General features: G+C 38.7%; 21 protein-coding genes and 2 long non-coding RNA genes across 35 annotated transcripts; 12 read left to right on the top strand and 11 right to left on the bottom strand.

Moving 5' to 3' along the window:
• Positions 1-266: 266 nt before the first annotated feature.
• LOC108100525 (folliculin-interacting protein 1) lies at positions 267-19,450 on the bottom strand. 2 transcript variants are annotated; one of them, XM_017204485.1, is made up of 8 exons: positions 8,812-8,851; positions 8,027-8,106; positions 6,054-6,336; positions 4,303-5,349; positions 4,047-4,234; positions 1,592-3,761; positions 1,255-1,524; positions 267-1,191 (listed from the first exon to the last, which is right to left on the bottom strand). In XM_017204485.1, exons 2-8 carry the CDS (start codon positions 8,050-8,052, stop codon positions 985-987), a joined length of 4,191 nt encoding a protein of 1,396 aa, XP_017059974.1. In that variant the 5' UTR covers positions 8,053-8,106; positions 8,812-8,851; the 3' UTR covers positions 267-984. The 2 variants fall into 2 exon arrangements, with proteins under 2 accessions (XP_017059974.1, XP_017059973.1); XM_017204484.1 differs by lacking the exons at positions 8,027-8,106; positions 8,812-8,851 and adding an exon at positions 18,346-19,450.
• A 288-nt stretch (positions 19,451-19,738) lies between these two features.
• LOC108100642 (coiled-coil domain-containing protein 6) lies at positions 19,739-23,164 on the bottom strand. 2 transcript variants are annotated; one of them, XM_017204646.1, is made up of 5 exons: positions 22,851-23,164; positions 22,281-22,398; positions 22,126-22,216; positions 20,893-21,804; positions 19,739-20,832 (listed from the first exon to the last, which is right to left on the bottom strand). In XM_017204646.1, exons 2-5 carry the CDS (start codon positions 22,394-22,396, stop codon positions 20,341-20,343), a joined length of 1,611 nt encoding a protein of 536 aa, XP_017060135.1. In that variant the 5' UTR covers positions 22,397-22,398; positions 22,851-23,164; the 3' UTR covers positions 19,739-20,340. The 2 variants fall into 2 exon arrangements, with proteins under 2 accessions (XP_017060135.1, XP_017060134.1); XM_017204645.1 differs by having other exon boundaries at positions 22,281-22,422.
• Positions 23,165-23,765: 601 nt separating this feature from the next.
• On the top strand, positions 23,766-57,140 carry LOC108100532 (brain-specific angiogenesis inhibitor 1-associated protein 2). Of its 4 annotated transcripts, XR_001771996.2 has the most exons (13): positions 23,766-24,002; positions 41,170-41,884; positions 49,913-49,988; positions 50,109-50,192; positions 50,307-50,368; positions 50,791-50,988; positions 51,049-51,114; positions 51,607-51,861; positions 52,609-52,831; positions 52,975-53,657; positions 53,761-53,912; positions 56,552-56,665; positions 56,732-57,140. XR_001771996.2 is itself a non-coding variant. In XM_017204491.2 (12 exons), exons 2-12 carry the CDS (start codon positions 41,840-41,842, stop codon positions 56,059-56,061), a joined length of 3,267 nt encoding a protein of 1,088 aa, XP_017059980.1. In that variant the 5' UTR covers positions 23,766-24,002; positions 41,170-41,839; the 3' UTR covers positions 56,062-57,140. The 4 variants fall into 4 exon arrangements, 3 of the variants coding, with proteins under 3 accessions (XP_017059980.1, XP_017059981.1, XP_017059982.1); XM_017204491.2 differs by having other exon boundaries at positions 54,639-57,140; XM_017204492.2 differs by having other exon boundaries at positions 56,552-57,140.
• On the bottom strand, positions 39,608-41,135 carry LOC108100533. Its single transcript, XM_017204494.1, has 3 exons — positions 40,974-41,135; positions 40,220-40,772; positions 39,608-40,160 (listed from the first exon to the last, which is right to left on the bottom strand). The coding sequence occupies exons 2-3, from the start codon at positions 40,752-40,754 to the stop codon at positions 39,991-39,993; spliced, it is 705 nt and encodes a 234-aa protein (XP_017059983.1). The 5' UTR covers positions 40,755-40,772; positions 40,974-41,135; the 3' UTR covers positions 39,608-39,990.
• Positions 57,141-57,713: 573 nt separating the features above from the next.
• On the top strand, positions 57,714-59,530 carry LOC108100499 (putative Dol-P-Glc:Glc(2)Man(9)GlcNAc(2)-PP-Dol alpha-1,2-glucosyltransferase). The gene is made up of 3 exons (XM_017204445.1): positions 57,714-57,944; positions 58,004-58,474; positions 58,728-59,530. Exons 1-3 carry the CDS (start codon positions 57,792-57,794, stop codon positions 59,451-59,453), a joined length of 1,350 nt encoding a protein of 449 aa, XP_017059934.1. The 5' UTR covers positions 57,714-57,791; the 3' UTR covers positions 59,454-59,530.
• On the bottom strand, positions 59,518-62,421 carry LOC108100497 (protein wntless). Of its 2 annotated transcripts, XM_017204441.2 has the most exons (3): positions 60,892-62,421; positions 60,577-60,681; positions 59,518-60,437 (listed from the first exon to the last, which is right to left on the bottom strand). In XM_017204441.2, exons 1-3 carry the CDS (start codon positions 62,198-62,200, stop codon positions 60,058-60,060), a joined length of 1,794 nt encoding a protein of 597 aa, XP_017059930.1. In that variant the 5' UTR covers positions 62,201-62,421; the 3' UTR covers positions 59,518-60,057. The 2 variants fall into 2 exon arrangements, with proteins under 2 accessions (XP_017059930.1, XP_017059931.1); XM_017204442.2 differs by lacking the exon at positions 60,577-60,681.
• A 119-nt stretch (positions 62,422-62,540) lies between these two features.
• Positions 62,541-65,254, top strand: LOC108100498 (uncharacterized aarF domain-containing protein kinase 5). The gene is made up of 5 exons (XM_017204443.2): positions 62,541-62,967; positions 63,032-63,868; positions 63,958-64,123; positions 64,184-64,530; positions 64,626-65,254. Exons 1-5 carry the CDS (start codon positions 62,953-62,955, stop codon positions 64,929-64,931), a joined length of 1,671 nt encoding a protein of 556 aa, XP_017059932.1. The 5' UTR covers positions 62,541-62,952; the 3' UTR covers positions 64,932-65,254.
• A 1,352-nt stretch (positions 65,255-66,606) lies between these two features.
• LOC108100217 (inactive ubiquitin carboxyl-terminal hydrolase MINDY-4B) lies at positions 66,607-70,449 on the top strand. The gene is made up of 8 exons (XM_017203994.2): positions 66,607-66,725; positions 66,800-67,014; positions 67,120-67,288; positions 67,840-67,905; positions 67,980-68,050; positions 68,164-68,317; positions 68,394-68,465; positions 68,835-70,449. The coding sequence occupies exons 1-8, from the start codon at positions 66,669-66,671 to the stop codon at positions 69,375-69,377; spliced, it is 1,347 nt and encodes a 448-aa protein (XP_017059483.1). The 5' UTR covers positions 66,607-66,668; the 3' UTR covers positions 69,378-70,449.
• Positions 70,450-70,553: 104 nt separating this feature from the next.
• LOC108100538 (galactosylgalactosylxylosylprotein 3-beta-glucuronosyltransferase P) lies at positions 70,554-92,901 on the bottom strand. Of its 3 annotated transcripts, none has more exons than XM_017204497.2 (8): positions 92,679-92,901; positions 80,048-80,078; positions 79,264-79,872; positions 77,237-77,737; positions 73,885-74,071; positions 73,635-73,792; positions 72,755-73,045; positions 70,554-72,227 (listed from the first exon to the last, which is right to left on the bottom strand). In XM_017204497.2, exons 3-8 carry the CDS (start codon positions 79,456-79,458, stop codon positions 72,114-72,116), a joined length of 1,446 nt encoding a protein of 481 aa, XP_017059986.1. In that variant the 5' UTR covers positions 79,459-79,872; positions 80,048-80,078; positions 92,679-92,901; the 3' UTR covers positions 70,554-72,113. The 3 variants fall into 3 exon arrangements, with proteins under 3 accessions (XP_017059986.1, XP_017059987.1, XP_017059988.1); XM_017204498.2 differs by lacking the exon at positions 92,679-92,901 and adding an exon at positions 84,766-84,789; XM_017204499.2 differs by lacking the exon at positions 77,237-77,737 and having other exon boundaries at positions 92,679-92,896.
• Positions 84,969-85,679, top strand: LOC108100539. The gene is made up of 2 exons (XR_001771997.1): positions 84,969-85,327; positions 85,391-85,679. It is a non-coding gene; the product is annotated as an uncharacterized LOC108100539 (long non-coding RNA).
• A 1,483-nt stretch (positions 92,902-94,384) lies between the features above and the next one.
• Positions 94,385-104,342, bottom strand: LOC108100606 (procollagen-lysine,2-oxoglutarate 5-dioxygenase). The gene is made up of 10 exons (XM_017204595.2): positions 104,051-104,342; positions 103,164-103,249; positions 101,547-101,686; positions 100,955-101,486; positions 99,871-100,124; positions 99,708-99,809; positions 99,528-99,653; positions 96,322-96,448; positions 95,756-96,190; positions 94,385-94,949 (listed from the first exon to the last, which is right to left on the bottom strand). Exons 1-10 carry the CDS (start codon positions 104,157-104,159, stop codon positions 94,665-94,667), a joined length of 2,196 nt encoding a protein of 731 aa, XP_017060084.1. The 5' UTR covers positions 104,160-104,342; the 3' UTR covers positions 94,385-94,664.
• On the top strand, positions 96,480-97,644 carry LOC108100607 (immunoglobulin domain-containing protein oig-4). Its single transcript, XM_017204596.2, has 6 exons — positions 96,480-96,811; positions 96,865-96,968; positions 97,027-97,108; positions 97,169-97,236; positions 97,299-97,374; positions 97,451-97,644. Exons 1-6 carry the CDS (start codon positions 96,721-96,723, stop codon positions 97,531-97,533), a joined length of 504 nt encoding a protein of 167 aa, XP_017060085.1. The 5' UTR covers positions 96,480-96,720; the 3' UTR covers positions 97,534-97,644.
• LOC108100608 (immunoglobulin domain-containing protein oig-4) lies at positions 97,856-99,388 on the top strand. Its single transcript, XM_017204597.2, has 2 exons — positions 97,856-98,662; positions 98,797-99,388. Exons 1-2 carry the CDS (start codon positions 98,483-98,485, stop codon positions 99,103-99,105), a joined length of 489 nt encoding a protein of 162 aa, XP_017060086.1. The 5' UTR covers positions 97,856-98,482; the 3' UTR covers positions 99,106-99,388.
• A 612-nt stretch (positions 104,343-104,954) lies between the features above and the next one.
• Positions 104,955-109,187, bottom strand: LOC108100600 (ubiquitin-protein ligase E3A). The gene is made up of 8 exons (XM_017204583.2): positions 108,794-109,187; positions 108,477-108,731; positions 107,446-108,317; positions 107,144-107,385; positions 106,521-107,081; positions 106,272-106,453; positions 105,718-106,210; positions 104,955-105,659 (listed from the first exon to the last, which is right to left on the bottom strand). Exons 1-8 carry the CDS (start codon positions 108,844-108,846, stop codon positions 105,321-105,323), a joined length of 2,997 nt encoding a protein of 998 aa, XP_017060072.1. The 5' UTR covers positions 108,847-109,187; the 3' UTR covers positions 104,955-105,320.
• A 1,512-nt stretch (positions 109,188-110,699) lies between these two features.
• On the top strand, positions 110,700-113,982 carry LOC108100388 (protein FAM91A1). The gene is made up of 2 exons (XM_017204247.1): positions 110,700-112,604; positions 112,664-113,982. Exons 1-2 carry the CDS (start codon positions 110,834-110,836, stop codon positions 113,632-113,634), a joined length of 2,742 nt encoding a protein of 913 aa, XP_017059736.1. The 5' UTR covers positions 110,700-110,833; the 3' UTR covers positions 113,635-113,982.
• Positions 113,983-114,422: 440 nt separating this feature from the next.
• LOC108100387 lies at positions 114,423-132,257 on the top strand. Of its 4 annotated transcripts, none has more exons than XM_017204245.1 (7): positions 114,423-114,510; positions 116,573-117,258; positions 123,357-124,340; positions 124,715-125,232; positions 126,261-127,863; positions 127,921-128,080; positions 130,631-132,257. In XM_017204245.1, exons 2-7 carry the CDS (start codon positions 116,817-116,819, stop codon positions 130,872-130,874), a joined length of 3,951 nt encoding a protein of 1,316 aa, XP_017059734.1. In that variant the 5' UTR covers positions 114,423-114,510; positions 116,573-116,816; the 3' UTR covers positions 130,875-132,257. The 4 variants fall into 4 exon arrangements, with proteins under 4 accessions (XP_017059734.1, XP_017059735.1, XP_017059731.1 ...); XM_017204246.2 differs by lacking the exons at positions 114,423-114,510; positions 130,631-132,257 and adding exons at positions 115,655-115,984; positions 129,090-129,382; XM_017204242.2 differs by lacking the exon at positions 114,423-114,510 and adding an exon at positions 115,656-115,984.
• Positions 132,258-132,959: 702 nt separating this feature from the next.
• LOC108100229 (gametocyte-specific factor 1 homolog) lies at positions 132,960-133,713 on the bottom strand. The gene is made up of 2 exons (XM_017204007.2): positions 133,454-133,713; positions 132,960-133,387 (listed from the first exon to the last, which is right to left on the bottom strand). Exons 1-2 carry the CDS (start codon positions 133,646-133,648, stop codon positions 133,118-133,120), a joined length of 465 nt encoding a protein of 154 aa, XP_017059496.1. The 5' UTR covers positions 133,649-133,713; the 3' UTR covers positions 132,960-133,117.
• A 1,922-nt stretch (positions 133,714-135,635) lies between these two features.
• On the bottom strand, positions 135,636-138,983 carry LOC108100146. Its single transcript, XM_017203900.1, has 7 exons — positions 138,469-138,983; positions 138,280-138,413; positions 137,694-137,950; positions 137,036-137,610; positions 136,820-136,973; positions 135,952-136,165; positions 135,636-135,889 (listed from the first exon to the last, which is right to left on the bottom strand). Exons 1-7 carry the CDS (start codon positions 138,981-138,983, stop codon positions 135,636-135,638), a joined length of 2,103 nt encoding a protein of 700 aa, XP_017059389.1.
• An 18,550-nt stretch (positions 138,984-157,533) lies between these two features.
• On the top strand, positions 157,534-160,542 carry LOC108100564 (protein scylla). Its single transcript, XM_017204541.2, has 2 exons — positions 157,534-158,117; positions 159,006-160,542. Exons 1-2 carry the CDS (start codon positions 158,051-158,053, stop codon positions 159,746-159,748), a joined length of 810 nt encoding a protein of 269 aa, XP_017060030.1. The 5' UTR covers positions 157,534-158,050; the 3' UTR covers positions 159,749-160,542.
• Positions 160,543-185,823: 25,281 nt separating this feature from the next.
• Positions 185,824-193,734, bottom strand: LOC108100565 (homeobox protein cut). Its single transcript, XM_017204542.2, has 3 exons — positions 191,451-193,734; positions 188,998-189,069; positions 185,824-187,516 (listed from the first exon to the last, which is right to left on the bottom strand). The coding sequence occupies exons 1-3, from the start codon at positions 192,252-192,254 to the stop codon at positions 186,713-186,715; spliced, it is 1,680 nt and encodes a 559-aa protein (XP_017060031.1). The 5' UTR covers positions 192,255-193,734; the 3' UTR covers positions 185,824-186,712.
• A 16,827-nt stretch (positions 193,735-210,561) lies between these two features.
• On the top strand, positions 210,562-212,373 carry LOC108100193 (CAAX prenyl protease 1 homolog). Of its 2 annotated transcripts, none has more exons than XM_017203965.1 (3): positions 210,562-210,879; positions 210,928-211,251; positions 211,386-212,373. In XM_017203965.1, exons 1-3 carry the CDS (start codon positions 210,622-210,624, stop codon positions 212,244-212,246), a joined length of 1,443 nt encoding a protein of 480 aa, XP_017059454.1. In that variant the 5' UTR covers positions 210,562-210,621; the 3' UTR covers positions 212,247-212,373. The 2 variants fall into 2 exon arrangements, with proteins under 2 accessions (XP_017059454.1, XP_017059455.1); XM_017203966.1 differs by lacking the exon at positions 210,562-210,879 and having other exon boundaries at positions 210,956-211,055; positions 211,139-211,251.
• Positions 212,374-215,780: 3,407 nt separating this feature from the next.
• LOC108100206 lies at positions 215,781-216,806 on the top strand. Its single transcript, XR_001771972.1, has 3 exons — positions 215,781-215,886; positions 216,233-216,488; positions 216,546-216,806. It is a non-coding gene; the product is annotated as an uncharacterized LOC108100206 (long non-coding RNA).
• Positions 216,807-221,356: 4,550 nt separating this feature from the next.
• Positions 221,357-222,549, bottom strand: LOC108100175 (glutaminyl-peptide cyclotransferase). The gene has a single exon (XM_017203942.2). The coding sequence runs from the start codon at positions 222,530-222,532 to the stop codon at positions 221,516-221,518; it is 1,017 nt and encodes a 338-aa protein (XP_017059431.1). The 5' UTR covers positions 222,533-222,549; the 3' UTR covers positions 221,357-221,515.
• Between the last annotated feature and the right edge of the window lie 25,574 nt (positions 222,550-248,123).

Below are 248,123 nucleotides of genomic sequence, written 5' to 3' on the forward strand. Positions count from 1 at the left end.
AATTAAAAAATTTAATTGCCCCCAAAAGTATGCAATAATTTTTTACGGAAAATTTGGCCAGTCAAACCTAACATATTCAACCAAACTTCACTTTGAAGCACCAGGCGAACATAATGCAATAGTAGGTGGCTGTTACAAAAAATTCAAATTTTTTAATTGCCCCCAAAAGTATGCTACACTTTTTATGGGAAATTTTCACAATTAAAAATATAAAAAAAATTCAACCAAATTCCCAAATTCCCGTCCACAATAAAAACAAGTGTTGATTTCATTTTAAAATAGGTGTATATTCATTCCTTCAAAAATATAAATACATATTTTGATTTGATTTCTAGTTGCTTCTCGTATGCGTTAAATATTAATTTATTAGCTTCACTGCTTCCCTAGGTTATTGTAAACTTATACAATTAGTTATACGATTATCCTATTGCTGTCATAAATTATTAAATCTAAATCAAGCACTACAAAAGTGTGTGGGGCGGGGCAAGATATGTTTTGGCGATCGATCGATCCGATAGCAGGCCGTTTCGAGTGCCGCTAAGCCGGAGTCGTCATCATTATAGTCAGCAACGCCATCGCCAACGCAATCTGGCCCGGCTAATTCTAACCCAGATAATTTACAATACTTCTTCATGTGACCGCGATGAGTGGATGTGGTAAATTTCGATGAACGACCCGTTTACACCGGGCGATTATAAAAGTTTCCAGTTCTCTTCCGATCGAATCAAATCGAATCGGATTGGATCAGATCAAATCGGTTTGGTTCGAGGGCTAAGGCTAAGCTATGGCTCACTAACGTATCATGCTTTTAAGCGCTAGATTCATACACGTATAAATATATCACAAAATCAGTGAAACTAAAATTCGCTGGAGTATTTGCTTGTTTCGCTTTGGATGATGCATGAGGAGAGCTCGCTGAAGGTTGTGGTGTGTGGTTGAAGAATGTGTTGGCAATGTCTTGGCTCAGCAGACGGCGACGGTCCGTCACCGGAAGCTAATGCCGCACTTGCGGCTGATCTTCGGGGTGTGTATGTATGCGATGGACAGCAGCAATGGAACATCGTTCTCGGAGAGCTGCAGCGGATTGGTGATGTCGCTCAGTCGGCAGGGATCCGTTTCCAGCAGGAATGCTGCCAAAGTCTCCGATTGCAGATAGATTTCCTGCAGCTTTGACTCCAAAAAGGACAGGCACTAAAAAGAGTAAATCATTCATGAGCAAAGAATTTATAGAGGCTAATATTTATGGGTATCTACCTCATAGGCAGGAATTCCTCCTGCATGCATCGCCTGCACGGTTTCCAGCATACTGGACACGAGTTGGGACATTCCCACCGGCGAACTCTGGCCTCCGGCGTACGGAAACTGCTGCGTTTGCGAGGAGATCAGCCGTACATCCCACTTGTCCATGTCCGCCACAATGGCTATGTTCTCCGCTGGTTGCGAGATTAGTGATGCGGAACGAGCAGCAAGTGCAAGATCCTCGCGCAGATGCATTTCCCACTTATTTGGAGGAGCACAGGTGCCCTGAAAAATATAAGATAGAAGATTAAAATAAACTAAAAGGAATTAAAGAATCTAGTGCAACACCCACCTGGAGAACCATGTCGGAAACGTAATGATCGCTGACGCTCAGCAGCAGCGAGGGAATGAAACCGGCCCGCAGTTGATCGCCGGGGGAGTCGTCGTCCTGCGGCAGCTCCTTGACGCCCGGCACGGGAAGCTTTAGCACCTGCTGCGACACATTCACCGCCGCACACTTGGCGGCCACCGAGGAGACGGAACTCCTCCCAGAAGGCAATCGCTTGGGCTGCTGCTTCCGCATGTACGTGGTCTGCATTTGAGTGGGGATCGCGGGACTCAAAGGTTCGGCGGCAACCGAAGACTTTAGCGTGTCAATGGAGGCAGCCGAGTTCACCGACTGCAGCGCCTTGGAACTGGATCCATTGCCATTCCCACTGTGATTGTAGCAGTGCATCTCGTCGGTCTCGAACTCCAGTTCGGTGGCATTGGAGGGCGTTTGGTTCCAGGTGGCGGAGCCATTCAGTCCAACGCCACTGCACACCACGCACTGCTCGCTGTTCGCAGCCACCGGAGTTGCTGGCGGAGGCAGAGCTGCCGTGGAACTGCCGCTGGCCGCCAACGTGGCCGTGCTGTCGCTTCCCTTGAGAGCGGCCGCCGCCTCGCTGGCCTCCAGCTTGGTGGCCTTGTCCATCAGCAGATCGTAGTTGGACATCAGCAGGTTCTTGCTCTTCATGTAATTGGTGGCAATTTGCGGATACTGCTCGAAGTTGAACTTCATGCCGGAGTGCTTGCTCCTGTCGTGGGTGCGCTGATGCTGGGCACACAGCATCAGAGTGGGCTTGTTGGCATCCCCGTCGCCGGTGAGATCCTCGCTGCTCTTCTTCAGGTTGATCAGCGGTTCATTGTCGCCGAGAACGAAGACCACACCATTGCCATTGTCCGCCGATGTCTGGCGGCAGATGCCGTGCTCCCGCTCGATCAGCTTGTGGCAGTGATCGAAGTGGATCTGCTCCTCCAGACTAACGTTCTCCTTGATGGGCTCAATGCCCCAGGTCATGCGATCGCTCTTGCCCATGCTGTTCTGGGTGATGAGATCGGAGAGCGACAAGTGCGACGCGCGTCTCTCGTGGCTCAGTGGCTCAAAGTCGCCAGTTCCGCCCGCTGCCTTCACCTGCTGCTGGTCGGGATTCCCCTCCACGGAGTAACTGCTGCTCCGGCGCTCCAGCTTGCGATTGATGATCCGAATGCCCTGCTGCAGCTTGGCCAGATCGCTGAGACTCAGACCCTCCTTCACGCCCGCCACCGGCACCATGTTCCAAAAGAAGTTCTTCTTCGGCGGCGCCTCCACGTTGTCCTCGTAATCCAACGCCTCGATGGCGCCATCGTCCACGGATCCAGTGCTCACTGAACCAGTGCCACTCGATTGCTCCTCCTCCATGCAGAGTTCCACGTTGTCGGGAGTGGTCACTGTCAACCGAATGCGACCATCTTTTCCTGTACGGAAGTACTGTTGAGCTTGACGCGCCAGCAGCGTCTTCTTGTCGATTCCCGTGTCCATCAGATAGTTGCCAATACGCAGCTCCTGCTGCACAAAGTGCGAGTCCCGGAAGGCCAGCACCGTGGGAATCTCGTTCTTCTTCAGCGTCTGCATGCCATCGCTAGCGTCCACGGAACCCGTGTCCAACTCATCTCCCTCCAAATCCTCGTTCTCTCCGCCGTAGCCATTCAGTTCGCCATTCTCGTCGTCCGTGTCGTCGACAATGGCATTCAGATTCTGCTTGCAGGTGGCCGTCCTGCTCAATCCGCGCGTCTGCGTCGGCGGACTCTTGTGCCGCTCCTGGTTGCCCGTCTGATTTTGGTTCTGGCTCTGGGCCACCAGATCGTTGATCAGCTGCTTGTTGAAGTCCTCCCGCTTGGCCGCTCGCCGCACTTCGCTGCATCGGATGAAGTAGGTCAGCACATTGAGGAGCTTCTCCACCCAGAGTTTTTCTGCTCCACAAACAATGGTGCGTGCCAACTTTGGTGGCATTCCAATGGCTCCGTAGAGATCACCCAATTGTGCCCACAGTGCGTTGTATGGATGCTTTTGGGCCACCTGGAGCAGCTTGGCTCGCTGCTCGATGGCCGCCGCCGAGGCGGAGGACTCCGATCGCCGGGAGCCGGCGCTGTTAAAAGCGGAGACGGTGGCCACCCATCCCAAGTGGTGCGTGAGAATCCCCGTCAGCATGGTGCTGATGAAGCTACAAAGAACAAAGGGGTATTCTATAGATAAAATCTTTTCAATTTGGCCAACAAGCTTAGCGGTTTTTAAAACTGTTTATTTGTTGTATAAAAAAATTATTATCTTGACGTTTTGTTTATTTAACAAAAAACATCTGCTATTTGTTAAGTTCTTAACTTGGTTTATTAAATAATATTTATTTGCATAATGAATTATATCTTTTCTGCCTTCATAAATAAGGATTATTTTGTGACCATGATTTCTCTTTGATAAAACAAGAATAAATAAGTAGTTATGAACTTACAAATTAGAGTCCTTGGTATCGGCGAAGGAGAGAAGGTCGCACAGCTCCTTGATGAATCTCTCGGCCACAGTCTTGGAGTACTTGCTGCCGCTGGTGGTGATGCTCAGCCAGACGGGCGTCTTGATGCGCGGGGCGGTGAAGAGATCGCTGAACCACTGCTGAGTATCCTGCCAGGCCTGGAACATGATCTAAAGATCCAAACAGGAAATCCAGATTAATCCAGAGAAACTAAATGTTAATGGAGTGCGATCCTTACCTGCAGAAAGTTCTTGTGGTTTATATAAGCATGCTCTGTGCTGGCTCTCAGCCGACTGAGCATCGATTCCAGCAGGGCAATGTGCTCGCTGCAGAAGAGCTCCATCTCCTCCTCGAAGGACTCGCTCATCGAGATGCACACCGCCAGTCCGAGTTTCGCCCGCCTCCGCAGGTTCGCCTGCCTTCTGCCCATCTCCGGATTGCTGCGCGTCTCATTTGCACTGTAGCTGGCTCTCCTGTACTGCGGCGGCGCCATTCCCCCACCCTCGCTGCCGCCTCCAGCTCCACCAGCGCCACCCGAAGCCCCCGCCTGTCCACCCAGGGCGTAGTTGTCGCTGAGAAAGCCAATAAAATCGTTCTTGGAATGCTCGTTCTCGAAGGAGGTGCGCAAGTTGCGCGAGATTCTTCGCTGCAGGCAGCCGTCGCTGGCAAATCCGTCCAAATACGGAGAGGATCCCGTGTAGCAGGCCGAGTCCATGCTCAGCTTCCGCATCGCATCCGACTGGTCGGAGAGCACGCTGCCCAAGCTGCTCCGCGTCGAGGAGTACTGGTACGACCACTGATCCCCGCCAGCTGCACTGCCACTCCCGCTGGCCGAATACCCCGAATCCGTGGCCGTGCTGTACGTGGAGGAGTAGCGCGGTCCACTCGAGTCCACCGAGTGTATGGACAGAGAGTGCTGATCCGCAGGCGCCGCCGGAACATCCAGCGGTGGCGTCAGGCTCATCTGGCGACCCACACTCACACTAAAGGGCATTGAGAACGAGTTCATCGAGAGGCCGTCCATGGAGCCGTGCTCGCTGCAGATCGAACTGCGCGGCGTCGCCAAGCTGTTCGTGGAGAGCGTGGAGTAGGGCGAGTGACCAGATCCCGAACCCGATCCAGATCCTCCGTTGCTCGTCGGAGTCAGGTAGACCTGGGAGCAGAGGATCCTGGCCGGTTCCGGCAGCCAGTGCACCTTGAGGGCCGTTCCGCAAAAGGACATCGGCAGCGAGCCGAACACCATCTCGCCCAGCGGGGTGATGTCCGCTCCACAAGGTCGATTGTGCTGTAAAATAATATTTATAAAAATATAAATATTAAAAACTATAGGAGTAATATGTTTATAAATAGATAAATTAACTATAGGAGTTGGAATTTGATTTTTAACATAAACTTGCAGAGAACTGAACATTTTAAACTAAAAGAAAACTCAAGTTTCCAACTTCATTATTGGACTTTATTGCTTAGAATAAATAATAGATCAAGTAAAAAGTAATCGAATGGCGCTTATTTGAAATAAATCGGTTAATTCTAACCAATAAAAAAAAACTTTGAATTTCATGTACAAATAATGGATTTTTGAATTACTTTTTACTTGACCTATTATATCCATTATTTCTGGGGTTCCCCTATTTAAAAAGTATTTCTTTCCATTTATCATTGCGGTTTTTGCGGTTTTTATATCTTTGCAATACAAACACTATCCAAACTAATAATAATAGTAATATTTAATTTCAAACAACAAATAATAAAACATTTAACAAGTCTGTCTTCTACAGTTAAATCTCATTGAATAAAAAACTCATAAGTAGGTACTCGCTATAAAATCAATGAACTAATCATAATGAATTAACCAATTATAATTAATGAACAAATTATAGAGAACGTAGAAATTTGAAAAGTGATGAAATTAAGTACTTCTGACACTTCTGTTACTACATTATTCATATGTACACCCACGCAGTAAAATCGGATAAGTTAGTGACTCACCTTATAGCCATACTCCGCGCACACATCGATGAAGTTGCTGCCGTTGGTGGAATGTGCCTTGGCCTGAATCTTGCCATTCTGCAGCGACGTGTACTTCTCGTTTTTGAGGAACTTTCCACTGGCATTCGTCGCGGAGGATGAGGATGATGATGCGGATGCGGATGTGGCCGATGGATCCCTGTGCGTCACCTTCTGCAGGGCATTCGAGTCGAAGAGCAGCCGCCGACTGTCATCCTCCTTGTAGAGCAGAACTCGCACCTGGCTGCCCTCAAAGGGGAATCGACTGAAAAAATAGGATAAATAAATAATTTTTCTTAAAATGTTTAATTATTTTTTAAGGCAAAACAAATTAATCAGTCAATGTGACTTCCTTGTTATGGTTGCGAACTAATTTATTAGACAAGTGAGCTGATTTATGCTGACACAATTTAGGTAATGCCAAACCTCCCACAAAAACCAATTATTCAAGTCGAAACCAAAATTTAGGTAAATTTAGAAACACAAAAGTGATGAAATCTTCTCTTTTATTATGCCCACAATCATTATGGCTATCATCACATGTGACCGGATATAATCGTTTTAAATATATACATTTAATTTTGTGTTCCCAGCTCTTGTTTAAATTGTGATTCTAGAGTTCCTCCGCCCCGAAGGTCGTAGAAATGCCACCCACAGTTTCCCAGACGAAACCAGACGAGGTTCATTATAATGCGCACATCTCGAGCAGCTCTACTATTCGGATTCGTATTCGTGTTCTGAGATGTTCATTGTCGTCGATAAAATGGCAAATGCTATGCTCTATATATAGCGACCCAACAGTTGGCACGTGACGATTACTCATGCCGATTCCGAGCGACATTTGAGCGGGGACGGTTGACAAATCTTTTACACCCATATAGCAGCCAGAATGTCGAAAGATAAGGCCGCCTAAAACGTACTAATGCTGAACTTTGAACCCCCCATTTGAAATCGGGGGAGTGGAGGTGTGTCTACTCGCTAGTCACATGACGGCAAACTTGAATGTTAAATTAAGCCAATTTATTTTCGGAGGTTCTATAATTGGGCTACTCGAGTAGAGCTAAGCAATTAGGTATATATCTTAGCAGCAAACAGACTAGTTTGGGTTCATTATGAACACTTACACTTTAGTTTTGTGTATTGAAAAATAGCTTTGCATTAGTTGCGAATCTATGAATGGGAATGGGTCGCGCGTTGTTATTTATTATACACGTCTCATTGAAAAGATCTTAAAGATATTTAATGGCAATACTTGAGGTACTTAAAAGTTAATTTTAAATTGTAGATCTTCAGAAGCGGCCTTCTCGTGCTTAGAAATAGATAAACAGCAGTTGCAATGGGTTTTACTATACCCATTATATCAAAATAAATAGTTGTAAATTATTTGGTGAGAGATCCTGTCAGCTTTAATGATAGCCAAACACCCATTCCAAATCCACTCCACATTCCAGACAATTCGGCTGCCCCTGGACTCGATTTAAAGCTCGTCCAACCGATTTGAGCTAATTTATTTTTAGTGGCTGTATAAATGGCTTGTCTAAGTAGCGCTAACTGCGAAAAGGCGTCTTTCGTGAAATTAGCGCTATAATTAACAATTAGCCCAAACTGATGATAGTCGTTTGCCTTATTTTTCGACGAGGAGGAGAAGGAGGAGGAGGTGGGAACTGCGCTAAGTGGGAGGTTGGGGGAGTGAGTGGGCGAACTAGTTTTAGAGCTTAATAAATGTTTTACAGCCCTGCGATAAGAAGGGGGAGCCCGCACGCACAGCGATTACGAAGGTGTTTTTTTTTTCGGTTTCGGTTTTTGGGGCCGGTCACGAGGGACTAACTGATATAGCGGATATATAGCGGCCAGCCAGGCCCAGCCGAACTTGACCGGCGGTCCCTTTTGATGTCCCTTCGGCTGTCCAATGTCCGGCTTGCCCGGACCGCGTCCAATTTATTGGCGGTGCTTACATGGATTTAAAGGGCGGTGTATGCATGCGACAAAGGGTAATTCCGTAATTCAACTGCAGCTTCGCGATAGCGCCGACTGTCTGTCCGGAAATTTCCTTAGCTTTATTATAGTTGTACTTCTCTAACTCGGCCTTGCCTATTCATTTCACAACACAAAAGATACCTCATTTAATTTTATTTAACATTTAAGAACCAAAAATACAAGGGAATTCCCTATTAACACATAATTGTTAACTGTAATTTATTTGTATAGATAAATCTATTATTTATTTCAGAGTTTATTTTGAAGATTACACAAATAAAAAGTATTTATAAAGTGCTTTTGGCTTTTACATTTCTGAAAAAAAAATCGCAATATGCATTGAATAAATATTAAGCTCTATAGCTCTCCACATCAAATTGATAACCAATGAGGTAAAACCCTCATTATTTGTTTGCGATTTATTCGCAAATAAAAACGTAAACAATTTCTTTATTTACTAAAAAAGAAGTCACGACATGAATTACGTTTATTGTTGAAAGCACTACTACTCTATTTATTTATTATTTGACGAAGAATTTACACTAATTACTCTTAATTAGCATGGTTAAATAAAAATCTGATTGGATATTAAATTATTTAAAATTCAGTAATAAAATTATTACCATTATGAATTAAATTATTAATTTTTAGATGCTTATATTCTTGATTTGAGGTAAAAGGGTAGTTAGTTGATAAATCAGATTTCTGATTTATTTTTGAGTTAACCTTTTCAGAGTTAGAGAAGTTGAACTATAACATTTACCGTTAGACCCCGATTAAAGCGAACCTGACGGACGCGTCGATATCTTTATGGCCGCGATGCTAGTCAGCAAATGAAGTTCAAGGCGCTCGCGATCGCACTGGGAGCTCGGGAACTGAGGAACTGGGGAGCTCGGGGTGCTTGGGGGTGATCGGAGAGCTTGGGGTGATCGGGAACTGGGAGGGGAATCGAAAAGCCCAGGTCCCGTGCCCACTCGTCAGAGCGAGACGAGCGGCGAGCTCACCACTCGCATATGCATTATAATAAGGCCTGCCTGTTCGCCTGTGTGCCTGCCTGCCTGCCTGGCTGGCCAATCGATATAGTCACGTCGTGTATATGAGGGCAGCACGATGGAACACTCATGCAGATAATACAAGCAACGATCCTCAAACGAGGCGACTTCGGGGCCGCGACATGGGGCATCCAAATTGGAGCGCCCCGCTCACATGATTTTCGGATCCATCCATTCGTTGGTTCGTCCAGCTGCGCAGTCAACCCGAACATAACCGAAACCCATACCGAATCTGAATCCGAATCCAAACCGAACCCGAACCCAAAAGTCGGACGAGCATCATGTGGCCACCATTTGTTGCTTGTCATAGACTGATGTGTTAATATGTTGTTTAAAAAATTTCAACAACAAAAATACAAAAAATAAACCGAAGTACACATAAACATAAAAAAAAAAAGAAAGAGAAAGGAAAATATTTGGGCAAAAGTCAAGAGACAACGATGAATGATTGTTTGATGGATTAGTTGAAAGACATATGGCCAAAATTTAATAACAGCATTAAAGACATTCCTCGACGGTTGTTTTTTCGTCGAAGGTAAAATGCCCTAGGTTATCTAGTCGGCCAAGTAATTTTCAGGTTTTTAATTGCTTGCTTTTGATTATCTATCAAAGCCTTTCCAAATCTTTTTTAGCGTGGAGTTTAAGCCGAGATGTTATATTTTAATATATCAACCAGGATTATTTTAACAAAAAATCTTAGATGAGGCATAGAGTATTTATTTTGTTTAGAGTTTATCTAAACATCAGGCAAAAAGTTAAGATATCAAAATAAATACAATTTAGGATTTATTTGTCTAATATTATTATTGTTTTACCATCTCATGATTTGATTTAATTTTTTTGAATCAAGTTTTAAAAAGAAACCTAAAAAATTAAGTATGTATACTCCAAGATCTGTTTTCAAAGAAAACCAATTATTTAAAATATTAATTCTATTAAAATATTTTAAAATATTAATTCTATTAAAATATTTTAAATAAAGATAGGGAATCCAAAGACCCTACTTGTTTTTGCGTAGGGTGCAAGCGTATGCCCGCCTAAATGGACTTTGTCAGCAGCCCTGATCGCTGGGGGATTGCGACTACGTGAGCATATGGGGCCAGAAAGTCAGAAGCCAGAAGGTCCAAGGCGGCCTGGACTGGACTGGGCTGCTGCTGACCTGGCCAATTTTAGAGTATGGGAGAGATCAGCGCGAAAACAATTATCGAAAGGCCGCTAAGTTGACTTATCGCTCGAAGAGCCAGCGTTGTTTATTCTGATATTTTTGCCATAGCTTTTATTTTCATTATTTCTGTGTGGGGCCAGGGCCAGCGAAAAGAGGGGAGGAGCGGGAGGTAAGGGGGAGGGGCACTTGCTGGGATCACATGCTTTTTTCAGCTACGCAAGCAAAACAAAAGCGAGCCACAGCCAAACAATATTAAGCAAATAAATACATACATAAATACGGGCGGGCATGCATAATGAACAAAGACAAGAACACACGCCTTCTCCCTCTCCCTCTCCCTCTGCAGAATATGGCCCTCTCCTTCTGCAGTCCACATATAGTATATATTTTGATTGATATGGCCAGGTGTACTTATGGGGGATGTAAGACCGAAGTGCCACTCGAGTGCTGACGGCCGTTATCGGGCTTTGCCTGGATTATGTTTTGATTAGCCCTTGGATACTCCACTCCGCGCCACTGATTGATATGGGAAATCGCCAGCAATTGATATGTCCCAGACTTTTGGCTTCGCCACACAAGCACAAGCAAACAAACAAACCCCGAGTGATAAACAGAGAGTAAAGGCGCACAATTGTAATCAAATCAGCATCTGTTAATGACTTTACAGAGCGTGTCTGGCCGCCTGACGCTCCCCGTCTGCGGTATTTCCACTGAGAGAAACCAAGTGTAATCTCATTGAAAAGAACAAGGGATTAAAATAAAGGGTCTGAGTTCGAGGTAGGTCAAGCAAACAGATACTAATTTTAAATCAAGTTGATAATAAGCAATAGAGATCAACTGATTCCCGATATAAAATAAATTTGTACCAAAACAAAGCCACCATAAATCATTATTATAGATTTCTAATTAAAACATATTCAACGAACATAAAAACTGCGTTAAATGTTCTCTAATAATAATCTAATAATAATTAAATAATAAATACAATAAGGTTTTATTACAGAAAACACCATTTAAAGGTTCAGCCTTCAAGAATGGATTTCTTGCCATGAGATGCCACTTTTTCGCCGCAGTGTTTGTCTTCTCGTGTGAGTGAGTGAAAGAGAGCGTGGCAAATAAACACAGATTTCCAAAGCGACGACAACACAGCCAACAAAAGCCAGGCGGGCAAGGCAAAGGCAAAAGCAAAAGCAAAGCGAAACAACAACCAGTTGCTCCATCCATACAACAAGTCACATGACCCAACCAACCGACCGTCCAACAACGATGATGGCGATGGCGATGGAGACGTTGGCGTTTGGCTACGACAATGGGTATATATATATATAGTATTGTATATATATATATATATATAGTATAACGGCAGCTGCGCCCAGCAAATTGACTATCATTATCATTGGGCCCATTATAAGCAGTTATGCACACACAAATAAATCCAGTAAACACAAGTCGGTGCAATCAGACGACCTTCACCCCGTCCTTTTGGGCGCAAAAATCGAATGTCAAGTTCAAAGTGAATTGGCAAAAGCAATGCCCCCAAACCCCACTCGTGCTCTTTGGAACATAAGAAATTTATCAGGCGGACAAACACAACAACAAAAAAAAAGAAAAATAAAGACTACAAAAAATAAACACAAACAAGAGTCGTCGTCGTCGTTGTCGTTCGCTCACAATACTAATGAGCAAATGACGACAAAAATATCGAGTGATTTTCATTGTCACTTGAGACCAATGCAAACAGACCCGGAAAAGGAGGGTAAGACAGGTGGGGTGATTCGAGGTAAGGGGGAGGTGGGGGGAGGTGAGGACAGGTGGGCACTTGGGGGGCGCAATCAATCAATGAACGTTCCCAGGTAACCAGAGATACAACACCTACTCCCGCGGACCCACAGCAAGTGCCAACATTGTGCACTTGTTTTCACCTGGCAAACACAACGTGACTCAGGTCGGGCAGCCCCGGGAATAAGCCAACTTTTCTGCCCCCGGTGAGATCATGGCCCAAATGCCAACAAGCCAACAGCAAGAGTCACACACACGAAAAGATGACGGAATCCGGTGATCACACTTTAGTGGATTGATATCTCCGCCAGTCAACAACGAGACTTCCGTCATGTGCCAAGGAAATATGGTTATAATAAAAACGGCAGCAGGAATCAATTAAAATGGTTTTATTCGGCAAACTGGGCTCACAGATAAATTAAAAGCATTTACATAAACAGTTCGAACGGAAGGGAAAACAATCCCTAGACCTTGCAGATAAGGCAGAACAACCAAGTTCTTTGTAAGCTACCATATAAACAATTTTATAACCTCGGATCATGTGGTTAGCTAGGCGAAAAAATTCCTGTTGCTGATTGTTTATTTATAACGCAGTTGTTATAGTTTTAATAATGTAGAACAAAAGCAGTAATACAACGAATTTAGTTGTTTTTAAAAATGTAGCAATGAAAAATAAACATTTTTTTATTGGCAAAACAATCAGCGCATACAATAAAACGTATTTTATTTTCACCGCAGAGTATAAAATGACAACTTTATATTTTTGAATGATCTGCGGATTCTAAACTCTAAAACTAAGCTCCAGATAAATCACAAGGAATAATAAAAAATGATCTGTGACCTTTAAAAACTAAGTTTAAACTTAAGTTCAATCCTAAATCTTAATAACCAACCATTATTTTAAGCTTTAAAATCTTGACTTTAACGGCCCTAAAGTTATTTGCTCGGCGAAAAGGTAATAAAGAGGAGTACTGTCATTATCATTATCCACACTTTTGTTTGCCCAGCTCGAAAAATGCTTTCATAATTCCATGAAGTAACAGGCAGGCTTTTCATTGTCTTAATACCACCTCTGATTCAATGGGCGTTTGGATTAAGGCGCCTAAGGCGATGGTAAATAGTGTTCGTGGGTCGTAAACTTAATTTAAATAGAGCCATATGCATGGGCCATTGGAAATTATTCGGAAATACCGTCCCCGGATGGTTCGCCTATAAGGTGTCTCGTTGAGCTTCTGTTAATGGAGCTCTCGGCTTAGGCACTACGGGCGCTTATTTTGTTTGCCTTGCTTATTGATATGAGGCGGCGGCGAGCAGTGGAAAACAAAAGCGTTTTGTCAACTGATAATGGGTGACAACAGGGCCAGACTACAGACTACAGACAGAGAAGCGCTGCTGTCTACACTGGCAAAGAAATCGAGTGAGCAAACACTATTTCGCCATGTACTGAAATGATATTCAATAAAAACCTCATTACTGATATTGAACCTTTTATTGATGAGTTATTAACCGCCTTCTCTAGCAGTAAATGTCATTGGTAGCTTAACAATGTTATAACGAGGGTTTCTTTTTATTCAAGTTCAAGTTGTTATAGAAGTTCAGTATTAATCCGATCAAGATATCGAAAACTAGGGTCTTAAAACACTAGTACTTGTGATCTATAAGAAGAAAATAACAACTATCTTAACCCTGACCGACTGTGTTTGTATTATCATTGGAGATGTTGTTTGGATAACTTTAATGTTTTTTAGTACTGTATTTTCTTTGCTGATAATTAAATTAACATAAATTTAATAAATATTTATTTGCGCTAAACAATTAAAAAATATATGTTGTGAACCTGAGCAACACGAATTCATTAAAATAAGATTAAATTGTTCGTCGCTATATTGTAATTAATACAAGTTTATATTATCACAGTTTTTGTATAAAGCAATATAGGAGCTAAATTACGGCGCAATTTATTTTTGCAAAACATAAGATTTAATAATTATTAAAATATAATTCAAGTTAAAAAAGTTTCAAGGGAAATTACACCTAATATAAGTGTTTCTTGTTTTTCTGAGTGGACCTGCTATCGAAACGGGTCCCGAGGCAACAACAAAAACTGGATACGCGTCGTCGTCGCCGACGATTCACTACTCATATGACTTGGCAGACCACGCGACTTCGCACATGAAGCCCACCACACCGCCACCCCGCCCCTTTCCACTCGAGTTTTTAGCCATTTAAATGTGCTGATTTCTGTTTGCACATAACTAAAGTTTGTGTGCCGAGTGCTCCGCAGTTATACGCGTACATATTTAATTGCACTGATGGTGATAATAATAATGGCACAGAACTCGGTGGGGGGGCGGGAATCGGGAAGGGTGATATACGGGGTGATGGGTATAACACCTCTCATGACATGTGGCCCACAAGCAGAAAACTAGAGCCAGACACCCTGGCACCTGGTCTATTACTATACTACTTTATTACTGGTCGGTCGCATCGTAACGCTATGGCCCATGTAATAAGTTCACACCTGCTGCGAACCAGCGAACCACTTTGATTGATGTCTGGCCGGCCGGCAAGTGTTTGGCCATTCAATTGGCGGGCAGTTATCAAAAACTATTAATGAATTCCCATTCCCATTCCCTCACAATTTACGACTCATTTGCCTAAGGCTCTAAGTGAAATCATCCATAATGGTTCATTCAGAGCGGTGATTTTTTTTTTATATTCGTGGAAGATTGATATGTGATATGTGTGGCTTTGTTTGATCGCCAATCGAACGCGTATTTTATTGTGTTTCACACGTGCCTGAAGCCCTAGACTGCGGATCATAATGAGACTTTGTTGGCCCGAAGTTTTCCACAAAAGGTGCTAATTCGCTCGATTTGCGTAGCTGGGGATGGGGATCGGTGATCGATTTCATGTGAAAGTCCAACGATCGACAGCTTGCGAATCGCACTTTGTAGATCGCAAGGCGATTGTGAGTACTAAAGGAAGGTCGAGAGGGGGGTGTATGAAATCACAGTTTGTATATTGCCTGAAATCCCCGGACTTATCGGGAATTAATACCAGCACGCTAATAACGGCTATATGTATTTTTGGACGCCATATGTGGTGGATATCGGGCGAATGACTTGCGAATTGGGTTAAGGAATGCGCGCCTTCAAAGGCACATGATGCCAGGCGTCTGGTTTTGGATTTTTCGCTTTTATATCATGCATATATCGAGTTGAAATTGAGCAACAAAAAAAACTGTCATGTGACCAACTGGCTAGCAAATGTCTAAACATGGTCACGAACGAGGTCCAAAGAAAATGATTCACCCTCCCCTCGGTTGATTCACTTCAGGTTTCCAGACCTTGATTTCCAGCATTTCACCATTTCTTTGATATATGTTTGTACATTAGTGCCAGCGGTTCTTTTTTCGCCAGCTTTTTTATTCTTAGCTCTCCGCCTATCAGAGACCGAAAGTATTTTTAAATCATTTCTTTTGGGCCTGGAAGAAATGTGAACGATAAGTGGAGGTTCAGATTCTGTCGTGGAAATTTACCCACCAAGCGTGCTGCCGTAATTTATTGCCGTCACCCAACTAAATTAAGCAAATAAACAAATAAATTTATTTGGCGCGAGTGGAGTTTTTAACTGCTATTAGTGTAAACGTTTGTTTAGTTTACAGAGAATCCGAAAAAACCTGACCTAGTACAAAGATAGCGTTGAAAAGGGGGTGTTTCGGAGGCCATTCGAGGGGGAGTTAGTCTACAGCTGTACACACCTTACAGCTTTTTTTATTATTATTATTCGCTTAGTGTGCGAACGTGTGTTAGTGGGCAAAGTGCAAAAACCCCAAAAGCTGGCGGCACTTAATTAGCAAAGTGAAAAGTTTCTATCACGTGATGGCACTGGCGAATGTTGGCGACAAGCGCGGCCATAAATGTATATACAGCCCCGAATATTGGTCAATATACACTCGAATCTGACAATTTCACCATTACGCCATATATATTTTAAATGCCAGCTCGGCGTCTGACCGATAAGGCTCCCGATTGACAGCGCGGACGAGGCGCTAATCGAGTTAACCGAGTGATGGGGGCCCTCCGATTACGGTCCCCCCAAAAAAAGGAATTGGGTAAACGATTCAAATAATTTTATGGACACAGTCAACAAACATTCCCAAAACTTGCAATCAATTAGGTTCTTTGCATATCGAAAATATTTGGTATCTCTGGGTTATCACCATGAGTCTTCGAAATTTTGGCTTTGATTGTAATCAAACTGAAATGATAAGGACTTTTTCGATTGAATAAACATAAAGACAATTAAAGTATAAAAGATTTTAAAAAACAACAACACAGAGCTGATTTCAGAGTTTTGCAGAATATTTTATTTTTGTTTTTCAAAATTACTTTCAGCCTTCGCTATAAATTTTTGTGCCAAAAGGCATTTATGTACTTGTAGGACGAACGAATACTGCGAATAAGTTTTACCTTTATTTTCCAATAAACTTTTTAACGATAAACAAATGTGTAAACAATAATAATGAAACATTGCTTTTAAGGAACTTAGATCTCGTAAAATTAAACAAATAAATAAAGCCAACGCTTTTCGTAGAATTTAAGTCTTATCGGTTTCGATTTCGCCAAATTTCTTACGAAGCAGCACTGGGTGGTAAACTGAGAACATTCCTAGAAAAGCGGACCTGGGTGTGTCCGCAAGTAAACCGTTAACAGAGCATCCTCTGTTTCTACCCCGCAATCACAGCCCCAGTCACACTCGCAGTCACAACAACAGGAACCAAAACAACAATCAGAACCCACGCACACAGGCCGCGTAAAGTGTCAAAAATCAACATTGTAAAGCGTATGCAGCAGCATAAGTAAATAGTGTAATAAATAATAATGAAATGAATTAAGTGAAACGCAACAAAAACAATGCGCAGCGGCAACAACAAAATTTGTATGACATAATAATCACGAGAGCAGGCCGCGACCGCCGATTAGCAAGTCATGTGATTCGCTTTTATTTACATTTGCGCCTGACGTTGCTGCCCGCCTCCCCGCGCCACACCCCCTCGATGGCCCACAAACGTTGCCTAGTTTTACGGGAGTGCGAGCAAGAAGGCAAAACACACGAAACGATAACGAAGAGAGCCGAGAACGAAACGATCGGTTTCTAGCAAAGGGGGGCTGAGCGCAGAGCGGTTGGGACCGAGCCAGAGCATAGTGGGGCACAGTTATTTGCGCGCGCAGCTCAATCGATGGGTGTGGAGCTGTGCGAGCAAAAGAAACGGCATCAGCCAAACATCAACCCATCTCCTCGCACCCATGCACCCACAATGACTACTACCCAATATGCACCGCTGGGGGTGATTTGTTGTAGAGTGAATTTGGGCCCTGTTGTTTTTGTTCTTGGAGCTGCTTTACGGTGGGGCAGGCTATCGTTATCGATATACAGTGAAGCAGCCATATGCTACTAACGGTTAACGCCAAGGCAAGGCTGGCCCAATTACTGCTCTGCGATAATTTAACTAGGAACGGAAAACAAACCAAATCAAATGCATTCGGCACGCTATAATTACAATTTAGTTTTCCTTGCATCACAAAAGTTTTAATTTTAACAAATTCAAAGATACATTCTTAAGATATGGGTCGACTTTAAGAACTAGTATTATAAGTGAAGATGGACTAGGCAAAATGCAGATGGCAATGAAATCTTTGGCAAGATTGGATTTAAAGTATTAGGTGTGCAGATTGCAAATTTGCAAAAATTTCAGGTAACCAGGGTGCCTTTATAGAAGTAACCACTGTAGTTCTTAAAACCCAAGGAAAAGGGAACAAGATAATGCCGTTTCTTTGTGACGTTTTCGAGACAGCTGCAAGGCCAAAATGCGTCTTTGTAATCTGGCAAGATTTTTGCATTCATTGCTTTCTATTCTGCCATTGATACTATTGGCCGGACTTGCAGATCATATCAAACAAAATAGGCAGACGGCGTACGTGACGTCTAGTGAATGCAGAATTTGTGTGCTGGGTTATCGTCCTCGTTTTACGCTTTTTGCCAATTTGCGTACGAACAAAGGGAAGAGGAAGCACAGGTAGAGAGTGATGATGGAGAGGGGGCGGGACATAGGTGAGTGTGAAACGCATCATGAGAACGCCTTTTCACACGTCTCTGTGTGCGTGTAAGTCTGTGTTTTTGCAGCTGCACCTCTTTTTGTTATCCATTCCTTTGTTGTTGTGCGCATTTTATCGATACACTAATACCGGGTGTTAGTTTTCGTTGCTGTGTTGTTGCCAAACAGATAAACACTTACCTTAGATAATTTCGCGAAGTTTGTTTTGTAGCTTTTGCGGACGACGAACTATTGCCGGCCGTGGCAGCGACGCCGGCAGAGGCGTGAGTTGTACGTGCCGGCAAAGTTGGCGTTGTTGTTGCTGCTGTTGTTCCTGTAGTTGTTGTTTGGCTATTAATTAGCGCTGCTGCTGCGGTCAACGTGGGCGCTGCCGCTAAATTCGCGGGTGTTGTTGGTGTTGCCGACGGAAAGAAGAGTTTATTCAATAAGGCCATAATAACACACAGTGTGCGCAATCATTGAATAAACACATCTGGCCAATCGAATTCCAAATCAAAGATCGAATATCGAATTTTTTAAATGGAAATAAAGCACACACAGTCACACACACACAAACAAGCGCGACTTTTCGCTTTCCTTGGAATGTGTTATTTGTTGTTGTTGTTGGGGCGAGAGAGGCGTTTACCGTTACACGCGCGCCTGCCAAAGCGAGATAGCGGATGCTGCACAATCAAAACTTTCGCTTTGCACTTTTCTTTCTTGCACTGCTTCTGATCTATCTGATCTCTTCCTGTATACACAGACGCACACAATCGCAGTGGCTTATTTGATTGAGCAAAAAATATAAGGCTATTTTTGTGTTATTTTCGCGAACCGCGGCGGAAGCGACACAGGTTCTTTACCGTTCCACATCGAAAATGAGACCGAATATCGCTGGCGTCCGCTTTAAAAAGTTTGCAAGAGACGCGTCGCCGTCGCTTAATTGTGTGAGTACGAAGGAGAGAGAGGGAGAGCGGCAGCGTTTAAAGAGCACCGTCTGTGTGAGAGAATGGTCGTTTTTGTTGCCACTGATGCGAGCTTCTTTTGGCCAATACACACTTTTTTTTGTTGTCATTCATCACACTTCCCACTTCCTGCCCACCTTCCTTTTTCGACGTCTCTTGCTCCGCGGATAAAAGTCGAGTCACTTGGTTTAATTGAACACTTTGTGGGAGCTGTTTGCTTTCCGTCAAGGTGTTACATTCTCGCCTGGCCCAAAAGGTTGGTCTTAACGTTTCCCGCTGACTGTTTGGCCTTTATTTACAATCACAAACACAAACAACACAAGAGCATTTTGCAACGCGAAGTTGGCCGCTGCTGCGCGGCAGTGTGTGCACACCGTAGTGCGGGAAATTGGTGGCATTTTTAGGGTGTTTTTCGAGTGTTGCCAGACCAAATGGAATTCGTTTAACGAATGTTTGAATATAAAATAACGTCTTTTTAATCATATTCCCTCAAAAAAGTGATTGCTAAAAAAAATTATTAAAAAAATGTTTACTAAAATCAAAGCTTTGGTGTAAAAGTTTTACAAAGGTAATTATGTTGTAGAAACCTATACCAATTATTTATCTTAATAAAAACAGTCAGTGGCAAGTTAGTTTAATTTTAAATTGTTGAACTTTATTTTGTTGGCTTACATAAACATACTTCAAAATTTTTAGGCCCACGTGCGAAGGAATTGTGGGAAATTGGTTTCGACATGAATAGAATTCACCGTTTTATAAATTCATACGATCTGGTTAGCGTGTGCTGTCCATCCTCCTCCTCTATATCCTCCAAATCTCCGATATCCTCATTATATGCTGTTTTTCACTTAACTTTAACTGGAACCGAGCAAAAGTAGAAAACATTCAAATCTTAAACATTAGCGTTAAATATTCGTTCGCCTAGGAATTCCGATATTGAAAGGTTTTAAGAGATTTTGATCAAATAGAACATACATATACATATTAACCATATATAAATGAGCCGACTTTGAGTCGTGCCTTGGAGAAGCTTACGATATTTACTTTCTCATATTTGTTTTCTGTGTGTGTTTCCTTATGTTTTTACGGTCGTTTAACTGGTTGCTTGCATGCGTGCGTGTTTTTTTATGATTATAGTGTATGTGTTTCTCGTGTAGTGTGTGAAAGTGAAAATAAGTCATGATTTCTTTCGGTTTCCCCTGTTGCAGGGCAACTGCATCCCGATCCTGGCCTAATCCTTGCAGGTGGACGTGTCCATGGGACTGGCCGGCTGAATGAAGGCCGTGGCCGCCGAGCTGGGCGGATTGGTTGGCGTAAACGCCGACAGTGAGGAGTTGCTGCTGCTGTTCACCAGATTGCCGCTGGACGAGTTATTCAGGCTGATGTTCATCAGGTTGGACGACGACGACGAGGCGCTTGAGTTGCCCGTCAGCTGGGCCAGCAAACCGCTTCCACCTCCTCCGCCGCCGCCGCCGGCCAAAAAGGTGGCACTGCCGCCCGACGAGGGCATCGAACCGAGGCTGAGGCGTTCGCCGCCCAGATTCGAGAGGAAGCCGCCAGCGGCGTTCCCAGCTGACACGGATGCCGACGAGGAGGAGCTGCCGGTGCCCAGGATGCCGAGCAGCGGGTTCGTGGAGGTCAACACGTTGGGTGCGGAAGTGTTTAGGCCCAGCATGGGCGTTGGCAGTGCTGGCTTGATAAAGCGTTCGCTGGCGCGACGATTCTATAGGGACACATTAAATGTTATCGCCATAGGAGTCTCTAATTAAAACAGCACACTTACCACTAACTGGCCGCAAGCGTAGCAGCGGTTCTGGCCCGCCGTCCCGGGACTCAAGGGCCGACTGCTCGAGGGACTGTGGGAGACGGGACTGCTGATGGTGCGCTGGCGCTGGGCGCTGACCGCCGAGGCTGCGGCCGCTGCTGCCGCCGCCGCTGCAGCCGTCGGACCGCCGGCCATCAGGCTCTCGTTGTAGAAGCGCTCCTCGTCCATCTCCAGCGAGGATTCCGATTCGGAGAGGTGCCGGCACAGTGCCTCGCGGCGCTCCACCTCCTGCTTGAGTTTTCGCTGCAGACGGGCGTTCTCCTCGCGTATCGACTTCTCCTCCAGCGCGTACTGCTGCGTCTTGATGGTGGCCTCCTTCTGGGCGGCGGCCAGGTCGGAGCGATATCGGAGCACCTCAGAGCGAAGTATCTGGATGTGGGCACTCAAGCTGGTGGCCGTGTCACCACCGTTGGCATGCGCATTGTTGGTGATGTCGCGCGGCGTAGTGGGATCGGAGACCGGCTGGTCCAGCTTGATCTGCAGCGAACGCTTTTCGGTCTCCAGCTTGTCCATGCGCTTCCACAGCTTGTTGACCAGCGCCTCCTGTTCCTGCTCCAGCGTGTTCTCCAGTTCGACCATTTCGCGGCGCAGCTGCTCGAGGTTCGTCTGCTTGTTGTCCGTCTCCGCCTGGAGTTTCTCGATCTTGCGCATCAGCTTGTTCACCAGGCACTCCTGCTCCTGCTCGAGCGTCTGCTCCAACTTGCACTTCTCCTGGCGCAGCTGGTCGAGCTTCCGGGAGAGATCGTTGGTCAGGCACTCCTCCTCGCGCTCGTAGTGATGCGCCAGCGTCTCCTTTTCCTTCTTCAGCGCCTGGATCTTTTTCAGTAGCGTGTTCGAGATGTACTCCTCCTCCTGCTCGGCTTTGGCTTGCTATATAGATTGGGGAAACATTAATTAGATAGTATTGCAGAGAGTTATCCTATTTTTTTTTAAGCAGAATATATTATCTTATCTATGCTATAGTAAAACTGGATATAGGAAGCAATGCAAAATTTTAAAGCAATACATTTCTATTAATCATCATTATATCTTATCTATTTCCCTGTTTGACTTCGCAGAAATAACATCTGCACATGGGAAAAGTGAATCAAATCTGTTTAGATAATAAAAACCTTAATAAAACCCATGTGAACTAATTTTTTTCGTTGATTATAGGATTAGTATGGTAGGTATGCATATATTTATACTAACAATGATGACCGAAGCCTGTTTGAGGCAGCGATTCTCCTCCTGCACCACCTTGCACTTGGTTTTAAAGGTGTCCAGCTCGGCTTTCAGCACCCTAGGGGCGAAAAAACAACATTAGCACAGGTGAATGGGGACGGCGCTACCCGCGGATGACTCACTTGTTTTGCTGGGTCAACGACTCGATCCGCTTCTGGAGCTGCTCCCGGGAAACTGGACTCGGGGGCAGCATAGTGCCGCCGTCCAGCGAGCTCTCCGATTCACAAGGACTCTCCATGCCTGCAAAATCAAAGGTAAATGGCCCTGTGCCATTGGGGGTTTTTTTTAAGCATATATTACAAGAAATAATGTATTCCACTCGCTTTTTAGCTATGTATATGGCATATACGTATATAAATGGGGGCTGGCTGTTCTTTATTCTTGATTTTTTTTATACTACGTCTCATGAAGAACAAAGAATAAAGAAATCGGTCGGTGGTGGTGTTTTGATTTTGGCCCTGATCCGATAGAAAAGTTTAACCTTCAGCTGTGATTTTCTGTGCATCTGGCTTGATGCAATTTTTCGGAAATCGATAGAAGAGCAAGGTCGGCGGAGGAAGGGTTCGCACAGGGAGTGTAGGGAGGTCAGCACCACCCACTGTCCTCCGTTCAAACCCTGCCACTTTCCCCGGTTGCGAACACCCTTTAGCCGGCTGAAAATCTAAGCTATCCTCGATGTTAACTATAGTTACCTGGCTTTTTTGTCGTTGAATCGCCTTAAAAGACTTTTGCCTTCAGCCGCCTCTGCGCCACCCCCTTCACCAATCCTTCGCCGACTCTGTTTCAACAGGGCTCTGGTCGCTCTACACTTTCCTCGCTTTTCTCTTGCGCGGATGAAAGATTGCTGGTGCCAAGCGAATTGAATCGAACTTTAGGCGTCTATTTCTAAGGCCAGCCGACCAGAATGGAAAACATTTTGCCCGAGCCGATCAAACAGAATTAATATCAAGTTGCGAAAAATTGCTTCCACAGTGCACGAGTGTGACCGTGTATGGGACGAAATACCGAAAAAGCAGCCCCTGCAAAACGCCGCTAACTGCTCCCTGTCAGGCGATGGCACTTGGAAAAATATCGCTAGAGATGAAAGTTACACCGATCTAGTAAATGTAGAATTAAAACATGTAGGTAAAGTATAAAGCGAAAACAAATCAAAATTGTATTAATTGGCAAATAAATAATATAGACTTCCGATATAAATACAATTAAAGTCGTGATTCAAGAATGATAGAGTCGTTCGATTTTTAAACTTATTTCGAGCGTCATTTAAAACTCGATATTTCCAAAATCATCTTTGTGCGTTTCAAAAAATAACGGCTTTTTAGTTTTTGTCCGTTATTTTTGAATCTTTCCTACGGGAGTTGTATAATATAGTTGACTGATTCGGGCCACGAGTTCCGGGCATTATTATTAATTTTTTTATTTATTTCTGATACAAATAATTCGGTAGCCATATCTTTTCCGTTTTATTTGCCAACTTCTTGGCTGAGGTTAAATGCGAAAGAAGCCCCAAAAAGCTCAGTTTAATGTTGAAGCTTAGATGGGGAAGCTTTTTGGCGCGAGGCGCTCGATGGATCCCATAATGAAAAGTTTGTTTTAGTTGAGTTTTGAGCTTCGATGCGTACGGTTCGCTACTTCCGATTTCGCGCGATTCTGAAACCCGGTTTGGTGCAATTTAAACTCGCAACGCCTGCGCACTTACCGATTCCAAAAATACGACTTTCGGAGTGCTAACCGTTTGGGTTTTTTGACAAAAACATAATTGTGAGAAATAAAAAACTTCCTCTAATTTATTTTTGGATTTACGCATTTTGGATTTGAGCGACACATTTTTTGGCGTATTAAAGGTGAGAAATTGTATTTAATATCTGCGCATTATTGAATTTAAAAACCATTTATTACTTATGGGCGGACAACTTCCGCCCGATCTCAGAGATCCCTTTCTATTTACCACTTTCAGTTCAATGGATTTCCAGAAGTACAAGTATTACTTAATTTCTTTGCTTAATCCGATTTGCGTGCATTGAACTTTTCATCTTTGGGTATTTTGTGCTGTAATCGTTGTTATTGTTATTGTTTTTTTTTTAGCTTTGTTGGACCTTATTTTGCACCGACTTCTTGTGGTTTATTCTTGTTGTTGCTGTTGCGACTGTTGATTGTTTTTTTTTTTGTTTCTCCACCATCTCCGTCTGGTAAACGGCGTGTTCTCATTTTATTTAATGAGTTACCCGGTATTTCAGCCTTTGTTTTGCATTGTTCGAAACCCTGTTTGTTCAATAGGTTTAAAACGTTTCAGCCATTCAAGCCAAAACAAAATTATTAGCAAGTGGATTTGACTTTAATGGGGCTCTCTAACATCACTTAAAGCTTTCATGAATGAAATGTCTGGAAAAAATATTTCTATAATGTATTTGTGTTTATTTTATCATAAAATAAAATGAGTGTAGGCTCCATGTTTTGGTAATAGAATTAGCACAAAAATGAATTATTTTAACTTTTTTTTTTTCTTAGTTATTTATTCTCAGTCTTAAAAAATTGATTTCTTAACAGTTATGACCAACCAAGTTGTATTATAACTTTCAGATACTTTTCCGTTTGATACATACATAATACATAAAAAATTTTAGAGTAATACAGCTGGTTGTAAATGCCAATTTTTATGTTCCCATTGAATAATGGCTTTCTTCCGATAAAATACCTTACCGGGTTCACTAGATAATTAACTCTTTAGCAAGTTAATAACCTCTTTGACTTTAGCCAATCAAAGATCGATGTCAAAATTCTGCGCCCAGCATGTGCGACCCATTTTGGCTGAAAAACCAAAAAAAAAAAAAAAAAACGGACAAACCATCAAGTCACCTGTTCGATCTTCCGATCTCCCGGACAGATGACCGGGCTCATTATGAGCCAGCCCAGCTAGCGGTAGATTTGGCTCAAAAGCAATGCCGACACCTGAAGATAGAATAGCCATTTGGAACCTATCGCGAACCCAAAACCAAAACCAAAACCGAAACCAAACCCACTCGCGAAAGCCACAAGAAGGCAATTCTGTGCAGAACAAAAGCCAAGCGATCGAAGCCATTAAGCCTGGCCAAGAGACTCTCTGCGAGCCCGGCCAAAAGTCATTAAAGACAAAAATCTATTGAAAACGGCAAACAACACGCCTTAAAAATGCTTTGCTGTCGATGTGGCGGAGTGGAAATATTTCTGCTGCACATGGGAGTTTTTTTTTCGTTTTGGCCAGGTGTATGGATGCCCCCGCCTAACCTCCCCATTTGTTGGCCATGTTAATTACGCGCTTATCAGTTCGTTACAAACGTCGGAGTTTCTCTCTACCAGGGGGAGTTGGGTACAACCCACAATTACCTGGACACTCCGCTCCAAACATCCAGTCGAATTCCACCGGCGTTCTAATTTCTTTGCTCTCTTTTCGCTACGATTAATCAAAATTGTATCTATCGGATGCAAGGCTTCCACAATTCATCAGCATGTTCGAGTACATATACACATACGTGTGGCTGTAATTACTGGATTCTGCATATGAGTACATAATGATAACCCTCGGAGCGATCCATTCGCGCTCCATGCCATTTGGCTCACTTTCTCCTCCTTTTGGCGGAGGATTGGCCACTCCCCCTCCGCCTGCCCCACCGCCTTTCCCCCCCATTTGACAATCTATAAAAAATATTGATGATAATATTCAGTTCGGTTGATAGCCGAAAGCAATTACGAGAAATCCAGGTAGAGACCACTTTAGGTGCGGATCGTTTTTAATTAACAGAACCATTAATAATGTCGGTCAAATAGTTTCAGTGCGATGTTGTGCTCTTAGAAGATTTACATTTAAATATATCTCATCTAACGAAGACAACAATTTAAACCAATTTAAAGTTTATTTCAATAAAAGTCAAGCCATCGACGTAATTGGAATTGAATTAGATTGTTAGTTTTGGTATTGAAGATTTGTATCTTTAGAATGAAGGATAAATATAATATTATTCTTTACAAGTTTTTAAAGACAAGTTTTTATGTTGATATTTGTTCATATTAATTCTTTTTGGTTAAAATTCCATTCAAATATTTCAATTTATGATATGACTTTTCTAACACAACATTTTACATCATGCACATTCTGTGAACATTTCATTGCATAACTGCATTGGCATAAAAAAATCAATAAAAATGTCACCCGAAAAGGGAAACTCACAGCACATTTTCCGCTTGCGTAATATCCCGAAGAAGCCACCAAAAAATCGGAAAACTTAAGCGGGGAAAAAACTGCACAAAAACAAGACGAAAGCGTTGTCAAAAATGTTGAATTGAAAACTTAGAAAAAAGGGTAAAAACGAAACCCGCCAATAATGGTTACTTTCTAACGTGGCCAGGCTGTTTCCTGATGTCCCATGGCTTTCCTAGGATTTCCTTTTTATCTCTTTGTTTTTCCTTAGCTCTTTGCCATGGACATTATCGCCCCGAAAACTCACTTGACAGCCAGACACACCGCCCCTTCGCTCCCCTTTTGCACCATTGTCATTGAAGTCGACGACTCCACGCAGACCAACTGCATTTCCCACTCAAGACAACATTTCATAAAGTTTATTAAACTTTAACCAAATTGTTAAAGCGTCGATTTGCCCGCTCGCCGCTCCCCTCGATTTTGTCCCACTGCATTCACTTTTTATGCGGTGGTGCTAGTGGTGCTGCTGCTGTAGGCGCTCCAAACGAGTCCATCAACTTTGGCCAGCAACAACTCGGACCGAACAACCAAAACAAACTGCCACATTGGCCGGAGCTGCATTTGGCTCAAATGCATTGGTAATGGCTTTAACCGCGGCCCGCTGGAATTCGTTTTCCTTGAAGTGGCAAACGTTTTCCTCGCAACACCACCACTCGAATCATTCAGTGCCACTCGGCTCGGATTATTTGCATTCGCGCCGCCGCCCGAGAATCGCAAATTAATTTTCATTTTGCGTTAACTGTCAAAAAGTAAAATCTATTAAGTGATCGCTTCCTACAGAGGAAAACGCGATATGGAAATGCATGAAATCAATTCGCTCTTATGCAACGGAAATGCTGTTCCGCAATAATTTATAAATAAAAGTGGCACATATTTACCTTTGAAAGTGAGCATTACATAAAAATATAGAGGATGTTCCTGGTTTTTATAATAGATGGTATATTAAAATTAAACATTGATCATGCTTACTTTTCCAATTAATTATTGAAACATTGTTTTCCATCAAATAAAATGTTCGTGTATAAAAACATTAACATTAACATGAACTACATACTATTTTGTAATAAATTAGAAAAGGTTAAAAATAAAAGTTTATTGGTCTACTTTAATTCACTGATTGAAATTAGGTGCCTTAAAACGATGTTTAATTTTCTTTAATGTCAATTTAACTGATCGTCAGGTTAAAGTACGTGAAATAACAGTGAAGAAAATTGGAAAGCGTGTAACAGGAAGCACTGAAAGAGTTTTCTTCATGGTCTTTATATTATTTGTACCACACTTTGCATTTTGTTTCCACCAACTTAAATCTAATAATTCAACCTCTTAGTTACTTTCCTCAATATATAAAAATACACCTGTTTATAAGAAAGGTTAATCATATCTTTCACGTGTGAGAATACAAAACCCTACAGACAATAAGAATAGCAAGACATGCCAGTGCATTTGACTTAATTAGGAAATTGTACAAGTGCATGGGCTGAAACCCAAGACTCCAACGGCAATTGGCATTAGCCACATTAACCGCATTTTTCCATCAGTCAGCCGAGGTAAACCGAACGATATGTCGCTACTTGAACAACCAGCCGCCTTTTCCTTCACCCACGAAGTTGCAGGTTGCAGGTTCGCCTTTAGTGCTGCATTTGCATTGAAAGTTGTTTTCGTTCGCTTCCAATTGAAATCGAAAATTCCAGCCGGGAATTGCGTTTCTTTCAACTGGTTAATGGTTAATGACAATCGATCGCAGGGAAAAACTTATTTGGTATTGAAAGCGTTCAGTTGTCGGTCGAACCGGCTGACATTGAAGATCTTGGCGAAATGTCAAATGTTAACAATGGTTTTTTGTAACTTTAAGTAGGTTCTTTGTAGGTAAAATAAATACAAGTGACTTACAAGTTTTTATTTATGTGTTTGTTATTTGTTATTAAAATACGGAAACCTTGTAGGTTTTTTTGTTTATTTAAAGATTAAACTACAAAAACCTCAAACAATATTAAATATATGTTGAGCTTCGACATTAACTGGATTACATAAAAAGGCATCAAAGATAATTTCAAGTCACAACCAGATTTTACAGCCACAAATCTGAAGCCGTAATTTAGTTATAATTTTCTATATTTATTTATTACCTCATTTGGGTCCACTCCAGTACTGCCGGCTCTTTGCCTTCGAAGAGCAAGTTTATCCAATTCGATTGCGAAATCGAAAGCCTTTGCTTTATTCGTGGCTGAAAGAAAAGAATGCGGCAATAATCGCCAGCAGCCAATAAACATAATTGCTGGACGGTTTTGCCAATCATTTCGTGGGCGTGTCTACGTTGTTTTTTCCTCTGAATTTCCTTTGCAACAATTTATTTCATAGAAAATCAATTCAATGCGCAAACGGTCGAAACTTTCATTAAAAAATGCCAAAACGTCTAGGACAATTGGACATTGCGCATACGCCCGGTTGGCCACAATTTGATTATGGAAGTGCAATCTGAAATCGTTTCCTCATCGAATACTGTAGATTATTTATTCCCCGCCCAATTTTCCACAACACGCGAAATAATAACACGCATGTCGACCCAAATTTTGATACTATCTATTTATTCGATTTGCTCTGTGTTACAAAGTTGTAAGTGGAACAAGTTTTGGCTTGATCCAATGACCTCAAAGCGAATTCAAATTGAGCGGAGCAAAAAAGTATGGCTAAGTAAAAAAGTTCACACCTAAAAGGCTTTGCCTTTGCTGGTGGAAAAAAAAGAGCCCAAAGCTACGATTTATTTGGGCCAGGCAAACAGCGAGCATTCCAAAATGCAGGTGAATAGCCGGCGAATAAGCCGGAGCACTCTACTTTTTATTTCTTTTTTTTTTTTTTTTGCAGTCTCTGTAGTTCAGTTCACTCCACCTCAGTTTCTGTTTCATTTTCATTTTCAGTTTCAGTTTCTGTTCGGTTTTACCTTGCCCAGCCCAGCAAATCGACTTTTGTGCCCGTTTTCAATGCAAATCGCATTAAGGCAAATGTTGCAAACGGCAGCCAGCTTTTTTGCACACACGCCACTGGTAATTTGTAACAATTTCTTAATGACCAAAGGAGCGCACAACAAAGCGGCCAAACGAGCCTCTAAGCCAGTAAAATGGAATGAAATTAAATGTTATTGATAGCCAATCGTGGAGATGGACATGCAAAGCGAAACTGTGAAGGTTTTTATGCTCACTAAAATAAAAATCGATCTAAATTAAAACAAAAAAATGTTTAGATTGTAGGCTCCAAAATTAACCGAAAAACAAAAAAACAAAATTTGAACACCTGGCATTGATTAAATGGGTTTGCTGGTTTAAAAAAATTTATTTTGGGTGTGCTGATTAAAACATGAAAGGATATAAATTCATGCAAAAAAATATACTCAAATAATTTTACAAATAATTAAAAGGTCGCTCAAGAAAATTTCAAAATAAAATCGGAGGTATCACTTTTAAGAAAATGATTGTAATTTAAACTTTTAATTATTTTTATTAACCAACTTGAATTCCTCTTCCTATACTAAGTATACTGGTTTTATACAAATATTTTATTTCTCAATTCAGGTTTTTAAGTATTTTTATCTTCAGGACAACTTCCCAGTTTAATTTATACCTGCGCTTAATACCAGCCATATTTTTTTGCATATGGTTGCTGCATTACACTATTATTACCTGATTAGTGTGGCATTTATTTAATTTAGCTGCAGTTTTGCGTCAATACCATGCATCAGACTAAGTCAACTGTTCGGACTTAATTGCCTTTCGGTTTTCTTAAGTGGCTAATAAGAGAGTCTATATTGGCTACACGACCAACTCCGTGAAGTTGCTAATGCTTATTACGCTCAATTTGCGTTGCTAAGCTGCAATTTTTATGGACGTTCGACTGATGAAGTTTGGACCATCTCCGTTCGTTGGCTTTATGTTTTGCATACTCCTTACCATCTCAAACTTCACGCTCGCAAATCATGGGATTAAAGTAAAAGTGGGGCTTTAACTTTTGAAGTTTATGCGTTTGCAAAAATAATGCTTTTGTTTAAGAATGGTTAATGTTTTGAGAGAGGTTTAATCTGCGATTTTAGGATGAGAAAGATGACTTTCACAAACTTTTCTTGGGAAAATACAGTTAAGTGACATTGTTAGCTTCTATAAAATAAATTAAAGTATTTATTTTAAAAGCCTATTTATATACATTATATATCCGTTTCATTATAACTTTGCGTTGGTTATTAATGAGCATTTTTTCTGCTTCATTACAGGTTTGTAAATCACTTTTTGGATGAGCTAAGCTCACGATCTTCGGCGCAATTTCTATTTTTAATCGAGGCTCAAGTATGTGGGTAGGGATCCAAATGCAAATCAACGTCGACAACAAGCAAACAAATCAAAAATGCTAATTACGCAGGTAGAAATCAAAGTTGGGCCAGCAAATGAGAAAAATGCGAAAAGGAAAAAACAGGGAAAGCAAAAACAAAATTGGCTAAATCGACGAACCGCCGACTGCCAATCAATGTGACTCTTTGCCTAATGGATATTGAATTTTTGGCCATTGCCAACGGATTGAGATTTATGCCAAATGTCTGCGAGCTTTCAAGTTCAATGCAATGGGAAATTTCAATTAACGAAAAAATGAAAAAAAGATTTCCAAAAAAAGTAGCAGGCAGCGGAGGGAAAAAATAGAAATTGCCCACTTGAAAGCGGACTCACCGCCTTAAGCAGACAAAACAGAGGAAGCGACAGATGACCAGATACAAAGATACCGAGATACAAAGATACAACGAACGGTCTTGTCAACCAACCTACGCTTCTTTTTTTTTTTTTTTTTTCTGCACTTGACCGGCTAATGGCTTTTTTGCGTTTCATTGAGGCAAAAAAAGGGGGAAAAAAGGGGAAAAAAGTGGAAAAAAGTGCCTTATGAAGCTGTCCAGCATCTTGGCTTTTCACAATTTGGCAGCTCGTTGAAAGTGAAATGTGTGAAAATGGCTAATTAAATGCTCGAATGCCGCTTCTTCTTGGCTTGGGATAATGTGATTTGACTAGCTCACGTCGCGGGGTTTCACTGCGGCTAATTATGAAATTTCTGTCGGTCGAAACAAATATACTAATACTTTTGTTTCTGCCGCCTTTTTTTTTTTTTTTTAGTTTGGAGAGCAAGTCATTTCCGTCGGTTTATTGAGTGATTTTTACGACTGCGCCGATCCCCAAAAACTTGAAAGCCCCATTTGTTTACTTCTGTGTGTTTCACTTTTTGTTGTTCTGCCAGCGGATCAACAAAATGTTTAATAACGCTCAGCACGTAGTTGTTATTACGCATCAAGTTCGTTGCTTGAGTCTTTTGTTTTACGAGTAATTTAAGCCAGAAATGCTTATCATAAAACTGGTCGACCATAATTGGGGTTAGTTTGTTGAGTGTGGTTTTGATTTAATGCCTTGTTCGTTTGGTATACAAACCTAGTTGTATTTGAAATGGAGAAAAGAGCGTAAGATTAAGAATTCGTGCTTTGAAAGTAGAACTTGAACCTATTAAAACTGTATTCTTTATGCAATAAATGTTATAGAGGCGAGATTTCACAATAAGTGGATACTCTCTTACAAAATTAATTGGCGAATTCATTTTGTAATTTATGCAAATCTCTTGAACCCAATGTCAAACCGTTGAACTTCTATGAAATGAATAAACTGAATAGAAATCTAAACCCTCCCAATTTTTTGCACAAAGAAATGGAAAGATTATCGGTCGCTAAGAAAGGGAGAAATTCAGTGAATAGCAAATGCAAATTTCGTTTTGCATAATGTAATCTATCAGAAATTATAGATTCTGTAACTGGTTTTTTTCAGAATCGAAGGAATGCAAACGCAAGCAAAGGCAGACCTGCAAAAAATAAAAACCAATTCTAGCCCAGATCGAAAACCGGTTTTTCCTAATCAAAACTGTGTCAAATCTTCAAGAATGCGCTGGAATTACTCGGATATTTTTAAATTGCAAAAACAAAATATTTGTTTTAATCAGTTGAGGCATTTGTCTCTCGATTGGCAAGTCGAATATTTCAGTGACTTTTCGGTTTTTCCTTTTCGTAGACATTCTCGAAACTAATTGGGCCTTTGACTGCATAAATAAACTCGAATCGGTCGCAGAAGTTCATTGACTTGGATTCTAATGCGATTTCATGGTTCGGACTTATAACTGTGCCACCTTTCTGAAGTCGATTAACGAACTGGACAAACGTTAGAGACGCAGATTTCAGAAACCAAAGTGGGAAAGTTTCAGGTGAAAGGGCGTAAAAAATTATACACGAGTATATATTAAAATTCATAGAATTTAAAGATTTAGCTGCATATTAAATAAATACATTGTTAGCTGTTTAAGGGGTTATATACCTTTTTCAAGTTCAAAAAATCGAAAATTTTTTTATTATTTTTTTTGATGTACATACTTTCAACAATTTTTCTGCAAAATTTTGTAGAGATCGGGGCACTAGAACCTAAGATACAGCCGTTCATAGCGCACGGTGAACATGACTACCTAATGTCCACCTAAAACTTTAAACGCGATTATCTCGGAGTCGCATTTTTGAGAAAAGGTCATTGCGGTGAGCACGATATCTCGGTAACCACTACATCGATCGATTTGAAATTTTGGGGGATTGTTTGTAGATACAATAGCTAGTTCGTGAACGAAGGAATTTTTTTTTCGAATTTTTTTTCTATTTTTTTGGGGCGAAAAACTAAATTATTAGACCTCGAAAAATCGATTTTTTTGATAAAACAATCGCTGTAACTGTAAAAAATTTTTTTTCGTAAAATCCTTCGTTCACGAACTAGGTAACACTATATACTAACGTAGTTTTTTTTCATTTTTTTTTTAAGTTGAGCCGTTTTCTTGTTTTCATGCTCACCGCAAGCCTCTAATGAAAAAAGGACTTCTGCGGGAAGGACTATAACTTCCACAATACTCAAAATTTTCACTCGAAATTTTATACAAATTAAGTTAAGGACACGTACTTTGATAAAATTTTTATTGATTTTAAATAAAACAATGGTAACATGCTAAAAAAAAATAAATAAAAACCATGTATTTCTCTGGTGAAAAAGGTATATAACCCCTTAAGTAAAACCTTGACTTCGCTGAACTCTAAACATCTCTCATTCGTAAATCACCTAAAACAAATAAATAATAATCTGGCAAATATTTATTTGTGCTGTGGATTCATAATAATTTTTGCTGTCGTGAGTTTAGATAAATATTTATTTGGGATTAAAATATACTAGAGAATAATTCCTCCGAAAAAATCTGTTTATATTTATTTAAGTAATGAGCGATTCGTTTTGTGGCTTGACAAATTCATGGGGTTTGGCTTTCGGTTCTCTGAGTTTCTCTGAACGCCTCTAATGGCATAAATAAATTTAGCCAACGAATGGTACTGGCAGATACTTTTTATATGGCAATTTCTTAGCTGAGATACTGAGATATTCTCGTTAACGCTGGTGGGGCTTTGTTCTCATTCAACCGGAGTTTGATCTTTGTTATTTCGGCTTGTTGTTGTGGTTTGTGCGGTTGCAGTGCTGAAAATAAAAGTGAACGCCGTCTTCAAGTTGTGGTTGCTGCCATCGACGTGTATCTGGCAGATATTCAATCTTCATCTTTGCCATCAAATCGTTCGTCAAACGTGTTTTATTGTCTGAGGAGATACTTGCGCTATTTTTCTGCCTTCTCTTGTCTTCTCATCTCAAGTGGGTTCTGATTCCCCCTCGAAAACCCCTCTTCCATTTATTCCCTCGTATTTATGGCCTGGCCCAGGCTTATACTTCTCGTTGTGGTTGCTGCTATTCGGTGGTGTTACCTGTATCTGTATCTGTGTCTGTGGCTCTGGGCCTGGGCAGTCACGACATCTGAACAAGCAGATACTCGTACAGCAGTATACAGATACAGATATAGCCGACGACAGCTCAAGGTCGCATTCCTTCCAGCTGACGCAGTCATCAGTTGCCAATTGCCAATTGCCAGTTGCCAGTTGCCAGTCGCTTGGCGATTTGTTTCACTTTCGGGTCTTAGGACCCCACTCCGAGTATCTCTATTCTGCTGGATTGCCGATTGCCGAGTGGGCGGACAAATGAGTTTTGGTTTCGGCTACCGATCCGCTGCTCAGAGCAGGAAAACCCCATAACAAGTGCCTCGAAATCAATCAAAATGTTTTGCGTTTATTGGAAGCATGTGGAAGTACTAAAAAAATTAGTTCCGCATTGGGTAAATAATGTATGGATTTCCTTTAAAAAATATATAATTATGTATTATTTAAATCGAGTTCGTTCCGGTTTTACTTCACAATTATTTGCTTTTGGTATTAATAATGATAAATATTGTTTATTGATATTAATACTCTTTCCATTTAATTAGTAATCCCCTTTTCAATTAATTTATTTGCTATGCTTTTAACCATTTGACTTTAGTATCTCGACTCACATATTTTAGTATTTCTCATTATGATCACCTACTACTTCGATTTTTCCTTGGAATTTTCCCTCGCTAACTTTTATGTGGGCGGAGATCGCATAGGCAGTTCCTGTTCAAAGATTTAGGCATTGCCATTAACGCTCCCAGAGAAAAAGCGAAGACAAACTAGAGTCGGCACTTTGAGATTCCATCTGCACCTAATTTATGATGGGGAGAGCTTCTTTTTTTCCCGCCACCAATGGCAATAATAAACAGGAGATGCCGGTACGTGAGCAGTACGGCTAAATGGAGTCACGATCGTTCAGACAAGAAGATATGTATTGTATGTGGGGGCTGGGCAGCCAACAGCCCAAGTTGGGTGTGTCCGGGGATCAGCCTCCTCCAGCGAGGGGAATCTCGCCGAGAAACACAACACAGCTCAGTGGGTTAATAGAACAGTGGCTTTGAAGAGAAACACTTTACGCCAAATGAGGATCTTCTAAGGCCAGATAGTTGGTAATTAATGTCACTTAGTTTTATTGATAATAACACTGTTTATAAAATGCCAACAGATTACTTACCTTTCCAAAATATTTTCAAAAATTTTATCATGCGTAGTTTACCTCAAAAAGTTCATTGATTAAAGAGATTCGTTTAGTTTATTCCTGATCGAATTTGTTAAGAATTTTATTATCTAAAACAATAAGATGTAGTGTTTCTATTTTAAATTTTCACTCTAGAAATTTCTTAGAAAAATCTAAAAAATGGAATAATTCTTGTGATTCTTTTTTTACCATATTGGTTGCAGAACAAATTTTTTTTGGTAGTAGATAGTACCATTACCAAAATATTCTCTGCAGCAAAAGTACAATATATTTTGATAGGACAACCAATTAAGAGCTCCCAATAATAATGGTTTCTAATATCATTTGTTGTATAGTAAATACCAATGAAGTAACCATAAACAAAGGCACAACTTTCTTCCTTAGCAAAAATGTGTTAAATTATTTACTGGTCAAAAGTTAATTGCATATGGTTTTGGGTGGGTTCAGGCCAGCGGGAGGGGGCCAAGCAATAATGAAGGTGAAGGGGCGAGGGCAGGGGCCTTGGGGTGGCTCAACTCTTTTTGTTCAGTTCAGGGCGCAAAGAAATATGGACCACATCTCTTTTTGGCTTTTTAGCAGGCAAGTGGCAGTCGTCAGCTCCTCCGGTGCGTTCGAACCGCTTGGCCACGGTTTTCGGTCTTCGGATTTGGTCTTGGTTCGACAGCCCAGAGAGCAAAAAATAACTTAAACTTTTACTTTCACTGCCAATTTGAGTGAACGAACAGGCCTCGTCTCTCAATTTGCATGGCAGCTGGTTGAGGAGTGCGGAAAAAGGAGGTTTTTTCTGTTTTTCTGCTTTTTTTTTTTTTTCTTCTTTGGAATGGCTGAACAATGTTATTGTTGTGTTGTGTGCGGTGTCTAAGACTCATTTGCAAACGTATCTGGCGGCAATTTAGCGCAGAGATACTCGTTCGCATGTGTGCAACCTGTGCAAAATACCCCTTCGCCCAGATGCATTGTCTCCGGCCTTTAGTTTAATTTCATTTTCACAACACAACCGGTAAAAAACATCTTCTTCGGTTCACCTTTGTGTCCACGTGTATTCACATGTGCTGCAATTTGATCGTCACGTCGCGATTTCAGCCGCAGCAGGCAGCAAATGTTAATGACGAGCATTTGATAATAGCATTCGACTTGGCACAGCAATCTTCTCCTTCGGCTTAACTGATGTTGGACATGCTGCCTTAAGTTGTTTACCCGACTATTCGCATGTATTTCGACTGTCAGGAGAATAATGGTCGTTGACTGCTCATCAGCTCTTCGATTCGGGGAAAGTTTTTCAACCGATCGAGGAGATTCGCAGGAAGGGAGGATGCATTTAACGAGGGGTCTGCCCACGCAAATAAATAAATAAAGTAATCATGGGAAAAGGTTTTACTTGCATAGGAAAATATTTACTAGATAGTTACTTTATTTTTATTTTATAAAAGTTAAAGGGTTAGACAACGCGAATAAATAAAGAAGAATGAAGAAAGATCTTACTTACATTGAAAAACAGATACTTATTTAACTAGTATTTTTTAAAAGCTTAAAGGGTTAGATAATTCAAAAATAATGCAATTAATTGTTTACCAAATTAAGAACTGTTTAAAAAAAGATTATATATTCTTATTGATGTACATATATTATATTATAAATTAAATAATTTTGAAAATGTTTCTTGCCTTTGGATTGCTTTGCTTTTTCAATAGGATTAAAGAAAAATGTACAAAACAATATTTATAGGAGGTTTTTTGAACTATTTTTTATCTTAATCTTAAAATACTTTATGTTTGTCATTTATTAATTTTTCATAAAAAATGCAATGCTAAGGAGGCAATTAAACGGCAATAATCACACAGCACAAACTCTTAGCTGAGCAATGCTATATTCGATTTGCTCGGGCCAAGTTAGTTGGCTGGCGATTCTGGCCTTGTTCTTAATAGACAAGCGCTGTTTTTGCATATATTTTCATGGCAGATGCATAATTAAGCCGTCGTCCACGCCGCCGCCGTACTGAGATATCGGGTTCCACAATTGACCGCAGTGACGATGCTAACCTTGCACGAAAAGAATGCAGCTGCGAAGTTCGTTGCCTAAGTCTTTCGTTTTGCGGCCAGCTGCGGGAATTCTAATCAAGGCCCAAAGGGGCGTGGCCCTGCCAGAAGTCACGTACAACGAAAGCCTAACAAGAAAAACAACAAATAAAACCTAACTTTCTTTCCGACACTCTCACTTTGTGAGCTTATCTGGAATGTGTTTATCTTGCGTCTGCATAAATATAGAGATGCGACATCAAGCATTTCGTAAGATTTAAATGCGTTTCGTTCGGGCCATGTTTTCATTTTCATTCGGTCGTGTGTGTTTATGTTGGAAATCTTCCGATCGGTTACACACAGATCGCAGTTAAAGACGCGTGTGCCTACGTAATCGACTTGGCACGTCTTTTTTTTTTTTTGGCCAGGTGAAAGACCCCAAGATACGAAAGTCGCCCGCGGCGAAGTGCTGACATATTGATGCTGTCTTCTCCACGGCAGTTCAATGGCAGCTCACAATAACAGAATCAGGCCCGAATAGTGTGTGCCACACTCGATTCCACAATTAAGTTGGTAAAAGTCAACAGTCTGAGCTGATATACGAAGTGAGTTTGAGATACGAGTGTCACTATGAATAGAAATACGGTTGAAATTGAGGAAGAGAGATTCAGTTCGAAATTATAGTAATTATATTTTGTACGTTGTAATGAAGATCCACGTGACAATGCAAATTAATGTAATGACATCTTGAGAAGGGATGAACTGAAAAGTTGAGAAAATGTAAACAGACTTTAGGTTTTCTTCATAGGAAAGAGCTTATCTGGCTTGAAATTGGTTAGACCTTTAAATTATTTGTTGAGAATGAATCAAAAAATTATAATAAATATTTTTAAAAATATATTAAATATACTTTACGTTTTATTGATCTGTTACATTAATGTAAGCATAAGGAAGTAAACTTTATATCAACTTCAAACCAAACTTTACATACTCTAGTTTCCTAAACATTCTTCAATTAATTGCAAGCCTCGTTGTAAGAGAATCGAAATCAAATTAAGATTCCGTCCAAAGCTCCGATTCGGCCCCCGGCTGAGCCGGCTTGCTATAAATTTGATATTCAAAGTAAATTTTCAATTTCTACGCGAATAGATATTTCCATAAATAAACTGCATAAATCAGAGCTGCGATCGCGGAGCTGACAGAGCTCAAAAGCGAACACGGCTCATTAGTAATCAAAAGCTGTGCAGCTCCGCAGGCTGAGAAGAATTCGGGGCCGAAGGGGGGCCAGAAGAATCGGAGACAGGCTCTGAGACACGTCCATTCAATTCTGGCCGAGAGCAGAGACTTGCACAAATTGTTGCACAAGCGGCAGACTCGAGATTCGTGGGCTGTAAGTGGCTGCTTGCCACTGGAGCGATGTCGCCAACGCATCGAAAGACTTTGCCTCCGGCGGCTTTTTCTACTTCCATTCATTACGAGAAAAAATGTGTGTTAAAATTTTGTCGACAAAAAGGTTATTGTTTCACCTAAAAGCTAAGTTTGTAGCAGAACATGATATACATTTACAAAAAAGCAAATAAAAAATAAATTAATTAATAAATAATCTTTCAGACTCACATTTTAAATTTCTTAGGAATAGGGTTTAAATACAAGCTTCTTAATATAGGACAAAAATTCAGAAAAAATTCAACATATTAAAATACAGTTTTTATATCTGCACAACATATTTTTTAGTTATTTTTCCCCCTAAGCAATTCAGAAATATAATAGAAACTATTTATTTTTCTCAGTGCAGTCTCTGAAGACCGATAACCAAGACTCTCCAGACCACCAAGCACAGAACCCCTGTTACCTTGTTGACTTTGTCTTAATGGCCAACCGTCCGTGTTGCTCTTTGGCAATTTAAATATTTTAGCCATTTCATTTTGAGCTGACCGGCAAAAACACTCGAGTGTCGCTTGTTCGGAGGAAAAAAAAATCGTCAAAAATTTCTACTATTTTGCATTTCAGTTGTGATCATTATTTCAGTAGTTTACAACATTTTTTTCATGCTGTTCACTAGAGTTGTTGATGTTTAGAGGAATTCGTATTACAGAAGCATAAGTATTCGGGCCCTTAAAAAAAATAGTTTAAAAATATTTACCAAACCAATGGAAAAATGTGTGATGTTTTAGTTTATTTGTATAGCGACCTTTATGTATTTTTTTAACATCTTGAATAAAGGTTAAATGTTCAAGGGAAATTTTCTAGCTTTTGAGGTTGTGTCGAATGATTTACGTGATTTGGTTTTCAATTAAATTTAGGCATTTTTCATTTAACACCTTGGGTTTATAAATGCGTAAATATTTTTGATTAATTAGCAACTTTATTAAATGCTACACATGTCTTAAAATGTTGACAGCATAGAAATTCGAGTAGTGTATTTAAGTCTTTTGAATAAATAAATATTTGATACACATATAACAATAATATGGTAGCAAATAAACTTGGTTATAAAAGCTAAAACAATATGTAGAGGATAGTATATTATCTCTGTTGTTTCAAATATTTAACCGGTTTTGTTAGAGGACTTTTTGACCTTGATCTTGGTTCCCACCGAAGACTTTTTGCGGCCATTTAACTTGGCCTTGTTGGAGGACAATGCAGCTGGTTTGGGCTTAACCACTCTGGCCTCGACCCGAATATAAAGATCGTAGTTGAAGTCGCCACAAGTTTTTCCTAAGTAAAATAATAAAAGTTACTTAACAATAAATAACACGTAGTTAAATAATAAATACCACAACACATTTCCTCGCCACAGGACTCGCAGGTCATCAGTCGAGTTTCCACTATACCAGATTTATTTTTGATCTTCTTCACACAATTGTTCAGAGCGAATTCCCGGCGATCGCGAGCCTCAGTCTTGAGTTCCAGCTTCCCCATCTCGACCATCCGGCTGAAGTACTCCTCCTCCTGTTTGTTCTTGGGCCTCAGCGTGGTCAGCATCTTCCAGTCGATGGGCACGGCACAGAGTTCCATGAGCACCACATCCTTCATTTCACTCGGCACAGGATCCGCATAGGTGTACATCGCCTCCCTTTCTCCGTTGGCCCTCAGTAGCTTTCGCATCTCCTTCTTGGGCATCTTGAAGGCGTAGTCCTTCTCCCGGATCTTTATCTCCTCGGCGCGCACCTTCACCGGTCGCATTTTGTAGTCGGGCACCTTCTCCAGCAGTCGCTTGAACTCCTCCACCGTTTGGATGTTGCTGCGACTGAGGTCCAAAACGGGCACCACCGTTTTCTTTTTGCCCAGTAGGTCATCTAGCTTGCTCATTTTCACTTAGTATACCAGCTAGAAAATAAAGAAAATGTTTTCAGAAAGTGTTGGAAATCGTTAAATAGGAAACCCCACAAAAAATAAAAATATGAAATAATACTTTAAGATACAATTTTGAAGTAAATTTGTAGTAAAGTAAATAAACAAGTTTAAAAGTCAACAATTTTAGAATTTGTAACCAGAATAAAATTATTTTAATTTGTAATATGTATTTACCTTTTTATATTAAAATATTATTTAGTTATTTGATTCGGATTCTAGATTTTCTCTGCTAGCTTCAACTTTTACTCGTAAAAAATCCTTTGCTTGTATCGATTAAATATTTGCCGGTTGCTAGGCATTTTTGCTTATCCAATTCCATTCGTTTTCGATGCCAGCTGACTTACCGAACCTCCGAATTCTCTCTTTCCAGATTCACGAACAACTCTATCACGTGCCGAAGCCACAAGTTGTTGATAAGTCGCTGGGCAAACAAAAAACAACAAACACGACCCGAAGACCCCACAAACCCGTCGAGGAACCAAAAAAAATAAAAACCGAGAAACAGAAACAAACAAATCCAAAACTCTTGGCTGGCATTTCATTTGGCCGGATCGCGTTACGTGGAGCGGTTGGTTGAAGTTTTTGGTCGTCTGCCCGCCGAAAAGAAAGTCACACGACAGTAACGACAAAAAAAAATAAATAAACGAGAAACGAGATTTCCAAGATTCTGCAACGAAAGTCAAAGTTACAAGTTTACTCCAAATTCGAGTCTTTCGGCCCGGTTCAACGTCTTCCAACTTTCGGGTCTCCAGTCTTCGGTTTTTTGGTGTCTGCCCGCGTGTGTGCCACTTTAGAAAGTGAAAATCGAGTGCAGTCCGCGGCATTTTTCTGAATCAAAATCAAAATCCATCGGCGGCCTTTGGGCGCTGCAGTTGAAAGTGAATTTTGTTCGGTCTGCAAGTGATTTTCGATTTTCGGCCGCTCAATTCATCATTATCGATCAGTAGCCCGCGGTTTCTGGCTACTTGAATCCACTACACTTCACTTCAATTCACTTCACATCCATTGGCAGTTGGGCCCGGTAAATAAGTTCAGCAGCAATGGAGGCCGAGGAGGTTACAAAACTCGTCGATGGAGTGTACAGGGTAAGCATTTTCCTAATTATTACAACATGTCGTATTTGTTTTATTAATTAAAGCTTTCCATGAGGGGTTAATTTTAAAGGAAAATGAGAAAAATTTCCTTATAAACAGCTGCAATACTTACTTTAATGTTTTAGGAGTTAAACGAACGAAATGGCGCATATCAAAATAATTTAATATGTATTTTAAATTGGAAAAAAATATTCAGACTTTCCATTTTTAATTGTGTATATAAATTAGAAACTAGGAGCTCTTTTGACCTCTCTGTGGATAATTTCTACCACTTTTAAAATTATGAAAGCAGATGTTATGAAACGTTTCATAAGAATTATTAATTCGTACCCAAATTATACATCATCTACTCCACTTAGCCGGGGGTCAAATCAAAACTTATGTAACCCCACTGGCACCTAAATACTATTTCATGAAGGCCATTTCTATTAGCCACTGGTAACTAATTTACTGCTAGGCTCGTAACGATGTTTACCCTTTTGGAAAACAATTTATAACTTTAAACGTTTTCTTTTTGTAGACTAAATTTATCGCCACACGCGATCTCCATAAGCGGCTGCAAATGAAAGCAACCCAAAATTAATCTACAAAATGAAAACAAAAATCCGTGACTTGAAAGTTCACCTTGAATACCCTTGAAATTTTACAACCATAACACAACACAAAAGTAAAATAATGAATTTAATGCAGATTATATATTCCCAAGGCATGTTAAATTTTTAGTTGGTTTAAAATTGTAAGTTATTATGACTTCAGCTCACAAAACTTTGGCAGTAACTAAATCGTAAAAGTAATTATAAATGATTTGCAGTTTAAACTTTTGATGGTTGTTTATTTAGTAAATAACCTTTGTTTTTATACCGGCATTAATGTCTTTATTTTTAATAATGTAGTTGAAATGCTTTTGGATTTTATCCATAAATTATTGATGAGTAGTTACTAAAAAAAAAAACCGGTGAATGGTTACAAACTTCGGCTTAGGTTTTAGGTGCCACTCAAAAAGGGTATTTAAATCATAACCAGAAATGGAGAACCACAAATATTTGAAGATAAAAATGGCAAAATAACATTTGAAAGTGAGTTTTTTCTTGTCGACTGTTGGCTGCTGTAAATTCATAGCCAAATTTGGTCACGACATACGGTGGTTGTGTTGTGTTGTCTACTGTTTGGTAGTATCTTTCGGCATAGTTTTTTGGCCATATATAAGTCTCGAATAAACCCGTATAACCAAGCGAACAAACGAGTTCAATTGGAGGTTTGATTTGTTTGCTTGCGGATCCCCACAAAATCCTCCCAATTCAACGACAGACTCGACGACTCCGCCTCAAGAGTTTGGCAAGTTTTAGCTTCATTTTTGTTGTTTTTTTTGTTGTTTTTTTTTTTTTTTGCTTTTGCAGCGGTTGCATCTGCCCCAAGTTGAGGTGTATTGCACATTTCGCGCATCTATTTCATTATGTAACTTTTAGTTTTTTTCTTTTTCTTCTTCGAAATGTTGGCGTTGCTGTTTCTGCGGTTTCTGCCGCCTGAAAATTGCGGAAATTTTTGTTTTTGGCCCGTTTCCTTGGCTGTGTTGCACATGGCTGCATTTTCGCGACCACCATTTGCATTTTCCATTTTTCCCGCTTGTGTTATTATTATTTTTTTCTGTTTTTTTTTCGCACTGTTATTGTTTATTTGTGACAGAGTCGCAGCCGTGTAATGTAAATCGAATAAATAGGTGCCGCTGGCTGTTTTTAATTAGTGGGCCGCGGGCACTTGTCAAACGAAAGACTCAGGAAACGAACTAGCTCTGCCGGTGGCAGGAAAATAAATCGGAATTGGAATCTGAATGAATGGTCGTGCATCAATCAACCGAAGTCACTTCCTCAACGCATTCCAGATTATGAGTTAATTCCCAGTGATTTATGCGCAATTGTCTCGCTGAACGGGTTTATCAATCGTTTTACTATATCAACAATTTATTTTCACATTTTTTTCTTTTGTTCAATGCATTAATTGTGACCAATAAATCGTCTGGGACTGTGTGAACTCGCTTCTGGGTTGGTCTGTGCAAGTTTCTGAACGGGTTTAAATTAATTCGATGGCTATTCTAAACTCATTAGCAGACCGCTTTTGCCGGTCTTTATTTGTAGCTTTGATTTGGCCTTTCTAAAATTGGCACACTTAAATGTTTTAAGAGGGTTTCTTCACGTGCGGGTATGCAAATGGAGCAGGAATGCCAATTTTTACTGGTCATTAGCCAGTTGATTAATGAATGTTAAGTTTTTTCTTGCTCCAATAAATTTTTAAAGACAGCTCTCATACACTTGAAATCCTGTAAGTTAAAATGCTTACATTTATCCTTACTCAAAAAAAATGTACAGGAAACGGCAATTTTGACAAGAAATAAATAATCGCTTTCAACAAAACATTTTACCATGTTTGTTGAAAAAAATCTGTTAATTAAAGGCTTTGGGTTGGGTTATAATTTATTGTTATTTTCGCTGCAGTTTTATGTTAAAAATGATTAATTCAGGTATCCTCTGTATTTAAATGCTTATATAATTTACCAGCTTTAATGTAATATATGAAACTTGCTTATTTTTTTTCTTGCACCCGTAATAAATCTTAAACTCCGTTCAACCATAAATTTTGAATGGCAAACGAGTAAATTTGGTTGAGAGATGTACTCAGCAGATGATTGCTATTGCTGCTTTCACTTTCCCTTTTTTAATATATTTATCTTAAAGCAAAATATTATATGTGATTCTGCTGAAAAATGTATTTAAAATTCAGTTACTTTTAAATTTAAATTAAAAGTGAAACAAGCAAGTATTTTTCCCCAGAATAGTTCAGAATTGGTTTTCTTTGTGAAAAAGTAAGAATCACACAACCTCTCGAAATTCTCTAGCGAACAATCCGTTCTCCTCTCTCGTGAATCCATATTTTTTTTCGAGTGAATAAAACCGCAAGTTGGGCCGTCAAGTCGATGTTCAAAACGCATTTCATTCAAACAGCTGCCAGAAAAAACTGCCGCTGGCGATGAATGCCTTCGGATTGTTTGTCATTCGCTTAGATTTATGGCACATTCCCCGCAACACACATAAATCGAAACCGAAGCCGCCGGTGGGAGCCTGATGCCAGTGATCGGATCAGAATGACATCCAGCTGACCACACAAAAGCCAACCTGCTGGGAGAAAAAGTATAGTAAAGTAAAAATAAATAAATAAAAGGCAGGCGGAGGGAGGAGAAGGAGGCGAAGCCCCTCAAGAGTTTTGCTGAAGCTCCGCCGAGAAATGCAGAAATAAATTAAAATTGCAGCCACCTAATGCCCAACGACAGTCTGGGGGATTGGATCTCCATGGAAAGCCAAGTGACTAAAGGCAAGTGGCAAGTGTGCAACACTCGGACCAAAGAACTGGGAACTGCAGCTGATTGCCATGTTGCAGAGGCATTTCTAAGGCTGCCATCGCTGCATTAGAGGTGCCACTTGCCGCCACTCGGAACGATGTCACTTCGTCTGGATGGAGGGAATTGAGGGGATGGAGGGGATTGAGGGGATCCGAGGAGGGAAGGAGGAGGAAAGGAGGACGTGGGCATGGGTATGACCATGGCAAATGGAACTGGGTTAACGTCCGACTCGCCGGCGAGAAGCCCTAGCAGTCCTAGTGGTTCCATTTCTCAATTACCCTATCTCAAGGGATTTTGTAGGTTCTTTCAAATGCCTAAAAAAAACGTATTTTATTTAATATATTAAATGTTCAAAGAAGTATTTGTTATTAAGATCAAAAAAAGATATTCGTTTTGTATAGCAGAAACTATTACAAATGGGAAATATATATATTTTTGGAAGAACAATTTTTGTTTGATAATTATGTTGAAGAATGTTTTTTTTGCTTTAAAAACATTTGAAATATGCATCTTCCTTTAAACTATATATCACTTTTTAGACTGGCATTTTTATTTATTTTCAAAATTATATACTTTGTTAGAAATACATATAAATTAAAATTAAAATTATTTCACTACATAAGAATGCTATTCGCATTAAATTAAAATAACTTAGCAGGCAACCTACGCCAACATATTATAATATATCTTAGTTCCAAACAATTAGCAAAAAGAACATGTTTCTATTAATCATCCTTTCATTATCGTGTCCTTTGCCCATATATGCTTCCCTATCGCCAAGGACATCTACTCTTCGCTTAGAACAGAGGAAATATTCCATTTCAGCTGGTTGTTAGCCGACTGCCTGGGAAGAAGTCACGCAAGCGAGAATTATTTACGTTTAGCATTTTTCACGCACTTTGCGTTCATCTGTCGCCGAGTTTGAGGGGATTGGGGATTGTCGGAGGAGGGGGTTTAACTTCGGCTGTTGCCACTCCTAGGGAACCCCCTGCGATCCCCGCCCCTGAAAGAAGGCGTGACCGGTTGCGCCTTGACGCCTTCGTTGAGGTTTTGTCAACAGTTGACTTGGGTTGCCAGCGCCTTTGAATTGTTTCGCTGGCAAACCTGTTGCGTGTTGCCTTTTGCATTTGTTGGTTTCTAATTGGCATAATTGCGGTTTGCCGTCGTTGTTTCGTTTCGGTTAGTGCTGCATTCTCGCATGCTCACAAGTGGGTGTGTCACTCGCCGGCGTCGTTAAATTATGGCCTAACCTGAAAGAGGCTCTCCAAAACCACCGACATTCCCCTAATCCAAGCTACCAATGCGACACAGAAACAAATTATTAATTAAAAATGTTTTTTTACCTTTCTAGATTTACCATTTAAATAGTTTTGAATATATATGAAATAAATGGAAATACTTAAAGGTTTGAAAAGTTTATTTAATCTTTTCAAATTATTCAAACAAAAAAATATTTATAAATTAAATATAATAAATGAAACTTTTAAGTAAATAGTATTCTTATACTGTTTTTATTATCTACAATTTTTTCTTCTAGTATTTATTTAAATGGTAAACAAGTTTTCTCTCAGTGCACCGCCCAACATTCCGCCTCGTTGGCTTTTTAAGCAAATGGGAGGCTTTCGTGTTATGCTCTGCATTTAGTCTCTGTTTTAATTAAAAAAAATTACACATGTGTGGCGCTCACTGCTGGCGATTTATGTTAAGCGACGATTAGAGACCAAGTCATTTGGGTTTGGGTTTGGGTTTGGGCTGCGGCTTTGGATTGGGAACTGTGAACTGGGATCTGGATACTGAGTACTGAGTACTGAGTAGTGAGTACTGAATACGGGGTACTACCTCAATTAATTTTGGGTTAAGTGTTGTCGGTGGGACGCAGATTTGCGGGCGTGATAAGCGATTGCGTCAGCTTTTGGCCAAGAGTGGGTGAACAAGGAGAAATGTTAATTGCTGGATCGAACGAGCAGGAATTTGTTAAGCGTTTAGGCCAATTACACGAGCTGATAGCCATCGCAGTTAAAGGAAACATGGTTTGCACTTAGGTAACTTAATTGCGAACGATACAAGTACTTAAAGCAAGTTAAAAAAAAATTAAATTGGATTTTTAAAACAAATTTTCATAATCCCAAAAATATATAATAGTTTATTTGAAGAAGAATAAAGATTTAATATTGCTAATCTATATATTCTATTGCTAAAAGTGTATCTTTTTACTTTCCTAAAGTTAATTTAAACTCACTAAGCAATTTAATCTTTAATGACTTATCCGAGTCTCAGTTATTGATTTTATAATCTGTTGTCATAATTACTTTCAAGGCTATAATCATTTTACAAAACCCAGGGTAAGTCCCAAGTGAACACTGAGATAGCGATCCCAAAACACTGATTGCATTAACCACAAAATGTGTTTGCCGCAAAGCGTAGAAAAACGAAACAATTAACATTGATAAACCCATAAACTCACAGCCCCAAAGGTCTTTGAAAAACGCACTTGAATCCACGAAGTTACTTGGGTATCCGTACGTGTTATTAAAGTATCGGTAACCAAATTAAATAAACTACACTGAGGTCAGTCGAGTCAAGTGCACTTGTGGAAAATAAACACTAGAAGATACACCGAAATGCAGATTTGCTTGCAACGGATATCTGTATCTTTAAGCCAACAGTATCTGTTTCTCAAAGTAGAGCTTCCAAATAAATCAGTTAGCTAGTAGATCATAAAAACAAACACTCAAGCAAGTTGAATCGTTAAGCGGAGACGACCTTGCTTTTGAGTATCTAAGTATCTGACTATCGGAGTATCTAAGTATCTGAGCTGGAGTGCTGGCTCGTTTCATTCCCACGCCTTGCTGCCACATTTCAAGCCAATAAATTTTGTAGAAAAGCAAATACAAACTCGAGACGTAAACATTTGGCAATAGTCCATTGGCACAAGCGAAGCGAATTGTTCGACAGAAAATGTGTTGTTTACATATTGGCTTTTTGACATTTTGTTGCTAATTACTTGGGGGCCAAGGAATTCGGTAGTTACTTATACTTTTCGAGGGCGGAAGTGATTGGGTGTTAAAGTATTTGTACACCGAGAACAACAATCAATTACGCTTAACCAAAAAATACTCGATAGTTCCTAATGAACATTTAAAGCGTTTGACTTTGGAACAATGCAAACGGTTTGTGGCCAAAGAGAATTCAAATTTGTGGGTTTGTATCTTTCGGTTTGCGTGTTAAGCGCTCGGCTTTGTCTGCTGGACAACTCAACTTTTGGCCAAGCCCAGGACCAAAGTGTTTCTTTGTCATGTATTTCTCTTTTTTATTTTTGTGTTTTATGGTGTAACAGTCTGGTGATGTCAGCCTCCCTTCCACATGACAAAATCCATTCACGTCATCTCGAAGTAATGCAGCTTCATCTGAAACCCCAGTCTCGAATTGTATTCAAATCATGTGCAAAGTTGCTAATTAATTACCGTTTTGCTGTTCATCATTTTGGATTTTCCGAGGCCTAAGATCAATTGATAATAATAATATGTTATGACTCATTTTCAGGTATATTTTGAGTAGATGTAGTAATTTGTATTTAAATAGATTCGCTTATGGCGAAGTTCTGTGGATAATAAATCATTAAAGGTGTTAAGGCCAAAGAAATCAGGGTTTGAGAGTTTATTGATGATTGATGAGCTCTATGCCGATAAAGGAATATATAATATTGTTTGTTAATAGGTTTATTTTCTGCAGTACATCTTATATAAGTAAGAATAACAATTATATAGAGGAAAAACCAGCTCAAGTGGAATACATAATTCTTAAATGTAATTAGCTTTCCCCTAAAAAAGAACCGAAGTCTTTTAAAGAATTTGTTTGGATAACACGCCATAACTTTTAGAAACGTTCTCTATGAAAAACTAGACTAGATCCAGTTTAACCCAGTCAAGTTTTCAACTACTTCAAAACTGGTTAAGAAATGAAACTTAAAACTGAATGGAAGTCTTCCTTATTAGTGGTTAAGTAAAGATTTTACTGCCGGCAGTAAAAACTGCAACCAATAAATTCAAACTTTATTTTTGTGCCTTCAATTAGCCGAACAGGTTTAACAATATCTAAGTTATGGGAAAGAATTGCAAAGTTAACGTGTTAATTTTTTTTGTGTTCTATAATAAGAATCCCATAAAGTTCAAAACAAAATTAAAAAACTTTCCTTATGCATTTAGCTATTTCTTCAACTTAAAATGCATTTCCCAGCCGCATTTGCTGATGTTTCGGATAACTTTCATTTGCATTCACCACTAAATCACTAAATCATAGATGAGAGATTACTAAATGGTTAATTAGCATTGCGAGTATGTAGTTTGTAGTAGTTTGCAACACGGAACTAATGATGTCGCTGGCTGACCACAACATTGTCTCGAATCAACTTATACAATCCGACTTTTACTGCTCGCGGCAAAACGGGGAAAACCATTACCATTTACCACCAACTTTTGAGGGGGTAAAAGGGGGAAAGGGGGACTAATACCTAATGAAATTGAAATGTTGGTGCATGCTGGCCAGTAAATTACATTTAATTAAGCATGCGATAAGCAAGTGTATATGGATATCTTAGCTAACGACGCCATCGATCTCCTCAATTGCAGAACATACTGGATAGATTCAATCCGGGTGCCAGGCAACTAATTGCGGCGGGCAAAAGCTACCTCAAGGCGTTGCACGGTGAGTTTATATCTGTATTGGTGTATATGTGGTGTTGTGGTATGGTGTGCATATCATAATGCTGCAAGTGGGGTACAGTTAACTAATTTGCAATGCATTCCGTGCCATTTCATGCAACAGGTGCCGCAACCGCCTCGCGTCTATTCAATGAAGCATTGGCCAAGATTGCGATGAACGCCCAGCAAAGCGGAACGGGCGATATTGGTAAGAAGCCAGTCTAGGTTTAAACCCCTCCCTCCCCCCTCTCCCGCTCCCCCCTCCCCATCCAAAAAAAAGTGACAGTGCATTTGATCTCAACTTGTCTGGTTCTCCGTTCAGGTTCGGCTTTGATGAGCGTCGTGAATGTCAACAAGGAAATTCAGGAGCAGCAGATGAATATTGTAAGTAAAGCAATCTTAGACCTAGAATTAAAAAAGAATAAATTTTGATTTTGATAATGCAAAATTGTTATATTGATTTTAAGAAATATTAAAATTAATTTATTTATTATAAATTTAAATTGGACGAGTTATATTGGACTAAAATAACTGAACTAACTCAGTTTTAAAAACAACAAAATGTTGCCTAAATTTCGGTCCCACAATTTTAATTAAAAAGTGTGACTTTGTCTGGTATTTAATTATTTGTGTAATCATGAAACACAATATTCTTTAAAAAAGTAAAAAATAGTACAAAACAATTGCAATTGTATTATATTCTACTACTTTATTTCCAAACTGGAAAGACTATTTAACCCTTATGATTTATTAAGCATTATTTATTTCTTTAACTTTGAATTAAAAACATCTTATTTGTATTGCAGCTGAAAGCCTTCTACGTGGATCTACTGGTGCCATTGGAGACGAACCTGGAGAAGGACACGAAGGTGGTGCAGCACGAGCAGAAGAAGTTCCTGCAGCAGCACAAGGTGCGAATGGAGAGCTACCAGAAGGCGGTCTCCACCATGAAGAAGCAGCGCAAGAAAAAGGCCACGCCCGAAAATACCGAAAAGGAGTTGAGGGTAAGTGGGGATATACACAAACGATCTGTGGAGCCACCAAAAAAACTAACTTTCCCACAGAGCCTCCAATTGCTCGAGGATCAGAAGAAGAAGCTGGATGTGTTCTGCGATCAGAGCTACAAGAATGTAAGTTCATTGGCTGCAGGCCGAATCTTGATCCACCTCTACACATGAAGAAATTATTGTATTTTAAAATTAACATTAAAATATATACTTTAAATAGGATGTTGGATTTTAATAGGGGTTTTATTTTCGAAGATTTGAACAGTTTACTTAACCATTTAATTCTGTTAATAAACACAGAACATTTTTTCTTTTTAATAATATACTTTAAGTTCAAAATCAGGTTTAAAATATTTTTGTAAAATTAATTAAATGAATAAATGAATTTAAATTAATTCTTATAATTTTTAAATTGTTTAGGAACGTATACCTTTTCTTAGGCTTTTGTATACATTTTTACAATAATTGTTGTACATTTTTGTCACGTACAATTTCAACGCATACCCAAATAATCTTAGAAAATTTGTTAAAATTGCCAAGCATGTATGACTGACCGAGTCCTCGACTCTTTCCCACTTTCCCACTTCCGTTCTTGGAACCAAAAAAAAAAAAAAGGCCATGACACAGGAGCGTCGACGGTACGGATTCGTCTTGGAGCGCCAGTGCTCGATCGCCAAGCACTGGATGGCCTACCACACCACCGGCAAGACGGTAATTGATAATAATTTCGAAAATTGGCAAGAGATTGCCGCTTCTCGTGAGATCATTCCCCCGGCCGCCTATGAGAGTGGCTACAGCAGCAGCAACGGACACAACAACAACAACAACATCAGCAACATCAACAACATCAGCGGCAACTTGCGACGTTTGGTGAGTCATCTCCACCACCCATTATAGCCAACCGATTCCATCCGATTGGGCGCTAACCACTCTGTTAACCACCGCGGTTTCTAATTCGAGTTCTCTACAAGCCAACATAATTAGAAGAAGCTTTTCTTGTACACAAAGATTTGCTTTATAGAAACCAGAGTTCATCGGAGATATCGGATGTTTTATAGGTTATAAACATATATCAATTTTAATTTCAAGTTAAAGATATTAGTGATTATTTTCTTTGTTGGTTATAAACGTTAATCTTGAAAATAAAATTGATGTATGTTTATTTCCCATATGTTATCTGATGAACTTTGGTTTCTATTAACCAAATCTTCCATTACAAGAAAATGGGAAAAGAAAATTCAATTTAAGGTTGAACAATGAAGATATGAAGATATTAATTTTTTGATCTTTTTTTTTAACTGAGTCATGTTTTCATTCTAATCAAATTTTTAAGGGTCGCACTTAGATTTTGATTGACCGACAATAAAACCAAATACTTTTAGACATTAGTAATAGGTGTAAAAGAATAAAAATAAGTCTAAGAATAGCAGGAATGATTATACATATGAGCCTTTTCTGCTTTCCTAAGTAATTATTTTCGTTTAAATCTTATAACTTCAACTTCGTCTTGACTTAACCACAATCCTTAGTTTTGAACCAATGACTTTAATATTTAGCTTGTAATTATAATTGTACCAAATTTTTATCAATTAATTTATATATATTTATCCCAAACAGGAGCGAATTAAGGACGGGGACGATGACCACCTGCAGAGCAACGGCTCCCAGCTGAAGAAATCGCGGAGCATCGACGCTCCCTACGGAGACATGCGCACTCTGCACGAGCGGGAGAACCTCTCCGGAATGGGAATCTCCGGGCCATCGCACTATGCCCAAAACTCACTGCCACGTGCCAAGTCCGACTTCAATTTGGCTTTGGTGGGCACTGGCCAGAGTTCAGGTGGGTCAACCAATTGGTTTAGCTTGGCCAAATAAAATCCATTAACTATCGCTCTTTTTGGCTTGATTATGATTTCGTTTTGGTTTTGTTTTCTGAAGTTAATCGAACCTTTTATTTGCGAATGTATTACTTTCGATTGGCAGGCAACAAACACAAGATCCTTGAGGAGCAGCTGGCCAGTTTGGGTGACGATCAGCGAGGGGATCAGCGTCCTCTGGTGAAGGCTCTCTATGCCTACATGCCGTCGGGGGAGAATCAGTTGTCCTTCGAGGAGGGCGATCGCATTGCTTTGGTGGGCGGCAAGGCGAAGGGGTGGCAATTCGGTGAGAATCTGCGAACCCAGCACTTTGGCTGGTTCCCAGTTGCGTACACCAATGCGGAAGTGGCAGAAACCTCGACCTCCGGTGGCCGGCGATATGAGAATATGTTGATGGGTTACGAGCGGAATGGCGGTGGTTCGGGTTCCGGTTCCGGAGGAGGAGGTGGCCTCCGCAGCTACCAGCAACAGCAGCAGGATTACGAGGCGCAACTCGAGTTGATGGAGAGCCATGAAGCCACTTATCGGAGGAGAAGGAATCACTCCGCCGAGGAGTCCTCGCCCACGCGAATGTTCGGCGACACCATCAAGCAGCAGAAGAAGTACCGCCCGGGATCGAACGCCAATCCCAGACCAGGTCCGCCGCCCACTCTGCCTGCTCCGGTGCCCAATGGCCAGCAGAGGGAGTCCTCGAGGATGCTGAACAGCTCGCAGAGCTTCTGCGCCTCCAACGGAGGAGTCACCTCGGCGGTGGAGAGACGCAAGCAAAAGTTATTGAATGGCGTGCAGGTGGGGTTATATAACTTTTGAATTTACTTTTACTTATTAAATTCTTTACTTTATTTACTGTTATTTTTTATATTTATTAATTGGTTAAAATATTATCCCACAGAGCTCCAAGAGCCATCCTTCTGGCAAATCAGGGGTGGCTGCCAAAACCTCTTTGCACAGCAGCAATGACAGTGGCTTCGCCAACGAACCTCCTCCACAACCGGAGGTCGACTATTCCGATGAGGAGCCATCCACACAGCGAGTGCCCATTCGGTAGGTTGAGAAAAAAAACTATAGGTTGAAACTCTAGAATATGGGTTTTATCACAAAAGATTGTTTGAAAAACTGAACTACTGTTGCTCAAGCATTTATGTACATATATCAAGAAATTACTAGATATATTTATATCAGTTTAAGGTGATAACACTCGCATTCTAGAGTTCTTATAAATATAGTTGTAAAAAAAGCTTGGAGAGCACAAATAGAAGATGAAAAATTTAGCATTTGTATGTTATTTATTTAAACTCAAGCAGCTAACTACAACATAAATAAACATCTACTTACAATGAAAAAGTCTTACACACAGAAAATTTTCCAGTAACAATATAATAAAGTTTTTTGAGCCATTTTCATAAAGTTTTCTTTTCTATTTTTGCTCTTCAAGTCAAGCTGCAGCATCTCCGCTTTTTCTTCAAATTTTGTGACTAATCCTTATAAACATTTCCCATTTTAACTGAATTTCTTGCCAAGTTATTTGCCTTCCGTTTACTTCCTTTTTTGAAGTGTCAATTTCAATTGATTGTATTTATTATCATTTGCTTTTCTTTCGTTCTTGTTTGATTTCATGTATCGCCATTTTGCCCTGTTGTCATCCTTTGTGTTAACCCCAAAAAATGCACCACAAAAACCGAAACACAAACACACAAAAACCACACCGAAACCACTACCAAAAACCACTATGCAAAATGACACCAAAAACCAAATAAACCGAATAATTAGACGTCGGGCGGATACGAATTCGCATACCCACACGGTGCCCCGGGATGTGGCATCCTGGACACTGAACAGGAACTTCCGGAACAGCGTTGATAGCCAGATCGACGACAAGAGCCTCAATCGACTGAGTCGCCAGAGCGGAGGAGTTGGCAAGATGCGCTACGATCTGATTGCCTCCGATGATGAGATCCTGCAGGCATCGAGTGCTGGCTTGAAGCGCACGAAATCCTTTTGGAAGTTCGGCGGCGGACGCAGTGGCGAGGATATTCTAGCCGGCATGTCCTTGTGGCAGCATCGCGATCTGGTGGCAGCTCCCAATCTGGAGGAGATGCGCGATCGGGATGAGTTGGAGCGGCGTTCCGACGAGGATCGCAATGGCACACTGACAAAGTCGCACAATTCGAGTTCCTCGCAGGAGAAGCGCGAGCGAAAGGATAGTATCACCAGCACGGAAATTTACGGCGATGAGGATGAGAATATCTACGGGGTGAGTCCCCAGCATCCTCCGCAGCAGCAGCAGCAGCAACAACAACAGCAGCAACATCAGCAGCAGCAGCAGCAGCAACATAGGAGCAGCTATACTCCCAAATCCCGGATGAAGATCATGAAGACCATTGAGATCGACATTGAGGAGCCCACGGAGGCGGAACGGATGAGCACCATGCGGCGAGGTCAGTCGCAGGATCAGCAGCAGACGCATCGTAAGCTGGACAAACAGCTGTCCGGATCGGGATCCCAGCACAAATCGCAGACGCTGAGTCGCTCGAAGAATTCGCAACAGCAGCAGCAGCAGCAATTTCCGCAATCCACGGACGAAGGTGAAAGCGATGAGCACGGAACCCTGAAGCTCAGCGATGTGAACAACTTCTTTGACGAGGGAAAGAACAATGGACACGGACATGGACATGGACATGGACTGGTTATGAAGACGGTGAAACGACAGGACATACTCAAGCAGTACTACACCAGCGAGGACGAGGAGGAGTCCGATGCGGAGCTCAAGTCGACCAGTTCGGATCCCTACGATTGCATTGTGATCAACGATCACTTGGTGCGCAAGGACGACAAGTTGCGAAGGCATCACCATCAGCAGCAACAGCAGCAGCAAATGGAGTTCCACACCTTTCGATCCTCCACCTCCACCACGGCCACCAATACGCTGAAGAAGTCCTCCTCGAAGGATCAGGATAGCACTCTCACCCGCAACTCAACCGCGAGTTCGGGTGCTCCGACGGCCACGATCCTGCCGCGAACACGCCTCCTCAAGTCCTCCTCCGCCTCCGCCAGCAACAATCTGAGCAGCAACAGCCAAACCCTGGAGCGGAACTCGAAGAGTCTAGCCGGAAATAAGAGCTATGGTCCATGGTACGACTTCTGGGATCAGGAGCAGCACGGCCAGAAGTCATCAAGTGCCAAGCTCAAGTGAAGTGGGAAAAAGGATGGTGAATTGGTAATAATAAAGGATATAGGCAACAGTTTCGCCGTCTTCTTACCGGTTAAGAAAATGAGCCGAGAGAGAAAGTGGAGTGGAAAAGTGCAGCTGGGGAAAGGGATATATAATATATATACTCGTATGTAAAACCAGGTCCCTGAATCCCAACCCTTTCCCTCCTTTTTTAGTTAAGCAATATTTTACCCTGTACAATTGCATAGTTTTAGCCTAAGTCAAGTTCTGTTTTTGTTTGTTTTATGTACATATCTTATTTTAGTTTCTAATTTAAACACTTTTGTGTGTGTTGCCAACGCTGATGATGAAAAGGGTTTAACCATTTTTTGTACATGCCTGAGGAAACTTCATAGAACAAGGACCTCTCCATTAAACATTCTCCCCCTGATTTGTTTGGTGCCTGCTCGCATTTCATTTGAATTTTGAATTTTATTAGTCGAAGTAATGTGAACGTAAATTGCTTTTCTAGCAGGCGCGGTATTTATCGCAACTATTCCATAGACTACTGACCTGTAACGATTCCGTGTAGTCCAGCTAGCCCCACCAAATCCCCCCGTACTAGCTTGTTCCCCCAGCCTCCTCCGTAAGTAGAGATCCCGGATGGGATAAGGATGGGATCTCAACCGGACAAGTCCTTGATCTTTTGCAGAGCCTCTCAGTTCGCCACGGTTAAGTTGAGGCACACGAAGACCAACGATCGATCCGCCCCGATGATCTATCGGAGTGTGAACAAGTAGCAACGACTGCGGAAGGTGGAGTTCTCCCTGTGACCACGAAGGCTCCAGCCACAAGACACACGACACATCAAACTCATCCGCACCGCAACACAAAGCATCGCAGTCTATACAAATCACACGTTCTATATAGCGCATATACTCGTACAGTTGAAGGCATTATCAGTTAGATCCTCCAGTTGCTCCAAAGCCTGGATATTTGGTAGTCATTAAGTCGTACTGTTTGTTAAACATTCTGTTTGTATGTACTTCTATGTTAAAGTTCGAAATGTATATTCAAATACCATAATGATTAATAAACCTTATAAAGTTTAAAAACTAAAAGTCTATACTTTTTATGGATGGGAATGGATAAAAATCGATTTTAGTTTACTATGTTTTACTAGTATGAATTATGTTTGCCTGGTGCCTGAAATCAAATCTTTTGGTCGAAAATAAGAATTTTCTGAGTTTTTTCATTCGGGAGCAGCAGGCGAACAGAAAAGCCTAGAAGGTGGCTGCAAAAATCTACAAGTCAACAGCCTTGCCTGGAACCATGGTTCGAGTCTCGACTAATGGTGATCTTAAAATGCAAAGGTATGAAACTCAGATATTTAGATCATCATGGGTGGTTCGAATCTTGAATACTGTTTGTTCGACAAACTGTATAGTCACCTTCTAGGCATTTCTGCTCGCCTGGTACTTAGTTTCCTGAAACCAGCCGTTTTGACTGTCCAAATGACCGGGAATCCGGGTCAAATAAATAATATTAATCGCGGACTAAAGTTAGTTACTTTCTATTCCTTAGGATAATTTTAAAGAATGCCCTAAATGCCGCCGCGCTCTTTTTATTCAGTATTTTTTTGAATACCATTTTCTTGTAAGCAAGGCGTTAGTGAATTTTCCCGCTTGCCGGCTGGTTTAGTCCAAAAATAAACAAACAATTGGAGCAGTCTTTTTAAGGAGGAATATAGGAGCTGGAATCCCTGTCCTGCCATGAACGGGTCGTGGAAGCTAGTCCTGCCCGTGGGCTTTGTGCTCTACTCGCTGCCATTGTTCCTGCGCGTTAATGGCACCTCCGACTACGTAATTGATGAGGAGTTCCACATCCCGCAGGGATTGGCTTTTTGCCGCAAGGAGTTCGATGTGGTAAGCGGCAAAGAGGAACCTAAAATGACCAGGTAATCATTCTCTATCCTTCTTTTCAGTGGGATCCCAAGATAACAACATTCCCGGGCCTGTACCTGATCGCCCTCGTCCTGAATCCTTTGAATCTGTGCACGGTGACGGGATTGAGAATGCTCAGCTTGGCCGGTGCCGGAATCAATATCCTGTTGCTCTACAAGATCAGGCGGCGCGTCCTAGCCGGTTCGGGGGGTAACTCGTATGCTGCCCATGAGGCGATCACCATGTCTGTGCTCCCGCCGCTCTACTTCTTTAGCCACCTCTACTACACGGACACCTTGTCGCTGACCATGGTGCTCCTGTTCTACAACTACTGGCAGCAGGATGCGCACCTGCCGGCGGCCGTCTTTGGGGCCGCCAGTGTGCTTATGCGCCAGACAAACATCGTGTGGGTGTGCATGGCCACCGGGATAACTGTGCTGGACACGCTGGTCCAACAATGCGCTCGGACACGGGGTGTTCCCAAAGAGAAAATTCGGCTGTTGGGCAAAGAGGTGGGTCACTTATTATTCATTACCAATATATTAACCGTGTTATTTTGCTTTGTTTAAATTCGTAACTCATCCATAATTAGAAAACCTTTTTAATGTGTTCTAAAATGAATACATTTACTTTTCATTTTAATTTGAAAAAAACAAATCCATCAAAGCTTGTGTATATTTACTCTCTTAATTTTCAACTGTAAACAAATTCTGTGTAAACAAACAAATATTTTCCATTAATTTGTATACGTTTCTTGTTTTTCAGTTGTGGCTGCAGCTCTTTACCAGCCCACAATTGCTGTTCAATTGCATCCTGAGCATTTTGGCAAAGTGCTGCTTCTACGCTTCGATTATTTTGCCCTTTGTGGGATTCCTGTGCATCAATGGTTCCATTGTGGTGGGCGACAAGAGTGCCCACGAGGCCAGTCTGCATGTGCCGCAGATTTTGTACTTCGTTGTCTTTGCCGCTGGCTTTGGAATATCCAATACCTTGCGCCAGTTTCGTCCAGCAGCCGAGCTAATTCGCAGAAATCGTGTGATATCCCTGCTGGCGTTGCTGCTGATCCTGGTTGTGGTGCACCTGAACACCGAAGTGCATCCCTATTTGCTGGCGGACAACAGACACTATACCTTCTATATTTGGAGTCGACTTTACGGACGGTTCTGGTGGTTCCGCTACGCCATGGCGCCGGTTTACCTGCTCTCCATTTGTGTGCTCTTCTGCGGACTGCGACACATGCCGGACAGCTTCAAGTTGATGTTCCCGCTCAGTCTTTTCCTTGTGCTGTGCTTCCAGCGGCTTCTGGAGCTGCGCTACTTCCTGGTGCCCTACATTATCTTCCGGCTGAACACACGCTACACTCGCAAGGGATACGCCGAGTGGCTGGAACTCGGCGTCCACCTGCTGCTCAATGTCGTCACCTTCTACGTGTACTTCACCAAAGAGTTCTACTGGCAGAACTACCGCTCGCCTCAAAGGATCATTTGGTAGTTCCAATAAACTGCATTCCCTTTTAAGACAAAACGAAGATTTTGGCATTTAAAAATAAAATCGCTTGGCATTTTCAATATTGCTTTTTATTCGATGCATTGCTACTTGAGTGAGAAATTGCTCTACAGTTTAGATTAAAAATCGGGGCCGAGTCCTACAGATAATTATAAAAGTGTGGTATTAAAAAAAGATAAATAACCGCATTAGTTGTGTATGGACTATTGGGTCATATAATTTAAATCGGACCACCTTAATGTGTAAATACATGTATAAAATGTTTTTGATAAATATGTAAAACTTACAAGCTAGACAAAATGGACATCAATAGATAATACTGCCGAGGCATACATAAAAATACAGATGATAAAATCGTAAACACTTTGAGCGTGCTAAGAGAAACTAGTCAATCTCTACGTTAATGGTAAGTAATAATGCTGATCGCGTTGTCGAATGCACAGAATGCAAAACTAGGCAAGAAATGCTACTGACTATGGTAATTAAATGAGCACACACTTGGAGCGGTACGGCTGCAGGGGCCAATTTGTGGTCTCTGTTTGGCACACAACCCATTGAATTCAATTGATTTCAATCGATCCTCCTCCTCTTAGTCGAAGGCCGCCTTGCGGGTGAACGAGGTGAGCGAAGAGATCTCGCTGGGATTGGAGTCCGATGGCAAGTGGCTGAACTCGATCTCCTCGCTGGCCGCCGAGGCAACAATATTCTCGTTTGACTGTGTGGTCTCGTCGCTCTGGTGCATTGTCGGCCATTGCTTGTGGCTGGGGGCGTACAGGATGAGCAGGGCGAAGATGTAGATGTTCCACATTCCGTATACGCCGGTCAGGAAGGCGGATGTTAGCTGAATCTCCACACTGTCGTTCCAGTCCCATTGACCCTCGGCCATTTGTCCCATTATGAATCCGGCGACAGTCAGAGCAGCACACACAAGAGTGGCCAGCATCAGGAATTTGAAGCGGTAGATAAGTCCTGAAATTGGGAGTAATAAAATGTCGTATAAGTATGTTTCATGATAACATTAAATTTGGCTTTTATGGGAAGACTCTTATGTGAAGAAAAACAAACTGTGAGTACACCGAATATAATGTATGAACTGTGCTTCACATACCTTTGCCATTTATACGATCTATATACATTGAGTATAAGAAACCATTTGAACATTTCCACCATAACCGTATTTTATTGACCAAGGGGGCATCACGAACTGTGACAACTGATTAATAATTTAAAATAAAAACTCTACATCACTTAAAAAGAAAATAACTTATAAGAATATCTGAAAACTTTCCATGTCTTAAAATTTATCAGTCATAAACTAACTTATTTCGAAATAGTTTTTTATTAAAAAGTAATATATATCAAACACAAAAGTTTCAGAGATTCGGAGAGGAAAAATTAAATAAAATGCCTTTGGGGAACTCACCTTCGTAGTGGAGTCGCCGCGCCTGGGACATGGATGGCAGCGAGGTGCGCTTGTCGCCAATGTTCCTGAACACCTTCCAGATCATGTAGCACAGAAAGAGGAAGTAAATGGCTGCCGAAACGCCGGCCAGCACAATGAAGGTCATGGCCACCTTTGCGCCCAGTGGAGTGGTCCAGATGGAGTAGAAGGGATTGCGCAGCTGCACGCCCCTCTCGCAAATATCAAATACGAACAACGAGATGCAGCCCACCACGACAGCCGAAAGATGTTTCCAGTAGCGCGAACGAATCGTCGACTTATTCGGGGAATCCTGGATGAGCATGTGCTCACCGGCAAAGACCAGCCAAAACGAGAGCAACATAGCGTAAAAGATTCCCTGACGGATGTCACTCAGCAGCAGCATATACGGCATCTCGAAGACCAGCGACAAGTACTCCAGCGGCAGGTTGAGGAAGGTCAGAGCGGCACCCAGGTAGATCAGCATGTACTCCAGCAGGGCCGGCGAGCGCTGCAACAGGTGCACCCGTCGCCAGAACCAGATCATAATGCCCACCACGAAGGGAAAGAGCACCGTCTTCAGCAGCAGCCAGATCTGGGTGAATCCTCCGTTCTGATGGATGGCCGTCAGCGTGAGATCGTGCATGTGCCCGAACTGCAGGTTCATCTGGCGTGGTGTGTCTAGCGGGAAGCGCAAATTCAGCAGATAGAAGCTGTGGTGCAGGGCGCCAAGTTCGAACAGGGGGATCATGTCGCAGGAGTAGAGGGTTTCCGAGGGTCCCACATGTGAGGTGACGCAGTCCAGGTACCGGTGCTCTACTCCGTGGGCATACAATTTCCAGCCGTTGTCGGGATCTCCCTTGTTTCGGTACGCGAGGCGCATATCGATGGTCAGCTGCAATTCCCTGGGAGGTTCACGCAGTTCCGATGACGAGTCATACCCAAATTCCACCTGTAGCACCCCAATCAGGTTCTGCTGCCAGCGGGAGTAGTCCAGGTCGCGAAGATCACGTGGCAGAGGCATTTGGAAGACGTGCACCAACTCGTTGGCCATCTTCATGGAGTCCCGTTCCACTTCCTCTCGGGTCACTGGGATACAGGCTCCAACGCCGCGTGAGTATAGTAAGAATCCGGTGTCGTTCTGGCGCGTGTGATCCTCGCGACATAAAGATCCCAGGACGGTGACATGACCAGCGGGCAGGGGAGCGTATAGACCGCCTAGCAAGAAGCAGAGCACCTGGCACAACAGCAAACTGGCCACCAATATGGACAGCTTGCGGCCACTTAGGTTCTCCAGTATGGTGCCCGACATCTTGGTTTTCCGAGCGATTCGAGCTCACTGGTTCACTGCCCTGCGTTCGTTCTGTGTATACAAATAGTGGGGCGTAATGTAAACAAATTGTTGCACTTGAAAATTACACTTCAAACGCGCCGCCGTCGCCGCAAACAGAAAAAATCCAGAACCAAGAACAACAAAAAGGTGTGACCCTACTTGGACTTTTGAAATAATACAAACGCTCTCTAAAATATACCGAAACTACCTCAATACTGAAATATACCGCACACTTGTTTTGTAAACTTATGTATTTGAAAAAAAAAATTTTTTTACTTTAATTCTTAATTTTTTGGTAAGAGGTCCTTCTCAGCTGTGGCGATGTGGCTGACACCTTGTAACAGGTCAAGCTTTGTCATCTTTAAGGCGGTGTCACGGGAAAGTCGGAGCGTCCCCAACAAAAGGACACGCACATATGTATGTACTTTCTTAAAGATTTTTTCCACTCCTGGATGCGGGAGATGCTGCGTACTGGTGGCTTACAAGTCATAAAGCTTAATTGTTAATAGTTTTGATGTATGTATATAGTAGATGTTTCAAGTGGATTTATTTCTCCCATTGACAGTCGTTTAAAAATCCGAGACAGGTTTGAACTTCTCGAACCGCAAAATGACGAGGTTGCCCCATCAAGGCGGGGGTTCCACAATCAGCTGTTTGGGCTTTCCAGCTGACATCGCCAAACAGGTGGGCAAAGGCTAAATGTTCTGAACTTTGCAGCGGGCGCACGGAATATGGGACCTCTCCAGGTGAGTTATTTAACTCTTAAGTGTTTGATAAATCTAGTTAAGCCTTCTATTTTCGATCTCTTAGCGTGTACGGCAGCTGCTGAGCCTGGGTAGCCGGATCCGCAGTCGAAGGCCCATCCATGAGCAGCGGGATGCGCCTGCCCAGAAAAGAAGGGTTCCGGTCTTGCGACTAAGTCTTCTGGCGGTCGGAGCTGGTGCTTTGGGATACGATGGAGTAGTGAATGACTTCACTTACTGTGGAGCCTCTGTGCGTTTCGTACGATCTCTGAAAACCGCCGGATTGATAGCAGCCGACTATCTGAGGCTGGACGAAAACGATCCAGAGTACGAGACCAAGGTGAAGGTACTTCACAAGAAGAGCGCCGAACGATTGCTGGAGACGTGCCTTCTCAACGGCGGCTTATACATCAAGGTGGGCCAGGGATTCGCCGCCATTAATCACATCCTGCCCGTCGAGTACACCAGCACGCTGTCGTTGCTCCAGGATCGCTGCCTGCCCACCACCCAGGCGGATGTGCAGAAGGTCTTTCGCAAGGATTTCGGCCAGTTGCCGGAGGATATATACCAGGAGTTCGACTATCGACCCGTGGCGGCCGCCAGTTTGGCACAGGTCTTCAAGGCAAAGTTGCCCAGCGGCGAACAGGTGGCCGTCAAGGTGCAGTACAACGATCTCCAGAAGCGATTCATCAGCGACCTGGGCACCATCATCTTCCTGCAGGACATTGTCGAGTTCTTCTTCAAGGACTACAACTTCGGCTGGATCCTGAATGATTTGCGAAAGAACCTGGTGCTGGAGCTAAACTTCTTGCAGGAGGGCCAAAATGCTGAGAGATGCGCCAAGGACATGGCGAAGTTCACCTATGTTCATGTCCCCAAGGTCCATTGGTCGTATACTAAAACGGTGAGTTAATATAATTTTTTAATAGATTTTTTACGACTACTATAAAACTGTTTTATGTTTAATTTAATTTTTTTATTTTATATTTTTAGCGCGTACTCACCCTTGAGTGGATGGACGGCTGCAAGATTAACGATCTGAAAACAATAGCAAAACAAAAACTTAGCCTAAAGGACATAGATGTAAAGCTGTTTAATGCCTTTGCCGAGCAGATTTTCTACACCGGTTTCGTACACGCCGATCCACATCCAGGAAATAGTGAGTTAACATATGATTGCAAGTATAATTTCTATCTCTATTATCCCTTATTGATTTCAGTTTTTGTGCGACCAAATAGCAAAAACGGCCGAGCGGACATTATTCTTCTAGACCATGGCCTTTACGAAGAACTTCCCCAGAATGTGCGTGGACCTCTCTGCGAATTCTGGGAGGCCACCGTTCTGCGCGATGAGGCAAAGATGCAGGCGGCCGCTGAACGGATTGGAATTGCCGACTACATGCGCTTCGCGGAAGTGCTTTTCCAGCAGCCCCTTCGCAACCGAGGTGGCCGCATCCGTGGCAAACTGTCGCAGGAGGACATCGATCACATGCAGGAGATCGCCAGGAAGAACTTTGAGCACATTATGGGCACCCTGAAGGAGATGCCCAGGAGTATGTTGTTTGTGGTAAGTCCAATGGTTAACTGACTTCAAGTTAGGATTAGTACACTTAAACATCCAGACTTTTTGTGAATTTATGTTAATATATTTTTACCAAACAGGTCCGCAATCTTAACACAGTACGAGCAATAAGTCACCAGCATGGGGACGTTGTTAATCGGCCTCGAGTAATGGCCCGCTATGCCCAGAGGGTCCTTTATACTCACGACGGCCGATCGCCCCTACAATATATCCGCTGGCTCAGCAGACGCATCTACTTCGAGTACTGTCTCTTCTTATCAGCCTTCAAACTGCGTCTCTTCGACTGGTACTTCAACATCCTCTATCTACTGGGACGTGCTCCTGCCTCGGCCAGAACTGTAATGAGGGATATCATGCAGCCCCCGGAACCAGAGATGCTGAGATGAGTGCTCACCTGCTTATCATAATATATCCTAAATCATAAGTTGTAAAATGTATTTTCTAAGTAAATGTTGTATGTAGCCTAATCTTCCATTGACTTATTCTCAAACATATTTAACCTGTGCATTTAAAATTCTTAAACCCATGACAAATTGGCCTTAATATTGTAACAAATTTGAATGAGAATGAGTCGGTAATAGATGTATATTTATTTTGTAAGTCTATATTGTATAAAAGCCTTTGGACGCTTTACTATAATTGGAAATTACGGTGTAGGAATTGTGAATAAATTGTAAAGTGCAATGCTTGACTGCTTGTCAAAAGGGAAGATTTCGTTTCCTTGTCCTTAACGACCCTTCAAGCCACTATCCTTCAACACTTGGGCCGAGCTTGATCACTTCTGACACCCCAGGACTTTTCCCATTTCCCATTTTCCTGGCCAACCGAATGCGGCAATCGCTGGCAGTTAAGTTTTTTGGGAGTGCATGCCAAGTCTGGGACTTTAATAAAATTGCCGGTGACTTGCCCAAGGTTATAACCAGCCAGACAGCCAATCAGCCAGTTATTGGGCCACTTTCACTTCCATTTAGGCCCTCCCAAAAATTCAACAAATCAATCGCGGGGGAGCCAGCAGCACAGAAACACGAGTGCTGTCTAAATTTAAAATGGTTTGAGCAATACTGCGGTGGCCGCTGGAATGTCTTTCCGAGTGTATTATTGAAGTATTAACACCCGGTAATGTGCACACACCGTTGAGGGCGTACAGATGTTCCTGCCGCGAAATAGGCACAAATGGGCGTCAACTACACATTTCCGGTTGTGTGGAGCGACCTGACAGGCTGCAACATGCCAGATTCCAGCTGACTATAACCTCCACCTATGGCCAAACCCATGTCCCATGTCCTCCGGCCCTCTTGTTCCGTTATAACACTTTCACCTCCTGTGCCACATATATCGAGTTTCGTGTGCCGCACACAGAACTAAATTCAATTCAATTTCATTTAAAGTTACTTTCGCTGACTGACAGACAGCGAACGACCCTCTCAGCCTGAGCCTAAGTCCCAGCACAGTGGGGCAAAAAGTGTGGGGTCCTCTAACAAATTCTGGTATCTAAGATATTTCCATTTATTTAAGGAGAAAGTTTTTAAGTGGTATGTCAATATTAATTGATTAATTCTATATATAAACTTATTCTTTTTTAGTGTTTACTTTGACACTTTAATTTAGTATTCATAGTTAGTTATAGTTATATTAATTTTAGTGCACTTTTCTAATATGAGGTTTGTTCTTTTTCACCTTCTATTAAATATCAAAGAAAAGCTATATAATTTGTATATCCTTATGTCGTGGATTCGCCCCACTGTTACTAACTGCCACCTGACTAGCTTCTGTTTAGTTGCGCATACGCCCCGTGCGCCCACGACTAAATATGAAATTAAAAATCCATGCTGAAGTGTGAAATGCCTAGGAGCTGGCTGACTGGAATGGCGGCTGTCTGCCGTCGCCGTGCTCCCCACCACCACCATGTGCTCCATGTGCTCCTCCTCCTCCTCCTCCTCCTCCTCCTCCTCCTCCTCCTCCTGCTATTTCAAATCCCAGCTATGGCTCGAGTTTGGAGCCCGGAACCGTGTGCTCGGCGAGAAATCATTCGCCAACGAGTCGCAGAGTGGAGCAAAGGTCTCTAGCGGAAACGGAAATCAGCAGCTAATTAGAAAGGCTCAAAAAGAGAAAAAAAAAGAGAAATGAACAAGGAGTTCATCACGCAGGGCGGCACGCCCATTACCGCAGAACTGGCCACGGTAATTAGCACACACTAGTTATCCGGAGTCGGACGCGATTTGATCCTGCAGCTTGTGTGTGTCGTTTTGTCTAGGATCTGCGCAATCTGGTTTTCGGTACGGCCGCCATTCCAATGCGCGCCGAATGGCTGCAGACGTCCTTTGTGTTTGGCGCCCAGAAGGAGGAGTTGGCCTACGGTCTCCGTTCCCCACGGAATGCCACTCGTGGTCTGTTGTCCGTCGTCCAGGGATTCGTACTGAAGTATCTGCTCTTCGCCCGGAAGACCAGTCGCGTCGCTTCGCTAACCGAGTGCGTTTCCATTTCCAATTCCGTTTCCGTTTCCGGTTGAAGCGGCGGCCATTTTAAGTGGATTATCCCATTGTGGCTGAGTGTGTGTTTGTGTTTCTTTTTTAGTCCACTCCTGGCCAACGCTGAGATGCAGCGAGAGGCCCTCTTCTGCGCCCTCCTGGAGATCCTGCGCACCATCTCGGACAAGGGCAAGGTCACCATGGTGCTGCCCTCGGAGGACGAGGTGTTCGTCGACCACAGCGCCTGCTACTTCCACGACTCCGTCACCGAGAAGGTAGGAGTCATCCATCATTGCATAACTAAAACTTATTGATTATACAATAAATCGCTTTTGGAAATTCCCTACCAATATCCATTTAAACTTAACACTTATTTTAAAGACTCAATTTCTTTTTAATTTAAAGGAAAACATTGTTGTCTACGATTTAAACTGAATACATTTTTACTATTTTCTAAGAACAAAGTTTTAATCTTTTCGGAATTATCTTTTACTATTATTTACTATTTACTATTGTAAGATTTAAATTGAAGAATTCCGAAACATTTAGAGTTAATACATGATTTTGTTGTATAAAAAATCTCGTTAAAAACAGAAAACATAAATTTGATTTAACTTCATAATTTTATTAACCTTTAAAAGTAAATAACTAGTAAATTTAGCATCCTAAGTTTCTCTGTTTAATTATGTTAGTTTTCAGGCTTTTTATTTATGTAAAATATATTTATAAGTCAGATACCCCTACAAAATATCGATACTCAAAAATAAATATTTATACATTTTTTTCGTTCTTTAAAAATTTGCATTGTTCTAATAATCTCTTCCAGCTTTATCTGTTTACACTATCACCCAACGAGGAGTTGGAATACTTTATGAAGCGAAACTTCAAATACGTAAGACCCAAAAAGCTAACTGATTATTGAAAACCCTATTTAATCAAAGAGTTTGTACTCAATCTACCGAAAAGTTTACAGAAGAGGAGACACCGGGAACTCTGCTGTTTCTTTATAGCGCCGTCCTCACGAGATCCATGGGAAAGTAAGATTGGGCCCAAGTGTCTGTATATGCGAAAGCAACCCTTTCTTTCAGAGACCCTTTATAATGCATTATCATTTACCTTTCGGCGGTGAATACTTTCGAATGTTTTGCAGAGTTCGCACTGACATCGATTCAGCGAAATCCGCACCATTGACGTCGAGCAACCACGAGGAGGGATCTCTGATGATTGTCACCCTTTTGCTGACGGGCAGAGCCACGCCCTATATACACAACGGAGTTGTAAATGTGGGCGACGAGAGTAGCTATGTGGGTACCAGAAATCGGGAGAATATTATTTAGAAACTTTCACCAATGGGAATGGGTTTAATCTTGACAATTTCAGGCAGTGCCACAGTATGGAGTCCTGAAACGTTGCATGATCGGTCTTTTGCTCTGGGACATTGAATCGGCTAGTGTAAGTTTATATTATTTGGAAATAACAATTAAACACAGTTAAACATTTATTAAATAACACATACATATAAGTATAAAGCAATAGATATAATTGAATGTTCAACCGAATCCCTACAATCAACTAAAACCTCAAAACAATTAAAAACATTGCTTCTCAAAGTAACGAATGAAATACATTTATTTGTATTGTAATTTAAATTTAATTGAGTTAAATGTATCAAAATGAATTTATATTTTATTTTTTATAATTGATTTATGAAAATTGTAGGGCTTACACTAAATAATTTCAATACTTATTGATTTAATTTTCAAGGCTATAAAACTTCCATAAATTGACTTGGTTTTTTTTTTTTTGTATCTTTCCAACCAGGCTGCTGTTAATCAGTCCCGCCAGCCGGGCTCCCGTCTGAAGACGCCGAACTACCCGATCTGGATAACCAGCTGCACGGGCCACTACGGCGTGATCTTCAACAAGAACCCGGACCTGCTGCGCAACTACCACGCGGAGTCGCGATTCGATGTGAACTACTACAGCTGCTCCGGCCACCAGATCCTGATGACCATCGACAATCGCACGTACAACGAGCAGGCATTGGTCATGTTGGAGCGGCAACCAATCACGCCGGAGAGTGCCTCGATGTCCGGAAAGGAGGAGGGGGGCGGTGGCGCGACGTCGCCAACGGCCGTTTCCGGAGGCGGAGGCGCTGCTGCCGGCGGCGGTTCGGGTGGCGCTAGCGGCGGTGTTGGTGGTGCTGCTAGTGGCGCTAGCGGTGGTAACGATGTGGTCGCCAAGGAGGAGTCGACGCTCAACACCCCGTTGCAGCGTCTGATTCGTACCAAGTGGGAAGAGGCAACTATAAGCTTTCACGTGCAGCCATCGATGTTGAGTTATCTTTTTAGTACCACGCAGTAGAATGCAGGATCCAAAGGCTATATACTATCAGCTACAAAGCTATAGGAGCTCCTTTGCTAAAGTCAGATAAAATATTTAAAGATAAAAGATTAGTTTTTGGGTTGGTTCAAGCTTAATCGTAGTTACATAAATATTTTATAAAGAAGGAATTGAGTTAAATTTTGAAAAGTGTTGATAAGCTTTTTATTGCAAAACTAAATAAGTTTAAATAATATTTTTGTATAACATTTTTGTTATAAATTTGTAGGAAAGTTAATTTAAAGGATCTCATACCCAAAATTATTACTTTAATTTTATTTAACTTCATCGCTATTCATTTAAGCATGTAGGCTTGTTATGTTGTCTCTTAATCTATGATATAAATCGACTTTCTTGGCGAATGACCAATGCACCAAAGAATATAAACAACTATCTATATAGACTGTTTCTATTCGCAAATCAAACAAGTAAGTTTCAATTCCAAGTAGTATAAAATATTGTAGGCACTGAAAATGAGCAGAAAAAGTTTTCTCTAAATATTCCTAAATCACAAAACTTCTAGAGTTCTCAATACATATTTTTCCAGATTACTTCTATTATAAGAAAAAGGTATCCGAATGGAGTTTTCGATTAACTCAAAAAAATGATATTATGTAGATTAACATACTTACCAGATTAGTGCCATATAATGTAAGCTTAATAGATGATGCACGAGACTATAAATTAGCTAGCACTAAATGAAGTAGAATTCTACTGTTGCTGTCCATCCGATGGAAAATCCGTATTGGTATTTTAAAAAGATATGATTGGTTGAAAATCCAAAGTCGAACCAAAGCAGCGATGGTAAATACACGTAAAATATTCCAAGTAACTGATCGAATGCGAACGAGCTAAGGCAGATTTATGAAAAGCGGGGAGAATCCTTGGCAAATCTTCAAAAATCTGCCTGATTGAGGCCTCTCTTTACGGGAAGAGCGACTGCAGGACTCTAAACCAGTTGATTGATGCTGCCGCCTGAAGCCACTAGACGATATATATTATATTATCACATTCTGTGTAGATCACCAACATGCTTCGATTACTTCAATCGCACTTTTTCGATTTTGTCAAGACTCTGTTCAAAAATAAAAGCTCATGTACAACCTCTGCAAACAAAAGTATTATTTATTCAGAAGGAGAAATAAAACAATTCGTTGATTATTTTGAAAATTGTTAAGAAAATTGTATCAATTTATTGAAAGGTATTTGTATTTTGTCAAAAAATGATTGAAGTTCCTTGCTATAAGTCCTCTCAGGTTTAAACATTGTATGTTGTATAGTTTACTTGAATAAGAGAATAGTTTTAGACTTTAATCCGTATCTTTAGTATTCATTGAAACATTTTGAGATATTCTTGAAAAGGTTTAAGTTGATTTTCTTGCGTTCTTGAGTTCATCATCGAGACTCCATTGGTAATTTATTATTTTTTGTAAGATTTTCGTAAGTACCTAACTAATTGTTTTGCGGCTTATCGTATTCCATATTCAATTGTATAAATTGTATAAATTTCGTAATACCATTTTGTCATAGGTTTTCTCACATCCCTGCGCTTCTGCTCCCTGCTTTTTGCGGGACGTGTAAAAGATTTGGTTACAATATTTGGTGATTATTATTTACATGTAGGCGATTTCAGTGCAGTTCATAACTTCAATATAAATTTCTTTATAAACTTAACTTATCGTACTTATGAGTAGTGAAAAAGTGTTGCGTTGGAAACCCGTTTTTTTTCGGAAAAACAAAAACGCACATCTCGAGCAAACAAAAAGGGATTAGATTCAACAAAAAAACAAGTAGTGCTGAGCGCTTAGAATGAAATTGATTTTCGGCAAACTTTTTTGAGCCATTCAGTCCCATTAGCCGGAGCCATTACAATGTTTAAATTGTGTCCCCTTCGTCCTGTTCGTGCAATTTCAGTGCAGCACGCGATCTGGATTCTTCGAGGGGGAAAAAAAAGGAGGCTCATCCTTGCACGAGTTATCTGTGCCACTCGCCTCGAAAAAAAACATCCGTGTGTCGGCATGAATTATTGAATGGCTTGGCCCGCTTTCGGGTGGGAAATTCGTGGAAATAAGTTTTTGTTGACACCTTGCCCTAATTGATTGTTGATGTGGTGGAGGCCTTGACCTCGAGGTCCTCCGCCTGTCGCATGTGATTGAATTTTCCCCAGGGGAATGTTGAATGCAAAACTTGAGGCGCTTTTTCTTTTGGTTTGTTGGTCTAGGAACATCTTATCCAATTCGTTGCTAAAGTTTGGTGTTGGTGTTTTTTTTTTTTTTTTTTTTGCTGAGAAATCAGTTGTAACTTAAGGAGTACAAAAAATATATAGCACAATATGTCTAAGCTTAAATCAATCTTTGCGATTATTTACAAAATAGTCGTGGACGCAGCGATATGATACAAAATAGTTGTTGCTTAATGATAATGATAAGGTATTTGCGGTAATACGGATTACGAGTTACGGGGTCAAACTCGGCCTACGGTGCATCTAATCAAATTATCGTAGAGGTCAGTGCGCTTAGAGCCTAGCTACGCGTATGATTATGGTAATAATGTACACCGACTGCTGATCTGATCAATTCTGATTGGGTTTACCCGTGCCTTGGGTTGTACCTGTACAACCCGTCGAAGGCCACGGTCAAAATGGGCGTGAGCCACCCACCGGCGGTACGGTACGGTGGCCCCTAGCTAAGCCTAACTAGCTAACTACAGTCAATAGCCCTACGGGCGCACCAGCAGCCTGTCTATGTGCTCCAGGTTCGTGTTCTTGTAGCGCGTCCTGTTCAGCGCCTGGGCGGGCGCGTTCTTCTTCGTCTGCGTGTGCCAGGTGAGGATCTGCAGGATAAGAAGTGTTTATTAAAGGATATAGTTTAATAGTTATAATATATATATAATAGGTATATATATTAGGTAGGTAGATAGGTATATATAAGGTATTAAGCAAATAAAACATTGGAAATATTAATTGGCGAAGTCTTAAATTAGATTTGAAACGAAACAAGAATAAAATACTAATACCAGGGTAGGATCTTTAGGAGAATAAATGTTTATTTAAAGGATATAAAGGAGAATAAATTTAATTTATGTAAAGGATACACTTTAATAGTTATAATATATATATAAAAGTTATAAAAGGTTTAAAGCAACCTCAACATTTCAAATATTGATTGACAAAGTCTTAATACAGATTAGAAACAAAAAAGAAAAATAAAATACCAAAGTAAAAGTTTCCAAAGCAAAGAACGTGCAAACTAATTAAAGATTCAAGGCACTTTAAAATTTTAAATTAAAGTATTTCCAGATTAAAGTAAAAACCCAATTAATATACAATGTATATGAATTTCTTATTTTATATTACTCACATCCCGGCAATCGTCGGCCAGCAGCTCGATTTCAGTATTATCCAGTGGCGCCAGACTGCGAAGGAAGCCGTCCTCCTCGTATCCAGGCTTAAATGGCATCTGGGCATTCGGGCGCTCCTTCAGAAACTTGACGCTCACTGCAAAGCCGGCCATGTCCACGGGATACTTGCGACCTCCGATCCAGCCATCGTAGTAGCCCACCAGCTTGCCGTCCTGGATTATGGGACTGCTCACTCCGGTCTTCGTCACTAGGCCCACTGGCCACATGGCCACTTTGGTGGTGTAGCGCATCTGAAAGAAGAATATATTAACTCTGTTATATCCTTGCAATGAAACATCTGAATTTTATATAGAACCAAGAAGGGAAGTTACCCAATTGCTACTATAACAGCTATATAAGATCGATTTTAATGAAATTTAATTCATTTATGTATTTATATAAAATCAATTGAACTAATTTTATTTTAGAGGAATGCCACATCAAAATCTGATTAAAATTAAAAACGTTATGGCATTAGAATTACTTTTTTGTTCAATTTTCAGCAAAACCATTTTTGTCTCCTTTGTCTCCCTCTGCAAGGGTATAAAAACAATTTCTTTTTAAATTAACTTATTTTTTGTACTAAATGGGAATTTAAAAAATTGCTGGTTTGCTTAACATTTGATCTCATTATTTGGAATGGAGAATAAACTCTTACCCCAGATTTAGTTTACAAAAGGAGCACCTACAAAGTAATTGAAATTCTTTAAACTACAATTTAATTCATTGTTATAAATGGTTATCCCTTGACCCTTGGTTCAGGTGAATTGTGGTTTATGTGAGAGAGGGTCAGTGGGCAAGTGGCCCGCCCACCTGCTGCTTCCTGCCATTGCTTCTCACCTGTTCGAATATGCTAATGTCGTAGGTGTTGTCGTCGTCGGCGAAGTAGAGCACTCCCTCGGTGGCATTCCTGCGCAGATACTCGAGGCCCCGATTCCGATTGGAGACGCCACGCGGCTTCGCCCGCTTCGTCTGCTTGTACTTCTCCGGCATGGGAGCTACAAAATAAAAATGGAGAAACACCCGGAGTGATGTAGTAACCCGTAAATATCACTTGAATGTGTCCCAAACACGGAATAACAATACTCACCAACCATGTACTCGTAGGGCACGCCGATGCGATCCAAGGTGTGCGCCACCAGGGGATTCGTCTTGTTGGCATCCTCGATGACCAGCCAAAGGAGATTGGTCACATGCTTCAGGGTATAACCGAGTCGGGTCAACTCCGCCGTCTGCTCGGGTCGTCGGTAGGTGGGCGTGATTATGTACAGTGGCGGCTGTGGGTCGAGTTTTGGAGAATTGGGTTGATTTGAGTCGAGTGTCATTAGGTTATCTAACGTCGCCCGTCGCTCTGTACAACGGGGCGTATGTGTGTGCACTGCACTTGGACTGGTTACTCGATGGGCAAGGTGGCTAGGTGGCAAGGTGGCTAGGTGGCAAGGTGGCAAGTGGGTTGCTGGGTGGCTAGCTACGTGGTTTGAGTGCCTAGGTGGTTGGGTGGCTATCTGTTTGGGTGTTTGGCTGTTGTTTGGGTGGCCGAGTGCCTCGTTAGGTGCCAGCAGTGGGTGGGTGGTGCGTAATGCGGCGTGAGCTTCTTTTTATGAGCAATTATGCAAATTAATTTACAGCCCAATGGCTTGACAAGGCGAGCAAGCCACATCCGCCCATCGCCGTAAGTCTCAGTGAGCCTAGGCTCTGGCTCGGCAAAATAGGTCGCATTTCGCCAGTTAAAGGCACTCGGGAAAAAGTTTTGCATATTTGCTAAAAATACGTACGTAGTTTTTGCAAAAATGTTTAATGATATGGATGAAAAAATATAAGTAAGAAAGGCTTTAAAGAGTTTATTTAATAACAGTTTCTAAAAGAATTTCAAACTTTATTTCCCATTTGTAAAATGTTTACTTTTTTAATAGTTTATGACTTTGGGTAAAACCTATCATGAATTTCAGTTTTTTTTTTTTTTTTTTTTTTTTAGAAATATATATTTTTTCCGAGTGCCCTTTCCCACACACATATGGTGCATGTGTATACTAAACACCCGTTCTAGATATGTTGTGCCTGTGAACCCGTGGCCCATTGAACGACTGACGTTGAAAATAAATAAACTGGCGCACTCACTTTGCAAATTGTCCATTGTTGACACACATGCACCCACATCCCACCTCCCACAACCCACATCCACACCCATCGCATGCAAGGGGTGGAAAATAAAAAATGCATTCAAATTTATTTTGCAAAATAAACTGGGATATTCAAATGAAAGGAGATACATAGGTTGAATCGAGGGGTGGGATGGCATGCAAAGTAGCTACGTGTTTACCACATGTAGCCTATTTACATTTTATATGCTCCAATGATTTCCTATAGTATCCCAAACAAAACATGGAATATGGCACAATATAGTATCTTTAATAAAACAGTAAGATTAACTATGAAATAACAGATCTTCTAATATTTTATCCTTAATTTATTTCAATTTAAATAATAAAGGATCATCATGTTAGATAACTAACATATGGTGCTTAAAACCTATTTTCATTCCCTTAAGGTTTTCTTAATGCTCCTCTGAAGCTTTAATGAAATTATTTATATCTGATTAATTTTCAGTAAGTTTCTTGAACATTAAAACTTTAAATTCCGTTGACATTGAGTCTGAAAGGCAGTGGAATCACTATAGTTGCATCTACTAAATAACAGAAGCCAACAAATGCGCGTGAATCTTTTCAATTGGCCTGCATTTTGTATTTTGCATAAATCTGGAATCTAGAATCTAGAGCAACCACCGACCGCACTGCCCAACTCTCCACCACCCCATTTCTTTGTTTAATTTCAATGCTAGTAATTTTCGTACATTTTTTTCAGTTGCAACTTGATGCGGTTTTGGTTTTTTTTGTTCTGCGTGTACATTAGACCAATTTTTAAATTAGGCTCATGCAAAATGGTAAATGAGAAAACCTTTTTGTTGCAATCGCCCGCCCGCAGATAAAAAGGCTTGTTGGTTAATATAATACAGGTGATTAACCCAGAAATCGTGATACAGATAGCCTGCAACCAATTTGCACATGGGGTGGCCAACAAAAGTTGGTTAGATAAATAGTGCAATTTGTGCCGGTCAGCGTCCCTTTGTGTTGTTTGCTCAGCGAAGTCGGTTGGTAATATATTCCCATTTAGGATTTTAATGAGACTTTAATTAACGTACGACTGGCAAATTTGACTGGGCAAATGTGGGGCACATTTGTCACCTTGTTTATTTTGGTTTTAGCTTGGTTTTAGCTTGGTTTATTTAATGGCAAAATTTGCAGATATGCGGTTTTCTCCAACAAACGTAAAATGTACTATCCTATCAGAAGGAAATTTTAAGTGCTTTTTAACGATTTCTTAACTACTAAAAAAAACAAAACTTGAACTGATAGTTAAAATCTCGATATTGTTAAAGTTATATTCCGTACTGCAAAGTCAACTAATATTTTAAAATAAGTTTTGCAAATAGTTTTTTTTTAAATAAGAAATTATAATTCAATGTTTAAATGGAACAACTCTCATAACCTTTTTTGTTCAATTAATATTTTAATAACCTATATTTATATAACCTACTAAACTAAACTTCATAATATAGTGAAGTGTTATATTTAAAACACAACCCCAACCCTAAGGAAATATACATACATTGCAACATCCAGACTCATTCAGTATATAGTAGTATATATCGTAATGACTAGCGTGCAACGCACTTGCAAAACGCAAATGGCAATTAAGAAAATTAAAAAACGGGGTGAAGAAAAGCGATAGGGGAGCAACCAGAAGGTTTCCAGTGAGTAGTGAGTATTGAAAGGGAAACAAGTGTGACATTCAGTTATCGAATGATGACAAGCAGCCCAACCACACAAACATTTGACATCACACAAACAATGGGTTCAAACATGCAGTAAACAAGTGAAAATAATATGCAGATAAGCTTGAAAAATGCACTTCCGAAGATTAAAGCGAAATAAGTGAAATGAGGGAGAAAAACATAGTGTAATATGTTTGGTTAGTTGCGGGTGTCACTAAGAAAAAAACTTGTATTCATAATCAAGAACAGAATTATATTATTAGTGGCGAATCCATTTAGATCCACTTATAAAAACATAAATACATAATTTTTTTGGGAGTTTATTAACGGATATTACTTTACTTTACTTTCCTTACTTTACTTTACTTTCCTTACTTTACTTTACTTTCTTTGTATAAAACAAAGAATTTTTAAAGTTTAGCGAATTTGTTGATTAAGTATTTAATAACATGGAATTTTTTGAAATTTATTTAAACAAAACCATCGCCTTAAGTTTATTTAATTTATTTTTAATCTTTCAGTTAGCTTCCCTTGATTTGAATAAAGTTTTTTAAAGTGTACTTTAGGTGGGGGTGCTCGGATTGGGTTACGATTATGTCAATATATTTACGGGTTCGGATGCGGCAACGAAAGTTGTTCGAGACTTATGGCCCTTATCCAAATGGGAGGCAGTGGGCGTGGCCGCGGATGTTTTGGCGCTTAGTTTCGCTGTAGCTGTTATGGCCGTTGTTGTTAATTTGTTTGTTGCCAACCCACTGGCTGCTGATGTTGTTGTTGTTCTTGTTGTGGATGTTGTTGTTGTTGTTTTTTTAGTGGTTGCAGTCTTTCGATGGCCACCCACCACCAAACCCGATCTTAATTCCGATGATGACGACGGTATAAATGTGGATCTGGTTGCCGCTAATGAAACCATGCGAATGGATGCGGAAGATGCACCCACTTTTTGGCCCATTGTGCCTGAAGTGGCTGTTGTTGTTGTTGTTGTTATTGGAGCTATTGTTGTGCTTGTTGTTGTGGAATTGGTATTAATGTTTGATGAGCCATTGGCCATTAACAGGGAAATGGGTGACCACAAATATGAGGCGATATATGAAGATGTTTTCTCTTGATGCTGAAGTTTAGTACGCAAAATGGATTGGATTGTTAAAAGGGAAAAATCGAAATAGAACAAGAACACATAGAAAACATTACAATAGTATATATTCTAGTTAGGTTCCAAAGTTACTAAAGGTTATTATTGGGTAAGGTAAGGTTATTGATAGCCTAGAGTAACGAACATCTACAAAAAAATGCGACCCTTCTTATCGAAATGTTTTCATGTAACTTCGTTAAAAACATTCTTTTTTGTTCTTTTTGTTTTAAGCACGTACAACTCTAATCAGCACTCTCATTCTCCACCCTCAATTTACAACCTACAATTTTTTTCGTTCTTCTAGTTTAATAATATCTCTATCTTTTTTTTAATTGCAGTCCAGAAGAAGTAACAAATTGTACATAATCTGTAAAGATTATTTTTATGTTTCCTGCTTTTCTTAGTGGGGTTTTTAGCTCCAACAAATATCGCCAACTTTTGTTATCTTTACTAGACCACTTTAGGTTACCTGCTAGCAAAGAAAGCATTATCTTTTTCAAAAGGTTCACATTGTAGTTACCCGGGAATAACTTAATTTCATTTACGTAGAGTTATCAAAAAAAGTTACAAAAACGAAATTGGTTTGTGCACTTAGTCAGCATTGTTAGCTTCAAAACGACCTTTCTCAACAAAAAGTATCTACTACAATTTTGTATTGGTTTTCGAACAAATCTAATCAGCACTTTCAGCATAAAAACAACTTACAAAATATTTTTGAAAAACAACGAATGTGTTAAGATAAAAATACCTTCAATTTAATTAATTTTATTAATTTATATAAAAAATACGCAGTTTTTAGGCAATTGGCTTGACTGGGTTTAGATAAGATTATTGAATTAGTAGATTCCATACGACTCTAACTCAGATAAATATGATAGAAATACATATAGTATGTAGGTGACGAGTGACTGAACAGTAAACGAATTTGAAGTTTCAAAACACACTATGTTTAAGGAAAACCAATTTTAATCTTATTCTAAATTTTTTCCTATCTAAGCTATTAAAATGGTCTACGGGTTGTCTAATTTGTAATAAGTACATACAATTGTTATATATATAATAAAACATTTTACTTTTTATTAAATTCAATATATATATTAAGACTTAAGAAACATTTTCAAAATTGCTAGAGCGTTTCCAAATTATTAAAAACAACATTTTCGATATGGGGAGAAACGAGCAGTGCACTTTTTAAAGGGAAACCAATTAGAAAACAGACAAAAACAAAGAATAATAAATATAATTGTTAACCCACTTATTTAGAAGTCAGAATTATAAAAGTGGTCTTCGTTTTATCTAATCCATATTAAATATCTAGATAATGAAAATTCTTTAATGAAAACAAATATGGTATGCACATAGAATATATAGTATGTAGTATATTAATATTAATTTGTTTATTCACTTTTTAGATTATATTTCTGACATATTTCCCATTAATCAAAATTAATATTTGAGTGATGGTAAAAAAACAAGTTTTTCAAGCAGTGCATTGGCCCACTCACCTTGACAACTTCGCTGGCGGCGAAGGGCTCGCGGGATATGTGGTACTGATAGAGCGCCATGTAGATGCAGGTGGTTAGTATGAAGATAGTTAGGTACATTTTGATGGATTTGCCCAGCGTCATTTTGCCGTTTCCGTTGCCACTGGCGTTGATCCCACTGTGCGTGCCGAGATTAATATAGTTGTAGCCCTTCATCCTGATTGCCAAAAAAATAACCGTTATACTTTAGATTGCTTCTCCACTTGCAATATGTGTTGGTGTTGCTGTTGCACGTGCAATATGTGTTGCTGTTGCAGTGGCAAGTGGTGATTTCTTTCGTGTTGGCCGCGTTACTCTACGTCTGTTTTTTGATTTCATTCGTTTGCCTTCGAATGTTATAATATATTTTTTTGTTTTGGTTTGGCCCTTTCTTTTTTTTTCGTCAACTTTGCTGTTTCGCTGCTTTAGTGGCTTTGATTCATTTCATGTCACTCCATTTACTGGCTTTCCGATTTGTTTCCAAGCTGCGCGCCGAACGGAAGGGGCGGGACGGACGGCAAAGGGGGCGGGGGGCGTGGCCGGGCGGGACGGTCGAAGATAGGGCGTGTGTAGCCAGCTACGCAACGAATTCTGGAATTGTATGGTTATTATGATTATGTGTTCTTTATCACATTTAGCCTTTGCTATGTATCCACATGTGCACATAAGTAGAAATATTTGTAGCACTGGACAGCGATATCAGCTTGGTGAATGATTTGCTTATATTATAGTAGTCCACAGTGTTGATAGTAAAAGTCGCACTTACAATTCATAAAACTATTCGAAACATTGGAGACCTGAAAGAGATGAAGAAAAACATATATGAATTAAGCTGGCAAAAAATTGTATTATTATATTTACAAAAAATGTATTTATTATTTGCAGTTCAATAAAAAATTCATTTCTACACGTTTTTATATAAATATATAAAAACGTATCCATAAACCAACCGACCGAAAAACCATGTTTTATCTATAGTTGTGCCAAAAATATACAGAAAAAATCTATCGTAATTGCCGTTTGGTTTGTCGTAATAAAAACTTTTTTTTAGGAGATATATAGTATTTATTCATAAACAAATAAAACATGGAGCAAGTGGCGAAGTCACTGATATGAAATAAATATTTTATCATGCTTTTTATTAACTGAAATATTGTATTTTTTAAATATTATCTTGATATTAATAAAACTTAACAAAATACTTCCGTATCACTGAATTTTATTATTATTATTATTATAGAATTTGTAAGTCCTAAATGTATTGTAAGCTCTTTACTTTATTAAATGACAATAAAATCCAATGGCTTGGAAAGAAATTGGTTATCAACCAACTATAATTCCCTAATTACATTGTTAGCTTGTTATTGGCCTATCAATGCAGTCTTTATTTGATTTGCCTAATTAATTGGCTAGAATGTGGTCAGAATTTTACTAAAAAAAGCAAACCAATTATATTATTTTTTGTTTGTTTTGTTTGAGTAATATAATATTTCATAATAATATTTACAATAGATTTTTTTATGAAACAATTTAATTGCAGATACTGCCACTTAAAAATGTAATTTGTGTATTATTTTAATGGGTTACATTTGGCCATGCAGGTCGGCTAATCACTTGTGCTTAAAGCAACGACCTCCTAACCACTTCGACTGCACTTTCCACTCTTCCATTGTAATTTGCGCAAAGTTGTTAACAACTGCCTGGGGAAATAAGAACAGGGAAATGGGAAAAGGGGGAGGAGGGTGGTTCGGGGGCCTATCAGCTGGTAACGGAAGTTGTTTTCCCCCAGACTGAAGCACATGCATTTCTATATGTATAATGTATAATGTATATTGCATATGAGGTTGTGTGGTACTGGCGATTCTTACAGACTTTTCCAATTATGATGGGGCGCGGCTGTTGGAGTTGGAGTCTCGCTCGCGTGTTTAAGCGTTTTAAAAACCATTTTCGCCGGTGCTGCCGCCGTTTTTGATATGAAAGTTCAATGGCCAATTGCAAATGTGCTGCGCTTTGCATGATTTCAACAAAGTTGGGCGCCGTTTTGTTCTTTGCTTTAGTTTAGTTTAATTTGGTTTTGTTTCTGTTTCTGTTCTGTTTTGTACTGGCTTCAATCTGGATGCAATTAAAGTCCACCCGCGGTTACGGAAGTAATTTGTAATTGTGTTTTTGCGATTATCTCTTGCGATATCCTTTGGGATCGCCCTTATAGTTTAACTACAGTAATAATCACAGTTTGCAGGGGTAATACTTTAATATGGTAAACCACTCAAGGCATTAAAAAGGTATATCAGATAAGATTTGCTATCATAAACTGTCGGCAAATCGTGACATCTGTTGTCTTTATCTATGGTTAGTGCAAAACGTATATACTTGGTTTATTATCACAATTGGTAGTATGACCAAGATTAAAATAAATAAAATATCATAAATATTTTTTTGACATTTTTAAAATCATATTTTCAATTACTCGTCGTTAAATGATACTTTGTTTAATCATTAAATTTGCCTTTTGATTTATGTTAGTCATTTGATATGTGTTTCTGAGAAATGTTACAAATTTAATAAATCCACAAGTAAAATGCAGCTAAGCTGACAAATCCATGAAATTGCATTTAATTTTCATTAGAAGACAACTCTTTATTGTCTTTTGCAAGCTGGAAAGCAATTTAAATATAAATGCCTTGCACAAAGGACTGACTAAAGCAGAGCAGAGCACAAAATGCAATTATCAACAAATACTGCAAATCTCTTTATGCCCGCTGGCAAAAATTGCAGACATTTCTCGGTTTTGGTTTTAATGAATAAACGGGATGACCAAGCGGCCTAGGCTGATGTGAAAACAGGATCACGGCCTTTGTCTTGATGTCCGGAGATGGGAAATGATTTTGGACAAAATGTCAAAGCAAGGGCACAAATGAAAAATCTGAACAGAACAATTTAATGTCAGAACTTAACCCATTTACATGACAATTCCAGGACAGTAAGGCCAACAAATAAAGCCGCAAACGAAAACGGAAACAACTGAAAATATATGTATACCAGCCAGACAGGCTTATGAAGTGGGCATGGTTGCATGCACTGAGGAAAATTACCACTCCATTTTATACTATACTCAAATATTCTCATCCTATTTAATATAGGATATAATAAAAATACAAAACAATACCACTTAAAAATGTTTTAACTATTGTAGATTGCATTTGAAATTATTGAGAATGCTTTAATTTGAATTGCAATCAGTTAATCTATAATGTACACTTCAGAAATTTTATAAAGTAAAAACAAAATTATTTACATAGTTTTTTTTAATAAAAATATATACCTATATATATATTTTTGTTAATATTCTTTTTGAAGCTAACTAATATTCAAGCAAACAATTTTCCTTTATAATGTCTGAATGAGTTATTAAATGTTTCCTGTGCAACAATGGCTGGGTGGGGTTGTTAAAAACAAAATACCGCACAAGTGGGTGCCAAGTGCTGACAGAGGAAAACCCGGAAAAAAGGCGGGGGGTTTGGGGGGTTGTTGGGGAGATGAGAGCGCGTCGCCGCCAGAGTGGAAATGGAACACTCTGCCATGGCCAGGGTTATGGAGAGCGGCGTCGAGGAGCTGCACCGAACACCAGGCTCTCGAGCACCCGGATGCCATTCGAGAGCGGTGCCAGGCCATGTCCTTGAACGGACATAAACACCCATCCATTCAACCAGCCACCAGTCACCAGCCATCCACCCACCACCCACCACACACCCACACCAGCACCAGCACAGTGGGCGCCACAGTGGGTGGCCCAATGCCCAACGAGACGGTGGGGCACAAATGTCAGAGTGCAATATCATAATATTTTATTTTTCGTAATGGCTGAATTAAAGATGTTGGCATTTGTCACGTATCGCTGACAGCTCCTCTCATCCAGCCTGACTTACGCCAGAAAATGTTGATAAACATGTTCTCTTAGTCGTTATAAACAGTTTGCCTTTTTTAATTCTCATACCAACAATGTGAACACAATGAGTGGGGAAAGTGATTTATTAAAGCTCAGATTATGGACTTAAAGACAGTCGACAATTTAAATTGTTTTTAAGAACAAAATTTGTCATGTCAATTGCTAATAGAGCTTTATTTTAAATATCTACAAGCTGCTTAATTTTATATCAAGTTCATATATGCCCAAATAAATCTTGAAGAGGATTTGTAATATAAAAGAAAATTTTGTTTTAAAAGCTCCTTTTTTTATACAAGAACATATAAAAAAGAGTTGGCTTTAATATTGTCTAGGATTCAAGTTAAATACTAAGAGTTGAAGGACTTGGCGAAATTTAAAGTAGTTTTTGCATACCATCGCTTTTTTTGCAAGAACATTTTCAAATGCCGAAGTTTCTATTCTATTTTTATCTTCTAACCCCCACCATTTATTTTTATGTTATTTTTTTCATAAGCGAAAAGTAAAATATCCCACTGTGGAGAGCCATCAAAAACGACGCCGGCATCGCAATTTCTTTTTCGTATCATATTATTTTGTGTGTCTGTGGTAAAAACAATTGCATAACATCAGGAGCACGTGTTTTGTGAAGCGGTGTTAGCTCAAAAGCTATTAACTATTTCTTTTTGTATGTAAATTATAACATTTTTCAAAGACTGAAAACTATTTTTTATCAAACGATCGTAGCAAAAAAGTAAATGAATGAAATTTAAAACTATTGTCGCGTATCTCCTATCTGAAATTGAACTTTTTCCAATATCTATTTTTCAAAAACGATGTTCCTATTTGTTTCAGTAATTTATAGCTACTTTAGCCACTTCAGACTGTCCTCGAAGTTCTGGGGAAATATGGTGAAAGTTTTCGCACAGTATGCACTTGGAAATAAGCGAGGTGAAGGCAAGTTCTTTGCATTTTGATTTGTGTTGGCAGCTTTCGAGGAGCTTGAACCCGGACTTGACACATCGGCATTACCCATGCGCATGGCATTTATCTAAATGCGAGCGGGATTTCCAGGATCCACCCGTTCTGCCAGCGAAGGACTCCGCCGCCAAAAGGCCACCCACAAGAACATATTTCAAATTTAATGGATTAACGAACAGTTCTGGAGGCGAGGAGTGCAGTTCGGGAATGGCGGTGTCTGAACGCCTTTACGGTCATGTGAGTTATAGTGCATAGAGTCGTTTATATCCGGTTTGGTGGCAGCTCTCAAACGCAATCAACGGAAACGTGCCACAAATTCTTAAAAGCCGCGCTCCGGTGCTTCATAAATTTTTTTTTTTTTTTTTTTTGGAGTTGCCTTGCGTTTGTGCTTGATGAAGTGAGGAAAGTAAGTGCATCTATAAAATCCATCGAAATTGATGAATGGCAAGTGCATATGAATTTAAAATTTATGCACCTTTATATGGCAGAAGATAGCTTAAAGTTTAGTTCTTCAATTTCAATAGATACAGGATTTATAATAAATTGAAATTGTTTATTAATTTAAATGGGTAGAAACTTACCCAGGAAACATGAAAACATATAATCAATAATTAGTTTTTGTTAGGTTTTTAAACCAATTTAAACAAAATTAAAAAAAAAATAAATGCAATAAACTGTAGCTTTTGTTAGCTAGCCAACATTGTTATAACTAAAAAAAAATCATTTGAGCTCCTGCTCAATTACCTTTTGTTAACGTGTGTACAATGCATTCTTCACGGTAATTATAAATGTTAAAAATGTTGACTCAATCGTTTCAATACTCTTATCTTAAATTGTTGTCTTGGTTCAAACATTTCTTTGTTCTTTCCAATATATTTCGCTTGCACCCAAGTTTTTTTCACAAGTCTTAATTATTCCAAGTTATTTTTTTTTAAAAGTCGAGAAAAGATATGTGTTTGTTCTTACAAAGGCTTCGATAAACTAAACTAAAAAAAAGGAAACCTTCTTTGTAATGGTTGCAAAAATCAGGAAACTGATTAATAACTTGCCTACATGTCGCGTGGTATGGCACAGATTTGTATCCATAAAATAGTCAAACAGTTGGGCATTTATCAACTCATATCTGCCACCCAACAATATAAGGTATTTAGATCCAATTTGCTGGTATATAGTACGAATAAAGGGGATATTGTGCGCCATATAAAGGCAACTTTACAGCAGATCCATAAAATGTATGACAACAAATTAGTGTGCTGCGACTAATGGCTCGAACAGGCTTTTCTGGGTTGGGCCTGGTTCGATTAGATGGCTTCACACTGGAAACGGCTGAGCTATTAGGCCAATGAGGGATACAGTGGATAGAAATTATGATATTTTAGCATTTCGGTTAGTGACAAGACTAAAATCGTAGAAAATGTTGAATATTTGGTAATTTCATTGATGTATTATAAAATAATCAGTAATTCTAATAAAGTTAATTAAAATTTGTATCGTTGACCTTTCTTCTATTTATTTAGATAATATTTACACAACGTAGTTACAGAATAAATATTTTGCATAATGCCATATCAATAACACCTGCTTATTATCTCTTACTAGAGAATAAATATTATTACTCCAATACCCACAGAGTTACATCAAACAAATATGACAGTAATATCTTCCAATTATAATAATTAATAACACTCGAAAGTATCTTAAAGTTCTCTAACCATAAAAAAAACTCTATAAAGCTTTCGCTAATTTTGATTACCACCCAAGTTAGATAGCATTCCACTGTGTTATTAAATGGAATTTCCAAATTCTAGGCCGAATTCTCCCCAGCGGGAATCATCAATCGTTGGCGTCATCAATCGAACTTGGTGGGTGGTGAATGAATTTCGGGGAGTTCAGAAAACTGTTGAATGAACTCGGGTGCTCCCCTTTCTTTTAATTTTTGGGGGGACGCAACAGTTGATATATTGAGCCAAAGTTTGGCCCAAAGAATTTCTTTAGTTTGGGGCTTGCCGCGAATGAATCGTTAGGCAAACTATTTGAAAGTTATAAACATTTCCCTGTTTCGCATGTTGAATCACATTCGGCTTTCATTATCACCTGTCAAAACGGTTAAGCTAATTCATTAAGGCCTAAACTAATCTGACTTTTAACAGTCAAGTGGTTGAATCTCAAGCCAATTAGCTATCGATTTTAGTTTATGGAGGCAAAGCACGTAATATTTCCATAATATAAATAAAATAGCAATTTAGTGTCTACAAAATACAATAGTGCGATGACTGCACTCGCTACGTGTTGTTGCTATATTGAGCAAATAAAATTGATGACTAATGATTTGGTATTTTATAGTGATTTTTTATTTAACCAATTTTAAAGTAATTTGCATAGAATATATTTATAGCTTATATTGATTTTCTGTGCCTCATAGAGCAAATTTAATAAATAAACTCTTCTTCCGTATGAGATCGCATAATGATTAATGATATTTTACCTAAAAGATCCGTTCCACCGTAACTTAATTACTGACCTTGTTCAACAACTGATTGGAGTGGAAGTTACTAAGAAAACTAAGCTAAAACTCAAGTCGTCTTAGACAACATATTAATTTAAATGTATAATCTTTATTGGGGTGTATGTTATTTACTAAATTACTTTTTCAGTTATCTCTATTTTGCACATTAACTCGGAATGCGGCCAATGGAATAAGTGGTTTTTGTGATAAGCAAAAACATAAAGCACTTGGGTTTCTAAAAAGACTACGATACATCTTTTGGTTTTCGGAACCATTAAAACGAAAGCGATTACCAGCTGACTTTAAGGAAATTTCCGACAGCTCAGATATATGGTAAATGAAATTGCACTTCTAAGGAAAGAGATTATGTCAAATGCGTAGACGTTGATGAATCACATACGATAATGCAGGTTATTTAAAAACACAATTAGACATTCAAAGTTGTTAGAAGTCCATTTTCGACAGGAAGTCGTAAAACTAGATTAGAAGGAAGCCAATCTTCAAATAATATATTTTTTTGTAGTTTATGTGTTCAACTTAACATAGAATTTGAATTGGATAATAATTTCTATATGTGATTTTGAGTATGAATTTTATTTGTAGTTGTGAATCTATTTTACTTTTAACTCTTAAGTGCCAGAACTGATTTTTAAATGGAAATGACCCTTTGGGAAAAGAAATCAGATACAGTTTAATGTTCCCATTCATCTCAACTAGGATGAGAAATCTGCACTAAATCAAAGGTTTTTGTGTTTTTGTTCCATTACCTGGCAAAAAGATGTGGTGCCTGTGCCATATCTCCTTTTTGTAAATTTCTCCTTTTGAAAGAGAAGCTGCTGGAAAGACAAAATATGGCCAGCAATCTGGGATGTGTCCAGTGCATAATCAAATAGAGTTTGCAAAAGATTTCATCCTTGCTTGAATGGCCAAAGGGAAAGGCGAATAAAAACGTTGTTTTCATTTGGTTTTACTGGTCGCATTGAGATTGCGCCAGACTTTGGACGAAGTTCATGGCTTTTGGCCAAAGGAGGAGGAAAGTGAAAAACTGTCCAAATTGCCAATTAAATTACAAGCGAGGCACAGAGGCACAGAAAACAATGTGAGAAATGGCAATGCGGGCCAAATAAAAGTCCAAAACGAATACGGGTTCAAGGGGCAAAGTTAAAATTGCATTTTCCAGGGGACAACAGCTGAGCTGCGAAAATCGCAAGCAAAACACAGAGGAAAAAAAACGCATTTTCAGGATGCGGGGGTTTTAGGGGGCAGCAAATGGCAATGGAAATCGGGGGGAAATCACATGAGTTGGCTAAAAAGAAAAAGTAGCCGCAGAGGCGCCGGCACTTGGCGCCGGATTTCCTCGATGATGACACACAAAAAAAAAAGACAAAAGGAAACACACACAAACTTGTAAAAAACTTTCTTTTCAGTTTGTTTTTCTTCTGGGCGATTTTGTGCTGGTCGGCCGCACAAAACTTGCCATTCTTGGCCACAAATTCAATTTACGTTTATTTGCGAAAATATGGCCGCTGTCCTTGGTGTCCTGCCGCCGCTCCCTTCCTCCCTTTCCCCACCCGCCGTGGATCCTTTTTCACGCTCTGGTTTCTATTCGCCAGCAAACACACATACGTATAAAGACGCACACACAGACAGTTGGCATTTTTAATTTCCACTGCCGTTCGAAATTGCTTTTGAAATGGCATTTTAAAAATTTAATTGCCAGCACCGTCGCCCCAACTTCCCCCAGCTCCCCCAAGGAAGTGAAGATGCCTTGCAGCAGCGTCTGAGTGTCCATTAGAGCAACTGCTTCGCCAAACTGACAGTCACCGGCGAAACACAGAGAGAAACTTAGACAATGACTTGCATTGTTGGTAACAACTTAGAAAAATGTTTGAAATTTTAACAAGTTACAATTACTTAGTTATTATACAAATTGTTAGTGCACAAGCAAAGATTTCGTGCTATAAAAAATACTTATTTATTGTGAGCAACATATTTTTAATTAAGTTAAGAACCGGTTAATAAAAAAATTTTAATATATTTTAAACATTTACCATCATTTTGAAACGGTTTCAGCATTTTATACCTTTTAAATTAGTCCATTTTATAATTTACCCTAACATTATTTTCAAATAACCTCATATAATCTATAAAACATATTTTTTACTGTGCAGAATGCAGTGGGCCATGAGGCGTTCTCGTTTTCGTTTCTGTGTCATGTTTGTCAAATTGACTGAAGTAAAGTCCTTTCGCCAGCCCCTCAACCCCCTCTCCACTCCACTTTCCATGCCCCTCTTGTTAATGTCCTGTCCGCTGCTTGTCGCTCCTGTTGTGTTCTGTTTACGCAGTTGTTGGCTTCCTTGAGGCCTCCAGCAAAAAGCTGAGGAGCTTCAGCGATGGAAACGGTCAGGGAACCAGGAAAAGCGAACAGGACAAGAAAATGCAAGCCATGCCTATGACATTTCCGAGGGGCTCTCGATAAAAATGGCGGTAATTGGTTAGGAAATACCACTTAAACATAATGGAATTCATGACTGGGAAAATAAATTGTCTTTTCATGGCAGATTTTATATTTGTAAATTTTATTGAAGTCATAATATCAAAACAAATTTTTTGTTTAATTTTTTTATCAACCAAAAATTATACCTAAAGAATTTAAATAAATAAGAACTCGCTTGATTGATTTAAAATTTGTTTCATTTATATAAAATACACAAATACAGATTTCAAATAATTATGAATTATTGCAATTTTGAACCTTTTTGTTCCTTTTCCCCTTATTTGCAAGTCGAGTTGAAACTTTGTTCATTACTTTTAGAGCTGCCAGTCAGCTGCAAAAGCGGACGAAAGACCCAGGACTTTCGCAGTTTGACAGTCCGCCGAGAGAAGGATTTCCTTTTTGAAGAGCGTTTCTGGAGAGGAGAACTTCAGTGGAAATCGTGGCTAATGACTGCGGACATTCCACTGACGCATTTTGGCCGACTTTGCGGCGCTTTGAGCCAACCACTTGACGTTCAGAGCAGAAATTTAATATTAAAATGGCAATTACGCCCCAAATTGATTGATATGCAAATCTATCCAATTACTTTGACGACATATTTTTTCGATATGTTTATCGTAATTGGTTCAGTTCAAATAAAAAGTTTATCCCATCGATTGATGAACGATAACCGTGTGCAAAAGCTGTGCTGAATTAATGTTATTTCAAAGCCTTTTTTATTTTTATACAAATGAATTTCAACCAATTTTATGATCAGCGAAACGCAGAATTGGTTTTACAAAACAAACAATTGAAATGCATATTTAATTCAGCCTCTGGTAATTTCCATATAATAATCACAATTTAATAATTGCTAATTGTCAATATTGAACCCATTTAACTGTGATAAATGTCTCTTTTTTAGCTTTTGTGTTTATAATTTGGGCACATCATTAATTATTTTATTAATTGTTTTAGAAAATAATAATAAGCAACTACTAATTGAAACTACCATATGGCGAACGAGATTTAAAAGTAATTGGATTTAATTCCCAGCTGCAGACACCCCATGAAACTCACTTTAATAGAGCACAAACATAAGTTTGACAAAAGCTCCCCAGACGAGGCTTACACAATAAACCTTTTTAAATACGCGAAACAGAAAAGAAGGATTCCAACGCAATCCTAATTGTCATAATCACGAGGGGGGACACTTGAACGTCCTTTGCGGCGTCAAAAATTAAAACGTGACACAAATTACTCGGTCGGCCTGAGTCCTTGCCGGGGATCCCCTTGCCCCTCTCCTCGCTCAAATGTCATTAACCAGCACAGAGGCAGCTAGAAAAGAGGGATTCGTGGGGGAGGGGGAAGCGGGGAATGGGCTGGGTCCTGTTTTGACAACCGCACTGCGCCTGTCCCAAGGGGGCACGTCTCTGTCCCAGGATCTGTCCCTATGTCCTCGGCTCAGTCGGTGTCCGTGTCACTGACGATAGATGTAATTCCTCATGTGAACACACTAAAAAAATTATCTCTAAATTCGTTTTATACTAAAAAATATTTAAAGGAAGTGGAGCCACTTTAGATGGGATTTTTTTCCTTATCTTTTTTACTTTACTTATCTTCTTTATAAATATCACGAAACATTCATTAGTTTCGTTAAAATTTCAAATAAGTTCTGTTGTAAAACACTTTGATAGGTAAGGTTTATTTTATCGGTAGTATTATTCATTTTTCTGAAGTACATCCTATAACAGGCATAAAATATAGAACTGGCAGATAACATTTACAGTATGTTTTAAAGTATTTTTCGTAGTGCACGACTAGTACAAATCCCCACCCACTCGTTGAACCACCCCTTGTTGCCGCACCTCAGGGAACCTTTGTTAATCATTTTGCCTCAGCTCGCAGATTTCGCACGCACGCACATGGGAGTGGATAAAGGGGATCAGAGATAGAGAAGGGGGCACTGGGCCATCATTTGCATATGTGTCAACTACCAGGAGAGGTTCGCAAGGAGGTGCTCATTTATCCACCTGCCTCGGGCCAGCTCAGCTGCTTTCTTTTATGATGATTGCTGGGATGTAAATTTGATTTAGGGCTCTGGGTCTATAAAAGAGCTCCTTCTCCCGAAGGCAACGACACTTTAAGCGACAGGTTCTCGCTTTGGGTCACCAATCTAATGAGAGGCAAAGCCGTCTGTTTCGTTTAATAATAGAGATCTAACGAGGAAATACTATAAAGGCAAAGATGTATATCAGTGGGTCAAAAAACTTTGAAGGGCTGTTAGGAATTTCGCTTTATATACTTTTTGCATATTAAGCATATGTTTGAAATGTTCTGATTTGTTTCCATAAAAAAGTTTAAGATAAGTTGAGAAGCCAGCTAACATGTGTGTCTCAAAATATAAAATCTTATGGATCGCCGACAACTTTAATGACTCTTACAATCGTCATGGTTTTTATTTATTATAATTTAATTTATAATGCATATTTTACTTAAACTTTTACTTTCAAGTTTTAAGTAATCAATTTGAAGCACAAAAATCGAAAAGCTTTTTAAAAAACTTTTACCACAACAAATTATATTAACCTGAGTGATTGGTTTATAATTTACTAAACAAGAATTTGACATTTCACTGCACCGTTTATTTAATTACAATTAAAAGAAATTCTTTTTACTTCTTGAGGTTGAATATTGAATTAAAAGTTAAAAGCTTAATCTGAATTAATTCAAACACACAGCACTCACATGAACTAAAAATTGATGGGGTATTAAATGAAGTGTGGAAACTTGCGTTCTCGAACTTGAAGCACTAAACTTGCTGGCATATGTTCCCCCATTGTGAAGACGGTTTCACACATGCTTAGCCATGCTCCCTATTCCCTAAGAGGCCCCTTCGTTTTCTTAACTCCTCCAACTTTTCCACCACCTTTTAGCCCGTTTGCACTTCGTTTCGTTTGCTTTTTTCACGTGCCATTAGCAGCTGCTCACGGCGACGATGAAGGAAAATCTAACAGCCGCTAATAGAAAACAGCAAGCAATTGGCGCACACATGCGACCTCTTCCACGGAGAAAAACTAAACTCAATTTTCATTTTGATAAACCATAAAAATAATACTTGGTTACTCTGGATAAAGTTTTTAGATGGTTGGTACCATTGCCAAATAATGTAATTTTTCACTTTTAATTCAAGTTCTTATCAAAAAACTGTTCCCAATTTCCGCCAGACCAAACATGTTTGAGATAGTTTGCAATAGGAAACTGAGGGCAAGCCAACTACATAATTGAAAGTTTTCATTAATTCGTTGCCCTCGGCAAATATCTATTTTTGAACTTCCTTTCCCTTAATGTTAACATCTGTCACTAAAATCATTTTTCAATAATAACATTTGTAATTATTCAGTGTGTGCCAGAGACAGATATGAAAAGGAAAAGTACTTATCAAGATGAACTTAAAGAGGAAATGTTTTTCGCGGTGTGCGGCGATATTAAAAAGGGGTGATAGCACTCACCTGGAGGGCGAAACTCCGCCTCTCCATTTGGCTGGATACCGGAAATCTCTGTTGGCTGCTCATCAAAGTCGGAGGATACAGCCACTTTCGGTTTTTAGTGCCGGCTAAAATTTGTATTTCTATGGATTTTCCAGACTGTCTGGCGGGGCTTTTTTCTTCTTATTTTAAAACGGCAATGTTTTTGAAATGAAAATACCCCTATATGTGTGCGGTTTTTTTGTTTTTGTTGTTTTTAACGGTTGCCAAAGCAACAACAAAAAAACTTGGCCAACAGGAGCGGCTAAAAGCAACAAAAACAAGAACAGCAGGTGTGAGATGAGAAGCACACGCACACACACACACACATAAAAGGAGTCGCCAAGTGTAAATAGAGTAATAAAAAAATGTAGGGAAATGAAACAGGAAAAGCAGGCGGAAGAAAAATCGAAGGAAACTCGTCCCGCGAGAGAGAGAAAGAGAGCAAGCTTCTCAAAAAGAGAGAGAGAGCAGGAAAACTTTCGCCTTTTTGTTTATTTCACACACACACGCGCCATTTACAAACACTGACACTTTTCCAGGATGCGGCTTTTTAAATTGACCGACCCGATAAATTTGCATTTCTCTTTGCCATTCATTTATTCCTCTCCATATTTATTTCGGTTTTCATCTCCAGCGTCTTTTTTCTATTTTTAAGCACGCACTTTGCGCAACTAACTGTAATTTACCGCACACCCGCACAAGAAGTCACAAATTACGGTGGTCAAAATAAGTTTAAAACATCCCCAAACTTGCGTTTTATTTTCCTGACTAATTTGTTTATTTTGGAATTTTGGGTCTGGCCTTACAGCCAATGTCTGTGTTTTTTGTTGATACTCCTTAAAGTTTTTTGTTAAAGGGGGAACGAACCTGCTTCGCGGATGAAAATCGAGCAATAACAAAGAGCGTGTTTTGCAAAGCGCTTAAATACATTTTTCCCCAACTGAATGTGGTCTTTCAAACTGTCGCAGGTTCGAAGCCTTAAGTTCGATGCAACATATGCGAACAGTGACTCGACTCTGACATATTTGGAGTAAAACATTTCGGAGTTTTCGGAGTTAAACTGGTTTTTTTGATAATGTTATTGAAACTATATAAAAGATACAATAGAAGCTTACAAAGTTTAACAATTCACAAAAATCTTCTCTAAATTACGGTTTTATTACTTTTCGCAAGGCCTATTTTCTCAAAGAGATTCCTGGGTTAAAAAATAAATTTCTAGAAAAAATATAAAATATCTACACACTATAGATCAATAAAATTATCTAATAAAATTAAAATAGGCCTAATCCCACTATGCAGTATGACCTGTAAACTGGATGTTGTTAACTGTACATAACAGCACAAGTTTGAACACTGTTACAGTTCTTTGCGTGGGTGTCAGCGCTGTTGATATCGCTGGCCTGCTCTAGTGAAACAGCTGATGTAACAGAACCATGTCTAACAGATTTACGTTAACAGTAGCACAGTGGAGTTGATCTGAAAGCTTGAGGAGTAAAAGTTAAATGTTATTAAAAAAAACTAATATTAAAAGAAATTCAATAAGATGTATCAGTTCCACAAAACAGAACCTTAAAAATTAATTCTTCTTGAAATAGTTATTCTCTAAAAGGGTTTTGATAGTTTTGGAACAACCAACTTTTTTCTTAGCCTTTACCAGATGTAGTTTGAGAGAGGAAAACAATGTTAAAAACATTAATAAATCAATTAATTTATTTAGTCAAAAATTGAACACTTTGCACTTGGTAAAAAAGGCTTACAATTAACTTAAGGCTGCAACAGATTCATCGAGGGACCCTAAAGCTATCGATCTCAAAGTAGTATGTAAAATCATCAGAAACATAAGGCCGAGGCCATTGCCGCAATTCCATCGGCACAAATTGTTCATTGCTCATTGGGCTAAGTATGCAGTTCTTTGGATTGGCCAATATGGCAGTTTGATATAGAGTTCTAAGTCATAGAAGCTCCTCTCTATGGATCAATGAAGGAAATCATGATGTAGCGGGTGCCATTAGTCACAAGTAGCCCCTCATGGTAGTGGGTCAGTCGTCCCGGGTGCATCAGCATCCATCCCTTCTTCGTATCGGTCACGGAACAGTTGTATCTGATGAACCGACAGCCACCGCCCTCATAATCGATGCCTGCGCGGTTCATCGCAATGTTGATGGTGTACGTGGATGAATCGTGATGGGGTCGCAGTGAAGGCTGTTCATCCGGGCGGTAGCGTACCATGAAGTTCATTAGTGAACGGGGAGGCTAAGAGGAAGATCAAATTGGTATATTATTTAATATTTTGTTTAATTTAATTTAAGGGGCACAACTAGTGTGACGGCCTAAAAAAATGGTGATGTTTGGGAATTTTTATAAAAAAAACTACTTGATCAATTCTTTTCAAATTTTCAGAATATATTTATACATGTTTTAAGAATGTATAGTGAAATTTTTAAAGAAAAAAGTGAAATATTTTTTAAGTTATAGTCGATCTCCAACGGCGCTAAAAAAAAAAGTGCCTCAACTGCTGCAGTGATTCCGGCCCTCTCCGTGGACGAAATCAAAAAATGAAAAATTCTCGTGAAACTAGATAATATTTTTCATACCATGAACTACGATAAAAAAAAAATATCAAAAAATGACAAAATGGCAGCGTTTAAAAAAAAAAAAATCGAATTTTAACCAAAATTTCGGTCGTTTTTTGCCTGCCAAAATTCGATTTTTGATCGGATCAAAAAACCGATAGTTCATGGTACGTAGAACTATATAAAGAACATGTAAAAAAAATTTGGTAGTGATCGGATCATTAGTTTTTGAGTTATCACTGCAGCAAATTCGGAAAATGCTGTTTCGAGAAAAACGCGTTTAAAGATAAAATGATCGCTTGCACTGCTATGAGAGCGGCTGCTCTTAAAATTGCTATAACTCAAAAACTATTTGAGATATCGATTTTAAATTTTAATATGTTATTTTTAAAGGTGTAATCCACCGAAATATGAAAAAAAAAATTTTTTGATTTTTTTAAAACTTCACACTAGTTGTGCCCCTTAAATAGTAATAGAATTACTTACATTATGGAAGTATCCATCAAAGACACGCTCCTGCAGCGGACGCACGAACAACTGAAGGAACTTGAGATACATCTGGTCCAGTCCCACCTGCTTCATGTGAATGTCCCTGGTGGGCACCGCCTCGTATCCACCCTCCAACCGGCTGTCCGAGTTACTGCCGTCCGACCAGGTGTTGTGCGCCTCCATGATGGCCACCAAGTCGTCGCAGAACGCGTCTGTCACGATCTGGAACCAAAAAACATCCGGACACGGCTGCGGTATCGGATAGCTGGCGTTCAGCTGGAGCGAGTAGTTCGGGTGTATGTACTTCTCCGCCCAATCGTACCGGTTGGTGAACAGCGTGTGAAAGTCCGGACGTGTCACCGAACTATTGAAGTTATCGGTGTTGACCAAGTGACCGAAAAAGCGCAGATTGCTAATGTACATGAAGATGCCCTAGAGAAAAAGAGTGAACATATGTATAAATAAATAGTAAATTAACCTGACCACCTGTTTGAGTTTCTTAATGATTTAATAGGAAGCATAGTGATTTATAAAACATAATTTCTATATTTTTCATAACTTACCGCATTTCGGAGTGACTGACACATAGCCATGTCGGGATCAAATTCTTTATGCTTGAATGAAATGGCATCGAAGGCAGTGTACTTCACCAGATAAATGCTAGTAATATGGGGCACGTTGAAGATTCCACTAAAAAAAGGGGGGATAAATAAAAGTGATGAATGAGTAAACCAAAACAGAACTACCGATAAAGTCGAGAACAAAATAGTCGCGATGTCCATTGAATTTGCAACAGTGTTGCGAAAATGGAAAGTGACGTCGCTGCGCCAAAGGCCCCAACTAAACCACTTAATTTAATCAAAACGCTCGGATTTAATCCACGGAGTGGATGACATTCCGTACGGGAGCGCAGTTTGAAAACAACATTCACCGTAGGCGATCGGAATCTCGGCTCGACAATAATGCCGCGTGGCATCTGGAAGCTTGATCGGATAATACTCCTCTGCCTCTGCTTCTTGATTCTTGGGGATTTTGTCTATATAGCAGCCCAAAGTAAGTGATTGAAGTATTTAAAAATATAAGGTGATTCCCGAATTTTATCACAGGAAGTACTGCGGGAAAGACGGAGCGTCGAAACTATACGGGCAAAAAACCAGTAGTCATCCAACACCGATCGCAGGATGCAGTTAACTACTATGATCATGAGAATGTAAGTAAACAAATAAAGAATAAACCATGTTTTAGTACTTTAAAAACATATTTTTTAGGGTGCCAAGATCATAAAATCATCGCATTTTGAATTGGATTACACCCTGGGACGCAAAATTACTTTCTTCTGCATGGCTCAAGGTGAGATTTAAATAATTAGCAGTACAAGTATTATTTAATAATGGAATTTTGAATTTTTAGGCAACCCAAGACCTACTATCACTTGGTTTAAGGATGGAGCAGAGCTTTACCAACATCGATTCTTTCAGGTTGCCTTTCTTACAATTTTTTTACCAGGTTATATTTAATTAAGAATTTATTTTTTAATCAGGTACACGAATCTCATATTGAAGCAAACATCGTTAAGTCTAAAATGGAAATTGATCCAACCACTCAAATGGATGCTGGTAAGCAAAAACCATAGGAATTTTCTAATTTATTTAAAAACCAACATTTTTTTAATGTTTCTTAAATTATTTTCAGGGTTCTACGAATGTCAAGCGGACAATATATACGCCATTGATCGTAGAGGCTTCCGCACGGACTATGTTATGGTCAACTTTTGAGCCAAGTTTCCAGTTACCATTTACAACATACATTTTAACACTTTGATACTGTAAAATGTAACTACTCAATACTTTGAAGCATACTTTTAAATAAAAAATATTCAAAAATAATTTTTTGCGTCTCACTTTATGGAAATTTTTTATCTATTTCAGTCTGACCTTTTACCTGCCATGAGTATATAGTATGGGTGTCAGTATTTGTGAGTACCAAAGTTCGTTTGTGTGCGCACAAAGCCGACAAATTGACTCAATTACCCAATTTAAATGATTTTTTTGCATTTATTTTATTAAAATGTGTGAAAGCAAACCAAACAAACCGAGGCTTTTTGGTTCTAAAGTGTTGAGTGCTCACAGCCTTCAAAAGGGTACAGTGGGGTAAAACTTAGGGGAAATAAATAAAAAACTAAAAAACATTTATGTACTTTTATTTTAAAGCTATAATAACAGTCTAGAGATTCTGTTATTTAAAAACTATTTCAAGAAACTTTTTTAACAAAATGTCTAAGCGCTATTCCAAAATCGGTTGAAATGTTTACAAGTAAATATTCTGGTACGATAAAGCGATCACCACTGTAAACTAGACCGAATCCCAGCAAGACATTTGGAAAGGGGTGCCATGAGCCACCATGGCGAGCGATATCAGCAAGAGTCCAAATCAAATCTAGCCAGCGAATTGAGTGAAATATGGAAATGCGGCGATGAGAAAGCCAAACCAGAACGAAAAAAAACCGCGAGCGGCAAAATATTTGAGAGTGCAGCAACGGATTAAATCCACCGGACAATTGTGGCAAATTAGATGGGATGAGCAGAATGGTGCAGACTCTGGCCGAGTGGATCAGTCACCGAGCAAACGAGATTCGCACAGCAACTGGAAACCATCCATCAGCAGCAGAAGCACAAGCGATCGCGATCTCCGCCAGAAATATATCCATTTGTTATCCGGAGAGTCATGCAGGTCAAGTGCCTGATCATCTGCCTCGCTTTGGGGCTGCTCATGCTGGCCACGCCCCTTTGCGAGGCGCGTCGTGGGCGTGGCCGTGGACGAACCAAGTCCAGGGTGCAGATCGGTCTGCCAATTACCGGAAAATATCGCGATCCCGAGTCCGATCAGTACTATAACAATAATAATGTGAGTATGTGGTGGAAACACTTGTGATATTTGTTTTGGAGGCATAAATTTAAATTAATTCATTATAAAAAGCAACCATCTTTTAAATAAATTCAGCAGAATTATCAAAGTTTATCCCTCATTAAATTTTTTAGGGCGCCAAAATCCTGCAAGCCTCACATTTTGATCTTGAGTACGTTTTGGGCCACAAGATCGCCTTTCTTTGTGTGGCCAAGGGCAATCCTCGACCTCATATCACTTGGTACAAGGATGGAGCAGAGATCTACCAGCACCTCTACATGCACGTCCACGAATGGCGCATCGGCGATGACAAGGTCAAGTCGAAGATTGAGATTGACCCTGCCACTCAAATGGACGCCGGACTCTATGAGTGCACTGCCGACAACATGTACTCCATCGATCGGCGCAGTTTCAAGACAGATTTCTCCATCGCCTTCGACTGAGCGGATCGAACTTCAACTTCAAAGTGCTTTCAATTGTTTGATTCCAAAGATTTTTTTAACTTGGCAAGATTTGAATATGAAATTAAACATCGGATTATGCAGAAACAATTAAGTCAAGTCTAATATCAAGTTGTACAATCCATTTCAAAATATAACTTGTTAAAAAGTTTGAAACTATTGTACAGTTTAAGAAGTCTTGTAATGTAATTGATTTGAACATAACTTTTATATAAAGCTGATTATATAACACAAATTAAATATTTCTCAAAGTTCTAACTTTATAGAAATCGTTTAAAAATGTTTAATAATGATGGGAATTTGAATTGTAATATTTTTTTTAATTCACTCAAAAATGTTGTATACTTCCACTTCCCCTTTACGAAAGCTAAAAAAGTCAAAAGTAAATATTAGTTTTTACTTACATCAAATCGCGTTTCACAATATCCACGTAGTCGTGCGACCTGGCATAGTAACCTCCCTCGGAAAGGGCTCCCCAGAAGTTGCTCCACAGCTCTTGGTGTTTGGTGAAAAGCGGCGCCACAAATTGCCTGCAGGTGGATCATTAATATTTGGTAAATCAGGTTTAGGCAACCTTGACCTACCTGTTCAACTTGAGCAGCTCACGGAGCACATCGCCATCATCAATGTGGGCATCTGCGTCCACGTAGAAAATGTAGTCGCTGTGGTGGAGACGAGCCTTGTCCCTAGAATCAAAAATATATTCATATCTTTTGCATTTCTTTAAAAACGACTCTTATAACTTACAGTGCCAATTGCCTGCCTTCGCGTTCATCCAATTCATCCGTGGAAAGAGCGAACTTGGCAGTGGCATATTTCTTGCCGTGTTTGCTCACAAACGCCTTGCTATCATCATCGTGGAGTGCAGCATTGCTGTAGATGAGCAAGTGTAGCTTTTCCTTGGGGTAGTTGATCCTCTCAATGCCTTCGAGGAATTGGTCAAAGAAGGGCACAGGTTGTGCGACAATCACAGCCAAAGTAATTACAGGAAGATCTGATTCCTAGAAAATAAATCAAATATTTAAATACGCATACAAGAAAATAAAAACAAGAAAGGAAGCTAGCTTCGGCAAGCCGAAGCTTATATACCCTTGCAGTCATCAAACATATCGAACAAAATACATAAAGGCTAACAACATCGAAGCTATGACGACTTTTCTATTAATTTTCCATATTTTCGACTATTGTTCATATGGCAGCTATATGATATAGTCGTCCGATTTTGATGAAATTTTTTTCTCGGTTCAAGGGTAGTTCATAAAGTCGATGTTGTAAAAATCATGCTCGAGGAATAAAAAACAACAACGTTATGTTTTTTTTTCCATTATTTCTATATATATTTTTTGATCTTTCCTATGGCAGCTATATGATAGGGTTATTCGATTTTGATAATATTTAATCCGAAATTTAATAACCGTTAGAAAACGCCATCTTAAAGAATTCAAGTCGATCTGATCAAAAACAACGGCGTAATAATTTTTTATCCTTTATTTTTTTGACCTCTTGTATGGGAGCTATCCGATATAGTCGGCCGATCCGGCTCGTTCCGACTTATATACTGCGTGCAATAACTACACATATTTTGGGAAAGTTTCAGCAAGATAGCTTTAAAACTGAGAGACTAGTTTAGGCAGAAACGGACAGGAGGACAGACGGACAGACGGACAGACGGACAGACGGACAGACGTACAGACGGATTTGGATTCTGATCGTGATGCTGATCAAGAATATATATACTTTATGGGGTCTGAGGTGTCTCCTTCACTGCGTTGCAAACTTCTGGCCAAAATTATAATACCCTTTGCTCTGCAAGGGTATAATAACCACTCACATCCAATTCCATGAGGTTTTCCTCGCAAAAGAGGCAGCCGCCGTTGAAGGTCTTGGCCAAATAGTTGCCATAGGCATTCAGGTCCACCTTGCTCAATCCGTTTCCATGAATGATCGCCGGCGAAGTCATGAAATTCACATTCTGCAGGACACCCTGATTGGTTTCAAGATCCACCTTCAGCTTTACATCGTTTTTGGCACCATGAAGGTTTTGGAATAATCTAGACTGTGTATCCAATTTCATATCCAGCTTGGCGCGTTTGCTCTCATCAAGGAAAATCTTAGTGAAGTACAACTGATCGTCGTCGGTGTCGTCAATGGGATCCTCCAAAAGGGCGTAGACCTGTGATGCATACCCAATAAAGGCTCCCGAGTTAAGGAATCGGGAGGCCTTGCCCTCAATCTCGGGATAATCATTGGCCAGACTTTTGTCGGGCCAGCAGTATTTCTCGGCAGAGAAAAGTATCTTGGCTCCCAAATCTTCAAACCTATCATAAATCGTTTCCAGCGTGGTGGTAAAAAGCACATCGTAGCTGAAAGAATATAAATTATTTAGTAGAGTATTGTAAGGTTTCCTTTAAATAAATATTAACCTATCTGTAAAGAGTATAATAACTTCTGGATCGTCTTTGAACTCCGCAATGGCTTTCCGTAGGAGATTAAGCTTGAAACCACCGCCGGGTCTTTGCATATCTCCTCCCTTCCATTCCTCTCCCAGACCAAGAGTAGTCACCTATTGGATAAAAATATTATCAAATTAATAATACAAATGCTGAGCAGTATATTTATATCTCTATTGGAAAACTGGATTATAAGAAAACCTATTAATAAAATATCAAATCGTTTGGTTATGAACTTTAATTTCTGCTTACGGTTTTATGATTTTTAAACAGCGATATTATGAATTTCTTATGTGCTCATATCAAGTATTTTAATAACAGGTTAATAGTGCTTTCTAATCTATACATTTAAAGTTTACTATATACAATACAATATATATACAATAACACAAATAGTACAGAAATTAAAATAACATAAATCTATCCAGGAATTATAAAAAAATCATAGAAGGCATATAGGAATTCAACCCCCAAACTTATTCATTTAGAAATCGCTGCGGGATTAAATAACTTAATGGGTCGCACAGTTCTTCATATACAAAAAACACGAAATTCGAAACAAAGGGGGAAAGATCAGCTTCAACTCGTGAAAAAGCCGGCTAAGCGACCTTATCAGCACTTTTTGTTGCCGAGTATTCCTTTTTCGAATTGAAAACATTGGGAGCCGGCGGACATTCACAAAAGTGTCACATATTCTGTGCCTGATAAGAAAAATCTCCCCGCCGCTTGGTGTGTAGAAAGTTCTAAGCTATCAATAGACCGGCAACAAAAATCTGAATGTATTGTGCTAATTACTCCCGGCAACTGCACCGAATCCGTCTGGACTACGTGATCCCAACATGTGTGCACTATATGTTGACTATATGCTGCCGTTGCCCCACAATGTCCAGCCAATCTCGGTGTTCCACATCAGAAAATCGGACGCCAACGCCGGATGCTCGGTTAGCGGCATACATTTACAGATACATACATTCATACTATATACCAAACAGACATTTAAACAATACAAAGTTGCTTAAGTGTGCCAAGCCGCCGGACAAGTCTTGGGAGTCTTTTAATGAACACAAACACACAGCTGCCATATACCCCATCAGTTCCTATCTTTCGTATATTTTTATTATATACTAGTTTTCATGCAGGTTCTATTGTCTGGAAGACGTCAAATTAGAAATTCGTCAATAAAAACAATCAACTCGAATTAGCATACAAGTAGTTGGCCACAGATGTTCTAGAAACCATAAAAGTTTGCCAATTTGGGAATGAAAAAAATCATTATTGTATTTAGTGTGTTGAATTGTTAATTAGGTTTAAATAAAATTATATATATTAAAATATATGCTTATAAAAGACATTACTTTTAACTTTATTATAAAATAAATTTCCATTTAACTTTAAAAAGAATACTTTTTATATACTTTTTTAAAATTGCAAATTCATGACGTTGTACAAGTCTCCCGAAAACTGGTTGTAACTCATCATTAACTTCTAACGGTTCTTTCAAAACCACCAAACCCATACCCCACCTCATTTTTTTTTAGATATTCTTAGCTAATTAATAAGAATTTTACACTTTTAATAAGTAGGTCTTACCTCAATATCGTAGACGCGTGAAGATCTAAGATATCTATTGTAACCATCGGTGGGTTCAGTGGCCACAGTAAACACTTTGATTTTGTCTGTGGAAAAAGTTAAAAACAATAAGGTTAACATAATCAATTATTTATAATTATGTTCAGAATTCTCTAAGCTAGCTGTAGAACTTAGGTAAGCTCTACTGTAGTCTAACATGAGTTATTTTATGGATCTATTAAAACAGTATGGTAATTGGATCACATTAGAATGGCAAAACATTTAATATGTATTGTATTGTCAGGCATCATTTAATGTTGAGCATTAACCGGTCATTTGAATTAATAAAGAAGTTAAGCAGGTTTAATGAGGTTAGTTGTGAATATCTGAGAGAATTTTCTATATCTAAATCGTTTTGTATCTTCCATCTGAGATGCAGATGCACCGGAACACTTGTATCTGCATCTGCCCGCTTCCATGCAATTCCAGAGTAAACGACCGCATACATCAAAGGGGAATGAAAACAAAAACAATTTCAAATGGCAAGGGGAAAAGAGACTGAGCAGGGACCATAAACAAATTCTGAGAGATATGTACTACTTATACACAGAAAACAATAAATATCGTATACAAAATTTAAATGATGCCAAGATATAAACGTATATGAAAAAATTTTCCATTCAAAGTCACGGTAATAACTAGCAATTTAATAATTTTTAATAAATTCAATCTAAAATGTTAACGTTCAAAAATTGGTTTTGAAATGATAAGAAAAATCGTAATAATTTTTGTTTGTGCATCTAGGGGACTACGTGAGTAGGATGCACTTAAAAAGCCGCTTGTTTGAATGCATTATAATTTTCTATGTCTGCTGATGAACTCATTCTAGTTAAGAATTAAAAACAAACCATTCCAATTAGACTCCGGCGCTGCAGCGACGTCGGCGTCTGCGCTGACTCCTTGCGACGTCACAGCCAGCAGCAACAAAAACAAAGCGCTTTGTTGTTGCATTTTCATGATGCTGTTCTCTTTAACTCACACCCACACAAGCAGTCAAGCACTCGCCAAATGACTGAATTTTCTTTAGTGCGCTATACTTTATACTTTGCACATTATTTTCAAAAAAGTGTAAGGGATCCAAACGGTTTCAGCTCCTACTCAAAAAACGTCCCGCCCGCAAGAAATTCAGAAACGCGAATAACAAATGTGTGACCGCGGTTGGGGTGGGTAGAAAATAACATGCTTCAAAAAAATACCCTAAATAATCCCATGAATATGTAGACTCAGCTGATTGATGTTTTAAGTTACAAATTTTTAAGTAATACAACCTTTGGGTTTTTCTACAATATGGAAAAAAAGGAGTTTCGTGTCCTTATTAAGCACTGTTTTTTGATAGGAAAAAATACAGTAGAAGCAAAAGCTTGGCTTGATAAACATTACCCAGATTCTTCTCCGGGAAAATCAACCATCAAAGATTGGTACAATGAATTTAAACGTGGTCGTGTGGACACCAAAGACGCTGAACGCAGTGGTCGCCCAAAAACAGCAGTTACGCCAGAAAATGTGGCAAAAATCAGAAAAATGGTATTGGCCGATCGCAAATTGAAATTAAAGGAGATAGCTGATGCCTCAAAGATATCGGAAGGCAGTGTGTTTACGATAATACATGAACATTTGGACATGAAAAAAATAAATATATAAATAATATAAAAATATAGCATACATTTGTGGGCTGGAAAAATATCCTTATAAAACCTTATCCATTTGGAGAATTTTCCCGCTCTAAGAAATCATATATATGAATACCATCGATTCGGCACACAACTTCAAATTTATTTAGGAAAATATTCAGCGGGTTGCGTCTTAAATGTGGGTGTTACATAGGTGAATTCACATAATATGGTATGTGGTGTATATTTACATTTAACTGGGCGATAAAGGGGAACAAAATCGCATGTCCGTTCGGTCTGCTCGCTTGCCATCGCACCAGAAATTGAGCATATATATGTTGTATGTATATTGTCTCATAGAACAGGTCGTATCAAAAATAAATGGCAGAACCCAAAACGAACTCAAACCCATCAAAATCTCCTTTTTTTTCTTCCCAGAAAGGTGGTATCAGTTCCGATGACAGACTTGGACTTGGAGTTAGGACTTCGTGACAGAATATGTAATGGTTTACAGCATGCCGAAGCCCTTCGAGTAGTTGATGGCCTTCATCAGGCGCTCCTCCAACTTCTCCCGGCTGTCGTATTCGGGCAGAAGCAGCACGTTGAAGCAGGTGTGCGAGGTAGGCAACCGATCGCTGTCCGGACCGTGTCTCGTGATTAGCAGTCTCAGGCACTTTAGCCCGCCGACTGGAACACGTGCCGATCCTGTCGTAAATTCGAGCAGCTTGCGCTTCGATTCGTTTGACATAGCATGAACAATGCTCCAGAAGTCCTGGATGATCTGCGTTTTCTCTGTGTAGCCGCCCTCGTATTCCGTTGAGTGCTCCAGCTCCACGAAGTCGAACTCCTTCAAAGGATATATTAATTATTAGCCAGGTTCATTTTGCACAAATGAGATTACTTACCCGACTTCCGCACACCAACATTTCGATCTCCTGAGGTCGGAAAAGCAGCTTTAGTGGCGATTCGTCCGTGACCATCTCGAAGCCCTTGCGGAAGGCATTGAACTGCTGCTTGATGTTCGTGTTTAGCAGGAAGTCACTGTACAGGTTAACGAACTGCCGCTTGTTGTGCTGGCCCACCAGCACATCATTGCCATTCGGCAGTAATTCGTGCTCCACCATCTCCCCAAATACGTTGCTATAGCTGATTTTGAAGGTCTGGTCGAATACTTCCTCCATGTCCTGGCCTTGGTAATCCAACATGGATTTCAGACTCTTGTACAGCGTTGGACTCCAGTCACTAAGATCAGCAAAAGTTCCACGATATCCCATCAGCTTGCGGTAAACCACCATTGGAAAATTAACAGCCAGGATCACATTATTATAGATGGCCAGACCAATAATTATTCCTATAAGGGTAAATTGAGCTCCATTTTCGAAGGGTGTTGCATTAAACCTAAAAATAAATTTTTTTGCTTTAAATTCTATCCAAATAATATTTACATTTAAAATCATACCACATATTGTTGGTTTCCTCCTGCTGTATAAACATCCCAAATGCCGGATTGAAAATCTCCTCAACGATTAGCTGGAAGAACTCTTTGGAAACGCCACCTTCATCAATGCCCTGCTCACCGACGAACTCCACTACCAACTGCTTTTTGAGATCTTTCGGATTGCTCATGGCCACCATTTCCAGCTAGGGAAATAAAAGTCAAATATAAATAACATTTCAATAGGATGTTAATTGATTTGTATATACACACCCCGATGAGCGCATCGTTGATTAGCTGATCTCTTCGGACTGTAAGCTTAAGATCCGGTCGCGTAGTGCCATCGTTCCCGTCCTGACCGAAGTTATTTAGGATTGAATAGAGCGAGGAGTAGCGCTCGCTGTACATCCTCATCCGACTGTCATAATACAGGGCATCTACCTTCGTCGCCGGCGTGAGGATAAAGGCGTACAGCATGAACGAGAAGTAGTTTGTGCGGCCCGAGCCCAGCTCGTCCTCCATGGCCAGCGTCTTGTAGGAGAGGTAGTCGTAGTGCATCTGAATGTTTTCGCTGAGTGCCTCGTTGTAAAACTCCTCCAATGGCACAAGTGGTTGCCGGCAGTCAATGGCCGACACCTGAAGCGCCTTCTCTAGCTGATCTTCGGCGAACTTGGGCATGTGAGGCTGCAACACTGAATTGTAGGCAAACAGGTCCTCCTCCACTGCTCCACTGCCGGAGGCCGAGGTGGCCGCCGTTTCCGTTCGATCCTCCAGCGAAACTCGGCAGGAGGGTCGTTCCAGTTCGCTTGCCAGGATGTTGGCAAAAAATACAATCTATAAGAATAGTAAAACAAATGAATTGGGAAAATATAATTAAAGTTACCGATGTCTGTTACCTTTAACACTTTGGTCATGCTGATGATGGACCCGTTCTCACGCATCGATTCCTCGTCTAGGAGCACTTGCAGCGTGATCTGTTGCTGGCACGCAGCCACCAACGAGTGCAGCTGATCTGAGCAATGGGCCGCCCAAATCCTAGCCAGACGTGCCTGTCCGGGTACTGGCATGTACGCCGCCGCATGACAAAGCTTGGGCAGCACCCTGTCCGAATAGTCCAGATCTACCACACTATGTTTGGCTGAAAAGGTAACAGAAAATGTAAGAAAAACAACTTAGATGTTAGAATTCGTATACTTACTGTTGGTGGCCAGGTCAAAGCAAATGACCAGACAGTGAATGACCTTCTCCCAGTCGTTTAGGAAGTAGGGCACGTCGTTTCGATAGACGGAAGTCACGGAGTCCGCCAGCTCAATAACGCTGCTGGTCAGCATTTCCGTAATGGCTTTCTGTTGAGAATCGAAAAGAATCCTCTGCACGCGCCGCAGTCCTGGCAGATCTACCTGCGTGTCGCTGCTCTGAGACGGATCCTCCTCTTCAGTAGATTCTGTGGGCTGAGCCATCGGTACGTCATCGTCGTCCTCTTCGTCGGTTCCCGCTTTCGTTTCGATTTCTGGGCCTGGTGATGCATCTGTTACGGCCTCTTCTGCAGCCGCCCCTTCTTCCACCTGTTGTGTACTGTCCTCGTCCTTGTCGTGTTCTCCTTCTAGAGTTCGAAGCTGCTCTTTGTTTAAAGCCTCTGGTGGATTGGTCAACAGTTCCTGTAGACTACTAGAAGCCGCTGGCTCTTCGCTGCGTATGAAGCTCTTGCTCAGTCGATCCAGGTTGGAGAAAACATCGCCGATGGCGTGCCAAATCCTGTCGTAACTGGATGCCGCCTTGCATTGTTCGTAAAGAGCTATTAGGCTATCAGCATCCAGGCTGTGAACTGGGGGCAGGGTGGGTGTACAGGGTTCTGAGTCGCCGAAGGTGGGCTCAACGCTGCCGAGATCCAACGACGGTACGCTCTGGACAGGATTTGGACTGGAAACCGCCACCACAACGGCTGCTGGCGTACTCTGCGATTGTCTGCTGGTTGTGGTGGTAGTGCTGGCTGAGGTTATAGTGCTCGTCGAGCTGCCGCTGCTACTGCTGCTACTGTCGTTTGGGGACAGCATGTCCACGTCCTGGGGACTAAGGAAGGGATTAGTGTGTCAAGGCTTAAAAGGGTTGTGCCAAATCAGGAGAACAGTTTTTCCGCCTTAATGCGTTTCAAGGCATGACAACTGAATAGTTGGTTTAGGATTGGGTTTATACTCCTAACTTGGCACAAACAATTTAAGGGATTCGCACCTGCTGGTCGCCGAGGAGGGTGCTTCACAGAGCTGGGCATCCTGGGAGAAGAGCTGTAGGGCCCGGGCGGCAACCTCGTTGGGAGTCATCGGCGCCACCTGGCCGCTGGAGGCGCAGTTTGCATTGGTGCAGTGGGCGTTCCCGCAGCCGGTTTGCAGTTGGTGGAAATAGCGCTGGATCAGGCTGCGCACCGCCGAGCGCTTCATTTCGGGCGTGGCACGACCGCCCACCGTTCCAGCCCTAGGTCCTGATGCACTGGGGGCAAACCAAAAATTGGGTTACGTACGCAAGAAAGACAAATAAAAGAAGTTATTCACCTGGAAACACCTGGCAGATGCTGCTCCTCATCGCCGCCACCGCCTTTGCTCATCTTCGCTGAAATCTGCGCACTTAACGCCCCCTCCGTCGCCACCCCTTTTCTTTGTTTGCCAAAAGATATTGTGCCCCGCACGCAAAAAAAACAAAGGGTGCAAAAAAATCGATGTTGATGTCCCTTTTTGTCGTTGTGACCTTAAATTCTTAAGTTGCCGCTGCTCTGCTGTTGTAGCTGCCTCTGCCGCTGGCTCTGCTGACCGCGCAACGAGCTCTAAACATCGGCTTTTTTAAAATATGATATCGATCATATATCTACCAGCACAACACGATTTGACAATTTTGAAGTGTTTTTGAAGCCAGGCAAAGCAATATTGAAAATCATCAGCCGACAGTGTTGCAAGTCGCGCGCTGCATCGGTGTTCTACACCGTTCGACTTATCGTTTTGTGTATCGATATGTTTCGGTTAAAAATTTAAAAAAAATGTATAACTTAATTGCTGTTAGATTATTACGTTATGCCCGATCTTTTATTTCGGTTTACTCGAAACTGTTGCGTTGAATTCATATTCAGCTTAAAACTTTAAGTTGGTATAGTTATTTGTTTTGGGGTACAACTTTGTTGACAAGTTACGACATTTTTATTCGTGAAGTGTTTATATTTTTCTAGGTTTACTATTAGAACTGATATGATTACAAATTTGGTTTCACCTATTTCTTTCTGTGCACAAGTGCAGAACTATTGGATTAAATAATTTTAGTTACTCAGCGAACCAAATATGTAAATGTTTATCTCAATATCTGACTCATTAGTAAGTCATTAACCATTCAAAAATCAATAACGTTGCAGCTTGGCATATTTTAAAAATCATTTGGGTTTCATTGACAAAATCATGCAGTTCATAAAAGTGTTGAGTTTGATGCTGATTGCTTTCTGTTTTTATAACGTATGTATTAAAACAACAAAACAACATTCCTAAAGTAAAATAAATTGTTTATTTCAGGAAGCTGTTATCTTTAAGTTGACCAATTTTGTTTGTGAGAGTCACACATCCACTATTTTAATTAACCAATGTCGTTTAGAAGCAGTAAATCGCGAAAAGGTTTTGTTAAATTTTAACGCAACTTTACTTCAACCAATAGACGATATTACGGGAAGGATGCAAATATTTAAAAAGGCTAACGGGTTTAAGCCGTGGCTTGTGGATAGAAAGATCGATTTCTGCAAATTCCTTCGAAAAGCCTATGACCCATATGTAATACTTATTTATAAACTTGCAAAGGAGTTTACCAACGTGAATCATTCTTGTCCCCTGGTGGTAAATACTTTTTAAACAATATCAGATTCCTCTACTAATAATCATAATTGTGTATCCTGATTAGGACTCGATAATTGTAAAGGACTTTTATCTAAGGGCCGAGACGTTTAACCTTCCTCTTCCCACTGGTGATTACATTGTTCAAACTACTTTTGCCTCCCACAAGAAAACTGCATTTGTTGCTAATGTCAGTTTTACATTTGTGGAAAATGTAATTATTACCCTTAATGAAAAAAACTAATTTATGTGAAAATAATTGAAAAACAAATGTTAAAATTATGGTGAAAAACATTAATGTAATGAACTTCCGGGGGGGTTCGAATTTTCGACTTCCCAAATAATAAATATGTAAATTTTCGTTTTATTATTTTTCTGAGTAATCCAGAAAATTATGTGCATAAAAAACAAAATTACAAAAGTTTTTTCTTTATAAATACACAAATTGAAACATGTTCCCTAAGTTTTATAGAAATTTACAAGTACACTCAATAAATTTGTTAAACATTAGGGGCAACTTTCTTGTTATAAATAAATAATATTTCCTAACTTTCGATAGGTATCTTTCCGACATTTTAACAAGTGTTGCAAAACACTCGCGCATCTTATCAGCTGTCGACGTCAAAAATAAAGAAAAATAAAAAATAATAGAAAATACTTGGATCCGCAGCCGGAGACCATGAAATGAGTTAGTCCGATTATCAGGAGATTCCCAATCCGAGTCCCGAGATGACGGAGCAAGAGGATTTAGCCAGCGGCAGTGCATCCACGGGATCGGGAAACAATTGCCAAAACCAATTGCAACAATGCGTGCGTGGGAATGTCACCTGGGATTTATTGCCCGTTCACCTAAGATCCGTGCTCCACAACAATCAGCGCGATTACGAGAAGTTTGTATTCAACTATAGCTTGAAGAACCAGCTAAGATTTCGCGGTAATCTAGCCGCCAAGGTGTTCCGCCGGGAGCAGCGATACTACGAGCTGTTGGTTCAGAAAAGCATAAATGGCTTGGGTGCATTTCCATATCACCTGGCGGATATCGTAACCAAGGGCTTAAGGGTTACTCCCTTCAACTATTACCTGGATGTTTTGGGTCAACTCCTGAGGAGCGACAAAAGCTACGATACTTTGCCGAACTTTACGGCCGCCGATTGTCTTCGGGTTTTGGGGATTGGCCGCAATGAGTACCTGGCCCTCATTAGCGATCTAAAAACCCACACGCCACGATCTTTGATTTTCGGATCGCGACCCAATCCACTGGACTTTCTGCCACGCTTTCCCGTGCGCATTCACATCGAGCCCTGGTGGCGATTGGATATTGGTTACGTTCTAGAAGCGGACATCAGGTATTTATCGCCCGCCGAAAGAGGCCTGCTGGATGACTTGATCGACTTCGGTGCCCAGCCGGCTGGGAAATGCGACCACGAGGTGGTGCATAGCCTGTACAGGAAGGGCCTGATCTATTTGGATGTGCCCATTAGCGGGGAGGACAGGATTTCCATTCCACCGCTGCGCAACTTTGTGATGAACCGCGTAAGTGGGGATTACTTCGAGAATTTGCTGTACAAGATCTTTGTCAGTGCGGATGAGCACATGACCATTGCCGAGCTGGCGCAAATGCTGCAATTGGAGTTGGACAGTGTTAAGCAGGCGATTTCGTTTATCTGTCGACTTGGATTTGCCCATCGCAAGCAGGATGTGTTACAGGATCAGCCAAATCATTCCAGCTGGGAGATCACACCGCTGAACTACAACCTACATGCCAGTAGCAGCTTCGAATTTGACCAGAGTCCCAAGTCGCCAAAGACGCCCAAGGAAAGGGAGAAGGAAAAGGACAAGGACAGCAGTTCCATAGGCTATCTATCCTCGGATGGCAACACCAGTGACTTTAGCTTTGCCAATTTAAATACCACGCCCCAAGAAAGGATAAACAACAGCGATGAACAAGAGCTGAGCTCAGAGTTGGAACCGGAGGAAATAAATACCCCAAAGCAGAATGCTCCAACGACTGCTGCTCTGCCAAAAAGCGGCAAGAGGGTGGGCTTCCTCTTCGACTCGACGCTCACCGCCTTCCTTATGATGGGCAACCTTTCGCCCGGCTTAAAGAACCATGCGGTGACCATGTTTGAAGTGGGCAAGTTGTGCGAGGAGAGCTTGGACAGCTTTTTGACCGAACTGGAGCAGGTTTCGCTGCTGGATGCTGAGGGCGAGGGTGATGTCTCGCGTTACTTTGCCCACGCTGTCATTCTCCGTTCCACAATTTGCTCCTTAAGGCACTTGCTGCCTGGTGGCTTGGATCTGCTGCGACTGGAGTGCCTGGAGGGCTTGGATCGGCAGACCAGAGATCGCGTTTTGGAAAAGAAGTACAAGTTTATCATAGCCGCTTCGCCGCTGACAGCGGCGCTTAGTCACACATTTAGCATTCCCTACTTTGGCCAATTTTTGCGCAGCTCCGATGTGGCGCCCATGTGGAGCAAGCTGTTCTACAACCATATCACAGGTACATTTTTAAATATTTCTCGTAACAAAAGTTATTCTGTGACAATTTTTTATTTTTAGGCTATGGACCGCCCAGTTTATTGCTCAGCCGCGGAACCGTTTTGAAGACTTTGCCACGCCTTTTCCTGGGCTATGGAAAACTCCTGGTTAACATTTTGCACTCCGACTCCTACGTGCTCAACTCTGAGAATTTCCGCAACATAAACGATCAGCTCAAGAACGGTTGTGTGTTGCTTCAGGGTTATGGAATTCGTACAGCCGGAGAGCTCCACTACGAGTCGTTTCCTTTCCAGCCAACGGACACGCGCCAAGCCAAATGGGCTGCCCATCGAGCCGTCCGCAAACTGTCCAACCTTTTGGACCTTCGCCAGCAATGCGGCTACATAACATTCCTGAACACTGGAGTGCCGGATCTCGGCTGCGAAGATTACGAGCTGCAGGTGCGATTGAAGCCCGCACAGCGCCAGAAACGATCGTCAATTGCAGCGCCCAGCAAACCGAACCATGTGCCAAGTACCGAGGTAACTAGCTTTCAACTAAAGAGTCCCGATGAAAACCACTTTGCGACCACGCCAGAACATGGTCCGGCCAATGAGTTCACCTCGCCGGATTGCAGCCAAGTGCTGGCTAGTGAGTTGGCCAAATGCAGCAGTCGTGCGGATCTAGTGTCACAGAGCTCGGTGGAGATTCCAATGGCTTTGGAGGATATTTCCCCTACTGTAGAGGAGGAGGATGGCACTGAGGAGTGGACCCTGCTGGACGTTAGCTTTGGCGTACCCCTATTTGATGTGGATACCAATACAAGGATTTGCGAGCAGCTTGTCCAGGGACTCTGCAGCGATGCCAACTTGGAGGCACTGCCCGCGGCAGCCAGCCAGGCGCAGGCTCTCTTCCTGGATTTCGTGCAGCAGAGCTTATACTTCGAGGACGATCCTGCCAGACAGTCAGTGCAGGCCAGCCGTCCGTTGCCACATCCCAGGATCAACTTGGCATTCGAAAACGGACGAGTGGGCCATTGGAACGGGCGCTAGAGAGCCCTCGCTTTTATGCATTCCCCAAGTATTCCGTATTTCTTTTACTTTCCCAGTTACTTATCAGTTTGTGTACAGTTGGCGGAACGATTTATAAGCAAACAGATTTATATTTATATATACGTATATATTACCGCTACCGCGTTCACATATGTATGCTTACCATCGGCCAAGTCAAGCATCGCAGTCTTAAAGTTTGCGTTCGTTTTTTATTAGTTTTGTAAGCTCCCTGGGGAGACAGAAAGATAAAGATTTGCTTTGTGCCCTCCAAACATATACACATGCATAGCTAACATACCTAAACATATAACTAATGTATGTCTGAATAAATGCAATTTTAAAAACTTATATCTAAACTGAATCATTTACTGTTTTGAATCTATAGAAATTTACACTGTTACAATTCGAAATCTAAATTATTTTACAAGATATTTGTTGACTTCACTCCCAAAAGAAGGAATTTTAAGGACATATGTATTTATAATATAAATGTTCATGATCCCTACCCAATATTAAATCTTTTAAGTAATGATAATTTAAGAAATTATAACAGCATATAACATTAGAATATTAATTTGAGAACTGGTTTTAGGCCCAAGTTTATAAATTACAAATTAATGTTGGATGTAGTAACTTATTGGCTACAAAATAATGTTGTATGCAGTAATTTATTGGCTACATCTAATATAGCAATATATTTAATATTTATCAGTTAACTATTGTTAAGTTTATAATACCGTTATTTTTCGGCAGCCCTGAGTTATAAACTATGGTTTTAATCTTGTTTAAGGACGCGGTCACACTTAGTATGATTGGCACAACAAACGAAAAAGTTTTTGCAATTCCTGGCGCTTTTTTTTTTGCTTCCACCACCAAGTAAATAACCCACTTTAAATAGAAATAATTGTGTGAAAATAAAGGGCGGATCAGTCTGCAACAAATAATCCAATCAAAATAGTGAAAAGTGTAAAATAAACTGTGAAAAGTGAACGCGAAACAAGTGCACAAATTTTGGGGGGCGAGAAAAAAAAATTGGTGGGGCAGCAAATGCCAATACAAAGTGGTCTGTTAGAGGGAGGAAAAGAGAGAATAAGAGAGCGCGCATTGTGTACTCTCAGTTGTTATCATTTGCGCGGCAATTGTTATTGTTTTTACATTTGACAACTGTCCCCTCTTCAAAACAAACTCTTTTTTGAAATTTAGTTATTTCAAATAAAACTTAAGTTAATACACCTGTTCGTGCAAAAAGCAAGAGTGATCGCAAGTGTTCATTTTAAAAATAGCGTAAGCGTCGTCATTTGAAGGCCACCTGTCGAGTGCACTGCCTGCGGATATTTGTGCTTAGTGAAGCGTACATTTTCAGAAAGCGATTGTTTTTTGTTGATTTATCTTTTTATGTATTGTGTTCTGGTCTGTGTTATTTAACGGGCTAATTAACTTCTGGCCAGGCCAAAACAATCAATGAGGAGAGCCAAAAAGAGAAGAAAACCCAATGACAATTGTTTCTCAATGAGAGAGACAAAAAAGTAAAAGAGGGCTGCATCTTTCATCTTTCTTGTTGTTTGTGATAAATAATACTAGAAAAATAACTTTGTTAAATACATGATCAGGTTCGGATTTATATGAGAATAGTCTGTGTTAATTGAATCTTAGCATTAAGGAATTTTGTCTTTGAAAGAAAATGTTTAATTTAAAAGCATCACGGCAACCCTGTATTGCTCTGGCAACTCCCAGCTGTTTGCTTACTCTCCTTCTTTTACTCTCCACAAGCTACAACTTCGTTGCAGTAATGCAAATTTAGCTGATTTCGAACCAAACTGGCTTTTTTTTTAGCGGAAAACTCGCTTAAAAGCTGCAGTCGCCTGGGGATAAACCAGTTTCCTAAAGGTTGTGGGAAATTAAAAAAGGCATCGCGCCGTAAAAAAATTTTCTTTAAACAGAATATCCGCTTCAATAAGTTTTTTGTGGGCCCTTTAAATAAAAACCAATCTGTTTACCCGTCAGAGCTAGTAAGCTAGTTTTGAAAACAATAATTGGCAACACTATTGGCGCTCTCCATTGTTGTCGCGTGCTCGCTCTCTCCCCTCTCTCTCACGCGACGTCACTTTTGGCCAGGCCAACACAACTCACGCACACCTGCGACGCTCATTCTTGACTGAATTGCCGTGAGTAAGCGTTGGTCTGAAAAAACGAGCGCGTGTCGCGAATCGGTAAATCGAGACAAAGATAAAGAAAAGTTCATTATCAAATGCAGACAAGAACAACGGAAAATAAAGCCGCTAAGCAAGTGAAAATCGAAAGGGAAATGCAAGTGAAAATTCCGAGCAGTGGACCCTGCCCTTGAAAGTGTGTATGTGTTGGCCGCAAGTGTCTGCGCTTTGTGTGCGTATGCGTGTGCCTCCAAAAGTGTTCAATGTAAAAATAAAATATCCGATTAGGTTTTCGAGCACAACAAAAGCAACCTTGAAAAGGCAGCCAAGAATCTGCCTTTCTGCTATTTTTACGCATGTGGAAATGTCCGCATAGTTTTCCAAGTGTCCAATCGGAAAAACCCATGTCGTGCAATTGGAAATTTCTTGGCCATTTACCTATTCAACGTGTCGCAGTGTTTCCGTTTCCATTTGAGGCGTGATCACGCATCCTTAAAAAAAAAAAAATTGAGAGTGTTTTAATAGTTCTTAGAGATACAGTTACCGTCAAAACTTTAGGGACACTTTGTACATACTTAATATTATTAAAAATTGTTAAACGCCGTCAAAAGGACGGCTTACTTATTAAGTTTTTTGATGTAAAAAAGTAATGTCTTAAAGTAAAAGACTTTATATTATTGTTTACTAAAGGCTTTTCCTTAAATTTTTGAATGTTTTTGCATAACAAACAACTCACAACTTCTGTTCCGACCGCATCTGAATGAAATTTTCATGCCTCTGTTTGTTAGGTAAAAAACAAGCCACTGGAATTCATTTCACGCACAAAACGACATTAGAACCCAGACGCAGGATGTGGAAAGCGTAGTGAAAAAAGGTAGTAGACAACACGCAACGAAGGCCGGAAAAACGTGGAAATGATCCGCTAATTAATTAGCTAAGTAGGCAACGAAAAGCGGCGAAAATAGGTGTAACCCTTAGAACCAACAATAAATTCCGATTTGTTGCAAAATATATACCAAGTCAAGGCTTAAAATGACATCATACGCAAATGACACAACGTCCGCAGCAGCAGCAACAACTTCAGCAACATCAGCTGGCGCAGCAGAAGCAGCAGCAACAACAACCGTCGGCAACGCCCCCCAATCAGCTGTGGGGGGCGTGGCGACAGCAGCTGATTCATCCAAAGTCAAGAGCCGCGACAATTTGTCCATAAGCCGTACATATGGCGACGAAGATGGCAACAGTAGCGATGGACGCGAGAAGGCCGACACGACGCCGGAAAATCTTAAGAAAATCGCCGAAATCATTGACAGTCCAGATGGAATGACCTCGGCCACCTCGCCCATTCCCTCCCCTCGTCATGTTCAGCTCCGGAATCCCATCAATTCCGGCTTTGTGGGCCTCGGGGCCGCCATCGATGACTCCTGCGGCAAGTTCTGCCTTGGCAAGCCGCCACCATCGCCTGCCGAGAAAGGTAAGCCATCCACAGTACAGGTTATCCTCACCAAATAAAACTTGATCATGCTTAATTTTTAGAAATGCTCTCTTAACTAACAATAGGTTAAAATAGCATTTGAAACTATTGATTGTTTTGACTACGTAATTTGTTTATAGAATAGTAGTTCTGTCTTAAAGTGATTCAGGGACATGTTATATGCAGTCACTCATTAAATTTTTAATGCGCCTAATAAATCAGAAAACACAATCCATTAAAAACGTTTAATGCCAATGATGTAAAATTCATAAATGGGAACCAATACTAAAGTTGTAAATTTAGATTTACGCTTTTTTAAATGGAGTCTACAGCTCAGGACAAATTTCTGATTACCCTAATAACCTAAATTGAGGCATGGAAAAAACAAATTTTAATTTCTTAAAAATGTTTAACTAAAAGACTCTATGACTAATAAAGTAAAAAAAAATATACTTTGATAATTTCCGTATACATACTTAAATAGTCAGTTTTTTTTGTCGGTTTTGCAAGATTTGGCAACGTCTTGTCTATTAAAGTATTTAAAGTTAAATAATTTAACAAGCCTTAACGTTTTTTTTATTTATATAATTAAACAAACTTGTTTGCACGTTTCTAGGACAATTGCTTTATAATTGTTTGATTTAAGGGTAAGCCACGGACAAAATTATATCATACATTTTTGTTGTCATGTCGGAGGTTTAAGTTACATGAGTTCAACCGTAAAAGTAAAAGATACAGCAGCTAGCCGGCAAAACCCGGCGACAATTGATGGCTAATTTAGCCAGTTTGTGGCTTGTCTTTGCTTTTTTCTTTGTTGATTTGAATTTTTAATGAAGTTATTTTGTGCGAGTCTTTGGCCACGACTAAGCGCAAATATTTATTGCAATAGTCATGCCTGGCACTCACAAAGACACCGAGCTCCACACACCCTCGAACACACACACCTCGTTTATGTTGTTGATCAGATTGGCACAGTGGGCCAAGTTAGGTTGAAAAGCAAGTTCTCGATTCTAGTTTCGAGAAAGTGGAACGGGAACGGGATCAATAGCCTGCGAAAGCGGCAAGTGACATCAGCTTGCGCGCTTCGAAATATTTATGGCCCTATGACACCAAACTAAGAAGTTGCCAATCTTGAATGTTCAGGTATTCTTTAGCTAATAAAAATTCCGGAAATACTGAATGCAAGTTTTTTTTTTTTTTGACACTTTGTCTAAAATGGCGAAGCCATGTTGAGCATTTGGGTTTTTGAAGAATATACAAATTTCATACTTTAAAATGATTTTGAAATGAACATCAGTTAAATGTAAAGTATTTCTTATTCCCCTAAATTTATTGATAATTATAAAGCTTCGATCTCCTATTAAAAAAATAGATGCAGATTTGAAACAGATGTTTATTTTTCTAACATGAAATCTTAATAGGCAACATGATTGATTTATTTGCATCAAAAGTGTAAAAGTATTTTTTACAAAGCAATTGCGTACATGACTTTTAAGAACAGAATGCCTTCGTTTCTGTTCAATATTATTGTTTACCAGAAGAAAACTTTAAATCAAAATTTCAGCACTGCACTTTAAGACTTTACAGTTCTTAAACAAGACAGAAGGCGATTTAAATATTAATAGCTTTCAATGCAAATTGCCAAACAAGGCATCTCTTAAAGGTAAACAACTTTCTGAGTTCGGATAAAAATATATACAAAAACATATTTTTACGAAGCAGCTTGGCTGGGCTCTGTTTACGTTTTAATTAAACGATTTGCCTGCATTCCCTTGTTTTCAATAAAATGATTCTGCCTTAGCATTTGCGAGCTTGGCATACAGACATCGCCTGGATCGGATCGCAGTAACCTCCGATCGATCAACGCCCGCAGCTGCTGCTGAGTCATCCACTTCCACATCCAGATACTCAGTCACAAATCTGTTTCACTTTTTGAATTAATTTTTTTTTTGTTTTTATTTGCCAATGAGTTGCGTGCAAGGAATGAAAATGTGTGAGATAATGACGGCGACTGCTATAATTGTGTAAGATTTGGCAAGCGCTGCGAAAAGAAACCAAAACTGATAAACATTGTGAAATGGGAGATTTATGAAAAACAAATCAGCGCACTTGATGAAAGGGGTAATCAAGGGGCTGGGGGCCTGGGAACTTGGGCTTCGATTCAAGTACCGTTGACAATAAGACCCCAAAGTGTTAACCAACTCTGCGAATGAGTTATTATGTCACTCCCTCAACTGATTCAGCGAATTGGAATGCGCCAGAGTATTTGAAAGTGTGACAGTAAAAAGTGTGTTTGAGATTTATTTTGAACTATTTTTTTTATTTAGGTCAAACTATAAAATATCGAAAAATATAAGCATTGAAAAATAAAATTTCTCTTTTAAAGTTTAAAATAATTTATGTTCATAACGTCATTCTATATCTTTTCACTGTGGTCACGTGTACTCATCTTTTCTGATTGGATTTTTATTCTTTGCGTTTTTGTTGCGTCTCACATTTGTTCATCCAATTCCAATATAAATTTGAGGCATTAATTCTTGGCAAACATCCAAGAATCAAACAGATTCAGAACAAATCTCTTGGTTTTGGCCTTGTTCCCAAATTGATTATGTTTTGGGCATGCTTAATTGGTTGAATTATTATATTTGTAGGCTTCCGAACATTTCGTCAAGAAATGACTGAGAAATATTTAAACTATTTTGTATATGTCATTTTATTTTATTTGTCTCAGAGTATAAATGCCTATGTTCCTAACAAATTTCGAACATTATTTCGGGACTCAAAGAAATTAATAGATATTTACGGTCATGATCTATATGTCTTCCACATTTTTTGAAAGTGGAAATACTGATAATTATTTTCTACTTCTCAACCGTTTTCTTCTTTAACTCGAGCACCACAATATCTCAAGTGTATATTAAAACGCTCCGTAAAAGCTAAACAATCGCCGATAACAAGGCGCAACAAATGGCCGCCAGTCGATGACCTCATTCAGAAATGACAGATGATGATGATCACCGATCACCGATGGCTTTCTCTGGTGTCGCCGAGCGCAAAAAATATAAATAAATTGTTTTTTAACATTTATTTAAATGTGAGAACTTAACCCCATCGAAAGGCAACAAAATCGAAGTGGAACCAATGGGAAAAAAACTGAAATTTTATGTTGATCGACCAGCGATGACGTAACCTCATAATGCAATTAGCAAAACCAATTGGAAACCAATTGGCAGCGTGAGAATTGTTTATCGATTTCCGCTTTGCATTCGCCTGATTATCTCAGACTGCACATTTGCTAACCGAAATTTGGTAACAATCGCATTTGCGGCGAGTAAAAAGTAAACGATCAAAAATCAGCAGGCGGCCACACACAATTTCCCCTGCTCGACTTTCCCAACCAACAACAAAAGCACCCAATTGACCGACAAAAAAAAAAGGGAAAAATATATATATATTGTACTCTACTACTATTTTGTTTTATTTATTGCGAAAAGTAAAAGCGACTACACAACGGCTACAAAATAAAAGCCAACAAAAGACTTTTGAACAAGCACTACCACTCGACACTCGGTTTTGCGGCAATGGCCCATAGTAATAATAATGGCAATAATACCCGACATTTGTGTGTTGGGCCAACAGTTTTCAATTGTTGGCCCATAGAAAACCAGGTGGTGGAAGAGGGAAGGGAGATTGGAGTGGGGGAACGCAACGATAACTCGATAGAAGACATTTTATGGCCATGCACAGTGGGCAGCGTAATTACCGTTAGTCAGTCGTTACCTATTGTGGTCTATTGTCTATCGGTGATTGCTCCGCTCTATGAGAGGGGAAACACTTCCTGCCAAATTGGTTTTGCAAATTTAGTTATCCAACAAGCGAAAAATGTCGTTCTAGTTTCAAGCCAAATTGGAACTTCCTTAAAACGTTCTTGTTAAAAATAATTCCTTACACACAAGCAAATTAAAGGGCAATACAATGATATGTTAACGGTAATAAAAACCATTTACCTAGTAATTATTACAAATAGATCACTTTGATTTATTACTTAATGGCAAATATTACAGTTATACTCCACTAAGTATTACAGTATTTCTAGACAAACTAGTTTTATTTGCAACAAAAGACATTCTTAAGAATAATTTAAGATGCATTTATGAATTCTAATTTCCTACAGAAACTAAAATAGTTTCAATTTACGGTTTTGCAACATTTATCATAAAGTTGATATTTGAAGACAAAGTGTGTCAAATCAATAAACACCACAATCTGGAAATGTGAGCAAAAGTTCACAGATGCGTTTACGGGAAATTGAGAACAGAGAAAATATGCATAATTGTTGCCATATTTCTGCTTTTCATTCCGATTAAGCAGCTGCTTCTGAGGTTGATATCTGAGAATCTCGATTGGGGTACAATTACATTAACAAGTTAATTTGTGCCAATCAAAATGAGTAAGCTCAATGCGGAACCTTTTTTCCCTGCTGCTTGTTAAAACTTTAATATCGTATATTTAAAAAAAGGCAATTTTCTGGAAAGATGAACAAGATGCAATATATTAATTATAAATTTAATGTTGATAATTATAATGATTACACAAGCCTTTCCTAACTTTTATACAAATGAAGAAGATAAGTCTGTGGTTGTTAAAATATCACACTTTAGCTAATAATAAATAATGCATTATCACCTTGACTCCTTTTTTAATTGCTCATCTGCATACTAATTATAGTCATAAAAAAAAAATATATATATTTTGGTTCGTGACCAAAAGCTTGTTCAAAATAAGGCTGTGAAATCTATGGTAAATGGTATTTGCTATATGGCATTTGGAATACATTTTCATGGCAAGCGAAACGGAAGTTCCACGGCCAGCAAAGTTTGCCAGAGCGTAAAAGTTTTGTGGGTCTGCCCTGTGGAAAGCCCCCACATCCACTGCCAGAGAAATACAAAAAAAAAGAAAAAAAAACGAACCTGCAATTGACCGAAATCACCGAACTCTAACCTTCACTTGCCGGGCAGTCGACCGCCTTATATAGAGTACGTGTGGAAGCTACCCATCCATCCATAGATCACGATTCTGAGAGGCGGCCCCCTAGATGGTCTCCTACATCTGACGTACTTGTGTGTTTGCCGCTTGTGCCACTTCGCGTGGCAGAGCTGAAAGCAAATTGTTTGATTTTCTTTTTTCCCGTGCTTTGGCCGCGGAAATGTATAGAAATTGTTTGCGGAAGCGGTGAGGGATCTCCTCCGGTTGCAGGTGGGCGATTCGGGGCCCTTGAATAGGGTGAACTTGTCAGAAAGCCAAACACACATATCTCTATATTGTCATCCGGGATGCAGCTTGATTACGAATTCTCTTACTTGTCATACAGATAGAACCCACTGGTTTTTAGATAGTTCTGGTTTCCCTTTATTTTATTGTAGTTTTAAAAAAGTTTTTTATGATACCAATAAATTTTATGTTTTAATTAATAGAATCGATCCATATTTGGCTAAAGTGCGTTATTGCCTGCGTTATTATTTTTATATCATAAATATATTAAATCATTGGTATAAAAGCATCTAAAACTATTACATTTCGTACAATTCAAATAACCTTTATACGAATAGTGTGTATTTTTTTTTTTTATCTAAAAACTGAGTTATTTTTATATATTAATAGGTTGAACATAACTAAAATTGACTTCACTGCACATTAAAATTGTATGATGTTATTTTAATGGGAAAATTGTTGCGAATTTCCTTCAAATTTTTAATGATTTTTTTTTTACTCGTGGGTTTTATAATTGTAAAAAGCAAACTAATGAAAACCTTTTTTTATATCCTAAGATGCTAACACAAAGTGTTATTTTTTTAATCACCATTAAACGAAAAGCCGCTCCTGAATTTCTTCATTTTCTCGCTGCCTTTTTATGTATTTTTCCCCGCCGCTTGCCACTTCAGTTGCGATCATTTGAGTTCAGTTTAATTTACGCCCACGGCTAAGTTTCGTTTTCACCGCTTAAACGCTAATAATTAAAGTAATAATAATAACAGTAAATAAATGCTAATTTAATTGTGTGTCTGTTTGCTTCTTTTCTTCACTGTGTTCCATTGCAGCGGCGGCACAAAGCAGAGCGAACCAGCAGCACCATCAGCAGCAACATGGCAATAGCAACTCCAGCAACAGCAACACCAACAGCAACAGCAATTCGAAGAGCAACAGCAACCACAAATCAGGTGGCAATGATGAGGAGGAGAACTCGAGCGAGTCGAATGCAACGACGAAGGCATCGCTGGCCTTCACCATTGATCATTTCGATGCCTCCGAGAACGATTCGGCTGCTCAGGCGGCGCGCTACAAGAACATGATGGAGCGCTTCCAGAATCGCCACAAGCGCGGTGCTTCGATGTCCAAGTTGGAGACGGAAAAGGATAACAACACCACGACCACCTCGAACAGTGGCCGCCAGTCGCAGCGGAGCAGCCTGGATGCTGGGAGCAGTATGGCGGATGATATCTCCTCGCTGACGGCGGCCACGCCCAGCAGCGAACAGGCGCCCCCAGTGCAGGTGAAGATGCGGGTAAGGGATCGCAGTGCCTCCCGCGTGCGAGACGCCTCCAAGCGGCACAGTTGGTCGCCAAGGAGTTCGGCCAATGAACCAAGTGCAGCGCCTGCTCCGCGACCCACAAGTCGATCGAAGCTGCCACCACCGCCGGCGGCCACGAAGGGAACCTCCAATCTGCTGGCCAATCGCACCGCCAATCAGTTTACACCCCGATCCACCGCCATGCAGCTGGCACTGCGCCAGGTGGAGATGCTCTGTCCACAGCCACCGCTGGCGGATGGGAAGCCTTCCAGCGAGAACGATGCCGTCAGCGAGGCCGGAACCTACACCCTCGACGGCGACAACTACACGGAGGAGCAGAAGGATCTCATGAACATCGATAGGAATGGAAAGGGAGCGGCTACCAAGCAGCGGCCCAAACAACTGCCAGTGAAGTCGAGTCGGGGCAGCAATGTCCTCGAGGTGAACTACTACCACGAAACGCCGCTGCAGGAGCAGCTGCCCCAGCAACTGCCAGCTCAGAGGAGCTCCACAGGTCAGGAAACTTGATTTGATATGTGATTGAAATAAGGTTAATGAAGAATGTGCTCCAAATTTTGTTTAAAGGGATTACATTTACCATTATTTTATGTCAGGAACTAATTAGATTGATTTAAATAGTATCAGTTTTTATAAGAATTTATACAAAATCTAAATTGAGTCATTTCAAACTAGTTGTGCTTAAAAAGAATTTTATTTTATTAGCTGTTTGTACAACTTATCATTTAGTTTAATTTACCAAAGATGATATACAAATTGATTAGATCAATATATTTAATTTCCTTATTTCAAAGTTGCAACATTTTATATTCATTAGCTTTATAATTACCCCAATTAAATTTATAATAATTGTAAATTACTTTTCTGCAGGTGCCTATCTGGATCAACTGAAGAGTCGCGTGCTGCGTCAGCAGGTTCCCCCATCGCCGCCAACTCCTCCTTCGCCTGCGGCGGACATGGGCTGCTTCACCAGTGTGACCACCAGTGGAGTGCTGGCCAAGCAGCGCGCCTTGGACACTCATCCCAAGCTCACCCGGCACTCGCACAGCCTGTCCACCTCGCAGATCGACAGCTCCGAGTACGTGAGCAATGAGGCTAAACTTCGGCACACGCAGGCCTTGTCCGGATCGGCAACGGATCGCCAGAAGGCCGAGTACCGGCTGAATGTGTTCACCACCAGCACCAATCAGCAGCACCAGTTGCCGGAGACACCCACCACGCCCACCCAAAACTCGGAGGCAGCCCTCCTGCAGACGGCGCAGACGAAGCAGGATTGGATTCAGGAGTGGGCTCGCAATGCTCGGGCCAGAAGTCTGGCGCAGGATGTGAGTGGCACCAGCGCCAGTCGCCGGAAGCAGCAACAGCAACAACAACAACAGCAGGCACAGGTGAGCTCCCATTAACCGGTTTCGCTTGGGATTCGATTCGAAGAGCAGAACAGCAGAGGGTGATAAATGAATTTATGGAAAAATTCAATTTGATTGGCTAAATCTTGTCTGGCTAGTTTGGCAGTCAGTGAGTCACCATCGAGGATTATATATCTTCTTTTCTTATTGTCAAATTCTTTCCATTCTTTTTCTTTTTATATTTAAGTAACTTATTGTTAGGATTCATTCATTTTATATATTAAAGATTTAGTATTTTAAACATTCTATGCAAACCATTTTAGTTTAAACTATGTCTTAAACGAAAGAGCAAACTTATCAATTTCGTGAAGATATTTGCTTTATTTAAAATTCTTTCAAACTCAAGTCACGTTCATATTTGAATATTTTTAAGGAAATAATGGGGTTATTTATTTTAAATGAAACTTAGGTTAACAAAAGCCTCACCATATTAGCCAAGTTAAAATGACGTATAGTTTATTTAGCAAGCGCTGTTTACCTCATCCCATTAACAAGTGTTGATTAGATAGCTAATATGATTCATCACAGTCAGTTTGAGATCATGTTGTTTATAACGCTTATAAATTTGAGATTCTCCAATTATCTTATTAACTTTAAAGTCTTAACAAATCACTTTAAAAAGTTAGGTAACTTTTTTTATATTAAATTTATCTTGATTCAAAGTAATAACAAATTTAGTTATGAACTTTTTTAAAATTTGCTGTTCCATTTCATATAACATTTTCTTATATATTGTTGTTTACTTGGTTTTGACATGTAAAGTAAAATACAATCATTGGGGGTAGCTTGGACACAAACCTAAGACAAGCAATGATAAAATTAAAGCACACTTTTATGGGTCCTCTTGGATAATCTTTCTCAGTTTTCCCTTTATATTTAAAAAATTTAAATGAGATAAACATAATTTAAACAATTTAACAAATTTATTAACCAGTTCTTGGGGATTTTTTGTATCCACCACATTCAACTCTTTGAATTCATTTACTTATATTGGATTCTATTACTTTCAGCAACTGATGACACGCAGCTACAACTGCTCGGACACGGGCGGCGACTCCCTGACGGACGACAGCCTGAGTTTGTACAACCAGCAGCGGCAGTACGCGGCGGCAGCGAAGCTCAATCGCAGTCTGGCGGAGCGGTATCGCCTGATGGGCGACTGTGACTACGCCAGCGATCCGGCGTTGTGCAGCCACGGCGGGGGAGGAGGTGGACTCGGTGGACAGGTGTTGGAGCCACCATACAAACCTCCAAAAAGTCCCAGTAAGATTCCCTCACCGCTGCACACGTTGGGACGTGCGCGCAGTGCCAGTCGCTCGCGTCCGCCAACAGATGCCTATTTGGAGCAAACAGCTGCGGCTATTAGCAATCTCCAGCAATCCCTCTCCCGCCGGAGCTCGGTTAAATCGCCGGCACAGAGCAGTCCGCAGCACAGCCTGGAATCGGGAATGGGTGCCGGCGGTGGCTATCGACGATCGCCGCTCCATCGAGCGCTCATGACCAGCAGCATCAATGAGGCGCAGCTGCAGTTGCTCACCAGCGGCGAGAATCTGCTGAAGCAATTGCGTCGCCGCAAGAACTCCCTGGAATACGATCCGGGTCAGGATAGTGTGGAGCAGGTTGAGCCGGTGGCTGCTGCCCCCTTGTCGCCGCTGCGTCGATCGAGTAGCTTCCAACAGCAGCAGCAACAGCAGCAGGGTCAGCATCCCGTTCGTCAGGCGCGTCCCAATTTCCAGAACCTCTACACCCCGCCTGCTGCCCGTCACGCCCACGCCCTGAGCACCGTTCACCAGCAGCAGCAGCTGAAGAAGTCCGCCAGCAGCAATAACTTCGATCAGGCCTACAGCGACTATGACAATGAGTTGCAGTATTACATCAACGATGAGGATGAACTGGGCACCACGGGTGCCTACTACTCCAGCAACGAGGAGGAGGACGTGGAGGAGAACCACGACGAGGTGCAGGGTTCCGTTCCCCTGAGCAACACGCGCATGAACAAAGCGCTGCTGATGCGGATCGAGAGGAGCAAACAACGAGTGGCTGGAGCACAGGCTGCTCCAACCAAACCCACTTCAGCGCCAGCGGGAAAGCTCACCTTGGCACAAAGTGGAGCTGGTCTGGTGGCCTGTCCCAATACTCCCGAAATGCCACGACGGAATATCAAGAGTGCTCCCAGGGTTGCTCCCGGATCGGGCAATCGAAACACCCGCCAGTCAATGCCCCGGGAAACGAGCCTCAGTCGATTGGCCCAACAGGTGCCCAGTTCGCTGGCCAATGCCAAGAAGCAGCTGCTCCAAACAGCCAGTGCTGGTGTGAGCTCCAGCTCGAGGGATCAGCGGGTGCAGCCCAAATACCTAGACATCTCCAAGTACAAGTCGGCGCAGTCGAACAATTTTCTGCGCAAGAACGATGCCAAGAGCACACTGAAGCCAGCGGATCAGATGAAACGAAGTCCCAGTGCCTCTTCCATGGGTCTGAGTCGCGGCGATGGAACGCGTGCCAGTAATCGCAGTGTTCGGAGTACTGCCTCCGCCATGAACACCAGCACAACATCGCTGGGTGGCGGAAATCCGGGATCCAGGAACTCCTCTGCCATGCGACGCGATGCCTCAGGTGGGTTTACTTAATTACTTACTAAATTATAAACTAAAATATGATTTATTTTAATAGTAAACAAACAGAAGGAGGCCGAAATGGCCATGTGGAAGCGACGATCCACCTATGATCCCATGAAGGCCGCTGCCGAGGATCGCCGCAAGAAGGAAGAAGCCCGACGTGCCCAAAACGAAGCTCAGCGACAAATCAACGATGATGAAATGCCTTTCGAGAGGTGAGCTAGGCGGTCATTGGTTGGCAAAGTCTCTTTTAATAGATAGATATCTCTAGGTTACCCTTAATGTGTTTAACCCAGATTTTATAGATGATCTACAGGCTTCTAGTAATTAACTATAAATGGGAGTCTTAACTTACTTAATGTTTAAATTATTACTTTTAAATTTAAAACAAAACCATAGGGGTTTTAGTCAAAAAAAATTGTTTAATTTCAACACATTTTAAAATATTGACAGATCGAGACTACTTTCTATTCAAGAATTAAATTAGAAGGTATATGTATTAATAACCTTATTTGTTAGTTTGTTAGTAACGCTAAATTTGTTTATGCAGAGGCTCATCCTCAATTGTAAATCGTAGATTAGCTTTTAAGCAAGATCGTGTCACAAAATAGTTACTAAAATTTACCTAAAAGTGGCTAATATATAATAGAATACAAATTTTAAATGAATATTAGCTATTTACCATAGTTAGCCTAGATTTCAGGAACACTTTTTCAAAATATTTTCCAGTAGAAGGTTATTACTTATTTTCCAGTACACTGAGCTACAATTATTTTAAACAACTTTCAATTTTCTGAATTTGATTTTTAACCTTTGTTTTGGTTCTTTTATTAGCTTAAGGTTGTGGGTAATATCGCGGCTAGAGGTAAAGGTGCGTTCTGGTCATAGATAAAAATACTTTTGCTGTAATCCAATCTCTCATGACTCACAACTAGTTTAAACCTCTTGATTTCTCCTGATTTAATTTAAAGTAGTGGCCAAGTAACGAGTTCAGTACTGAATTTGTAACCCAACACCGCTCAGTAATCAGTAAAATCGTATTAAAATAGGAACTATGTCGTAAATGATCCAGCATTCTGTACTTATGATTTTGCTAATTGATTTCTTCTCTTTTAATTTCTGTACACCCCAACACACACACACTACCAATCAACACCACCACTACCAAATCAACACAACGTAAACGTAAAAACAATATATATATATATGAATATAAATCGGTAGACCATCACGATCCCACTATCGCCGTGGACAATTATGACCAAGGGATGGTGTGCTAGTTACCGATTTCTGAGCCATCAGCCTACACCTAAACATTCAGTTGACTATCTTTCCACGAAACCAAAATAGAAAAACCAAATACTTTCCACTACAACTACAAAATAAAGAACATGCCACACGATCAATCGAACACGATGCAAAAAAAAAAAAAAAAACAGCAGCGGCAGCAGCAGATTGTATCACTAGGATCCAATTCTAGTGTCAGTTACAATCGCCAAATCGAATCGAACAACGATCACTTTGAAAACGGATCTATCTTGCGTAGTATCCACTGAAAAAAAAAAGAAAAACGATTTTCCAAATCAACGACAACTAGAAACAATGATATAATTAGGACAGCCAACCCGAAGCAGATTGTGGGGCTTTCATTTCGCAAACGTAATAGAGTTTTCTTTAAAACAAAATAAAAATAAAAAAACAGTTGTAGTATTACTGTTGATTATTATATGCATAATAAATATCAATCATTTCGTTGTTGTTGTTCGCCGTTGTGCAATTGTCTCGACAAATTTGTTTGTTCGTCAGTTCGTTAGTTAATTTGTCTTGTGCGGCTTCATTTGATTTTGTTTGGCTGAGCAACGAATTCGATCCGTAAAAAGCTCTCGACGATTGAAAACTAACCGCATCAATTCTAACTTCTAATCGAAATTATTCAAAAGGTTCCACAAACTGATTACGATATCCTTTTTTATAAAACGCAATCAGTTTAAGGAATCACCTTATTAACCTGCATTAGTAGCTCATTAGGGAAATTGACATTTTGGTGATTAATTATTGGATTACCAGGATTGTATGAAAATATCGTGGTACAAAATATAATATTTGGTTCAGTAATAATAAAAAAAAATATTTTGAATTATAGGACTTCACGGACATCTAAGTGTTCCTGTTTTTAATGGACAACATTTGAAAAAGAACGATTTAAATGCTTTTTAAAATGTTTTAATTTTATTCGTAATATAATAACCGATATTTCATACTTTCACTGAGTCAATCCATTCTTAAAAACCAATTGTCAAATTCCAAATCTTTCAAAATTACAAATTCAAGCGTTTGCTCTGGCAATTTCCACAAAATTCTTCATTACTCTGTAAATTGCTGCAACCCTTACTACTTAACCAGCCATAAAAAATAAATAATTTTTAGTTAATATTTCCGAAATGGTTTTGTAAAGTGTAAAAACGTTTGTCCTGTTTAATGCCTAACCGACATCACATTTAAACATGCCACTACTTAACCAACCAACTAACCACGGAAACCCGCTAACCACCACACATAAAGCCAGTCAGTAGAATAAGCTAACACATAGACAACGATTAAAAAGCTTCCTTAGAACTCGCTAGAATAAAAACTCACTTGAGATCGAGAAAGAACACACATCACAAACCATCCAAATTGTTTGCATTTCGAATTGTGCATATAGAAATATCTAAAATATTTATTTTAATGAAAGTATAATATTAACAAATATTTTATATACACAGTGTGCTGCGCCCAGCCAACAATTTGACCATCACGAGCGGAGGCAACAGCTACAGTCCTCGAAACTCCGTGGAAAACGACGCCTGGACGCTTGGTGAATCCTCTGAATTCGGGGAATATCCCGATGACTACGATGAAAACGATGAGGAGGTGGAAGGCGACGAGGAGATTGACTACGTGGGCCAGGAATCCGACGAAGTTTTTGAGGCGGAATCAGGAGAGGCTGCCATTCAGGGCGCACAGTAGGCAACCGATAAACAGAACACAAAACCAGCAACAGTGATAAATAATTCGATATATACATAACTATATATATATGTATAACATATTGTATTTCTTAGCGATCGATGGATGCGATGTAGGAATAACCTTCTACGAGTTTTGTAAACCGAATTAGCTGACATGATTTCTCCACGGCTTTTTTATATAAAGCATATAATTTGGACACCGAAAATCATCGAAAAATCCAATAAACAAAAACTGTTACTCAATTCTGTCCACATGCCATAGGAAAAATGTTTTTATTGCTGAAATATTTACTCTTAAAATGAACTAAATTCAAAAAAGGAGAAAAGATATTCAAGTATATATTGTTAAACGTTTAAAGCTTCTTGATTTGCTAAAATTCAATTAAATGGATTATATTTTAAATATGAATTCTTAAAAATGTCGGCAATGGTGCAATTACTTCAATATGAATGAACAAATACTCAGATGTGTCCTAGGCTTAGTTAGAAAGGGTTAGAAAGGGATTTAAAGCCGAGACGAATTGACTGCAATCAAGTGCTAAACAAAACAATATAATTTTAAGATTTGCTGACCCACAACACCGGGGAAAACTGACCAAAAGGAATTGAATTTAATTGTTTTGTGATCTGAGCTAAAGTTTAAATGCGTTCGAGAGTTCAGCCCTTTCTTTGCCCGAATACGATTACTGGGATTTCAGCCCAAGGAATTAGTTTGTTTTTGGTAGGAATTTGTAGTTACTCATGAACTTATGTCGTAGGATTTTTTATATACATATATATTATATATGCGAACAGAACACTCGATGGAAGGTAGCTTACGTAACAAATTATGATGATACGGTCTAGTTTTATATATGCATACAACACTATACACTAGCTGAGTATATATCTTATACAGCAGACGTCTAGTTTAGTACTATATAAATGGAGCATATGTGGTATTCGCTTTTAAACCAACTAAATTGTTAAAACCCTTATCCTTTGAAGCAAACGGAATAATGTCTAAATATCATGCAGTGGTGTCGGTGTCCATATTTGCAACTGCTCGATGAATATTGAGTGGATTTGAGTTCATTTCAATAACTATTGTATTTTACAGCAGCCGGTATTTTAAAATATTATCTCCAAATGCCCAAGTCAACTTAAGCAATAGACAATATACTATAAACAAAGACTTTTTTCGAAACCGATTCATGTCCAACGAAAAAGTTCAGGAGCAGTTGCCCGGTTTAAAAAAAACATAATTTAAAACTAAAATATATATTTTAACAGAGTTAAATTGTAATGAAACAAACTACACAAACAGCCGTCTAAAACATTTTTTAAATTTGTACATTTTAAGTATTTAAACAATGATAAAAGAATTGTTTTTCGTATCGTGTCCTATTCTTGTTATTTTATTTCTCCAATAATTTTAGATAAACCAAAATAAACGAAGACAAAAATAAACAAATTTAAATAAACAAAAGTGTTGTTTTGATTTAAGATATATTTTTCAGGTTCAATGTTCGCTAATATATTTACGTGTGAGATAGTGGATATATATATAATATATACTTCCTACATATTGCTTTTGTTACCGATCCGGAACAGACGTAAAACTTATTTCAGTTTTTGGCAAATGTTTGCCTATAAATTTATCCCCAAAAGTTGTATCTCAACTTTAGGGAAATAATTTTAATTCCTAAATGTAACGAATGCTGTGGATAGATATATGCATGAATGTTTTCGATGAAAGTAAACAAAGTACGAAAGTGGAATTTGTAATATGCGGACTGTAAGATAAACAATATTTGAATTTTAATTACAAAACAAAAACAAAACAATATTGTTATATGCGGAATGTCGGATTAAAGTGTGGGTATGGTTGCCGCTTCAAATTGTGGGTGGTGGGAGGAGCGTTAAGGGGGATAGAAAGGAAACGTCAATTAGATTTCGCATAACACTGAAAACAGAGATTACAAAATAACAGATTCAACAAAAAATGTTTCAAAATAAATGTTAAGGATCCTGGAAGTTACCATTGGAAAGTAAATTACTTAGCTAAATTCTTTTTTGTGATAATATAACAATGAACTGGCAATTAGCTCTTTTTAATATATATTTTATTTAGTTTTTGTTTATGAATAAAGAGCTAACAGAATGTTTTAATTTAATATGGTAAAAGCATTTGTAGTATGAATATGCATGAAAATGGGATTATAAATTGTTTCAATTATAATGTTTATATGTTCTGGAAAACTACTTCTTTTGTTGAAGCTCCTTAAAACGTCTTTGCTCATTTTCCCGGAAACGTCGGCGGGAAGCCGGTGGTTGACCTTGAGGATTGCGTATCACCAACGACTCCTCGCAATATTTTTGTGGATTGTAGGTGGGGGCTGGTGGTTCGAGATCCCAATCCTCCTCGGTCTCCAGCATAAATTCATTTTCTTTAGGCTTCGCCGGGGGTAACGCATTCGGCAGCTTGTAACGCTCGAAATCCGAACGAGATTGGCATTCACTTACGTGAGTCTGCAAATCAAAATGAATATCCTGTAATACCCCATTTACTTTAATAATGATTTTTTTGGAACTTACCATCATATCGGCCACGGAATACAAGTGGGTTACGTTAAATGGGCAATGTACCATTTCAGTGGATGGAAAATTCCTGGAGCAACGTATTAAATGCACCGCCAAGCGATTTGGCATAATGCGATGAGCTTTGTCATAAGGACAGATAACATGTTTCTCGAAATTCGGACCTGCCACAGCGTAACTCTTCGAAGACATTTTAATTTTTTTGTTTTCTAATTGATTTTTATTTATACAGACTGATTCCTGCCACGTTCCAGATCAGAATGTCAAAAATGTATCGACAAAGATTACATTGCTGATATTTTTTTAAAGGCCTTCTTATACGAGCAAATTCCTCAGCCGTTTGTAATATTTTTAAAGCGCAATAAAGTTACTAAAGTGGTCACGTTTTTTAATCTATTGCTCCCTAAGCTGTTAAAATACCAACTAAACTCCTAACCCGACTTATTGTATAACCAAATTCCTAAGATATTTTAAAGGACATTGCTTTAAGGGAAAATATATCTCACTTTTTTTCAGCTTCTTCGACTTTATTTGGTAAAAATAAATGAATAATAAAATCATAATTTTATGAATTTAAAGTATACTTAAACTATTTATTTTTTTAAGTGCGGCATTCATGCAGAATTTGAATCCTTGTTTCGTTTTGAATGCAAACAAAAAGAGGGACAAGCCAGTCACGGCGAAAGCCAACAAAAAGTATAATAAAATGAAGCAAAACTAATTAAATTATATGAAATAGAAATGTAAACAACAAGCTCGAGCTAAAGCAAAACAAATAAAACACCCATAAATATTTATCACAAAGAATAACAAAACGAAACAATTTCACGGTGGAAAAAACACCAGACTCCGTGAACAAGTGATTTTGAATGTTTGTGAAATTTGGCTAATAATCTGACCAGCGAAATTAGTTTGCCATAAATGCTTAGCAACAAAAAATATTATTTTTTCAATTACGAAAAACTATATTGAGTTTTAATAAATGCAATAATGTGGAATTAAATTTAAATTTAAATTGTTTATTGTAGGGCAATATTTTGTAGCAAATTGAATCCTTATTCTAAAAGTATTATTTATGCATTAGCGATAATTATTCATAAATATTTTAGCAAGATATTATTTAAACAAACTTCCAAAATTTTTTAAAGCAAAGATAGCACAATTAATTTGTTAATCTCGTAACATTTATCTGTCAGTATGCACCTGTTAAATATGTGAAATTCTGGTTGCCTCACCTCCTGTTTGCCACATTTTTCAAAGAAAAACAAAGATACATTAAAAGCCGCTGAAGAGATGGGCAAACAAAAGCTTATTAATTATTATGATTGTTATTAACCTTTGGGTTGTTTATTGCTTAGCACGTCTGGTTTCTGGCTACCTCATCTCACATGGAAAATTCGAATTTTAATTTCCATTCCCATTGAAAATTTTGAAGTGCCCCTAAGCCCCCAATCCTCTTGCTGATTTCGAGGGGATTTTTGTTTTTATATAGAAATGTTTGGGGTCTTTTTCTGTGTGTTTGTGTGTGTGTGTTTGGTTTAGTCTGGCACTTAAAAATGGTTTTATTTATGGGCTTTTATCATTTCAACTTTTCCAGGATTTGTGATATGGCCATAAACAAATAATGCCTAATGTGCATTTACTCATAAACAATGCAAATCAGTATTTACGAAAAGTGATTGAGGGAATCCGGGCTCTTGAATTTATTCACCACATTGCCACTGGTACTTGAGGCCACTCGGTTTCTCGTGATAAATGGCACTATATCCACTATATCCACGATATCGATCCCATCCACCCAAGGCCCCAAGTCCAATTGGACTCTGCATTTGTTGCTTCTTAGTGCGTCAATGAAGACTTTTCAGCTTCTCGATTCGATTGCCATTCAGCCCTGAGTACCAGATACATTTGTCATTTGCCGCTGCCGGCAATTATAAATATTGGGCATGTGTGTGAATATATCATTACTTTATGGAATGTTGTGTCGGGCTGAAGAGTTGTATAAGTTGCAGTACTTGAGAGTATTTACGTTGCCCAATAGAATGGAATTTTCCTAAGTAGTTTGCGAAATTGAACGTATAAATTTAAGTAAAGTATTTCCGAATTTTGAGTACTTCTCTGACTTTTTCAGGAAAGCTGTTGTTAACAAATATCATTTCTTTTTTTTAAATATTTTTATTTATTGTTCAGGGTAAATCCTCCTAAAATTATAATACAAGCTCGGATTGTATACATCGTACATAGGATGTTTCATGATAATATGCTTAAAATGCCAGCGTTCTGCCAAAAGAACTAAAATAGAGATCACATAACCAAATCCCAAAGCCACAAAAGAACTCCAGAACTTCTGAATATTCATGAGAGCCTCCTGTTGAGCAGGAGCCTCTGCAGGCAGATGTTGAATGGCGTCCTTTAGCCACTTGTTAATCAAACCTGAAGGATAGGGAAAATGTATTGGTTTTAAGTTTGTAGTATCCAAGGGGAGAACAATTTACCGCCCTCTGTAAGATGTTGAATGGAGTTATCAACCCGTGGTTTTAGCGGCGAGTTCTTTTCCATTGCCAGCACAACGGGCATATAGACAACGCACTCCTTCATGATATGTAAAGCTGATCCTATTCCGGATCCAGATTCATCCGCAACTCGCAAATACCGCAGATAAAACTCGTTGTCGTAGTAGGCGCACTGGCCTTTAGCTATTCGAGAAGTCTGTGAAGTAAATATAAAAATATATGTTCCATCTTTCAACTTTAAAATACCTTATAAAAACATTTGGAAAAAGAAACCTGTTTTTACAAACTGAATCATTATTTTCTTCAGCCTAATTAATATATTATTAATATTATAAACTCTTGTTTATATTTTTTATACTTCGAAAGTTAGCAGTTAATTCGTTATTGCCATGACCTTATTTTGGACATTTGTAATCAAGTTAGTCTCTGCTTAAGTCTTTAAGTCACCGGAATACGGTTCATATCAACCCAGTTTATTTTGCAGTCATGAAGAATTAATACCTTTAAATTAAAAATGTTGCCAAATACGCTTATCACACTGATAAGATATTTTTTCTTGAAAAACAAGTTGGAACTGGCTTTTGTTTTTCTATCTCATGGTATAAAGTTCATTGCTACGAAATTTGATAATAAATGCCATTATAAATCCGCTAAGAATTGTTTTTAAATCTAGTTAGAACTGATGTTATTCGGACATTTTAAAGTGGTCCTATCAATGTTTTAATTAGTAGTATCTAGTATAAAAAAATATTGATACAGAACATATTTAAAACTAATAAAGAAAATGTTGTGTGTGTTAAATTAGTATTATTATTAAATCAACTATTAAATATTAAATATATGTTCTTACTAGATCTTCGCTTTGTTCGATTATTTCCATCTTATCGCCGACTTTTCGAGCAACTTCATCGCTGGCATCCAGGAAAAATTGTTTGTTTTCGGTAGCTCCTGCAGAAGGTGGTATATGTGATGCCAGTAAGTCCTCCAGTGTGTCAATGGTAACCCTTTAAATATTCAATGATTATAACTATTTTAAGAGTATTACCAAAAGGGATTAGCTTTTCACCTGGCTGCTGGGTTGGCCAAAATGGCAGTGAAGCTGGCCCGATATGTGGCCACCAATAGAATGCAGTAAATCCAATACCAACCAGTTAAAACCCTCAATGGCCAATTTCTGGGCATTCGAGGTAGAGCCACATATAAAAGCATACTATAAGTAAGCAGAATGCAGTTAGTATAATCATCGAAAAGATCCCGAGGTCTTCTGGATTCCTTGGAAATACGATATCGACTAATGGCGATGCGAAAACTAATTCGACGATATATATTTGGATCCATGGCAACTGCGCGATTTCGACGAAGGCAGCGAAAGAATCCCGAGGATACGTTGCTGTTTATGATGGCGTTTAGAAAACTAATGCCATAAAAAACAGTGCCAACCACAAAAAGGGAGAGTAGAATGCCCGCCCACATGCCGCCGCTGAAGGGCAGGATAAATGTTTGCCAGGACATGTCCGTCGAGGATTCCGGGGTGAGAAAGGTCAGGCACTCGAAATTGTGGGGCGAACTAAGCTCCACTAATTGCAGATACACCTGAAACTGGTGCAGGTCCCCAATGGCAAACCGGGCACTGTGGCCAGCCTGTGCAGATTAAAATATTAATAAGTCAACAACAAGCCGGCTTAATGACATATCATTATCATCATATTTTAAAGGGCTCTCACCACCTCCTCTATCAGCATCGAGTCGATGTGCGACTCGTTCTGTCCGTATCCATCTGGATTTCCATACCCATTCTCCAGCTCCCAATCCATATTTTCCGCATTTTCACTTCGGTTGGGTTTGTAGTAAACGGGTTTGAAGTTCAGCGCCTTGCCCAAAGCACTCATAATCTCCACTTCGACTCCTTGGAAGCTGTGTGTCGTATTTACCCACATTGCCATGGGCACGTGCTCGGAAACGGCAACGGGCATCGAGGCTCCTGGTAAGGAATGGATTTAAAAGGATCAGAAGTGGGAAGTTTTGTAAGGGTTTAAGCAACTATAATTTGCTTGAAGCGATTTTATGAGGATTTATTTGGGAATTTATGTTATTAGCATTTTAAGTGTCTTAATAGTATTCTAAAAATGACACAATATTTTATAAGGTATTAAGATTACAAGCAATAAATATTTGTTAAGCTGTTTTATATCTAAATATATAAAAAAATTGGTTTAGATGAGGTTCAAATCATTTGCATTTAAATTTCTTAATAATTCTAGCACTTAGTTCTAGAAATATTAAACAAATATATATTTATTTCTTACTCACCGAATAAATCACTTGTCTTCTCTGCAAATAAAACCTTTCCATTGACACTTTTGCCCAATTCCCAATGAGCAATATTCTTTAAAACCAAAACGCCACTTAGAATGCCGGGAAAAGCAATTGTGGAAATGGTAAATCTACAAATATATTAAAACTCAATTAAATTTATAAAAAATTAAATATGAAACATACTTTTCATCCAACTGTCTTTTGAGAAAAATAGTGCCCACAAAAACGCTCCACAGGTGAATCATATCCCTTTCAAAAAGTCGTGAATCGTGTAGAAAAACAAACTTTTTCTGCATATTCAACGATCGGTTGTCGTAGATAAATCTAAGAAATCGCTGAACCTGCCAGCCATTCAATATGGTGACTATATTTAGTTCACAATCACTGGATTTAATGGCGTTTAAGAAGATCTCTATATTCTTAGGAGGCCTTTGGAGATCCTCACTGGCATTAACGCGCATCACAAAGAAGGGAACCACTTGACGACCCACCGATTCGAAAAATACCCGATCATATATGGGATAATGCAGATCATCCGTGATAACGCCAAAGCATTTCTTAACATTCGCAGTCCAGAGGATTTTTTGTAGCAGTATTTTGAGATGCATTTCATAATCATTTGTTGGGTTTTGAGTGGGAATTTCGGTGGCCATCGCAAGGGATATGCAAATCCCTGTGAGGATTCCCAGCCATCGCATCCTTTCGCCGCCGAACACAAACTGCTGGCCACTCTCCAATCCGGCAGTTCGTTAACCTGTTTACCGGGGAAAGCCCTCGAGTCCTCATTGCATATGCAGATCTAATTAAACTTGGCCGAACTCCGTGAACTGGGAGCCCCCGACTGTCGTCGGCCAGTCAGTCAGTCAGTCAGCCAGTCATTTATCGGGCTCCTCGACCTGATTTACTCGCATTTCAACTTTCAACAACAAGCGGGGTTATCTAATTAAAGTTTGCCCGCCCAGGGGTTAATTAGTTTAACCAGGTAATTTGTTCAAGGTTAGAGGGAATCTCTTTTTGGGTGTGATGTAGTGACATATCCTCAAAAGAGTTCGGGATCATAAAACTCTCATAAAAATGGGAAACAAGAAAAAGGGAAGAAGTACAAACATATAGTTGTAATGACTTTAATCTATTCACATTTTTTATAAAATTTAAATTTGTAATTTTTATCTTAACAAATAATATACGTTTAATTATAAATAACAATAACAAATCAATTGAATACTCTGTTCAAAAAAATGTCCAGTTTTAATTGATTGTGTATTCAAGTTAGATTTTTTTAACAAAGCAACTAATTTTTTATACCAAAGTTAATAAAACATTAGCGATCTTATTTTAATTTTAAAATATTAATAAATATGTTTCCCTATCCGTTTTGCTATCTTTTCCAATACATTTAAAACGTCTAACCAAAGGACCCCTTAATTATTGTCTAGCTTGACCTACTCATCCCCAGAACCTTGATAACTTACTCATTTATCTGCTTAAGCAAAACTACCTTCCTCAAAAATACCCACAAGACCTGAGCCAACGGAAAGTATTCCAATCAATACCCATGCCATCCGGCGATAACCTCTCCAAACCAAATTAAAGAGATGCCAACCAACTCACTCAAGAATCACAATTTGTAAACTAAAACTGGAAGCAGCAATCGGGCGTCATTAAATTTCATTTAATCAGTCTGCCACTGATTGAGATCTATGGCGAAAGTTGTTGTACCGATCCGATGTTGTCACTAATTCGATGGCCGACTACTGACCATTATTTCCCCGCCCTTTCGGCGAATGAAGAGACAATTGGATCGGACTAATTTATCATAAGACCATAACTAATCCGTCTGTCCGTCTTCATTAGGGTTAAAGACAGACACGAGATCGGAGTCCCAGTTGCCATCATACAATCTGTATCTGTATATCTGAGTATCTGAGCACTGAGTTGCAGTCGCGAAATCAGCAAATTGCGATCATCCGCAGTCAAGGCCCGTCCACTAACGATATAGTAATGCGGACGACGACGTGTCACTGGACACAAGACATTCAGTTCAGTTCAGTCAGTCAGTCTGTCCGTCAGTCAACCGATTAAAGCAGCAAGAGCGCCCAGAAGCCGCATTCAAATACCCATTAATGTCAGCTCAAGTCAGCCGGAGATTTCGAGCCAATCAGCCTGCGGATGCGATGTGATGTGATGTGGGCAGGTAACCAGTATATACTCGTATAGTCTCGGTCTTACTTATACCCATATAGCTATACCCATAGCTATAACCATACCCATACCCATATCCATTGCCATTCGTTCGTTCGTTCTTCTGCGTTTTATTGTCGTGTAATTAACTTTTTCCGAATCGTCCGGATTTGGAATTGTTTGCACATAATTGCAATTTAATTATTTTCTCTCGCTCGTTTCCCTTTTCATGTTTTTATGGATTTATGTTGGTCGCGCGGTCTGCTGGCCATTAGCTTGGTAACAGGTAACACCCGGCTCTTTGGCCCAAAAGACACCTAAGCCCAGGCCGAGCCGCCGCCTTTCGGATGGATATGGCCAACCTGACCGACGAGCCATCCAAGCCGGCAGGTAGGTAGCGCAGAAATCGATTTCGGTCGCCCCCGGACCGCTTCCCATGTCCAAGTGTCAGCCGGTGCCGGGTCCGGTCTCTGGACCAACACTGAGAAGAACTGGAGTGAACTTAGAGAAGAGTTCTTAGTTGTAAGAACATTAAGTAGAAGAACAAGAAACGAGATAAGAACAGATGGTACTTTTCAACTGTCTTCTATAATACATTTTTGTAAACTTTTGATAATCCAACATGCATATAAAATTATTGTGATATATTTTTTCACAAAAAGAACACAGATAAAATAATTAAACATTGTTTGCTTATTTATTTATTATCATATATATTCTTCCATAAACAAGAAAAAAAATTTAATAATTGCGCAAAATCCTTTTATATCAAAAAAAATTTTTTATATAAGTCTAAAATTAATAATGATATCACACGTTGAAGAATTTGGATCAAACATTATAACGTGCTTGTACAAAACCAAATTCGTTTATGTAATATTTGATTTAATAAAGGAATTATTTATTTCTATCAATATTTTTTTTAAATATAAATTATCGCCCGTTAATAAGTGAATATTTTAAAACTGAAATAAAAGCCAATTTTAAATAGAGATATTTTTTTCTGATTAAAATGTATGGAAATTAATGTCCTTGTCAACAGGGGTTAACCTCCACACCATAAGTATTTTTTAATAGATTTTTAAGATAGAAATCAAGAAATATGGTTTCACTGTAGAATTTGGATTAAAAGAGATTAAAGTTCTGACAAGTTCAAGGCAGATATTTTATTATATATTGAATGTTATAACTAATTTTTTCCAGTGTTGTGTGCTCCTAACGAGTGCATCGCATGCGATGGGAATGAGCGGAGATTTCGGCAGGGAAGTGTATTGGATTGGATTGAAGTGGAGTGGGAAGTGGGAATGGGAGTACGAGGTGTATGAGGAGTGCCTAGTGGTAGAGGTAGAAACAGGGTCCAGCCGAGTGGAAAACATTTTGCACTTTTATGGCCCAGATTCACTTGGTCCGCGATCCATGGCCAGGAACAATAACACCGACCGACCAAAAGACCGACGGACGGACAGAGGGCTGGATGTTGTTGGCCTGTCTGTGTGTTTGCATTGACACATTTTCTATTTTTGTTTTTCCTTGGGAGAGAACATTTTCTCCGGCTGAATTTATGGGTTCCCCGAGGTAACCTCTTCTTCGGCTGATCCCCGTGTGCACATGAGTCGGCCATTCGATATGCTTCTGTTTTTAATTCCAACAAAATATTTTATGCGAATTTGGCAGTTTATTGTTCTCGGCTTTGGCTTAGAGTGTGAAATGTAACAAATTTTTTTGGCTCAGCGTGTGCGTGAGCGTGTGCGTGTGCCGGTGTCCTGGGAAATAATTCAACAGTTTTCCCACCTTCTGTTCGGTTCAGTTCGGTTTTCGGCCGGCCAAGTTTTTCTCTTCAGCAACAATTTTCCCCTGATTTATGGCCCCAGCTGTGGTCCTCCATCTTTATCTATCTGCCAGTGTGTGTTCTCCTTCTTTTTTTTTTTTGCCAGTTAAGCTCTTCTTCAGTTACTTACAGTTTACAGAGGGCAGGAATGAAATATTCTCAAGTCCATCCAAAAGTTTCTTTCTAGTTCATTGACAAAGTTCGGTTCACACGCTCGGGAATGGAAATATATATATTTGTCTTCGCACTTCTGATTAGTGAATCAGCGGAAACGGGTTTAATATGCAAATCGAATTTTGCCAACTTTATTTATATATTTTTTCGTTTATGCAAACACTTTTTATCAATTTACATAAGACGCTGACTATTTTATTCTCTAATTGGAACATGTCAATGGCAATTTATGTAATCCTCTTTTTAAATCTATGCTGACTTGAATTTAAACTTGTTCGGGTTTTTTAAATGTTAACCTGATTGAATGAGTTTAAAATTTAAAGGAAAGTCCACCGAATATAAAACTGAACTATTTTTGTATTTTTTAGAATATTTATAATTTAAAACTTTTGTCTAGTTTTTTATATGACAAATAATCAAATTCATAATAAGTTTATGTTTATACATTTTAGCTTTTGACTATTTAAAGAAATGATTCAGTTAAGTTCATTAAATCCGGTTCACAAAACAAATAAAGAAAACAAATTAAAAACAAAATTTGTATATTTTAAACAATAATAATATCACATACCAGTCCATAATAAAAAGTTGCCTTCGCTAAAAATTTTATTGCATTGTTTTGAACAAAAACATTTATACTTTTATAATTTCTTCTGGCTAAATAGTCAAGTTATTAACGCTTTTTGCTGGCCAAGTTAAACACCTAGTTCCCAGGAAATACAATCGGACTTCTAAGATACCACAAATGTTTTAGTTATCAAGAATTAAGTACATCTGTTTTTTCAGTTTCTATCACTATTAGTTTCAGGTCCATTAAATTAATTTTAGAAAATTAATATTAATTTGTAATTTCAAGTAGAAAAGTTTTATTGAGAATGAATGTTACATTTATTATATTATATATGAATATCATATATGTACGAAAAGAAATAAGTTTATGTGAGCTTGGCGAGTTTCTCGCCTTTATAAACCTGATATGGAAGAACCGGCGATATGGTCAGTAATCAGCAATAAGTAATAGTGGAATATGCACACACAAAAGTGTATGTTTGTGTAAATGTAGCGAGTCTAATCAATCTGTACGGCAGACAGCTGTATTATCTGACCAAACTGGCGACTATTTGAACTAATTTCATTATCTTAATGAGGACGTTATTAAATTATTCACGTTTACAAAAGCGCCGGTCGATTCGATTCGATTCGATTCCATTCGATTCGAACAAGTTGTCCAATATCAATGACTAATCTACGAATCTATGCACAAACAATACAACGTACACGGGTCGTATACGTATTCCTGCTCCATTGTACTATATTATATCTCCCACTACCCTGGATGTGTGTATGTGTGTATATGTGTATGTGTGTATGTATGCTCCATTGAATAAAACTTAATCAGCATTTAATTAAATGCATAGAGAACAAGGCAACTGCCATTTTAGGAGGAAGGGGTGGGGTAGGAGGAGGTGGAAAGGGGGTGGTTGGGTGGTAAAAAGCGATTTCGTTGATTATGTAAATCAATTGAGCAGCGAGATAAAAACGCGTATACATTTTTTTTCTACTCCCCGTTCGTTTTTTGCTGATAAATCGAAATCGTTCTTTAGCATTATTTTCTGTTTTTCTTGTCTCGTTCTTTCCATCCGTTTTTTTTTTTTTTTTTGTTTTTTGCTAGCGGCTTTGACTGGTAACGGTTTTTATATAATCACTTTGTCCGCCGCTGTTTGCCTAGCATTTTATTTTATTTTATTTTCCCGATACACTTATTGTTTTTCCGAATGTGTGTGGAAAGCGAAAATCATGACAGCGAGCCTCTTTTTTTGCCCTTCCTAAAATTGGGTAACATCTTTTTAGAAAAAATATTGAAAAGTGTTTTAAAGACAATTAGTTTTTCATAGTTAAAAAAAATCATAAAATAAGTAAAGGGTAGGTCCCAATTTTTAAGCTATGTATGCTAATTAAGTTCAATAAATATATACAGGTAATGCAGATCTACTTTCAATTAATCAGTAATAACTAATTTAATCTCTAATATCTAAGCATTAGAAAAATTTAAGTTACAAGTTATATAAAAATAAACAGATATCAAATGGAAAATTAAAACCAAATGTTTTTTATATTAAACAATACATTTTATAAAATACTTTCTAAAAAATAATCAATATTGAACACCTAATAAAAATCACCTATTAAATTTAAAGATGGTTTATTTAGAGTATTGCAAAGTTGGTTCCACCGCTTGTTCTCCTTGTTTTGTATTTATAACAATAATGGAAACTAGAAAAGTGCTTTGATTTGCAAAATTGAGTCGGGGTAACATAATGCGCTCCGTGGAGTCCAGATAAATGCCCCAGCACACATGGACATTTAGATTTAGTGCTCCATTGAGCAAATTGTCCAATAGCTGTGGGCTATAATTTCAGAGAATCTATGCAAATGGAACTGTTTAAATGGATCCGCAAATTAATGGACGAGAATGCGTTTTTTGTTTACGTGTATCAAATTGTCCAATCGGTCTGTTATATAATAGCTTTTATTTCGCAATTTTCATTTTGCTTTGGAGTTTGAAATTTAATAGAGGATAAGTACTTTTCCATTGTTATTTAATCTAATACCTAGAATGTAGAAATTTCTTTAAAAACGAAAATGTTTTTTTAATCCTTTTTTAAAAGACCACAATTTGAATTGTGTTTAAATAACCACTCGTTTGTTTTCGTCCAAAGCTTTGTTATTATTTATATGGGTTCTAAGATCCTTACTTATTTATGCATACACTTTTGGATAAACAAGGCTACCAAAAGACTTTAAGTCTTCAAAAAACACTATACTTTTTTAGCTGGCCGCATTTGAAAACCTCAATTTCCGTAAAAAAAAACGAATGTTGAGTCAGCGTCAGACTTTACAAAGGAAGATATTTTTGGCAATGAATTTAGCATAGCAACACAATCTGAAAAAATATGGTTCGAAATTTGAAGAGGTTGTTTGTTTGATTATTTGTTCAACATATTATATTTAACTGCTTCAATTTTTGTAATTTGATTTGATTTACTAATCAGCCATAAATCAAGAAAATCAAGAGAACGGAAAAAAGTAATTTAGAGATTGCAATTCCCATGGAAATTCCTATTTAATTATATGTTTTTATTTCTCCCAAGAGAATGCATTCATTTTTTATTTTCTTCTAGAGTTTTCTAGAATGGCAAAGGTATAAGTCGACCAATATTAAGTTATTTCTGGAAAAAGTATTCGCATAGAAACCGAAGTTGACTCAGAAAATCAGCTGTTGAATATGGAGGCTCGGGAACGTCCAAGGTTTCAGGGTTTACGTAAATGGATTTCTCCGTTGGAGTGGTACTTCCTCTCCGTTTTTGAGGAGCTGACGTGTTTTTCAGCACGAAGTCATGATGAAATTATTAAAGCCGGAGAGAGAGACACCGCACATCGGTTCTGACTAATGCGAATTCGGTTGCCATGGGCCGCATTTCACTCAGAAACCTGCGACTGATGCAATATAGTCACAATCTGACCTGAAGTCGGGTGACTAGTTGTCTGGAGCAGATACGTATAATGATAGCGTGGATTTTTCATTTTACAGAGATATCCCATATACTTTCATATCCGAGTTCATAATGTTGGTGTTAAGATAGACGATTTCTTATGGGCATTTCCGCTAAAGAGTGCTCTGATTCATAATATGTCAATTGAAAATCTCTTTAATATTGGTTGTTTCCCCTTTTATTAATTAAAATTTCCCATATAAAAGATGATGAAACAAAGAGATTGTTTTACGAAACTTATTAATACACATTCTAAAACAAATATATATTATTATATAAATTATAATATTATAATACCTTAAAGAAATATTAAAAAAAAATCATCGGAAAAGGTTGTTTTATACTAATTTCAAATACAAACCGTATAACAAATTTTTGAAATGTTTTTTTTCTTTTTTGAAAATGGAATTGCGAACGGAATGGAAATGGAGGCTCGACGTTTCGGTGACACACTTTCTGAATCGCAATCAGTTCTTATCGGTTGCCATCGAGTATATCATGTTTACCCAATGATCTAATCAGCGAACCCATAGAGCTTCTTTGTTCCCCCAAAAGTTACAAAAGAAGCAGACGCTTTGTCTACGCGATTCGGGACATGTTCGTGTGTTTCCATTTTTTTTTTTTCGTTTTTTTCGTAGGCGGCTTTTTGGGGGAAAAGCAGGGAAAACTGCAGGGGGGCTGGGGCAGTGGGACCACGCCATTTCAGCGTATCTGAAGTGCAAAATGTTCGCGATAAAACACGCGACCTTGCCCAGTCACAACACAAAGAGCCATAAAACGATGGAGTAGCCGGGCGGGGAATATTTTAGGTTGAGGCAGAAGTTAGGTTCTATATAGGAACGTGACGCATATTTTCCCTAGCACCGTTTAATATTGATTTAATATTCTTCAGATGTATATATAGGTGCACAACGGTCCTAAGCTCACCTGTTTTACAGTTAGGGATAGGAAAATAGTGGATATATTTAGGCGATAAATCGAAATCTAAAATTTTCAAGGATAAAAAATTATAAAGAAAATGTATATAAATTAAAAAGATTGTAAAGAAAAATATTAAAAACTATTTCTTTTACTGTATAAGGATTATAAATCTAGTTTAAAACTGTAACTAAAAAAATAATATGAAGCGTATAAATCTCTATAGATTTTCCATTCGCCAGCAAATTATCTGTAATTAAATAACATTTTCACGGATGCCATAAGATCTTTAGCAATTACGGCAACCGTTTGATTTTCTCCACAATTGTTACTTTGACCGCAACTGTGTGTAGATATATAGTATAGGTATAGTCATACATATATGCACAAAATCAGTCAGACTATTTGTCGTCGCCGAAGTGAGTTTACCTGGGGCTAGATAAGTTTGCTGGGGGGAGAACGAGGGACCCAACCGACTTGCAGGGGAATTGAGGGGTTCCTTGGGTCAATACTGGTTGCGAAAACTGTTGACTGATACTTAGGCGGTCGCAAATTGCCTTGTTTTCGTTATCGCTATTGCTATCGTATTTAACATCTGGTAGACAAACAGGCGACGGACGGAACGACCTCTATCGAGAACCGATTCCAAGCTATAGGCTAACAAAGGTTGTAGAACTGGTATATATTTCGAAATCGGTGAAATACAACGATTGCATTTTTTGAATATCCTAAGAATTAGAAATATTGGCAAAGCATTTTATTAGGATGATGAAAAAAATATATTTTCTAGAGAAATATTATATATTACATTATACTTTGTATTTGTATTTATTTTGAGTATATAGAAATATCTCGAACATGCTTTTCTCAACCAAATTAACCAGACTGACAACCGTGATTCAGGGGGAAAAAACTGTCCAACTTTTAGTGATCCTATCTGGCTTCGTCTGAACCCATCATCCACTGTCCCCGAAAACTATGTGATCGATGTCAAAACACGACGACCTCAACTCGAATCCAGTAACAGCGGGAGATTTGGGAAAAACCCGACCATTAACTCATTGTGGAAAATTTGTGGTGCTCAGGTACTGTATGGTATAGCTTCGATATAAGGGCGAGAAAAACCAAAACCTGATGAGGTCCTCACATCAGGTAGACTTGATGGACAAGAGGATATTTCGGTGGCAGGGGGACGGGCAGTCAGTCCGCACATTTGGCTGATGAAATCATTTAGGGAAATCAAGAAATCTTGAACCGAATGCCGGACTGCCGGCTAGAACCATTTCCATTTCGTTACGGTCTGCATAAATTACGTCCGTCAAAAGTTCGAGTCGGGTGACACTCGATACACTTGGTGTTGCTATTCTATTGTTGCTATGCTAAATCAATTCCAGTCTCAAATTTGTTTAATTGATTTAGTGCGACATGACCCGGGAAGCGGATGGCCATGCTCGGCTGAGCTGGGATCTAAATATAGTCATTTGATAATCCCGATTCCTGACCTCGCCATAAGGCGGACTTATTTAACCCTTCTCTGTGCACTTAGGGAAAAGTATTTTTAATTATTAATAATATGTAACTATATTCGCACTCCTTTCTAAATAAAATTATTTACAAAAACTAACACAATATAAATAGTAAATTGTATTTTCTTTACTATACATTCAATCTTCTCGATGTGATTATTTTATTAATAATTTTTTTTGTAGTACTTTTGAATATTAAACATTGGTTGCATTATATTGTCTTTTATGTTTCTTAACAGTATTAATTTTTTTAATTATTAAGAGTATCCATTTTAGAATCTTGTTGTAAATGCTAGATCTAACCACTTCTGAACTTTTTTTTAACGAAATTGGCTTGTGATTAATATTTAATTTCAAATGTTTCTCAGCTCGTCATTCGATGTGTATTGTTTGAAACTTCTAGAAGTTATCATTAGTTTTACAAACAATTTTCTCTTGATGTAGCTGGAGAAGAAGGATGAGGATTTTGGAATCGGAGTCGAGGACGAAGACGAAGTCGAAGAGGCAAACATAGCCGGCTCCTGACCTTCGTAGCACACGCAATTTTAGGGGTGATTAGCGCTCAGATGTTGGGCACATGGCTCCTACCCCTGCCACCATTCCCACACCCGATCCCTCCTATAGCTATAGCTATTCGTATACCCATTCCCAGTCGAGAGTTGATTCCGCAGCTAGACGAAGGGCGAAAAAAAAAATAAATAAATAAAATAGAGGAAGGGGATGGGCCGGAGTTGAGTGCTAAATTGATAAATTGCCTTGATTGGAAAGGAAGTTGTGAGTTGCTTGGGGTTGCATTGTTTTCCCTCGTTTTTCCTGCCAGCTCTGTTCTTTTTACGGTGTCCATTTCCCGTTGAGCTCCAGCTGAGAGAACCCCGAACTGGCCATTAAAGAGTCGAGAGGGCCCATTATATGCATCCCTAATTATGGACGGGGGTGAAGCTATGTTAACCCCTCGCAAGGGGTTACCAAACTCATCCTCAATCTCTGTCTATAATCAACTTGAACTTGGAAGGTTACACGTCAGTAGTTTGTCTTCTATATATTTTCATAATCTTATTTGTTGCTTCCCCTTTCTATAATGTTAACTAGTCTTTGGGATTTACTTGTGTGTAATACTATTTAATTTTTATTTATAAGCATCTCTTATTTATGGCCACCTGACATTAGTCACCTTATTATTATCAAAATCGATCATTCGAGCACTTTTAGCGAATGAGTTCTTTGTTGGGAGTTGGTTTTTTAGTTGGCCAATAAAAACTGTCATACTCATCGATATAAAATTTTATATGAGTTAGTCATCAACTGTAAGATTGCAATTATTTGATAGCCAGAAATTATTTTTTTTTGTGGTTTTTAGACCTACCCATCATTCTATAAAAACCTATAAATAAAAGAGGAAATTTACAACAGTAAAATCTGGTAAATAATTGCATCGTTTCTGGTCAACTTCAAATAAAAGAAAATCAACAGGTGTACAAATTTGGCTATAAAACCTTGTAACTGTAAATCTACCTACACACTAATTAATCTTATTTTAATCTGATATTCACAATATCTCGACATTTTACGAAACGTGATCATTTGAATGCGCTTTTTTTAGTGCACGACAATCACAATGCAACGAAATGGGTTAACGATTTGCATAATGGCATGAGGGTGGTCATCAAATTCCCAGCTGGATCTTGACACTTTTGATGGCTTCGCCCATGGCACTCTGATTATATAAACTGCCGCTCTTTATCACTTTTTTTTGTTGCAGGTCTCACATGACAGGTGTGTCATAGTCAGCATCCCCATTCCCCAATCCCCATTCCCATTCTATAGTTCTCCAAACATCGTTCCTCCATCGTAACAAGTTTGTGTATCAAATTTTTGCATAGTTTTCCATGAAACTAATCCACGTTCATCAACCGAAAGAGGTGCAAATAAAAGAGGGGATGGGATGACAGGAAAACACGTTGGGGGCGGAGAATTGCCACCCAGAACACATGTATGTCCAGTAATTTCATCATTTCTACGTTTTCTCCAATTTCATGAAACTTTACGTAGCCGTCTAAAAAAAAAAAAAAAAAAATAGAAAAACAAGAAATAGAGAGAGAGGCAAAGAGAGAGGAAATACAAAAAATAAGAAAGAAAGAACCCGTTGCCAAGCAGAAAATGAACTATTGATGGAAAAAAGCTGACGGCGAATGCAACAACACAAGCAAAAGACACAAAAGATACATGGCATGACTTTGTAGCAGATACAAATACAGGCCACCTTCTCTAACTGAAACTATTATAAGGTCTTTAGTTTAAGAACACAAAGCATTTTCTAAGGCCATTAGCAATTCAAACCCAAAAAGGTAAAAAATGTCTTTATTAGAAAAAAAAGTTAAAAAACAACTCGACAAAATATTGTTTAAATGTTCGTTGTTTTTAATTCCGTTCGGATTTTAAGGTATTGTAAGCCATTTAAGATTAGTGTTCTTTGTGAATAAATACATAAATATGCATGATAATACCTTAAATATTTTATTTAATGTGCTCAAAAAATTATACATAAAAGAGCACTAGGTTTATGCTTATATTAGTGAGTTTACACTTACATAGGTTATCCTCTTACTAAATTTAAATAGAATACAATTTTCCTGGAGCTGCGAAAATTTTGTCTCAGCAAGTTAAGGATTCGAGAAGTATCTTTAAGATACGACCTAGGCAATTTCACCTGTGTACGTGTACGTAGGTGCATCTGTGTGTATCTGTGAATGTGTGCAGAATAAAACAGATGATTGCCCATAAGCAAAACGAACAACAACAAAGGCCGGCCGGGCTCCAAAGAGCTCTCTTTTCCTCTCTCTCTCTCCTCGTCTCTTTTTTGGGGCCCTCTCTTTTCTCTGTTGCAGCAACAAAATAAAAAATAAATAAATAAATAACCAGCTAAAAAAAAAAGAAGAGAAAAAACAACAACAAGCAAACAGCAACACAAACACTTACTGCACACACACACACAAACACACACACAGTGGGGCACAAATGGAAAAGAGATGAAAATGAAACGTTGCCGTTGAGAAAGCCGATTCCAGTGGAATCACTCACTCAGTGAGTGAAAATCGGCAACGTTGCCGTGTGCAGGCAATAAGAAAAAGCAACAAAAACAGCCGCAAACAGCAGCAACAATAAAAACAACAACAACAACAGCTGAGGCAGCGGCAGCAACAAAACCTTAGGCATAATACATATACTTACTTACCTACCTAGTCAGCTCTATCTATATATATATGTGGCTATCTATCTAACTTGCCACATACATAGTTGCACACAAACAGCGATGGCCAAAATAATAGTGGGTATTTGATTTTTTTTTCATTGAAATCTGCTCCTTTTAGCGAAGTCTTTCAGAACTTTTGAACCTTTAAAGTTCAAGAACAATGCATTCTGTGGTCAAATGATAATCTTTTATTTAACCGATAATAAAAAAAGGGTTCAATAAACCTTTCTAATTAGAACCTTTCTAATAACAAAGTTAAAGCTCCCAGAAAGTGATCGGTAGAATTGAATGAGATAATCAAGTTATTCACTCCTTGAAACAATTTATAAAATCAATAACAAATAACCAAGGTGTTCTTTTTAATATTTTGAAGTAAATATTCTATATCCCCAAAAATAAGTTAAGGATCGATTAAAGCAATCAGTCATTCATAGGATGGGTACATTTTTGGTAACGAGCCTATCAAAACTCTATATACTCGTGCTTTGAAACCAAAAGTGTCTTTAACCGATAGAGGTTTTACTCATTAAGGTGAACCACCTATAAAATCCGTTGACCGATAATGGTTATTATTCAAGCAAAACGTGTGATTGTAAAACGTACGTATTTCACAATCCAAATGACGGTAAGCCCATATAAACTTTATTTAGATGACTGCAATGATTTGAAATGCATTCGAAAGGTGTTAACTTTATGATGTTAAATAATGCCCATTACTTCTCCACAAGTTAAGGGAACCGATAGGATAGGTAGATATTATTTTTACTAAAATTGCTTTATTAAAACAACATTTTCTGTTATGCTATAAATTTGGACCCCTTTGTACCGAATGCATACATATATGTATGCGTTTGAATGTGCGTGTGTGTGTTTTTGGGGGGCACGTTGACTGCGCGAAACGAGTTGGAAAATCAAGATATATACAAACATATATGTACTTTACTGACTGCGCTTGGAGCAGCGCTGCGGCAGAGGCAGCGGCTTACTTTGTATACACAATGCAAATACACACACCGTTGCACATAGCAAATAGGCGCGGGGGGGAGTGGGAGGCTCGACTCAGAAACATATGATGAGCGAAACAGCTGCAAACTCAGAAGCAGCGGAAAAAGCAGCGGAGAGCAGTCAAATTACTGCAAGTTGGGGGCGCCCGGAGAGCAAAAAGCAAGAGAGAGAGCACTGCAACTGCCGGCGAAATGGGGGAGCAAGAGCGAGAGCGGAGAACCTGCAGCGCTTTGTCAGCTGTGCTGGAAATTGAGTGGGAGTGGCAAAAAACCAGTAAAATCAGCTTTACATTATTTAAAACTCTTAATTAATGTTATATAGACTTTAATATAAGCACATAAGACTATTAAGTGTAGTTTTTGGCGAGCAAAGCTCAATAAGAGAGCCTGTTTCAGTTACTTTCGTGCTGACCAGCTGTGAGAGAGTGTTGAGTGAAAGAGAGAGTTCGGGGGTGGGTGGAAAACAGTTGCTGGGTGAGTGAGTAACTTCAGATAACTCAAAGTAATTTAAGAGAGCACCGACAGTGAGTGAGTTGATTTTAGGAAATTAAGAGCATCGCTTACATGTAAATCGCTCTTGAGTGATTTACAAAAGACATAAAGAGAGCGCGAAAGGTTCTTATTTTCTGCTCCAAAGTGAATTAAAAGAAAAAGGGAAGAGATTTCTATGAAAAAATTATTACAAAATACAGATTATTTAAATCAGCACGGAAAAGTTACCGAAAGAATCTTCCTTGGCACATAAATAAATAATAAATAGGCGACTCAACTAATTTGCATTTGCATAGTTACTATTCGAGGCGAAAAAAAGAGAAAACTTTTGGCCAGTTTTCCGAGTTTTTCGTCCGAGTTCGTTTGCATAAATCAATTATGCATCTGTGGGACACTTTTGTCCGCAGACATCTCAATTCAATTGAAATCTAATTTGTGCTCTAATTTTAGGCATTTTTCCCAGAAGACAAAGTGCCAAATTATTTTCCCTTGCCCCGCGGAAAATCGCCTCGTGCGCTCTCGCTCGCACTTGCCCGTTCATTTGGTCACGTCGCCAGTGCAAAGGAAACTGTGGCCGTTAGATGGCGCCACGCAAGCCAGTTTTGTATCTTGTTTTCGTTTCTTGTTGAGCAGAAAAAGATATTTTCACTAGAAATGATTTTTCCTTATCTGCTTTAAAACCTGAGAAGTTCATACATTTTGTGTGCTAACAGTATGCATTATTTTTATTTAAAAACTTGTTTTTATTTTTATGATTTTAATAAGTCTTTGAATTCAAGTTTTTAACCAAATGTGTTCAATATTGAATTTTTGGACAGTGCATATCCGTCCACGTCAGCGATAATTATCTGCGAAAAAGCGAATGATTTTCGCTTTTCAATTGCAAATCGCCGTTATCGGCGTGGATCGATCAAACACCTTTATCAAATTAGCTTATCGCCATTTGTTTTCCATTCGCATTTAACTGCCATAAATTACTTGCCAAATTCCTTGGCATTAACTTTGGCTGGCACCCCGGAAATGTATCTGTATCTGAGTCTGCATCTGTATCTGTTGTATCTGAAGACTTCCCCGGCACAATGAACTTCCCGAATTTGTGCTCGTCATAACTTATTTGTTGGTGCGTGTAGCTATTTTTTAGAGCATTCTGCGAAAGTCGATCTCCCTGCGTTAGATAAATGGATAATTTGCTCGGCACTTCAGGTTTTCTTCTTGTATTTTTCACCTGCTCGTTTTCGGGGAAACATTTTGGCATACAAACCCCCTACACCCACCCACACACCCCCTTCAAAAGCGAAACGAAAAGAAAACTCAACTTGTTCTTGATAATTTTGTTGGGTTCTGCACACGTTCGCCGATTTTCCCCGCACTCTCTTTTCTGATTTTTTAATGAAAATTTATGCATATGTGTGTGCGAGAGTGTGCCGGTGTGAAAATGTGTTGTGTTTAGTAAAACTAATTTAAATTTACAAATTGCCTTCGAGGGGGCCACAAGAGCGAAAGCCAACGCCAAAGCCAAAGCGTAAACTTTGTGAAAATTGCTTTCCCGGAAAAGCGGAGAACACCGAGGGAAAGTTCTCTATATATGCGCCGGCTGTCATGTATCGCCAAGTCACAAAGGAAACACTCGGGAAAGTGGATTTCAATCTCAAAGTTGATTGATTTACCTGGCGAAATTTTCAAATTTAAATTTTGCACATTAAAGTCAGTTTATTGTTTACGGAAAGTGGCAATTGAGTAATCGAAATAAGGTGAACAAGTCAATTTGAACTGCGATCCAGATAATGTATTATACGAACTTGATTTTCAGAGTATTTCTGGTTGAAAAGAAATATTAAAAAAATGTATTAAAATTTATAAAGCGAAATTAATCAAATAAAGAATATTTCTTAATTACTTTTTGCATTTACGTCATTTTTTAAGACATGACCCATATCATGAATATATTAATTTCGAAATGCAGTCACATGTTTTGTGTATACTTTGAATTTTCGTGGCCGAGTTCAAATCCCTTTAAGCGAAAAGTATAAATAGCCAAAACCGCAGAGTGTCATCAGCTTTCTATTATCAAATATAGGCAGGCACACATGCCCTATAAGCCAATTTATACCCGTATATCTGTGCCGGCAATAAATTTCGCTGATCATTAACCCCTGGCAGTCGTCTGCTGTTGCCTGTTGGCCAACCTGAATCACAGTTCTTTGTTGTTTATTTGAGTTGAGAGGCCCGTTTTTGCTATTTCGATGCCTGTTTCTAATCAAGCCGGGCCACGCCCCATTTGAGTTTTTCGGGGGGGCAGCTGGGGTCGCATTTCAAAGATTGCGAAATTTCAAAGAGTGCTCAGGTTTATCAATGAAATCAGTTTGGCACAATGTGCCAAAGTCAGGGGCCACAACACTGGCGAATGAAGTCAAACAAAAGAAGTTCTCGTCTCAATTCATTTATTATCTGACAAAACACATCTACATAAAGCTAATGTGGCACGAATGATATCCCAAAGATACTGGCGCACACTTACAGCTAGCCGAGATACGAGAAACACATGCGTGCCTCATGGAATTTCATTTCAATCTGAAAGAAATTTGATTTTATTTATTTGAGCCAGCATCAACGGCAAGACAAGTTGGATTTCGGGTGGCATTCATGAGATACATTTCAATCTTTCGTTTTCAATCTACGTGCAGCATTTTCAGCTTTGGTCAGCAAACAACAATGGCCAGCAAAAACGACAGAAAAAAAAATGAAATGAATCAGTAAAGATGAAGATGGCAGGAAAATGCATTCAATTGAAAGGAAAGGACACACAGCCTGGGATCATGATATGAATATGAAATTATCCCACATCCCCATCGCCACACAATTTTCATTTGCTGATGAAATTCTCCGATTTGGGTCCATGAATTCATAAGAACAGGTCCTCCGCACAATCGAGTGTGCGGGCATAATATCAAAAAGCGAGCATAAAATTGAAATTATGATGAAATTCGTCACTGAATTGGAAGAAAATATTTATAGATTTAACACATTACTTGCGGGGAAAATCCAGGAAAATGATTTTATGACCGCAAATTTGCATAAATTTGATGACAAAACTGCGAATTGAATTTATAATGTCGTTATGAAATACATGTTTTATGAGGTTTTAAAATACATATATGCAATTACAGAATTTTATGAAATGTTTCTCAATGAAATGTGGTATAAAATTAACTCACTGCAGTGCAAAAAGATATGATAAGAATATTTTGTAAAGTGAATAAGGAAATATAGACAAATATTCGAGATATTAACAAAAATAGAATTTAATGCTGTAAAACGATTTTATGAAGTACAATTAAAATGGGCTCAGTACGTTGGCATGCTTTTCAAATAAAAATTTAGTGTTTAGGAAAGTAAATTTAAGACAGATAAGAAAATATCAAAGTACGATTTTTATTGATTACATTTTTTAAGAGTCATTCAAATTGTATTTGTCATGTTCATAGAATTATAAATAAAAGATAGGTACATATGAATTTTTGACTATCAGCCGAGTTTATTTGTTAAAATAAATTTAAATGTAAACTGCAAAAGAAACGGGCACAATATTCTTTAAATTTTTCGAACAACCAATTTTCATTAAACATTTTCACGTAAACTTTGATTTTTTTATAGCCATTTCCCCCGACTTGACGGGATTTTTCGTCGAGATTAACTTTTCATTTGCCGAAAAAGAGAGCGTTGTAAAATTTGCATTCGCTTGTTTCCGTGGAAAGGCGAGGAAATTCTGAAGATACCTTCGTATCTTGTGTTTTGTATCTGGTAAATGGTGCATCGTATCTCGTATCTTTTTGCGATTTTTTGCCTGGCAACAGCCGTTTGCTGCACCATGTTGCAACTTGCAAGTAAGTTTTCGTTTTCGGTTTCGGAGTGGAAAATTTCAGCCAGCCCCTCTGCCGGCGTCGCTGTTGCCGTCGCCGCCGGCAGCGCAGTAATGCCGGGGTGGGTTTTTGTTGTTGTTCGCCTTACATTTTTTATTTGCTTCCTTGCGGGAGAACATTTCCATCATCATCCTTTTGCAGGGGTTTTCTTTTCCTCTTTGCGACTCGTCACGTACGCCGTTTGCCGTTCGCGCTCTCTCGCTCACTCTCTCTCCTTCGCCGGCCGGGTTGTAGGTGCGCATGAGCGAGACGGAAGCGGCCGCTGAGCGAAACAGCTGTTAAGCGCTCTCTGCCGATTGAGGGAGTGAAAGAGAGTATTGCGCTCTCGCAGCGACGTCGACGGCGACTGCGGCCCGGCCAGCACCTATATAAAGGCGTGCGCTGCCAGGGAAACTCATAGTAGCTTCGAAAAAACAAAAATTCAAAACTGACAGACTAGAGGGCCGAGTTCACAGCCAGAAAATCAAATGAAGCAGCAGCAGAAACGTGCATAGCCAGACTTTTTCCACTGCTAAATTAAACAACCAAAATTCACTGTTTCACGAAGAATTCTATGCTACTGACGTTATATTACTACTAAATAAAAAATTGCCATCAAACAAATGCAACGGACCAACGCCATTTAAGTGATACAACAAAACAAATAAAAGTTTAAACAACATAAGTGCTGTGATTTCCACTACAAAACAACAACAACAACAACCAACCAACAACAAATGTTAATTTAAACTGCAACAACAAGAAGAAGCAATCAGCAAGAAAACAAACAGCAAATTGTGATAAATTAAATAATCTTAATTAATTAATTGTACAAGTGATAAAAAGTAGGCGACACAAAAAGCCGTCGGAAAATTGCAAGCGAACGAACGAACGACTTTCGATTCGATTCGACTTTCCACCAAACCACACAGAAAACCAATGAAAATGGATGTTATCCCCGTGCAAACATTGTATGACGGTGTTTTTGGATCCAACAAAAATAGAGGTAAGTTCAGAGAAATATAAAAGTGATTAAAGAAAGTTCGGGAAGGTTCCAGAAAATATTTAAAAGTTAATAAAAACCAAAAACTGATTTTTTTGAACTTCAAGTAAAGGTTGGAAGGGTTCAGATTAATTTCGAAAATTTATTGATCATTTTTTTTCAACGTTAAAAATACCTGAACTTATTTTAAAATCAACAACTGCTTGGCAATCCTCCTTGAAAATTTCATCAGCAATTAAGTTTTAAATTTACATTTACACAAAAAAATGCATAAAAAATCAATTTGCAATTACAAAAGAAAAATGTCATAAAAAAAAAGTCATGTTAAATTGTTCGTCACGTACGCAAAATGCAACAATAAAAAGCCAAGAGAGGAAAACGACAAAAAATAATTCCCAGCAGCAGTAAAAAATGATTTTTCGTTTTCTTTGGGCTCTTGCCCTCTGTCTTTTGGCTTTGCATTTGTTTTCGTTTCGTTGTCGCTCCTCCGCTTTCATCTCTCGTTCGCTGTTGCCAAGCGGCTGTTGCTCATTGCCTAGTTGTTTGTTTTTGCCAACGCTTTTCGCCTTTTTTTTTGTGATGTAGCAATAGAATTTAAAAGGTGTCTAAAGTGGGCTAACTAAACAAATTTCCCAAAGTTTTTTGATCTCAGAAACTAGAAGCTTTGCACTTGTTCAACTAAGATTTTTCGTTGCTTGAAACTTTTTTTTTGAAAAAATAATTGGCAGAAGTTTAAAACTTTGCTAACATTTCAAGTGAACAAACGATTTTGAAGGGAAACAATATTTTGACAAACTTGTTAAACTTTTTTAATGGGGAGCATAACTTTTTGAATTGTAAACATTTGACTAACCCAAGCCTTTCCCTCTTGCTCTCTATCATTTTTTTTAGATTGGACCAGCACACTGACACCGCCGGTTACCGTTGAGGCGGCCGTGGCCGTTATGCCCAAAAAGGCCAAGACAGCCGGTGGCAGCAGCAGCAGCAGCATCGGTGCAACCGCCACCAGTATTAAGCACAAGCAGCCGGCGGGCAGCGGCAGCAACGTTGGCCAAAGTCAGAGCAAGAAGACAAAGCCCAGTGGCAGCTACAATAGCAACAACTACTATGCCGCCGATGATGAGGAGGCCAACAGCAGTGGCTTCTATTCGTCCGATCTCGATATGAAGGCCGTGGAGGAGCTGTCGCTGCGACTGCTCGACGAACTGAGGGCGGCCAAGTCGCGGCATTTGACCTGCACGGAAGTGTCGCTACCCTGTGATCTCACGCCGAGCGTGGCCCGGGAAATTATCCGAGTGTCGGAGAAGGAGCCCCGCGGCATCCGCGGCTGCACCATCTACATTGAGTTCGAGGACGAGCCGAAGAACTCGCGTCGCATTGCCTCGATCAAAGTGGATCCGGATACGGTGTCCACATTCGAGGTGTATCTGACATTGAGGCAGGATCATCGCGGCTGGACGTCGCTGTTGCCGCAGTTCATGAAGAGTTTGGCCCGCACGATCACCATCAGTCCGGAGTACACGATCACCAAGAACAAGCTGTATTCCGCCGATGGCTTGGGTGCACGCCGGAGCTATAGCTTCGGCAGCCACGCCCACAGACCCAGTGCGGCCATAGCCACGCCCACAAATTAAGGTGATCTGCAAGATCGGCAAAAAAAAAAAAAAAGAAAAAAAGAAAACACCACCCCTGTGATGATCGAGAGCAGTAGTTTGTTGCAGTTGAAGAGCAACAACGAAGCAAGTATTCGAAGCCACCCCACCTACACCACACACACACACAAACAAACACACACCTAAAACACACACACACACAATACACACCACACAAGATTAGGGTACGCCAACCACACTCTCATACTAATACTATATAATGGGTCCCGTAAGACCCAAATTTTTGTAATTGTGACTCTCACCACCATTTTACTTAGATGCGTAGTGCTATAACAAATAACTAGAGTTTTAAGTTGTTTCTCCTTTTTCAAAAACGCAAAAGCAAGAAAAACAAAAAAGGCGAGAAGAGCGGATGAAAAGTAAAAAAAAGAAAAACCAACATGAAATTCAAAGACGGCAGCCCCACGATGCCCAGAATCATATTTCTGGGGCCATCGCATTTGGGGCTCGCCGGTCGACACTCATGAATATGTGATACTGTTTAAGATGCTAAGAGTCTTTTGCCGGATAGCCCAATTCCGGCAAAGGACGTTGATAAAATTACACATTACATACACACACACACACACACAAAACACATAAACACACACCCCAAAAACACAATAAAACAGAACAGATTTTTTTAAAAATTGTATGCTATATAGTAATAAACAAAACAAACAACAAACCAACAAAACAAACAAACTTGATCTTGGTAAATTTAAAATTTAACTTTAACTGAGAAGATGCCTCGAAATGTGAACGAGGTAGATGAACACACGCTCCAATTTTAGTTAGACGCAGCTTGCTGCAATAAAAATTTTTTAAATTATTAATTAATATTAATTAAAACCAACAAATTTTAGGATTTTAACAAATTTTTATATATTATTAAATGTATAGCGCGTACTACACAAAAGAAAGAAAAATAAAAAACATAAAAAACAAAACAATACAAAACAAAGAAAATCCACAACAAAAAAATAAAAATGAGAATAAATTAAATATAAAAAAATCAAGCGTAAAATTTAAGGCAATGAATATCTCAGTAAATGTGAAAGCGTAAAAAATTTGTAAAATTTTTTTGTCTGTGTAAAACTCCCAATGCGATATAAAAACAAAAACTTAAATGTAGCAGCGAAAACAAAATCAAGAAATCGTCAAATAAAATGTGAAAATTAAATTAAATGCAATGCGATATAATTTGTAAAAATTACAATTAACGTAAAGAGGAAAACTTAATGTTCTCACAAATACACAAACACATGAACACACCATCCACTCACACACATTAAAAAAGAAACACCAACATACAAAAACACACGAAAGTATCTATTACCAGCAAAAAGTATCTATCAAAGCGAAAAAACCTATTTATTACAAAAAGAGAGAGAAAGAAAGAAATAAACAAGCAAAATACGAAAAAAATACATGTATTAATTTTTTTATTATTACAAAAAGCAAAAACAAAAATATATTGTATTTAATGTTAAGTTTTTTTATTGCGTAAAACAACAAAATAATTGTGAGAAATTTGTAACCAAAACAAAACAAAAAAACAAAAGCAAAAACATTTTGTGAAAAAAAACCATACCACACATACAGAGCGAAAAACAAAGGCAAAAAAAAATTACAAAAATAAAGCATATAATTTTTCCTGCGCTAGCGGAAAATAATTGTGGAAAAAATTAAAACAAACAGCTTTCTTTTCTACCAACATTGTTGGATCCCAGGGGCGGGTAAAAGGGGGGGCAGGGGCAGGGGCGGTTCAGCTTGTTGCGGGTGCAACTTTCTTTCAGCAGCCACCGAACCACTGAAACGAGGCAACGTCGCTTCTGGCGCAACCCGTTACTGCCACGGCCATGGCAACTGCACTGCGAGAAACCGGACCTTAAATGTCACAACTGCACCACTCAAGACGAAATTCAGTTTAAATGCACACTGAAAAAAATCTGCTTTAAATGCAATCTGCTCTTTAGCAGGTCTACAAAATTTTACAAAGATTCGTAGAGAAGCTCAACCACCAATTAATAACATATCTGGAAAAATACAAAACTATGCTATAAAATAAATATACAAAAATAAAAACATATTTTTTTTATTGTATTTTCTGGAGGCTAGTATACTATACGTGCGGATTAGTTAAATTAAAAATTAAGTTCTTGTGATAAACATTTTTTATAACAATTCAAGATTGTAAAGATAGCAGTTCAAAAGCTTAACCAAAAAGCAAGATATTTTAATGACAATTTTAGGTATAATGTGGTACTTTAAACGCAAAAAAAGTAAAGGTAGATATATTCTAGTTTTTGTGACAGTTCGTAGCTTTTTTTTTTTTTGAGTGCACAGCTGCAGTAGTTACACAAACGGCAACAGCAACAATCGCTGCCCCGCGATCAGCAGGGGAAGACTATTGGGCAACCAGTTTGGGCTAGGCCCACAACTTGTTGTTGGGCCGCAATGGGTACTATGAACTTGGCTGAAAAGCGGCAACGTTGCTGTTGGCCAAACAGGCTGAGGTTACCAACAAAGAAACTACAGGAGTAGGAAGAAATCGCACAGATATAATTGGCTAATTGTCTGCCTTACAAAATGTTGTTAATCTATAATTATGTTGAGTGCTTACTTGTATGAATTCTCTTATTAAAATAAAAACTGTATTTAATATCGAATATATTGCTGGCAAATTAATTTAACATGATTTAATGAAATATTATAATTTCATAATACCTGTGCTCACAATTTCAGCCAAATTTAAATAATGACAATTAAATAAAATGTTTAGTTCAAATTTCTGCAGTCTCCCAAGAAAAAACATATACGAAAAACCAAAGGTATGTTTCTAATTGAAAGAAATTTCGTAATTTGCAGTCGTCAGGGAAAATGATTTCCCTTAATTCGTATGCGATCTGTAATTACGGCAAGACGTGTGCCATTTTTCGGCCAGAACAGCGAGTGTAGAAAGTCATTTAAAATGCTGTCATTCTTCTTGTTAAGGCGAACATCTAGCATCTAGCATCCACCTCAAGTCATTACCAAAACGAAAAGGAAAGCGGTCCAGGGGGCAAAACCGCAAAGGCATTCGACACTCTTTTGGACCCATTGCGATATATTCGGTCATTTCCGAGAATAGAAAGCCGAAAGGGTGCAAGTGTACGCGCGAACGAACAGTTGACAACCACATTTGAATATTCAGAACCCATATAGTACGTCCATTGTATAGTATATAGTAGTACGTGTTGGTCGAGATGTACACGATGTGCGGTTGACGGGTTTGATGGGGCGAATCTACAATCAGTTCCAATTAGATGCGAAAATAGAATACAATTGTCACGTCATAAAAGATTTAATTGAATCAATTTCACGTCACAATTCGTTCGCATATTTTTGGGGACATTTCGTTATATTTTTATGACATTTTCGCATACTTTTATTTTTATACGTATTTTGAACTTATTTTGTTCGCCCATTGTTTTTGTTTTTTCCCGCCGCGACTCAAGGCTCTTTTTACGATTCTGATGACGCGCCAGCCGCTGATAATTTCCTTGACTTTGTAATTTATTGGTGTTTTCAAAAATATTTTAGAGCGTGTGCTAGTGCTGATGATGCCTCCTGGATATTTGTGGTCGTCCCAAGATAGTTTTCGCATCTACAAAAAAAACACGTTTCGATTATGGCCTACACGCGTTTCCACGGAATTCTTTTCTTTGTTCGCCACATTTTCGCTGCGTGTTTTCCCATAGTTGAGTTACTTATTTTTTTTTTTAGGTGCCTAAGTTTCCGAATCCAGAGCGAACATCTGCACGGTATTCCCCATAAAAATTCCAAGCTTTGAGTCGGAGTCTGATCAATATTTGCATATTATTTAACTTTTTGTTTGCTCTCGGCTTTGTTTTAAATTTCTTCTTTTTTTTTCACCCCCACTGTTTTTCCAACGCGTTCCATTCTAAACTGAATAAATAGATTGGTGTGTCACTTTTGTCAACAATTCGCATGCATATTCTCGAATGCGGAATTTCTGTTATTGAAGCACACAAATGTATCTATATTTGTAGACATTAAGAGCACAACAGTGGCAGCAAATAAAAAAAAAAAAAAAAAAAAAGATCATAATAAAAAAGGCAAAAAAAGGTGGCAAATATTTGGTCAAGTCCTCTGGTTTTTGTTTTTGAACAAGCCCGCTCTTGGAACTACACATCCCCACAGTTGTTGGCCAATTAATATTATGTTTTGTTATATGGTTTGTTTTTTTTTTTTTTTTTTTTTTTGGGAATTTCTGGCCATGGAAAGTCTCCAGCTTTATTGGATCTTCGGCACGTGTTACCCCCTCTCCAAAAAAACTTTAAATCGGTTCGATTCAAGAGAGATTTGCGCAGCCAAAGTTTTTGGGACTTGTCCCATCAACCTTCGGTTGTATGTAGGTGGACTCGTTTTGGACGTGTTCATTATTATTTTTTCAGTGGCACGTGGCCCCAGCAAAATGTTCGATCGGGGCGAGGGGTGTTGGAAAATTGGAAAATTTTTTAGCTGTCACAAAATCAGAAAAGAAAAATCCAAAATTTTACGATTAATTTCTTTAAAATGTTGTTTTGGTCTTGGTCTTTGGTATGAATATTGAAAAATCTCTTCTAAGAACTGGGATACATGTGTACATTTTGAAAATACATTTAAATAATGAATACAACTAAGTATCTTAAGACTGTATAATTTGTTTCTTGGGTAAGGCTAATCTATTTGTATTTACCAAGTGTCAAAAGACACACGTGCCAATAATTATCACTATACTATTTTCATTAATCTAAAATGAATATTTCAAATTTGTACTTGTATTAACTGATAGTACCCCCAATCTCTATATGTATTATAAAATCCGAATAATAACTGAAAGTCTATACAAAAACTAACCTTTTTAGACATCATCCCAAATTGGCTGAACCATTTCCTGCATTTCGCAAAAACTGAACCTGAAGAAACCTACAAGTCCATGCCCACCTGACTTGACCCAATTTAGCCGGAAAAAAAGATGGGTGAAAACCCCTAATCCGAGACAATGCGACTGGCAATCTTCTCCCATTACTAAGCCCCGAATTACAGCCTGCTCCCATATTATAATGCCATCAATTCCATTGTAGTCGATTGTTAGCCACTGCTGCTGTTTTGTTTCCCCTGCCGACTCTCAAAGTGTCATTATTCCCACAGTGAAAACTTGACCCGTCCGTCCGCCCGCTGACAAGCCGAGCGGGAAGCAAAAAAAAAATTGGAAAGAAAAACTCTAGGGAAAATGTGTGTGTGCGCCAGAGGGCCAAAGTGCCAGAGGGCAAAATCCTCAATTGTCATGTTTCTCGACAATTTGTCTATGGGCAATCACAGCAACCGATTCATACTATTCATATGGCCATATACATACATCCCGAGCATCCATCTCTCTTCTTTGACAGTTTCTATGACCTTCGAATCTATTCAGTTTAGTTGTGTTCAGTATTCTTTCTTTTCGCCGTCGAGGGGTTCGTTTTCCCTCCGCCCAGTCGCCTTTGTTGTAAGCAGACCACAAATAGATCTTACAATATATTATTTCGATTGGACACGGTCGCTCCGCAGATCCATCCGTCCTTCTCCCTTTCTCCTCGCCCTTCTCTGTCGCTCCTCAGCCATTCCAAGCTGTAGAAAACGTGCCGAGGAAGGAACCTCTGGTCGGTGTCCAAGTTCAATGAGCACTACAAACACTGCCGAAATTATAGCAATCCTAATACAGCACTATTTTCAACTAATTATTATTACGATTTCATGGGGTAAATCTATAAATATTACTTTTCTAACTTAATATACATATAATAAATATATGAACTTAATATTCTGATGGTAAAAAATTGTTGTCTATACATTTATTTACCTTATCATCTTTCTACATTCTTTGTAATTCTTTATAATAAAAATTTCAGCTCAAAGTGCACTCATTTTGAACATTTCGAATATTTAAATTGTATTAAATGTTAACAATTTAATTCAACAAAAAGTAGTTTTGACGTACTTATATTTATAAATTAGATATATTTATACTATATCCCACATATATCCACAAAATAGTTTTAATCGTAATGCCAGATGCAACGAATTCTTTTTTTTTTAGAACGAAAAACCATTAATATTCCTTCAATGACAGAAAACCCCGATATTCCCCAGCCCAACTTTCTTTTTCTGTTCAAGGACAAACGTATTTAAAATGTTTAGTCTGTGCTATTATTTTGGACCCAACAGTACATGTAACAAGTGCAAGTGTATGTGTGTGTGTGTGTGAGTATCTGTGAGCTGCTTGCCTGTTTGCATTACGAATTTTGTTTTTCAACTTGTTGTTTATAGTGCTCTTTCTTCGGTTGTTGTTGGCCGATGTATCTGTATCTGTATCTGTGACTCAATGGTTTTCGGTATCGCTTTAGATTTGGTTGTTTTTCAAAAACTGATAAGCGGCGATTGTTGCCGTTGTTGCCGTCGTTGTTACCAACTGTGAGGTGAGCCAAACCGTCGACTGTGACAAACAAATGTCGGCCGACGAAAGCGGAAATGCGAAACTCAACAACAAACAGCAACAGCAACAACAACAACAACAGCAAAAATATTAAAACCCAAACGCAACAACAGCAGCAAAATAAATGTCAACAGTAATTGTAGCATTTCCAAGGTTTTCACAATATGAATGATAGCTACACGCAGACAATTACATAAACATGTATGCTAGATGTAAGTACACTGTAATAAATTTAGTTGATGGAAAAAAATAGATTTGTTTGCAGTTTTTAAGGTTACATATTTTTAACAAGTATCAGAAAAGCAAAATACATAATACCATATACGTATTTTAAAATGTATATGTATATGAAATATTACATTATCAATTTACTTAAAATCATACAACTTTTCGCTGTTAAAAGCAGCCATAAAATCGTGGTTTATTAAGCTTAATCTTATTTGACTTTTTCTCTCTGCATGATTGTGTATTTTCGTATTTGTTTGTACACTTTCCATTTATACCTGGCTTGGCAACAAAGCGACAATCACAAAAGCAGAAGAAGCACCAGCACCAGCAACAACAACAACTGAAGCAGCAACAACAACACTAATGAACAGCGAAGGTTTTGTAAATCGAAGCAACAACAATACAGTACTTAAAACAAACAACAAAAGCAAAACCAGCAGCAACAACAACAGTGCAAAATTGTGAGTCATCTTTAAGTCGGTGCATATTATTCCATGATTTGAACAGTTTGGGTCAAAATAATAGCAGTGGTTTTAAAACAAATAAGCTAAAGCGTTAAAGGTTTACAATTGCTTCAGATTTGATTAGGAATTAAATTGCTAGTTAATTTTTTTGTAGTAATTTTGGAATAAAATGCATGGAACATAGAAAAATTATGGGATTAAAAAAATTTTTTTGTTATTCTAAATTAAAAACATTTTTTAGTAACGAAACATTGTGATATAAATTAAGGGTGTATTCCTTTTTTTTTTATAAAGTGCAATGCCTTTATGTTATTTACGCATGCATTATAAATCATTTTAATGGATCTATTTCTAAGGAAATGATTTTGAGCATTACGAGTTAATGCCAAGATTATTTTGACCCGGTCTAGAGTGTGTTAGAGTGTGCGTGTTTCGTGTTGCCAGGGGCTCGATTCAGTCAATGAGCCAACTCCGACGACGTCAGCAACAACAATGGGAACAATGCATAAACAGCAACAATATCCACCAGCAACAATAGCAACAACAACAACAATAGCAACAACAATAACGACAATAAAAAAAACAACAACAATAACGACAATAACCATGGGCCACATGTGCAAAAATTGTTAAGCATAGAAACAAAAGATAAACAAGAAGCAAGTGTAGCACAAAGAAGCGAAGGTAATAACAGTTGAGCTGGGAAAGCAGATAAGTGGCAAGAGGAAGAAAAGTCATCAGCGAGGGACTTGGGAAAAATCGGGCGGAAAATCGGAGGGATGTGCAGAGGGAAGATGAAGACTACTACTACTTCTATAGCTACAGCTACGGCTACGGTGATTATCAGATTAGAGCGGCAAAAATATCCGTAAGCCCCCTGGAGACCATTTCAACGCTTGGCAAAAATAAACAAATTTTTCGAGAACGAGTATCCGGCAGATACATCTGAATTGCTACGAAGTGGCCACAATGCGGTATTGTATCTTTCTTCTTTTTGTTATTGTTATTTTTTGGTTGTTGTTGTTTTTGTTATATTGTTGCAAGAAAGGCAATTATTATGCGAATATTCAGGCAATAAAAAATGTAAATTTTTTGCTCTCTGCTCATCTATCTGGTGAGCTGGTGCTGCTGCTTCTGCTGCTGCTGCCATTGCCCCACACACCCGTTAATCCCCAGAAGAAGATGAGCACAAGATACAAGATACGCGGCATGCACTTAAGTACATGCCCGAGGGCCAAAAGCTCAACGCTAATTAAATAATAGCAGAACACTCGTTGCCGTGTGTATATCTACGAGATACGCTTTTATCAACCAAGAGAAATGCTCAAATTGTATGCGAATTTTTAGTATTCCTTTTCGGTGAGTCGTTTGTTTTCACCATCTAAGTTTTTGTCGCCGCCATATGGGAATGAAAAGATTCGTGACTGAAGGTAATTTATCTAGAAACTTTCGAAACAAACAAAAACCCAGCAAAAAAAAAGGAATAATAATACATATAATAAAATACTTTTGCTTGATTAAATATTCTTGTCTTCATTTATTTGTTTCGGTTTTTAAAAGCGGGTAATATATCTATTTTCGTCAAAGAGAGATTATCTTTCGCATACCGTTGTACAGATGGTTCGGGGTACATTTGTCTTGTGCGGATTAACATTTAAGCACTTACTTTGTAATTAATTATTTACACGTCCGAACAGAGATCGAAACGAGACATAATCTGCATAGAAACCCGTCAGTTCTGTCATCCGTCGGGTCTTATGATTGTGCCTGGGTTGATTTTTATCTCGGAACAGGTTCCTTTGTGAGTACTTTTATTTCGTTTCGTACGGGTACGGATACTGTGTATATTTTCGCTCTCAGGAAGCATTGACTCGACTGAGGTCACTTTGGTTGTACATACTATATATCTGCTATAGGCATGTGCTCGTGTTGCGATCAGGTTATATATCGCCGATCGATGCATTTTGAGTTGGGATAATTACATTGTTCATTAAAGGAATCTTTAATCCGGCATGTGTTTTGCAGTGATCTTTCGAGATATCTCCTAAATCTTTGTGGGTTCATTTAGGAGGCTGGTTTTATGATCAGGTTATATTGCATACTGAACAGCTTAAAATGGTTTAATTACTGTGTTCCTGAAAGGAAGCCGATTTTGTGTAATTTTCCATTATAAAATTGCATTCAATTCTTAATAAATTAATTGACTAAATTTCCATAGCAATGTGATAGCAATCTGATTTAATTTGTGTTAATTTGCCCCCTAATTTTTTTCAGAAAATGATTATTTCCTAGCCAACTGGAATTCTACATTGTTAACTTTTTCTAGGAAAGTGATCATACAATTTGGCCTGCAATCGCTCAAATTAATGCGAGTGGTGGACCTATCGTGACTGATTCACAATTTAGAGGCCCTTAGCAACCTTTGGCGGGCGATACAGTGATATTTAGATGGCATCTTCCCGGGAATTCAGATAGCATTTGCACTGCATCACATTGTGTGCACGCGGCAATCCACCAATGCCGAACCACTGAACCACGCAACCACCACCACCGAACGAACGAACCACTCAACCACACTCAATGACTTTATTTTAATTCGAAATTCGCCTCGAGTTGTGCTCTTTTTTTTCATTGTGTCTTGGTTTCCATCGGTGAGTTTCTGTTTTTCAGTTTTTCAATTTTTTTTTGTTTTTCAAGTTTTTCAGATGGCATTAGTCATCCCCAAAGCCACAGTCATCGTCTCCGACTCCATTCTCGTGTGCAATTTGGGTTTTGTTTTGTAGTTCTTTTATTTTTTCATTTTGCAATTTTCATTTCAGCTGCTTAAGTGTTAAGGTTGCCGATTCTTAGTCTTCAACCTGTTGTCGTTTATTGTACTTGACAGCCAGCCATCGAAAGGGCAAGCAAACACATATTTCGCAAAGCTCATTAAGTTTGTTGTTGTTTTTGTTTTTTTTTGTTTTCCCCCTTTTGGTTACCCGAACCCGAACTGTGCTAAATTTCGTAATCGAAAGTTGTTTTGATGGCTCGGCTTTTGGGTGAGCAGCGCTTAGTCAATGATATTAAGTAATACTTAGACACGACTGTGTACCGCCACTACACCAGCAAAATATATATCTTTTTTTTTTTTTTTTTTTTTTTTTTTGTTAAGCTAGTACCGAATACTTAGTGTAGTCGAGGCCTCATTTGCATGGGCCCGTCCACTTGGAATTGAAATTATATATTCTGAGCCCCGGCAAGTGTAAACATTTGCTCCAAGTTGTTTATGCAAGCTGCTGCTGGCATTAGTCATACTTTAGGCACTATTCAGGTGGATATATCCGAAACAGATAGCTCGGCGTTCTACTTATATCGGTTGGGTGTTCCTTAAATTTTTATCTGAACTGCTTGACAATTTAAAGGGGAAACCGTAACCAGGAAGCTGAGTTAAAATAGGAAGCATTAGCAAAGCGTTTGATAAATAAATACGGGTATCAATGAGCATACTCAAGGGGGTAAATATTTATAGGAAATTTAGCAGATGTTTTTGGGAAGATTTAGCAATAAGGCTTACAAAAAAATTCTTCTATTGAATTATAACAAATATTTTGCTGTCAGTTATTATAAATGTGTATTGTCAATTGTCAAAATTATATTTTCAAAACTTTATCATAATATGTTTATTTTGTGTATCATACAACAACTTTGATTTTACACACTGCAAGCACTTTTTTAAACTCAAGTATTTGCATAATCATCAATAAGTGACTTAATCTAAATGCATGACCTATCCCATCCATTAGTTTTAATTCCCACATCTTCGCCGCAGAAAATCTACTTAAAGTCGTTACTTTTCGCAATCGCAGCAATCTCAAGTATAATTATATATAAATTATTTCGGTAGCTAATGAGAACTTTTTAAATAAGGCGATGATGTCAGCTAATTCTCCGAGTGAATCTTTTCCTTGTTTATAATTATTTGAAAGCAGATGACTTTCATATAAATGCTATACACATATAATAGGTATATATATGCACTGACACGGCCGATTTCTAAGTGCAAAAAATGTAGGTCCAGCCTCGTTCGTATCAGGGAAACAATTTCGAGTTGTCATGGTCATTTAAAAATCGACGGGACAATGATGCAGCTATATCAATTAGCAATACCCACTGACTTATCATCATTCGTTCAGTTCTAAAATGCCATAAGAAAAGAGAGAGATAGTAGATAGTGGGAAAAGGTGGGGAGACTTTTGGAGTCACATGGCGAACTGCACTACAGAAACCCATTGTCTGACAGCTGAATTATTAGTGCAAATATTTGCCCAGGCAACTGCAACTGTCTGGTTTTCGTTTTGGTTTTGCTTTGGGCTTGGGCTTGGGTTTGGGTTTGGGTCAGGTGGAGTGCACTTGGCACGTGTTATCAATGAATCAGAGGTCTGGATGTGGATATACTTTGCATGCAAGGCGCATGGGGAACCAACCTTTACACTGCACGTAGAAAAGCAGAACGCCAGACAGATATTTGCACTTACAGTTGCGGGAAGTGCAATAAAACAGGGAAAATTAGTTAGCAGGTTTGGGTGTCTATATAGTAATTAAATTCATAACATCTATTTTAAGCTTAACAGGTTATGAAAGGTTAATTTTAACAAAGATAGCAAGATCATACAAAAATATTATGTCATGTACTTTTAAATATTAAACAGATCTTTCTTACAAGAGAACTAAAAAAAAAACTTTTTAGGTTCCCAATAAAATTAATCTTTTTGGTTATTTTATTACATAAATAAAGTTATAAAGAGTTTACTTAAATAAAGTTTTAATACAAAAATACATTTTTTAACTCTCTTTGTTATTTAATCTTAAACATATTTTCAACAAACCTTTTTTGGGAACTTATTTTTATACTTTTGTAAGATTTATTTAAGAGAGTTACTTGATATTCATAGTAGTTCGATAACTGATAATACAATTAACCGGTTATGTGAATACAATCTCTACTTGTTTTACCATAGTTGTCTAGACTTTTAAATAGAACGCACTTCATTTGAGTGCCAATTGAGTTTTTTTTCCTGCCGGCGATCGTAATTCCCATTGACGTTTCTAAAACTAACCCCCTCAAAAAAAAAACTTACCACCGCGGTCTGGTCTCCCTTATCACTTAGCTCTTATCAATTCCCGCACTCTAGAACACTAACCGATTATAATTCTTATCTCTGTTCGATTCCTCAGGGCCAAACTTATTTTCCAGACGTTCCGTCTTCGGCGAATTTGTTTACGCCGAAAATGCGAAAAGAATTTGGTCAACAAAGCTCTCGATTGTCATTGATAGCCAAAGAATTTTCTACCAATGAAAATAGAAATTCACTCGAAAACGATTCATCCGCTGAGATTCACAAACAAGATACTTGATACTTTGTAGTCAGTTTAATCATAGAGATCCAATGCCAGAATTGCAATAAACAAGCGGAACATTATCAAACGGAAACGATGTTGTGATCACTGATCAATGATCACTCAAAGGGAAGCCATTCAAGTGCGGCTAATTTGAGGGTGATATCATTTTCACAAACAACAAACAGTTTTCTTCAAAAAGAACAGAATGTATTATAAGGAAAATACATTAAAAATAGGGAATATCAAACTAGAACCCAGCTAAACTAACAAATAAATGTGCCATGGCTGAGAAGTGAAAGCGGATAAGATCAAAAAGTGGAAAAGATAATATTAGAGGCCTCAATAGACATTTAGATAAGGCAAGCAAAGAGTTTGGGTAAAGGAAAAATAAACACGGATAAGCCAAAACCACAAAGGTGGTAGAAGTACGAAAAAAAACAATGAAAATAATTCATAACGAGTGGAATTCAAAACCAAAGATAAATATACTTTGCGGGCAATTAAGGTAAAAAGAAGATATATAAATGTTAGGAAAAATAAATAACAGCTTTTCTTTTCGGCAATACAAAGCAATAAATTATTCTATAGTTATTAGATGAAAAAACCCTGATTGTTCACAAGGCCAGACGCCTTAATAAAATTAGATTCCAAAGATATGATATAGCTGATATAGGAATTACCAACTTACTACACCTTCTTGGAGATAAGAACCAATTTGCTTTCACCCCGGAGCAAAGCTTGATGGCCATATTTGGCTAAATAGTGACAGCTTAAGTTGGCCGGGATAAGATAAGGCCAAAAAGATGTTTTGCTGTCTGGCGTGTTGTGATGTCATAACCCCATTTTGCAAATCGCTGGGAGTTTTTGTTATTCGTTCTTTTTTGTTTCCAGGGATATCCAAGCGATTTGACGATTTTATTTTTTTTTTTAGTGACTGGTGACCCAGAGCAGGTTCATAATTCTCAGCTCATTGCCAGCTCTTAACCCCGAAACGCCTCAAATGTCAGCTTCTTAACCTTACGAGCCGTCTCTGATTCTCGGATTCTTGTTGCCATAACTCTCTTACATAACTAATTTGCGAGCCACGTTGACACCGACGCCATATAAAAATGTCTTATATAGTTAGTCTCGCCTCTTTTCTTTTCCCCATTTTTTTTTGTCGTTTTTTCATTTGTTTTTCTTGCTTTTTTTTTTTTTTTTTTGTAAGTTGTCGGGTACTCGAGTGAGTACATGAGTACATGAGTACTACTCAGTCTCTTTTGCTGTTTGCTGATTTGTTTTTTATGATTGCTCTGCGACTGCGAAGGCGGCGACTGATGAATATTGTTGTTGTTGTTGCTTTTGTTGTTGTTGCCACTGCAGTTGTTGCTGCTGCTGTTTGCATTACATGAAAATGACCTACAAATAAATTAAGCTTTCAGCTCGTTAATGTCCATTTTGCATACCCTGCCATACATTTGCATATTTAGTGTGCGTACTCTGCTTAAAAAACGAGCAAGTTTTCTTGCACCAACTGCGAACGTAACACTAAAAAATTGTAAAATATTTAAAATGATACAAATAAAAAATATAATTGAATTTCAAAAATACCAAAAAGAATTCTTAGAAAGAAATTTAAGTTTCTGCATTAAATTAATAGTTATTTAATATTTAAGCTAAACTCTATTTTATATCTTCTCATTTACTTTCGGTTTTAGTCTTCTAAAGAGTATCTTAATATTCAGCATTTTATTACTCCATTACGATTTTTAATGTCTTTGTTTATTCGCATCTTACTCAGTTATTTAATTATGTTTACTTGTTGCAGCCCAACAAAACAGTCCGTCGAATGAGTAACTCGACGCAATCCTGAATGCAGCAGCTCCTCTTAACAGCAGACATCAGGAAAAGGCAGCGAAGCAAGCAATTTGCATTATTAATTTAATTGAAAAACTTGTTAAATTAAATATTTAAATTCCGTTGCCGATGCAGCTTCAGTTTCAGTCGCTGTTCAGTGCTGTCCTCCAGTCAGCGGCATTCGTTGCGTCGACGACGTCAAACAATATGGCAAATGATAATATTAATATGAATAAATGCAAATTGAGTTACATACTAGCGCTGGCTGATTGTGGTTATAGAAGGCTTGGCATCCACTTGGGACATTTATAGAACATTGCCGCAATTAATATGCTCGGACACAGACTGTGGGCAGTGGAGCCATTTATGTTTGTGCCACACGAAGCGAGGCTCCATGGGAATCCGCTTCAAGGGAAACAGGTTCAGGATTAGATAGATGTTTATTTGCAATGGTGGGAATGTTGGATTGGCAATAAGTATATTTAACAATAAAAAGATTATATTAGAAAAACAAAATGATACTTCATAAACGAGTTTAAATTATATTTTCTATTTAAATAATTTTTGATAAATATTTTGAGATAGATGAGATTTTATTAATAACTCATTATAGAAAGTTAACTTGTTTATTTTAATTTTTTCACCTTAAAACACATTTCCTTGTCTATTTTCGATCCAGAAACGTTCTTAAAAAGAGTCTAACCCCCCAAGCTAATTTTGGCACCCTCAAAAAGTTGTTGTCCAATCAAGTTAACAACTCAATCATAACTCGAACGATCAATCTCGCCCGCTGCTCCGAGTTGCCACACCTGTGCCCCTGTGCCGACGATCCAGATACATTGACTATATGAATTTAGCAATTTACGATCAGCCTTGCCCGATCCAATGGACCCCCAATGAGAATCGATCCCGGCACACGGTCTGCTGATCAATGCCGTCGTCTCAGCGTTGTTTTTCTTCTATTTCTATTGCTATTGCTATTTCATCTTAGTTTTTTTTTTATTGCAGTTTTCAATTTTCATTTGGCGAGGTGTTGTTGGCTTTTAGATTTTAGTAATTTACGTTCGAGACGGCTAGACGTTAGGATAGATCCAATACGTAACGAAACGAATCGCAACTGGCCAGACGAGACGTGTGAATTTCATTAGTTTTACTTGCAGTCCGGCGATAAGTCTATAATACTACTATACTACATACTATATAAAACTATATTGGATGCGATAGGGAGACCAGATGCAAGATCGATGGGTCTTGTCTGCGCCCCTCGTTCAGGTATACGTACTATATGTATATATATTCTATATTCGTGTCGTGTAAATATTTGCAATTGAGTCTACGATTTTTTACTATTTGTTTACAGACGTAATCAATAAAAATTTTAAATACCCCGCCGTACACACAGGCAACAGGCCAACACAAAAACCGAACACGAGCGGGAATACTTGAAATGAAAACACAATTATAGAATGCAACTACGACCAGACGCAACAACAAATTTAAATATTTATGAGTTGTCGTCGTGCCATGCTTAAATTCATTCTTTGTTATGACTTCTGTTTATATTTTTGTTCTTATTTTTTATTTTCCTTTTTCGGTTTGGGTGTTCATGTTTTTTTTGTTGTTATTACTATTCCAATTTTCAAGCCAGACGCAATTTATAGTTTTTTTATGCGAAACATTTTTTAGTTGTTTAATTTTCGGTTTTCGATTCTGGGTGAAGCCTACTAATTGAGCACCCTACTTTATGATTGGGTTTGTGGGGTCCTATCGACTTGGTACTTTTAAATCATATCTTATATATACTTTAAGCTTATAATAATATTCTTTATAGTAATCATATACAGTGGCCGCATAGAAAATTCAAGGCAATTGTATAAGATAATATCTAATAAGCGTTTCAGGCCTGAAAGGCTAATCTGGCAAATGGCTTAGAGGAGTTTTCTTCGGCTAAGCTTTTCAAAGTTTTAAAAGCAATATCTTTAAGTATTCCAAGCGAGAGAAAAGTTTTCAATTCACATTTGCGATCCCTGGGCAACCTTTTTCCCCCCACCGTAATTGAATTTTTGAATATTCTTAAATCCAATTGGGAAACGGGACAGGAAAAGTGTTTTTCTGCTTTTTCTGTTTTTTTTTTCGTCTTTTTTTTTTTTTTTTTTTAGGGCAAAGGGTACAAAATTTATCAGCTCGACTGAAACCCCAAGCGAAACTCAACTTTGATGACTTTTTGTTGTTTATAGTTTTTTGTTTGTAACTTTTGTTGTTGTTACTCTTGTTGTTGTTGTTGTGTTTCTTTTCAGCCGAACAGTTTTTGGTTGTTGTTGATTTTTTTTTCTGTTTTGGGTCTTGCCTTAGAATATTTTTTTATTGCGCGTTGGCGGGACTGATAGCAAAAGAGACGGGTTTCGTGTGGAGTGGGGGAGGGGGTGGTAAAGAAGAAGAAGAGTGGGGAAGAAGAGGAAGAGGGGGTGGGGAGACAAAGACGACAACATGGCCGGCACACCTTTTGCCATTACTTATGGATGTGTGTGCGAGTTTATGTGTGCACAACTCATAAGCATCGATGTGGCCCAGGTGTGTGTTTGTTGTGTGCGAGGAGGAGTGTTTGCTTATCTCGGCTGTGTGTCCCCATAGGTGTAAAGGGGGTGTAAAAGGGGGGCGCAAAAGAGGGGGCGTAACGGTGGGCGGCTGTGGGCGGCGGCGGGCGGAGGCCATGTTCTTTATTTGCATAGCAATTTTCACTCCTCCACTGCGACTTCTTCTTCTTCTTTTTTTCTTGTTATTTTTTTATGTATGTTTATTTTTCAGTTTTATGCCGATACGCGAAAACGAGAGCGCCGAAAAGTAAAAATATAATCATAAAAAATAGGCATATGGAGTGAGTGTGTGTGCACAGTAAGAAAATCATAAAAACTAATCACCAAAAATAATATTTTTATAGTTTTTATTGCCATTAAATAAGGTTAATTATTGTCTGCTCTACTATCAGTTAATTGGGTTCATGCGCAGTTTTTAAATTCAACTTCGTAAAGAATTAAAATTCGAAAATTCGTTAAAATCTAAATATTTTTTTCCAGCAGCTATGGTATTGAATGGTATTGCATTTTAAAAATCATATTATCTTATTTTTTATATTTATGTGGTTTTTAATAAAAAAGTAAAGAAAGCAAACTTTGTTTTTTAAAGTCAAGAGATGGATAGCAAATATATTTTTGTTAAGATTCTTTTTCTTTCTTATAATATTCTACAGATATCTAAATAATTTTTGATATTTTTTAAACTTTATTTTAATGTTATTTTTAAATTATGACAATGTATAATGCTCGTATTGAATATTTTTTATTGTGTAATTTATTTCGGGGTGTGTGTCGTGTTTCTGTTCGAATAATAAGCGTAGTACGATATACTCAAACTTGACCTAGGCGGCATTATCAACATCGCACGTGTCGTGTTCGATAAACGATGGATGGGGGCTCACACCTTTGGCCACATCTATGTATTTATATATGCATTTATTGCACCCTCTCCCCAGGCAGACAGCGCCACCTTTTCCCACTCGTAATATTTATAGAAATAATCAAAAATTCAACACGAAATCAATAATAAACGTAGAATTTCATGCCTTTCCTTTATTGCTTCCTCGCCGTCTCCATATAAAATCCCCAACCCCAAAGCCGATTTTCTTTCGCACTCTCTCCCGACAATTGCCGTCCCTTGTCAGCTATTATTTATTGCGTTGAAAAGTTTCATTATCAATTTTTTTTTTTTGTTTTTACAATTTACATAAGGCATAAGGTCTGGGACGTCGACGGCGCTGCCTTGCAACTTTGTTGCGGCTTCCAGTTTGTCTATACATACATATATACATAAATATATATGCTAGGTGGTGTATATACATATGTATTGCGGAGTGAGCTGAAAAGTTGTGCCCCACCAAATGGCACAGGGCAACAACTACAACTGGATATAGCGGCAGCAACACCAGGAACACCAACAACAACAAAAACAACAACGTACAGCAACAACGCAACCAGCGACAACGACAGAAAATGGCAGTGTAAAACTTTTTTAGTGATAGCCACAGATATTAACACTGGGCACTGTGGCTATCAAAACGAGAAACAATCCAGAAAAAGGTTCATGTGGTTCAAGAAAAATAAGATATTAAACAATAAAACTTTCAGTGAGTAACAAAATTTATAATCGTTGTAAACGGATTTATTTTTATACCATTTTTTTATAATACATCATTAAAAGAAGTACATGAGCCATTATAAATTGGCCTCAGGAGCTTAAAACATAAAACGTATATGTTTTTTAGTATACACTTAAACCTTACACAAAACCAGTATTAAAAAATACAATTAAAATTAGCCATAGGCCAGAAAGTTATAATAAAAAATCCAGGTGCTATTATGATACAACTCTTAAAAGTTTTAATACTGCAATTAAAAAGATTTTTACAAAAAATCTTACAAATTGAAGACAGATTGTATAGTATTTTTAATACACTTAATTTAGATTTAATTGAATAAGAAATAATAAAAATAGGAGATCTTGAAAAGACATTCACCAATTGCATAAATTTCGGATTCAAAAATGAAGATTGATTTGCTAAATTTGCATTTGTAAGGGAATAATAAGGATACATTTTGATTATATATATCTGAAATTGAATGGCATATCTCAAAGTGTAACTCTGGACTTCCTTCTTTAGTGCACTTTAGTGTCTTTTGTGCCCACTGTGTTTAAAAACAAAGTTAGCAGAGCACGGCGAGACCGCAAAACTGAAAATGGGGAGCCAAGGGGGGAGGTTATAAGGCAAACAAAACAAATGCCATGAAACATTTTAAAATTCAAATCAACGCGATTTCTGCTGTTTCCTTATTTTATTTTGCACAGTTTTTCGGGGTCTGGCGTAGTTTTTGTTTTTATTTCAGCCTCCCCGCCTCAGTCTTCCTTTATTGTTATTATTATTTTTTTTTTTTTTTCTTTAATTTCTGGTCACGTATTTGTTTCGTTTCGTTTCATTTTTGGAAACAATATTGTGTGCCATGACAATAATAAGAGTCGTGGTCGGAACGGGACGGACTTTGGCGTTGCTTTTGCCTTTGGTTTTGGTCTGGTTTTTCGGTTTTCGGTTTTGGCTTGGGTTTGGCTTGGGTTTGAGCCGAGCTCGGGGCCTGAATTTGCGGTCGGAGCTGAGTTTCTGTAATTTGAGCCAATTACTGGGTGTGGGGATGCCCGGCGGAAGAGGATTCGGTTTTTGGGAACGGTACACGGTGCACCCCTATATGTATATATATAGTATGTTGTATGGAGAATTATGGGAAGAGCAAGGTGTCGGAGTGCTTAGATGGGAATGGAGATGGACGACACGACGACGATGAGGATGTGGACAAAAACCAAAATTGAAATTTATTTTTGGCCAACACAAACAGGCGCACTTACCCACACACACACACACTGGCATACTTGTTTTGGTTGCTATACTTTTGGCAATAGGGGTTTCAATACCCTTTGAATGGGGATCTGATCGATAATATTAATTATTAATCATTAAGGTGCTAGATATGATAATTTGGAAATGGGATAACTTGAGATTTTTTTATGGTTTTTATTTAATATGTAATAATTATAATGAAACCATAATTCCTTAATTTATTTTAGACACTTGGCGAATAAAAATGTTGTTTACTATATTTGCAAAAGTCATAAATAAACAATTCAAAGACACATATTTAAAAGAGTTTGAACAATTTAAAATTTGTTTTATTTGACACTGATAAAAAATGGAGGTATCTTTTATCTTTAAATTGTACAAATTATATAATTTATTGAACATTCATGCAATCCACAAGGGTATTAGCAATTTCAGGGCACCCAATCCGGATCCATTTTTATCTTTTTATTTTGCAGGCCGTGTCTGTTCGCATAAATCGTCGTCCTTCTATTGTGGCCTGCATTCACGCCCCTTGGCATCCTCCTATAAAGTATATCCCCAATCAGCACTTCCCCATCCTTGCCCACATTCGTTTGTGTTTGCAAAATGGGAATACGTGATCTTCGCATAATAATTACTCCTCAAGAGCCGAGGTTTTTGGTTTGTTTTTTTTTTTTTTTATTTGGGCATATAATTCTTAATGGCCATGGCACATTTCTCTGCCATTTCGTGCATTTAATGATTTTTTATTATTTTTTCTTCTTTTGGGTAATTTGATTTGACTGTTCTTCATTCGTTATTGTTCACTGTTGTTGTTTTTCAGCGCTTTTCTGCTTGGTTTTTTGTTAGCCCCTGACTTTAATAGGTTTTTAATTATTTTTCATATTTTTTGAGAGTTTTTTTTTGTTATTATTAATAACGAAACCAGACAGCTGCGGGAAATGACAAAAAAAGAAGAGTTGAGTGGGACCTTTGTTCGGTTAGCAACACGAAAATCCATGCTAAAATTATATATGTCTTGAAAATTAGCTCGAAAGTAAAATAAAAACTAAACAAGAAAAGTATAGTATATACCAAATTTTTTCTATACATATAAAAAAAAAAGGAATTCCCACAAAATATTGTAGTTTTATCGTTTCATATTTTCCTATAAATATCATTTTAAATTAATATTTAATCGGACACTTTCAAAATGTATAATAAATTGTGTATTAATTTCGCAGCTTAATTATTTTTAGATCAATATTTCGTGGAGTCCAAAAATAACAGTTTTACCCATAAATTCAACCGAATTAAATTGATACAGATTGCCACACTCGCTTACTAAAATTGTTCGATATTTATTGACATTTTCAGCAAATGGCTTTTTGATTGCTGTCTTTACAAATAGCTACAAGTAAACTACATTTATTTTGATTGGTAAACGTCAAAAATAGATAAATTTAAATGTTCAAGAAACAAAAACAAATTTTTATTGTCGTTGTAGTTTACTTTTAGAATTGATTGCTACAAATAATGGAAATTTTACTATCTTTAGAATTTATTGCTCTACTTTATTTATGTATTGTTATTACGTTTATTTATTGCTAACACATTTCTAGTCAAAAACAAACTTTTAGGTAATCTCCACAAATTAGTTCTAACTTAATGGGAAAAATAACAGAAAATAAATTGCATTCGATAGGAAATTAAAACGAAAAGCTGAAGAAATCTTAAATGCGTCAGCATTTTGGTAATAAATTGCACTTGGCCAAGACTTCCTTCCATCGAAAATAGATTTATTTATAAATGTATCTAGATGGATGGACAGCCGGGCAGAACTTGCAGCTATTCCCACCTGCGTTCCACCTGATGGGTGTCCCATTAGGGCAACAAATTAGCTCTTGGCCAGTTCTGTTGGCCATTCCAGGGTTCCGGTTGGGTTATTTACGAGCAGGAGCTGCAATCCCCGAGCAGATCGAACAGCATTTGTGCATTTTGCTTTGCCATAAATCATAATGCCGGTGCATGTCCCCCACTTTAGTATCGCCATGGAATTATACACCGAGAACAAGTTACTATAAGATGTATAATAAAAAAGATAAGCAAACCAGTTACTTCTGTAGTAAAAAAAGTATTTCATTTCATTTCTAATAATATATTCTCATTGAAACACTGAAATAAATCATTTTTGATTTTTATATTATTAAAAGAATAAACCAATTTAGTTTATAATAAATATTTTTTTCTACAAATTTGATAAATATATTTTTTGTAAATATCTGTTACATTCAAAATATTTTTATTATACCTTAAATCTGTAACTGTAACTGATGCTAATAACATAACATTTTGAACACCGAGAAATATAAGTAAAGATTCATGTAACTTCGTATTTATCAATATGTAGAACGCAGAAAGCTGCCTTACTTTCAACTGGCGGCGAAGGCTTTTGCCTAATTGATTTACAACACTTTCCAACCTTACTCAATGCTCGAGTGACAAATGCAGGGCTCTGGCACTGGATTCTCTTATTATTATTACTATTATCTTTATCTGCCGACTTGCGGGAGATATTCTTAGAGGCTAACAACACAATGGAGCCGGAGTGGGTTGGAAAATGGGGTTGCCAGCGGGTTGGGGATGGCATATGGTGTATGGGGTATGGGGTATGGGGTATTGGGTTTGGGGATGGGGATGGGGCTCTTTGCTTGGGGACTTGCTCAATGCTCGATTGCGCGACAATCGCAATGGGACCATATATATGTGTTTCGCAGCTTATCATTCCCTGCATATACGTACTATATGTATATATATTATTGAGTGTGTGTGTGTGCTGACTCCCTGGGGTCGCATTGGAGCGTGAGCATTTTGCAAAAATAATTTATGGCAAACTGTTGATTGCTGACATGGGGCCCCCAGAGCAGCAGCAACAACATCGACAAAAAGGCACTAACTAAAAAAAAGACAATAACAGAATTATTAACAGATGTAGTAAAGTGGGAAGATAGGGATATGTACAAGAATATAAAAAGAAAATATGAAGTAGAAAACAGCTGCAAAATAATAGTAGCTACAAGAAGAAATTTAACATAAGCAATAATAAAGGCTCAATAGTAAAAGTAGGTGCAACTTTAGATAATTATAAGAACAACAACAATGGACCCAAACCAACAGTTTCAAAGGAAAAACACTTCAAACAAAGCAAAAACATCAACAATGAAAAACAACAACACCAACACTTGTAAATAACAGTATGGCCAAAACAACAGCAACAATAGTTGCCACAATAACAGCAGCAACATTGGAACCAACAACACTCGTAGACCTCTTTTGGCAGTAGCTTAGGCACTGAAAAAAATGATTAATAACAACTTCTAACATTTTAAAATATTGAAAGATAAAAGATGATGTGTTGAGATAAAATGGAAAGATGAAAATTACACTAATTGTTCTCTATAGTTATAGATATGATATATTAATCAACGCTAGACATTTTTTAAAATACAACTTTGATTTAATATTAAAGATATTTATTTTATATATTAAAGATATAAAATCAAATTAACTGATACATTTTGAAATTTACTATTAAAGGTAATCTCCAAATAGTGTAGGATAAATGATTTCTATCTAGTTTGAAAAGAGTGTTGAACTTTTTGCTAAATATGGTTTGCTAGTGTAACAATCAGATCCATCTATTGTTTAGTACGCGACTAGAATTTATCATTAGTTTAGTTGCTGTACATATGTATATGTGTGGAAGTTATGTTTGTATATGAGATTATATACTATATAGATTAACAATTGTAATCGCTGTTGTTGTAGCTGCTGTTGATTTTGCCAAGCGAAACGAAACGCAACGAGCAAAACAAAAAAGCAACGACAACCGACAACTTGGGTGTTGATGTGTTTTCGAAAACATTGCGTCATTTCCAGATGGCAAGCTTTAAGCCAATTTCGACCCCCTGCCAGACCAAAATGTACCCCCTTCCCACTCCCCCCCATCACTACGCCCCTGTGCAGTAAAAATACAGAGACCAAGTGGCAGACGATCGCGCGTTGTTGGATTCGTAGAAAAACTGAGCGAATTCTACGAACTGAACTTGGGGATGTCGACGCCTATATCGGAAGGCAAGTATCTGTGTGGATACTGACACGTATACTCGTATATATGTTTGTAGGTATGTATAGTATATCAGGGGTATGTGTGCCTGAACATGATTGATATTTGCTTGCCATGATTACTTGTAGTCGCAGCTCGTCAAAAGTTGTGATAAAACGACAAACACAACTCGAGATATTTATCGTGTCGTAAAGAAAAGTGACACAAATATTAAGGGTTGAACATTATTAGCTGTTTTTGTGAGGTAAAACCTTTTTTATTGTGTTATGTGGTATTACCAAAACATGAAATAATTTCAAAATTGTATTATAAATATTTAGATCTAGTTTAAAGGTAAAAGAAATATTTCAACCCATCTTGTCTCAGGAATTAAATACTTGATTGATGAGTTTTTTTTTCAGGATAAGTAAGGTTTTCTTTTTGTATCTTGTTCTGACTATTTTGTCTCTTACCTTGTATATTTAACATTGTTGCAATTTCCTAAGATGTTCAACTGGTCGAATGCTTTGCAATATCTATGCCACATCCGCAATAGGAACCTTTGGAATGAGCTATAATTGGATGAGCTGTGGATGAACGTAATCTGCATTTCCAGACAGTTGGGCGACTTCTTAAAGCTGCAGCAGAATGTTTTGCTTCGCTGGGGTAGATTATTTACCATTGAATGCATTTGCCTCGGGGAGGGCAAGTAAAAGATGATTAGCAACGACCTTAAATAACCTACTGATTCAATAGACACGTTGAAACTGTATCGTCTTTAGACTATTTGCTTTCGAAACTGATTCGAGAGCAAATATTTGCCCACTGTTCGAGTTTTTCTTTGATCAGCTAAAAGCAGAAGGTGGTTGCTTTTCTTTTAAAGGCGGAAACCTACGTCAATGCGGGATCAATGGGTTTAAGCACTGCCATTATATTGCTCCATTTATCACTTTTAACACCATGTAGTGTAAACAGATTGTTTGACTTATAAAGGAACTAATTTATCACTTATCGCAGCTCAATGGGAAAATGAATACAACACAAATACAAACGGAAACGTGAAGCTTTTCACAAATATCACAAAGTATATTTGTTCATCACAAATAAATATAAATATAATACTGAAAAGTATACATAATCCTAAGACGATTCGTCATTTACCTTGTATATTCTGTCATCTACTATTTATATTTAACATTTTAGCAGGATTTATATGTTGTTAAGTATGAATTAATAATTATTTGCTTAGTCGATGTGAAATTACACATCAAGTTGATTATTCAATCTGCGTCATCAGTTCCCTTAATCGATTTTATTAATGATTTAAATCTAACCTTAAAAAACCATTGCAGAAATTTGCTTTTTTAGGTAATCACAACAAATTTCGGATGTGTATTCCATTAAGAACTATCAATAATACTATGAATTTAAAGAAATTTCGGATATTATTATTTATGCAAGGCTATAAAACAGCGTGTAAACAAAATGCCCTAAAAAAGTAAAATCATCTTAGGGCAATTCATAAAAATTAATTCATTTTTGTATAATTTTGAATTGTTTATTTAGCAATTAATGTTTGCTTTGTTGCCCCTCCTTCAAATTGCCTAGTTCTTTGATACAGTTGAGAGCGTTTGTGATTTATGGCTGAGACCCTCGACGAGCATGTGAGTGTAAATGTGAATACGAGTATGAATATGGAATAATCACATCGAAGGCGAACAACAAGCTTCATTGTTCTGGGCGGTAGTTGCTCAATAGCTCTGACACTTGGTATAATTAGGAAATACTGGTTACACAATCGAACCCTTTTACATGTCCCACTTATAAAGGATTGTAGTCGTAATAATGCGCAGTTAGGTTTGAACATCTGAAGTTCCCTCATTACTTCCATTTATTACTAGTGTATTACCAAATATACAGACTGAATGACCGATAAGGTTTACCTTTGTATTAAATGTTTGATATTTTATATTTATCTTATAAGTCACTAAATAAAATTGAAAAGCAATTCAATATTTCATTACCATTTTTCTTTAAATAAAATTCAATTCAATAAAAACCATTTGAAACCATTTCCCTTGAGGGCAATAAAAGTCGTTTGTGTCATTTTCAAAATGAAATTCAACATTTCTGCATTTTTATTTGGAGCCCTTTGCTCGATTCAAATTAGTTATGCATAACAAAAATTAAGATTTGCACATTTCATGTTTCATTATTCTCTTTTCTCTTGTTTTTTATTATTTAGTCTATTTACAGAATTAAGTTTTTACATATGAATTCACATATGCGATAAAAAGTTAATTAAATTTACATGTTGTTACGGCTTCATTTATTTGCTTTACATGTAGACTTTTTGCAATCATTTAGCGTTTGTTTGCTGTTTCGCTTTTATGCATAAGATAACAAGGCTTAATTGACTAAAAAAATAAAGGCACCTGAGTTCAAAGTGTTATTGCCAAATGTAAATATAATAAAACGAAAATCAAAAATATAACGCTGGTGAAATCAAAAAACGATAATCGTAAAAATATATTTATTAACGTAGATATATATATATACATATACGCACATGTATATGGTTGTGTGTGTGTACATAAATATACACAGCTAACGTAAAGCATTTATAATTAATTCAATTTAATTAATGGTATGTTTGTTTCACCCCTACTACTTCAACTGCACTCCTTTAACTGACTGACTTCGGATATACTCACTGATATCGTTTATGTGTTTATAAATGTATATAGATAAAGTACTTATATGGTCTTTGTCCCTGAATGAAATGCTCATCATATCCCCCCCAACTACCACGTGTATTAAACCCCCCATTTCGTATTTATTTTTGTTTTTTGTTATAGAATTGTTGGCTCTGGTTTTGACCCATTGTTGCTTTGCTGACTAGTGCGTTGTCTCTCCCCCGGTAGTTTGCCTATATATCTTTTGGTGGATTTGTCTATCATCGCGAATCCTGACCCCTGGTATTTCCCTAGTTCTATTGCATATTGTACAGCTGCGGTGGCTCCTTGCTGGCCGGCATCCCGTGATCGTACTTTCCCAATTCGGCTTCGTAGAGCAGATTGTTGATCAGATGCTTCACCACTATCTTCGACTTGGGCGTCTTTAACTTGCGTATGGTTATGGCCACGTATTCCCCGAATACTCCATACTCGTCCACATGATTAGCACTCAGACCGCTGCCTCCCATCATCGTTTTGGGGGGCGTGGCACCACTGTTGCTGTTGGAGCTGCAATTGCTGGATGTTGCTGCTGGATCCAGCGATATGTTGCTGGTGTGGCTGGCGTTGTTGTTGCTGCTGTTGCTGCCGTTACTGTTGCCGTTGCCATTTGACGTTGAGAGATCACGATCACGATCACGTTTTTGTGCCATGTTACTGGAATGTTGTTGCTGTTGTTGCTGCAGATGCAACGTTTGTTGCTGCTGTTGATGTTGCTGTTGGTGGTGCTGATGGTGGTGTTGCGGTTGCCCGTTGCAGTGGCTCAGGCTGAGACTGTGATTGTGGTTGAAGCGCTGCTGGAGCGCCTGAAACGCGAGCTGGCTGTGGTTCATCTGCTGATGCTGCTGCTGCTGCTGCTGTTGGCCAGCGGAACCGCCCGCTCCCGCCGCTCCGCCCACCGCCTTGATGGGCGTCAATGTCAAAGCGCCCACAACGTGCTCCACGCCCATCGCCTTGCGCTTGCGGTGGTTGTACGTTAGATCCGTCGGCTTGTAGTAATTTATGGGCGACGGCGTGCTCGTCCGCCGATCCAGCATCCCCAGCTCCGATTCGTGTTCAATCTGGAGGGGATAATCAAAAAAGCAGGGGGATATACGGATGTGTTTTAGGCAGTGTTGAAAGGATTTGGTATTTCAAATTATTTATTATCCCAGGAAAATATAAAAAGACTGACGAAGTGTTTCCGAATGAAACAAAAAGAAATTCTAAAGTAAATATTTGTTTATACAACATGACTTGAAAAAAATGTAACTAAACTGTGTCACCTTTATGTAACACAAACACTCACTATTTTTATTAATTCCCACTTGGGAAAAACAAAAAATATTTTTAAATTGTCCGCAGGGAATACAGTAAGCTGTTTTCTTAAACAAGTAAAGCTGTTGAATATTTCATCATCCCTTTTTTATTATTTCGCTAAAGATGGGCCCGTCAAAAAAAACCGGAACCCTTTCTATATAATTAAACGACGTTTATACTACGAACGTCTGACGAAATCATCGCTGTGTTGTTTCATCAACTATTTACTAGACGCGCATCGCTTTGTTTACAAATAATATAAACAATAAAATCCATAGGTTTGCCAAGTGTCTGAAGGGCGAGAGAACTGAGACATGTGGGTACTTTGATAATCCCCCAGAGACGAGCAATTAAAATAATTTGCGGGCATAACCTTGTCTGGTAAAATATCAAAAGAAAGATCTTTCCAAATCATTCTAATTCGGGAACCGACAAAAATTTAAAATAGCACTTATCAGCCTATTTTGAAACCCAAAAATTGTATATAAATACCACTTTTTTAAATAATTTGGCAGCGCTTCGCTGTTGGTATTCAAATTTAAATTAACTTAATCGAAAGGTCCAAATGACTCACAGGTGCTTGACTCCTACAGCTTATCATTAGAGATATCCGGATGTATCATATCTGCCTTAGCAACACGAATGACCTTCAGAAATGAAAAGTTTTCGACGGTCAATGTGCAAGTTGTGGACGTCATAAATTGATAAGATTCGTCATCGAATTAAGTTAGTTACAGAATTCCTACACTATAGCCCTATCAAGCAAATAGTATTATCGGTCGGAAATCTAATCTTATTATTTGCAGTGAGCTTGTAATCACAAAAAAAAATATATTCTCTAATAACTGACCAACTTATTATGTCATAGGTGATTAATAAATATGCACGTGGGATAAAAAAGCAATTCAGTCAATGAATTATAAATAATTTAATAATAAGAAATTTTTTCTACTTTTTTGCCACAATAGCTTATTTAAAATATAAATGATTTATTACAATAATTTATTTTGGCACTCCAGATAATGATTGATATTTCAACTAATGCAAGATACATTATTCAAAAATGTTTTTGTTTCCCAAACCAGTGTCAAACATTATTCTTAATTACTCCCACAGGCCACTTGACTTGACACTTCAGGGGTTGAGATAAAAAAAATGTAAATTTATCCCCGCCAAAAAAATAATAACTTCAACCTGTCAAATCAATTAAAGTGCGATTAACAATCAACGGCAGGGTACTTACAATTTCTGTTTTCACATCTTCGGCGCTGATATTGCAGTAATTCTCGCCATCCAAATCGGAAGAGGAACGTGTCTGCGAAAGATCGAACAAAAAATCCAGAATTAGCGAAGACCGTAGAATCAACAACAAATACAATTATGGCAGTGTGGAGAATTTGCCAGGCAAATAATAACAAAAAAACAACAATATTATAATAATAGTGGACAGACGCAAAGCGAGAGACGCGAGAAATAGAAAACAAATTAGAATAATAATAAAAAGCAAACTCAGACAGAATAACACACAAACGCACACACACACACACACAAGATGCAGACTCGCAAGTCGGGCCGCTGGCGATTAAATTAGTCACGGCGGGACAAGGTGGACGAGGGGAGGGGGAACCGTGGGCGGGGGCAGAACGGGAGGGACAGCAGCCAAGTCAACACCGAAGTGGACCAACGGGTGGACAGACCCACAGACGGACGTGAGACAAGTGACCAAAAAAACAGACGAAAAATAACGCAAGAGATGGGAGACGTTATCGATCTTCGACGAGTAAATACCCTTTGTTAAGCTTTAAAAGTGACCGTTAACTTAAACTTAAATTAAACTTGCAAAAGGGCTTAACCTTATACTTTTCATTATTCCAAATTAAATAAAACTGTTAAAAGAATTTTAGGAAAAGAAAGGGATGGTTAAAAACTTTATCAGGAATACTTAAAGCATAAAAAAAATTTGTACTAAGCAAGTAAACTAAATTGAATTCGTAACAATTCTAGTCAAATAATATAAATTAAGGTGTCTTTTAAGAACATTGCAATGAACAAATCTATTAAAATTAAAATTACTTACACTATAGCATATACCATACACAACATTATTTTCACTTCGGTGGTCAAGGCTTGCTTATCAGACTTTGATTACTTCAATCATAATTTGCATTTGTTTTATTTATATTCTTTTTCTGTTTATATTTGTCAGTCAAAGATTAATTTATTTCCGGGAAGTCGATCGCATTAGTTACTAGGCATAATTGCAAGCACTTCTTCAAAGCTCTGGAGAAAGCTCGCTTTGCGGTTAAAGTTCCTCGATTTCTGGTCGAGCTTCTGCCCAAAAGTCTCGTACCTTTTTTTTGGGAGAGAATCAAATATAAAACCGAACGAGCGGACGAGGCGATATGGCAATAAAAAAAAAAACGCAGTCCAGCAACTTGCTATATTGGAGCTACTACGCTTGGGGGCGGCAGAGCATCGATGCGGGGCGGAGGGGCGTGGTCGGTGCAAAACGTGTGGCCGCCGATTTCTACGGCTGATGCAACACACATGTGTATGCATTATAGATATAGGTACGGCGGTGTGTATAGCAGAAGCGGCAGCGCAAATCAAAGCCAGTTGACACACACACTGGCACACTAACACCAATACTGGCTTATCAAGCGCAACGCAATAGCTGCTACCGCGCACAGTGGGTACACTCTATTAAGATAATGCTACTTTCAAAAAATTTTAGCACATATTAAAAAAAAAAATAAAATAATTCAAAGGGGCGTATGCGTAACTTGACTAAAAAAATTACTCATACGCCACGTGTGCAAAACTCAAAGCAATAAAAACTCAAAAGTTCCCTTTTAACTTTACATGAAATCATTAAGGAAAGCATATATGTACACATAATTTTATTAATTGTTTTTAATTGTTGACACAACAAAATATTTAAAGGACACAGAAAAAATATTACTCATACGTCACGTGGTCTTGTTTATTAAAAGTTTTTGTTAAAAGGGGATAAAATGCAAAATTGTATTTACTGATATTTGGAGTTAAATGTCGTTTATGTGTGAATGTCGTTTAAATGTCGTTTAAGTGATTTAATTAAAAATTGTGCAATTTCCAATTTTTATAGCCTACTTTTGTGCAAATTTTGGTGTAAAAATGCTTTTGAAAGGAAATCAAAATGAATTTATTTTCACATATTCTGTGTTTATGTGGTAAAAGAACTTCATTAACTTAAAAAGTTTTTCTGAATATTTTTAACAAAAATAATTTAAATGCTATTAGCCTAACAATAAAAACTTCTTTGAATGACAAAGTACAAACACTGTAAAAGTTTTAAAGGTCATATTAGCTTGACAAATAGTCAAAGTGTTTAAGAATGTGTTATGCCTAAAATAACCTAGAAATGTCTAGACCGTCGCCTAACTTTGGCCCCACTGTGCGCCACCGGTTGCGCCGCTGCCGTTGACGAACCGCTAGACAGCGACGGCGACGGCGGCGGGCGGCGACAGCAGCGCGTGTGCTGCCTGCTGCCTCAAAACAAGTCAAACCACTCGCACTCACACGCGCGCACATGCAAAGCTCCAAAGAAATATACAAAAAAAAACAAAGAAGGAGGGGAAAAAAGCCCAAGAGACACATGCAAAATAGGTAGAGGTTGCTTGGCTAAACTAAAAAAACAACAACAACAGCACTTACCACAGCCGCCGAGGAGGATTCGAGCATGGCAGTACCGCCCGTCGCTTCCTCCTCGAGTTCCAATTCCCGAGCGGTATCCATTTCGCCAGCGGTATCCACTTCCCGCTCGCGATCACGGGCATTCGCAGCCGCCGCAGCGGCAGCAACAGCGGCCACAGTTGCCGCAATCCGAGCGGCAATCTCATCGTGTTGCTGCTGCTGCTGTTGTTGCTGTTCCACCTGCAGTATGATGTCCCTATCCACCAGCTTGTCCGCTTTCAGCTGCTCCAGATCCAAGCTGTGCATCAGGGTTAGCTTTTCATCGGCTTCCGTTTCCGCTTCGACATCTTGATCTTGATCCTGAATCTGATCCTGATCTCGTTCGCCATCTAGAATGAATCGTATGGCCTCGTAGGCAAACCACATGGGCTGATAGATAACTCCCCGGTTCCTGCCACTCAGGACCTTGCCATGTTCCCGATGAAAGGAGCTGCGGAGGGATTTGATTTTCGATCTTATCGATCGTATTTCCGTACCATATTTGTGGCTCAAAAGTTTCAGGGCCTCGTATTTGGTTTGCTTGATGTGATAGCCCTTGGTGTTGGGATCCCAAAGGACTCGTTGCCGGCGATAGTCCTCGATGAAGTTCAGGATCGTCGAGCGGGACCATTCAACGCGATCAGCTGGCGTTGCTGTTGCGGCCGTTGCAGTGGGCGTGGATGTGGGCGAGAGGGGGAGTGGCAGCGCGGCAACATCGGCTATCAAAGCAATGGCATTGGAGTTGGCATCGAGCTTAAATTGCGCTGCGGCTGCGCTGCTTGACATTGTTGTTGTTGTTCGTTGTTGCTGGTGAAAGTTTTTCCCGGCCGCGGGAAGTGGGTGGCTGTTGGGTGGCGGTGGTGGGTGGTTGGGCGGTTGGTTGGTCGGTCGGTCGGTTGGTTGGTTGGTTGGTTGGTGATAGGAAAAGGAGTGAGAGAGAGAGAGAACGCAACGCAACGGGCAACGCGACGAAAAAAGCGTCCACAACACGTTGCTTTTGACTTTCGACTGGCGGCAGCAGCGGCGGCGGCGAGCGTTCAGCGTTTTTAGCGTTGTGTTGTATTTGTGGCAGCGGCAAGTGCGACGGCGGCAGCTCAGCTGCACTTTGTGCGAGAGGGAGAGAGGGACAGCGCGAAGGAGAGAGCGAGCGAGCGAGAGCTTCAGCTGGCGAGCGACGTCCAAAATCAACGCAAAGGTGTGCGACTCTCTCACACCCTCTCTCCACTGACCGTGTGTGTATGTGTGTGTGTGTGCTGCAGCAGGCGGGCTTTTTATTTTTTTTTTTTCGCGACCTGTTGTTGCCCGCTTGATAATGCCAGGCTTTGTTGTTGCTGCCGTCGCTATCAGCTGTTTTATTGCATGTTGTTGTTGTTGCCGCCCCAAACGTGCGACGTGTTGTTGTTGCCACTAGAGAGCCGCACACCAATATAAAAGCTACTGTTGTTGAATCAGTTGTTGTTCTTATTAATGTAGTTGTAGGCGTATATTGTTGATGTTTCTTGAAAAACACCAATTTTTGTTTTGTTGTAATTGACGTGTTTGTTATTGTTGGTGTAAGGGTTGTTGTTGAAGTTGTTGGTTTATATTTGAAAAATGTAACTGCTTATTTTGTTGAATTTAAAATTGTTAGGGTTTTTCTAGCTATTGGTGTAAGTGTTGGTGTATTATTAAGGAAGTTATCTTATTCAGTTGTAATTGTTTGTGTTGCTGTTGGCTTACTCGTTGGTGTAACAGTCGTTTTATGGTTGGTGTACTTTTTTGGACGTTTTTAATGTGTGCTCTCAGTGTTGCAGTTGTGGCATCATCTGTTTTTGCTGCTGCCTCGCTTTTTTCTTTGTGTCTTCTGATATTCCAGTTGATGTTATCACTTATTGCTGTTGCTATTACCGCCGTTGCTGGTGGAGGTGACTTGTTGCTGCTTTTCTAGCGTTTGTTATTGCTGTGTTGCTGCCACTGTTGTTGCCCGTGGCTTTTGCTGTTGTTGTTGTTGCTGCTGCTGCTGCTCGCTCGAGCTTTTTTTTTGTCGCCACTTCGTCGACGCTCGTTCGTCGCTCGTCGTTCGCTGTTGAAATCACGATTTGTACTAATTTCACATATTTAAACTGTGTGTGGCATGCGCGCTGTTCCAAACGGGCCGGTTGCCGTTGTTGTTGTTGTTCCTGCTGCTGCTGCTGTTGGCCGTAAGTTCGTCACTTGCTCTTCGCTCCCCCGCCCCCCTGGCTCGTACACCTTTTGCGTTCGCTTTGCTCGTGTCGCGACTTGCGATCGTTGCTGCTGCTGCGACTGCCTGCTGCTGCTGTCGTCAACAGCCCCACGTTGCACAGTGGGCCCGATCCGATCGCTCTGCGCATGTGGCAGCGGCTGCCAAACGGCGGCGACCATGAGATGCTGGAAACCAACGAGCGCACACACTAGCATCCGAGCATTAGCCTATTTTTAAATAGCGACACATGGCACAGTGTGGCAAATGTAGTTTCGTTGTTGCAAGTTGGATTGCAATGGGAAAAATAAATTTGATTTCTTTGGTTCAAGGAAAGCTACTGCACAAGTATTTTCTCTTAGCTTAACAAGAACGACTCTGTTTATAGAATTAAAAATTTTAAAATGTTCCACAAAGAATTTTTGACGGTAAGGTCAGTTAAGTAATCAATTTTAATAATGATAATATTTTAAGTTCAACTTGTGCTTTATTTTTAGTTTAATAAAAGTAACACGTTAGACATTTTGATAAAAGGAAAAATGTTTTTTTTTTTCCTTTTATTTTATTTTATTTTGTTTCTTATTTCTTTCTTTTTATGTCCTAGGGTTTTATTATAAACCTTTGCCCACTGTGCTTTTGGCCGCTAAAGCTGTAAATATTGTGGCTGCCTGGTCCGCTTACTCGCCCTCTTCCTCACTCTCTCGCACTTCTCTCATCAGCACGGCTGAGAAGTTGTTATCGTTGCCACTGTGGTTGTTATTATTGCTGCTGTTGGACAAAGCAAAAGTAATAACAACAACAAGCACGGCAGAAAGCTCAAAAACACGGTAACAAATTTAGCGACTCAGCAAAATAACAGAAAAAGAATTGAAAAAGGAATTGCATTTCACGGAGAATTTTGGACATTTTCGATTTTGTCTTTCTGATATTCTGTTTCATAATACCCTTTTGGAAGGGGTTTTCGGTAAATTCATAAATTTCGCAAAAAAATATTTTTGGGTATATTTTAAAGAAAGTAAGAGCTCGTATTTCTTAGGGAGCGAGATAACAAAATAATGATTCAGGAGTCTAAAGATTTAATAAGTTTGGCGTAATATACCAAATTAAATATAAAGGTTTAAAAATCTCTAGCTAACTCATGTATTGTAAATATATATATTTTACAGGCAAGCGTTAAGATATTTCACGTTCAATCTTCATAGATTTGTTTTTTAGTAATTGCTTTATTATTATTGTATCATTGTGTTTATAAATATTATATATATATTTCGATAAAATTATAGCATACATTTTGGCATACGTGTGCATAAAGGACTCGTATCCGCTTGAACGTTTTGTAACAAACAACTGCAATGTAAATAATACGATAGTGTATAAACCTTTTCGATCTGCGAATGATACTTTCCTTTCTGCCTGTTAATCGCAAGGTGTGAGCGAGGGGAGAGAGAGTGAGGGCAAGTATGGAGTGAGCTGTCGCTCACGTAGGCATCGTTTTGTTTTTGCATTCGCCTGCACTGTCTTCACTTTTCTCCTTCTCCCCCGCACAATGTATAAGTATGTATATGTATCTCCCTCACTCTTGGATTGCGTGTCCTAAACCACGTGCAAATCTTTTGTATAATTTCACCGAATTTCGATGTCTCATACGCACACTAGCACATATTGTAAACCACGTATAAACGTATGTATGCGTGTATATGTGCACACATAATTAGAGCAACTTAAGCTGACTTTTCTTATCAGTTTTGCATTTCGCCTTGCACAACCGCTCGCTCTTTTTCTCGCACAGCTGTTTTGCATTGCGGAAGCTTTCGAGTCTTCTTTTCCTTTCTGTCTGTCTTAACGGCTCATTATCAAGCTGAGTCGCTGCCGCAGTCGGCGTCACTGTCGCAGAGACGTGTTTGCCGCACCTACGATAACGGTAATAAGCTGACATTTCCATGCACCTCGCCGAAAAACCAGTTCTTCGCACCGCCATATACCCTACACCTCCTCTAATCATCCAAAAATCTAATTAATTTATGACATTTGAAAATAATAAAAAATCGATTACTGTCATATTTGCAATAAATTAGTCAGAAAAGCTATTACCATTTTACAAATATATGTACATATGTATGTACATACGTTAACAAGTTTTAACTCAGGCTTATAATTTTTAAACAAATCTTTTCTTTTTTTGGGCAAGACGACGTACAGTTAGCTCTAGTCCCAAAATAAGAGTGGTTATAAGTTATTTTGCGCGAATAAAACGATTGCGTCGAGCACAAAGTAGTGTGATTAATCGCCATTAAAAACCGCAAATAATAACTTGGCCTGCAGCGTGACTGTGGCACATTAGACCCCGTCCGAAATTGGCTCGGACTGCGTCAGGGCAAACGACTCGACGTCAGCGGTGTGGCGCAAAGCTTTTTGCATTCAATTCTCGCTTCAAGTTGACAAATTGACGTTCAAAGTTGTTTGCGCAGCATTTCAGTTGCAGTTTCGGTTGCATTGCCTGTTTTTCTTCTTTTCCAGCCCGTCTTCTTACCCGCTTTCCATCCGCTAACGTTCAGGTTCCTTATTACATTATGACTCTCGACGGTACGAGTATTCTCCCCATTTCGCTACCTTTAAGTGTGATTGTGCGATTGAATGGGAATGGACGATAAAGCATAACACTGCCACCCAAAAGTTGGAATCCTCAGCAAAAGGTAATTTCAAATTTATGTATACTTTCTAGTATAAACTTTTTGTGAAAATTAAAAGACAGCAAAAAGTAAATAAATGTTCATGCAATAAAATTATAGTTATTTTAACTTTTATTAATATTGTCAATAAAAGGTTGTGTTTTTTTTATGAAAAGACGTATAGTTTAATAAAAAACTCAAATGACTCTTAAGACTCACTTTATAACTCATCTCAAAGTAAACGTCCGATCACTTTTACGCAGCACTGTTCCGTTGACAAATATATAAATTGCAATTTCTGTTCCTGCTGCTGTTAGCATAGTTGTTGTTGCCAATTCAGTTTGTCATTGCCATCTAAAATGCATTGAGCTGTCACATTAGAGAAGCAACTCGATACGTCAGGCCCTAACCGCTCCCCCCAAACACCCTCTTTTAGCCACCGCCCCTTTATTTCCTTCCCCCTCCATTAGGGGAGCTCAGCATTTTACTTACAGTCAAACACTTTTTTTTATCAATCAACTTTGAAGGTGTTACTGCAGTGGATGTCGTTGATGTTGCTGCTGCAGTTGTTGCTACTGCAGCAACCGTTTGTCGTTGCGTGCACTTTGGTGGAAATTGCTGTTGACGTTGGCTATATGGAATACTTATAAGTAAAAATACATATTTTTATTCAATTTCCAACATCACGTCGGGACGTCGCCACTCCGCCATTGTCTTTTGTTATTTTTGCAATTGCCCTGGCACCGCCGCACCACCCCCTCTTTTCCAACCGCCCCGTTCGGTGTTTATCTGACGATGTTTTTGCCCCCCCTCCGCTTTTTTTCAATTATGCAGTACACAATGCTTTTCTTTCCTTTTTCCTTTTCTATTTCTTTTTTTTTTTTTTTGCTTTCTTGCAGCACCTCTCCCCCGGGGGCAACTGTTCAACTGTTTAGCCTGTCGGATTAGCCACGCAGCTGTCGCCGCGCTGGAAAAGCATTTCCCCATTTCCTCATGACAGAGCTCCTAGCCGCCTTTTGAAGGCAGCGAGTTTCCAAGTTAATGCATGTATGACATAGACTAACTGGCAAAAAGGTTTTTCATTTTTAAAAATTTATGATTGGAAGTAGAGAAAATAATAAACGGCTTTAGATAAATCTTGGAATATTGTTTCAAAGTTATTATACTGCTAAAATCTAATATGTATATTCCCTAAATCTAGGAATATTGTTTCAAAGTTATTATACCACTAAAATCTAATATATTCCCTAAAGTTAAAGAAGTATTGCATTTATATTATGTTATTATAATATTTAAGAAAATTTTTCTCCACATAAAACTTTACAATCTTTTCATCTTTACAGTTATTTCCACACTTGCAATAAGATCTAAAATTTATATGCAAAATTGGTAATGAAAATATTTTTTCCCCTGAGTGTAGCTGCTTGAGTTTTGCCACTGATGCGTATCTGATGGCAAGCCTGGCCAACCGATCCATTCCAGTTTGGAGCGAGCTGGCCAAGTTGCCCGTGTGCTAACGGGAAGTCGATGTTGAGTGAGCGGCCAAAGGAAGTGCATTTGAATGAATGCACATCTGATAAAACCTAATACCCATAGACAGTACGCCCCTCGCAGTCCACAACTCACTTGAGTGGTCAGCACTTGGGATCTGTTTAATTAACTTTTTGCTTAGCGCCGATTTGCGAAGGCTGCCAGTCAACGCCAACACAAAACAAGAGATTTGCGATTTCCATTTGCAACTTTGTTTGTGCATCGCCGATTGAATTACGTGCGCTTCAGAAGTGGCATAGCTCAGAATAAGTTACTTAAAATATATATTATTCTATTACAAACAGAAAGATTTCTAGTGACCCCTATTTGTTTTCCTTGGCAAACTTTGGGGTTATCTTTGTTTTCAATAAAATATCTGAGGGGCACTTGAATTAATTCGCATGAATTATACATACAAACTAGAGCTGAAAATGGCACAAGTAAGACAGTATTAAATTACATCATCCATGTAAACCCCGAACCCTAATTACGAAATCCTCCCAAGATCTAAGGGTCGTTGTTAGGTGAAATTCTTTTGCAGGAAGGTTTTCGAAAGGGTAGCATGTTGCAGATACTGGTCCTTCGTGCCTTGGCCGCTCCACTTGCTTTGGCGAAACTTTCGGGCATTCATTTAATTAGAATCCAAATCATTTGATAGGTACAAAGCCCTTAGTCATAGTAGCTCCTGTCCCCTAGGGACTATTCTATTGACATTGTTCGCAAAGTTTCGCTTCGGAAAAGGATGGCTTCGAGTTGTTTTGTTGGCAAAGTTTCACAATATTTTTCTGCTGAAAAGATGTTAAAGGGTTGCCCCCGGGTCGCGCGGGGTTTTCGGATGCTAAGTTATGGAATGGGTTGTATAAAACTCGGTCCGGTGAATGATAACGGTGTATATACAGTCGTCGACACCCTCTTTCAATTTTCGCATCAAACTTGGCTATTACCCCGGCCCCACCCACTCGTCCACTCGCCCGCTCATTGTTCTCTGTTTACTTTGCTACTTTAGTTCTTAGAGGAAACTTCGAGGGAAAGGCGATGGAGGAGGAGGGAAAGCCACCACCCAGGAAAAACAGAAACCACAACTTGTACACTAGCATTTCGCGTGTCCGCCCCCTGATATTTCCACACCAGGAACCAGGACACGTTCCCCAGCCATTGACACAACTCCATCATTAAAACTTAAATGACCTTCCTGTGTGGATGGGATGCTGCTCCTGCTCCTGCTGATGATGATGAGGACTTCTTTTCGGGGTGGCGCTTCAAACTTTGACTCCTGATATCGCACTCATTCATTCGCCCATTCAATTTCCACTCTTCCGTCAGCTGCTGCTGACATTCTATTACTGTATCTTTCGGAACTATCTTCATCTGTATCTGGATACGCATTAAATGCTTTCTATTTAATGAGTTCTCGCCATTTCCCATGTCTCAGGATTTATACAGAGTAAAAATATTCCCAATATGGTGACCGATTTTTCTTTTCTTCATATCAAATCGAATTGAATAAATCATTTAAAGTAATTATTAAATATTAAAAATGTAAGCAGCTTTTAATTAAAAAGAACAAATTCATGAAGGCATAATTAAAAAGATTCTTAAATAATTCATTAATATAGTTACCCAATTATTTTGCATGTTATAAAATTTAAAAAATATTGTTGAGTTTTTCAATGGATTTGAGATCTATTTTTTGACTGTGTAGATTGCGAATTTACATGTTTCGAAGCTCTGACTGTTTAATTGCCTGGATCGGGATCCGGACACGGATATGGAAACGGACGGAGCAGGATCCGGCGCATATGCTCGGTTGGAGATGGGCTGACCAGATCTATCACTCGAGGTCTTTCGCTCATTTATCATGTGTCAGAATGTTTAACTAAATGGCACTTTGCCGAAAAAGTTTGCGTTCGAATCGGAGGTGGGTGTTTGCTAAGTAGTTAGTTTTAATAGTTAGCCACTCGCCGGCCAACATAAATAACTGGCCACGCAACTGGGCGGCTGGCCGTTATGGCTTGCGACCCGCCCTCTGGCCAAGTCAAGAAAGTGCTAACAATCTTCGAGATACTTTGCGGACGTTGTTAGCGTGATGAATGAGCCACATTCGGTGGCATGTGTGGGGTGAGATAGATGCAGATAGAGATAGAGATAGAAACAGAGACAGGACCGGCACATAATTATATGCAGCACCAGTCTTCCAAACCGAATGTCTTAATCGGAATTTTCCATTAGCTTTTCCCTTTTTTGGTTAAAGCGTCTAAAAAGGAAAAGAAAGGAAAATTTGGCTTAGTTTAGTTTTATTTTAATATAAATTAAATTTTGCCATAGTTTTATTTATTTGAGAGTATTTTTATTGTTTTAAAACTTATTCTTATTCAAATCTTTGTACAATAATGGATTTTAAGCAAATAAATTTTAATTTATTACGTTCAGTTTCAGATTTAAAATCATAAATCAATTTAAAAATGCATATATACATATTTATTGATTAATTTCTTTTCAGAACTCTTTACAATTCCAGCATCTGGCGTAATAAAATAAGTTAGTCAACCAGACATTATACCATTTCCGTTCCATCAACCTTTTGAATTGCAACCTTTTGAATTGCATCTGCATAGCTGGATAATATCCTCCCTTAATGATTTTGCGTTCCCCTAATGGACACGCCTCACATCATAGTTGAAGGATTCCCGGTATGACATTAAACATCATTGATGGCTCCTCATGTGCGAAACATTCGATTGAAGTTGAAATTGGAATTGCATGCGCTTCGAGGGCTTTAATAGCAGCACATAGCAACCCTCATCCGGAAATCGTTAAGGTCAGGTCAAAGGGCAGGGTGGAAAGGGGTGGCGGCGGTGGCAGCGGCGGTTGGTGACAACTCGCGAGCCATGGGACATTTACCGCTGTCGGGGGCCGCTTGATATTTGCATCTCGTAGAACGGTCAATTGAGGGTTCGCATCGTTATCAGATGGTTTGGCATGTCGAAAAAATACAACATTTCCACTGTGCCATTTCCCTTTACCGTTACAGGTGCACTGCGCGAAACATGGGTATTTTGTCATACTTGTATAAGTGAGTTATTCTCATATACAATTTAAACTATGTAAATAAAACAAGACGTATTTTTAAAATATTTTTCTTGCATCTAAGAATAAGATATTAATTTGCTAAAACATCACATAAAAAATGAAAATCTTTGAAAGTATTTTAATTTGAAAACAATCTATTTTATTATAAATGAGTTATAGATACATTCAAAAAAACATCATTGAAGGTAGATCATATAGTTTAAGAAAGCAGATGTTGTTCTATAATTTATAATACTGAGGCTTTTGTTTTAAGAAAAAGTGAAAGATAATTCTGGAGCAATATTCTTAAAACTTTAAATAAAGTTACCAAAGAATGGAATTATTTAAGGATTCCTGTTTCAGGGGATTTATGCTTCGTTGGCTCTGCGTTTCTAGTATCTTTATGACATTATAAAATATCTTTTTGCAGTGCACAGTTAACGTTGTTGCCATTGCCACAGCCATTCCCATTTCCGCCTGGTGCCTCCTGCCTTCTGCCTCCCGCTGCCTGAATCCTGATTCCTGCCCCTCATCCCCCCGCTCCGAACCACCTCGCACATCGTTCGCAATGCGTAATATCGTAATATCCTGCTCCTGCTGCGTTTTATGCCTGCCCTTCCCGAGGGTTGGGCCCAACACTTTCCGCAATAAGTATATTTACTTTTGGGCCTCGGCGATGGGTTTCGTAATAATGGATTTCATTAAGGCGCGGGCAACTATTCAGCCTCCTTTGGCTCTCTTTCTGTATGTGTATGTGCGAGTGTGTGTGTGTGCGAGTGTATTTGTGAGCGGTGTCCTGACATGAACGCCAATTCAAACTACGCCATGCGTAACAAATAAATTCATTAAGCGCAGCCAATGCCGCTCAAACATTATCATCAATGGGCAGAGGCCAACAAAAGGAGCAGCCTGCGAAGAGGGGTGTTCGGGGGGTAGGTGGAAAAGGGGCTGGGGGTTGGGGGTCTGGTTTTTTCCGGGAGGGGTCAGCATGGTTAGTGGCACCGGTAACCGGCTGACTGAATGATAATAACAAAAGCCGCTTGGCTTGGCACGCGTAATTAAGTCGCATATACTGCCATACACGTTGAAAAAAAAATGTACTAAAATATTATTTAGAATACTTCATTAAAGTGATGTGAAAAAAAGTTAAAATTTATATCATAAGCTGCCTTAAATTTAAAGTTTCCAATAAGCACAAGTTTAATAAGCACATCTAGAAATCAAATTTGTATTTCTTAATATATTATACAATTATAATTGTAATATTATACATATAAGAATTTTAGAAGTATAAAATTAATTATTTTCGAACTTTTTAAAATGTTCTTAATTTTTTTGTTTCTGACATTTCCTTATTATTTTATAATTTTGGATTATGTATATTTTCGGGACACAAATTTTTAAAATATAATTTTGAAAGTTTTGCTTTCAGTATTTACAACTCATATTCTTAAATATATTCTTGTACTTTATATTTTTTATTATGTTTTACGACTTTTCTGCGAGTGTAGGATCTGCACTTAACCCTCGACTACCCAGCCTCGTTCTCCTGGTTCGATGTTTATGATTATGGGTAGCACCGAAAAATAGGCAGCCACCGTGGCGAGGTCCTGTGACCAGGATTAACGTGAAATTGTCAAGTGTTCCTGATGCTGCTCCTCCTGCTGCTGTTGTTGTTATTGTTACTGTTTTTGCGAGTGTTGTTGTTGTTGTTCTTCCGGTGCGGCAGCGTTTAATTAAAATGTATATGAGCCGTGAGCGAGTGAAAGATGAGAACACATTCCTGGAAACAGAAGGTTTAGTGGAACGGGGAGACCTGCCGACCGCAGAGCAAAAGTTATGGATGCCCTGCGATCCGCAGGCGCATCATAAATTTCAAATTAATCAATGGGCTTACGCCCGTTGTCCTCCGACCGAAGGGGGCTTACAATGAAAATTGAAACTTACGAGGCAGCCGGAGGAATGCATAAATTCCTTGAGCCCCCAGATTTGCTCCCCTCAATTTGCGCGGAGGTCTTTCTATGACAGCCTGACACTTTTCCGCGATGGATGGAATGCCTCTTGTGGTTCGGTTTGCGGTTTTCGCCCAGCAAGGCGACCTGCAAATTGTCGGGCAGTTAACAAAACACTTCTTTAATTGAGGTTCAAAGGGTGGTAAAGTGATCCCGAAAAGGAAGTGGATTCTGGTTACAAATTGCTTATGATTGTGATTGTTGATTTTAATATAATAGGGTTTGAAAAAATAGGAAAAAGGTTTAAATTTAAAATTGTATATTTCTTTCTTTATTGCTCCTATAGTTACTGTTTTTATCACATAAATCTTTCACTAAAATGATGTCATAACATGTAGTTATGTTTAATTAACTACATACTATAAATTATTAAGCCAATGTAGATTTTTATCTTAATATTTATTTTAAGCTGAAGTTAAATACATTTTTAGGTGAACATTTCGAAGAAATAAAATAATTATCAGATACGCGGTAAAGTCCAAAGAACTTTAATAACCGACAACAAAAGTGTGCCTAAATATTATAGATGCTTCGAGGAATTGTGATAATCTATATCTGAAGTTAATGTATTGCCCTAGGCTGACATCACCCCAAAAGCCCAAGATCGTTCGATAAATGCCACTTTGAAGATTCCAAGTTCCCAATTCAAGGCGATGATCTAATGCCTTAAAAAAGGCAAATAATAACCTTAAATTATAATTTGCGTATGCATCGCTGTTATCAGCAATTAATCTCGAGAATTATGTAATATTAAATTTTATTTTTACAACTCTACGCAATCGAGATGCCGTCATATTTTTTCGGATCCACCTATGAATTGGAATAACCTTTAGAATTGTACCTGGGCTTGGTCGGCATTTTGGCTAATTGCGGCCCTTTTCTGCTCTCAAACAGGCCAAACAAATGGGCGGCTCTCGGTGGATTCATTAGGCCACAAAATTGGAATTTATTGCGGAGATTTGAAAGCCATACAGGGTCGGAGGTTTTCCGCAGTCCAACACACACGTGTGCGACGGGCCAAAACGGAAAGAAGCCAAAGAAACCCTTTGCCGGTTGCCGACAAGAGCAACAATAATGGCGTAATGGGTTAATTAGCCATAGCCAAGGCACACCGATGGCCCTAAAAGCCTTTCAGCTGGCCAACAATAAGTCAGCAAAGTGTTACAAATATCACACTTAACGGCCAGAAAGAACTCACCCAAAAAAAAAACACGGAAAACAAGACGCAAAATAAAAGCCACTAACAAAAAAAAGAAAAGAAGTATAACCGAAAAGAAAAACACAACTCGACCCGGTAATTAATCAGGGGTAATAAGCGCAAAGTCAAAGGTAGAACCGCTCGTATTTCATGCGCGTATCCGTGAGATACGCAACAGTCGGCCCACATGCAAATGGCCAAAACGGGGATGCAAGTGTGCGTGTGCTCAGCTGGCCAATAGAAGAGCCAGGGGGTAAAACGCAAAACTAAAAAATTAAATGTATTAACATAACTCCCACCGCCGGCTGTGCGTTTTGAGAAATGCCAAGCGGCAATGGCTCCGGATAGCGTTTGCATTTCTCATAATCATAATTTACGCCAAAAAGGTTGCGGGCCGAACAGCTGACCTGGCTGTAACGGTCGCACAGTGGGCCTAGCAGAGATTACAGTGGTCAATTTATAATAGCCCCAATTATAACGGCTTCAATGGAGAGTAATCCCATTTTTTACAGCTTAGAACATTATCGAAAATCAATTTCTTTTGGGTACAACATTTTTAGTTATTGTACTTTACATATTTAATTATCATATTTTGATAAATTATTGAAATTAACTATGTTAATTGGCAAATCGTACGAAAAATTTAAAAATATTGAAAAATTGTATAAGCAACATCACTTAGTTTTTATTTTATTTATGCTATTATCAAACCTTGTTTTAAACTAACATACTTAATAAAAAAAATAATTCAAGTCATAAAATGTGAAAAAAAGTTTTTTGGTAGATGATAAATATATATTTTTTTTCAAAACTTAAAGTTGCGTTTTAATGTACCTTTATTCTATATTAGTATATAAATTCTTATTTTTTGACCACAATTTCAACAAGGACTCCCACGGTGGCAAGTCCACGCATATGCGTGATAATTTCGCGCCTCGAAGGCGGCTGAAAATGTTAATTAAATGATTTTCCCAGCCAGGGCTCGAATGGAAAACAAAGAGCAACAAAAGCCACGATTGTGGCCACCGACTACTGACCACCACCATCACTTGGCCGGTGTTTCGGCGGTGGTTGCCAGCCCCCGGAAAAGTGGCTCGAATTATGCATTACCAAAGGCATTTGTGGCAGTGGCGGCATATATTAGCGCCCAGATAGCGATCGGCTCCGGGGTCTGATGTTTTTTCGGGCTGTAAAGCCCTGGGACCGGGTCAAACGATTTTGCATATCGCCAGCGGTTGGTGGAAATGTCATGGCTAGAATGGGGGAGGGAAAAAGGCCGGCTGAGTGACGACTGACAGGGCCTCGAATAGGGTCGCCTCACGCACAATCCAAGGTTTTCTTTTTGTTGTTTTTCCTTTATTTTTTTTTTTTTGTATATTTTTGGCCAGCTAACTGACCGAGGGCAGGTGATATGGGCAGTGCCCCGCCCCCCGCCCCTCGCTTCACACGTCAACGCAACAAAGCCGAAAATTAGTTAACATTTTTTGGTATTTGATGCCCTACACCTGCTCATTAGCCAGGGTCCATTTGCTCTTCCGGACAGCGTGAGAATTGGCCAGGGATATCAGTAATTAACCTTCCTTGGAAAGAAATATCTATTGTTACTAAATAAGAGTAGAATATAAAAATTTACTGAATTGTTGTTACTTAATACACTTTTGCTATCTACAAGCATCGTGCACATTTATTTAATATAATTAAAAATATTATTTTTGAAACACTCTTAACATTCTCATTTTGCCAAGATTTTAAAAATAAATTCGCTTTATATTATATTAGAATACATTTAAGAATTATTTTGATAGACATTAGAAAAAAAGGATCCCTAATTAACCCTGAATTGAAGTGTTAGCCCCTCGACGACCCAAAGGTGTGATTGTTTTTTTGGGCCAAAAAGATCATTAGCCAAAAGATCTCAGGAAGTCAAAGGCAAGCTGCTTAGACAACAATTCAGACTTGATCGATGATCGCTCGGCTGCCTTCGATGAAGTTGTCTCCGAAACAATCGTTATAAATGATCGAAGTATCCATCGAGATGGACATTAATCTTAATTGATAGATTGGGAGGAGTACACACCCCAGGACTACTGAAGAATGTGCGGAAGCGTCTTTATTTGTGACACTCCCAATGAGATCGAATTAATGGGCAGCTAATTGAATAAGTGACATTTGATGGGAACTGATAAATTCAATTCTTGTTTTTACTGCAGTTTAACGAACGTAAACATTTCAATTGGTAGTGTTGGGGTTTTATAATCTGAAGAAAAAATATTTTAAGCGATCGTGAGGAATACATATTAATTGGATTTCTAATGCGAACGAAAGTATGGGAACTCAGTGAGTCACGTTGCACATGCGCGGTAAATTTATAGCATATTCATATACACAAATCGGTTTTAAAACAGATCGTGTTTGCCCGTATTGTAATTGGGATCACGTCACAACTAAAGCGTATAAATGTGTAATGTATTTGAATATTAGGAACATAAATATGTCGGTTTAAAAATCGTGAGTACCAATTATAATCAGTTAAAGATCACTGCAAAGAAATTTAAAAACTATCAACTGTGTTTTTAAGTATTCAAATATTGTAAGAGTATAAATATTTAAGAGTATGTAGATATTTTATTAAAGTGATCATAAGTATTTTATTTTATTTATTTAGATCTTTTGATAAATAAAATAAAAACACAGTTATTACCTACTAATTTTACCATACAATCTTATTTTATAGAAATTTCTTTTAAATTAGAGAATTGTGTAGTCTTCTAATGGAACAAACACATTTACCCCACTAAATATTCTTTTTTTTTCAATGACAAAATGGGGGGAATTGGAGTAGCTGTGGGCGGGGCAAGGGCGTTAGTCGAATACCCCGCACTCATTACGGACATTTCCAACTTCTGGTTGAGTTGAAGAGTGACAGGGGGTCGGGAATAAAAACGGGGGGAGGGAGCTGCTGGCCCGGAGGAGCTGCTTCTGGTTGTGCTTCTGCTGGCTTTGGCGTTTTCAATTGTTGCTAATGAGTGCCACAAATTAATTAGGTTACTTCGTTACGCTGCCTCCGCTGTCGACGGCGACGTTACATGACCATCAGGTTTGGTGGCTCTGCGTTTTTCGGGTGGGTTGCCTTCCATCCACGTACCACCGATGTTGAGCAGTGATAGTTGTCGAGAAATTAGCATAAATTTCTCTTTCTTTCTTTTTTTTCTCCACCGACTCGCCTCCGCCGCGTTACCTTGTTCGCATGGAAAATTGAGCAATTTTCCGACGTTTTTCACGTTCGTGCAGCGAGAGTGAATTATTAATTTAAAAAAAAAAGGAAAAAGCAAAAGAAAAAACCCTTATCACGGAGCGGAAACTTCTATTCACGTTCGCGATCTTATCGGGCATAATAGATGGTGTCTACGAAAAGAAAGAAATCCACCAGATTCAAGTGCTCTCTTTGGATTTAGGGCCCTATCGATTGCCAAAGATGACGGCTCACAACTTGACCGCAACAAATCCGAATCAGTTTCGGATTATCTCTTACACAATTGCACAAGATAATTGAGGTACCAGGGCATATATCAACCAACTCGGGGCAGGACGACCCAAGGAGCTGGGGAAATTTATCAAACCCTCAGGTAAGTCGTTCTTGAGTCTCTGTCTGGAGTCAAAACCACATAATTATACGGCTTAGGATTACCTCGGCAATAATTCAACTAAATCGGACCGTGCTATGAAATCTGCAGGGGGGAGAAGTTAGAAAGGTTCTTTAAATTCAATGTTCTCATGTTATTAAAAAGTGGTTCACATATTTTTTATTTGCCAAATTATAGGGCTATAAATCCTTACAAATCTTTCATTTTACCCCTGTATATAAATGTTAAAGGAAATGTACTATTATTATACCAAGATTTAAGAGAAGCTCTTTATCGCTCCTTTGAGAAAACTTTTAAGATTTGATATGGTTAAGGCCTTTCATTTAGATAGCTGTTCGCAATAGTAAATTTGTCATGGTTTAACTTTGTTAAAAGTAAATCTTTATTTATATACCCCTTTGTGAGATGAAATCCAAGACCATTTAGATTGCCAGCTCGGTAAACCTTTCTATCTGGGAAACTATTTACTTGGAGAATATCTGCAGGACGTATCTTTGGTAGCCGAGGAAACCCATAAGAGCATTTTTAGCCTTTGGCAAATGTGAAATGTTGAATTTTGACTTCACCCAAGAATGGGAAGAGAATCAAAAATGGGCGCATCGATTTGGGTTGCTACTTAGTTACGCATGAGCACTGAGAAAAACGGATTTAATTTAGGGATATGCCTTAAACATTTGAAATTTTCCAAAAATTGCTTTATTTTTAATAACAGCAATAATTTATAAATATTTTTTTTATTTAAAATAAACCATTTGCTTTTAATGCGTCGAGAAATATATAGTTTCTTTTAGAGTTTTTGCCAGTGTCTTACCTTTTTTCCCTCCTTCTTTTGGCCAAATAGTGGGGATTATTAGGGCTTAGTCGTGGGTGTGTGCGAGTGTGTGTGCGTGTGTGTGTGTGAGGGGCGGGTAAGATGAAAAGTGGGGGAGGGGGCGGTGTGTGAGGCCAGCACAATTACACATGCACAAAGGATACGCCTAAGCGGCTTATACGAACGCATCCCGAACGGTTCGAAATGAAACCAAATGTGGCCTGCATGGGTGGAGACGAGGGGGTGAAGGAAGGGGGTATTAAAGGGGGGCAGCGGTGCTGAGGCGGTTGCGGTTTCCGGCTTGGTAAGCGCCCCATTATGAACAGAAAAGTAACGCTAATGAGTAAATCAAGTGCACATGTGTGCCGTTGAACTGGAATACCCCGCTCAACCACTAACCCCTCCCCCCTCCCTCCTCACCGTACATGCTCCTTGAGAACCCCCCTTGAAATGCCCACCCATGATTCGGATCCTTTGAAGCTGCGCCAAACGGCGTGTTGAGGCATAAATAAGCCTCCTTCTGTCTCCTTCCCTCGAACTTTGCGCTTCTCTCTCTCTCTCTCCTTTTCACTTTAGTCAGCCACTTGGCGCTGTTTTAATAGCTAAATTATGTAATCATGATGTGTGATACTAACAGACACACACACACACAAACACACGCCCACACATGTCCCGGTATTTATGCAAATCCTACCGTTACTTCTTCCGAGAAACTTTTATTTTGTTTTACAGAGAGACAAAATAACGGAATATACTAATTGTAACATTTCAGTTTGAATAGAAAAATAGTCCATTCAATTTCATAATATTTTTTTTTTTTTTTTCTAAAAAATAAAATATATGTATATATTCGAATATGTGTTTGTAAATATTTATAAATTAAATAAATACTACTAATTCATTTTTTATTTGACAATCTTTTTAACACTTTTTTAAATTTATCAGTTTGTTTTTGCTCTGTATGGTTTTAAAAACCTTAAATAATTCGATGAGAGCAAGGATAGTACATTTTTTTATCAAGTTAAAAAATTTTGAATTAAATTAGCGTATATCGACACTCCTTAAATGTAATTTCCTTATTACTACGGATTTTTTTTCGGTGCAGGCTCCACTCCCTTCGTCTTTTTAATTTGAAATTTTTCATAATGAGCAGCGCGATGGGCGGAATAAAGGATGGCGAGGGGGTGGGATGGGAGGTCGCAGTTCGGGACGTTTGACGTTGCCATAGTGTGAAGATTAAATTCTACTAATTAGAGATGCCAAGTGAATGTTCGCGCATTCGTGTGTGTGTGTGTTTGTGTGTGTGCTGTTAAGTATGGGGATATGTGGGGGGTGAAAAGGGGGCGGGTTAAGTAATGGCGTTGAACCGAAACCATCAAAGCAGCCAGCTCGGCAGCACAATTCCCCCTAGAATCCCGCCAAGCCCTTGCCTCATTATTGATATGCCAAGCGTAAGAAGTTCAAATCCTCGAAACAAACTACAAAGAACCATTACACACACAAGTGCGCCACCAACACCATCGCACCCGAGCATTTCTTCTGGGTACACAAAAATTTGTAATTTCTTTGGCGCCATCTTAATCCCTGGCTTTCACTAGTCAACGCTTAGCATCCGGTTTTCGCTCTCGATTGGCAGGAAAGTAATCTGGGTCCTTTACGAGGCAGGGATTAGCGGGATGTGCCCGCGTCATACTTGATTTCTCGATGAAGTTGGTAACCACAGGCTGGAAAAATAAATTATAAGCTGCTTCATAAAATATTACTAAATAATTATAAGAATTTGAACATTGAACATTTGAACAATTAAAATTTTTCATTAATATTAACCAAGCTAAAATACTTTATGTATTAGTTTCTATTGTAAGCCCCGAACTGAGAAAAAAAAATTAAATTATTAAAAACTTATCTAATACCAAATAATGAAAAAGAATTTTGCTTCTCAGTTGACTGTAAGATTTAATTCATCTCTTACACTTATTACATAAAAAAGACTCAAAAATTACAAATTTTACACCACAATATGAGTATATTTGCACTATATCAGGATCCTTTGCGCGGCGAGCGGCTTAAGATATCGGGCTATAATATCGGATCGAAAATGATCCCAGAAGAATTTGACATTTCCGATCCCATTTTGCTGCGACTCCTCCTCTGTTTGATAATAGTAATTCACGATGCCTTTCACATGTTCCTTTGTTGCCGTCAGTTGAAATTATGTGAGAAATCCAAGGATCCGCCGCCAGAAATGGAAGGGGTCATGTCGCAAGATGCTTTCAAGGTGGGCTTAGATAATTTATGTAATACTGTTTTAAAATCCCATTCAAAGGCCTCCAAGGATAAGCAATTTCATTCCTTATATCTGGAGATGTTCAACCTAATAATGGATGTGATATATAGCTGCCTCGATTTGTATCTTTGCACTTTGCCGTATCTCTGGGAGTTGACGGTGGGTTGGTACGCTAATGCCGATTTAACCTGGCTGAATGTCACTTTTATGACGCTGTTTTCCACCTATCTTGTGATTCGAATGTTGCCAGCTCTATTTTATGAGAAACTCTTCTTGAATCCTAAATATCATGAGGATCGTGAAGATACTCCGCCTCTGTTGGGTTTAATATGCGCCTTGGCTTTTTTCGTGGTTTTTCTGCAGGTAAACTAATATGATATGATAAGATAATATGATTAAAACATTTTTAATACACCATAAGATATACTATTCGTTTTTTAAAGATGATTCATAATGTGATGTTTTGTAATGATAATAAATTTAAGCCTTTCCAATAGATTGGAATTATTCCGGTGACTGCGATTTTCATGGCTTTGGAGGCCGAAAGCGTTTGGTACTTCAACCTGTTCGTTTGGCTTCTTCTGGTAGTCGGATCCCTACTCCTGTTGGTCGCCGTCGGACTCTTCGGAGTGCCCTGCATCGGCAAGAGTCGCGAGTTGAAGGATTCGGATAGAAGTGAGAGCTTGCGAAAGGTGCTGACTGATCTCAAATTTCCGGGTCGCGTTTACGCGGTGTACACTTTTCATGTGGGCAGACCGACTGCCTGGGTGATGGGATGCTTCTGCTGTCTGCGTCTGGATATCCACGATAATCTCACTCTGAACCGGGGACTGGGTTCGACTGATCTGGCCTTTAGCCATGTGGGAGAAGGCCTGAATGACGAGCAGTTGGCCGCGTTTGTGGCCCACCAATTGGCCCACTGGCATCTGTGGCACTCGGTGAAAACCTTGGTCATGATCCACCTCAGTCTGCTGGTATATCTGGTGTTGTTTGGATTCAGCTACAAGTGGAGTACTCTCTACAAGGCAGCAGGCTTCTCGAAATTGTATCCCTGTGTCGTCGGCTTTTGGCTGGTTTATAAGTACCTAATGCGGCCATTTCACACCTTAACCACCTGGATAGTCTTATTCTTCATCCGGCACTTTGAGTACGCCGCAGATGCCTATATCGTCAAGCGGGGCTATGGTGAGGGAATAAGGTCCGCCCTTCTGAAGCTCTTCTCTGACGATTTCGAGTTCCCCTATGTGGACCACTGGTACCTCATGTGGCATCTCTACCGACCTTCTGTGCTGCAGCGAATCCTAAATCTAGAGCGATTAGAACACAAGCAGAGGGTCTCTAGGTTATCGCTAGTTTAAAGGGTTTTTATATCACATATAATCTTTTGGGAAATGGGTATGATATATTATTAGGGAATTTTAACCAAAAATAATTCAAAATTAAATATTTGGTACTTGATATTATGCTAAAATAAAAAGAAAATCACAACCTATCAAAATAATTTCTTTTAAAATTTGAATCTGCAAAGTATACACCCCCTGCTTTTAAAGAATCTGAAAGGTTGACAGTCCGGGGATTTAACTTTAAGTGTACGGCCAGATTGCAGGGGAAGTTTCCTGTTTTCCTGTCCCAGCCGAAACTTTTCCGTTGTGTTTTAATTAAAATTCGTTTCAAATAAGCCGCTGTCACAACGCCCCTCCTCCGGCCCACAGTTCTGCTACCAATTTTTCTCTTCGGGTGTTAAAAGCTAATTTCCCCTCTGTTTGAGGGTTGCACAAACCGCATCTGAGGCTAGCAAAGTCTTTAAACTTTTTAAATTAATATCAAAGTGAAGCTTCTGAAAAATATATAGTCTTTCTCAGTTTCATTAAAATCAAAAACAAAGCTACTTGTTTAATTGGCAGGATACGTACGTATACGTAATTTATATTGTTTGGTTTTCTTCTTCATCAGACTTTATTACTTTATTTATATTTAAATTAATTGTAGGCTATACTACAATTTAACATTTTTTTAGATACTTGTTTTAAAATTCATTCCAAATTTTCAATATTATTTTTATGTTGAGTAGATAGCTTTAAAATGTTATTTGACCCATGTGCATCGATTGAGGAACTCGATTAGGAATATTGTTTACGCCGTGTTTGCACAGGTTCCCCCATTTGCGGTGGGTTTCCGTTTAACGCCGTTTTTATGTGGGTTTTTCTTTTGCGGGAACAGTCTTTTCCACCTCACTGTTCGGCTGCTTTAAGCCCACTCTGCCGTTTCATTGTCTTGGCAATAAAAACTCGCGTGCTCAAATGGCGAAATTCCCAGCGAAAGCCCTCGTTTCCGAAACCACTCGCCAGATATTGAAGCATTTACCATGCTATATGTATTTAGTCTTTTTTTTATAGGTAAACACGGCTGGTGTCTATTTTTTAACGACCGCCCGACTGAATTATATTTTATTTTTCAACTCAAATTTATTTTAAACGCCTTTCGACGACATTAAAATTAATGTCCCACCAGACAGTGACAGCTATATAATAAGGAGATTGAAAACTGATGCATTTCTAAAATACCCTTTTCTGGTAAAAACTATGTGACAAATATAATTTGGTTGTTATATAAATTTAAGAAAATTCTTTCTAATTTCATAAAGTCAATTTTTTTTTGATTTAGTCAAAAAATCTATATTATTATATGGTCAAAAAATCAGTATACCTTTCTTAAGAGTAACAAAAAAATTATAAAAATTAAGACCAAAATAAAAAACACCAGCAGCGATCGTAAACTTTTGGTGTCGAGGACTGGCAATTGAAATCGTTTACGTTTGGTGGGTTGTGGGTGGTTGGGTGGGTGGTTGGTTGGTTGGTGGGCGGGGCAGGGTTGTTGTTGGCGAACGGTAAGTCTCATTTATGACCAGAACGATAACAGAAAAAACTGCGAGTCCTTTGCATTTTTTTCAACCACCCTCCTTTTTCACTTTGCTGCCATTTTGGGACGCAACTTAATTAGCCAACGACTTTAAACGGATTGACGGATCGAAAAAGGGGGAGGTGGAAGGTGGAAGGGCTGACAAAGTCTATCTCCGAACGAGTTTTCTCGCTAAATCAATTACACAATCAAACTGCTGGCAGTTTTCAGCTGAAATCGGATGGATGGCTTTCTGCATTCCCCAAAATTATTAGCAAAATTGTTTCACCAAGTTTTTAAAATGAAAAAACTTCTACCTGCTTTAGCTAAATTGATGTAAAATGTCACTCCTAAATTATGTTTGCTGATGGCTGTTTAAGATATTCTTAGAAAAGTGCTTTGTATTTATTTAACTGATTCTTATTATGCTAAAAGTTATTAAAATATCTCCATGAAGCTTATACCGATGACAACTTGCATTTATTTATTTTTTTTTTTTTTTTTTTTTTTTTTTTATTCCTTTATAACTCCTCCTGGGAGCATAGGGCCTCGACTAGATTCCTCCATCTTACTCTATTTCGGGCTGTCTGTTTCGCTGTGTCCCATGTGATGTTGTATTGGGACAACTCTTGAAGGGCGGTTCGTCTCCATGTTGCTTTAGGCCTGCCTACACGCCTGCTTCCCTGTGGGTTCCACTCTAGCGCCATTCTAACTATGCTATCCTGGTCCTTTCGCAGTGCGTGGCCTATCCATCTCCATTTTTTCTTCCTGATTTGGAGTCTTATTGCTGTTTCACCCGTCATATTCCAGAGGTCTATGTTGGAGATTCTGTTTGGCCAGAAAATCCCGCATATTATTCTGAGACATTTGTTGGTGAAAGCCTGCAATTGTTGGATAATTGTCTTTGTTGTGAGCCACGTCTCGCTTCCGTATAGTAGGACGGATTTTACGCATGAGTTGAAGATCCGTATCCAGTTATTTTAAGTGTTTCTTATTGTAGAGACTATTTTCTTTCTGTGTATGGTATTCACATGCAGATAAGTGAAAAATGAAACATAACAGCGGGAGTGATGGAGAAGGTAGAGTGGAGTATGAGGACGCATGTGGATGTGAAAGGACCTCGGATAAATGCGTTCCTTTTTAAAATTCACTCTCGACAACTGCCTGCACCGCCCACCACCGCCTGCGGCGTCCACAAAGCGGTGACAAACGAAGCGGCTTCCTTGCACCAACAGCACCACCCATCCTCCCCCCTTTCAGATCCAACCCCCTTCCGGCACCACCATGGCATTCACTTTGATGTTTTACTTTTACTGCCTCTCGACGCTGGGGCTTCTGCTTCTACTTTTGCTTCTGCTGCTGCCTCTGCTCGAGCTCTATGATGATTTCTTTCCTGAAATTATATTTTAACTGCCAGTCAGCCTCGGCTACAAAACTCAGCCAGCAACCACCCGCAACCACTCCCCACCCACACACATTTCCAACAAGAGACCCAGCTCAACCACATGGGGCAGGGCAAGTGCATCATGTTGCTGGGCCATAAAAAGTAATGACAGCTGAAATTCTCCGGCTCGATAATGACGAACGAGCTAGAAGGATGATGATGATAATGATGATGAGTGCAAAAAAAAAGAAGCTCGAAATAAAATGGGCTTTCAACATCCCCAAAAGAGCTGAGCAAACAAATTGGTAGCCCTATGATTTATGGAAAACCTTGTTTCGAATCGAACAATAAGTGTAAATATTTAAAGAACAACTTTCTAGTTGTGCGATCTACTTAGTTTTACATAATTTTTAAAGTTAATACATTTCATTATCTGTGTCATTTCGCACTGAGTTGCAAGTAAAATCAGATCAACTTAAAACCTAATCGAACTGCTGACTAAACAGAATTATGCAGCGTTCTTATCAATTTTCTACATGCAAGCTTCGAACTTGTCGAGTGCGAACCTTGAGTCATTATTTCAAACCTAATAATGAAATAGTCTACAAAGCATTCTTCATAAGAGAAGTCATGCATATTCTCGCGTACCTTTGTTTGTTATACTTTGTGTTTTATTATATTACTGATAAAACAATATTCGTTACCTGTGGTACTGAGTGAGTATTTCATGGTAATCCTAGAATCTTTAATTCATTCCTTTGAATCGAAAAAGGACTATAGTATAGAAATTGCAATCGATGTAAAACTAAGAACATCGTCGAACAACGAAAACGCAACGTATTTGCAACTTGTTGAGTTTGAACGTCTGGGAAAACGTTTAATAGTTAAATTCATCAATAATTAAAATATATTTACAATTTGATTATTTATATGATTATTTAATTCGAAAAAGTGGATAAGTGTTTTAGTATATGTTTGTTTTGTTTCTTTATTTTTTTAAAATCCATATTATCGGAAACATATGTATACTCTGAACATTTTATATATTTTATTTTTTTGCAGGCTTATTAATGAGGATGGTTATGTTGAATTACTAACTGAACTAAGGGAGAGGTTCCCGGAATATTGGGTTCTAAGCGGCGCTTACAAACCATCTATTGCCCAACATCTATTCGTCGTCTCTCTTCTCTTAATCTCCAAGTTTTATGGTTTCAAAAAAATATTTTATTCTTTCTATAGAATGGAAAGAAGGTCGATCTTCAGAACATTGCTATGGATAAGTGCACTGCTCGTATTATTAATCCTTCTTATAATAACGGTAAGTTCTTTCAGTCAAGAACTTTAAATTGTATTTAAGCCCATTGTGTTTTTGTAGTACATTATACAGGTCGATGTTTTTGGAGTAACTTTAGAAGGACAGATGATCTATTTAAAGCACACTCCTCAAGAAATCCCAAGAGTTGGCGACTTGATACAAATAATTCAGGAAAAAATAGAGAACTCAACTAGTCCTGCAATTACTCCTATTGTTTTACATTTAGGTTTTTATATTTTATTAAACCAATCAAAAAAAATGTAGGAAACCGTCGGAGATAAAAAGAAAGAAAAATGAAATAAATAACTTTAAAATAAATAATTTACAAATCAATTGTTTAACTATGTTTATTTATATGTGTACCTTCTTGAAAAGTGAACTTTTTACACGTCCTGCAAACCATAAAGGCTGTTGCAAGTCCGATAAAAATAATAGAAAACTCCAGTTTATAGCCAAAGTAAAAGCTAAAAAATCTTTCAATCACCGACAGCTCGTAAGTGTAAATGAAAATTCGCTACACCAGGGAGCAAATAGGTTGGAGTGGTTCAGAAGTGTCTAGGGACTGGAGCTAGCGAATTATTTCCGCTACACTTGCTCATTTCAGGCACCACCTAAATTAATGGTGGCTATGCGAAGCCCTTGGAACAATCGATTTAAGTAACACCCTAGATTAAATAAATTGCTGACTAACATTCCCAAAATTTTGCAAAGCTTGCAACAAACAAAAAACATTTTTTAATAATGTTAATCTACAAAAAAAATGTTTACCACGTAATAGAAATATTTTTAAAAATTATAAATAATTTCTTGCATACTGATAAAAAGTAAAAAACATAAATATATTTTTAAGAAATATTTTTTTAATGTATTTTGTTGTTTACTAGTTAGTTCTTGTTCTATTTTGCCAGTTAATAGCAATCTGTGTAAGTGAATGGTTGAGTGTGCCATGAGCTATGTGAAAAACATCTGCCGACGGATGTGTTTGGCCAATGGCCACCCTCGCCCGCCCACTTGCCACTTCCCCAGGAAAATCGGACTGAAGTGCGCAGATAAACCCTCGGTGGCCATCGGACCCGACTCTCGTACATATGTTTGCTATATGTATATAGCCCCAGGACGATCTAGCCTGACTATTCATGCGTTTCAAATTTTCAATACACTCAAACGATAATCGAGATGAGGAGGAGCAGTTCTGTGAATGTGTGTGTGTGTAGGTGGGGTGGAAAAATAGGAGGAAAAGCGAGGAAAAGCAAGGCATCGAATGATGAAAAAGCGCCGCATGCTACATTTTTAAAGCGTTGGTAAACATGTTGCGGTGCGCTTTCCCCATGCGATATCTTAACGGCAGATTGAAGGGAAGTGTAGCCACAGGCAACACCTGTTCTAATGGCCAGCCGCCACCAGAGGTCGGGGATCTGATCTGGCTTATTAAACGGGGAGTTCACAGCACCCCAAGGATTGGCTGCGAATAATCGCATTGCCAACAATAAAATCAATCAAACGGTAAACAGAGTGTTTTGCGGGCTGTTCACAAAAACGAATTTTTTTTAGGGGTTGCCGAGGAAAGCAATTTGGGAAAAATACAAATAAGTCTAGCTTTTATTTTTACATTTATTTAATACACTTAGAACATAAAAAAATGTATATTTTAAATTATAGTTGCCTATTACAAGTTTTTATTAATCTATCAAGTCTAGAATTTAACTTGTTGTTTGTAGAAAAAATCATATATAATTATGGACCACTTGAAAAATTTGGTTTTAGTACAATCTAAACTTTAATCTCTTATTTAAAACTTTACCATTTGTCAAGATATATTTTAATCGTGACAAAAGGTTTCACAAGCCACTGATTAAAAAGTGTGTATTTATGAGAATTAAAACTTAATTGTTTAAATATGAACGAACGTAAACGAGATACACAAAGGCAGTAAGTACAGTTTGTCTGTCAATTAGGAAAGAGCTTTCCTGAACTCCTGTGATATTGTTTAATTTATGACAAGTTCCATTGTTCCGGTTTGCCAACACCGTGCCCTTTTCAAAAGGCCTCCACACACTGGGGCAAACATCACTAAGCGGAAAACAAATTAAACAACTCCCATGTGGAAAATGTGGTGGGGTAAGTAAAGTAGATTTCGAGGACGGGGGGGCCACTCACTCGTAAGCTGCCTTTTGTTCGTTACGTTGGCGTCGCGAAAGTGCCAAAGTTTTTCATTGTAATAAATATTTTAATTTTGAACTTGAGCAATTAACCCGGGAACGCATGTGGAAGTGAAAGGGATGCCGCCTCCATTGTCCTGGCAATTGTGATCGGGATACCAACACCACCACCCACCACCCACTTTAGCTACGTTTTTCCCACGCGGAACGCCTCTCTCTGAACATTATGAACTTAAGCCCCGCGGCAAACAACAAGAACAATAACAATAAGAATCTGAGACACATGCCAAAGTGGTTAAGTCGGCGGCAGAGAAATGTTGGCAAAACTTTTTGGGGCGACGCATTTAAATGATTTTGCATAATTCAATGGTGGCGCAAACTTTTCGAATCCGACGGCGGACAAGGAAAAAAGCGTCACGAAAACTTGGAACCCAAACTTGGCAATATATTTTCTTTAATTGCGCACAATTAATCCTTTTTATGATGCTCCTCCAACCACCATCACCATCAGCACCACCTCCATTATCCTTGCCAGGTGAGCACTCAAGGGTGGATCCTCGGCCTTTTCCACTTTATTTCTTCCCCCACCCCCTTGGGTGCCGTCAACTGGAAATGTACACAAAGGGCTTAATTATAAAAGTCAACACACGGCGAAAAGCGTTTCACAAAGAAGCTCAGGGGTTAGGCACTCTCTATATCATCCGCCGATGCACTCGCACCCATTCAACGGGGCTCTCACACAAAAACCCAAAAAGCAAATGCTGGATCTGAAGCTCAAAACCAAAAAAAAAACGAAATACAAAAAAAAAAAAAACAAGAAATTCGTATGTAATTAAAATGAAATCCCCTTTTTACGACTGATGTGGATGGCAAAGATTTTTACGGTTATTTGTTTGGAAAAAAATAAAACAGGAGGCGAGCAAAGGCGGACCTGCAGTAATTCAAACAGCGACCAAACCGGAAAATTTCATACGTACAGTGCGTACCAAAACTATATTTTTTTTATTGTCCTTCCAAATGCTGTGAAATTGTCATAAGATGGTGAGCATTATTTGTTTTATGCTATTAAGTATTATTTTATTTGTCTGAAGATGAATCAAAAATTCATGTTTTTTAAACATTTTGCGACGAATACTTCTGGGACGCAGTGTACAAATTATATGTATTTGTAAGTACACAATTTTTTGTTGATTAAGCAGAAAAGGGTTAGGCAAATGACAGCAGGCTGTTAATGAATGCTGGGCAAGACTTTCGTGGTAAAACCCAAACTTTGTATTTCAGTATGGGGAAAAGAAAGGGAATAAAAGGAATAATCTTGAAAAAATATTGAAAAAGAAATCCTTAAAAGGGCTAAGAGAAAGCCCTTTGAATCTACACGCTATCAGTATTTAGTCAAAAGAACAATTTCCCCTTGGGCTTAATCAATTTCAAATGCACTGAAAAAGGAATAGATTTTTATTGGGCTTAAATTAAGATTATTATTAATAATACTCATAATTACTCATAAAGTAACTAAATTTTAAATTTAAGCTGGTTCAAGAAATTCACTGAAAGTTTTAAGGATAAAGTTAGTCACTTTGTGTGAAACAAAATAAAATAAAGCACTTGTTTTAAGTTACATTGTTTTATATCTTTTATGATTAATATAAATAAATTCCAAGCATCAAATGTTTTTCATTTAAAAGGAAACTTGTGCTATAAAAAATACATAAAATTAATAAAAGAAATATATATTTTTATTGCTTGGCAGAGCACCACAGAGTCTTTAAAATATGTTGTTAGGCTAAGTGCAAGGACTTTATTTAATGTGTTCAGTTTTCAGAACTTTTATTTAAAAGAACTCATTTAAAAATGTTTAATTTCTTTTAATTCAATGTGTTTTTATTTTTTGGGAAGTGTGCACTTGGCAGGCGCAGTGTGCCAGTTCTATTTGCCAGTTTTAATTATTGTCCGTTTTTATTGCAGTCCGCAGATAACGTCCGACGACAGGGATATGGCCTTCGGTGGGTCGTCCTGGGCGGTTGGTTGGGTTCTTTTTTTTTTTGGGTGGCTGTCAGTGTCAACGCAGTCATCGTCACCCCCTTTCTGGCCCCGTGCCCCCCGCCCATGGCTTTTCGCCACTCGCAATCGCAGTGCAGCATCAGCTGGCGATTAACTTTTCAAATGGGAACCCTTTTTCGCGCCGCTGCCGGCGATATGCTAATGATGACCACCGCCCTTCATACCTTTTGCCCCCCCAGAAAACATATATATATATATGTACGTATAAGCGGGTAGATATATATGTATATATATGTAAAATCCCCAGCCGATTTGTGGACCCGTGTCCGCCATTCGTTGCCCGCTGGCTGTGATGTACACTTTTTGTGTTTCATTATTCGCCACATCCACATCCACATCAACATCCTTCTGCTGCTTCTGCTTCTGCTTCTGTTCTGTTCTGTACTGTTCTGCTTTTATTATTTTCAAGTTTAATTAACTTTCGTGTTGCTTTCAGCGAGAGCGGGAGCAGCGTACATAAATTTCGAGTGTTGCCTGTGGCCTGATGGCTTTTGGCCGACTGGGGAGCGGAAAAGCGATGGCGGATGGATGGAAATTTGATACGATTCGGTTGCCGGCAGAGTCGAAAAGTAACACACAGAAGGAACTCTGCGGTTAAAAGCGATGCCGGAATGTTGGCCATTAATAAAGAAAGGATCCCAAAGCACTTCATTTCCTATCTGGTTTAAATTTTTATTAAATTTTTTGACCACTCGAGATTTGCAGTACATTTTTTTAAGCAATCAAGAAATGTATTTATTTTATTAGTTACAATGACAAGTGATTGGTTTTAATTGTAAGCAAAGGGTAATTATTATTATTGAAATTCCATTAATTAGTCACACCAACAGGTAAATAGGAAGCCAAGTTAAGATATTCCACCACAAACATTCGCAGAATAACATCCACTTGATTTGTGGTGTTATAATCTACATTTTGCTCCACGTCTTCTGGTTTATGCCACACTGGTGGAAATTCACTGGCTATCAGATGAACAACTTTTACATTTCGACGGATAAACGGCAGGTGATCATCCTGTGCATCACGGCTTGGTTCTAGTTGAAAAATTCGTTGGCCCAAGCGTAAAATTTTCGAGTTAACAAGATTCAGCTCCAGTTGAACGAATCGTTTGAACCAATTCAAAGTTGTTGGAATGTTCAATTTAAAGGTTATACCTTTGGAACCAATTAGGTCCAGAAGAACAAGAAGATCTATTTTTTCTAGGAAGCCTTGTTCCTCCCACACTTTCGCCAAATGTTGAGAACCATGAAGAGAGTCCTCTTCCGTCCAATTTCCAAATGCCTCTTCTCCATCAAAAAAGACAAACATTAAACTGATATCAGATTCACGAAAGAGACTCTTCAAAATCGTTGCCATATTTAGCATCATGGCACAGGGAACTGCTGAATCTACGGTGGCAACAAAATCGAAGTCCTTGAAATACTTGCTATCATAATGGCAGCCCAACATAAGATATCTCTTTGCCTTCGGATTTTGACGGGCCACAATGTTGTGGAAGGTTAGGGTTCCCAAAATTGGTACCTCCTTCGTTACAGAGTCCAGTTCAACATTCCAGTCAAGATTTTTTAGGTAGTCCACTATATAATTTCTTACTGCCGAATGTTCTGGTGTTCCGACCACCCTTTTAACCGCAATTCTTTTCACATTTTTGCGAAGGTTTTCCAGATCCGAAAGTCCGGCTAGATATCGCATTTGATTGACATTTAGTTTTGAGTTCTCATTGCTCAAAGTTTTTTTATTTTCTCTGTAGGCATCCTGGGAGATTGTTGAAATAACAAATATTAACACAAGCACAATAAAAAATAGAAAACCTCTCCGACAAGCCATTTTCTATGAACTGAAGTGTTAGGGACTATAACGTTTAGAAATATAAATTAGATTCGCATATTAAGATTATATCGTACAAAGAACTTATTCCAGTTTAAGAAATTACTTCTTTTAAATGTCAAAATTGATGTAACTTTGTAATGTAATTCCCTTGCCATTAAAAGCCAAGGGAATATTTTACCACTATTCAAACTCATAAATTTAAAACGCTTGGACTTTTAATTACATTTTGCCTAATCAATTTGCCATGCACGAATAAATAAAAGACTTCAGGAAGAGATCGGGCACTGGGGAATAATATATATACGATCGATTCTGCGATAGGGCTGTAATTACTCGACATTGAATGACTCAGTGGCTGGCAGTAATAATCGCAGAGACGTATAAACGGCTCAAGGCATCGCAGATCCAAAAGAATTACTTAATGCCATAAGGCAACTGCTCGACAAGTGCTTACGTAATTCCGCATGCTTATATAATAAATCGCAACACACCAACACGAGCCAACACATCTATAGCCATATCTATAGCCACATTTTGATGATTTCTTGCCAAAGGGGGGAGGAATGGAAGCAGGGAATCGACTTTGGGCTGCCAGTCTGTCTGTCAATTAGACCTTAATGTATTGTACTTAAAGTTATACGCAATTACGATAGAACTTCATCTGGCGAACTGGTTTTCAAGTTCTGTCCCGGCGATAAACAAATGAACACATAAGCCGAGCCGACACTCCGATACTCAGACAGTCGAAACCTAACTCAAGTGTCTGCCAAAAGCGAGCGAGAAACAAAAAAAAAAATTCGAAACCGGGCCAAGTCATGCTAGTCGAAGTTGATATACACTCGGTAGTGATCGCATTTTGCCACTTTGGAATCATAAAAAATAGGGGGGTCCCATATCACCCAAAAAGTCCCTATTTGAAGTGTTTTGTTGAGAGGTTGAAATATTATATTAGCTAAAATCGTTTATGAAATTAAGCTTCAGAACCTCTTTGATCTTGTTATTTTAAAGATTTTATTTCTTAATAACCTTCGAATTACTTTTAATATTCTAACTCACTAATTCAGTTAACACTACCTTATGATCAATTACATTATTAAAACTCAAGTGTACTTGCCATGCTGTTAAAATAAATGGGGATTAGAAGTTAAATATATTGGCTATAAACCGAATTTCAAATCACTCCGCAGAAGTGAAGTGAATTTATTGTGGACCTGTGTCTGGGTCGCTTCTAACCCTGCGGGTTCTTATTTCTTCGTTTTTTACTTATTTTTTTTTTTTGTGGACCCCATCTGTTCACTCGGACTGTCTGTTGGTCTTGAGATTTATGTCTGCAAAACAATCTTCGAGTCAAGCTAACAAACAAGCATTGTTTACCAGCCCTGGCCGGTTTTTGATACCCTAAAGAATGGGTCTTACGGGCAGGTAACATCATTAGCAACTCCTTTAATTAACTTCTCTTTAACTATTGATAAACTATAATTTAGTTTCTTTCATTGCTTAATCATCAGTTCTATGCATAACACAAAAGGGTATTAAATATTCGCTTAATTTAATGTTTTGCATTTTTAATTCCTTTATTTGGCATTAGTTTCATTTTTGCATGTTTCAGTTTCTTGTTTATTTATGCATTTATTGTACTCTTGAATATATTAGCACACTTAGATGGGATGTTTTTCATATTAGAAAGCTTATTGCCCAAATCCGTTTAGCAGACATATAAATATTCAGAGGATTTGTCTGGCGCCGGGTTTATTTATCTAATCCATTTATTATGGCCTCAAACGAGAGGTATTTTAATTGCTCAGGTTATATAGTAGTCTTAACTTTCGGACCTGATCGGTGAATACCAAAGGATTTCCTCGGTTTGGATTCACTTCAACTCCAACCAAAACGAAACTGCCGTCCGCCCCTTCAAATGGATGGCGGGGTTCATCATCGCCGCCCTCAGCACTCACCTGGAAACTCATCTGGAAACTCACCTGGAACCTTACGAGGAACCTCACTTGGAACCTCACCTGGAATTATCTCCGCCCCAACATCGCCCAACCCAGGACCACTTAAACGGGCGAGGGAGACTTCGAGGGGGGTGGAGGCGGCATGCTGCGGATCGAATGGGGACTCAAAGATCCAAGACGGCTCGGTCAGGCTGCCTCAAGATTGAGTCAAAGATACGGTGCAGCAACACGCGTCCGTCGCTCGATGTGATTGCAAATACCCTTTCTAGAGGAGGTTCAAATATGCAAAGAACTTTGTTTCCTTAACAATAAAAACTTATTAAGAAATGATCTGTAAATAACAAAACTTTAATACAAATCCTACTTTTATCTTAAAAGAAAATTGTAAAAGTATTGCTTTAATTGGAATTCATAATTTATTGTTACCATAGTAATCCTATCTTCAAAAAAATATAGTTAAAATATACTTTTTATTATAAAAAAACATATAAAGATGTCATGAGAATCTTTTTTTAATTCAATGATAAAAATTAGTTAAAATCGATCTAAATTAGTTAAAATAAATCTAAAACAACAAGAGTTTAAGTAGAATACAATTTTAGTAAAACCTATTTTGATTCTCCTGTTTTGATTTAGTTTTTTAAATGAGCCCTTGATTTGTTTTATTAATACCTTGAATCTAAACCCTGCAAGAGTATTCAGAATTAAGGGTTCCCGATATTGGCAATTTTTTGTCTTCCGTCATTTTGGGTCGCTCGATCCCCAAACGCTGCAGGCTCCACGCTCCAAAGTCGAAGTCGAAATCGGAGTTAAAGTCGGAGTACGAGGAAGAGGAAGCGGCCAGAGGCAGCAGATATACACGTATGTATGTATATATACGAACATATAGTATGGTAACCGAGATTATACAGGTACGTGTGGATGTGCTTGGAGGTTCGAAGGTGCGGCCGCTCGATGTGGTTTTTGTTGCTTTTATTGTCGATATATAACGTTGACTTCGTATGGTGTTTTTATTTTTTTCTCTTTATTTTTGTTGTTGATAAATTTTGTTGTATTTTTTTTTTTTTGCTGCTTTTTCCTTTCAGCTGTTTGCTGTGGTTAACTTTGTTGTTGCTGTAATGGTATAGCCTGCGTTTTGATTGCAGTCACCATTGTTGTTGTTGTATTGTTGTTGTTGTTGTTGCTTTGCCTTTTTCATGCCATTTAAGTCTTATTTATGGTTCTCGTTGATGATCGTGTTGATGGTCGTACTTTTTTCCTTCCACTTTGTTATTGTTGTGTTGTTTTTCAGCGTTTCTTTTTTTCCGATTTTGTTTTTCAGTTTTTAGTTTTTGGTCTTGTGTTAACCTTTTTTTTTTGACTGCGGTACACTGCGGCTGCGAGGGAGTTTCGATTTGATATGGGTCATGCCGGCATTATCTGTCCTCGAACATCATCCGCGGATCGTGAGACCAAGTGCGTGCTCACATCCCCTAGGGTTTCGTCAGGTAAGTAAAATAAAATTGTTTAAAAAAAAAAAACTATTTGACTGACCCACTGATCCATCTGAAGATGTTCGGGGGATATGGTTTTTAATTCAGGTAAGGTTGAATTTGGTAATGTGTATTACCCAAAACCTGAGGGTAGACCTTAGTGTAATAATTAACATAAATAAAATTGGAATGGGTTTAATTTGGGAATTCACTATCTTAAAAAAGTTTTACTTTTCAATTTATTACCCATCCCGACTTAAAGATTGAAAAAGATGAGATTGCACTCTATTTATTTATAGAATGGGGAAGTCATTTTGGGATTAAATCATTTTAAAATACATAAATAATAAATATTAAATATGAACAAATATTGTTTACTTTAAAATCTTTATATTTTTCCAGTTCGAAATTCTTAAGATCATATTTGCAAAATTCAGTTGAAGTCCCCAAAGTCTGGCCACTTTAATACCCTGCACTTCACTTTGATGCTTGATTTTTAACCTTCTTAGCTCACCTTTCCACCTTCCCACCTTCTCACCTCCCTTTCTCTTCGTTTTCATCTTTTGTCGTCGCTGGGTTTTCTCTTTTCGCCGATGCAACGACTTGCATACAAATAAACTAATGTGTGTATATATGTATATATGTATGTATGTATATTTGGTTCGCTGTGTTTTACCACAACAATATTTTGTGCTATTTTTTCTGGTATAATTTATTTTTATTTGTTGCGCTGTTAACTGCGAAATGGGTTTGCACGGTAGTCCGATTCGGAGTGGACCTGCTCAGGTTGCTACACAGTACGGAAAACTTTTGTTGTTTTATTCAAATATACTTTATTTTAATGATAAAATCATAATATGAATTTCTTTAAAATAAATCATTTATAAGTTACAATCATGAAAAGATTTTGAATGGATGTCAGTAGTATCTTTTTAAATATGATTAACTTTTCGTGAATAAAAATATTTTATAGAATTATGTTTCAATTAAAAGCCATTAAATATACAAATTTTTAACAATTTCAAAATTTTTTAGTGTGATATTTTTGCTTTTGGGTCGCTGCAAGTTGCCGCTGTTGTTTTCTTTCTCGTTTGATTCGTTTGCTCCGCAATCGCAGGAAATCAATTATAAAAAACCTTTGCTGTTCGGCTTCACTGGCCACGTTAATTCGTGAAAAATGTTTTTTCTTTATTTATTTTTTTTTTTTGCTTTTTTCCAGGTCTCAGCTTAATGTGTTTCTCGTTTTGTTTTCGCTGCCGCTGCTGCATTTGAAAGAGTTTTCATTGTTTCTCGGATTGGAGTTGAAAGTGTTGCTGCTGCTTGGGTCAGAGTCGGTTTTTTTTTTTTTTTTTTTGTATTTGTATTTGTATTTTTTTCAGGCCATGACAAAGGATTGCGCGGCAGCGGAAAAAGTGCAATAAATTTTACTATGCTCGGTGCCGAATGTCGATTTCGTTCAATGATTTCTCCCCATGGCAGCGACAACTGCCGCCTGTCGATCGTCGACCTTTATTTATGTGCCTTTGATAATGCGTTTTTAAATTCAGGAAGTCGCAGTTTATGCTCCCTCCTCACGAAACTTCCACTCCTCCTAACCCTTCTCATTTTTCCGCTCGTTTGCTGCAGGGGCGTAGCTTATTATTGGGTTCCAAAATTGAAAAGGTTCTTAAAGAACAGGCCATTAGCTTTAACAAATTTACCTTAAAAAACCCTATCGATTTAGTCACAAAAAAAGGGAAAAATATCTCTGCATAAAAAGAAGAATCTAAAATCGCACCCACAAGTACTTCACCTCAACTTACAATTGGGCATAAATAATTGAAGACTTTTTGTTCTACAAACAAAAAGTTCTAATTCGTAAAATATCACAGAGAAAAACATATATAAATAAAAATTATATCTTAAGAGTACTGAAATCCAAAGCCAAACTGCATAAATAAGCAAAATATTGAACAAACGTGCCCGAACACTATACCTATCAATTTATTTTAATTATCAACAACAATATTGGTATTCAGAACCATTTTTAAGGCAGCCTTAATTGGTGTCAAATGAGTGTTGTCTTTTGATAATTTTATTGACATTTAGGTTCACTGATGGCTTGTTAAGATATATTTATATATGAACAACGTTTGCAGCAGTTGAAAACAATTATTGGATTTTTGTTGGGTTTCTAAATATAGCCTACTTTTAATTGAAAGATTTAGAGCAAACATGAATTAACGTAGGATTAAGTAAATAAATATTTAATCAATTTCTTTCCTATTGAGCCTATTTTATTTATAGGAAAATAATTTTCATTTTCATAATAATTACAAATATAAACATTATTAAACTAATCTTATTTGACCGGAACTCCAAAATGATAATCATTTTTCAAACCTTGTGCGTACATTTTAAATGAAATCAATTTATTGCCCAGAGATTTCCACGTCTGACACTTGTAGATTCCCCTCATCCATTCGGTGAGTCGTGATCGATGGCTTGAGAATACAGATCTATCGCTGAAGTTTATCACTTCGCCGAATGTGGACATCGCGCTGCCCATAACAGGAAACGGTAATGAGAACCATTCGAAACCTCTTCAGGCTCCACGGCTCCAGCTCCAACTGGTCCATCTGGTAATAGCGACGTGGCTCCAAGTGCACTCAGCTGTGCTCCACTTCAAAACCCAAGATCCGAGATCCGAGATCCGAGATCCAAGATCCCAGAGATCGCAGAACCTAGACCAATATTGTATGTAAACAATATCAAGCGGCGAACGCGACATGAATTTATGAGATCATTTTTGAAGTTAATTATGCCAGGGCATAAATTTCACAAACACACATATCTGCCATATATATATAGATATATTTGTATATAGCATATAGCTATTGAGTCGTGTGCTGGAGTACAAATGCCCTCCATCTATAGATGCTGTCAAGATTGTTTCTCGTTCTTCGTTTGTTTGTTGTCTGTGGGGTTTTCTTTTTTTTTGTTTTCGTTGTTTTTTTGCACGTTTCACCAATCATAATAGTTTTTATCTTAAAACCCATAAACATGTGCATAAAAAAAATACAGAAAAAAAGCTAGAGAAACACAGTGGTGGATGGAACTCGTTCCTAGACCTAGGTTAGTTCTCCACTCGAATCAGATCTCTCTCAACGGATCTCACCCCCTTCTTGGCCAGAAGACCCAGTCCGTCGGACAACCGTGGTCCGTGGTCCGTTGGTAGACCTGTTTCGTGTCATAGATTTGTTTTATGTTTATGGTGTTTGGGCCAAGTCCGGGGACTTGGAGTTGGACTATAGAGAGAGAGAGACCAAGCCAAGCTAAACCAAACCAAACCTCCAAGTCACCACCGACTACTATACTACTATACTACCGACCAAAGTGGTTCGGCCAGCCAAACAACAAAGAGTCTGTCCAAAAGTCCAGCCGACGTTGTTGCTGTTGTTTATGAACAAGAAGTTTTGCGGCTATGGATGTGGTTTGTGGTTTAACTGCTTTTATGGTAACACAAAATAAGAAAATCAACGAAAACAACAAACAAACCCAAAAAAAAAAAAGAAAATGAAATTATAATAAAGCAAGAAAGTTGTCTTGCTAGAAAGCTAACCGAAATCTGTATGCTCTTGGCCAAGAAGAAATGTAGTTCTCTGAAATGAATTACCGATTTTAATCTAAATTTGAAGAAATGTACGTGATAATATGAACTTCTTTTCCTTATCTCAACAAAAATAATATTTAAAGTTAAAAGATTATCTACTGGCCATATTATGAAAAACCATTTAAGTAAATCAAGTAAAATAAGTTTCTAAGTGGAATGAAATTTGCATTAATTGCAATCGATGGAAATGCGCAAAACAACAAATTATTTCTTTTTAGACCCTTTCCAGACATTTGAAAATTGAACAATTAATATTGCGTTAAAAGGGATTCGGATGTTAAAATTCACTCAAGCATTTATTAACAATCTTTTTTTTTTCGTCTGCAAAGTTCGCGACGAATTTTGAATACTTCTCGCAAAGGGCAGTTCAAAATAAAGTAAAAATCGGATCAAACAACAAAAACAATTGCAGTGGCAGCATCGACTTTTGTTAAAAAGTCATCAAAGACCAACAACAACATCAGTAACTGAGAGTCACGATGTTTGGGGGGTTTGATTTTATACCCTAGAAAGGTATTATACTTCAATACAAAGGTTTATCATGCGTAAAAAATTACTGTAAATAAATAATTTATTAATTGCCAAAACTCTGGTATTTTAAATAATAAAAAAATAAATAATAAACGAATATTTAATGACAATTACTATGATAGAAATAATGTATTTAAAAAAGGAAAAGGATGAATCCGTAAATTAGGAACAATAACTCTCCTTCTAACAAACAGAAATACAAGAAACAAACATAGAAGAGATCATATTTTTTATAACCTAGATATTTACATATCTTTTTTGTATATAATCCAATTGATTAAAAAAGGTATACTCGATTCGATCCCTTTCAGTTAGTCCTCCTATCTTGTTTTCGCTGGTTTCAAAACCAGTTTTGGCTTAAAGTCTAAACTTTATTTACAATATTGTTTTCTTTTACGACGTCGTCGCTGTCGACCGCGATTGTTGTTGTCGTTGTTGCTGTGGTTGTTGTTGTTGTTGTTGCCGCTGCGGTTGTTGGTTTGACCCAAGCCCCTTTTTGTAATAAAGAAACTGGTATACGAACAAGACACAGCCACACATCCACTCCAATCCACCGAAGGAGTCCCCTGAATGCTGCCTTAAAACCCAGAGCCTCACGACAATTTAGCCAATTTGATGTGCATCTTAAAACAAAAAAAAAAAAAAAAAAAACGACGATGAAAAAAATAAAAACTGAAACGAGTGAAGCAGGGGGATGTGGGTAACGACGATTTGAGTTTTTAGTTTGCATAGGAAACGATTCGGGATGAAATGGGATGACCGCGCAGATTTGATTTCCCTGAGAGCCCTTTGGGTCCACATCTTTGGTGTTGATTGGTCCCGTGTGGTTTATCAATCATTAAGAGTGACCGACCGACCGACCGACCGACCGACCGACCGACCGTCAGTCCGTTGGTTGGAGTAGATCGTAAAAGCCGGGCCTAAATGCCCGGGCCCGGCCTCTAAAAGGCCATCTACAAATGGCATCCCATAAACGGGCCAGAAGAACAAAGCCGAAGACACCAAGCAGCAAGAAGAGCCTATACTTATAGGGTTTTATGAATGCCCCACTCGGATGAGTTACTGCCTCCAAATGAGCCATTTGCCCGCTCATTTGATTGCACGTTACAGGCCCCGAAAACCTCCGACTTCGAAAACGGAGTTAAATCATCTTTCCTCCTCTGGTTGCCTCTTTTCGTAGGCCGTAAACCCCGGCGGTTTGGGATGGAAGTTTATTCCCTAATTGGCCAGCAAGATGCTTTCTAATCTGGTCAAGATGTTAAGATATAAAATATCGATATTAAAATATAGTAAATATCTTTGGTTTACTAAAAATAAATATTATATATGCTTGGTGACAAAACTTAAAGTGCATATATGTACATACTTCTCAAATTTTATCTAGCATATTTTGGAAGAAAAAAGGTATGTAAATGTTTTGCAATCAAAAGAAAATAATAACATCTCCTTAATTTACACAAATTTAATTTACTTTTATTTAACAAATATTTGAATCATTTGTTAAGGAAAACAAGCAAGAGCCTTAAAATATTCAGGAATACTCTAGACTTGCATTTATCATCTTTAAGGACTTTTTGCATAGTTCAGAGCCCACCGAGGATCCACTTAGATGAAACCACTAGAGCATAGAGTACCACTCAACTTGGTGACCTCAACCGCATCGTGAAAAACTTGGAGATGGGCGGAAAACAAGAATGGCAGGAAAAACAAGCGAAACCGAGGAAAACAAGGAAAATGTCAATAGCTTAGGCAACGACATAATTTGCTTTGCTTAATTTCTGCTACGTTTCGGTATTTTTATTGCAATTTCTGTTTCAGTCGTTTGGTTAACCGGCGAAGGGCGAGAAGGCCAAGAAGAAAGGGGGCGGGGTTGGGGGTTGGGCGGGGGGCGTATCCCTCTGCCAGCATTCTGCAATTTGCCAATGAGTCCGGCCCGGAGTCCCTTCTGTCCGGAGCCCTTCGTCCGGATACGGCTGTGGTCGGAGTAGAGCAATGTAACATGCCAAATGTGTCCCGGAATTTAATTAAACATTTTCTGCGCTTATTCGTGTATACTACGCTCCGCCCTTCGTCCCTTCTGCCGCTTTTCCTGTGCATCCACTAGCCCCACCCCTTTGCTTTTCTGACCTACACTTTGAGAAAAAACTAGTTCTAAGATTAAGAAACTATTTTCTGCAAAGAAATCATAGTTTATATTTACAGCGGAGTATTTTGAACAAATACACAGTAAATTCAGTGTGTCACAGAATATAATATTCATTAAGAAGCTTATTTTTAAGACATAGAAAACAAAGATAAGCAAAAATGTAAGTTAAATTTATTTTATTGAAAAGTAAAGTTTTATTTAATGAGTGTACATTGCTTAGTGCTTTAATTTTTAATAGCAAAGATAAACCTATCTTAAAACAAGTTTTAATAAAATATAATTTTGTACAATTTTTTTAAATTTATTTTTTGATAAAAAAACATACATCATTTTGTAGTTATTTATATTATGTATTTTTAAAGCTATATATATTTCTGTTCCCATTTTCAAAACTTGTTGTACTGTTTTGCCAATATAAGATGCAACCTTTGGTTATTTTTTATTGCAGTGTGAAGCCATCAACTTCGTCGTCAATGTGCTGTCCGAAATTCTTGTCCGGGGGTAGCTTCTACTATTGATTCTGGGACCCCGTCGAGGGGATGGAGGGCCAGTAAATGGCAAGGTTATTGACATATTTTAACAACTATTTGCAAAAGGCTTTAGTTTCACTTCAATTTCAGTCCCCTTGCCCGCCCGGCCCTTTCACGCATAATTGAAGCAAGTGCAGAATGTCTTCATCCTTGAGGTCCTTTTCCTTTTCCCGCTCTCGAATGCGGATACCGAACTCGGGAATCGGACTTGGTCTCGACTTGGGCTGTTTGTCTTCATGTTTAAATGTGCTCGCGGCATCAATATTTGTATCCTTGCAAATATTTAACATTTGTCATGTAAATAACGTTATTTCAATTACTTGATGTAAACGAAACGGACAACAGCAGCAAAAACTGAATAAACTAGAAAAAGGCAAAAAAAAGGACAAAAAGGGGGAGCAACTTTTGAAAAGGGATTGCAATACTTTCGGCATTGTCTGTTTGCATTGACCAAATGACTTTTAGCGACAATTTGCTTGTGATAAAAAGTCAAATAAAAAAGAGGAAAATATACATAATGCGGACCTTGAAGCATGGACTTCAGTGCTTTAAAAAATTTAAGTAAATACTAAAGTAGCAAAAGTAATATGAAATCATACTAAACTTATTAGAACATTGGTTTTCGAAGGTTGATTATTTTATAATCACGAGATAACCATTCAATTATTCGTTAGGTAACATTTATTACAGTTTCATTTTTATTAAAATATTTCAATAACATCTCAATAAAAATCACAGAAAATTAATAACGAAATAGAAAGTGCATTAATAACATTCCTCAAAAATTGCAATAATTTCCATTCCAATTGCGTAAATTCACTTGGCAGCAATTCGAAATAATATTTTTGTGGGCGGCCCGTCAATGGCCCAGCAACTCATAATTCTCGAAAAATATTCAATAATATTGTTGTCCAAACAAAAATCGCGAAATTGTGTTTGTGTACTTGCATGTAAAAATAACAAACAGCAACAAGAGCTGTTGGTGCAAATCGAGAACTTGGCGAAAAAAGCACTGCAGATGTTTAGGCAAATGAATGGAAATGTTCGAGAGAGGGCATAATGAAGTACCCCTCCCTGTTCGAATCCCCTTTTCGCCGCTCATGTCATGCAATCAGCGAACGCCACTGCAAAACGATGTGCAATCAAAGCAGACATTTGCACAAATAGCTTTGGAATCTCTCAGAATCTCATTCAAAGGTGCTAGTTGGGAGCTACACTCTGGAAAAAGTATTAAATGTCTAAGCAAATAGATTATTTAGATTATTTTAAGAGACTTCCGAAGCAATAAATTCAACAACGAAGGCCTTAAGTGTTGGATATTAATTTCAACTGGTACTAGTCAAACTTGAAGTAAACAATGGGATTATCAAGGTAATTACAACCCGAAAATTAATACGAGTATGTCACTTTTTATATATTAATCAACTGAAAAACAGTAAACCTGATGCACCAGATATTAAAACAGAAAAAGTTCGATTTTTCTGGGACACTTATACTAACTAGTACAACAATGGCGATAATTAAACAATTAAAAAGAACAAAATTGAAAAATAAATCTTTTTACTTGACATATTTAAAAATTATAAGGTTGTACCATTAATATTAGTTAAATGCAGTTCTCAAATTACGTATAAAATATTTGTTTGCTTTTTAAGAAAGTATAGATAGAGTTGTAAAATTTAATTAAAATACCAATAAAGCAATAAATAAAGCTACTGCAACTTGAGAGGTTAATGATTTAATTTAATTCAATCTATTTTTGTTTCAGTCTATCACACTGAGTACTTACATTTTTTCACTCAAATACTTTCAGCCAGTTGTCATGGGTAATTGTTTGGAAAACGAAATACACAACCTTCAAGGGCATACGAACGAAATAATTTTAATCCAGATCCATTTTCCATTGGACTGCCTTGTCAGGGAAATTAGCAAATAAATGTGCTTGAAATTAAAACAAATTAACAACATTTATTTGCGACTGTAAAACTTGGTCATTTTGTGTGGGTTCGGGAATTGAAAAACTTTTCTACCCCAGCCAAACCCGGGCAAACCAAACCAAACGAAACGAAACCAAACCAAACGAAACGAAATGAAAGTAAACCAAATCGAAGGCACGAGTGCCCAAAGCAAATGACACTTTTTTCCCCACACTTCCGCACTTAGAGCAATTGCTGCCGCGTTGGGTGGCAACGCAAAAAAAAGGGGGCGGTTGGCGGTCGGCGGGGTGTGGCACAAAAAATGCAAATTTATTGGCATTTAATTTAAAAGAGAAACAGAAACAAACAAGAAACAGAAAAAAAAAAAACAGAAACAAAAGCAGCGAAATGGAGAGACAAGAATTGCCCGCATTCGCTGGCCCACAGCACAAAAACCCGGAACCCAAAAGGCCCCGGAACACTGGAACTCTCTGAACATCGGGACTCTGCAGAACCGACCCTCATAATGTGCACAAAACTTTGCAACAACAACAACCACAACAACAACAACGCCGGACCGCAACAACAAATGCGGCATATAAACGAGCGCATAATGAGCTCAGTAGAACTTCCCGCCGCGGATGGATGGATTGCTGGATGGATGGGAGTGGAGTGAAATCGCATTTAATGCCCCAAAAAGTACACTCTAATTAAAAACCAGGGACAAGCTTTCACTTTTCATTTAAAAAGTTTTCGTTAACCTAACAGATACAGATACAGATATATTTCTGAAGCTAATATCAATACAAACCAAAATATATTAAGTACATATTAAATATTCCATGTAATTTATTTTATAAACATTTATCTGTATTTTCTATATATATTTAATTTCTTCAAAATTTAAGTAAAATATGAAATAAGTAATGAATGAATTTCTACTTTTAAATAACTATTGTTTTGATGATTTTTAGAAAATCATCACCTTTAAATTATTTTTTGTTAGTTAAAATAAGAATACATTACTTCACATGTATTCCTGATTTGGTTTTTATAATTTCTGATTTTTTTCTTAATCAAATATATTTAAGCACTGAAATTCTTTTTTCAAGTGTAAAGTCTAAGCTGTGTGAGGCAAATGGCATCGGGGGGATGGCCCATATATTAAACACGCCCCATTCCCAGGGCGGTTACTGCCTTTTTTATGCTCCGTGCATATCATGCAATTACTTTCCACTCAAATGTCAATTTAAATTGAAGTTTTATGCAAAAACCATACTCGAAATTTTCGCCATCCTCGAGGAACAATGCCTCCAGAGGGTCCTGTTTCCGGTGGTGGAGAAGGAGGTCCTCGTCCTTCGACAGATCCTTCGACTGTGTGCGCCCTGCTTTTTATGTGTTAGTTGCACATTTCGGAAATTAAGTTGAAATTTATTAGCACATCTTTGTCGTCGCTTCGGATTGCTTTGCCAGCACTTCGAAGGATTTCTTCAACGGCCTGTGACGAATCCGCAAAGCCCCTTTTTTCAATCGCCGTGGGAGTGGGTTTTCCCTCCTGATATTAATGTGCGTGTGTTGTGGCAAATGCCGGAACATAAATTTCCAAAGCAAATCTCACAAATAAGGTGAATTGCGCGTGGAGAAACTTTGCCAAAATCGACAAATAATCGCCCACTAAGCAGATCTAAATTCGACTTTGGTTAGGTAAAAGATTCCCAAGTGGTTAATGGTTTTTGGTGGATATAAAGATCTAGTTTATTGTTTTTATATAGATGGATTACATACTCATTTATGGTATTGAAAACTAGATACCATTTTCAGATTTAGAATGGATATTATTTAAAATAAAAAAGGTGTTTTTATGGTATATTCAATGTATATATATCCAATGGATTTCATTTGTAATACCCACGCGTCTTCATCAAACATATCATTGTAAATGCCAATAATTACTTTTCTTTTTTTTTTCAAGTAGTTAACTAGCAGAGTCCTTGGGGCATTTGCCCCAATAGTGAGTGATTACTTCAAAGATCCGGCCCCCGTCGATTTTCCCGCATCAGTTCAATTAATTAGCCGACTTGGATGGCTTCCGTGCTCTTAACCATCGACAGGCACATCAAAGGAATTACGCCAGCTTCTGAAGTGCCACTGCTGAGGAGCGGGGAAAATAAAAAGAGGAAATTATAAACCTCATCAATTAAGGACCTTCGATGGCAGTACATATATATGTGATACTCGAACATATGTCCGATTCAGAGAGAAATCGGTGGAATTATTCAGTCAACCGATGTGCCCTGCTCACTCGAACGTAGCGCCCTTGGCAGCAGCAGTAAAGAATCTGAAGGACCCTCAACTCGGGACAGACACAGACACGCACAAGGATACGGACTCGCATTCCGTATTCGTATCCGTATCCGGATCTCAATCCGAATCGGAATCGGAATCAGAATCGGAATCCCCACCCATATGTGACGAAGGGGTCCTCGATTCGCCAGTGGTGTGTGTATTAGTGGCTCGATATTACACAATTTCCAATCGCATCAAGTCGTTAAAAGTTTCGATTACAAAACGCGCTTTACAATTGCCCGCTGGCTGGGTTTTTCCAGTGGGGTGAAAAATACAAAAAAAAATAAAAAAAAATAAAACAAACAGCAGTACCAAACAGCCACTACAGTGGGCTGAAATGGGGTGTGCGCAAACAAATATTGAAAGTGGCATTAAAAAACTTTACCATCGCTGATTTTATTGCGATGAATTTGCGCTCAAATCAATGTGTTTTCCCTCCGTCAGTCAGTTTTATGGGGGAATCAAACACACACCGATACACACGATGCTATATCCCCATCAAAGCTAACCAGTCTGAAAGCCAGTTGATGTTCTACTTGGCACTAGATACGCTCAATCGGGTGAAAGTTGCCCGGGGTACAAAGAGATTGGTTGCAGGAAATAGTATGGCGTTTTTAGCACTCGATCCAGACTACCTGTAAAATGAACAGAAATCAGGAAAGTAGAATTATACTCGCAACAAAATTATACTCAACAAATTTGAAAAGAGATAAAGTATAGTCTTCTGTTTTATCATTACATTTTAGCAGCCTTAAAAACTTTTGTAATCAACCTTTAATACTGATACCATTTATTGCTTTTACTATTTCGGAGTCAAACAAATAATACAGCATCATAATGTATTATTTTATAACTGGACTTGCAAATTTTATGAATGCATAGGCTCACATTAAAAACACACAACACATTTGCAGCTTTTAGAGCTAGTTTTGAGGATATTAACACGTGCGAATGGCCTAATCAGTACTAAAATTCAGTTGCCATTAAAAGCAAACATACCATAAACTTTAGAGAATACACAGAGTTACCGAGTAATCCCTTATCAATTATTTTTTCCGAGTTGGGGCAGCTCTGTAATCGCATTACTTATATGGCAGTTAGTTTCTGTTCATGTTTTTATGTGCCACATAATCGCCATTAATTTCCATTTTGATGTCCTATCGTCATTTTTAATGCCGATGCTTTTAACGCCACATTTTCCCGTTCGTTTTTTTTTCCCTCAGGGGGAAAAGCGAGGCACTCGTGATAACAAATAAAAGCGGCAACAAACTATGGATATAAAAAAATAAACAAACATTTTACTACTATTTTCGCCCGATCTCTCTGTCGTCACCCCTTTTTTATGCGACCTCCCTCGCGCTAGAAATGAAATTGATGCATTGATTTTTCGATATACAAAACATTCTCATCCGTTTTATTGCCAACCCATGGCTGGCTCTTATTTTTCCACCACCCCCAACCCCAAAATAGGGGCGAAGCCACGCCCCCTTATCCTCAGACCCATGCCACCTGACACACAAGAGCGAGCTTTTCGTTGCCTTTTGTTTTTATAGCGACATGTAATGTGATTTATTGCCTGTTCGGTCCTTAAAATAAATTCCTTTTAATGGTTTTTTATTGCCATCAGTAGTTGGCGTCAGCGTTAATGTTAATTAAACTATTGTAGTGCCTGCAGCATGGGGCAAGAACTGTGTGAGGGAGGATGCTCCCCCGTTCCGGGCACACAAAACCCATAAATTCTCAACAAAGGAGCCAAACTGGAAGGGAACAAGGTTAGTGGAGATTGCAAGTGGATTGCCGATGGAGTGGCGCTTTTTCTGCGGAGTCTGCACTTTGGATTTCCATTCCGGGCCCTGTTCTATTATGTAGTTTTTTCCGTTCGAAATGATCTGGGTGGGATAAGAACTTTGAGAAATATGGGGCGTTGTAGGGTCATTAGATTAGTAGCATAAGTGATGGGTGAAACCTTTTCTTTACGGCAACAGAACGAGGAGAGGTGTGTAAAATCCATATCCATTTGCAAATTTGTTGTAATGGTAATGTAGTTCTAGAAAAAGTGATTTAAATAAGGTTAGTTTCCGGTTCTTAAAGTATTTTTTAATCTTAATAACCTTTTATACATCCTGTTTAAGCAGGAAGTAGGATAAGTATCTGCTTTTTAGTTTAAAACAAATTCAAGCCGGATCTGATTAAGATTTTTATCTTAGAGATTTTAAAGTCTTTTAGTTAATCAAAACTAATTTTTGATAATAAGCATAATATTCTATTTAAACATTCCTCACTTAATTCATTAAAATTTATATATAATTTTCCATCATCTGAAATCGAATTATAATCTTCAAGAAAACCCTTTATAAACCATCCATCTAAGAACATTTAATGCTCATCCCAAGTAATCCCAAGCCTTTTCCAATTTTCACTTTCAGCAGGAAATTAAGGTAGCTACTTCATTTCCTTACCTGTTTTCCCCATTCTTAAAATGTTAAGCCGGAACTGTTTAAGATTTATGTGTAATGGCTTTAAAAAAATCTCCAAAAATCTTTTTGCCTCGGCCTTTTTTACCCATCGACTTGAGTTCCGAATTCCAGTAATTTTCCTTTTCCAAAAATTGCTTAACGTGAAGTGCAGAAACCCCTTTAAGGCTTTTCTCCCCACCTTTTCCATCCGAGGACAGCTCATTAAAGCCATATTAGGCGGTGGCGTAAGCCTTATAAACAGGAGGTGGCTTTTGGGGCTTACCACCCCCTTTCAACCCCGCCTCTCCCCTCTACCCCAAAACTTCACCCATTTTGGCCTCCGGACTCTGGGGATTATGATGTGTTGATATACAGCACCGATGCTCGGCCATCCAGCTGGTGTCCACTTGATGTCCGTTTCCCGGTTTTCCCTCTTGTCTAATTTCCCGACTCCAAATGTGTATAAGTATGTGTGTGTGTGTGTGTAAGTGTGCTATGTGCGCTTTCTCAGCTCGTTTATAAATATTTAACGATTTAAGTTTTTGCGTCAAAGTGTTTGCCATGGGCCCTTCCCTTCTCGCCGGGATATTGCGTTCATGATAATTGCGGTTCTGGTTCTGGTTCTACTTTTGGTCCCGAGTCTCAAATGTGGATGTGGAACTGAGAGTTTGTGTGTGTGTTTCGTGTCCGGGGCCCCAGCTGCGTTTAATGGATTTTCGGAATTTAAACAAGTCGCGTAATTTTGGTTTTCTTTTTATAAATCGCTTCTCCGTTCCGTACCGCCATTATCCCCCACTAGGGTTTCACTTTCCGCCGTTGTTGTGGGCCCTACAATTGCAATAAATTTCTGATATTACAAACATTTTGTTTATTTCAAATTTACTTTTTATTAAAATTTTTCTACACTGCCGTAAAGCCCACAAGACAAAAAAAAAACAAAGAAAAACCGGCGGAAAACGCAGTGCTCGGAAAACTGTTTGCGGTGGATTATGTGATATTTACAATGGACTGGGGCCGTTTTCCCCGATACCGAGGACCAGAGGCTGGGCAAAAAGGGGATGGGGCACATCTGGCCCCCCAAAAATAAATCGCATAAATCGCTAAGGAGTGTAAACAAATTGCGCTGATCCAGGAAGGAGGCTAGAAAAATTCCAATAAGTGCTACAGGAAATTTATCATGTTTGATATCAAAGCAGATTTGTATTGATTTTTCACTAGGAATCTCGAAGTTTTTGATTAAAAGGAACACTGACTTATTACAAAAGTAAATGAAGAAGCAAATTGGATGCTTCGGTTGTTTGATTTTCTACTTTCATTATTCATCTGGACAATGTGATTGATACAAAAATTTGTATTCTATTTTTTTCTTTGAAGAAAACTTCATCATCATTCAACATTTGCTTTGCTAATAATTTTATTCCCGTTTTAATTAAGGGAACTTGATTTTGGCCTGTAAATTTCCTTCATAAACTTGTTTATTTCACCCCTTAAAATATTTAATCCTTTTTAATCCACTTACTCCGCCTTCAGGACACATGGTGAAATGTACTTTTGAGATTTGTGACAACATTATTTCCAGATCTATGGATTGGTCGTTAAATTTAATTGCCGAATGGCTACATAAATCTGACCCGCTTGATGCCAAGTTTGTTTTAGTTCGGCCGTGATAAATAATCCAGTTCGGAGGGATGGTAAATAGTGTGCCGGGGATTATATGTTCACCCTTTTTCCGGCCCCGGTAATTTTCCATTTTGGATCTGCAACGGATTTCCCACCGCAAAACGGACAAATGTCGATTTCAGCACTCGGAGGAGGCATCGGTGGGCAATTGTTTATAAACGATTGGACAAGGTCAAAAGCTGTTAATTAAACAGATGGATGCCTATATATAGAGCGGTGGGGGGCATCGCAATGAGTTGCCTTTAATTACGATCCCCCACTGGCCCTCCGATGGAGTCCGGCAATTATTCAATCCCGCATCGTTGGCCCGGACTAAATAATGTTGTAATTTACAAAAGTCCCAAAGAGAGAGTGAGAGATGGAGGGGAAAATCAACAGAAAAACGCTGTTTTCCATTCGATAAACAACAACGACGGGGCGAGAAGTAAAATAAATAGTGAAAAATAACAAGTCATAAAAATGATTTATATGCAAAGTGCGCGCCACAAGATGATGATGGCCCATGCCCTTTTCTCCTTTCCCCAGAATACGGAATACTATAGTATATATATACTATAGGTGTGGGACAGGTATATCGGATCGGATCGGATCAGCCGTGAGGGTGATGTGAAGGTGCCAAGCCCAGCTGGAAACCGGTTTCCTCGTATCCCATCGATCCACCGATATTAGCAACCATTTATGCATGTCCACTGTTTTGAACAAATAGCCAGCGATCTCGGCCAAAGACAATGGGCCGTAATTTAACTACCAAAATACGCCAGGGGTTCCCCCTCTCTCTCCCCCACTTATTTATGTTTTTTTCTTTTCCATTTTTTCATCACTCGTTTCTTGGTAAGCACGCACACACAGTTTTCCTTTCTTTTTTTTTCTGTGGCTTGTTTGTCCGTCCATCGGTTCGCGTCTTCTGTTTGTCGTCGGTCAGACGATCGAGTAGATACTATGGTATATATAGGGGTTATCCAACGGATCGGGGGAGGGGTTCGACCCTCGCAGTGGGACATCACAGGCCTGGGAGTCGGTCGGTCGGGATGAGTGCGTGACCAACTGGACAATCCATCCGAATCACGGACACCTTGCGTGACACGCAATAAGATTGTTCTCGAATTTCATGCATCTTTCGGTTTTTCAACAGTTCTTTTACAGATCATAACGCACACTCATCCTCGTGATGGTGTTTAGCTTGTAATGCTCTCAAATTACTTTCACTGGTCTCGTCGATAGCATCTGTTTTATAGGTACTATATATCACCAATTAATTATTGCAAACTCATTCGGGAAGTTTCTTGTTGAATAAAAATTATATTTATCTAAAAATATATTTAATTTCCTGTACACTTATGTGTTATTGTTATGTATTATTTTTATATTTTCTTAACCTCGCATATCAACATAAAAAATAATAATTAAATATATCCTTTTCAAATGAGGTATTACCAAAATATATAACAGTAAACCCAAAACAATAAAAATAATACTTCAGTTCAAATATCAATAAAACCTGTTACTTTCAGATCGCTATTCTTTTTCTGGGTTTACCAGCTACCTTATAATTTTTGTGATCTCCTCCAGGCTTAATCAGTTATACCTGCTCCCCCGACTATAATGAGATGCCTTTGTGCTACCAATAGCCAAGTTCTCCTCGGAACTAATGGCCTCGATCGATCACGATGCACGCCCATCCCTAAGGCGAAAACAGGGACTTGATTTCTCCGCTTTGTTTGTCACACAAATGAAGAGTTGATGACGAAGAAAGACGATGAAGCTGAAGATGAAGATGAAGACGATGACGCTGCGGATTGGGGGAAGATCAACTCTCGAGACCTCAATCAGCCGACGAGGGTTCGCCTTTGGTTCGGTGCGGACAGGATTCTTCAGGTTTGGATTGGGAATCAGGTTTGGGATTTGGCTCCTATTTTTTTCCCTCCAGAATCTTGTCTGTCATGTTTTTTTTTTTTTTGGAGTGAGGAGCTCAGCTGAGGGGTCGATTGTCTGGGCTCGGAGATCAGGGATTGTTATATATTTATCGTACCCTCCGCCTGTCGTGGGTCTGGGGCACGTCACCAGGACAGAAAAGAACAGAACAGAACCGAACAGGACTGCCGGCACAATGGACACTTGTGCTCAGTGGGTTTTTGTAGCTCGGTTTAGGCCTCCGCCTTTGTTCGCCCCTCAATGTGTGCAATGAGCAGTGATTAAATTAATTATGCCTGGCAGGTAGCCGTCCTGCTTCCAGTTCTCTAGCATCTCTAGTGATTCCCATAGAAAGCCAGCGAGCGTGAAGAACGAGGGACATTTGATATTTTTGACACTTTTCGGGGACCTGTAAAAAATTACAAGAAAGGAAAACCAGGCAGGCGATGAAGAACGCGCTGATTGCAGATCCTAATGCCAATCTCTATGGTCGATAGAGATGGGAAAGGTAATATAATTTCATCTTTGGAAATAATAGTATCCATTGAAAAGTATCCACTTTTTATAAGGTATAAAGCAGCTCCTCCAAAGTAGACTATAAATGTGAAGATATAATAATTACTTTGGCTACATTTGTTTAAAATAAAATTTTCAAAATGTTGTAAAATAAAACTAAAACTTGTTTACTTGATCTTTTTTAATTAAAGTTACAAATTGTATTTGAACAAGTTTTGTTATAATTTTAAAATATTTTATTTTCCTATTCCAATACCTACGTTTTATATTCCTGCCATTTATTTATGATATAATCACAATATTTTTTTCGATGTACTGAAAGATCAAGATGTACAAATTAGTACCTAAAACTTCTAATAGGTACACCTACCTAGATGTTGTGCATCTCTGATGCCAAGTGCCTGAACCTGGCCAACAATTGAAGTGTAATTTATGACAACAATGGCAGGCAGTGGTGAATCCTGCTCTTCTGCACTATAGCAACCTATTGTGGCCGGGTCAAGGCCCCCGACCCCGATATCCATCCAATATCGTCTGATCCCCATGACAAATGCACTCGCCTCGATCGGCGAGATAAGCCCTTGATCAGGTTGCAAAACACTTGCAGGCCGTAAAAGAAAGCCGATACGATTTGTATTCGTTGTTTTTTGTTGTTTGGTGAGGGGTTCAGGGTTCAAGCTTGGGATTGGCACTGCCATCCAATAGAGATTTGTTAGAGGTCTGGCCCATCCATAATTGAATGGCTGCAGATTGCTATCTGTTTTTCTTTTTTTGGTTTTTTGTTTTCTGGGATTGGGATGTCTTGAAGAAAAGCAGCAACAGGAAATGTGCAATGCACTGAACTGAACTAAACTGAACGGGGATTTGGCAAGTGCATTGTACTTGGTAATAAGCAATCTCTAAGGAGATCATCCTTCGACGACTTCGCAGTTTGACGTTTCCCGGTTTGACAGCGAAGAGCTGTCAGTTGAGTGCCGAACAATCCAATCTTTTATCTGTCAATCGTATTTACCATCAACGCAATTCACGGTTCCGCAAATCAATCCAATATCGATATCGTCATCAAATATTGAATTTCAGTCCCTTGAAAATAGATATCGAATTTCCTTGTTCCTTTTAATTAAATGAGAAAAGTATGTATTTTTGAATTTCCTATTAAAAGAAATACAATCGTTTTATTGCTTTTGTTTTAGTACTTATTATTAATTCAATTACCATCATTTTATTTATTCTTTAGATTTTCATAAATCTTTAAATTATTTTGTACATTTTCTACAATGTCGCCATATTTTTAGTAATGCATTTATGTCAAAACCTCTTCACTTAATTTATACATTTTAATTAGTCAACAGAACAGTAAAATTCGCTTAGTTGCGCCGCGTAGTTTGTGGTTTAAATATTCATGAAATGTATGCATTATGGCTTATTGTGAGTAAACAACTATTATTATTGGACAATTTTGATGGGCGAAAATAAATTTGAACATTTTTGGCAAATGTCAAGTCCGCTTGCTTATTATCGATAACATTGTTGATTTTTCGTGCACGCCCAATTAGGCGTTTGTAAACAAATTGAAAACTTTGTTTACATGCACACATGTGCATTGTCGTTTATTCCTCGTCCATGCAAATGTCAAATGTGAGAAAAGCCATTAAACGTTGGCGCTGAAAATAGAAACCCACCGCCCACTGAATTGTGGAAAGTCTCGTAGGTTGCGGCCCAAAAATACAAACCAAAAATACGGGCCAACGCAAGGAAAAAGTACGAAAATAAATAATCGGAATAAATGCAAAACTAAAGCCAACAAGAGTCGAAACGAAACAACAGCAGTGAAATGCTCGCACATTTTGCAATCAACACAAAAACAGAGGAGCGGGTGTGGTGGATAAACAGGCTGGGGAAAATGGAAAATCACAGCCAAGGAAGGGGTCCACTGAGAAAACTTTAAATTTCAGAAAGTTAACTTTACCAATGGGGAATTCAAAAGATCCTACAGAAGTTTTCCAGAATAAGTTTTTTCATCTTCTACAGCTACAGGATTTAAATTTATTTAAATTGGTTTTCAGGAAAAGAAAATGACTTTGCCAAAAATGTTTTTTAAAGTTTAAAGTAAACATATTTTACAGATACTAGAATTTTTTATGTTTAATTTCAATGTTCAATTACAAGTATTTTCTATAAAAATAACAATATTTAAATAATAACAATATTATTAAAATAATACTTACATTTTGTATACTGTTATGATATTTAATTAAAAACGTATTTGTTTTATGGCTCCAGAATAAAATTATTTTTGGAAGGATTGCTTTCTTAATCTTTTCATTTAAAACGTAATTCCATGACCCAAAAAAACAAATTCCCGCCACTATATTTACATAAAAACTATCCACATTTTTGGTGATCACGTTTTTTCCTAGTGCAGAAGAAGGATGAAAACAATTCCTCTCGTTTTGATTAGACGACGCAAAAATTGTTGGACGTCGGCGCGTAAACAAGAATCTGAATTGAGGCGTTAAGACTGGCAATCTTGTGCGCCCGACCGCCACCACCACCCACACCTCACCCACTTCGGTTCACTCAATCCATCCTGCACCTGCCACCCTTTTGGCGCCCCCCATTTCCACTAGATATATACCAAATAAACCTGACGGACGCCATCAACCACAACAACAATGTGCGAATGAACCCATATAACCGACAAATTCGGACGCGCGCAAATAACACAAAAAATTTAGTGCGGTTTTCAAATTTATTCTAGTGCTGCCGCGTTTTGTTCCGCACCCACTTCCACCCGCTCCACCCACCGCCACCCTTCCCCGCCCACAAAATCACCACCCCCGCCTCCCGCGGGCCCTACTTCTATTCAATTCCGCTGCGTTTCTTGTTATTTTTGTACTTAAATAAAGCGCAATTTGCGTTTTTTTTTTTCTCGCTGAAAGTGTTTTTTTCTGGTTTGTTTTTCAGCGCTTGAAATTTAATAGATTTGGCACACATTCGAGACAACATCATATTGGCAGTAGCCAGCTGAAAAATGTTAGTAGTCTTTGGGGATCTGGAAATTAAAATTTCAAATAAGGAGTACCAGGAATTTGATTAAAGAAAATTATAAAAATATTAATGCAATAAAGTAGGTAGAAATTGAGATAAAACTATTACATTAATTTAATTAAATTAATTATTTTGATAGAATTACTTAAATAATAAATTTAAATACACATTTAAATACAAGAGAAATCATAAAAACTTCTGTTTGGTTGGTTTGCTTTTAGAAATATGCATTTTGGTGACTGATTAATATAAAAATATAATATTAGAAATTTTCAATAAAGGAACTCTGGAATGAAATGTCCCTAACCACATTTTTTTTTGCTCTAGTTAACCAACATTTCTCGACCAGCGTCTAAGCCTGCCATAAAACCAGAAGTTTGCTCATTCTGCAGCTCTGGCTTAAAAAAAAAATCGTTTGGGAAGAGGAAGGCATTAAAAACAACTTACCGCAACCAACTTTGTTCAACTGGCATAGTATTTCACTGCCCATCAAAATCCGCCAACAGGTGCAATAACTTTTGCGCGTTATTAATGTCTGCCCCAACTATTTCCTTCCACTCGATTTGCTGCTGGCAAAGGTAAAAGGTGAAAATATTCGCTACGAATATTTTGCCACTGGCACACACTTAATTTGCATTCAAAACAAAAATTCTTTGCATAAATAAATAAAGTTGCTGGAATCCTCAAAAAAAAAAAATCAAAACCAAAGCGAGGCGAAACGCACATGTTTTAATAAACAAGAGCATATCCGAATTTCGGATTTCGATATGAATGAGCAAATGAATGAATGAATGGAAATGAGAATGAACGCCGTCTGCAAATACGAGTCGAAACGAATAAAACACAGTTTGATTTTATTTATTTTGTGGATATATTTTTGGGCCCATCCATTTCCATGGCGAAGCTTTAAATCTGCACATGCATTAAGGCCTGTTGTTTTTAATGATAAATGTGCCGAATACAAATCATTGCGATTGTGTATTTAAAGAAACCTATTTATTTAACTGATTGTGGCTTATCCCTTTGACAGCAAAGAAATTCCTACCGCAAATGTGACGGGATGCAGGCCATCACAAACAAAAACATTTGGCCTGCCAATAGTTGCCAGGGCGATTCTTATTTTGTTAAATAAATATTGCCCAGAGCCAAAAATTCTGTACAATTCAATTCGGTTCGTGTCCCTTTGTTTACAACAAATTTGTGTATAAATATGATAAAATCTGTGCAAATTGCAGGTTGTCACATTGGGTAATCTCTATAAATAAGAACACGTTGTAATTATATTTAATTCTATTCCGTTCCCCAAATGAGCTGTCTCATCAGAAGACCTTGGCACGATGAGAGTCTAGGCACGTGCCCCAATCTTGGCCTTGTCTTGATCCAAACACCTCTCTACGGATTCTCCATTTTCGTTTCGAGTCTGGCG

Source organism: Drosophila ficusphila, unplaced genomic scaffold (assembly GCF_018152265.1).
Source record: "Drosophila ficusphila isolate 14025-0441.05 unplaced genomic scaffold, ASM1815226v1 contig_286, whole genome shotgun sequence".
Lineage (NCBI taxonomy): Eukaryota > Metazoa > Arthropoda > Insecta > Diptera > Drosophilidae > Drosophila > Drosophila ficusphila.

Bases quoted from the DNA above. Each gene is read 5' to 3' on its own strand.
- LOC108100608 (XM_017204597.2), top strand. From the start codon at position 98,483: ATGCAGGTCAAGTGCCTGATCATCTGCCTCGCTTTGGGGCTGCTCATG. The intron at 98,663-98,796 runs GTGAGTATGTGG...TAAATTTTTTAG, and splicing joins AGTACTATAACAATAATAAT to GGCGCCAAAATCCTGCAAGC.
- LOC108100387 (XM_017204245.1), top strand. From the start codon at position 116,817: ATGACATCATACGCAAATGACACAACGTCCGCAGCAGCAGCAACAACT. The intron at 124,341-124,714 runs GTCAGGAAACTT...ACTTTTCTGCAG, and splicing joins AGCTCAGAGGAGCTCCACAG to GTGCCTATCTGGATCAACTG. The intron at 127,864-127,920 runs GTGGGTTTACTT...TTATTTTAATAG, and splicing joins CATGCGACGCGATGCCTCAG to TAAACAAACAGAAGGAGGCC.
- LOC108100497 (XM_017204441.2), bottom strand. From the start codon at position 62,200: ATGTCGGGCACCATACTGGAGAACCTAAGTGGCCGCAAGCTGTCCATA. The intron at 60,682-60,891 runs GTGAGTTCCCCA...ATTATTAATCAG, and splicing joins GCGGCGACTCCACTACGAAG to TTGTCACAGTTCGTGATGCC. The intron at 60,438-60,576 runs GTATGTGAAGCA...TCCCAATTTCAG, and splicing joins AGATCGTATAAATGGCAAAG to GACTTATCTACCGCTTCAAA.
- LOC108100642 (XM_017204646.1), bottom strand. From the start codon at position 22,396: ATGGAGAGTCCTTGTGAATCGGAGAGCTCGCTGGACGGCGGCACTATG. The intron at 21,805-22,125 runs GTTAGTATAAAT...CAATCTATATAG, and splicing joins AACAGGCTTCGGTCATCATT to CAAGCCAAAGCCGAGCAGGA. The intron at 20,833-20,892 runs GTAAGTGTGCTG...GTGTCCCTATAG, and splicing joins ACGCTTGCGGCCAGTTAGTG to AATCGTCGCGCCAGCGAACG.
- LOC108100532 (XM_017204491.2), top strand. From the start codon at position 41,840: ATGGAGGCCGAGGAGGTTACAAAACTCGTCGATGGAGTGTACAGG. The intron at 49,989-50,108 runs GTGAGTTTATAT...TTCATGCAACAG, and splicing joins CTACCTCAAGGCGTTGCACG to GTGCCGCAACCGCCTCGCGT. The intron at 53,913-54,638 runs GTAGGTTGAGAA...CCGAATAATTAG, and splicing joins ACACAGCGAGTGCCCATTCG to ACGTCGGGCGGATACGAATT.
- LOC108100229 (XM_017204007.2), bottom strand. From the start codon at position 133,648: ATGTCTTCGAAGAGTTACGCTGTGGCAGGTCCGAATTTCGAGAAACAT. The intron at 133,388-133,453 runs GTAAGTTCCAAA...TTTGATTTGCAG, and splicing joins ATTCCGTGGCCGATATGATG to ACTCACGTAAGTGAATGCCA.
- LOC108100388 (XM_017204247.1), top strand. From the start codon at position 110,834: ATGACGGAGCAAGAGGATTTAGCCAGCGGCAGTGCATCCACGGGATCG. The intron at 112,605-112,663 runs GTACATTTTTAA...TTTTATTTTTAG, and splicing joins GTTCTACAACCATATCACAG to GCTATGGACCGCCCAGTTTA.
- LOC108100600 (XM_017204583.2), bottom strand. From the start codon at position 108,846: ATGAGCAAAGGCGGTGGCGGCGATGAGGAGCAGCATCTGCCAGGTGTT. The intron at 108,318-108,476 runs GTGCGAATCCCT...TCCCTTCCTTAG, and splicing joins CCCTCCTCGGCGACCAGCAG to TCCCCAGGACGTGGACATGC. The intron at 106,454-106,520 runs GTGTGTATATAC...TTATTTCCCTAG, and splicing joins TCAACGATGCGCTCATCGGG to CTGGAAATGGTGGCCATGAG.
- LOC108100525 (XM_017204484.1), bottom strand. From the start codon at position 18,599: ATGGCCTTATTGAATAAACTCTTCTTTCCGTCGGCAACACCAACAACA. The intron at 4,235-4,302 runs GTAAGGATCGCA...TTGGATCTTTAG, and splicing joins ACCACAAGAACTTTCTGCAG to ATCATGTTCCAGGCCTGGCA. The intron at 1,525-1,591 runs GTGGGTGTTGCA...TATATTTTTCAG, and splicing joins TTTCCGACATGGTTCTCCAG to GGCACCTGTGCTCCTCCAAA.
- LOC108100606 (XM_017204595.2), bottom strand. From the start codon at position 104,159: ATGAAAATGCAACAACAAAGCGCTTTGTTTTTGTTGCTGCTGGCTGTG. The intron at 101,687-103,163 runs GTAAGACCTACT...TTTATCCAATAG, and splicing joins CACGCGTCTACGATATTGAG to GTGACTACTCTTGGTCTGGG. The intron at 96,449-99,527 runs GTAAGTAAAAAC...CCCTTTTTTTAG, and splicing joins ATTGTGAAACGCGATTTGAT to TGGAATCTTCAACGTGCCCC.
- LOC108100217 (XM_017203994.2), top strand. From the start codon at position 66,669: ATGAACAAGGAGTTCATCACGCAGGGCGGCACGCCCATTACCGCAGAA. The intron at 66,726-66,799 runs GTAATTAGCACA...CGTTTTGTCTAG, and splicing joins TTACCGCAGAACTGGCCACG to GATCTGCGCAATCTGGTTTT. The intron at 67,289-67,839 runs GTAGGAGTCATC...AATCTCTTCCAG, and splicing joins ACGACTCCGTCACCGAGAAG to CTTTATCTGTTTACACTATC.
- LOC108100498 (XM_017204443.2), top strand. The intron at 63,869-63,957 runs GTGAGTTAATAT...TTATATTTTTAG, and splicing joins ATTGGTCGTATACTAAAACG to CGCGTACTCACCCTTGAGTG. The intron at 64,531-64,625 runs GTAAGTCCAATG...TTTACCAAACAG, and splicing joins CCAGGAGTATGTTGTTTGTG to GTCCGCAATCTTAACACAGT.
- LOC108100146 (XM_017203900.1), bottom strand. From the start codon at position 138,983: ATGCGATGGCTGGGAATCCTCACAGGGATTTGCATATCCCTTGCGATG. The intron at 138,414-138,468 runs GTATGTTTCATA...ATATATTTGTAG, and splicing joins AAAAGACAGTTGGATGAAAA to ATTTACCATTTCCACAATTG. The intron at 136,166-136,819 runs GTAAGAACATAT...TTTACTTCACAG, and splicing joins TCGAACAAAGCGAAGATCTA to ACTTCTCGAATAGCTAAAGG.
- LOC108100499 (XM_017204445.1), top strand. From the start codon at position 57,792: ATGAACGGGTCGTGGAAGCTAGTCCTGCCCGTGGGCTTTGTGCTCTAC. The intron at 57,945-58,003 runs GTAAGCGGCAAA...CCTTCTTTTCAG, and splicing joins GCCGCAAGGAGTTCGATGTG to TGGGATCCCAAGATAACAAC. The intron at 58,475-58,727 runs GTGGGTCACTTA...CTTGTTTTTCAG, and splicing joins TTCGGCTGTTGGGCAAAGAG to TTGTGGCTGCAGCTCTTTAC.
- LOC108100565 (XM_017204542.2), bottom strand. From the start codon at position 192,254: ATGTCAAGCAGCGCAGCCGCAGCGCAATTTAAGCTCGATGCCAACTCC. The intron at 189,070-191,450 runs GTAAGTGCTGTT...GATCTTTCGCAG, and splicing joins AATCCTCCTCGGCGGCTGTG to ACACGTTCCTCTTCCGATTT. The intron at 187,517-188,997 runs GTAAGTACCCTG...TATCCCCTCCAG, and splicing joins AAGATGTGAAAACAGAAATT to ATTGAACACGAATCGGAGCT.
- LOC108100564 (XM_017204541.2), top strand. From the start codon at position 158,051: ATGAAAATGGATGTTATCCCCGTGCAAACATTGTATGACGGTGTTTTT. The intron at 158,118-159,005 runs GTAAGTTCAGAG...CATTTTTTTTAG, and splicing joins TGGATCCAACAAAAATAGAG to ATTGGACCAGCACACTGACA.
- LOC108100538 (XM_017204497.2), bottom strand. From the start codon at position 79,458: ATGAAGGGCTACAACTATATTAATCTCGGCACGCACAGTGGGATCAAC. The intron at 77,738-79,263 runs GTGAGTGGGCCA...ACTAAACTTCAG, and splicing joins CCGCCAGCGAAGTTGTCAAG to CATCAAGAGAAAACATCTTC. The intron at 72,228-72,754 runs GTGAGTAATATA...CTTATCCTGCAG, and splicing joins TGGCCGACGATTGCCGGGAT to ATCCTCACCTGGCACACGCA.
- LOC108100175 (XM_017203942.2), bottom strand. From the start codon at position 222,532: ATGGCTTGTCGGAGAGGTTTTCTATTTTTTATTGTGCTTGTGTTAATA.
- LOC108100533 (XM_017204494.1), bottom strand. From the start codon at position 40,754: ATGAGCAAGCTAGATGACCTACTGGGCAAAAAGAAAACGGTGGTGCCC. The intron at 40,161-40,219 runs GTATTTATTATT...TATTTTACTTAG, and splicing joins TGGCGAGGAAATGTGTTGTG to GAAAAACTTGTGGCGACTTC.
- LOC108100193 (XM_017203965.1), top strand. From the start codon at position 210,622: ATGAGTATATTTGCACTATATCAGGATCCTTTGCGCGGCGAGCGGCTT. The intron at 210,880-210,927 runs GTGGGCTTAGAT...TCCCATTCAAAG, and splicing joins TGTCGCAAGATGCTTTCAAG to GCCTCCAAGGATAAGCAATT. The intron at 211,252-211,385 runs GTAAACTAATAT...CCTTTCCAATAG, and splicing joins TTTTCGTGGTTTTTCTGCAG to ATTGGAATTATTCCGGTGAC.
- LOC108100607 (XM_017204596.2), top strand. From the start codon at position 96,721: ATGCCGCGTGGCATCTGGAAGCTTGATCGGATAATACTCCTCTGCCTC. The intron at 96,969-97,026 runs GTAAGTAAACAA...CATATTTTTTAG, and splicing joins ACTACTATGATCATGAGAAT to GGTGCCAAGATCATAAAATC. The intron at 97,109-97,168 runs GTGAGATTTAAA...TTGAATTTTTAG, and splicing joins TTTCTTCTGCATGGCTCAAG to GCAACCCAAGACCTACTATC.